We start from the raw sequence: 202675 nt of genomic DNA on the forward strand, positions 1-202675 counted from the left end.
ATTTGGAAGAATGACAGAGAATTTATGTGCCGAAAATCCTACTTCCGGGTTGGTACAAGTTTCGGCTGGTTTTTTCAACTGTGGATTTAATGACGTAGATGATTGTGGAACTCCTTATATGAGCATTTCTCTCGGAAAAGCGTGCCCAGTCTGCCCACGTACATGTCGACCAGAGGAGAGCGAGACCGTGTACATCCATGCGCTTCATCAGGAAGTCATCGGATGCGCTGCATAGGATTTGTTTGAGAATGCCTCCAAATAAGTGTGTTTTTGAATGTGAGGGAAAGTTTACCATGTTCAGCTTCCCAAAGAACCCAGCGTTACATGAACAGTGGATGCAGTTTGTTTTTCCGGGGCAGCAACAGAATGTAGCAAGTGCGTTTGTGTGTTCTGGTCATTTTAGTGATGAATGTTTTATAAACAAGGCCCAGGTCGATAATGGATTTGCACATCATTAGATATTAAAGCATGGAGCGATCCCAGTGATAAAAGACCCCATTCATGTAAGTACAACTGAAAAAACAACACGAAACATCAGTATTATAGCTCCGCCCATGGCACGCCCCCAGGAGCTCTGCTTTTTCTAGAGAGAATCAGAAAGCTGTATTTTTCTTTTATAAATATGATAAAACTAGAAGGATGCAGTTCTACTCTATAGGTAATCAAGATTAACATGAGATTAGGTGAAACGGTGTATGTTATGTACCCTTTAATACAGTATAGAAGCTATTCTGCCTTGTTATGTGTTTGTATAAACCAATTCTAAAATTGTCATTAGGGAAATACAGGGAAAAAAAATATTATATAATACAAATTATTGGTTATCAGCCAACAGTGTATTTGATTTCTTATACATTTAAAGTACATAAGTCTGTCAATAAAACAGATTTTTTTTTTTACATTTCTGTCCCCCTCATTTCTGAAATGATGGCTATGCCTCTATGTGTGCAGTACAGAAAACAGTGCACAAGTCTTCTTGTGCTTGAATGGTTTAAAATCTTATTAAAATGCGCATAAAGGAATCGATTAGAGTAATCTAAATTTGAATTTTATAACAACTAGACGATTCCTGACCTTCAGCAACGTATTCCAGAATTTTATTTTTACCTTATTGGAATCGAAATTTGGAATTGACAAGAATTGGAATCATTAAAAATTCAAACAATGCTCAACCTTACCCATACCCCAGATTATTTTATACTGACACCTTTCTATTCACACCATTTTAGACCATTTCTTTTCTTTTAAACCCTGACTTACCCTTCTTTGCTTTTGCCCTTCTTAAAAACAACCACATAATCATGAAAATACTTTCAATACACAGAAAATACTTGCATACAGTGTAGGCAGTCATACAGTCATTCACATAAGGTAACCACTTAATCAAAAGACAATACGGGGAATTATTTAAGGCTAAGAGCTTCCAGCATAACTAGTCCTTATAGACATTATTAATACCAAATGAGTTTTAAGAAACAAGAAGAACAGCGACTGGCAGAGCTCTCCAAATGTAAACTTTATTTATCCTAATTATTAAACCGATACCATCAAGTTCACATTAAACCCCAAGACAATCACTATAGTTTTCACGTGATGTTATGGAAAAGACATTGTATCAAGTAATCTTTCATTTGTATTCCCATAATTCGCATACATTCAGAACCAAACACCTATAGAACAGCTTAACATTAAGTTTGTAAGCTGATTGTTAAACCTCTCTTTTAAAGACCAGTTTATAAGTTTTATAATAATTTACTCTTTGTGAATTTTCTAAGAAGCTACGTAACAATTCGGTCATTATTTACAACATTCTACACTAAAAATATTAGTAAATATGACACAGTCACATCTTTTCTCGGACAATTTCTATTTACGTCACATTTATGATTCAGTGTTTGAGAACGGTCTTTGATCAAAAGAAGTGAACTGCAAGTGAGTGGTCTATTTACCTTTACAGTGGACCAGCACTAATATATTTAAGCACAACTTTACATACAATACAGATCATATTTTCTCACATGAAGACTAAAGATTTCGATCCTTTAAATGTACCGACATAAAAGTGTCAGTATTTAAAATTCCATACTGATGAAATGTTAAGAGGATGTGGTAAGAGATGATTAATGAATTCAATCCTATGTTGGCCCCTCAAATTAAAAAAAAAGGCTTAAAAAGACATTAGCAGATTAAAATTAATCCAAAAAGAAAAAAAAAAAAAACACTGGCTAAACATCATTTGACCTGACTAGTTGAAACAATGACACTATATGTAACAAGTCGCTAGAATTGGTCTTACCAGTCAAGATTTATACAAGTTAACAAAATAGACTTTTATATTTTACTTTCCAGTGACACTTACTGATCATTAGGACAATTTACAATATTCTAATGAGCTGAAAATGTTCTATAACATTTTACTTCAGTGTGTTAGTCGTGGCATGTTTTAACAACTTTGCAAATGCTGAATCACATTCAAACGTTACCACCAGTGAACAAAAATTTGGATACAAACACACTGGTAGATACAAAGCGAGGAGGTAGGTGAAGGTGTTCTGTTATGAGGCCATGACCAAGCAAGAGTGTGAGTGTGTATATGTGATCTTCATGATAATCATGCAGAAATGAATCCCTCCACTGTGATAATATAGTATTCATGAACTCAACAAGGCTTTCGGGGCTTTTAAAAATGAAAAGGACTGAAATGGGAATAACCATATTCAAAACATTAAAAAAATAAAATTAAAATACAATTCAAGTGAAAGGCTACACACTTTTAACCCAACACATCACAAATCGCTGTGGGTCTTAATTTATCTTTGTTAGTAGTCCGATTTAATACAGCTAAAAAGAGCAGGATCTTTGTGTATTCTTGCTGCACATGGTAGCACTGCAAATTGAAACTGTACCTAAATACCTGTACCATGTGTTCATATAGCCACCAATCGGTGTCTCCACACTTATTACTTTCACTCCATGGTCACTTTTTACTTTGTCCATGGTCACAAGTCTGTCACTTTATTTTCTACAGCTGCAGCAACCTGTTGAAGCCGGTAGCCAAGCTGCATCTTCTGAGCGGTGGTGTCTTCCTCTAAGGCAGTGATAATCTAACAAACACACACATATAGGAATAAAATTACAGCATATATATATATATATATATATATATATATATATATATACAGTACAGACCAAAAGTTTGGAAGCATTACTATTTTTTATGTTTTTGAAAGAAGTTTCTGCTTCTGCTCATCAAGCCTGCATTTATTTGATCAAAAATGCAGAAAAAAACAGTAATATTGTGAAATATTATTACAACTTAAAATAATAGTTTTCTATTTGAATATACTTTTAAAAAAAAAAATATTCCTGTGATGCAAAGCTGAATTTTCACCATCATTACTCCAGCCTTCAGTGTCACATATGTAACATCCAGTCTATCACATGATCATTTAGAAATCATTCTAATGTTCTGATTTATTATGAGTGTTGGAAACAGTTCTGCTGTCTAATATATTTGATGAATAAAAGGTTAAAAAGAACTGCATTTATAAAAAAAAAAAAAATAATTCTAATAATATATATTCTAATAATATATTTTCTTTACTATCACTTCTTATCAATTTAACACATCCTTGCTGAATAAATGTATTGATTTTATTTAAAAAAAAAGAAAAAAATACTGACCAGTAGTGTATATTGTTATTACAAAATATGTATATTTAAAAAACATACCTTTTTTTTGTTTTTATTTATATTATTATTTTATTTATAAATATTAAGCAGCAGAACTGTTTCCAACTTTGATAATGAATCATCATATTAGAATTATTTCTAAAGGATCATGTGATAATGATCCTAAAAATTCAGCTTTGCATCACAGAAATAAATGATAATTTAAAGTATAATAAATTTAAAAACATTATTTTAAATTGTAATAATATATCACAATATGACAGTTTTTTTCTGTATTTTTGATCAAATAAACGCAGGCCTGATGAGCAGAAGAAACTTCTTTCAAAAACATAAAAAATAGTAATGTTTCCAAACTTTTGGTCTGTATTTTATATATATATATATATATATATATATATATATATATATATATATATATATATATATATATATATATATATATATATATATGCACAATTTTAGAGGCAGCAGAAAACAGTCTCTAAAAATGTATAATTTCTCATAATGCAGTAGCTTACATGAACAAATTAGCAATATACAACAACTTAAAAAAAATGAGAATTATTTGATCAAAAATACATTAAAACCGTAACATTGTGGAATATTATTTAACATTTTATTATATTTTTACATATTTAAAATGTTACTATTTAGGTTTCAATTTTATTATTTACATTTTTATATTATATAATTATATTTAATTATTATCAGTGTTGGAAACATTGCTGCTTAATATTTTTTGTGGAAACTATGGTATACTTTTTCCAGTATTCTTTTAAAATCACTTTTAATCTATCCATTGTTGAATAAAAGTATTAATTTCTTTAAAGAAAATTTGGTAACACTTTCTATGAAGCTCATATTTATAATAAATTATAAGGGTATTCTTAAGGCATTATAATGAATGCATAATGCATTATAAAAAACCTTATAATATGTTGTATCCGCTCATAAATATTCATAACAAAACTTTTAGTATATGTATTATAATATTTACTTATTTGTGGTTATAGTTTTTAAGAGTATGATTATTTATAACACAAAATGAACACCTTGTATCCACTTTTACAATGGATTATATTTCTCATAGTTATAATGTATTATAAGTCTCATATCTTGCCATTTTTCTGATGCTACTTTACTGAAAGTGGTCAAAGACCACTTATAAGTAGCAGTAATAGTAATGATAATAATAATAATAATAATAATAATAATAATAATAATTCTCTCTCAAACAACCATAAGATCAGATGAATATGTAATATGAAACATTTGCTTTGAACTATTTGTATTGTAATATTAGTTTGATTATTTTGATGGTACCCTTTAGACAGCTGTTGATAAGAAACTCTGCAACTACATGTCAACTAGCAGTCATTGGAGTATTAGTATGTGTGCTACTGTAAATAAACTCTTTATTTTGATGATCAACCAACAGATAAGCTGACTATAAGTGTCTTTGCAAGTAATAGATTCTGCCATTCTTGAGCATATTAATACTCTAATGAGAGTTTGTTGGTATGTAGTTGCAAAGTTGCTTATAGCCGATTGATTAAGGGGACCATCAAAATAAAATGTAAGCATATAAAACGTAGCATTTTTTTCAGTTGGGGTATTAAGCTCACACCAATTAATTAACATTAGCTTCACAGAAACACTCAGATAACACTCAACATCTAACCACTCTCAGCTGTAGTAAGATAATGTGCAGATCTTAAATAAACAATGTCAAGATATGATACAGTCCATTATAATGTAAATGAAGTCGATTTAATATGGTGTTCATTGTGTGTTATAAATAATCATACTCTTAAACTTATAACCACAAATACGGTAGTATTATGATGTATTATAATTGTTGTTATGATTATTCATGAATTGATATAACATATTATACTTTTTTTTTTTATAATGCATTATGCATTCATTATAATGCCTTAAGAATACCCTTATAATGTATTATAAATACGGGCTTCATAGAAAGTGCTATCGAAAAGTTTACTGAGCCCAAACCTGTGAACAGTAGTGTATATTTTTTTTCAGCATTCGGCAACACTTTAGTTTAGGGACCGATTCTTACTATTAACTAGTTACTTACTGGCATGCATATCACTCGCATATTGGCTGTTTTTTAGTACTTACAAATTTTGTCTGTTTATTAGTTCTTACTTAGTTCTTATTAATGCTTTACTCTAGATGACCATATTTTAGATCCCCTAATCCTACTTAAAATTAACAACTAACAATTATAAGCAGCAAATTAAGAGTTTATTAATAGTCATAGTTAATACTTGTCCGTAGTGAGAATCCGCAATCTAAAGTGTGACCCAATATAAACATTAAGATTATGCTATAGAAGTACATTGTTAGTTATTGTTAGCTTATAGTAATTAACTAATGCTAACAAATTCTTCTAAATATCTTAGCCAGTCATGACTCACCTGGTCGTAGTATTTGTTGATGTACTTATAGAGCTCATGCAGGGCCACCAGATAATTTAATTCTCCAGAGTAATTCTGACAGTCAAAACAAATGTGGAGTGTAAATCTTAAGAACAACAAAACTACTACAGTGCTACAAAACACTATAACTAACCCCCCATCTCTAACCTTTTACAAATTCAAAAACAGTCAATATGACTTTTTCAAATTTTACAACCGAAAGGAAGTAAACAGACATACCCTGGAGAGCTCAGCAAGAGCGGAGTTCATGTCCTGATCGCTGGCAGAGATGGTCTGCTTGATGTCTGCATAATATCTATTTAAGAAAAACAGTGATATTCAGAACAAGATGACTTTCTAATATAGTCTATATACAGTAATAAAGTAGTCCAAGGTATTTTTACCGTTCAACCATCTGTTTATAGCGAGGGATATCTCTGGCATACAGCAACTTATTAATAGGCGAATCCTAGATAAACATGAATAAAAAAAAAATGTATCAGTTTTTCAATCTTCAGCGAGGTCTGTATTCCACTCTACTGGCTTCCTGTTCCTTTCTGTTTGTCTCTTACCCTTCCAAGTTTATGCTCTGTGGTAGTGCAGGAGTCCATGAATGTTTGAGCAATGACTGACAGAACCGCGTCCACATTATCTGACACCTGCACATCGAAGATGAACTGAGGGTTCTTTACAATGTTGATCCAGAACCGCAGAGGCAAACTAAAACCAAAAGACAACCAAATCAGATCATCAAGAAAACTTTCAACTATTACTTCACTTGTAGGTGGATACCTAATATTGTTTTAATCCGGTTAAGGCTTTCAATATCTAATTCTAATCCATTCATTTATGAGACTATCACCGAGTAGCTCCATTAAACACTTAGGATAAAGGTATAGTTCACCAAAAAAGCAAACTTTTGTTTATCTTTAGGATACAAATAAAGATAATATTCTCTTAACACTTTGGTCCATCCATTCAAAGTCTATACAACTAAAATGTATTTTACCCAGGAAAATGAACAACACTCTTAGTGTGCAAGTAAACGACAGAATTTATTAAAAACCTTTAGGGTGTACTGACCCTTTATCACAGATCACAGGTTAATATAAAAAGGGTAGCAAGAGAAAAATGAAAATGAATGACAGTTATTTTTCCAGTGTGAAAAAAAAACATTATTCCCGGATTTAGCATTTTTTTATGGTTAAATTGGTCACAAAGTTAATTAGTACCTGTTCGTTTTCCAGATGTGAATAGTTTCAGAGTCTGAGATGCCATGGCGCACTGCCTGATCATCAAGCAAGTCAAAGAAATATTTGATTGCCAGAGGAACTGGTTGACTAGTGCTTAGAATAACTGTGAACAGATCATCCACAAACTTCTGCAGTGTACCCTACACAAAGACAAAGACACAGCAAGTAAACAGGTGTGCGTATGTTCATTTGTTATTCAGCTATGTATACTAGACAGAGTTGTACATGACTGGTATGAGTTTGGCTTCTCCTTCAAGCTTTTGTCTGTATCTTTAGGCTGGGTGAACGCATGTTTAAGATACCTTCATTGACAGGAGCCGTGTGAGATAGATCTCTGGTATTGTCTTGGCTCTTTCTCGTTCTTTTAAACTGCCTCGTCTGTGTTTGGGTAACTCTGGCTCCTCACTGGCCTTCACTAGATGCCACAGTCTCACTCCTTCCTCATCTGCATCCTCTAGCATGGGCGTCTCTGTGGAGGGAGAATGAAAGACAATAAATTAAAGCAATATATTCAAGTGTTGAACAGAGAACACAGAATGATAATGTTAGTTACCAAAATGAAGTCTACAATGTTTAATGAAACATTGTATACACTGTTTTTTTTGGAGCTGCCTTTTACAGTTGCATATATATGAGACACACACACACACACACATATATATAAATGTCAAGAAAAGTGAAGCCACACATTTCGATCATGTCCTGATGTCTGGCTGTAGTATAAGTCACAAATCCTGCCCTCTCCATGTAAACAAATAAAAGGTGAGCCAAGCTTTAAATTTTTTTAAAAAAGGCCAAAAGATGGTTGCCGTCATATTAATATAGCTCTTATCATGCTGATGTAAGATACATTTTTAGTTATAAAGATTTAATTAGTTATCTGATGCTTTAAAAATAGGGTGTGACTATGATTGACTGCTTCTCTGGGTGAAGTAATCACAAGGCACCAGCAGACTTCTTTTGGGGGCTTCAGGAGGAGACTGAAGCACATTTACATAAAATTGGGAAAACAAGGCTGCATAAAGTTTAAGAGGGTGATCTAGTATAGGCAGAACCTTGATACTATGCAGGCTCAGGCTTCAAATGACACCATCTGTGAAAGATAGCAGCAGCTATCCTGGGACTTTTGGCTTCACTTTTCTACAGTGGAAGGAAGATGAGATGCATTGTTTATCTTTTTTTTACAGTTTATAGTCAGTCCCTTTTAATTTAAATTTTTTTATACAATACTGTCTAAACAATCATGAAAATCAGCCCTGTGTGTTGCGTGCCTGTGAACATGAACATTTTGCACAGTTATGTTCGCTATACTGTACTCACTCTCCCCTGCGATGTAATCATGGGTATCATGGTGAATATGTTTGCTATTGCGAAGCACCAAAGCTACAGTTGCTCCATCTGGAACCTGAAATCAAAAAAATATATGAAGAATAGAAGTTAAAAGTGTTTACTATATTTTAGTTCATGTAACTAAGGAATATTTGGGATGTGATTTAGTTTAAATGTGAACCAGTCAAATGAGGATAGTCCCTATGGTGCCCGGGAGGTGACATGGTCGGTTCACTTAGTTCTATCGTGGCCACGAAATAACTTGTGGCAATGTGATAATATGTCATGGCCATGAGACATTCATTCTTGGGAATGTTATGTTAACTCGAGGTAACGACATCCTTATGTCGTGGCCACGAATTCTTATGCTGAGGGAAGGACATCCATTTCTTGTGGCCATGATTTCTTATGCTGAAAGAAGGACATATTTTTCCACGAGTTTAATGCGTAAACAAACCTGCTTGACCATAGCTACCTGGGATTATCAGATATTTATTCAGTAATATTTTATTTTGAATTATGAAATTATTACATTATTTATTATAGAAAATATTTAATTATTAAATTATTATATTAACCATATACCTTTACAACCGGACTTTATTACATGCGATAGCGAACATTCACATAAAGTTTATCATGAATAAATGTAACATAAAGTGCATAATATAAAAAGGCCTACAAGAAAACATTTTTATCCATCCTTCTAAGTATAAAGTCTTCTAAGTCCATTAACTGATCTTTTTCCCCCCGTAATATTTTTATATTATTATTATTATTATTAGTATAAGACTTTTATTAGTGGATATGTTTTATTCGTTTAAATTCATATTTTGCTTCATTTCGATCTTTTTACTTAACGTTCTGAATACTTTTGTAAATAATAGCCTACTGTAAATGCTCGACATGTAAATAAAGCCTTAATTATGCTTACTGGAATCTTTTCTGGATTGCAGTTTAAATTTAACATTTAAATATGAATATTAATGAACATTAATATATCATTATATTTCTGGCTAATTAATAGACCATAATTATAAATACTAAAGTGTTTCGTTGAGGAATTAATCATTCACGTAGTTTCATTTGTAAATGAAAACACATCACGCTCATTTATCATTTATCTGATAATTATACCAATAAAGCCATAAGGGTGTCATTACCTCAACAAATATATCTCATGGCCACAACATATTATCATGTTTCCACGAGTTATAATGTAATGGCCACAACAAAACTAAGTGAACTGACCATGTCACTTCCCGGGCACCGTATGTCCCTATTTGGTCCTCCACTTTAAAACAAAGCAGATTTCCTTGAATCCAATGCAAAAACAAGTGTTGGGAAATTTTAATCCTCATGCAAAATTCCTAAATTGACTGATTTCTATAGAAATTACTAGATTTTGCCCATAAAAGTTAGCAGAGCAATAGTTTTTCCATTGGCTTGCTCACTAAAAGGATCTGTTAAGCATTGTTTTTTGTGAAGTACTTGACTTGAGTGGTTTACAGCACTGTAATTTAAAGATTGCATTGTACCTTATAATGCTGGAGCGTGTTCAGGCGTTTCCAGTTGCCCTGAACCACAGATGTTAGATCTTCATCTGAGAGGATTAGGTGACCTGCTACACCAGACCGCCATTCTGGAAATCCCAAAGGAACAATAAAAACCACATGTACAGTCATAGACATATAAAGTTTGAAAAGAAACTACTAAAAGAATGTAAGAATGAATGAATATGACATAAAGAGGAAACAAATGATATGAGTAAGAGAGAGTAGACTACATGTGTGAATAGCAGAGCAATTGTAAATGTTCTCACCCAGGTCCACAGAGTCAGCATGTGGTCTATGGGAGTATGAGGTGCCCTTGTACACCTGGTCTAGTATCTTCTCCTTCGCCTGGGTTATAGTGTCACAGTCTAAAACTTTGGCAGCAACTGGCTGAGCCTCATTCACACCTATTCCCTGCATTAACACATTCAATGTCTAAAGCGGAAAAAAAAGAAAAGAAATAATTAAGCATTCTAACTTCACATTTTAATCATCTACATTTTATAAAAGCACACAAAAAAATCCACCTATGATTCTCTAATAAATCTTATAAACTTGTCTGTAATATCCCATTTGATTTTTCTATTCTCTTCAAGACCATGGCTTCTGATCTGAACCATGTTATATTTAAATTGCACATCTTTCACCTCCACCATAAAACCAGCAATTTTTTTTTGCTGAGCAGTTAGTAAGAATCAACTATGGATGGAAAGGCACTGTCAAAAGATCTCTGGGATGAAGTCAGGAGATGGATAAAAAAACCTTTCAAAGGATTTATCAATGTCTAGAAGCACAGTAAAGTACATTAATAAGACGAGAAACTTATTTGGTACAACACAGACCCTCCCTGATTCAGCATGTTACTCCAAACTGGATGAAAGAAAGGCCACATCCAGTCATGCCAGCAAAAAAAAAAAAAAAACACTTTGAAGATTCTGAAGCCACAATAGACTAAAATTGAATAATTTGGCCTCAACACCAAAAGATATGTCTGGTGGAAATCCAAAACAGCTCACCATCCAAATAACAACATTCTTACTATATTAAAGCATGGAAGTGGTAATATCCTGGAGCACTTTTCAGGATATAAGGAAAAATGGATGGGGCAAAATACTGTCAGATTCTTGAGGAAAATCTGCTGCCTTTTGCCAGAAAGTTTACCTTCCATGATGACCCAAAGCACACAGCAAAACTGCACACACAATGATTGAAGGAGGAAACGGTGAATGTTTTTGCATGGACTAGTCAGAGCCCAGACATAAACCACATAAAAAATCTATGGAATGACTTGAAGACTGCAGTCCAAAAATGGTTACCATCAAACTGAACTTGAGCGGTTCTGCAAAGAAGAGTGGGCAAATATTGCCCACTTACCTAGTATTAAGTCCAGATGTGCAAAATCTGTAAGACTAAAGTTTGTACAGACTAAAGACTGTAATTAAAGCAAAAGGTGTTTTAACAAAATACCGTAACACTTTAGAATAAGGTTCCATTAGTTAATGTTAGTTAATTACTTTCGTTAACATGAACTAAGCAAGAACAATCCTTCTACAGCATTTATAAGTCTTAGTTCATGTTAATTTCAACATTTACTAATGCATTATTTAAATCAAAAGTTGTGCTTGTTAACATTAGTCAATGCACTGTGAATTAACATGAACTAACAATGAATAACTGTATTTTCATTAACTAACATTAACGAAGATGAATAAATACAGTAATAAATGTATTATTCACTGTTTGTTCATGTTAATTAATGCATTAACTAACATTAACTAATGGAACCTTATTCTAAAGTGTTACCCAAAATACTGACATCAGGGGGATCCTTTTTCCAACTCTGATTCAGTTTTTTTCTGACATATTGGTGTAATATCTTTCAATTGGATGTTATAAGTTACACCGAGGAAATGCAGCTAGATAAAAAAAAATGTTGTTCATCTTCATTTCAGGCTACAAAGCAACAAAATGTGGTTATTTTAAAGGGGTATTGATTCTTTTCTATACCCATAAAACTTACTGTGAGAATAATGTTAATTCTATATTATAATACACTGATGTGCCAAAACATTACAACCGTCTAAAATGATGTTGGCCCTCCTTGTTCTACTAAAACAGCACTGACCTGTCGAGTCATGTACTGTACAAGACCCCTAAGAGTGTCCTGTGGTATCTGGCACTGGACATTAGCAGTAGATCATTCATGTCCTTAAGTTGCGAGGTTGAGCCACCAAAGAATTGGACTGGTTGGTCCAGCGCAAGCCGCAGGTGCAAAGTGGAGATCAGGACAACACTTGAACTCTTCATAACACTTCTTTAAACCACTCCTGAACAATGTGTGCAATGTAGCAGGGTGCAATATCCTGCTGGAAGAGGCCACTGCCATCATGGAATGCTATTGCTATGATGCACCTGGTCTGCAATGAGGTTCAGGTAGATTGCATGTCTCAAATTACATGAACATTGCCCAGAGCATCACAGTCCCTCAACCAGCTTTGTCATCTTCCTGCAGTGTATCCTGGTCCAATTACATCCCAAAGTATATGTGATGCAAAAGAAAACTTTCTTACACTGCCCCAAGGTCAAGTTATTTTGTTTGTGTGCCCATTCTTTGGGCTTTTGGCTGTATACAAGGGTCATCATCAAGGGACCTCTGGCCAGTCTGCATCTACACAGGCCCATCATTAAAATGGTTGACACATGGACCTTCTACCACCTCCTCAGACCACTGTTGGTAAGTTCTCAAAAATGCTGCTCAGGAGCACCTCACAACCTTTGCTGTTCCACAACAATTCGGCCCTTGCCAGATCTCACTCTGATCTTTGATTCCTGCCCATTTCTCATCCACCTACACATTGACTGAATAAACTGATTGTTCATTTACCATAGAAATTACCTAGACCTTCACGTGCCCTTGTGAGAAGATGATTAACAATATTAATTTCACCTATGAGTTTGGCTCACCAGTATATGTAATTATAAAAAAATAAAATAAAAACACTGGTTAACACTTTATTTTCAGTGTACTTTAGTATACGTGTTACAAGTACTTACTACAGTAATAACATTAAACTAGTCATAATTACAACCAAATAACCCGAAACCAAATTCTAATCCTAACCCTATACACCGTAGTCAGGTCAGATGGCATGTTAAATTTAACGCCGATCTTTACATTGACACAAACAGTACAAAAGATTCCAGATCACACAATTTTACCAAATGATACATTTCAAAACTGTTTTATGGAGTTCTTGTCTACTAATTATAATTTTTTTGTTCCTGAAACACATTTTATCAGCTGAACAATTGTTCAACAACAGTAGAATCTATATAATACACTGTGCTTCTCTCCCTCACAGCCGCGTTTTCATTCCTGTCCCAAATTAAATATGCCGCTACCCTGAATAAGGTCTATAGTACATGTTTTTAATTAATATTTATCATTACCTATTGGTATATTTACTCTAACAATCACACCTTAAAATAAAGTGTAACTAAACATTATGATACTTACATTTTGTAAGCGTGGACGCAATCTGTGAGCTAAGATGGAGTGTTTCAGTCAATTAAAATGTTTTATTGATTTGTTTTTTACAAAAGCTTTATGGCAGAAACCAATTGGTCTAATGCACTAAAACTGTATAATAAAGAGATTCAAAGATTCTAACCAGAGTGCGGTATTCCAAATCCTCTCTCAGCAAACGGTTATCATTTAAGGTGTATTTGGCTTTGCCAGTCAATGCATCCACCGGCCCTTTATCCACTTGGTGTTTAATTGCTCTGAAGAGCATGTACAGAGGCTCACCAGCTGAGTGCTAAACACAGGAAGCAGAAATATAATCATTTACACAATACAACATGAGTAATCTACTCAAAAACACACATACAGGGCATCAGAGTTAAACTATTCTTCGGTCTTAATTAAGACATCCTCATGTTTTAAGAGGGTAATTACATTCCTGGAAAAATGTTTTATACCGTTAGCCATCTAATCACATTTTTCAGAACTGAATTTTATTTTTATTTTTTCATTTCTCACACAACAATCCTACCAATTTTTATACGCACCCTTAAGAAAGCATAGAGGCAGATGGATATCCAGTTTGTCAGGAGCTTTTCAACTACCGTCTCTGTTCTGAGAAGACAATTAAAGCCTCAATCATACAGACACTTGAGAACAATGAATATTGAATTGGTACTTCTAATGTCAGCTACTGCAACATCCATACCTCCGGAGCATGAGTTTTGGGTTCTTGGCGATATACTGTTCCACCAGATCGTTCAACAGTGTTTTGAGTATGTCAGTAAAGTACTCTAGTTTACTGTGAAGAGCCACAGTGAGCAAAGAAGCCACATATCCTCTATCTCTGGGCGAAAACGTCCTCTGGCTCTCCAGAGTGTGGATAAACTGTAGGAAAGAAACATGAGAGAATTAATATCAGAAGATGGTGAGAGTTATCATTTAGTGTAATTATTCACAGACACAACTTTCATAAAAAGTCTTGTTTATTATTGTACACTAAGTATTCAGAAGCTATAAAGCTTATTTACAGTACATGCTTTCCCAAAATAACAAAAAATAAGTACAAATAAGTACAGAGTATTAAGAATAACAGAAGTGTTTCACATAGACAGCAGGATGGATTATATTTATATATATATATATATATATATATATATATATATATATAAAGTCAAATTATATTTATTTTGTCTTGCTACATAAGTGTAAAGACGTTCTTAAATTTCTTAAAGTTTTAAAGTGGTTAAGCAAAAACAAACTGGTATACACAGGGAGTTTAAAGTGCTCATCTTTGAGCGATTGGACAACAGTGAGGATAAGGGGATTTTAGCTACCTTTGTGAGGAAGAGTTTGCTGTTTAGGAGATTAGATAACTGAATGAGTCCTTGCTCCACCGTGGCCCGGCGACACTCCTGCACATCCAGGTCTCTGCGAAGTGGCGACTCGCGGTGCCCAGGGAAGAAGATGCGTTCAGCATACATGCGGTACTCCAAGAAAGGAATCCCTGATCCAACCAGATCACTTGTCATATCCATCATTTCAGTCATCAAATCTGTGGAGGTTTAAGAGTCAACTGGATGATTATTAAGAGGAACGATTTGAGAAACATAAATGATGGCTGAAATACTGCACTGGATAATTTGCGGTTTGTTTAAACATTTTATGAAGCTTTATTGAACATTTCAAATTAATTCAGCTTTCAGAATCTAAGTGGATAAGTGTGACCTTATTTTGACCAACAGGTCCAACTCTTATCATTTTATTTACTTTTTATTTACCACTATGAATGAATGATGGAATACATTTTGGCCTCGCTCACAGCTTTTCTTAGACTTAAAGGGTTAGTTCCACAAAAATGAAATTTCGGTTATCATTTACTCACCCTTATTCTCATTTGAAATATAGTAAACAGCAGCACAAATGTCCAATTCAATGGATAGACAAAAATTATGTCAATCAATTGAAGGTCAGTTATCTTCATTTGTGTTTCTGAAGATGTTTTTCAATTTTAATTTCTGGGAAAACCATCCATTTAAAATCATTAAAATCTATCCTTTGCTCTTTTTCTTACCTGTAAACTCTTTTTTGCAACGGTCTCTCACACTGGTCTCTAGATTCTCCAACTGGATCTGAACTTTCTTATAATCTCTCAAAGCCTGTTTACTCTTTCTCCTAAGTGGAAGAGATTTGAGGGCACACAATATCAATTAAGTTCATCTACCAATCTGTAAATGTTTTAATATTGATTTATTGCATTATTCATTGGTAGCAGGTAAGCATTCCAAACAAAAATGTGTTTTCCAATTTATGATGGGCAATTTATTATCAAATTCTATTGCTATTTATCCATTAACACTGGTAAAATGCTAATCTAATCCAAATATGTTCAGAAAAAGCTATATTCTTCATAGGGTACTAACTTTTTCACTGCACTGTATTTAGCACATTCTCTCACATTACATATTACATACACACCTGTATATAAAAACGATGATAAGTACAATAAGAGCAACAAGAGAAGCAACCGTTCCAACACCAATCTGTGCCACCAGTGGAAAGATAGAGTGACTAGGAGAATCATACTGCACTTGTCCCAGTGAAAAGTTCAAGTTTCCCATATGTACCTGGAAACAGACGGACAAACTATTACACACCCCGTTCATGCAATACAATATCTGCCACAAAAGAACTGCAAATTACAGCCACTTCATATTAAAAGATGTAAGTGAAATTTAAAGCTCAGTTTGTGAGGGTGTTGGCTTCATCCTTACTATAAATTCTGGAAAGGCCTCAGCTCCCTCTCGCTTGCGCCCATGCCTAAGGGAAAGTGGCGGCTGCTGGGATGGTGGCTCACAATAAAGGTGATTATGTGTCAGAGTTTTAACAGTACAAACTCCTTCACCAATCAGTGCTACTACTTCCTCTTTAAAGATGGCCAAGTCTAAATTCACACCCTGCAGAAAGAAATGAAAAGTGGTCCAAGAAAAAGTTAAAAGCAGCAGCATAAAATTAAGTTCTTAAACTTGACAAGTAAAATAAATAAATGGATAGATTTTAGAAAGTCCCACTAACCTCCACTGATATAACTGATCCAGGTTTGTAACGATATGGTTTTGTGGGATCAGGACGGTTCAGTGGGTGCAGGACTGGGTTTAGTTCATAGATGAAAGGTGATTGGCTGACAGATTTAAAGTCAAAGCGCAAGTTATCCAACAGAAACTCAACCAGCATATGGCCACCAACTACCTTTGGATCTACACCAGGAGTCCGACACAGCAACAGAGAAGTAGTTTTCACTTCGCAATCCTCCTCAAACTACAGAGAAAATGAAAACAAGAGAAATAGATAACAATGTGGACAAAGTCATCTAAGTATTTAACACAGAATGATGCATAACTATGGAGACTGTCAAGAAAAACTTTAATCTAATAATGTAATAAAACATTTTTTATCAATCTTAAAGCCATGGTGAATCAAGACAGATTTTCTTTAGAATTTTATAATTTTTTCTGAATCTCCCTTTTAATAAATGTGCCGGATAAAAGAATAAATGGTTGATAGTCAATCAGAACCATAAATATAACAATCAGCAATCAATGCACCTGCCATGGTCATATCAGATATGAAATTAGATAGTATATACATGGTGTTTAAATAAAGATTAATACTTCATTCATACTGTATAATCCAATGAATGATCTAATCTCAATCAATTGTGTATGAATGAATCAGTGGGCAAACATTGAGAAGATGGGCTTAAAATTTTTGGGTACAGGTGTTGGAATGGTCTATTAATCTGTAGATATACTTTAGAAACAGAGTACAAAACTGGGGACACAATAAATTAAGTGTATATGTTTGTTAGGTAAGGTTAAAAAAAAAAAACACAATACCTTTATGATAGAACAATCTTCTGTACAGTCTGTTTCCTGCATGTCCACATCTGTTACACTCCTTTTTCTCCTTCGTCTGCGTCTCCTCAAGGGGTTAATGGAGTGAGGGAGCATCACGGTCACTTGCATCTTAGGCTTTTGGACCACATCCAAGTTCTGGCCGCTAATGCTAATTACACGCCCTCCACTGTATAAATGTGTAAATGAAGGAATATTAAAGATTGTTTTTTTTTTTTGTGAAATTTCTAAAAGAAAAGTTCATAAATACAGCCTTGCTCTAATGCAGGTACGAATCAGCAACTGATGAATAAAATTAACTCCCAAAAAAGTCCCTATCATTATTTTTTTTTTCTTGTTCAGTAAGCTGTTGCACTCTGACAGTCACGCTGACTGCAAGCATGACTACAGTGCACTACACTCTTAGATCCAACATAAATCCCATTTAATAATTTCTAGGTACAGGCCAAATATATATAGACAAATATACATTTCTAGTACATGTCTAGTCCCATACAATAATCATAAAATGTCTAAAAAACTTTTCTGTCAGCATTTGACTGAATCCTAATGATGTTTACTCCATATTTTAAAAACATATATATGTTTTCTTCTCTGTGCTTCTGCGGTTTCTTATTTCCCACCTGGTTCTAAACTGTACTCTTAAACACAATAGTTAAACTCTTATTTTCAACACTTCATGTTCACCTTTAGATCTTTGGTGTATTATTTGTCATTTTAAGTTACTGTGGATAAAAGTGCCCAACAAAGAAACAAATGTAAATGAAATAAAGGCAGGTAAACTCAAACACACACCCGACAAAGCTCTTAGAGGGTTTGGCTTGTGTAATGTTGGGGTCAGGGGTATAGTTATAGCCATTGCCATGGAGATGTCGCTCAGAGTTTCCATACCGCACAGTCACTCTGTGTTCTCCTGTCCTGTTACTAGCACCAGTCAGACACTTGATAGTTTCCTCCTGAACACTTGCTATTCTACAAAGGGGGAAAAAAGGGCATAAAAGAAGTTCCTATTCACAGACAATCCTCATATTACACCAATCTACAGGAGAGCGTTTTCCACAGTGATACGTAGTACTTACAATGAACAAGGCACATTCCCTAGTAGGACACTAATATCAGTAACACGACCGGTCAACAGTTTTCTGCCTGTGATTGTCAGAGTTGTTCCTCCTGCTTTTGGTCCTTTCTGAGGAGAAACTTCTATCAGCTTCGGGTCCTTAAAGGATGCAAGGTTGAGAGATACAATCAGAAGAGATTCTGCATTCAAGAACTAAATAATCACAGTTTGTTCTTCTGCAGACTTCAAGCCAGAAGGAATTCCACAACAACCATTTTCAAATACCAACAACGTGCCAACATGTTCTTAATAATCAGATGAAAAACAGGAGCTGGAGTGATAGGGGATGTATATGTGTGTGTGGGGAAGGGGGGTTTACAACATAACGTGAGTCATTCAAAATGTATTAGAATGTGCTGCAACCTTAGAGCCACGCTTTTATGTCGCGTCAAAGAACAATACAGTCATGTTTTGTATAGAGTGTATCATAACACACTGAAATTGAATATTAACTATATTGTCTTCACCTTTATCCCACAGAACTACTTTAGCTTCAAAAGTCTCATCTTTTATACAGAGGGGCAAGTTATTTAAATACAAAATTACTATTCATATTATACATATGGGCAATGGAGTGTTCAAGCTTCAAAACAGACACAAAAGCACAATACAAAGATTGGATTCAAGTAGTCCATACAACACATGCACTATATTCAAAGTCTTCTGAAGCCATAACGGTGGTCATTATTGTCGATAGCTCACAAGCTATCATATGACTTTAAACAAGTTATAAGGAACACTTTTATGATATATTTGGGTGCAGTGGCCAGATTATTCCCCTTCTGTGTCCCATGTAGGTCAAGACAATATATATATATATTTTTTTTTTTTGGAAAGACAAAAAAGAAATGGTAAAAAACTTTTTATAATAATATTGGTAATTAGTAGTAAATACAAGTTAACCTGGAAGCTGAATCTCTGACTGGACAGGCCGAAGCCTCCGCCAGACACTTTCACAGAGATGTGACCAGATTTCTCCTCTCCACTTGCAGTAGTTGTACATAGAATTCTAAAAGAGAGAGAGTAAGCATAAACAGATGTGTAAGACACACAGAGACAAAGCAAATGGGCAAACACTTCTTAAAATTATTTAATCAGTGAATTGCAAATACTGTATATTGTAAAGAACAATGCTTATTAGGTGCAGGACACATTGGTTCTATAATATACTCCTTAAGTGTTCTTTAGGCAGTGTTGGGGGCAATGCATTACAAGTAACGGGAGTTATGAAAACAGAATACTTTCAAGTAACTATTAAAGTAACACATTATTTTCCTTCAGCCCGAGGTTTATTCATTACCCATTTTTGCTGTGAAAGGGCTTTCACATTTGCTATAAATAGTACTTCTTATATTAAAAACAATTAAGCCCTGCTCATAATTAAAAAGAAATGCAAAAGTAACGTAACGCATTCCTTTCCATAAAAAGTAACTAAGTAACGTAATTAGTTACTTTTTTAGGGAGTAACGTAATATTGCAATGCATTACTTTTAAAAGTAACTTTCCCCAACACTGGCTTTAGGTACAAGTTGAGGCATTTACATCTAAACCTTAGCATACTATATGCATGGGCATGTATAAGTATGTGTACTAAGCACGTGTAAATGTGTGTGTAGATGTGTATATGTTTACATATGAATGTATTCAGATATATAATATCTGATATGCATTTCATGGAAGTGTAATGTTATTTGAGAAGTTTAAAAAAAATTAAATAGTTTGCACACAATGTATGAGTGTTTACCTGGAGGATATTTCATATAGATGTGGTATAACAGTGCAGGGCACACCTGCAACAGTCACAGACTGAAGGATGTCCTGAGCTTTCTGTCCCAAGTTAGACCCAGAAACAGTTAAAGTAATGCCTCCTTCCACTAACCCTGACAAAGGCTCCACCTATGGACAGAAAACCAGTCTTTAGGCATTGTTTTTTTTTATATATGGTGGTACAGATTCACATTTACACTTACATATTTGGAAGAGGATTTTATCCAAGGTGACTTACATTACTTTCAAGTTATACATTTAATCTATTAAAGCATTCCCTGGGAATCGAAACCACAACCCTGGCATTGAAAACACTCTACTAGATGACCTTAATTTAATTAAGTATTTCTTATATTTATGAATATAATGCCATTGGAATGGTACAGTATTATGTGTTGTGAGTCATACACACAGAAAACAGGCTCCACTCCACCTTAGACTGTTTATGTGTGTTAACTGTAGGGTCAGAATGTTTCTTAGAGAGAGTGAGTCAGGAGGGAATGAAAAGAATAGAGGTCCCATTTACACCCAGGGTTTGGATGTGTTTCAGTCAATCCGATAATAAGCAGTATGCTAAAGCAAAATTAATTTTAGATTTGTGCATTAAAGAGTTTTAAAAAGTTACAAACTCCATATGCACTAAAGATTCTGTATTTAGTCATGTTTGAGACTGTTTAACAAACCAAATGAATGAGAGGAGCAGGACAGGTCATTTCGATGTGTTGGGAACAGGACTCTCTGTAAACACAACTGGCTCCACACCACACACAGTTGTACTTCTGATCTGCAGTGTGACAGCGGCTACAGTCCAAGTGCCCGACTGAACAGTTATATAACGTCACTGATATGGACAAAGAATATCAGTTAGAACATAGTTAAAATACAGACGAAATAGACTTCAAATTCATACATAAGAGTGAGGTTCAGTAACTACATTTTTACATTTGGCATTCTAAAAACACAAACAGATTCTCCGGCCAAAGGCACACAGAGGGGAGACATTAATCGAGAAAATAAAGGCATTTTTTATGTTCCATTATCTTTTCATATTTATACTTAATTAATGACTATTGCTACTAAACCATTTAAAATCATACAATATAAAGGTTTAAAAAATATATTTGTTTTAATGGAAAGTGCCAGGACCTTATATGTATTTAATGGGCTAATAAGACAATAAAAAATTATATATGTCTGTGTATTTTGCACAAACACAGCTCATCATGAGCATCAACAACAAATTATACTCACCATAAAGGTCGGTGCTGTCAATATGAAAAGTGTCTTTTCTCTTCACATACACCATGGCATTATACTCTCTAACTGGATCTGCATAAAAATACTACAGAAAAGAAATTTTGAGTAACAATGATATTTGCAAACTGCAGTCTTTCCTCACAGAACACACATGCATTTAAACCTACTACATAGTTATTGTTTTCTTCTTTAATTATTGTTGTGGGCTTTTGCCTTTACTTAGACAGCACTATAGAGAAGTAACCAGGAACTAAAGTAAATAACAGGGAGACGAGACACATTTTGGAGCATGTGCGTGCCTGGCTACACCTCTATATAGTAAATATTGGAGCAGTGCTTCTCAAACCTGTCCTAGGGACCCCCACCACTGCACATTTTGGATGTCTTCCTCATCAGTCACACACAATTCAAAGTGACATCTAGAAAACGTCATTTCAAAATGCTCTTCATACACACAAGAAGATTTGAGTATTTCCAAAATTTCTCATCCACACCGAAACATCAGAAAACACTCAAATCATCTCAGATAAAAAAACGTAATAAATGCTAGCACTGAGATGATTACTGGGAGACCAGACATAATAAAGTTCTCACACTTTTCTTCCATCAAAACATTGGTAACACTAAACTTAAAGCCTTATAATGCATTTTAAAAGTAGTTTTAATGCATTAATAATACCTCATAATGCTCCTTATAATGCATTGTATAATCCCATGAATAATTGTAACCCCACTTCTAATACATTATAATACTTATAGTAGGTATTCACCTTTAGAAGGTATATTGAATTAAAACAAATGAAAAACAAATGCTACAATGCATTTTAAGTGTGGTTACAAATGCATTTTAAGTTTGGTTACAATTATTTCAGAAAAATGATAATGCTTTACAACGAACATTATGAATACCATTATAACGTCAATTAAAATGTTAAATGATGAATGATTGTCTTCTTAGGGTGAGTTGAGTATAGGAATTATGTGTATATTGAGTGTATATTGTTATCAATGGATCCATTTCATTTAATTTCCTAATGCATTATACATAAAGGCTTTATTTAGAGTGCTACCAAAATATCTCACCACTTTCTGCATCCAGGTCACACTTATTCAGCATTTCATGCATGAATAATTTAGAAAAGTGTCTTTAAAAATCTTGCAGGCCAAAAATGCCTTTTTAGTGTGAACGAAAGTCCAAAATGTATATAAAAAAAATTTTTTTGCATTTTCATTTTTTATCTGGATAAGTGTATACATAACCCGAGTCTAGCAGTCTCTAATAATGAGATGATGAGCTGAATTAGGTGTGTTGGATCAGAGAGACATTCAAAATGTGCACTTTTTTTTTACTAGAATAGAGTATGGATTTTGTGTATTATAATATAAGGGCCTCATAACATGCTTACATACTACTCACAAATCATGCTCTGAATTATGTTGTTGAGGTACCTGGTGAGCATGACAGGTGATGTCAAACAGCAAAGGGTTTTCCTCATTCAGCGTCACATCTGCATCGACCACCACAGTTTGCCCCTCGATCACCATTACACACTCGTATGCCAGCTCTTTATCCTAGGCACAAGTGTGTTTCAAAATCTTTTTTTTTTCTTTTTTTATAAATGGATATGTATATATTTTTCAGTTCAGAAAGAAGTGTGTGTTTTGTTTGTTTATTTCTACCTGGTAAAGATGCAAGTTGCGGGCCAGCAGAGAGATTTTTCTCTGAGTTAAGACAGGGAGCAGAGAGGATCCTTGAATCTTCTCCACACATGGGCAGGCAGATGCCCCCCAATTGACAAACGTGCCTTCATCAGCCTGATTAAAAAAAAAGAAAAACAGTTCAATTATGTTACCACACACAAGCATGTATGAGAGTGAATGTTATTATGTCGCATCATCCAGTGAAAAGGAGAAGGAGAATGGGATTTAAGGGATAAAAGATTTAAAAAAAAAAAAAAGTAAGCAAAACAATAAATTCTAATACATTTTAAAACTAAATTCTGCAGTTCTTACTGGGTTATAATTTGAGTTGCCATTAGATGCAAGTGACCAAATGACGAAATGTGTATTATCGGAATCAGTTTAATCATTTTATTTAAATATTTACTCCTAATGTTCAACTACATAACCAGAAACACATAATAGACATACATAATAGAAATATCACGAAGATGGAGATAGTAAATGTTCGAGAATTTTACCATCTTTTCTGTTGTTGTAGAATAAAACACTGAATAAATGCTTTACCTTGCTGAAATAAAATGCTTTAAAATTAAACAAGTACTTCACAAACCTAAAATTTAAACAACTTAAACTAATATAAAAACATATATATATACATATCTATATATATATATATATGCAATCTCCTGTTTTATTAGCTGTAAAAACAATTCATAATGCTTCTTGATGCTTCTCCAGACATATTCATCATCATACTAGTATACTGTAATGTAATTACTATACTGTATACCTTGTACTTTGTATTATACAAGTGTAAATCAAATAAATATGAGAGTATTTACAGGATTTTAAAAATATTTTTTTATATTCCAAACTAAGAAAGTACATTGCAAGTAAGACAGAAAAACATACTCTTCTTTGTTTCGTTTTTAGTTATGACTTTGTATCAGGTCTAGATGTTTGGACTCACCTGTAAATCTGCAGAGTCATACTGGTAATCAGCATCTATGTCTGCACTTCGCAAATGGAGGTATACCGGGGGATCACTGTCTGAATCTCCATCCCCTGATAAGACTGTGGCAGCAGAAAATGTTGCGTTGTCGTTCTCTACCTGATCCACCTCCTCAGTTTCCTCTGGAGCCAGGTGAGCCTCTTGACGGTCAGTAATTATCCTATTCTCTGAAGGCACGGCAGGTGACACTCTCTCAGATATAGACAAAAAGTCACTGGTTTCAGAATCAGACCCGTTTGGTTCTGGATTTGAAGGAAAAACTGTTGTTTGGGTTTCATTTATCAAACTGAGCATTTCTGCCAAATTGTGAGGGGTGCTGGTAAGCAAGCTATCTTGTGTGGCTGGCTCCATTAGTGGTGGCAATTTGGTTTCAGCCAGTGATATCCTTTGCTCCTCAGCAGCGTCGATGACTGATGGCAACTCAGTTTTTACAACATCTGCCAAACTTGCAAGAGTAACCACATCAGTGTCTGTCTCCCTCAGAGCCACTGATTCAGTATCTGTAACAAGAAGCTCTTTTTCTGAGAGGATCTCATCTAGCAGAGAGAGTGTGGAAGCTGGCTGTACTGTGGGCTCAGCTGTGGAAGAGGGGAGAAAGGCACTTGTAGGTGCAGCAGACGGCTTAAAAGTGGAAGAAATCTTAGTTGATGATGCTGGTTTCACGGGTGCAGAAGAGGTTAATGATTCCAGTACAGTAGTTATAGTTTCAGTTATTGCAGCGGCAGTAGTCGAAGGTTTAGTATGAGCCATGGTTTCAGGGATTTTGTGTGTTGTGACTGGTGAGGTTGTGAATGCAGCTCCAGAGGCTTTGGTTGCAGGAGGTAAGGTGGGCAGAGATTTCCACTAGTGAGAAGTGCAGGGAAAACCAAGAGAGGCACAATAGTACAATTAAATAAAGATAGATGGTTATAGGAAGCATTACAAATTAATACCCAGGTAAAAAAAAATTTTTTTTTGATTTATGAAACATGGCTTTGAATTCTCAAGCTGTGATATTCCTAACAGAATGCTGCTGCAAACGTGGACAACTTACAATTATGTTTGCAGTGCATGTTAGCCTTACCAATGCCGAAATTTGTGTTTTATTCTTTTAAAAGTATAATGAACACATTACAGGAATAATTGAACATTTTAGTCAATTACATTTTCAATTTCCCAAAACATGACAAATTACTATGAGTAAATTATAAAAGACATGTAAAAAATATAGGCAGCTTGTTTTTCTATCCAAAATATAGGCAGCTAGCTGCAGATCTTAAAACTCTAAATATAAATTATTATCAAAAAGAAATACTCAAATTCTCAAATATCTAAAAAAAAAAAATCTCAATTGTCAGAGTGTTGTGTCTTATTGTATAGCAATATATTTGTCTGTCTATGAAGCAAGCACTTTGTGATTTAAAATGTGTGAGAAGGAAAAGATAAGAAAGATAGCATGCATAGCTCCTTAAGAATATTTTGTGGATCTGCCTCCTGGTTCTTTGAATAAACTGGTAAAATGCATTCTATTTTACCAATTATTCACAGAATTCTGCAGAAAACACTGTTCTCATGTTTGAGACAGATAGTTTCCCAACACAACAAACCTAAAGCATAGAAAGAAGGCACTTCTGAGGATGTAATGACTTACATGTTCATTATAGATGATCAGTCCCTTATCGCACACAGCCTTGTGGGTACACATATGTTGGTTTACACACCAGTTGCATCCCCAGCGACTCTGCACACAACCATGGCAGCTGCAAAAGAAAAGGGCATCCAAATTGGATTTTCTTTTTCTCGTGACAGAGCTTTAATAAGTGTAGAATTCCGTTTTTTTGTGCCCAGAATATGTGCTGTTTTTGTAACTCACGGCATGCTTCCTGCAAGCTGTTTGACTGCTGTGCAATCATAAAAGGTGAATTCCTGAGAAGTCACAACAACATCATGGAACCGAAGAGAGAGCGTGACTGTGAAAAAATCTGATTCAGAAGGAAGAGAAGAAGATTAGCATGAAGAGATTCTGGTGATTGTTATACAACCATGACTGTTTGGGCTTCTCACTTTCATCTTATCATTTGTGTCTCTCTGGTTCATCTTTAATGACACGTATACTACAAGGCAAGTTTGAACTCGTTGGGATTTCATCTCGTAGATCTTGGTTGGTTTAAATGATTTCAGCTGAAAATATTTGTGGTGGTTTTTGAAATGGGATGGGAAGTGTCACCGTCACATTGTTCCATATTTGTATGACTTTTTGTTCTACTGTGCAACTCAAAACAAAACAAAAACACTTTTTTTTTTATTATCTTTTGTGAAGAAAGAAGTGCAAACTGCTTTGAAACAACCTGAGGGTGAATACTTTCATTTGTAGGTAAACTATCCCTTTATTACTAAATGTATAATGGAACATCAAGTAATATAATTTATACATTTCTCCTATTTGTCTAGAAGCATTCAAACATTCGATTCAACTTCCCTATATAGGTGTGCAAATTCAAGCTTCTTCATATATAATGTTGCTTTTCTTCAAGCAATGTAATTAAATTTGTTAACCTTTTGCTGGATTGTATGGTTCATGAAACACTAAACCATTTTTATTTCTATTAGGTTTTTGATGTCTTATTGTCCAGGCCTCCTGTGTCAAAACTAATTTGTTAAACATACATTCACAAATGTGAAAATTAGCTAGCAATATTCTCACCTTGACCAGGTGACACCGATGGCAATGTATAAACATGTGGAGAAGAGCAAGTGACACCACTCTCTGTGACCACAGCTAAACTTGACCTGTCCTGGAAGACACAAGAGTAATGCTCTCCTTGTTCCAGACTGGGAAGCCCAGGGATGGATAAAGAGATCTAAAAGGAGCAAAAGAAATATAGAGAGAGGTGGAATAAGAGACAAAATCAATTAGGATTTTTAAGAACTGCAGAGTTGGTTATTGTTGTTTCTGTGCTCAATAATGGTCACTGTGAACTAAGCTTATATAAATATATGCATCTTTGTTTTTTTATCATGTAATGTGTACTACCAAATTAACTTTTTAAAAAGGAACTTTTTTTAAAATGTGTTAATATGTGAAACATACATTTCTCCTCTCCTCTCGGCTGATGTTGGATGGATTGAGAAACGTCACGCTCAGGCATTGTTGATCTATATCAAAGCTCCAAAGCCACTGATCTTTCTGATCCCCACGCGCACACTCGCTACGAAGCCCACACCTGATGCACAAAGACACAAAGACACAATGTTCAAGTTCAAGTGACCAACTATTCAAAATAAAACATTCTGTACATGAGGTTCTTTCCCAATATGAACTTACTTCCCCTCCAGAACACACCAGCCACAATATGGATCATGAGCCAACAGGCAGGACTGACAATCCAAATACTTTTCACACTCCGCTACAGGCCTCTTCTCTAGCTGTGGGAGCACAGTAATAAAAATGATAATGAATGAATAAAAACAGCAGGGAAATGCAAATAATGACAAAATTATATACTACAGATAGATTTACCAAGTCTATGTGCCTTCACACTGAATAAATAATTTGAATTGTTATAATAGCTCATATTATTACAGTTTTACTATAGTTTTAATCAAGCAAATGCAGTATTAGTGAGAATAGAAAAACGTAATTATTCCAAATGTTTGACCTGTAAATTACACACACACACACACATTTAATTCCATTATACTGACCATTTTTGTTAATATATTCCCAATATTACCTAATCAATTAGATTTCAATTTGTGATTTCTGATCAGAGAAGCAGTACATTGTTTTTCTCGTAAGCACAGCTATGTTTGTCAGAAACCTGATCGACGTTATCATTTGTTTAAACAGAGTTTTTAAATTCAGTTTTTTTCCCTAGAGGTGTGCAAATTCAAGCTTCTTCATATGTTGCTTTTCTAATGTCTTAAAGCAATATCATTAAAATAGTTTTAGCATCAACATATGCTGGATTGTACGGCTCAGAAATCTCTTATTTGAAAAGGTTTTTTTTTTGTTTTGTACAGGGTTGCGATTACCTTTAATTGCTCTGTGTGAGCCCAACTCTTTTTTCCTTATAGTCCCTGCACCAAACCAGCAAGACAGAAACCTATTCTTCTGCCTTCCTGTGTATCATTTGAATATATTTGCATGATTTATGAGCTTGATCAGTCAAAAGCCTTATATTCAAGAATGACAGCGATCACGGCCTGCTAATTCTTAAAGTCTGCAACTGCAACTAGCCGCAACTGTTTGCATTAAAATCTTCACACTGCACTAGACTGCAAAACTGCACTAAACTTCAGAGATATATCAACATGAAACTGAAATATCATGTAATGATACAGATATATCTTCTTTTGTGATCCACAGAAGACAGAAAGCCATACAAGTTTGGAACAACATGAGAGGGTTGAGTAAATGATGAAATAGTTCATTTTGGGGTGAACTACCCTTTTAATATTAAGGTTTTTGTTCAGTTTTGTTTACATCAGGTTTCATTTGATTAATTATGCATGATCAATAAAGAACTACGTTGTCAACAAATCACAACACTGACACTCCAAGTTCCTCTTCAGTAATGTGGTAGTTACCATGTTACTTGTCAAGATGTAAAGATGGTTCTCTTGATGGTCAAGCCTGAGCTCTCTGCTTATTGGTGCACTGGGGTGGATGGAGATCACTGCATATTCTTCCACCTCACCCTTTGGCCCAAGATACACCTGGATAAAACACAAACAAGTGAAACATACAACACACCATGAGACAGCATATGGAACAGAGCTGGAAGAGAGCTGACCAGTTACTCCTGATATCACTACTCAAACCTCTTTTATCTCGGATCACATTTTGAAGTAGGTATTGCAAAGTGGTGGACTACAACAGCTGTGTATTTTTTGTTTTGTTTTTTGAGTGCAGTTTTTTTTTATTTTACTAAAAGACTAAGCATTAAAATAGTCGTATATCACCCTTATTTATTTATGTATATTTATTTTGATTTTGATTTTGAAGCTTTCTTTTGTAGACAACATGGCATAGCAGGGGCCCAAATCTGGGCTGAAACAGAATGAGGATCACACATCCCATATTAAATATCACATCCACTGCGAATTCATAATTTCCACCAAGCTGCACTAAACATATGCATAAAGAGATGGGTTAATTATATGTTAATGTTTTATGATAATTACATGATGGATACATAACAATGGCTATACTGTACCATGCATTACTTTTACGCAATTATCCCACAAAGACTTTGCTTATTAAAACAGTGAGACACACTCCCACTAACTAATAATAAAGTTTTACATATCAACTATGGCAAAATTGACGCTTTCTATTTCTTTAGTTTAGGATTTAACTTAGGTTTTAATACCTTAAGTCTACATAAATATAGAACACCTCTGTAACATTAGTAAAAGACTGCTCCAAGTTAACTGTGTCACATAATTCAGGACTGTATATTGACATATTAGGTATACTGAAAAAGAGAAAATGCATAAAATACTGATGATAACTATTGAAGCCTCAGGTTCTATGTTAATGAAGTGGGAATTAAATGCACTTCCATTCATAATGATGCACTTAACATCAGATGGTGGGTTTCTCCTCAAAATTTTATTATTACTTAATAATTAAAGATAATCTCATATTTTCATGAGTTTCTCCTCCAAAATAACCAGCCTTATTTACAACCTAATGCAAATTCAACTGAAGTATGTTTGCCTCAGAAAAGAGAAGAATAATGGATGAACTGCATACAATTATATGATTATAAAAGTTGACTAGAAGTGTACACATCACTCCTTGAAAACGTTTCTATACCTTGTGTAAGTTTCCTTGGGAGTCTCCTAGAAAGGCAATGGTATGTTCCTCCCTTACACTCACAGCGACAGCAGTGAGACGGACAGACGGACTGTCAAAAATTGTCTCAGCTTCCACAAGCACCCGACTTGCCATTGGACTAGGGGTGTGATCAGAGCCACATGGGTAAGCATCCAAAGTGTTCTATAGAGAGAGACGAGTCAAAGATTAAAACAAAGCTTAACTCAATATGGTCTACAACATATAAATTTGACTGTCATGTCAAATACATTTAAAGGTATAAAGTCAACATAAAAATGATGTTTTGCACACTTCTACACAGTAATATAAAAGGAGTAAAGGTTAGTTTATATCATCTCAAGCCTACATAAAACTATACATAGCATTTAAAAAATCGTTTCTGTTGTTGCTGTTGTTGTTAAAATAAATTGAAACTTTTATTAAGCAACAATGTATAAAAAATGTCCAAGACCGTTTGTATTTGAATTTTGTTCATCAAAAAAAATGTTTCCACTTTTTATTAAGCAGCACAACCATAATTAATCAGCATATTAGAATTATATCTTTTATCATTTTCCTTACTGATATTTTAAATAACTGTTAGGTACCCTTTCTGGACCAATTTAGAATATTTAATTATGGCTACACAACTGGGGTGTTGGAATTCTGACGTCATCATAGAATGAAGCCTTGTTCAATTGTAGTTTTACTTCCCCTGAAGAGGTCAGCTGCTATGTTCAGGGATACAGTGATGCAGGATCTGATACTACAACCTCAGTAACCAACCAATATATCATTTCCCGTTACTGGATAATGTAGGCTCTGTTTGTACATGGTATTAAGATCTAGTGGTCAAAAGAGACACATTGCCATATTACACCTAGTAGTAAAATGGATTTCCAGTGAAGAGTTGTGATCGGGAAGGGTATGTTCTATCATTTTTAGACTGGGTTTCTCTAAAGAAAATGCTTTTAAGTTTGTAACAGTGGGACTTGGAAGCTTCACAACTGTTGTCTGAAGCAGTAAACTCACCGCTGGAAGATTGGCACAGTTTGATTTGACTTCATACTCGATGTATGCAACCTCCTGTCCATCTACACGACCCATTTCAGTGTAGCACAGATCTCTTGTAGCACTGATACGTTTATCCACTTGCTCAAGTGAAAACACACATACTGCGGACTCTTCGTTTGGCCGACTGGAAGAAGCGTAATGGCTCGAAAACACCCCCAAAAGGACCTCTTGTCCCAAACCAGCTGTGCTTTCTTTCCCCAAACCCTCATCTGACTTTGGGAGACCTACATGTAGAGCTTGTAGAAGGTTATACTTCTTTCCTCCAGCTGAACGACAGCTTAACGGAACTTCTACATATGAATAATATGCGATATCATCCAAACACATACGGGAAACATATGTGCGATATTCTCTCGATGGTGATTGTAAGTCCCTCCGATAGAACATGAAGTAGACATATGAGCGATGGGTAAATGATGTTATAAAATGGTGGTCATACTCAGAAAGCCTCCCAGCCACCGCTAACTTTGAAGTTTCTTCATATGAGAAAACAGGCTCCATAACTAAGTTTCGAGTAGATATTGGTGGTTGGCTGTTTGTGTAACCCCGCCCCACAAACAGCACTGGCTGTTGTTTCCCACGGCCTCTTGTGAGCGCCACAAGTCCTACTGTTGAGACATCGGGGTCATTAGCCGCCACATACTGCGTATCCACAGGCCTCTCTGCAGAGAAAAGCACTTTCCCCACTGAATCCAAACTTCGTTTCTGACATATTCCTTGATAAACACTTCCACAACTGATGAGCTCCTGACTATAAGGATCTACGAGTAGTAGCTTGTTGTGGTTATTGGTCAGTTTTGCCTGTGGGCAGTTTGTGTCACTAATTGGGGGCAGGCAGTCACGGCTATCTATCACAGGCCCCGTCTCTTCCTCTGCCTCAAGCTGAAGGTCGAAAGAAAGCTGGTAAAGCCGATCACGGGCACCTAAATAGACCCGACCCAATTTAGGATCAGGATGCAAAGCCAGGTGCTCGAAGTAGGTGTCATTGCGCAAGAAAGTGGGGTGATGGCTGGAAGAAGCAGAGCTCTGGGTGACCACGCAACACAATATGGAGAAAAGAGAAGAGAACACACACACCATCCCAGGTGGCATGTCAACTAATCTGAGAGCAAAGAGAGAAAGAGGATAAAAGAGAAAGAAAAAACAGTGAAAACTACGTCATAATAACAACCCCAATTATTTAATCATCAGTGTAAATATTGAAAATGTTATTAAAACAACACAAATCAAGAAATGATGCCACATGTGTCATGTCACAGCATGTCACAATATAAAAATGACAAATTAACGTTTCATTTACTGTAATCAGAGAAAGAGCAAAACAGAGAGATTGTTGAAAAAAGTTTCTTACCAGGGTTTGATCTGCAGGGGCAACGTGCATACACACAAAACACAATCAAATACACGTCCCCATCGGCTAAACCTATAACACAAACAGGAAGAGAGAGCATGGTTTAAAAAAAAAAACCTGGTTCCACTTAATAAGTGTCCCTAATACCTGTGTACTTACATAGTAACTAGATGTGTACTAGTAGGAAACCACAGTGTAAGTACACATTGGAACATAGTATCTACAGCGCAAACAAACAAACCACTGAATGGTATGTGTAAATACAAATGTTACAGTTTATATTAGATTGATCACGTAATTACTCTGTTACACAGCTGCGGCCAGTAAGTTAGGCTTTACATATAAATTGTGGTTGGTGCCCAGAATATTCACTTTATATTAAGTGGACAGTTCCTGAGGAGTTACTATGTAAGTACACTGGTATTAGACCTTTTAATCATGATAACTGATCTCTTGCTAATTTGGTTTTTCAAACAAGTTACCAGATTTGATGAAAATTATCTGGATTAAGTTGTCCGAGATTACTTAGTGTTGATGTTCTCAAAACCACAATTAGTAATGCAGTGATTGGATGGTGGCAGGACAGCAACATAATGACATCATATAATTAAGATCAAGAAAACAGCTTAGCAAGCAAAATGAAAAATAAAGTTCTAATACATAAAATGTGTAAAAAAAAAATTTTAATGACTGACAATTATTTTTCACCATTTTAAAAATTATTTACAGGCTTACGATAGTATTTTAATTAGCAATTAATTTAATTTTGAAGCATATTTGTTATACGTGAACGAATAAATTAAAGTTAACATCCATCTTAAGACATGACAGACTGTTTAAATTAACTGTGCATCATAAAAGCAACTCTCCATGCTATTGAAATTCATCACCAGCCTTGACTAATTCATTAAATGTAAAAATGATTTCATTACATCAAATACTTGAAAATATCTAATAAATTCCTTAAATACACCATTTGCGGGACATTTGAGAACATAAAATGTTGCCCTGTGTAATTTTTTCAATATAACTAGTATTAATTTCTCATTCAGTGTTTTGAAAAATACTGCTGTCACATTTGAACAGAACTAAGCTTAACTGCTTTTTAATGCTGAAATATTTTCCCTAATCCCTATATAATTTGCAAAGACAGCAAGGCTTTTGAAATTAACTTTAAGTGAACTTAATAAATCCAAATCCTATAAGATGACTTGTTCTTTTATTTTGAAATACATTTAAAAAAGTCTGAAAGCATTAAAAGAAATGAAAGGTGTTCCTATCCAGATTTTGAGTCGATCACCGATTGTTGATCACAGGAAACAGTATCTGCCAATGCGATACCGATCTTTTTGAAGCCTTCTTTTTATCAAGTAGTTATTTATAGTGGTGGAAGGGAAGAATTTTCTAGATATTTTTCAAAGAAAAAATAATTATCTCACCTACGTTTTTGATCATGCAGTGCATTTTTGTTTTTACAATGGGGCAATTGTTGCACAACAGCTTACACATAGCAAAGGCCTGATTTTGTGAGCTGTATCTGAGTGGGCCTTATGTGTGTGCGCTTTAAGTTCAGATGAGTACACATCTCTAGAAGAGGGCAGTTTGGTTGTGATTTCTCTTTTTTTAACTTCAGTTAGTGTGTAATGTTGCGTTTAGAACATAAAAAATGTCTGTAAAGTTACGAAGTTCAATCAATGTCAAGAGAGATTTTCTTTTCAAGAAATCATTGTTTAATGACTACAAAAAAAGGCTGATACAACAAGCAGGGTTGCCAGGTTTTCACCACAAAACCCACCCAATTGATACTCAATACTATCCCAATCGAGTTTCGGTGGGGGCTCCCCCAGTAAAAATCGCGTTCCAGGGGTTAAAATTCACATTCCAATGGCTAAATATCACATTATTGGAGTCGCTTCAACCCACGGACATGAAAAACAACCCACGGCAACAGTGTTAAAGTAGCCCAATTCCACGTAAAATCTGCGGACTTGGCCACACTGACAACAAGCTTCTTCCCTGGTTTGTGACATCAATAACCCTTTTTTTTTTTTACGCAGCTACACATAATGGTAAGGGGGCATGATGTTTCTGGACAACGTAAACTAACCAATCTGAGCCTTATTGAGTAATTCTGAGGGAGGGGTTTCATAGAAGCAGGAACTCAGACTATTTTGACGAGAATGGAAACAGTGTACAATAAAGTTGAAATATGTGAAAATAACGTATATATATATATATATATATATATATATATATATATATATATATATATATATATATATATATATATATATATATATATATATATATATATATACACAACAAATGATAGAAAGTTATTCTTTACATTCAATCTTATAATTTATGAGATTCAGTTGGCTATTTACAACAAAGTGTATATTGTGCTATCCTGTTATCATTGGTTTGCTTGTGTACATTTACTTGTACATTCACTTATTAGAAATAGCATAGTAAAACATTAATCATTAATGCCCTAAAATATTCTATTTTACCTGATGTTTTCAGAAAAAGCTTACGGTACAAATAGAATCTTTCCAGAATCTCTGTATAAAATGGACTTAAGAAAACACCATAATTTATATAACCAAGTCTGACATAACAAAGCTAATAAAAATCAGCATTTTACTAAATATTTTGCATATTTACACAAAAGGGAACTTTGAAAACGAGAACAAGAAATGGGAAACTGATCTGACCAATTAAACAATCATTTGACATTTAGTGGCAGAAAAAACAAAACTATGCCACAATAACAAGATTATTCAATTTCACACTGCAGGAAAATGTGGCCTTATTTTTTTTTCCATGACAGTGTGAACAGCACAAACTAGGGCTGCACGATATTGGGAAAAAAATGACATTGCGATATTTTATTTTTCTGCGATATATATTGCGATATGAAATCAAATCAAACAAAATGGCGTGAGCACACTTACATTCTCATTTTAAATGATTTAAACATCAGAGTATTATTTAAATTAGAGTAAATTATTTGTTTGTAACTTTAGGATATGGTTTGAATTGTTAACATATTAACTAACATGAACTTACCATGAGCAATACTTGTTACCATATTTTTTAATCTTTGTTTATTTTAGTTTATAAAAACACAGCTGTTCATTATTTTGGTAATGTTACTTCACAGTACATTAACTATGTTATCAAATACTGTACAACTTTTGATTTCAACAATGAAGGCTATAGCCTAAATGTTGAAATTAACAATGTTGTAGAAGTGCAGTTTAGTAATAGTAAATGTTAAATAATCAAGTTAAATAGTTTAATAAATAGAACATTATTGTAAAGTGTTACAGATATTTTTTTCCGACACCATCGTGTCAATTGATTTTGATTAATATGCACGAGGGAGAGAGCAAGACAGCGCTTGGGTTGTTTGAAGACGGTGACGGTGAAGGTGAGCGTGTGCGCTCTCTCTCTCTCTCTCTCTCTCTCTCTCTCTCTCTCTGGGGCTCTCTCTCTCTCTCTCTCTCTCTCTCTGGGGCTCTCTTGCACGCTCTCTCTCTTGCTCTCGCTCTCGCGCTCTCTCTGCTCATTCTTATATGCGCTCTGTTAAACTGACAGGACTTAAACTGTGCAATTAATCTGCAAATCATATTCGGGGAGCAGCTGCCCGTACAGTTAATGAATAACGGATCAACTCACCAGCCTACATCGCACATCCTGCGATGTGACAATCGCGGATTCGTACATCGCGATATCGATGCTTAAACGACACATCGTGCAGCCCTAGCACAAACCACAAGGAATCTGATCTTTTGGATTTTGGATTCGGATTTGGGCCACTTCCATATGCAATCCTAAATCTGATGTGTGAGATGTGTTGCAACTAAACCTCAGTCTGAACGGTCATATCAAAATTCATCAAATTGGAGCTATCACTCCAATTTATACTCCAGTAGTTCTTTCATCACTCTCTGAATATGACAGACAGTTCACAGGTGTAAACACAAGCTAAACTTCTGGGTTTAACTTTGTACCATAAAAATTTCTCCTGCTCATGAATTCGCTGGTTTCCACAGTAAATCACCTTATAAATAAAACTTGTAAATGTTTACTTCAGTGGCCTCCATGTTTACTTCTGTATGACAGCATGTTTCATGCCATCTTGTTAACGTTTGTCCATGCGGTTCTGTTCAGGACCATCATTTGTTCACAATGGAACAGCCATACAAAAAATCTGATCTCATCAATAAATTGTAATTGGGCACTAATGCTTGCAGTGTGAAAACAGACTTATAGAGTGGTACAGCAGTGGTACAGCTCATAAAAAAATGAAGTGAAATGACATACAGCCAAGTATGGTGACCCATACTCAGAAATCGTGATCTGCATTTAACCCATCCAAAGTGCACACACAGCAGTGAACACACACAAACCGTGAATACACACCCGGAGCAGTGGGCAGTAATTTATGCTGCAGCGCCTGGGGGTTCAGTGCCTTGCTCAAGGGCACCTCAGTCATGGTATTGCCGGTCCGAGATTCGAACCCACAACACTAGGGTTAGAAGTCAAACTCTCTAACCACTAGGCCACAACTTCCCGGTGGGCTGTAAAGGCCGTAAAAGGCTGTATACATCAAAGTCCACAAGGCTACTTTCAGCACAGTTATACTCTAAGCAAGGAGTTTTGAAAACACAAAATGTCTAAACATGAGTATTCTGTCTTAAATCTCTAGGAAACATCTGCTAGACTCTGCAAAGAGATAGGAGGACAAGCATAATAGTTATATCAGATATGTTTTCCTGTCAGATAAACATTCATTAAAAGGTCAACGTGAAATGGGGTTCACCCATATTTTACTTACTAATCTGATATATTCCAGACTGAAAAAAGAAATACAACATGAGAAAGAAAAACATACTACAAACTTAAATTTGACTGACCAAGCTTTGGAATAGCCAAAAGTGCCTTTCTAATTAATTTTTTTGGGACTGGGAACTAACTCTTGTTTAAGAGGTATTAAAATGTATTAGAAAAGTAAAACAAAATACATACAGATTTTATGTTCACTCTAAGGAGAAAAAGAACACAACACATGGGAGAGAGAACAGCCCAGTCTTCTAATACTAACAGCAACTCAAACTCAAATTATTTGATCCTCTGGCCAAAAACATGTACACACTTGCCCAACACACCTCTAGGATGACATACACGCTCAAGTCCTTAAAGGGGTCATATGATACAATTTAAACTTTTCCTTTCTCTTTGGAGTGTTGCAAGCTCTTGGTGCATAAAGAAGATGTGTAAAGTTGCAAAGACTAAAGTCTCAAATCAAAAGAGGTATTCTTTATCAATGTAAAGACTCTGCCATTAAAAAAGCATCATATGACCCCTATAAAACAAAACCTCAATTTAACATTGATGTCCCGCTGTCCATTATCCTAAAACGATCTACTTTAAAGGTATATTAGGTGATCTTGGAAAATGATTACATTAGCCTGATGGCACTGAAAGCAAAGGTCCTTCATCCACCCCCCACCCCCGCAATCACTGTCCAAAGCCACGCCCCCTGAACGCATTTACGCTCACACACCAGAATACCAGAGACAACATTGCTACAATAAGCGGTTCCCAATTCTAGTCCATGTTCCGAAGTGAACCCCTGCTCAGGGAGTAGGGCGCAATGTACATGGTGTAGGGATCATATCGATCAAAAACAGTTCATTCATGTAGCTCACTTCTGACAAGTTGGTCATCTGAATCAGGTGTGTTAACCAAGCGAGACATGTGAAAAATGTGCACGAGGACTGAAATTGGAAACCGCTGGGCTACATCATGTGTCATTCACCAGCGAGTAATTTTAAAAGTACAACAATACCAGGAAGGAAGAGCGGGTTGTTGATGTTTGTCTGCCATTCTAGCTTTGTCTGCACAGCGTGCATGAATGTGTTGATGACGTATCCTGTCTGCGCCAACATGGTGGGCAGAGGTATACAGACAACTACATTGATAAGCAAGTAGGAAAGCCATTTAAAACTCTCGGACAGAGTGTTTTGATTGGATGTACATTTCTTGGTCCTTCGACTTGCACAGAATATATACCGTAAATCCTCAAATAAAAGCCGGGGCCTTTATTTACCTGAACTGCAGAAGGTAACAGGCTTTTATTTGAAGTAGGCTTTTATTAGAGGCAGGCCTTTATTTCTAATTCCATCTGTTTAATAAATAATTGTTTTAAATTAAAAGCGATAGTATTCCAGTGGACAGAGATCATAACATTAGCACAGAATCAGTTCAGAATCAATCACCAAAAGAATCAGTTCGGTTCAGATGCGCTCTGTGTCAGTCTGCTTCACGCTGAATCACGCATGCACATTATCATCAGCTCCTCGGTTCTCGAATCGGACGCTTCGAACAGAAACGCTTCTCGGTTCAGTGTACTGGTGATCCGAAAATCGATGCAACCAGTTCTTTACTCGAGAACGAAAAACGCTCCTGCGTTTATCATAAAAAAAATGTAAAAGCTTAAATAATATAATGTCATCTGTTTTTTTTTTTGTTTTTTGTTTTTTTTTACATTTCACAGATGGGAACATCTAAAAAATAAAGTGGAAGAGATTCACACACACACACACACACACACATTTATTTAACTATCCAAATGGGGTCATGTCCATTTATTTATTTTGTTGTTTTATTTAAAACTAGTTATAAATACTGTAACCTAACCCACTCCCTAACCATAACAGAAAACGTTTGCCATTTTTACAATCAATCAATCAATAATTTATTATCATTATTATTTTATTATTAATGGATTATTATTTTATAATACATTATTATTTTACAAACAAGGACATCTTGAAATGGAGGATTTGTCAGCTTTAGCTCACTTCCTGGTACAAATTTGTCCCCAAAATATAGTTAAAGGGATACTCCACCGCAAAATAAATTTTTTGTCATTAATCACTTACCCCCATGTCATTCCCCCACACACAATTCAAGATATTCTGGATGAAAACTGGGAGGCTTGTGACTGCCAAGTAAATTACACTGTCAAGGTCCAGAAAATTATGAAAAGCATTGTCCGAATAGTTCATCTGCCATCGGTGGATCAACCGTAACTTTATGAAGCGACGAAAAAACATTTTGTACGTGAAGAAAACAAAAATAAAAACTTTACTCAACAATTCATCTCAATTCATGTCTCTCCACATCACTGTAGCCTCATTTTGGAGAATATGAGCTGAACGCATGCAGTGTACGCTCTTCTGAGTCAGCCGCACCACAAGGATATGTTTTCTACATGTATTTACACTTTGATTTGAAAGAAAACAGCACATCCGTGTGGCGCGGCTGTCACAGAAGAGTGTATTCTCCAAAATATCCTTAATTGTGTTCCAAAGATGAACAAAGCTTTTACAGAATTGGATTGACATGGGGGTAAGTGATTAATAATTAATTAATGAGTGATCCTTGAATAGCTAAATATTAACACAGACAAAGGCCACGCCAATGTGTGCACCTTTGAACCCGGAAACACCGAACTCCGGGCTAATGATGATGTTGTTATATGAAGAAATAAACAAAACAAATGTAAGGCTTTAGAAGACTTGGAATGTAGTGCACAGCTTTTAGGGACTGCTTCTTGTAGCTTTTCAGACATGGTCACCATGTCCTTTCACTGCACAGAAAAGAGAGCTGGAACATTACTCAAGGCTTCCCTTTTGTGTTTTACAGAGACAATAATATCATACAGTTTTGAAAGAAAATGTTCTAATCTCTCCACTGAATTTTATGATGAGGTCACAATTGCCTTTGCTCACTCTAAGTTACATGATTAACATCCCTTACTACTAACAACTTTCTCACCACATTAAAACAGGCCTTAGTAACTGCACTGTTCAAAAACCCACCACTTCACCCTACCGCAAGAGTGAGTACAGATAAAGTAGTAAACTTAAGCTTAATCATCATCATTTCGTCTCTTCCAGAACCACTGCCACTGAATCAGCTGTAGAGGAAGTGGTCATCTATACATCAGATTCACCATCTATTACCCCAAAGATTCAGAAATGCCAGAAATGCCACCACTGAATGAAGGAGTTGCCCATACAGAACAAGTGTTCATCCAACCTCTGAAAAAACTATTAAAAGTCTTGACAACTAACCTCAAGAAAACCACCTCCATAGGTAAGGGGGAAGGTGAGGGTGAAGGCTGCAAAGGTAAAAGTGTACCTTTCTGCGCCAACAATAAAATCAGAAACAGATTAACTGCAGCTGTTGCATGCTTAAGAACTACCACAATCTTGCTGCAGTGGCTCAAAATATTCTCGGCAACAAGTAGGCCTATTCCTTCAGTAGGAGTATTTAGTGCGGTGGACACCCTTTCACCTCACTGTTCAAACCTTAAATCAGAAAAAAGTAAACATGGTTACATTTTTGCATTCAACAAAATTATACCAGTCAGAAAATATGTTCTGATTCTTTATTATTGTTCTTTAGTTGTGTTATTTTAAACTATAACCTGTTTGAAAAGGACTATGCCAGTTTTTTATTTGTAAGTTTTACAAGTAATGAACTAGTTTGACTGTTCATAAGTGAAATGTTAACACTTATTTGAATCTTTTTTTGGGATCAATTTTTTATTTCTTTTTCAAAGAAAGGGTCATATACAATTGTATACAATTTATTCTACAAAATATACCATACAAAAATGACCCTCTAAACCCCTCCAATCACCCACCCCACCCAGCCCCCCAGCGGTCCCCAAGTCCAACAAAAATAAATAAAAAAATAAATATGCAATCAAAAACAATTTGCCTACAAAATTTAAAGAAGAGAAAATAAATAAAATAAATAAATAAAATAAAATGCAATATAAATAATAGATACTCCAAAATTAAAAACTTTTTTACAAATAAAATATGAAATAAATAAATAAATACATACAAAAATAGAGGCAATCTACAATATGATAACCTTAGGCTAAACAAAGTACCACATAAATCATGTTAAACATTCAAAATATACCCCACGTTCATTTCTACTAAACTTGAAGTTTTTCTGTTAAATCCTTTGCAACTACTTTCCATGCCTCAATGGTTGAGGCTCTAGCCTTATTTATTCTGGCTGTTGAGAGTTCTAACATTACTATTTCATGAAACTGAAGTAGCCAGTGTCGCACAGATAAAGTATGAGGAGGGAGCCATCTTTGTGCAATTATCTTTTTGGCCGATGTTAGTCCTGCCAACCAGATCTTTCTTTGTAGTTCAGTGAAACCTAAACTGGAATCATCATTTAGAAGAAGCACTACTGGTTGCACTGGTATATCTTTTCCTATCATATCAGACAATATTGAAGAGATCCTTTCCCAGAACTCATAAACTTTCTCACATTCCCACACCATATGCATAAATGTTCCCACTTGTTGGTAGGTACAGAAATTGCAATGGGGACTTAGAGATAGTTTAACGAGAAAACGTTTCTTTGGTGTCCAGTACAATCTATGACAGAATTTGTAATGAATTAATTGGTGGTTTGGATTTTTTGATGCACCGAATATATTCCCCCATACAGTCTCCCAATCAATCTGGTCAACAGACAACTCCCTTACCCAAATAGTATGCAATGGCAGTTGTTTTACCTTAACTTCAAGAAGGCGAGAATAGATAGCTGACACTACATTTTGTTGAGAAAAATTAAAGAACCAACTGTGAACAGGATGTGTTTCGAGAGCTAAGCCCCAAGGGACTCCGTATGCTCTGAGTGCCGAACGCAATTGCAAGAATAAAAAGAAGGATGATGCAGGTACGTTAAATGATACAGCTATATTTTGAAAACTAAGCATACCATTATCATCCCATATGTCAGCAAGAGTCCTTATTCCTTGCTTCGACCACTGTTCTGATGTGAATGGTTCAGAACCACATTTAATATTCCTATTGCGCCACAAAGGAGTCTGCAGATGCCATTTGTTATCATAGCTTAATAATTTCTCCACTGTTTTAAAAGTGTTAATTGTGTTCGTTATGATGGGGCCAAATGATTGTTTGCAGTACTTTAAAGAGAGTCCAGAAAAAAGTACATCTTCAAGTCTAATTGGTTTGACAATTGCTTCTTCTATTTCTCTACAGGGTGTGGGAATCATAGTGTTAAACCATGTCTTGACTGCACGTAGTTGGAAGGCTTTATGATATAACTCAAAATTTGGCAAAGAGAGACCTCCCTTCATTTTAGTACGTTGTAATGTAGCCAATTTTAACTTTGGTTGTTTGCCATTCCAAAGAAAAGTGCGAATTAAAGAGTCAAGATTTTTCCACCATTTTGATGAAGGTGGCAATGGAATCATGGCACTAAGAAAGTTAACCCTAGGTAAAATATTCATCTTCACAGTTGAGACTCTGGATTGCAGTGATGCAGGAAGTGTTCTCCATCTGTCAATATCTGTTTTAAGCTTTTGAAAAACTTTGTCGTAATTTATATGTACAATTTCTTTTAGATCAGACTGAATAAGAATCCCTAGGTAAGTTATCTGATTTGTAATTTGGATATCTGTTTTTATCTGCATACTCTGAGCTTTTTTGTTTAATGGTAAAAGAGATGATTTGGACCAATTGATCCTATATCCAGAAAATTTCCCAAAACAGTTAAATATTTCCAGTATGTTTTGGATTGTGCCGAAATCTGAAAAATACAATAAAATGTCATCTGCATAGAGAGATATGGCATGCTGGGTACCCTTAATTGAGATGGAACAGATTTGGTCTTGTCTTATTTTTTGAGCTAAAGGCTCCAGGGATAATGCAAATAACATTGGTGAGAGGGGGCATCCTTGCCTTGTTCCTCTTAAGATATCAAATGGTTGGGAGTGTAGGCCATTTGTTGCTATGCTTGCTGATGGATTGTTATAAATTATTTGTACCATATTAATAAATTTCTTATCAAAACCAAATTTATCTAGCACCTCCCATAAGTAATCCCAATTTAATCTATCAAAAGCTTTATCCGCATCTAAGGATAAAACTGCATAAGGGGACTTTTTATCTTTACTTTCATTAATTATATGTAGCAACCGACGTATATTATCTGCAGCTGAACGATGTGGAATAAAGCCAGATTGATCACTATGAACTAATTTACCAATATATTTTTCAAGGCGTATAGCTAATACCCTAGCATATACTTTTAAATCTGAGTTTATTAAAGAGATTGGTCTAAAATTGAAACATTTAGTATGATCTTTGCCTTTTTTTGGAATTAAAGAGATTAGAGCTGTATTCATTTGTTTTTCAAAATGGCCATTTTGGATTGCCATGTTTATTGCTGCAAGCATAATTGGTCCTAATATATCCCAAAAATGTAAAATTATTTCTGGAGGGATCCCATCTGGCCCAGGTGATTTCCCCTTCTTTGCTGTTTTCAACGCTGCATACAGCTCCACAAGTGTTATAGGTTGGCTCATTTGCTGAGCTTCACTTTGCGTTAATTGTGGTAGATCAAGGTCTTGTAGAAATTTATAACATTCAACCATATCTGCACTGTCCTTAGGTTGATACAGATCTTTAAAATGTTCTACAAAAGTTTTATTTATCTCTCTAGGATTGGTTACTAAACCTTTTGTAGGTGAATCAATGGTATCAATTATAGCTCTAGCTTCACTTTGTCTGAGTTGTAAGGCCAATAACTTGCTGGGTCTTGGCCCATTAAAATAATAGTTTTGTCTAACTCTATGCATAATAAATTCAGCCTTTCTTCGAAGCAAATCATTTAACTTGGACCTGGAACTCTTTAATGCACTTTCAACTGATTTTGAGAATTTCTTCTTCAACTCTGTTTCTTTGGAGAGGCAGATTTGTTCTAATTCTTCAATTTGTGCTTTTCTTACTTTATTTAAATGAGATGAAAAGGAGATAACAAAATCTCTGATAAAACCTTTTGTAGCCATCCATACCATCATGTGATTATCCACACTGTTAAGATTTTTATTCAAAAATTCTTTTAACTTGTTTCGAAAATCCATTAAAAACCCAGAGTCTTGTAGAAGAGTTGTATTAAATTGCCATCTTGGAGATCTATCATGTGAGCAATAACTAAATTTTGTCAGCAGTGGATTGTGGTCAGATATTACTGCAGGTAGGATTGTAACGCCCTCAAAACACATCCTAAATTCACGAGAACATAGAATATAATCTATTCTAGAATATGTCTGATGCCTCGCAGAAAAAAAAGTATAATCTCTAATCGATGGATTCTGAACACGCCATACATCTATGAGGTTAAAGGTTTCCAGAAAAGACTTAAATTTTTTTGATGTTATCTCTTGTGATTTAGTAAATATAGTGGTGGATTTATCAAGCATCAAATCTGCAAGTGCATTCATGTCTCCTCCAATAATGAGTGCATAATCACTTAAAATCAGCAACTGATTTGTTAACCACTGAAAAAAATTAACATCAAAAACTGCTGGTGCATAGACAGAGACAAAAGCTATTTCCTTTCCTTGAATATTTGTGCAGAAATAGCTCAACCTACCAGATTTATCGTTACTACATTTTTTAATCACAAGGGGCAAACTCCGTTTAATGAGTATAAGAGATCCTTTTGTTTTTGTGCCATCACTGCATGAGGCGACAACTTTATAATATTTATTTTGCATACGAGGAACGTCAGTTGATTTTAAATGAGATTCTTGTACTAAAGCCACATCTACACAGTGTCTACGCAAACTATCCAGAAACTTTGTTCTCTTTATGGCACTATTTAAGCCTCTAATGTTGACGGATAAAACGGAGATATTAACCATTATCAAATAGACTGTAAACTTGAACTATATTGAAGGTCAAATAATGAACTGTTTTAAACATGACTTCTTTGATTGCACATTTCGTTACCAACATAAATAAATAAATATATGGCTGGACGAAACTCCCCCCTCCCACCCTCCCCCGACCGCTGGTAACTCCCCCGTTTGTGTATCTGATCCGTGACGATATCATACGTTCCACTGATCTGAGACTCAACCGCTCCCTCCCATGTGTAAACAAACAAACTCTTATGTTAAACACTTCAAAAACTCTAATGTCCATCTGGAACCAAAAAAAGTAACCTTGACGTTAAAACCTGAACGCCACAATTAGAAACAATAGGCTAATAACCTTAAAGACGTAACAATATTTGAAACTTGTCAGGTTCATCCATAGTAACACGGAATGTCCTAACAAAACACAGTTCCATGAACAGCCCTACCAGTAATGATGGCAGGTTAATTATTTTTTCAATTCTTGTCCATTTCGTATGGATTAACATCGGCGAAAGTCAGCTGCCGCCTTGCCCGCGAATCATCCGTGATCTGCAGTCGAAATTCCTCTGCTTCTTTTGGCGAAGAGAAGGACAGTTTCTCCCCGTTGTGCGTAACCCGCAGAATGGCTGGGTAAATCAGAAACGATTGGATTCCTGCTGCTCGCAACTCCTTCCGTGTATCAGCAAAGCTTTTCCGTTTTTGCGAGGTGCAGGCACTGTAGTCGGCGAAGAATTTTAGCTGTTTCCCACCATCCAGAATTGGTCCCTTCTTGCTCACCTCTCTGGCCCCGTCTAAGATAGCCTGACGGTCTTGATATCTCAACACTTTAAAGATCATAGTGCGGCCTGTCTCCGTGGACTTCTGCTGTCCGTAGATGCGATGGGCTCGTTCGATCTCTATCGGCCTGTTTGAGAGCGAGGGGATCCATTTTGGAAGCATTTCCTGGATAAAACGTATCGCATCACCTCCCTCACGGTTCGGTGAAAGGCCAACAATTCGGACGTTATTACGTCTTTCTCGATCTTCCAGTTCTGCCAGCTTTACTTGAAGCTTAGATACATCCGTTTTGCATCCGACGACATCTTGTTTCAGGCCTCTCGTCTCACGCTGAACATAATCCACCTTGTCGATAAGCCCACGCACAACTGTCATCTGTGAGTGAAATTCCGCCGTTAGGGACTGCATGCACTGTGTCACATCTTTCATCGCAATATGTACCGCGTTCCGAACAACTTCTTCCAACGTATCTTGTTGTTTCGTCAGTGCTAGCGCAATGACGTCCGTCATGTCTTCGCTGCAAGTCGAAGATTTCATTCGTTTCCCGGTCGGGGTTTTCGCAGGCGAGGATGCAGCTTTCTTATTACCATTCATCTTGTTGAAAGGTATATTTAGAATGCTCACTTTGATTACTTTGACCTGTTAAATATCAAAGAATGAGGGAGCGTGCTAGGAGCTCTAAAGATCTGCAGCCATCACGTACGAGGCGTCACGTGATCCCCACTTATTTGAATCTTAACACACTGACTGACAGTTAAAGCCCATTCACACCAAGGATGATAACTTTAACTATAAAGATATAGTTTTAAAGATCATTCTAAATGTATAGCACTGTCCACACCACAACCAGTCTCAGCCTTTGCTGTCACGCCTATGGACTGAAGGTCTGATGCATAGAGTACACAAAAGTGGAAGCACTTCAGAAGTTTCGAAGTCGTCATTGGATTGGTTGAATTATACAGGATTTCCGGGAGATGTGTGTCATGTTATTTAACTTTTCACCTGGAAACAAAGATGACAAACCCCCTCACGAAAGAAGGAAGCCATCGTATTTACAACTGTGATGACAAGCGCTTATCAGGATCAACTTAACGCTGGATTCTCAAAAGTATGTGAAATATTTAAAGTTCGCGGCAAGGAATCTTTAAAATAAGAGTTTTAGACATATAAACACTCTGTTATTGGCAACATTTCCACACTCCGAAATGTGATGCTGAACTGAAACAAACTGTGATTGGTTGTTTGACATGTCGATCAAACTGCCTCATGGGCAGGCGTTGGCCAATGAAAGCGGCCATGGATTCCAGACCTTCAGCCGTCAGTCTGAAGGTCTGGCTACACGAGGCTACACCACAACTAAAATGCCACAGAGGAACAAAATGTTTGGAATCACAACTGAAGAACGATAACGTCTGTTTTAAATAGCTTAAGCAGTTATAGCGGCAGGCACTAAAATGCAGTGCACCTATAATAAACAGAACATCATTGTGTATTTGTAACGCAATTCAATAACTGTGATTATACTTTATACCAAAAGAGATTCAGAAATTATTGTTATATTAAAATTTGACACAGTCACATGCCTACACTGAAATCTGAATGGGAAACTGTGCATGTTCATTGCCACCGAGGCAATCTATTAGCAGAAAAACTGCAGACCCTGGGCTACATGGGTCAACAAGATCATTCAGGCTCGTAGCCAGAAGAGCGAGTTCCACCAGCTGCAGCCCGTACAGGAACCACAGTTGAGTGAACTCTAGTTCCAATGTACTTTGGGCTAGAGAAGACTCTTTGATTACAGCAGCTTTGTAAAAATCACACACTATACACTGACTTTGGTCTCTCTGTAGTCTTTTCTCAACTTTGTTGTGTTCGTGGTTATGACCACATTGAGTTTGTAGTGTTCACTGTTGCTTAGAACCAAACTAGCATCTTAAATATTCAGGATTCACAACTGCATTTTGGTGAACCAGTGCTTTGTGAACATTCTGAACAACATAAACCAAAACAGACAATTATTATGTTGTTGTACATAACCATGTAAAGGACTGCAAATTGCTTCATTTAATTCTAGGATATCCAGCAATCATAAATGGCTAAATGACTAAACTTTTATAGGGTCAAGTGCTGACAAGTTGAGTCAAGTTGTTCACACCTCCGAGTTGGTTCAAGACTCATGAAATGTTCAAAGAAAGCTGTGGAAAGGTGGGAGGGAAGAGGAAGAGGGGAGAGGATGGGAAGAAGAAGGGGATCAAGCACAACCCACAACACAACAAAAGCACACTCATTACAGTGATGAATGAACATTAAAATGGGAGTGGAGACAAAGACAAAGGAGCTGGGGCACTTTGCTATATCATTCAGGACAAATGCATAAACATGTGACAGGACAATACAACCGTTTGTAAACTGGACTGGATAATTTGGGTCAGAGTCACTTACAGCACCCAGAACAACCATAAAAACAGAACAGGGACAAATTCAGAGATTTATGAATATATGTCTTTGGTGCCAAAATAGTTCGTTGCTAATCTTTAAAGATTAAATCCCAAATGCCTCCCTTAAGAAACATAAAGCAAACAACTATTATAACACTCCCAATTATTAATAAAGTCTATTTTAACATTCAAGTACTTACTAAGTAGGGCTGTGCGATTAATCAGAATCGTAATAAAATCGCGATTTGAGCGTGCGATTTCTAAATCACTTTATTGCACGATTTTCCGCAGTATGCTATGCGAACCAATAAGGATACAGTGCGAGAACAGCACAGACTTGGCATATGCCTAACTCCAGGATCACACACTCTGTGATGCGTAGCCTTTTTTTTCCGAGTCCATGTTAATGGATCAGTACGTACACACTGCACGCGGTAAAAGATGAGAACAGAAAAGGTTAGAAATAGAAAGGTTCGAAAATATTTATTATTATGCGGATGAGTACAGAGAGAGTTGTGAGTGCAGAGGACACTGGTTGAGCGAGAGGAGACACGTTTGAAGGCAGCGTGTATCTGAGCCTTATACAATCTATGTTTTGAGCACGCGCGTCTGGTTTTATCTACAGACCAAAGGAAATCTGCATGCGAGCGGAAAGATTATTTTAATGTGCTTTCGCGTTACAATAATGTGCTCTCATTGCTGCTTCTGAACGGCGTACACAACTTACTGTATACGCACTGCAGACGGAGTGAGTGTGAACCTGTATAATGTATAACAAGTCAATTTCATCATAATTTCAGGCACCGCTACAATGAGCTCTATGACCAATGTATGGCAAAAAATAAAAAAAATGTCTGTTATGTCTGTTTTCTTAGAGACATGTTACAACTTTTTGATAAAGCTCTCATTGGTTTTCTTTTGGAAATATGTTTCAAATTTATACTGAATGCATTTATGACTGTAAAGCTTGTCTTTGTTTGTCAAAATCGTGATTAAAATTGAAATCGCAAAATTGATGAAAAAATCGTGAAAGGTTTTTTTGTCCATATCGCACAGCCCTATTACTAAGCTGTAATTAGGAGGAATAATTTTCTAAAGCCCCCCTTTCACCCTATTTTCATCACTTTTAACAGCAGTACTGAACAAAACACGTATTGGCTTAATACATCTGTACATTCGTATTTTAATTTTAATTTTTCATCTTTATATTGTTTCTATCTGAATAAGCCACTGCATTCATGATCAAGTACTGCTGTTATTTCCATAAATGCAGTTCAACTGAAAAAATGAAATGGAATGAGCGTGAATAAATGGTGTTGGTTCATGTTTGAAGCACTAGACTACATCCAGAGAAAGCTTAAAAATATAGCTAGGAAAGCTTTACTTGAATTTTTATAGTTGATTTCACTTTCTTTGTTGATTTCATTTCTTTTCGAATAATTCTATTACCTTATTGCCTAATTTACCAGTACGTGTTAAACACAGTTAAAACTTCACATAACTTAACACACATAACTTCCTCAATTACCGATGCATGGGGCTCCATAACCAAAAGATTCAAAGCTTTCCAATTTCAGTAATTTGCTGCTATAATGGTATGTATGCAGGATTCTTTTAAATTGTTTGGGTTGGTTATGCTGTCCATGTCCACACAGGCTTGGACTCTGAATATTGCTGCATGCAGCTGTATTTCACTTTATTGTGCTCAATTGTTGCACACCCTGTTTACCCATGGCACACCCAAAGCCTTGTCCCTGGCTATGCTCCTGCTTTTATGAGTTGTTTTTTTTTATAAGCTTAACAATCCCGGTTTGCTGTATGCTTTCAGTATTTTAAAAAGAGCAGTGTGTTAAACTTTTGTGTTTGCAAATAAATACGTTCAGAATGAATAAAGGGTGAGCGAATGATGAAAGAATTCACATTTTAACTAGTGAACTATCCTTTTAGGAAAGCTTATCTTTTATAATCTCTTCATAAGAATTTAATGAGATCATAATGCCAAAGGAAAGGGCGAATATAGGTAAAGTGGGACAACTGGTAAAGCTTAGTCATTATTCTTCCATTACTAAAACAGTTCACCTTAATTGCTGGTCCCCACTGACTTCCATAGTATGGAAATAAACAAACACTATGCAAGTCAATGGGAACCAACAACTGAAGTCAACTATCCTTTTAAGTAAAATATTATTTTACATTGATATAACCATTTGTATCATGTTTTTTAAAAGCAGAAATAATGGCAACACACTTCAACACGTCTCTATAATGCTTATCCATTTCTCAGTATAGTTTTTCTCTATGCAATTCAGCAGCAGCAGAGAAGTGCTTTTCTGTCCTTTGTTTATGCCACCAGTAGCAGGGCATGTTTGATGAATGATCAAAAACTATAGATAATGTGCTCTGAACAAATGAGACAAAAGTTGAACTGTTTATTTCTAAACCTAAAAATAGTCTTTGGCTAACAGGAGATCCAAACAGTAATGCAGGAATGGAAGCATTATGGTTTGAGGCCAGACAGGCCCTGAGGAAATTACAGACTCAACCAAGCATTCCACAGTGTACCAAAGCATTTAAGAATATAAGGCCATCTAAGAGGATCTTGTACAAACACTGAAACAAGTCCACAAAAGAATGTCTAAAGCAACATGAAATGGTCATTTCATAATCCTTTAAAAGCAAGGCCCACTTTTGAAACCAAAAATTATATCGGCCATCATTAAGGCCTGGATAGTCTGCAGGTTTGTGTTATATGCGACAAATGTATCCTTATGTAACAGCTACGAAAGAGACAGCGAGAGAGTGAATGTGTGTGTGTGTGTGTGTGTGTGTGTGTGTGTGTGTGTGTGTGTGTGAAGGTGGGTGGGGGTTTGTTCCCACTAATTCAGCACTGGGAGAAAAAGAAAAGAGGGGTAGTTCCCAGGACAACCAGAGACCCACCAGAGCTTTCCAACAAGAGGCAAATGATTGCCAAGGAACTCCACTAACTGTACGGAGTTATTCACACATTTTCCTGAATGCATGCTTGCTTACACAATCAGTGAACATCAACTCTTTTCTACTCTGAATAAACATTAAATATAGAATGCATCTTTTGTCGATATTGCCTCCACAGCATCAAAGGGGCTATTGTAGTATGGATCTACATATATTCCATATATAAAAGGCATTTCATATCTGCAATAGACAAAGAGCCAACAAAACTCTTGCACTTTTAACAGATCAAGAATGCTATTACTTGTAGCACTGCATCAGAGAATAAAAAAGGAGAGAGATCTTTATTAAAACTCTAAAGGGCAAGAAGGTCTGGTCCAACATTCATGTTCCCTTCACCATGGCAACTCCTTTTCCCAGGATAGAGACAATCTCAAGGGTAGGAGTGTTTATGAGTGTCCCAGGAAGAGTTTTGAGGAGTTCTGTGTGACTGCATCAGTGGGACTGAAATTACCTTGGTTTAGATTTTGGTTCATCTTTCTGAATTACTGCTATTAAAAGTGAAGTTAGTATCTGAATTTAGAAATGTACGAAATTACAGATGATTTTTTTTGTCCTGATGTATTCATGTTAGTAAACCCAGACAACGCATAGAAGTTTCAAATGTAAAAGAAAAACATTAATAAAACAACAGGTTTTTTTTAACCATTGTCTTCTGGCAATACTACATTTTCTACATTTAGCTGCTAACTGTCAAGAAACAAGGAACGCATTACACGTTAAATTAAATGCATGTTGATTAATATCTATATACAATAACAAGGTTTTTTTTTTTATTAAATACTAATGCACGTTACTAACTCCAGCATGTTCAAGCACTCATTCACATATTCAACAGTCACTCACTCATTCACCCCTCCCCTACACCCTCCATCTGCAACTCTCCTCCTTTCTCCAATTCCCCCTCTTTTCACTGACCTTTTAAATCTCCACTCCAACAAAAGAGACAAAGGGGACTGGACGGCTTTCTCCCTTTCCCCCCTGCTGAAGGGGAACAAACACACATACACAAGACTACAGTCCTTCATTCCACAGAGACACAGGCCCAAAGTAGATGCACTGATTTGCACCAGTATATCACTGTATATCTCTCAATTTCTTCATCACTATTTGCTATCTCTGTTATTAGTTTGTTTCTCACCATTTAGAAGCCCTAGGAAAGATCCCTATTGGTATTAGCTGTATTAAATAAAAAATAAAAGTCTATGAAACCAAAACTTTGATGCATCAAAAAAGTTATTGGAAAAGTAATCCATATGAATCGAGAGGTTTAACAAAAATCTTCTGAAAAGTCATGATCTCATCATATGATGAACGTGCTTGTGTGACACGAGAACAAACTTCATTGGTTCTCTCATGTCAAATAAGTACATCTGAGCTTTCATATACCATATTTGAAATACTGTATGTACGTGTAATGATCAATATTTATTGCAAATAAAGTGACTGCATCTCTTCAGAAGACTTGAATTAAACCACTCGATTCATAGAGATTACTTTTACGATGTCTTAATGTACTTTTTCGAGCTTAAAAAATGTTACACAGACAGTCAATGGATGAAAAAAAGGTGATAAGAGAATATAAAAAATATCATAATTTGTGTTGCTAAATGGCACCTGCAAAATGACGGACTGACTGGCACATCAAAAGCTGGCTAAAGAAAGAAGTGGACTGTGAGCACTTTTTATTTTATTGTTTACAGAGCCTTGGGCTGCCACAGAGATGGCGTTATATCTCTTGACATTTATTTCCATGTTATGATTTAAGGACATAAAGACTTAGCAACCCTAACAACACCTAGTAATTGTCCAGAACAACCAGCTAGAACCTCCTAGTGGTGCTTAGCAGCCAGCCAAAACAGCTTAGCAACTAACTATAACACCCTGAAAACCAAATAGCAAAGTATTTCATCCATATTTTAGCAAAAAAAAATTGTGCATGGTTATATATGCCGTCTCACTATATGAAGACACTCCACTAGAAATTCATCTCCAGAGCTGGTGATAGTTGACTTCACAAACATTTCACCATTTCATTTGCTAAAAACTAGCTATCATTATACATACAAATCCTAATTAATTATTGTGTTTTATGAATTAAATCAATTAGAACTGCTTCTGTATTATTTAAACTCAATTAAACCATTAAAAGGGAATCCAATTTTTTTTTACAGAGACCACTGTATTTGGGAAAAATAAAACATACAAAAAATTGTAGGGTCTTAAAAACAACAAATGTTATGTTTCATAATTTCAATCAATTAGACATGCTGTTTGGTTACTACAATTTTAATTTAACTATTAAAACGGAATGTAGAAAAGTTCAAATGGAATCCAGAAAAGCCCTTCAAGACCTCATCATGCGCACCTCATTGTCCTAAGGCTCCAAATGTAACCCATGACACTGTATATGGGGAATGTCAAAAACCACAGAAGTGAACCAGTGATGACCCATGTGAGGCCCAGTTAGGGCTGTGAGATATGGTAAAAATATCTAATTGCGATTGCAATCTGATTTGCGATTTTAAATTTGCAAAGTCAAGCTTCACCTCAGTATTGTCAATAATGTGCAGCACAGTATGAGTATAATTACCCTGCTGAAAAAAAAAAACAGAAATTCTTACAGTTTCCATCAATCAATTTCAAATTTCCTTTTTGTTTTTGGCATTATTCCAATAGGAATTGCTGTTGTTCTATTAGATGCCATCTGCCAGATTACATCTCGCCAATAGAATCCATCAAATAGACACCATTATAGATTAGCCAGGCGTGAGTCAATGCAAGTTGCACGCGTGCGTCAAGCCTCATCCATACTGCCAGATGTGCTTTTGGAGATTTGCGGTGCAGAGCCAAGCAAGAATATAACAGAGCGTTATGAAACAGGCTGCGTGAATGCGGCAAGTGTGAATGGCTCATCCGATTAGCAAATCGTAATGTCTCAAATCACGATTGCGATTCAATTTCGATTAATCATACAGCCCTAGGTCCAGCCATATCTCGGCACCATAAAATTGTCTTATTAAGGCTACATTTACACGACAATGATGTAGTCAAAAATGAAAAACTATACACGTGCATGACATTTATACGGAAACGATAACAGTGGCATTTTCAAAACCTTGCACTTTGAAACACATTTTCAAAAATATGTGTTTTCAGTCCCCAAAAAGCTGTTGTCTTGTAAACGAATAGGCAAAATGCATAAAAGGTTTCCAGATTTTGGCTGAAAACGTTGTCGTGTAAACGGCCCTTAGAAGTCCTGTATGAACTTTAAACTAGGCTTTGTTAAGTTCGAGTTTAGTCTTATGCTGGGTACACACCAAAAGACAATTGATTTTGGGCCGATTTCCCCCCTTCTGACAATCCTAGCTATGTCCTGATTATTTTGATGGTTCTACAGATTATTTTATCAGATTTTCCCTTGGTGTGAGGTATGTTAAGAGTGTCCGAACCTTATCGGAAAAATGTCGGAGCCACCCCGATTGCGAATCGTAAATATTCGACATGTTTAATATTTATGATCAGAAATCCTGATGTGTGGGGGGGAACCCTGAGGACAAACACTCGCACGCTCTGGAGATTATCACGTGAAATGAAACAATATCCAATCAGAAAGCGAGATGTAGGAAGATGGAAGCAGTCATGGCGCAGCACAAAATGAAACTGATGTGAACAGCAGAGATGGAGGATCAGCTTATTGATTTGTGGCAACAGCACGAACGTTTATAACAACGTGTTGTGTATAAAATCCTTCCAAACACTATCATTGCAATTTCTTCCTGCATATCGTCTGCCATGCTTTTTCTGAAGTCTCGCGAGATTTTGTGAGATTTCCTGTGTTCACAGTCGAGACTCTGGTTGAAAATCTGCTCGTGTGTGGTGTGCTGTCTTTGTCACATAATGGCACACCACACACTATAGGAGCAAAATGGTTAAATCTAGGAATTTTTTATCCTCATGTTTGTGGTCTATCACATTTTGAAAATCATAAGATGTAAAAAATATTTTGGTGTGTACCTAGCTTTAATGTTTTTAGCAAATGAGAGTCACTGCAATTCATTCAAAAACAGTATGCAATTATTGAACATAAAGGTCTGGAGTTACTGTCTGGAGATTCTGAATCGTATGGTCCTTGATATCAGGTGTCTGTTAGATGAGAGCACTGCAGAAGCATACTGAAAGAAACTCAACATTCACAAACACAGTAGCTAGAATTTAAAACCCTGATGAAAAGGCTCAGCTAACTGTTGAAAAGATGCAATATACTCTGTGTTGCGCACACACAATATCTCTTCTCTTTGTGCTCTTAACTTTTCATTATGGTGCGAGGGTTCACCTATGGCTCAAGAAAGAGGTTTTGCAGTAAAGCACACCATCATCTGTAAAGCACCCACGATATGCATAAAATGTGCCGCTCTGCATTGGAGCCTTTCATACAGTTTTTGCAATGAAAGATAACTAAAGCTAAACTGGGCCACTTCTCTGTTTGAAAATAGCAATTTAAATAACAACTGTTGGGACGGATTTCCTAGTAAACTGCATACTATTATCATCTGTCGTTCTATGTTTAAAATAAGATCACATAATTTCTTTTTAATTCTTTATTTAAATGGAATTGTAAATCCAACCCCCCAAAAGAGTATGCTATTATTTTCTGATGAAATTAAGAATAGCAAAGGCAAAGCACAACTCGTAATTCCCCAAAAAGTTCCCCTACAAGCACCTTGCTTCAACCAGGAGAGAACCTAAAGTTATAAAATGCAGCTTTAATATTTAGCCTAGAATTGTTTTATTGAATGTTTAATATCTGTTGTCCTAGTAAACAACACATTGTTTATACAGTGTATTTATGTAGTAATAACATTTGTATTAAAAATGACTATTTTACAATATAATACATTTTGTTACATTAAATATCATTTATGTAATAGTTTATGATTTTCTCTTCATTTATAATGTAGCAGTGTGTAGTTAGCAATATTCTGATATGAAAAAATAACACTATGGATCAGTATTGTCAGATACTGTAATTTTTTTACCGAAAGATTGGGTTATGACATTTTAGTTAAACATTATGTGGTAAGAATAAAAAGTACAAAATCCATACATTGTTGAATCATTCCCGATAAAACCAATAACAAGACTTTACTAATTTGATAGAGTGAATCTTTATTTCATGCCAGATTTTGTTTAAATTGTCTTAAATACTATGATATAAAGTTTATCACCCTTTTTGTTTGGTCTATATCGACCACCCACCCCAAAACCACGAATAATTCACCAATGCAGAACGGAAGTCCTGTCACTTACACACCCTAATGTTGTTCCAAAACCAAAAGAGTTTCTCTTCTGGGGAACAAACTATGGTTATATTTTAAGAATATTGTTATTTGAGGTGTTCTTATAATTACAGTGAAAGGGGTCTCATGTCATATATTCCAAGTCTTCCTATCGCTTTGTGTGACATTAAATTTCAGTCATTATTCACTATTCGCAGATTTTTCCAAGAACTGGTTATCCTGGCAACCACCTGTTGAGGCGTGATTGCAATAAACCAAAAAAAATTTAATTAAGTTTGGTGTCTGTTTACACCTGTATTTAACACCATCTACTTGTGAACAGATCTGCTGAGATGAATGTTAATGCCAAATTTAAAGAGGATGCATAACACCTCTGTGGTTAGAAGAAGTGTTATCCTCAAGCTTTTTTATTATTGTTTTTTTTTTTCAGATTGTCAAAACAGATATGATGCTTTAGCACCACCGAATAGACCACTATGTGGTCTAAAAAATAAATAAATAAATAAATAAATAAATAATTAAAAAAAAACACTATGTGTAGCAGCAAATATGTCCAGACACTAGATACAAAAATAATTATATATTGTCCTGATAAATTAATTAATTATTTTACAAGATCATTGTTTCATAACACAAAATCTCTTCCCTGGTGTGAGTAGGTGCATAGGAATGCACTGTTTTGGGTTTTTTTTTTAATACATTACCTTTTAATTTGTGGTAAATATGCCTCTTACTAAATGCTAATGCTATTTTTTTTTTTTACAATAAATACAATTAAAACAACGTTAGATAATGCATATTTTCATCACATCAAATCACTTCTTCATTTACATACAATAGTACATATCTTTGCATTACACCTCTAAACAAAATTGCATCTTCAAAAACAAATGTATTTTAGCAATCAAGTAAATTAAATTGTATCCCAAAAAACAATTTGCTTGTATTCTGCATTTTTACCAATAGTAAATTCATGGACTGCCTTAAATCCATTTCGAGAACAGGACACCAAACAATACTTTTAATCCACGATTCGTATAATCAAAAGGACATCTACGACTTAAAGTCCTTGAAGAGTTTCATGGGTTTTGGGTCCCATTAGACCATAGCTAACTTACTTTGTTTAAATCCCATTCACAACCGGAACTCTAAAACAAATTACCTTAACTTCAACATGAATATAACTAACGTTACACGGTTTACGAATTTATACACTAACGTTACTCTACTGTAAAACATGTACATAAGCATGACCACAAGCGCACACATGTGTAATTCACTTACCTTGTCTCCGCGTTACTCGGCTTTTGTGTTTGGGAAAAGTTTATCCAACTTGGAAGATTTATGAACAACGCAAATTCGCACGCTGGCCACAGAGTCCACTGTGTGATTCACTCGGTGTAAGGTACACAAAAAATAATTATTAAAAAATAAAAAATAAAACAACATTGATAATTATGACATTCCGATTATTTTTGTTTACATAGGGTAGTCGCTTAATTTGTAGTTAAAACTGGTGTCCATTTAAAAATAAGTACTTTGCAATTTACTGGCCCTTTCACAGTCGGCATATCGCGCTGCAACAGCTTTTCAAAGTGACGAGGTTTAGTATAAAGAGAAGATTCATTAGAAGGGAAACTAACGAAAAGCATCGGTTCCATGAAAGGCGACCCGGAAGTAGTTCTAATTGGTCAAAAACGTTGAGGACGCCATTCGTTTTCTTTTTCAGCTCCAATGTTCCAAAGAGTATGTTGAACATTTTTGGGTCAAGCCTGGGCCTAGTGCTCCCAGTTTTGACAACACTTTTCACTGACTTTGTCTATTCATGTTGTTGCTTTTTAAAAAAGAATAGAACTCTGATCTCTTTACCTGCTTCTGTACGTTTTTGGAATAATAGATTCAGTGATATAGAATGGAGTTCTTCTTAACAAAAATATTCTGCAACAGGGTAACAAAATCATTATGTGTTGTTGATAATTGATACCCAGAACACTATAAGCTTGCGTAATGTACAGTATTTTACCCAACTCCACATTTGGTCAACACATTTTTTAAATTAAATGTGATCAAATCACTTTATGGCTATCAGAATTCTGCCTATACAGACTTATAAAAGCAAACTTGTTACACATGCAAGGTTAATTAGAGATGTGAAGTAAAGCGATAGTGACGTGAAGCCAATTATGGTGTCCCATACTCAGAATTTGCGCTCTGCATTAAACCCATACAAGTGCAAACACACAACAGTAAGTTGTGAACACATACACCGTGAACACACATCTGGAGCAGTGGGCAGATGTGCTACAGCACCCGGGGAGCATTTGAGGGTTCGGTCACAGTGCCTTGCTAAAGGGTCTCACCTCAGATGTAGTATTGAAGGTGGAAGAGAGCACTGGTTATTCATTCCCTCCATCTTATTCCTGCCAGTATCAAGACTCGAACCTGCAACCTTTGAGTTACAAGTCAAATTCTCAAACATTAGGCCAAGAATGCCCCAAATTAATTAAAATCAGGAATTTACCTTTGATCACTTTTTGATCTGTTCGATCTGAATTGAGCTCCATAAACAAACACATCTGCCTGTAACTGTCAAGTAATTTAAAAAACTTTGATTTTTTGTTCGAGTCCTTACAGTCTTCGCCACTTGCTGTAGATGCAGGAGTGACAAAATATTTCAGGATCAACATTTATTTGAAGAAGATGAAGGAATCACATAGAATAACATGTCACACAGCTATCAAAGCAGAAAGTCCATGACTGATTTCAACTTAATACAGACACAGCGGAACACAGACACACTGAATGCCTGTAACACTTGTCATACTTCCTGTGGCTCAACTATATAAGTGGGTGTGAAGACAACAAGTGTGTGTAGATTTTATTATGTCCATATGTAACAGACAACTAAATTTAGTAATGCTTCTATTTAAGAGATTTAAAAAAGCAGTTGCACATTTTTTTTAAATACACTTATCTCTGCAACAGTAAAATCTGCAGCACTTTACATTTTACTACCAGTGCCTAATTAATTGACCTTACACTTGAAAGTTGGCACTGGAAAATGGATATAGGATAAAACGTTTTAAAAACGTAATGATAAAAACTCATCTAAAAAAAAAAAGAATAATACAAATAAATAACTTTATTAAACTTCCAATGGGGCTGGGTTCCAAGTGGGTTTTTAAAAACAAATAATTGCAAGAAGTGTAGTGAAAAGAGAAAGGGAGAGCAACTATTAACATTAAGAAATCTTTTAAATCCATGGTAAGCACATCTCTTTCTTGAACAATAATCATTTGTTTAGGTCGGCATGCAAATCACAGAGGAATTATATGTAACAATGACTGATGAAAATCTAGTTCCACTTCCAATTGTTATGGCCTTCCCTTGTCAGCTTCTTCTTTTCGTTTGTTTTGCTGTAAATTAATCAACAATGCTAAACTGCCCATGATGTAGGCTAAACCACCGGGAAATTCTCATTCATTCTCATTTACATTAATTCAATTTTTTATTAGTATCGCAATACTACAATTACAAAAAAATTATTATAATTATACATATACCATAACCGTTATGGCAGCAGTAACACAATAAATAATATATTATAGTGTTGCCAATAATTCACCATAATTGCACCCTAACTGTGGAGATAACCATATTGACAAGACTGTTCCAGTCGTTGGACCACTAGTCATCGCTTACTTCGCATGAGCGCCCACTACTGGCGGAACCCATGCAATGATTTTAAAAAGAAGAATCTTGGATTTTCACTCCTGTTCCTGGAGATGCACCTTTCTGCAAAGTGTAGCTCAAACCCTAATCACACACCTGAATCAGCTAAGAGCTTCAGGAGTACTTGATATTTACCGATCAGAGGGAGAAAGGGAGACATTTATACAGCATTCAGAAAAAAGTGATAGCTAAAACGTACAGTAGTCTGAATCTCCGTCCACATGAAAACTCAAACGCACGCAGGCTATGATGCACTGTCACGAGCATTCCCAGCCAACAGGTGGCGATCATAATCTCCACCGTGAAGCCTGGAAAAGTTTCCAGTAGGCGGAGATTACATGAAAACTTTCGTCCAAAGATGGTGAAAAAATAAAATTAGTGAACTTGAACAATTTGCAATAGAAGACATTCTTATTTATAATTCTAAACTGACGAGGGATCTTTCACTTTTGATTAACCTTATCATCATTATGGGTAAATACCACATTCACATAAGTAAATGGAAAAAGCAATTACAAAATGTAAACTGTTTTAAAAATGAATTTCGTATGTTATTATCCTCCTTGAACCTTGTAAAAAAATTCTAAACAAACTGTAGAAGCTATTTGTTATGCTGCTGAAATGTTTTTGATCATGTAACACATATTTTATTATGTGAATAATGCCTTATTTTATTTATTTATTTTTATTTATTATTTTTCATTGTCAAATCTGCATTTTGTTGATGCCTTGCCCGGTTTTCTTATTCTGTTGTCTCCACGAGAGTTTGTAAAAAACACTTTAATAATAATAATAATAAAAAAAAAAAAAAACATGAAAACTTTATGCAAGAAACTCAGCTTGCAAACAAGATGTTGTTTTTTTTTTTTTTTGGTTGGTTGGTTGGTTGTATTTGTTTGTTTTGTTGTTGTTGTTTTTGTTACAGTAGCATATAAACTGACATCCCACTAAGTTCAAACCTCAGTCCAGAAGATGGCAGTAATGCACCTCGTTTGCAAACAAACCAATAAAAACTACAGAAGAAGTTTTTTTTCTTTTACTGTCTATGATATTAACAGACAGGTGTGTTAAGCAGAGGTTTTGGACTGAACTCTGCAAGAAGACAGAGCTCCGGGAACAGGATTGTGTACCCATCCCTTCAATCAACTTTAGCTTATAAGATCCTCCTTTAAGTATTGACATGTAGCATGTAATTTGCACTTAATCATTTGCATCAATTTCCCTGCTGTTTATATATGCTCTATATAATGTGACGAATAAAAACCTTAAATCATTTGAGATGTAGGGTTAAAAGTGTTTGATAAGCTTTAAAGTGGTTATTTGTAACATTTTGTGTATTTTTAATTTTGACAGTATTGTACTGAATTCATATTGTTGTTGTTTTTCTTACAGTTTACGCAACCACATTGATTAAATATTTAAAAAAAAACATCTGAGAGAGCTGTGAAGTGTATCAAATGGTTAAAAACTCTAAAGGCTGACATGTTCTGCATGAGACATGTTCTGATCTTTTAGCTAAACTTACAATTATGGTGCTCATGGTAAGGTACTCTTAAAACACATGAGCTATGTCCAGACAGTGAAAGGTATCAGTCTTGCTCACGTTTACATATATTGTTTGAAAAAAAATTCCAAGAATTGTACCTTTAGGAGTACAGTAGCTTGTCAGTGACAACTTTACCTTATCTATACACATGGTGCTAATTTCCTCAATTATATGACAAACCCTATTTAACTGGCAGCATTCCTCCAGTTTTCACTGAGATTGTGAAATGACAGGCTGCTCCTTTAGATATCTGAAACCCTGCGACAGGAAGTGGTCCTGATGAACGCCAAAGGGATGACCTTTTCGGCCACTGCACAAGAAGTTGGTTGTTCCAAATCTGTGATTTCTCAATTATTGCAGTTCCTTTAAGCCAAAAAAGTTTTTAAATAATGAAATGGCCATGTGTCCTGATCTAAACCTGGATTGAAAGTCTCTGGAAAATCTTTGGCAACGAAGTTATGTCTAAGAAACCCACTACAGTCACTTAACTATGGAAGAGAGAGGAAGAAGTGTGGATCAAGATCACACCAGTGCAGTGTGAGAAACTAGTGATGTCCTGCAGCCACAGATGTGCTAAAGTCACTCAAAGCAAGGGACACTACACTTCCTGCAAATTTCTGACAGCTGAAGCCCTCCAAAATTCTAGTTGTGATCTTTCGTGCTACATTGGTTACAATTCTGTAATTTTGATCACTGTGCTTTCCACAAAATAAAGGTTTTCATTGAAATTCCTTGGTTATTTTGTCAAATGTGTTAGTGGATCAGTGGTACACCTACATCTAATATTCCTTCAAATTTTGAGCGATAAAGGTTAACATTATTTTAGAAAAAAATACTACTATTTTCATCTTGGATAATGTCTCTTGAGGAATAAAAATCAGCATATTAGCATTTTGTCTGAATTATCACGTGACACTGAAGACTGGAGTACTATTAGGACATAGTACTGTTTGCATGTATAAAGCTATTAAGAGAAGCACCATGGCTTTAATCACCACAAATGTTGACAAAATTGATTCTTCTCATAGATGAACGAGAATCATTCACATACTGAACTGAATGAGCAAACCACTCTCTAAATGTAGACTGTTGTAGTGATATTTTTCATAAAAAGTGTACCTGTAATGTTTATAGACTGAAGGAAATGCAAAAAAGAAAACTTTTCATATTTCAGACTTTGCAAGCCACAAGTGTCAGATGTGATTGTAGATACCATGTGTGGAACTGGAACAATACCTTTAGAGGTTTGTGAAATTAATTAAACTGCTCAATTTTCAGTCTGTATATTTCTGGCATAAGAGGTGAATTGTTATGGTTTATAATTATTATTATTATTTTTTTTTACAGGGAGTTTTTTCATTCTTTTTAGCACAGCAGTCAGCCATGCAGTCAATAATTTCAAGCACATTGTAAAGAGAACACATGATGGAGGACGGTAAGGAAGCTTTGATTGTGTCCTGTCAACCATTTACCTACTATTACTTACTTAGCACTTTTTATATACTACATTAATATTTATATTTTGAATTAAATTATTTGTAGATATTCAGGTTTCTTTACATTTTTTTTGCGTGTTATTTTATATGCTTTTGTCAGTTATATATATATATATATATATATCATTACTGACATATATTACATTATCAGTATATTAATTATTCATTGTGTTTTAAATTCTTTATGGTGTGTGTGTGTGTTAAAGAATGGGATCCAAGAAGAAGAACTGGGAATTATACCCTTTATGTCTTCGAGAAATGGATCGAGTTTGTAAAGTTTAAGCAGTATTTTGAATCTCTTGTAAGTCCTTGTTGTGTGTAATGCAGAAAGTCCATTTCTCTTCATAATGTCCTACTTAATACTTTAACCATCTTTTGCATGTATTTTCGCAGATGGTGGGGTTGTGGCAGAAATCGCACACTGTTTGGGTGATTGTGGGGGGACTGCATGCTGGCGTTTTTGTTCTCAAAAGAACGGCATTAGGTTTTGGCACCCCTTCTGAAGATGTAATGGAGCCTCATCCAGGAACAGGATCAAAAAAGGAGAATATGAAGGACCCTAGTCAGTGAGAAGCCTGAACGACAAATTAGCAAATGCCTTTGTGTTCTTCCTTTTTCCTGAAGTTAACATGCCAGAGTTTGTCTTTTGTCTTATTTATATATTATTATTTTTTATTTGTTCACTTAAATCATAATCTTGGCCTATCCTTATTCCAAGAAAATAAAATGTTTAAATGTTAACGTTCAGTTTGAGGTGGGATTTGTGAAAAGACAATTACTAAGTGCAACTGCAAATCATTTGTTCACTCTGCATTGGACCTGCCATATTTGTCTTTATTGAATTAAATGGAAAGTGATGTTTTTACATAATTTATTTCTATCTTAGCATAATTGGTTTTAGTAGGGATGTGCAGAGTGGTGTTATTTAAACCGATAGTCAATAGTAAGTGAATCAAGTAATAATAAGTCTAAGCAATAGAACCATTAAGATATTTATTTAAAATAATACCGTGAAAGCTTTTTTAGATCAAGACAGTTTATTCCAAAAATATCAAATGACAAAAGGATGTCTCTGGGAAACACTTGTACAAATTAAAATGCACTTGATTAATTGTTTAAGTGAAATGTACCTTTATCAGACTAAGTGTGGTTGGCCAGGGAAAGGATGCATTTGAATGTCATCTACTAAATGAAATAACTTGCGAAGCATAATAAATGCCAAATCTAGCGGATGTCCATTTTATTTTTATTTTAAAGAATTTAAATCCAATAATGAATAGGACCCAATGTTGCACACATTATCTGGGTTGTTTTAGCACATGCTTTACTAAATAATTATGCATTGTTCTGCATATTTGTTGTTTTCTCTTTAGAGAATGTTTCACCAAAAGACTGCACTGTCGCATTCAAATGTAGCTGTGAGAAATGATCCCTATATGTAATGTACATAACGCATGTAAAACATTCAGTTTTAACTGATATCATAATCGGTTTTAAACCTATGTACATTCAAGCCTTGCTTTTCTTCTTTGCTGAGAAAATGCTCTTCATCTAGCTTTCCACTGTTCTGCATGCATGCAGAATTTCATGCTATTTCTGTGATAAGAATGAAACAGATTTTGCACCTTTATTGGTAACCTACCTGAGTTAGCCTAACCTAACGGAGAGATTGTATGTCAAAGTATCTTAATATTATGTCTTGCAGTAAACTGGCTAGCAGTAATGCACATTAGCATGTTAAATATAATTACTTAAATTACTATAACATATGGTGCAATGATCACTTCACTCTCATTTGCAACCACTGGTTTTAAAAACTACTTAAACCAGTTAAGCTGGTTTGCTTGTCTCAGCTGGTTTTCCTGGCTGGAAGACAAGATTAAACTGGAAAACCAGTTTAGGCTTTTCCAGCAGGGTTCTTCACCTACCCCAGTCCAAACCAAGCTCCATTTAAATCCTCAAAATAAATCCTTCAAAGTTCTAAAACTCAATAGAACTTCGAACCCTAACATGTTCCCTTTTTTCAGCTTGCTCAAAACACACAAAACTGTTTTCAGTTAATGCAAACAAGATAATTTTATCCCAGTTTATAAAGTAAAGTCTATTTTCATCGCACTCAGCGAAATAACTGGATTATTTGCTCCTTTTAATTAAATAAATGGAACCGAAACCTGATGATCTTCAAGGAGAGTGAGTTAAATCTGTTTTTCCTTTTTTTCCGTGTTTTGTGTGACGTAATACTTATACCGGCCAATCAGGATCGGGCAGTCACATGTGAAGGGCGGAGCTTTCACGAGCTGCTGCTACAGGGACACCAAGATGGAAATCCAGGGGCTTACAGACACCAAAAACACCCAGTACCAACATGGCGTCCCGCTCTACACGACATTCTCTCAGCAGACAACAGCTTCTGGGATTCATGCGAGAACACGTGTGACTGAAAATGCGATCTCGGGTCTTTCGGGATCGCTGAGTTTAGAAAGCGACGCCCACAACAACCGGGCCAGGTCCTCACCGCTTCGAGCTGAGGAAAATGGCAGCGGCTGCGCGCTGCCTCTTCAAAACATCCATGGTAAGAAATATGATGTTCAGTCCGCAGATGCAGAACTCGGTGACGTGAATGCGTCCAAACATAAGGTGTTTAATGAATTAGAGTTGCTGCCTTCCGAGTTTGGGAGGGAAGATGAACATGATGACAACGTTCTGCAAATGGCGCTTCCCCTTCTGGACGCCGAGTGCTGTGAACAAAGACACTCGACAGAGAGGATTCTTCTCAGCAACACCTCCACCTCTTCGAACAAGAGCCCAGAGGAACTATACGTGGTTTTTAACATAGTACATAAAGAAGATGACGGTAAGGAGCGACAAACGAGCTTTCAACACAGAGCTGAAGAGAATGAATCGTCATCACCCAAGTCAAAGACTCTCAGTTCCCCAGTAGATTTAGACGAAAACTTCAACAGAACATCCAAATCGGCACATTTGTTAAATTCCAGATCTGAGACAACAGACCAAAATGTCAGACATGAGATGTGTCTTGTGGCAGAGAATAGAGATCCAATATTATCAGACGGCTATGCAGGGAGCAGTCAAATGCCAAAGGTCTCTACAGTAGAAATGCTTAGCAATAATTTAGTTGAACATTCAACAGAGGAATTGATGCAGTGTGTCACAAAAAATAATAGCCCTGCATTTGTTCCAGAGAACAGGGTTGCAACTGAAATGGCTGAAATGAATATCATGGATTATGCAAATCAAGAGTCCAGCAGTAATGCGGACTGTGGTCCTGATGGGACCCCAATACCTGTGCACGAAACGTTCTCTGGGACCATCATGATTAACAATCAGAGTATCATTGTGACTATTGAAAATGGAATATTGACCCTAGCCACCCCACCAGAGGGCTATGCTTACAAGGAGGATGGTATGATAAGCTTGAAAGAACATTTGGGAATGAAAGACAATGAAGATTTTGTACTGCTCAATTATGACGGGGGAAATAAATCCATTGGGAAAATTAGCAATGTTACCTCGAGTCTACAAGATGAGCCAAAAGCCAGATTTGCTGGCAGTGATTCGGAGTTGACTCTAGCTGATGACTGTTCACTGTCAGAATTGGGTGTTACTCTGGATTCTTGCTCATCAATTAAGCAAGAAGAAGGAACCGTTTGTGCTGTAGAAGATGATAGTAGTATTTGCCAAAATTCAAAAAGCAAACCAATTACTTGTGACGAACAACAGCCAATAAACGTATTAACTGTATCGGGTTTGATGAAGAAAGGTTCAGTAGTAAAGTATAGATGTCCCCAACCAGGCTGTTCCAGCACCTTTGAAACCCGACAAAATCTCAAAATCCACTTGGTTCTACACACAGAGGACCAGCGTCCCTTCAAGTGTACGGTGGAGGGCTGTGATTGGTCCTTCACAACGTCATACAAACTGAAACGCCACCTGAAGTCTCATGACAAAGTGCGGCCTTATAAATGTGAGTGGGAAAACTGTGGTCGCAGTTTCACCACAGTCTACAATCTAAAAGCTCATGTTAAAGCACATGACCAGGAAAATGCATTTATCTGTGAAGTATGCAGTGAGAGGTTTCGCACCGCCACGAGACTCACTAATCATCAGAGAACACACTTTGAACCAGAGAGACCACATAAGTGTGAGTTCCCAGGTGAGTTCAATTGATATCTTAACCAATTTCCAATCCAATGTCGACCGTAAGCAGTATTGCAGATAGTAGTACCAACCTGATAGTGGTGTTTCTGTGCATCCCCAGGATGTGAGAAGACCTTCATCACTTTCAGCGCCCTGTTCTCCCACAACAGAACCCACTTTAGAGAAATGGCTCAGTTCACCTGCACCTATCCTGGCTGCGACAAGCGATATGACAAGGCCTGTCGGCTCAAAATACACCTGCGTAGTCACACAGGTGAACAAATGAGCGGATACTTGGAATCGAGCAATATTACTTACTTAATAATGATTTATTTCTAACATTGCCCTCTCATTTTTTCCTCCCAGGTGAAAGACCGTTTGTTTGTGATTCTGATTCCTGCGGTTGGACCTTCACAAGCATGTCCAAATTACTCCGGCACAAACGGTAAGAAGTTTTTAGTAGTTACGAATAAATAAAATTGTTCAATAAGTTTCATTTATCTATTAATAAATAATTTAAAAATAATCACACTTTAAAATGCTAAAACTTAGACCCTTCAATGCAAGGTGCCCACCACAATAGAAGTACATTAATGTAACAGTAATCATGCACTGAATATTTCAGATCTTGTCATTTCAAGTCATAAAGCATAGCCACATGAACAGCACTCTGAAATATAGCCAGCAGTGCTTGGGTGACCCAATTTCAAGTCCAATCTTGTTGTCCTTTCCTTTTCCCTTCCTCCTTCCCCTATTGCTCCCTGTCTCTTTGTTGTTCTCTCAAAATAAAGGCAAACATGACCAAAAATATAACTTAAAATTTAAGTTTCAGATTACATATTGTTTCAGAGTCATCAACATGCTATTGAAAGTGATTCATTAGATGTTGATCTTTTATCTACAGAAAGCACGATGATGACAGACGGTTTGCATGTCCAGAAGAAGGTTGCGGGAAATCCTTTACACGGGCTGAGCACCTCAAGGGCCACAGTATCACACACCTGGGTACCAAGCCATTTGAATGCCCTGTAGAAGGTCAGAACTAGAACAAACTGCTTTTAATGAGTTGATGTTTATGAATAAATGTGTGATTTGTGTAACTGCTGCAGCTCTAAATATGGCAGCTATTAAGATTTGGGTTTAGGGTCACATGTTGTCATTGCCAGCAGGAAGGGTCTTTTTTAATTTGGTTTGTGCAGAGTATACAGGCTTGGTGCAAAAGGACCTTAACTAGGGGTGCGCTGATCATGATCGGCCAATTGTTATGCGCATCTCGTCAGTAAAGCCGGTTCTCTAATCAGTGGTAAATTCTATCAGGTGCCTGATTTCACATAGAGTAGCTGTTACTACACAGAGCCATTGTTAACTGAGAAGCTGCGCAAATCCACGTTCATTTTCAGCGTTTATTTGCGCATCTTCAGCGGCTCTGTGTAGTAACAGCTGCTCTATGTGTAATCACGCACCTGATGGAATTTATTCATCATAGTGTTTATTAGTTACGTTGAATCAATAAAAGCAGTTAAATCTTGTTTATCTAGCTACTACTTTAGGCATTTCCTGGTTTTCTTCTGCCAGGTGTCGTTGAAATTTCGGCGCGAGAGCGCCCTCTTTGCCTTAGGATGGAGATATTACTGAAAGATACGCATGACAATCGCAGCTTCTGTAAAATTGCGATTTCGATTCCATTTCGATTTATCATGCAGCCCTACTTTCTATATGTAATGTTTTCGTGGTTACTACCATCAATGTATTTTTCAATTTCAGATTGAATTTTATTATTTTGTGTGTAAATATACAGGTTGCAGTGCAAAGTTTTCAGCTCGGAGTAGTCTCTACATCCATTCTAAGAAGCATAAGCAGGATGGAGTCAGTCTGCGGAGTCGCTGTCCTGTTGCCGGTTGCACCAAACACTTCTCATCACGCAGCAGTCTCAAGACACACATGCTTAAACACCACAACCTCAGCCCAGGTAAACACACACACAACTTCAGAGCTGTTTATTATGTCGAAAGACATTGAGCCTTAGTACATCCAATTTTTTTTTATTATGAGTACTTATAGTAATAAGAAGAATGGATATTTTTTTGTAGAACAAAATCAGGTTAGAATGTCTTCAGTTTTGAGGAGCAATGGTTAGTAGTTAGCTTACTGGGAAAAAGTAATTCTGGTCATTTCTCTTGACAGCTCCAGCTATAAATCTAGTGCTGGGCTTTAATTTCGTATATATGTATTTATCAGCACACTTGATATAGGTCCAGTAATGCTGATTATGTTCTGTTCCTCTTTCTGCAGATGTGTTAAGTCAGTTGGACGACACAGCCACTCTCACCCCCAGTAGTGAGCTGACAAGCACTTCACAGACTGTCAGTGCCCCATCCTTACCTCCAGGAGCAGAACTCAGCAGTCTGGACTTGTCTTCTCTGTTCTCCAGCATCCCTGCATGTCCTGTGACCACCGCTGTCTCCGTAGGCAGTGAAGGCAGTACCGTGGCTGGATCCTTCTCCATGGACATGCCTCTGGTTAACACCGGAATCCTCACAATAGATCCAGCTTCAGTTGGCTCAGCCCTTAATGGGGCAAAAACTGTGGATCCTCTCATTTTAGCGGCTGGGCAAGATATGGGCGTACATGTATTAGACACAGGATTGGGCGGTGGAGGAGGTGGAGTGGTTTTGCCCCATGCCACATTGCATTTGGATGATGTGCAAACAGGCAACCCAGAAGATCTGGGAACTCTAACTGCTCTGGCTATTCAAAGTACTGCATCTTCAGAACTCCACACTCTGAACTCCTGCAATCCCTTGACTGTAGAATCACCATCTACTCTCACACCCTCTCTTTCTTCATCACTTTCTCAGTCTCTTTCCTCACTGACAGCAGCTCTTCAGCCAGCACTCGGTTCCTCTCTTGTTCCTTCTCTCTCCGCCCCGCTCTCCTCCATGGCTCTGGCAGCAACCCCTGTACCGGAATTACTCTCTCCGCAGGCAAAGCCTGACCTGCCAGGCAGCGAGACAGCCGTCGGGCCCTTGTTAAACAGGGTGGAGGTCATGGCTCAGTCAGATGGCAATAAAGGGATGTGTCAGTTTGTGTTCCCCAGTCACAGTGGATCCTACAGTGGACAGAAAATAACAGAGTTGCCCGCAGTCACGTGCCCCACTATGGTTAGTAGTAAAGAGTTGATGTTAAACCTTCTGAAACTGATAGCTGATAAATAGATTTTAAGATTTTGGTTAAATGTTCGTGGTTCAGTCATTTTAAAATAAGTTAACCCAAAAGTTTAAATGTGTTCTGTTGTTCTTCCATTAGGAGAGCAGTGGATCCGCACGCACAGACTACAGAGCCATTCAGCTCGCCAAGAGAAGAAAACAGAAAGGTCCAGGCTCTTCCACATGTCCTTCAGAGACGGGCCAAAAAAAGACTAAAGGATCAAAGGGCACCAGCTCTGCTCCGCCGACTAATTCAGGTGCTCATTTTGGAGATGGAGCTGCTACAGGAAATAGTGAGCTACCCATTCGGGATCCGGTCGCAGGTGCACAGTTTGTACAGATTCAGCTGCTGCAGGTGAGATGATGGGAAATAATTTGAAAGCGTTCTCACTGCAGTTCAGTACATTGATTTCAGTGTGTTTGTTGTAGGATGACCCTGCTGCTGATGGAGACTTGGCTTTCCAGTTGAGTTCACAGACCTCATGCTCACATTCTCAGCTCACTGTGGATCTGCCCGTCAACATCCTACAGGTTCATACAACAACTAAGCCTCATAATCATAACCTTCTTTGTATCCTATGTTTTATTTGTTTATTTTTTATTTAATTTTTTATATATATATATATATATATATATATATATATATATATATATATATATATATATATATATATATATATATATATATATATATATATATATATATATATATATATATAGCTTTAATATTTAGATATGACGGTGGTTCGTTTGAATTTGAAGTGGGAAAGGGGGGGGGTCGAATCAAAAAGGGCCAAGAGATGGTATTCAGATATGGGTAACTCAAGGTAGTGGTCTGCATTCCCTGCTTGTTAGCATTTTAACTGCTTGTGTTGTGTGAATTTATTTTTATATTTATTTATTTTTTTCGTATCGTCATATCGCCAGCCTGTGAGATCATCAATACAAGATATTATCGTATGTGCGTGGGTGGGTGGGGCAAGAGAGAGAGACTCTCTGTACTTGTAATAGGCTATTTTATAACTATTTGGTGTTTTAAACCACGCGTACGTGAGACAGAGAGCTTATAGAAGCACCAATAATCAAAATGATATACTTTCAAACATACTGTAAACTAACATGTTGAATACAATATTTGGAAAGCTTGTTCATATATATTTATTTAGATACAACGATCAAACATCGCTATTAGGATCGCTGTAAGGTGGCTTACCAATAGATGCATGGAAGTTATCAGTATAAAATGTCTACAAAATCAGTCAACTGTAAAAAATAAATAAAAGGTAGATTTATTTTGAAGACCAACAGTTTAACACTAAATATTGGACCTAAATGAACAGCTTAAATATAAAAGTATTTGAACCGGGTAAGTCGATATATATTTGAAGTAAAGTTACATCAGGATACATCAGTCATTCTGCGCTCTGGACCATGTTCCACTACAGTTTAGTATCGCTAGAGTGGGCAGGATTATTTACGTCATTATAGTGGTGGCACCTCTATTGCAAGGACTCCTAAAAAAAGTTTTCATTCCACGTCACCCCATCAAGATCTCGCTGGATCTGCTCCTCTGCAGTCAACGAGAGGACGTCTGTACCCAACGTTTCCCAACAGACAACAAACCGTTTTGCTTGTTAAAAAAAAAAGGTGTGCTCGTTTGCGGTTCCGTTCGCTCCTTCGCTGGCTGTGCTGATTTAAATCTTGCGGTTCTTTTGTGTTTGTGTCGCAAGTTTAGTGACTATTCTCTCCGGCCAATCCGTGATTGGCAGAGTTTACACGTCATGTTATGGTAACGGTGCGGTTCACTTGGAACCTCAACCGAGGTGGTACTAAAAAAGTACTAGGTACTGTACCCAGTGGAGAACCTCCCGAAAGTGAACAATACCATTTCGTACCATGCAGTGGAAATGCGCCATAATTGGGGTTGGAGCTAAACTCTGAAGTTTAGGAACCCCTGGTATTGACTATCGACAAAGACATCTGCTATTGACGATACACGACACTATCATGTATAGGTACAGAATTATTGCCTGGTATAGTCTATAAATTACATTTAACATATGTCATTACATTGCTATTGACATTGCGGTTTCCTTGCTGGAGGTGATATGTATGTATAATTTGTCCCGTACAGTTGTCCTGTAGTGTTTTGAAAATGTGTTAATGGTTACTCGTCTATACAGTATCCTATACACTAATCTAAATATTATCACTTGTAGGAACCTACAGTCATGGCTGAAGATGAAAATGGATCTGATAACTCCCAATTCACTGGGAGCACCATCAACTTACAAGACTTGGAGTGATGATGGAAACAGAAAGTGCTTCTAAAACACCATCTATGTCAGGCTGTCTCTCTCATTCTTTTTCTTCGATGATCTTGTACATTTTCTCAGTGCCTCCATTGGTTTAATCATTATCTAGTTTAAGCAAATCACTGCATTCTTGTTTAGTACATGAAGTCAGAATTGTACAGTAAGCTAATTTGCCCAAAATCAAAGCACAGTGAGTTTTGTTTCATTTTTGATCATGTGACTTGCTTGATTTTTCAGTAGTACATATTTCAATATAATGATTTTTGAGCACACAAAAGATAAATGGCAGTGGACATCATCATTGATCTGTCTCTTAACCAAAATAAATACTATTGGTCTTTAAAAAAGAACTGTTTGTCATGAGCTGTTTATATCTAGTCTGATTTGACCTTAACTTATTTGCCTGATTCACCACTATGAAACAAAGTTGTTTTGATGCCTATTTTTGTATGGCTTTGTAAAGTGCAGATATAGTTGTTAAATGTTTGTGAAAAAAAAAAAAAAGTTTGTTCTACTTTTTATAAAATTACACACTTTAAATTTATTTATTAGGATTGGTTTACTTCAGGACAGGTTAATAAAATTGTACATTTTAATCAAACCTTCGACTCTGTTTGTGCCAGCAAATATTTCTCTTGAGTTTCACAAAATCTAGCATGTTCGTGATTAATACATTCATTTATATTCATATCCTTTAAAAACAAAATTGAAACCTTGCTAAAACAATGAATGAAAATCTACTCTGTCACCTATCTACAGAAATGTGTATTAATATTCAAGCAGGTATAAACGTGCTCTTTTTAACTTAAGAAATACAGGAACTCTTCATTCTCCCGGTCTGTGGCTTCAGTTTTCTTGTTTGCCTCACGTTTTCGGACCGGAGGCTGAGAGCGTGGCATCAGCTTCTTGACAGACTAAAAGAAAAAGCAGAAGACCTGTTCTCACTCCTACTTGTTTGAAAAGCATTTCCAGTCATTTAAAGAGGTTACAAGAGATCATTTCAGATATAAGACCTTGATGTTTTATGAAAACATTCCTTGTTTAACCTTTTTCCCTAGTGAAGAAATCTGTCCGAGTGTTGTCTGACTTGCTCTGATGTAATACTAAAAGTCGCACATTGCTGGGTAGTAACTGACCACGTCATCTGGATTACGAAATCGGATTCAAAAATGTATGCTCTTGTAATTAGATTATATTACATGTTATAAAATACTTGTATATTACACAGAAAATTGAGAGTCCACACAGCATTTGACCACTGGATTTCCAGGAATTGTTTTCTTAACATTTCAGCATTTTGTCAATTTATTTGCTTGAAGTACCTGCTTAGATTTTAAGGTAGTAAGTTACTAATTAGGAAACAAATTTGTGCTGGTTAATGGTCACATTTAGTCACAATTTCAGAACAACCAAATCTACATTTCAGAATCTGCTCAATGAGATCAGTCCGCTAGTTAGTCAGGTTATGCCATCTTATTTCAGAAATTAATCTGACTTTCTTGTTGCATATCGAGGAATTTATTCAGTAAATGAGTTTCCATCATAGTTTATGCACGTTATGTTACTGGATAAAAAATTTATTCGCCTCAATTGAGCAAATACACTTTTTAGAGTTTATGCACATCTTGGTGTTTCCATCCAGTATTTTGTATGCAATATCCCAAAAGTAAACATAAAAATAGACGTACGGATACGTAGCTAAAGAGGGACTGAAGGATGTAACAAATTTGAATATGACTTGTAAACTTGCAACTACAGTAAGTAAAAAAGGTTTGTTTCTTTTTTCTTTTTTTTTTTGGAAAAATAAACAATCCCTTTATTAGTGTTCCTGTAGCTCAATTGGTAGAGCATTTGCTATATCAAGTGCAATGTTGGGGGTTCGATTCCCCGGGAACACATGATAGGTAAAAGTTGATCGCCTGAATGCACTGCAAGTCGCTTTGGATAAAAGCGTCTGCTAAATGCATAAATGTAGTTTTAATTTAATTTTAAATTTTAATAGTGACAAACAATTGTAATAACATTTTTCGCCAAAGGTAAATTACAATAACAAATAAAACAGCTTTTTACCGTTTTCTTAATCACAGCCTGAGATCTTTCCAGGGCTTTTTTCTGTCTTTCCTCCTGTTGTTTCATTTGCAGAAATATCTTCTCATCACGCAGCCTAAACAGTAAAAAGAAGTCGAGGAACATACTAGATACAGATGATTCAGTTCTTGGTTTAATGTAGATGCAGATCTGGATGTAGTCACCTCATTCTCCTCTCTTTCTCTTTGGCACGTTCAGCTATACTCATTTGGTCTTTTGGAATCATATCTGCATTTTCCAGAAGCTGCCCTAATTTTTCCTCAATGGCTGTCAGCATCTGCAAAGTTGTCAGGTTGGCCTCCGTTTCCCCCACACAGCAGTGGTAGACCTCCTCCACCTTACGGCTCAGTGAGTCAAGCGTCTTGTCCTCAGGAAAAGGTATCAGTACTTGGTCACTATAGTTATTGTCCAATGATTTAGCAATGCAAAGATTGTAACTAAGCAGCTTGTTTCTAGAAGCGATGAACAGTACTTATGCTTTAATAGAATAAAGAGGCAAAACAAAACCATTTTTGACATATCTTTGTCTTTGATTTAAGTCTCAGCTGTGGGCGCCAAGAAAAACGGAAATTAAAAATTATATTGTTTTTATAGTTATTGCAAATTAACTTAATTGGATGTACAGCATAATTCAGAGGTTTCGAGAACCTTCTTAAATTTGTAATCACAATGCTTTAAGCTGTTATGATGAAATCTTTAATTGATTAGCAAATTGGTAGCACTTTATTTTACAGTCCTGTTCCTCATGTACATACTATGTACTTATAGTAATTACAATAACTATGTAATAACTAGGTACTAACCCTGAACCTACCCCTAAACCTAACCCTACCCCATGTAGTTACCTTGTGTTACCAGAACTTTCTTAGATAAATACACTGTAAGTACACTATAAGTACATGTTAGTACACGTACTGTAAAATAAAGTGCCACCAGCAAATTTCTATAACTGCTAGTGTTTGCCTGTTTTTAAGTTTTCTTAAAGGCATATACGAGGTTCTACGAGGATGAAATGTCAGTGGCTAAATAATTTAAAAGTCAACAGCAGACTGCTACAGACTAGTGGCAAAAATATACTCTATTTATTATTCAGAAAGGGAATGCATTACATTTGGAAGGGAAAATATTCAGTATACGCTACATTTTCAGAATTCAAAATTCTAAATCATGTCAGCACAGAAAACACTGACTGTTTTAATCAACAGGCATTTAAATAAAGAAAATGACAAAGTAGGATAACAAAAGTGAATTGTTTTCTTACCTGGTCCTCTGGTTTGTACTGTTCAAAGCTGAACAGTTTGGCTTTCATTTCCAGCTCTGCTGCTCTCTCTTTCTCCTTCTGAATGGTGTCAGTTATGATATCAATCTGCGCTTTTAGCTGCTTTGACTCAGTCTCCCTGTATATATACACACAAACAAACAGCATTTTTTACTGGAATACACATACAGAGAAAATCTCTGTTGTTGCACACAGGTACACACATGTTTTTGCGAGTCAGTTCAGCATTCTGTCTGAACTCCTCCAAAGCCTCTTCTGTCTCTCTAGTGTTTTGGATGAGGGAAAGGTTCTGCTCTTCCAGCTCAGTCATTAGGTTCAAAAGATCCTGAGGTTCTTTGAAGAACATCTCTGGGTCCTCCTGAAAGAGACATCACAGTGGTCATTTCAAACAAAGGAGGTCTATACTGCAAATAGCAACACATCAATTAATGGAGAAAGCTGCGTAAATGTAACTAAAAATGTAATTGAATAATACTTTTGTAAATGAAGAATAAATTGGCTAATAAATTCAGCAGAATATTAGTAGCAATTAACCTCATAATCCGAGCTGTCAGTCCCAGGTGCAGAACTGAAGTGAAAACAAAGTATTAGTCGTTGAAAATATTTAAAACTATGTCATGACTATGTTATGGTTAGTATACATTTTGCCGCTTTGATGGCTGGACTTCACACTTTGTTGAGATGAAGCCCTGGCCTCCTGAGAAGATAGAAAACCACGAGCCCCTCGTCTTTCTCCACCTATATGTGTTTGAATACATTTAAATGGAAGAAAAGACCATCTGGTAAAAAACCAATTCTGTCTTCTATGGATGGTAAACTTTGCACTTTGCTCTCAAACAAACTTTTGGAAAGCTTGTGAAGTTGCCAACATACGCTTGCTGCCTTCAGCTGTCTTTCTTTCTTTGTTCTTTTTAATTTTTTCGGTCTGGTTTTCATCCCTCTCAGCGTTTGTGGAGGCAGTAGAGTTTCTGCTCTTGGATCCCCGTTTCTCCCGCCATTCTGGAGGTGACAGCATCAGCAGAAACTCTTTATACTTTTTATACTCCTTCAGGATGTCCTCATACTTAGAGATGTCACTAAAATGAAAGGTTAAGGGGAGAAAAAAAGGTAAACAATCCTGTTGAATGAATTACGGAAAGCTTCTGATCATACAATGTCTAGACCTTTTGATTGCCACCATTTTGGAAGTTATCTTCTTGATCTCAGCCACTTTCTCCAGCTTCACCTTTGTCTCCTGCTCAGCACTGAAAAGCATTTGATGGTTTTATTACACATTAGATAAACGTAGGCTGCGCATTAATGCATGTCCATGTAAAAACACAATCATTTGCTATTTAGGTCAATTTAAAAAATCTTTTTAAACATTAATTCAAGCATTGTGCTTTAAAGTAGCAACACCATTGTAATGACAGTACTTTTGTTACTTTTTAGTGTTTTATAAGTGAATGTTTTATAGTATGGCCAGTACATTTTGATAGCCTCCACCGAATTCTTGTCATTTTCTTTTAGGAATTCTTCAAACAAGGTGGCGTCGTTTTCCAAGAACTTCTCAGCTCTTGTCAATTTCGCCTCTTCTTCTGCAGCCATTTGCTCCAGTAGCTGAATCTCTCCTTTCTTTACTTGCAGAGAATACTAAAAAGAGAGAAAGAGAGAGTGTCAATCAGACACAGAAGAAGGGGACACGAGTAAAGACAAATCTGTCAAAACCACAAAGGATAGAAGGAAGACACTGAGCAAATGCTAGAAAAACAAGATGGCATCTTACCTCCAGTAAGAAGAGTTCACGTTTCTTAGTGATATATTCATTCATGCCTCCTACGTCAATATTAGGGTCTAAGAAAATCAGAATTAAAACAGTACTTTTAGGCTAAAATGTAATGTTAGTTGCTGTGGGTTTACATGTGGGTCATTCTGTGTCAACTCAACCACAGTTTTTACACAGACATCGTTAGGTATATTAGTAAAATCTGTTGACTTAAGCAATCTTTGTTGCATTATATGTCAATGGTGACAGTTCAAGAAGTGCTTTTTCCCCCTAAGTTTACATGTCAGTAACTCAAAAAGTATTAAACATATGTCAATATCCTTTTCCATTTTAGTTAACAAACTTTTCTTTATATATCTTATTTTTTAAGGCGCTATATGGTTCATTTCTAAAGCTATAGGGGTTTTAATGCGGCTCTATGTGTGAACTGTTTAATTGTACATATTTGTAGTTGTCAAAAACCTAATGTTTGCATACAGCTCATTCTACTCTTTGTTTGATAGAACAAATGTTGAAACTTAAAATGTATTTTATTTCCCTGTATTAAAACAATTGCATAGAACATAACTAAGTGCCATGAATATTCTTTTTCAAGTGTGAGAGACCTTACATGTTTCAAAGTGTGTGGAATTATTAGTGATTCTGCCCCATGGCAGTAGATATTACTTGTTATATCGAGGAAAATCGAATGCTTCTAAAATGCAGATGAAGAAAATCTTGATTTACTGATGGGAATACAATGTGTGGGGACAGCAACCACACTTAAACACTAGGAGGCATGAAACTTATTGCAAACATTACAATACTGCATATGTCTGCTCTTGGTAGCTCCAGAAGCTGTTAAAATTAATAAAATCCCTTCTCCCAAATATCCCTGAAACTGATTCAAATATAGGATCTTATGAAGAGGCTACTAATAGCAAGTTAATGTGCCTCTTGACCATTTTTTGCACTCAGGCAGGTTATGTTCAGTGTAATAGTTTACATACAATTCTACTTTCAGCATTTGTTCTTCAAACATTCCACATTAAATTTAAAAAATATGCATGTTTGATGCAGATGAGATGCGATATGGTTTGGCTCACCTTTCATAGATGCCCTCCATGCGGGTGTAATTTGGAGCTGCCTGTGAGTATGTGTGACTGGTTTGCTACCCTCCTCTTTCAGTTCTTTCCTTAGTCTGGTTTGTCCTGCCCTTGTTCTGCATGCAAATGTTATCTTCTCATGGACAGGTAGAGCCAACTTACTTTGGTGCTCCTGCCATAACAGAGAGCAGAATTTCATGTTTGGATTATTTTATTTCTGGTGGACAAATTATGTTTTAAGTGTTGAGCAACTGTACTCTATTTTGTGCTTTTAACATCTCCAAACTTTAAGTAAGTGTATTAGATGCAATTATGTAACCCATATATTTTAAGATTGTGGTGACTTACTACCATTGAATTACCCATTTGGATTCACTATTCTAAATGCTTAATACGTCCCTACAGATGACAGATTGAACATATTTAAAGTATATGTATTGTTTCAGTGTATTAATTGATACAAACCAGCTTCTTCTGAGATCTTTCTTTGTTTCTCATCTGGAAAAGATCGCTGTGTTCAGAAACTGTGAAAGGGTTCACATCATCACTGCTTTCTAAATCAGATAAACATATAAACACACGTTTACTTCTGTCACCACAAGGACATTTTATTGACATTGTTTTTATAAAGACCAAATTATATTTTTTAAAACGCATCATTGTCTTTCAATTTCTTCAAATTCAAGACAAGTTCCCTGCAGATTCTAATCATGTTAGAATTATGTTAATACAGAAAATTATATATATATATATATATATATATATATATATATATATATATATATATATATATATATATATATATATATAGGTGCTGGTCATATAATTAGAATATCATCAAAAAGTTGATTTATTTAACTAATTCCATTCAAAAAGTGAAACATGTATATTATATTCATTCATTACAAACACACTGATATATTTCAAAAGTTTATTTCTTTTAATTTTGATGATTATAACTGACAACTAGGGAAATTCCCAAATTCGGTATCTTAGAAAATTTGAATATTACTTAAGACCAATACAAAGAAAGGATTTTTAAAAATTTTGGCCAAATGAAAAGTATGAAAATGAAAAGTATGAGCATGTACAGCACTCAATACTTAGTTGGGGCTCCTTTTGCCTGAATTACTGCAGCAATATGTTGTGGCATGGAGTCAATCAGTCTGTGGCACTGCTCAGGTGTTATGAGAGCCCAGGTTGCTCTGATAGTGGCCTTCAGCTCTTCTGCATTCCTGGGTCTGGCATATTGCATCTTCCTCTTCACAATACCCCATAGATGGGGTTAAGGTCAGGCGAGTTTGCTTGCCAGTTAAGAACAGGGATACCCTGGTCCTTAAACCACGTACTGGTAGCTTTGGCATTGTGTGCAGGTGCCAAGTCCTGTTGGAAAATGAAGTCTGCATCTACATAAAGTTGGTCAGCTGCAGGAAGCATGAAGTGCTCTAAAACTTCCTGGTATACGGCTGTGTTGACCTTGGGCATCAGAAAACACAGTGGACCAACACCAGCAGATGACATGGCACCCCAAACCATCACTGACTGTGGAAACTTTACACTGGACCTCAAGCAACATGGATTGTGTGCATCTCATCTCTTCCTCCAGAGTCTGGGACCCTGATTTCCAAAAGAAATGCTAAATTTACTTTCATCAGAGAACAAAACTTTGGACCACTCAGCAGCAGTCCGGTCCTCTTTGTCTTTAGATGCTTCTGATGCTGTCTGTTGTTCAAGAGAGGCTTGACACAAGGAATGCGACAGCTGAAACCCATGTCTCGCATCTGTGCATAGAGGTTCTTGAAACACTGACTCCAGCTGCAGTCCACTCTTTGTGAATCTCCCCCACATTTTTTAAGTGGTTTTGTTTCACAATGCTCTCCAGGGCCAGCCTCTTTTGCAATGAGCTTTTGTGTCTTGCCCTCCTTGTGCAAGGTGTCAATGGTCATATTTTGGACAAATGTCAAGTCAGCAGTCTTCCCCATGATTGTGTAGCCTACAGAACTAGACTGAGAGACCATTTAAAGGCATTTGCTGGTGTTTTGAGTTAATTAGCTGATTAGAGAGTGGCACCAGGTGTCTTCAATATTGAACCTTTTCACAATATTCAAATTTTCTGAGACACTGAATATGGGATTTTCTTTAGTTGTCAAAATTAAAACAAATAAACATTTGAAATATATCAGTCTGTGTGTCATGAATGAATATAATATACAAGTTTCACTTTTTGAATGGAATTAGTGAAATAAATAAACCTTTTGATGATATTCTAATTATATGGCCAGCACCTGTATATATATGTAAGTTATATATGTATATATAACGTATATATACGCAGACACAAACCAATAATTGATCGTATTAATTATCTAATGAATTACGCATGGATTAAGTCTGTCTTACTGTGTGCTGATGATTCAGGTAAGGACATGTTGTTCCTGCGGCAAATAACAATTTAGATCAACGAAGATCTGCGTTTCCTTACGTGAAGTCGCTAGCTTCTGTAGGAATACGTTTGTCCTGGAAAGTTTAAAGCCTCTGTCAGGTTACGTACTATAGCAATCTCGCCAATAGTGTTTTTAAATTATTGATTTTTAGAATTTAATGATCTATAGCCCTAAACCTGCAGATGGATCAGAGCGAGGAGATCGGATGATCCGGTTTGAGCAGACTTTTCTCTTGTTGCGTTACTTGGTTGCCCTGACAACTTTATATGAAAATTCTTTCCACGAAAAGTAGGTGGCAGTATTGCACAAGATAGATCCTTCTGTGCACTGCAGGTGGTTCGATTCAGTACTGGTCTTCACCATAGGGTCTTCACTTGATTTAAGTTTACTTCTTAGATCTCTTATATTTCGTAAATTATTCTCTAATTTTTATATTCTTCTCTATATAACATTTTTAGAAAACATGGATGTGCAACCATTTTAACATTGATTTAAAAACATAATTTCTTGTATTTGACTTGTTGTGGTATCGTTTCGTCTCGTTTCTCCACGAACAGAAAAATACTGTAAAATATTTCCACACTAATTTTGTCTTTGAATTTATTTCTGTAAATTATTAACTATTTCCCTCAAACCAATCCTATTTCATACAAAAAAAATAAAAAATAAATGAACAGGACCACTTGTTTTTATTCCAAAAACAAGTGGTTGTTGTTGTGGTGGTTTGTTTTTGTATTTTGAACATTTACAAGTATCCCTGTTCTCCTATTTAAAGAGATAATTACTTTGTGAATCTCTTTCATCTGCTGAACATAAAATACAATATTCTGAATGTATGTAAACTAAGTCAAAGTTTATTTTTAGAGAACCCATAAAAATAACAAGTGTTTACCAAAGTGCTGTTCAAAAAATCTGAATAAAACAGTAAACACATTAAAACAAAAGATAAAACCAAAACAAATTGTTAAACAGATCTCATACTGAGTTCAATGCTAAATAGAAGAAATTAGTTTTAAGACTAGATTTAAAAGCAGAAAATGTTTTAGCTTAGACATGAATCATTCCAATGCAGCGGCAGCTATTAATCTTATGTTGTAATGGTGTCCTCAAGTGGGTTGTTCTGGAACTCCAGACAAAAAGGAAAAATAATAAAGAATAAAATGAGTCGTGAGTCTATGGTCGTGAGTGGTGCACGCTGTGGATTGCTAATTTCTGCAATCAAACCCCAAAGAGTGTTTCATTTCACTCTTCAGTAAAAAGATTCCAAACAGCATTTGTGTTCTTGCATTATTTGGGAAGAGTGAGGCCGCTATTTGTGTTCTTCGAATCTTGGGCATGAAGTCGAGTGCAATTCAAGTCAATTCAAGAGCGAACAGGAAGCCAGTGAAGGGAGGCCAATATAATATATAATCCTTGCTTATGCGTTCCTCTAACAAACAAGCAGAAGCATTAGTGTAAAAATCCATTAAATAGTCCAGGCAGGTCAAGATAAAAAAAAAATATTCATAACCCATTCAAAATTAAATCATTAAAAGACAGAAAAGAATTTGGATAATTGCTTCAACTGGAAAAACAACTTCAGTAACCTGTTTATCCAGTTTAAAATTACTGTCTATAATAACACCAAGGTTTTCTTACAATAGGCTTCAACATATGGTTTTATAGCACCCAGATCTATAGATAAGAGGACATCTAGATTAAAGCCATCCTGGCTTTAATATCCTCAAGACAGTCCAACATTAGTGTTATGGAGTTTCCACCTTTCTGTTTCAAAGGCAGACATAGTTGTGTATCATCTGCATAACAGTGAATCGAGATGACATACTTCCTGCAAATAAGGGAAACATATGTAAGGAGAACAGATTATGTCCAATAATGAAACCTTGAGGGACTCCCAAGAGAGATGGTGAGGTGGAAACACAATCCCCAAGGCAAATCAAAAAATTGGATAAGATTGAAATTTTAACTAATTTTTGCTCCCCTTGGTAATGAATTGAAACTGGATTAGGACTTATTTTTTGAGTTTTTGCTGAATCATTCACTTCTCCAGAATAAGGGTCAATAGACATATCAGATGTCAATCATTAACTCTAGTATAATAATGATTCTAGGCTGACTGAGATCCAGTGAAAACTCGATTATAACCTGACCAAACAAAAAAACAACACTTTATTCAATTTTGTATAATCTTAAAACATTCAAAATATTATCGTGGAAAATATACAATATAGATATATGGTGTGCAAATTAAATAATTATTTAATATATTGACATTAAGTACTATGGTATTACTATCTGTTACTAAGGTGCACAATAGTACCAATATAGAGTTTTATAATAAGTGTGATAAAAAATGTGAAGTATCTGCCAATATGAACGTGAAGCAAGTATGCCGGAATGAGTGAAGTAAAAGTATAGGCTCTGTGAGACCAAGATTCCCATATTTTTCATAAGCATTTAAAAATCTATTGATAGGGCTGAACTTTCTAGTGGATTTGGTGCTTAAATCATATTCATTTATTTAACATACATATTTCATATTACTGTATTAATAAACAGCATTTCAAAAATGTAATATACATACTAACATCATGGCTAGGCTGTGGCTAAAAATATTAGATTGTTTGTATACTCTGGGCAAGTTTGTATTTTTAAAATGGTAATCACGATGGCTTTATTGACCCTGTATTGAAAGATCATTAAAATAACTGTACAGCTTTTTCAGACACTCATCTAAAACAGCAGCTATATTATGTTTAGAATGGTAGCCTATTAAAAAGACACATGCTTACCACAATAATGCATTTATAAACTCAAACTAAATTGGAAGCACACACTATGTCACTGCATCATCTGTTTAAATGGATTTAAATGGGATTGCATATGCAGTATTGTCCTTTCTGTATAGTTTTGGTTCTATAAGTTCAGTTTTATTCTCTGTTTAGTCCTGGGCTGTCCAAAATTGCCCCCTATACTCTCAAATGGGGCACAAGTCATTTGTAGTGGTGTCCCAAACCATAGTGGACCCTCTCGAGGGCGGCAGCCCTTTTGGCACACTCAGTGTCCAAATTCGCTGACTAGTTTTCATTCACTCCATCTAATGGTCTATAGGACTCGTATATGAGGGGTGATTATGAAGTATGAACACAGCACTGGTTTCTATTCCACAGTTACTTACTGGTTGATTGATTAATCCCACCTGTGCTTTGTTTATCCCACATTTAATTAACCATTCTTGCCTTAACTATTTTCTTCCGACAAATCCCTGGGAATTGATTGCCCTCTTATTGATCTGAGATAATTTCCATATGCAGAACTTTCCAGATGCTTCATATTCTATAGTCCAAGCTTATGGTCTTCTTCAGCTCACCCCACTGGTTTTCTATGGAGTTAAGGGCAGGAGACTGTTTTTCTTTCAAGGACTGGGGTACTGGGGTAGCCAAGGCAAAACCTTGACTCTGTGGTCATTGAACCATTTTTGTGTTGATTTTAATTTACCATGGATCATTGTCCTGCTGGAAGATTTAACCGTGACATGGTTCAAGCTTAGACAGCCAAGTGTTGATTTAGTTTCCAGGTATTCTAATATGTTGTCCAGGGTCTTTGAAATAAAAACACCCCCACAACATCTAAGATCCACCACCACACATTTGTTCAGTTCATTCCAATGATATGTCTGGTAATGTTTGGCAAACTAACAGCAAAGTTGTGGCACCTGGCCACAGTTTTGAAGATAACTTGCATGCTAATCACATAGTTAAATAACAACTTAAAAGTTTTGGCATCTGTCATGGAAAATGACCTAAATCTGACCTTGATGGTTTGATTGGTGAGTGCCAGTCAGGGTTTATGAATGGTTGCAACATATTCAACGATAAGGTTAGTTATTGATTTTACTGATTATCGTGATTTGGTTTGGGGTATTCAAGACAAATAATAAAAATAAATTAATACTAATCAATCAAAAATTCTTAAAGAATTAGAGACTTAAAAAAATTATGGTCTATGAACACACTTGAAAAAATATAGCTAAAAAAGTAATCTGTGTAATTTAGCATGAAGATACAATTAATTGATATTTATTTCTTTTTGTGATATTAAACAGACAAAAAAAGTGTTTGTGAAAGTGTCTGTGTTATGGAACTTTGGAACAAGTTATGTAAGGCCTAACTATCTCTCAGTAAAACCAAGCAAGACACACACACACACACACACACACACACACACACACACACACACATACACACAGACACACACACACACACACACACACACACACACACACACACACACACACACACACACACACACACACACACACATATATATATATATATATATATATATATATATATAATAGCTCATTATATACAAATGCAAATGTTTGGGCTTTTAGTGTTGTGTATTTATTTTTTATGATATATGTATTTTTTTGTTGTTCTTGTTCTGTTCTTTTATTTTGGGCCTTTAGATCATAGTATTATATTGTTGTAATTATAACTTTCTTACTGTGATAAAAACTCAGTGGTAGCAACAAGCCTACAGTCCTACACATTTGTCATGTTTTTACACTGTGATGATTTCAACATATGCTTCTATAGCCTAACTGTGGAAACGGAAACTTTCGGTTCCACCCCCTTGCGTTTGTAATAACGCTATTGGTAGTCTGATTGCTGGCCTGCAATACAGTTGTGCTGAAATAAATAGCAACAGTGTCTGCTGAATCCTTCTACCCTGCAGTGGAACAGCTCTAATCTGGACGTGCCAAGGTATGATAAGTGTAAAACTAGATAGTAGTCTACATGTAGTTTGCTCAAAAATGCAAGCGTAATGGCAATAGTCACATATTGGTGGTGTGTGCAATGACAGATTCCTTCTGACAAAGGACACATGCTCGTTTCGTGTCGTAAATAAGTCTTATGTTTGCAAAAACGTTTTAAAAATATAAACAAACGTGCATAAAAGAATGTCGCCTAGTTCATGTCATAACATATTATTTGACTAATGTATTGGCTAAACTTGTTTCTTTTCATTATAGTAGCCTAAACTTTGTGGCATGCTAGATGTTGTTGTATGGATAGGCTAACGTTATATGAAATCGTTCCACGTTATTTGCTGAAAATGTCATGTTAAATATTTCGATTGTTGTGGGCGTAACTTGTTGTTTGAATTTTGTGTGACCCTGCAGGGCACTCTGATTGAGCAACTACCCTTCAATAATGAACGTTTTCTTTGGTGGGTTCCACTACTTTTTGATATTAATTTACCTTTGCAGACTCTTTTTAAGAGTTGGGCTGTTGTCCGGCTTGGAATGTTACTGCCTAGTCATATTTGGTGCGTGAACGAATCGAGTCGTTATTTTGAACCGGTTCTTTTCAGGAAACCAGTGGAACTTGTTCGCCAAATCGAACCGAATCGTTTGGAACAAACGCTGGCCCTGTCTCAAATGGCACCCTCGCGGTCTTCAGAGTCCGCTCTTTCGTGACGTAATGCCGCTTTGACTATTGGGTAGAAGTCGAAGTCTGCTGCTGAGTTCACCCAGTTCGCCCAAGTGCGGACTCTGCAGAAGTGCGTTTCGAGGGCGCATAGCGGCTGCAAGGGGTGCGCTCGCGAACACCCTTTTGAACGCCAAAATGCAACACGCGCACGCGGCCATTGTAAATCCACAAGACCGAAGGTGCACAGGTTCCATTTGGGACAGGGCCAGTCTGTTAACAGCTCTCTCACAGAGGAAAGTGTGGGACGAGCCCCACTCTTAATCGGCCGAAGTCCGGGAGTAGCTATTGTCCTAGAATAAGTCATGTCTACTTCTGCAAACAATTCTTTTTAGCAGTGATGCGTGAACTGTATGGACAAATGGGACCCCTCTTTGTAGCTTATATTAGTTCTTTTACAGTGTTCTTTTACTGCCTGCAGTATCATGCTACAGGTGATCTTATTAAATATATATTCTATGTTAAATTGAATGCAATACATATTAAATACATGTTTCTTGTTTCCAATTTAATAATTTGCATGTTCTTAACAAATGTTAAAAGATGATCAAACATAACAGATTGAATAAGCTATACAGCTAGCAGGTTATTGTAGGCTAATCCCTTACGAAAAATAACCATGGTTTTATTATAGTAAAACTGTAGTAACCCATGGTTTTTTGGCGTATTGACTGCCATTTGTAAAACCACAGATTTACTACAAATACCATGGTTAAACTATGGTTAATATAGCAAAACCATGGTTAATTTGTGGTTACCATGGTTTAACTACAGTAACCGTGGTTTTTTGGTTTTATTTGTAGTAAAACCATGATTAATTTTTGTAAGGGATCTAGCACGCGGGGAAAGTAAAGAACAATTAAAACCACTTTATTTACCATTATAGGTAACATAAATTAAAAAAGGCAGTTAAAGTCATAATTATGATAACATTATATCAAGTCAAATATGTAGATTTTCAAATCAGACACATTAAAAGCCCTTTCAGTTAGCCTGATCAACAATTTTGAAAATGTAAGCTTAAATCCTTAGCTCTTTTGAAGAACTCTGTAACAAACGAAATGGAAAGATAAAATGAAACTAGAGAACTGTTTCCTGTAAAATGTTAAATCTTTGATCCTCTAATAAAGAGATTTGTCAAAAAAAAAAGCCCTTTCAATCAATGGAATCGTCTGGACTGATTTGTTTAGGGGGATGCAATCCCCTTGTAGGCCTTGAACTGTTCGTAAAAACCTACTTAAATTAAAATAATAACAATTCAATAAACTATCACCTCACAATTCAATAAACTATTCAATAAACTGTCACCTTATTGTAGGCTATTATGAACCCGAATATCAATTTAACCTTTATCTTTAGTCAAGTGATCAACTGAATCTGAAATTGATTCACAAAAACGGCTTGCCAAAATCAAATTTAAAAACACATTTCAAATCAGCAATCAAATCATGAACAACATGGATTGTCTAATAAAGGTTGCTTCTTACCCTTACGTTCATTGACCCCTTTTCAAGGTTACTTCATTACACAAGTAAGTGGGGACCACTAAGTGTCTTTTGGAGCATTAAATCATTAAATGAATGATTAACTCAACAACTTCATTTGAAAACAGTTGTTCATGGCACAAGTCACATACAAAATCATGAGATTTAAAACAGATGACAACTGGCCTTTATAGAAAAAGACAGCAGTAATAATAGTAATAGTATAAGAAATTGATGTTGGGTTTTATCAAAATTCATATATAATTTAAATAGTGTATGGCTGTTAGTGTTTTTACACATTGATAAGTTCTGCCCCTCGTTCACTTCTTGATGTAAAAAAATTGATTCATACACTGAACTGAATGACCCCCTCATCCACTTACTGTTTCAGTCAGCAGGTTGTCATTCACAAACAAATGCTATTTGTTTACCCTATAACCAGTCTTTGACGGCAGGAAAAAGCAGCATCGAATCAATCAAATCTTTTCCTGGCTGGGTTGTCTGTGGTGTGTGGGACTTTGGAAACAAATTGTAATTGCATAATAAACGGAAGAGTAATGCTGATGAACAAAATTTGCATGTCTACAATTTTTTTAGAAGGAATATGGTTTAAGCACCACAAACAATGGCAACAAAGCAAATTTGTTTAATGGTATCCAGTTTAATTCTGTTTTGTTCAGTTTGGCTAAAAGTAAGGAGGAAGCTAAACGAAGTTAAAAAGAAACAATTTTGTTTAAATTGTATTATTGTCTCACAGTGTTGATATGCACATACTGGCATACTAGCTTTACAGACTGCAACAATTACTGTGGGCTTTATTAATTTTTTGGGTGTTTTTTGTTATTACATAACAGGAACAATGAGGTGTATTTTTAACGTTTTAACAATACGTTAACAAATCATGTTAGTGTTAATTTATTCAGCTGGTACCAATGTACATGATTAAATCATATTTATCCAACACCCTTTTTTTAGTTTAAGGTCAAATGTCTGTTTTCTTTTTGAATCTTTTTTTGTTTTTGTTTTTTGTTCCAAAACCCTCTTCTCCTCATTGAACGAGATTAACTCACATATCTATCTGAATGAACAACATCTCAAGTTTATTCAAGAATGAAATGTGCTAATAAATTCAGTTCATACATCACAAAATATATGATAACGATTGATTTATTTACTGTTTTGTGTCCCTTTCCTCCAATGTATTAATGCATTATGGAATATAGTTTTTTTTCTCTCTGAAAAGCTTTTAATAACGTTTTGACAGAAAGTTGATTTAATCCAAATTCAGTAAGGAGATATGATTTTTCTTTTTTTTTGTACAAGTCAATTTGTATAAAATAGTTGGCTAAATAAATAAATATGAATTGATTTGGTGGCATGTTTCATCTTTATTCACTGTAGTTGCATAGCTTTGCAGTCATTCTTAAATTATATCCAGCCCCCACACACAGACATTTATACTCACAGAAGCGTGTTGTCTCCACTGCCCTACAACTTTATCTATAAAATAGTTCAGCTAACTAAAGGTTATATGTCATTTTCTGTAGTAAGGTGGTACCATGGCTGCTTCTGAAGTAGCTAAACTTACAGCTTTCCTATTGGAGAGACAGAGACGCTGATGCCAAACACTATTTTTATTTTGCTCAATTTTAAATGCCTCCCCAGTTTCACTCATTACACTTGTGTGTCAGATTTAATGAAAATATGATATAATATTGGGTTAGAGTTACAGACTTCCCTCTTATAATTGTATTAAAACTTTTCGAGCTAATGTAATTTTCTCCGGTCCTTCTTTATTATTGAGTCCTGATAAAGGCAGCTGTCCTGCTGAAGGGCACAATCATGATAGAGGTTGCTGAGTAACTTCCCTATTCACTCTTTATTCATGCTTACCAGTACAAACACTGATTTACTAAGCAACAGTTTTGGAGGGTTCAGTGGGAGGCCAGACTACCTGAATTTCCCTTGAACATAGTCTTGCATAACAAGCATAGGCTTGTGAATTCATTCCAAAGCAACTTGACAAGCAATTTATCATAACCTACAATATCTGCAGTACAAAATTCCCAGTTTTTAATTTTAAGACTTAGTAAACACGCTAGAAAAGTGAAATGCAGAAAGAGAGAAAACTTCATTGTTTTTTGTTTTTATATAATTTATTTATTTTTTAATTGTTATAGCTAGTTTACAGTTAAATTAAGAGGTCATCAAACTATTTCATACTTAATTTCTTAACTGATATGCTACCATATAGTAATAGTAGTTGTATGTGTTTTCAGTAATATGTTTTAACCTGTATGTGTTCCTTTCATTTCAGATGAAGATTGCTGTGATTGGCCAGAGTCTCTTTGGACAGGAAGTGTACAAAGAACTGAAGAAGGATGGCCACACGATTGTTGGTGTATTCACCATCCCTGACAAAGATGGAAAGGTGGACTTACTAGGTAAGTCTCTCATAGCTTTGTTTCTGAAAGAACCATTGATTTTACTCCTAAAGGGATAATTCTCTCATAATTTACCCACGCTATCCCAGGTTTATATGACTTTCTTTCTTCTGTGGAACACAGAGATTTTAGAAAAACGAAGCCATCTCTGTGGGTCCATTTAATGTGAGTCCCTTGAAGTTGAAATGAACACAAACAGATACAAGGGTACTCCATATGTCCCCGATTGAGTCTTCTGAAGTGAAAAAAATAGTTGTGTAACAAAAATGCTATTATTTATAAACCAACACTGTGAACGCTGTGAACGTCAACACATGAAGCGTGATGAAAGTAATTTGTGAAACGTTTCATGAGTAAAATATTATGAATTATGAATTTGCAGTACTGTGAAACTTTGGCTAACGTCTGTGGTTAAAATAATAAAATTGCATGTTATTAGCAGAAAGTTATTTGATGGCAGTTGTGCTTCAGCACTGCTCTTTTGTGCATATGAATCTGATAGTTTGAGGAAAGTTTATGGTTACGTAAATTGAAATAAATCTTTCAACGTTCCACAGCGACTGAGGCAGAGAAGGATGGCGTGCCAGTGTTCAAGTTTCCCCGCTGGAGGCTGAAGGGAAAGGCCATCACAGAGGTGGTGGATCAGTATAAGGCCGTTGGTGCTGAACTGAATGTTCTTCCCTTCTGCTCTCAATTCATCCCTATGGAAGTGATAGATCACCCAAAACACGGGTCCATCATTTATCATCCCTCTTTACTGCCCAGACACAGAGGTGCCTCTGCCATTAATTGGTATGTCTGTGTGTATGTGTTTTCATTTTGTGTTTTATTAGTGAGTGTGTGTGTATGTGTGGTAATCATAAATATGATAGTAAGAGATTAGTGGCACACCTGATTAGATTTCAGAATAGTTAACTAACATTTTTATTTACTTACGGAGCCCTGCACATAACACGCAGGAAAAAATTTAAGGCTAAATCGTGTGCACGATTTACTAATTTGTCCCCTCAATTTACTAAAATGTGCACACGATTACTATTGCGTTCTCTAAATTTACTATTGCATACATTCGATTTACTATTGCGTTCACTCGATTTTTAAAATTGTGCGCACGATTTACTAATTCGTTCCCTCGATTTGCTATATAACGCAATAGTAAATCGAGGGAACGCAATAGTAATCATGTGCACGTTTTAGTAAATTGAGGGAACGAATTAGTAAATCGTGCTCACAATTATTATTTTTTTCTTGCATGTCATGCAGAAGGCTCCGTAGTTATTCATTTATTTCATATTACTTAATTTATTATTTCCTTTTGTGAAACACAAAATCAGATGAAAGGTAGAGTGTGTGAGGCTGAACGGAGTTGTCATAAACATGAAAATGCTTTATATTTAGTGTTTTAACCAAATGCCTATAATTGAAGTTGGCTTGCTATCAGGTGCTTTGATGGAGACATGTTCTCTATAATGCATTTGAGACATGTCTTCCCCACCGCATAAAATTAATTTTTGTAGTTGTATTATTATCTGCCAATGTTATTAATTGTCTTATGTGTTTAAAAAGTACAATGGCACAATATTTTATTTGCTGAAAGAAACAGCATGAGGATGAGTAAAATGTTGTTTTAACATAATTTAGTTTTGCTATTTTGTTTCTCTTAGGACTCTCATTCATGGTGATAAGAAGGGTGGGTTCACTATATTCTGGGCAGATGATGGACTGGACACAGGACCAATTCTTTTACAAAGAGAATGTGATGTTGAGCCAAATGACAATGTGAACAGCATCTACAAACGCTTCCTGTTCCCAGAGGGAGTTAAAGCCATGGTGTGGATCAATGCAGAAACTACATTATATTGCAAACTACAGTATACTATATATTAAATTTAAAACAGCATTCAATTCACTGTTTTAATGTAGGATCAGCAGGATATGATGTCCAGAATGCAGTCCGACGTAGTTGAATATGAGGGCACTCTTGGATTCTTGTGTGTGTGCTCTTGTTTTAGGTGGAGGCAGTCAGGTTAATTACAGCAGGTACAGCTCCGAGAATCAAGCAACCAGAGGAAGGAGCCACATATGAGTGTATTCAGAAGAAAGAAAATTCAAAGGTGGAGTTCCCTAGCACTGCAGAGGAGCAAATATATAGGTGTATATCTTCAACCTCATTGTTGCACACAATATTAAAACAATACATGTCTATGGTTGGTTGAATAGATTGACTGGAACCAGCCAGCAGAAGCCATTCATAACTGGATCAGAGGAAATGACAGAGTACCTGGAGCCTGGGCAGAGATTGATGGCAAAGTAAGTGCTTTAACTAACACACACAGCAGCACATGAAACATGCAGAAACTCTTAGTCAAATGGATGAAATTATGTGCAAAAAAACTACTGTTGTGCAACAGTATTCTTTTCATTCTTTTGGTAGAATGTTTCATTTTATGGGTCAACACTGTTGGAAAATGACCATTCTTCAAGTAATGGTCAACCTCTGGAAATCCCTGGAGCAAGTCGACCCGGTTTGGTTACCAAAAATGGCCTTGTTCTTTTTGGGAATGATGGCAAGACGGTAAGGAAATTTAGAAACCTTTTTAAATTATGCTATTAAAATTGCTATAGGGAAAACTTGACATAGGCAAAAATTTATACATACTTTATATAGCACCGCATAGTTTCAGCAGGATGTGTCTGTGCTGGCGTGAGTAGTAAGGGATATTTGTAACTTTACCAACTAAAATGTGAAGGTATAGTAAAGGTATAGTTCCCCCCAAAATGAAAATTATTTCATAATTTACTCAAACTCATGTTGTCTTAAACCTGTATGCATTTATTTCTTCTACTGATAACAAAAAAAAAAAAGAATGTTAGTAACTGAAAAACAGTGGTTCAAATACAATTTCCATTGTATGGACAAAAAAAAAAAGAGGAAAGAAATTCAGAACAAAAAAAGGTCAAAAGACCCTTTTGGAATGACACAAGGGTGAGTAAATTCTGACAGTTTTCATTTTTGGGTGAAGTGTCCTTTTAAGTGCAAGCTGCAATCATCACGGTCCAGGCTTGTGAAGGAACCATGATGAAAATAGACAAATCTGAAAGAAAAGATCCTGTTGATGCCGTGGATACAATTGCTTTGGAGTCAAATGTCAACTTCTTCAGTCACAGTTAGCACAATTAGGTTTTTCTTAAGTTACTGCCCCTAGCAACAGAAGCATTTTCAGTACAAACATCCTAAACAGATGTCTTACTGTTTCAGTGTGTCACTATGATTCACATCTGAAAAATCAGTTAGATCACATCTTAGAAATTATGTACTGAATGTACTGAAACGTTTTTGTCATGAGGGTCTTTAGATGATCAGTACCAAATTCTGTGTGAACACTTTTTTCTGTGTGAAAAGTGAAAAAATGCATGGATGGGAATGAAATCTAAGCAACACGTTTTCTTTTGTCTCAATTCAAGGATTCAGCAGAATTCTAGCCCATTGGTAATGGACAAAAACATACTTGTACTTCGGCCTTATTGGATAGGTCATTATTATTCCCCCCTCACTCACCATCCAAACAATTCACATTCTCTGTTTAGACACTTAGACTTCTTTAAAGATATATTTTGTGTGTCACAGAATAATAATAAAATGACATGAGGTTGAGTTTAAATTTAATTTAAACTTATAAGTATTTATTTACACATTTACCCAATAAAATGTGCAATGCAAGACTGTAGATGAGTGTGTGTCGGTGTATTTGCACACAAAGTGTGTTTATTCTTGTATGTAGTTGCTTGTGAAGAACCTGCAGTTTGAGGATGGGAAGATGATTGCAGCATCCCAGTATTTTAAAGCTGCTCTCAGTTCCACCGTGGAGCTCTCTGAAGACGAAAAACTATTTGCTGAGCAGATGAGGGTGAAAATATATCACTCATTTCATTACAAGTCACCATGATATTCTTTGTGTTGTCTGTATGTTAAAAACCTATTAGTATTAAATATTGCTTTTTTACATTCTGAAAGATAATGTGTGCTGAAGGCAGAAAGTTATAGATTATTAGAGAATTTCTTGCATTTTTGTCCAGGTGGTGTGGAAGAGTATTTTGACTAATGTAGAGAAGATTGAAGACACTACTGACTTCTTTAAATCTGGTGCTGCTTCGATGGATGTAGTCAGGTAATGTGCAAATGTATAATTTTCTTCATATATATTTCTAGACACTTTATTTGGCTCATTTTACCTTTATTAAATATTAAATATTTCAAACAAAATCTTATTTTTGCACTATAGGCTGGTGGAAGAGGTAAAGTTGAGGGCGGCGCAGTTGCAGTTGCAGAATGAAGATGTTTACATGGCAACAAGCTTTGAGGAGTTCATTCAAATGTGTGTGAGGAAGCTGAGAGGAGAGGATGGGGAAGAAGAGTTCACTGTAGACTATGTTAGTATTGCTTCTGTTAAATACGTAGTAGCTTTTATATTTATTTTTGCTCTGCTTGATATATATATATATATATATATATATATATATATATATATATATATATATACTGCACATTCATATACAAAATATAGACACTATTTCAGCATTTTAGAAATGATTACAAATGATATCAGGAACTTTTGAAATCTAAATATACACTCATTGTAAGTTTGATGCCTGCAAGAAATTCCAAAAATGTTACCACTGGTGCATCATTCTTTTTAACAACACTCAACATTTTTTGGAACTGAGGAAACTAATTGTTGTATATCTGAAAGTGGAAATTTTCCCATTATTGTTATTAAAATTCCCGATTTGTAATTTGAGACACTGTTGTTCTGGGCTTCAAAACACAGTTGTAAACATGTCAATTTTTGGAACGTATTGCAAGTATCAAACTTAGAATTACTGACTGTTTATAAAAAAATAAAGTTGATTAGGTAAATTATATGTAACAGTAAAAAAAATGTTTTTAATGTATTTCTAAATATGTATCTGCATGTCTGTTGTAGGTAGAAAAGAAACTGAACAATATGACAATCCGAATCCCACATCAGCTTTTCATAAATGGGGAGTTTGTAGATGCCGAAGGGGGGAAGTCCTATAAGACCATTAACCCCACTGATGGACAGGTAGACGGGACACAAATTCTTTTCCACTCTCAATCTATTTGCATTTTCTGTCTTATTCTTTTTCACATACTTAATTTCAGCTTTTGTTTGTGTGTAGGCAATCTGTGATGTGTCCTTAGCTCAGATTGCAGATGTGGAAAAGGCAGTGGCTGCAGCTAAAGAAGCATTTGAGGAGGGAGAGTGGGGCAAGATGAACCCCAGAGACCGTGGCAAGCTACTCTATAAGTACATGCATTTTATATTTAAACACTGCAGGAACACATAGGGTTCTTTCTTTCTTCTGTTTCTGCATTGAACTGGTAACTGTTTTAATAACACACTTACCAAATTTGGCTCTGATTATCTTTGCTCATACTTTAAAATGTCTTGATTGTAATTGTGTGTATGTTTGTATTCTCCAGACTGGCTGATCTGATGGAGCAGCATCAGGAAGAGTTGGCCACTATTGAGAGCATTGACTCGGGAGCAGTCTATACTCTTGCCCTCAAAACCCACATTGGCATGTCTGTTCAGACATTCAGATACTTTGCTGGCTGGTGTGACAAGATTCAGGTTTGTTTGTGTGTGTTTGTCATTTACCAGAATATGTATTTATCAGCCATCATTTGTGAGGATATTCTGTTATTACATTATACATGTTGTGGTTTTTTTATTTTAATAATGCAAAGTTTTATTTGCCTTATTTAAACATTTTTAAACATTGAATTTTGTTTTAATTAATATGCACTGAATGCTGTTGATTGAGCTTAATTATTGTATTCAACCCAGAAGATTCCTTTAAAACTAATTTGCCTGCATTGTATTGGAAACTACAGTTTTAGTAATATTAAAGAGATGAACCTATCCTTGTGTGTGTCTGAAATATATTCAATTATTCTCCACAGGGCTGCACTATTCCTATCAACCAGGCTCGACCTAATCGAAATCTTACCTTCACTAAGAAAGAACCAATTGGGTAAAATCAACTCTTAACAGAGAAACAAATCCTCTAGTTTCCGCCCAGCCTCGCTATGAAAATAACCACCTGAGTTACTATGTGTATAGTTTATCTGGACAGAGTGTTGAGAATATTTAGCTGTTGTTTGTTTATGTTCAGTGTGTGTGCCATTGTCATTCCTTGGAATTATCCACTGATGATGCTGGCATGGAAGACTGCAGCCTGCCTAGCAGCTGGAAACACTGTGGTGCTCAAACCTGCACAGGTAAAGAACTGCAGTTAATGATAAAACAAAAATGCACGTGGCATATTTATCTCGAACAATGTACACACAGAATTTAAGAACTGTTTCTGCTTTCTGTTCTAGGTCACACCTTTGACTGCTCTCAAGTTTGCTGAATTAACTGCTTTGGCAAAGTTTCCGAAAGGCGTGGTGAACATACTACCAGGAGCTGGTACGTATAACACAAAACATACACAATAGAGTTTAGTATAGCCCAAATCTGTCAGTGAAAACTGATATACAGTAACTATTTTCTGTACACAATCCACTATCAATACTGTCATTTCTTTGCACTATTCAGTTTTTGGTACATCTAAAAGTTACATCTTAGTGTACATCTTAGTGTTCCTGTAGCTTAATTGGTAGAGCATTGCCTTATCAAGTGCAAGGTTAGGGGTTCGATTCCCGGGAACACATGATAGGTAAAAATTGATAGCCTGAATGCACTGTAAGTCGCTTTGGATAAAAGCGTCTGCTAAATGCATAAATTTAACTTACATTTTAATTTAAAACTGTCCACTTGTAGATTCATTGAATATGTACATTTTAGGTTCTCTGGTCGGTCAACGGCTGTCTGACCACCCTGATGTTCGAAAACTGGGCTTCACCGGCTCCACTGAGATTGGCAAACAGATAATGAAAAGGTGAATGAGCATCTATTAAAACACCTAATCAATGCTGGGGTTTGAGCATTTCTTTAATTTGAAGTTTTCAGATCCCGAATTTTCATTTATCGGAAATTGAAATAAAAGTTGGAGATCATCCAAATGCTTGTGTATCTTTTAGCTGTGCGGTCAGCAATGTGAAGAAGGTTTCTCTTGAGTTAGGAGGAAAGTCTCCTCTCATCATCTTTAATGACTGTGATCTGGACAAGGCTGTCAGAATGGTTTGTTTACCTCAGTACCATCACGCAGTTGTATTTCCAAAGTGTGGTTGTAATCTCAGACATGTTTTATACCTTCCACAAACCCTTCTTGTCTACAGGGTATGAGCTCTGTGTTCTTCAATAAGGGAGAGAACTGCATTGCAGCAGGGAGACTCTTCATTGAGGAATCTATCCATGACACTTTTGTGGAGAGAGTGGTAAAGAACAATATGACTGACTAGCTTCATCATTCATATTTTTACATATATTTCTTTTTATTACCTGTGGTTGAATCCCACACTTTTGTGAGCTATGACCATATATCAGCTCTAGCTTTTGTAAGCAATCTGCAGCTACTAAAAAAGTAGTCATACTAACTCCTTAAACCTCAAAATAAGACCATTTGATTTTAACCGAAGTGTAACAGGCATAATGCGATAACCTTGATGAGTTAATAATTCATGAATTTATAATTAATTTGTAACTCCAATATCTTACTTACTTCAAAGTTTATAACATATACAACTACATCTGTGTAGGTGAGTGAAATAAAGAAGATGAAGATTGGCGATCCGCTAGACCGTTCCACAGACCATGGCCCCCAGAACCACAAAGCCCATTTGGACAAACTGGTGGAATACTGTGAAAAAGGGGTCAAAGAAGGAGCAAAATTAGTGTGTGGAGGGAAACAAGTGAACCGTCCAGGTTAGAGGAGTGTGTGAGAATATGCGTAAGTCTCAGTGAGGGATAAAGTACAATGTTCTTTACACTTTCTATCTCTATAGGTTTCTTTTTTGAACCGACTGTGTTCACTGACGTGCAGGATAACATGTATATTGCTATTGAGGAGTCCTTTGGGCCCGTCATGATCATCTCCAAATTCAGTAATGGGTTAGTAGAAAAAAGCAACTTTTACCTCTCTTTTAAATGTATTCAATTCAACAATATGACCAAAAGCAACATTGTAAACTGCCTTTTCCTCAATCCCCCTCATTTAGAGATGTTGACAAAGTGCTGCAGAGGGCTAATGCTACAGAATATGGTTTAGCATCAGGTGTGTTCACACGTGACATCAGTAAGGCTCTGTATGTGAGCGAAAAGCTTCAGGCCGGCACTGTTTTCATCAACACTTACAACAAGACTGATGTGGCCGCTCCTTTTGGTGGCTTCAAACAGTCTGGCTTTGGCAAAGATTTGGGTAAGGCATAAATATGACTGTGTGTAAGACTTAATTATTTCAATGCATTCTAAAATAATTTCAATGAACACATGCCCAACAGTTGTCATTTTTGACAAAAATACTTTTTGTATATTGTTTTAACTAGGTGTATTTCTTCCCAACAGGACAAGAAGCTCTGAACGAGTATCTAAAGACTAAATGTGTCACTGTTGAATACTAATAAAATACTGGACATATAATGCACGACATAAAATGATTGCATTTTAGTGCTCTAAAGTGGTAGCTAAGGACAATTTCAGTTTAGCTTTCAAGTAAATTGTCATGACTTAGTAATTACATTTGTTTTATGTGTAATGATGGATTGCAATTAAAAAAATTGAATCAAATCACAATTCTTAGTTTCCTAGTTTTACACAGTATCTGTAAATGTCTTACTGTATATAAGCTCAGAGAAATCAAGGACCATACGTCAACATTTTTATAAATTATTATAATGAATGTTGTTTCATTTATCCTTTATTTTGAGATAATTGCTTAGGGTTGAGATACTGTGAACTAATGTCTGACTAGCCTAAATATTTTAACACATTGTTATTTACTACACTGATTCGGGTTGATTGTTTTAAAGATTTTATATTGAACTGAAGTGATAACAGAAGTATATTTTATGCTTTAGGAACAAGACATTGTTTAATGTCTTCTTTAGAAACAGATGAACATATTTCAAGCATTTGCCACAAAAGAATAAAATCAGTCCAGTATTGACTTATTACATTGTTAAGTGTGTTTTATTTGTGATTTGTAAAAATATAACTGATTACATGAAATAATGATTTGTACTGTAACATTACAACTTTATATCCAACATCACAGCGACAAAAGTTTTCACTGTAAAGGTATTTGAGCTGAATTATTCAGAGATTCATTATTATTCTTAACAATTGGTTATTCAAAGTACAATTCATTGCATTGTCGTAGTTTTGCTTTTATTAATTTTCTAATAATTATTCAGGTTTTAAGAGAGCTGACAATTTACCTATTTTTTTTTTTTACATTAAAACGAATGTATTAGTTAAACATCATTTAGAGTACAGTCAGAAGTATTATTTTCTCTTAGTGTTTTAAGTTCAAAAGCTACTTAAGACTTTTGTTTTTGGAGTAATAAAATGCTTTATTAAAGTACACATTTAGCAAAGTACAGAAATTACAGTAAGTTATGCATACACTGTTTTTAATTCACTTTTTAAAATTACAGTTATTAGTAATTTAATAAGTTTAAGTAGTTTCTGTCTCTATAGCAATGGCACACATATCAGAGCTAGTAGTCCTAAAATCTTAAAGAGAATCAGCGGTTCTGAGCCATAGGCAGATCTCTTATTAGAGTGTGCAAACTGTGCATTATACTCATAAATCCGTATAGTTATTAATTACAAGCTATTAAAATGTGCGTATTAGATTTTTTTTAGACTTTCAAAAACTTCAAACATAGTCAGTTAATATATAGATTTATAAAAGATTGTACGATGTGGAATTTTATATTCAAATCTGTCTTTCATTCAAGCTTGTCTTTCATTTTTGATAATATGTGATTATTCATTTAATGAAACTGTCCGTTTTTCACAAGTAAGCTTAACAGCCATGGAAGTTAATTTAGAAACACAATTTAATGTAAAGTATATGTAAAGAAATTGTATTTATGAATCTTGTTTTGAGCTCTCTCTTTCTGGCTTTGTTTATGTTTTCCTTTCTCCATGTGACAGATGCCCGCAGCTGATTGTTTTTGGAAATCAGTGCAGCTGCTTGTTGTTTTCTTGCATGTTCTCACTCCTCTCTATTCAGCCTTTATCTATGCTTGCTCTGCACTTCTCCAGAGTGTTTTGTGCTATTGCTTACGCTAATTCTCTGCTCAATATCTAATGATTTGTTGTCACGCTATCTCCCTATCCAGTTCGCTGAAGAACTTTCTACTTCAAGTGAGATATCATGAACAGTAATAACAAGCTATTAAGCTTGTTATAATGCTTTTAAAACTAACTGCTTTTAAGATGGTTGCCTATCCTAGCATCTTGGGTCACAGAAAGGGAATACTCTGGACAGATAGCCAGTTGCTGGGCTCACACAGACACAAACACTCAGACAATTTAGTATCTCCAACTGCATATCTTTTTATTAGGTGGAAAAGGGAGCACATGGTGGAAGACTACTCAAGAAAAAACATGCAAACTGCCATTTCTTTATCTAAATTCCTAGGGGAGGGTCTATACCATGGGTTGGGTTCTCTCAGGAATTTCCCATGAGCCCCTATATATTCATAATGTCACAGCTATTTCTAGCCATGCAAGTATAGCTCCTGTCTGTATGAATGGAAAAAATGGGAACTTAATATTTAGTCAGTTGAAGTTTACGTATCAATAACACATGAATACATATATATATACATATATAAACAATAGTATCATAAATGCTATTTCAAATAAAAAAAGTGCATTGATGGTCTACTGATATGACAAGTATTATACATTTGTATTGCCTTAGCTGTGTACAACAAAAACAGTGCAAAAACAATCTACCACAGGTTGATTAAAATATAAAAAGACAAACTAGAGAAAAGAGAAAAATAAAAGTACTAGCAATAAATGTTAAATGTTTACAAGGTAAAAGGAAAAAGGAGTAGGCTAAGAAAAATAAAGAAAATGGACATAAACATTGACCTAAAATAGACCTAAGAGTAATGCCTAGCAAAAGACCCTCATATTCATTTTGTGGTAAACCATAATAAAATGAAGCTCTGTTTACATTTTATTTTGGATTCAATGATGGACACAACATTTCTTTTTTTTGCCATGTTTTATTCTTGCCATTAAGTCCTTCTCGTCATTATTGTTCCCAGCTTCTATCTCTTGTATTTATTTTGTAGGACCAAATAAAATTGCATAACGTTGTGTTTAATTTAACAAGATGAGTCTAACACAGTCTGTGTCTATCATTTAGGTTTTGTTGTTGTTGTTTTTCTCTTTGTAACACGTGAGCGGACGAATGTTTAACTTGTTTGTGACACGTCGCTCTCACGTGGTAACTGTTACTTTTCTCTGCGCGGCTGACTGCTGACCAATAACAATCGTTTGTGGTTAAGGATAAAAAAAAGATTCTAGCACAGCTTCGTCTTTTGCAGTGGCTACTATAAAACTGTTTTGCAATTTGTATATATGCATTTAAACGACAGCGTTGTTACGCACAGACTCGTCCAGTCATCCAGTGCGCAATTTGTTTTAACAGATGCTTATTGAGAGATTAGTACAATCCGTTAGGTTCATCTTTGTTTTGAGTCCAACCTCCGGTTTTTACGTCTTTAAGCGAATTCATCACCACACTACGCGGTTTTCGTTGCTTTATTTGTGTACTCTCAATAGAGCCCTACGTATAAACACTACGACACTAAACGGGGCGGGCCCAATTGCATAGTTGTAGGCGACATTTTACTACACCGAGAACGCACGAAGATGTTGTTTTAGCACAAAGCTGGCATACTTTTCGCGGGGTTGTTCGTTAAAGTCATTATGTAAGGATTTGCACGCAAAATCTGCACCCTAACTTTGTCTAAAACACCCTCATTCAACATATTACATCTTTACCGATTTCAGAAATACACATTTCCACAAACCAGGTAGGACCAGCGTTAACTACTTCGTTTTGTTCTGGAGGAAACAGTGATCATTCTGCCGTGGTCTTACTTTACAGCAAGGTTAACGAGATGAGAGGCAGTTCATCATATGGAGACCGAGACAGAGATCGAGGACGGGACAGGGGGTGGGCCTTTACATTTAATCGATGTTTGTTTATTAATGTGTATAAAACATTTATTAATATCAGTTTATATGGAGACGAGATATTAGGCTTTTAATTATATGGTCCCAGTAACAGATTTAGCTACTTGTCCATACACTTCTGGCAAACAGCGTTTATCACTGGCAGTATTCATGCATGAATCTTTAACAGGCCTCGCTTTGGATCCAGTCGAGTTGCCCCACCTCCACCCAAGAAGTTTGGGAATCCAGGAGATCGGCTGAGGAAGAAGAAATGGGACCTTGATCAGCTACCCAAGTTTGAGAAGAACTTCTACAGTGAACACCCAGAGGTTCATCACATGAGTCAGGTAATATATAGCACACACACACACACACACACACACACACACACACACACACACACACACACACACGATGGAGTTCAAATTTAGAGAACAACATACAATTTCCTAAATTTCAAGGTCACTGCTTGATCCTGTTTAAAGTTATCCTAACAGGAGTAGAAGGGCAGTTTTTTAAGCATATTTCATAAATTGTATTCTGAAGCACTGATGAAAAACTTAAATGAGATATTTGAAAAATAACTCTGATCATAATAGAGAACACTTAGGCCCTGTCCACACAAACACATGGTTATTTTTTAAAACTGCAGCTTTTTATACACGGTTTAGCTGTTCGTCCACATGCAAACGCAGCGCCAGGTCACTGAAACCGAAAATGTTTGAAAACGCCTGCCAGGGTAAAGATTAAGAAAAACTTGGTTGCAGTGTTAATGTGTAGACAGCGAAACTGGCGTTTTTGGCTTGTGACGTCGGAGTCAGCGCAGTTATCTCCATGGCAGGTTGAATGAAAATGTTTATCAGAACCAGCATGCAGTTCCTTCCCAGCGAACAACTCCCAACCAGCCTGCGGTTTACATGCAAGACAATGCTCCCCGTCATACAGCTGAACAGTTAATCTAAACCTGAATGAAAATCTCTGGAGAATCCTGGGCGACGAAGTTATGGCTACTATACCCACTAGAGGTACCAAACTACGAGAGGAAGAAGAGTGGATCAAGATCACACCAGTGCAGTGTGAGAAACTATAGATGTCCTGCAGTCACGGATGCGCTAAAGTCACTCAAAGCAAGAGACTCTACATTTCCTTGACAGCTGTAACTAAGGCTTGACCTGTAACTATATAACTTTATATCAGGTTTGTACGATGTATTGATATATTTTTTACAAGCAATATGGTATGAGGCAGTACCGCATATATCGATATACAGTAGTTTGATACATGCACGCTGTAAAACAGTAGAGGACACAGAGTGAGCTGCTGAAGGGGAAAGTGCATAATCCAATTTGTCCTAAACATGAGACATGCTTATATTAAGGGCTTTAAAATGACTCATAAGCTATAGTTAACACGCATAGTTTAAAGTGGTTTACTCTATCAGATGTATAACCCTCAAACATTCGCTCATTTCCAATCACTCCACCACCCTCGCTCCTGTTCCCACGTCTTTTGGCCCCGCCCCACTCATCACAGTCTACAGCTAAAACTCCTTCAAATTTTAAGCGAGAAAGATTATCAATATTTCAGAAAAGAATTAAGTATTTATTAGGGGTGTAACGGTACGCAAAAATCACGGTTCGGTACATACCTCGGTTTTAAAGTCACGGTTCGGTTCACTTTCGGTACAGTAAGGGAAAGAAATGCAAACATTAAACTGCTGGTTGTTTATTACTGTACTTTTTTTAACTTTTTTAATAATAATAAAAAAAAAATTACATATATATATACATTACAAAAAGAATAAGAAATAAAATACTGCTGCAAAGTTCTCCACTAAATAAAATGATCTTAGTCTCAAACCAATATCACATAATAAAATATAATGAAAAATATAAATAAATAACTATGATTACAGTGCAGCATTACCAATTCCAGCTTGTAGGCCTGCTCATATTTAAAAAAAAATATATATATAACTTTTCCAAAGTGTAAAGTGCAGCAACAACAGTTTCAGTTTTTAGACCTGCTCAGATTTCGTTATAGCATTGGCCCGATCGGAATTAAGAGCAAAGGTCTGTTTAAATGCCGATGGGAGCTGCATTTGAATTACGGTCTTTTTGTTTTCCTAGTTGTAGTGATGTTCACACTCGCGTGATGCCTTTTGAAAATGTTAGAATCAGGTGCAGGACGGGATTTGTGCTGAACCCGGAGACTTTCGCCACTTAATATGTTCGTGTGGAAACACGAAAATGTACATATGTTCTACCTACAAAATATTGCATTCGGTCATTTCGGTACACGGGTGCACCGTACCGAAACGGTCCGGTACGAATACACGTACCGTTACACCCCTAGTATTTATAGATTGTTCTCTAATTTTGATCTCCACTGCATGTATGTATATATGATGGCTTCAAATGTACTAACACTGTTATTTTGGTAAATCAATTTAGTGCACTTTTGTGTACTTAAATTTTGCCTTGATTTTTATCACACTTTTATCTTTTTATTTGAAATATTTGTATTTCATTTTATATTGAATAGTATGATGTGGAAGAATTTTGCCGGAAGAAAGAGATTACCGTCAGAGGCTCTGGCTGTCCAAAGCCTGTCACCAGCTTCCATCAAGCTCAATTCCCTCGTGAGTTTAATTCATATGAGAATCCCTGTTATTTAGTACCGATTTTGAGTGGAATTGTTCATAGTACAAAGTTGATGTTAAAAATACATCAGGTCTTGTAGAGCAGTGATTTCATACAACAATATTAAAGTGATGTTTCTGTGTTATAAGAATATGTGATGGACGTGCTGCTGCAGCAGAACTTTAAGGAGCCCACTGCTATCCAGGCTCAAGGTTTTCCTTTGGCTCTCAGTGGCAGGGACATGGTGGGCATTGCTCAGACCGGCTCCGGAAAAACACTGGCTGTAAGAGTTCCATATTTATAACCTGCAGCCATAGAAAATGCACATACTCAAGTATCCATCCCAAGTGATCTCATGTTTCCTCATTTCAATATCCTCAACAGTATCTGCTGCCTGCCATAGTGCATATTAACCATCAACCCTACCTGGAGAGAGGGGATGGGCCCATTGTAAGTTGCCAAACAACTTTTACCTCAATAATTAGGCACTGATTAAGAACTGGAACAATATACAATAGTTTTTTTTTTATGTACTGTAGAACCAGAATGAATCCATAGTGCTTTGTTAGCACATTCTTCAGACTTATGACATTTTTTCCTGCTCTCTGTTCTGTTTAGTGTCTTGTGTTGGCACCGACACGTGAATTAGCCCAGCAGGTGCAGCAAGTGGCTTATGACTATGGCAAGTCATCTCGGATCAAGAGTACCTGTGTGTATGGTGGAGCCCCTAAGGGTCCACAGATCAGAGATTTAGAAAGAGGTATGCGAATTAACCTACATCTACAACTTTTATTTACCTGTTGTAAATGTATATTGATATTATCATCTTTTAGGTCTGCATAATAAAGGAAGAAATGATAATAGAGGTTATTTTGCTCAAAATTATAATCATGATTACTCTGAGAAGTTTTTTTTGAGAGTTTTTATTTTTTACTTGCTGTCAGACTAAATGTACATAAAAAATAGCACACAGTAATCCTGGTCAGTTTGACCAAATGAGCTGTACATTTTCTGTCATGCTCTATTTTTATCCTTCTGGAAAATAATGTCGGCCTGCTCTCCCAATTTAATTAATGTTATCCCATGAATAATTTACTGGAATGCTCTGATATAGACTTAAATATATTACAACAGTAATATTTAAGACATCTGTAATGTTGCTGTATTAGGACTGATCTGAGCTCTGAGTCTTGGTCTGCTTTTAATTTTTTTATGTCTAATGATAGAGGGGTGAGGAGAAAAACATCACCTCATTTTAGAAAATGATATTTAGAAAATGTTAAGTGTGTTATTGCATTCATAAAGCATAACTTCAAACCATTTCATTGGTAGTCGCTGATTGTCAACTTTTCAATGGAAGTTACTCTTCCATAAATTGTGCAAAGTGTCATGGGCTGTAGGGAAAAGGTGAGCTTAGGAGAATAGAACTGTGGTTCTCAACCCTGTTCCTGAACAAGTGTAATCATAACTGTGATTATCTTTGGATTAATTGACCAGCAACACTTAAGGGCTTTTCTTTCAATAAAAATTATTTGACTTCCTAAAGGTGTTGAAATCTGCATTGCCACACCTGGCCGTCTGATCGATTTCCTGGAGGTAGGAAAAACCAACCTGCGCCGTTGCACCTACCTAGTGCTGGATGAGGCTGATCGTATGTTGGACATGGGATTTGAACCCCAAATCCGCAAAATTCTTGACCAAATTAGAGTAAGTACAGTTTTCACTTGGAACATGTACAGTATTTGAAAGTTAACGGATGTTAACTAGAGCCTGACCAATATAGTTTTTTGGGGGCCGATACTGATATTAGGGAGTATAAAAACAATATTGTTTGTGTATATTATTGTACAATACCAGTCAAAATTTTGGATGCTTTCCCATTAGTGTGTCCAAACTTTTTACTGGTAGTGTATATATAGAATACAGTATTTACATAAACAGAATATATATACATAAACACATTTCTTTTGCAATGATCACTCAAATGTGGTGATTAAACACTTATAATATTGCGATGAAGATATGTAATGGAGGCAGGGCATTTAACAATAAACTTTATTATCCAAAATGAGTCTGACATCAGTGCAATGAACAATAAATATGAAGTTTATTCAAATTTATTTCAGTTCAATTCTACCAGTTCATTTCTTTCAGTTCAATTCTATAAGTAGTCTATAAGTCGTCAAATAAAGTGCGTACATCCATAATAAAACTTGCCTCACACGGCTCTGGCAGGTGAATAAAGAATAAATTAATTTTTGTAAGAAAAATATCAATATTTCAAATATAATAAACACTTTTTCTCTCAGCTCCGTTATCTGTCATACGTGGAAAGCGTTCTGGCGGATGATGCAGGACGTATGCGCAATGCGCACACCTCTGAGATATGCTAGTCTCGCAAGTTTGTTTATAGGAGCAAAGGAAGCAAAGTTTCCGTAATTTAGCAAAAGAAAACCAGTCTCTTGTTGGTTTATATCGAAATCCTCAGACATTTGTCCTTGCAAATCCTCAGTTTGTACTTCTAATTCGTGACCAGCGTTTTGTTTTGTTTTCTCTCCGCATTCGTCACTAATCGCGCTACTCTGACGTATGATCATGTTTAATCGCTTCCAATATAAAAATGTGTTTACATAATATATGTGTGTGCACTGTGTATATTTATATACAGGGTCTAAAATTAACACTCGCCAATCGCCAGCTGTGAGTAAAAATCAGCGTTGGTGAGTCCATGTAAAAGTGTCAGTCACCAGCTGGCGGGTATAACTTTTTAAGAATTACGAACAATGCAAGGAAGTGAAAACAACAGCCAGTTTTAAATGACCGTAAAAGTTGGTGTCATGTGTCAGATCTGCGTCTTATGCATCAGGTTTTGAAGAGACAGCGCTGATTTTAAAGTGAACCTGCTGAAGTCTATCACTGATGTAAATCAAATAATAAAAGAAAAAGATAAATCCTTGGACTTTTCTGGCTGCTGATTAACTTTTATAGCTTGAATAAAGATTAATATGTATAGTTTATGCATATATAATATAGTTGGTGTGAAGATTGCTTTAAAATAACTTAAATTAAAAGTTGTTATATACTAATATATAAAAATAATGGCTTTCAATTATACTCTAATGTTGAATGGCTATAATTAATAGGGAAAATTAAAGGAAAACGCACCAGCAGGACAAATTAAAAGCATTGTAAATATGTTTAGTTATTGTAGTGGTAATAACTGTCTGTTTTTGCAATAAGAGTTTCATGGCCGGTTAAAAAACATTTTGCTCGGTAAATTTTATCATATTACTGGGCATTAGAAGGTGTGTCAAAAAAAAAATACACGCGTACATATAATTTTGTTTTCTGCTATTCCTTTTTCCTTCAGCCTGACAGACAGACTCTCATGTGGAGTGCTACCTGGCCTAAAGAAGTTCGTCAGCTGGCTGAAGATTTCCTCCATGACTATGTCCAGATCAATATAGGAGCTCTAGAACTGAGTGCAAACCACAACATCCTGCAGATAGTGGATGTCTGCATGGAGAATGAAAAAGACATGAAGTGAGCTGATTTAACCATGTATCTAATTAAGTATTGGATATGACATTATATGAGCTTTTATTAAGTTATTAAGGTATTGTAATTTGTTTTGGTTTACTTTCCTGTTTGCTTGCACAATTCAGGATGAAAATGTTTCAAAGAAATGTTTTTGTGCTTAAAGGCTGATTCAGCTTATGGAGGAAATCATGGCTGAAAAGGAGAACAAAACCATCATCTTTGTCGAGACAAAGAAACGTTGTGATGAACTTACTGGGAGGATGCGAAGAGATGGGTGAGAAATCTTTACAATCCCTCATATTTTAAATAAAATTCATATAAAATGCTGATGTGATGTGTGTTGTCTTTATTCAGGTGGCCTGCAATGTGTATTCATGGTGACAAGAGCCAACCAGAGAGGGACTGGGTATTATCAGGTAAAGCTTTTAAGCTTCATATTTTATTAAAGAAGGCTATCACAATTTGGTCTGCCGGTTCTCATTGTGTTGGACCTTGTATTTCCAGAGTTCCGCAGTGGAAAAGCTCCAATTCTGATTGCTACTGACGTTGCCTCACGGGGTCTGGGTATGTTCTGATACTTCATGCTTATCCAGAACCTTATCTGAATTTTTTTAATACAGAACTGAATGTTTTTTGATATCAAGTAAATAATTCAGACAGTATATAGAGAACACACTGACAACTACAACATTGGCACATTCAGTCACATATTTTTACTTATAAAATGTTAGCTGTGTCTTTGAAGCTTATTCTTTCACAAAAAAAATTAATACTGAAGCATGTCCTCTGAAATGTAATTGTCTCACCTTTTTGACATCCTGTGTTTGCATCCCTGCAAACAACTAATCATACAGTGTTTTCAAGTTAAAGGGTTAGTTCACCCCAAAATTATATATTACTTACCTTCAAGTCATCCTAGGTGTATATGATTTTCTTCTTTCAGATAAATCCAGTCAGAGTTGTATTAAAAATTGTCTTTGATCTTTCAAGCTGTTGATGGCACTGGTTGATGGTTGATGGCATCGTGTTGCGGTGTAGGGCTGTGCGATTAATCAAAATCTAAATCGCATTTGAGACATTGTGTCACAATGCATATCAAGAGCATCTCTTTTTGCATGTTCGCTATTCCCAATTCAGAAGACCGCACACACAGCCTGTGTCTCTGAATGCTTCCCCACGCGGTGCGAATCCTGCATCATAGAGGAGTCGTTCACACTTCCTGAACTCACGCAGCCTGTTTCGTAAAGCTTGGTTATATTCATGCACGGCCCTGCACCACAAATCTCCACGAGCGCATCTGGCAGCACGGATGAGGCACGATGCAGGCGCGCAACCTGATGCGCCTGGCTCCGCGTTTAAAATGAATGTAAATTCAGTCTAACTGCTTGCTGATTTCACTTGAATGAAATGAAACATTCAGCACTTTTTTCCACTTGTCCTTAAAATTCCAAATACAGTGTAACGTAATATTTTAATAATTGATTAAATAAATAGTTCTTTATTTATATATAAAATTTCTATTTCCAGTGAAATTCAGTAACTAAGTTAATTCTATAAGATTAGTTTTACCATTATATTCTTGTCTGCTGAAAAAAACTATATAAATATATAGAACTCCTCCCAAAACACAAAGGATTTCAGGGTTATAATGGGAATTGTATTTGATATAACAACAGTAATTTCTATTGGAATAATGACACAAAAATGAATTTTGTAATGGTTTCATGGAAACTAACAATTTCCGTTTTTTTTTTTTTTTTTGCTGCACATTATTGACAATATTGAGCTGAAGCTTGACTTTGCAAATTTAAAATCGCTAATCAAATCACAATCGCAATATGTGTCAAAATAAAAATCGCACAGCCCTATTGCGGTGCATTTATAAATAAAAAGCGCCCATCCATTTTAAAAAAAAGTGTTTCTCACACACACAAATCCTCCGGCATTCTTAATTTTGTACTACTAATTAGTGATCATTGTTTTGTTTTGATCTCTCCCTTGCACGTCCATCATATACACCTAGGATGACTTGAGGATGAGTGATTTATGAGCGTACTATTTTAATGACAGTGCAAATAAGAACACCCAACATCATATCATATGAATAACAACATCAGTAACATATCAATGAAGCATGGTCCATGCCTCACTCTGATGGAAAATTGGTGAAATTTAAAACATGCCTTTGAAAAGGTGAAGGGGTGTTCTCACCGAAAACTATTTGCAATGGCTATGCCATTTATTTTTAAAGTTGGCAGTTTCCACCGATGTGATGTTTGGTGATGCAACAAAGTTAAGTGGACCTCAACTTCATAAAAATGAGCTGTGAATCTTTGTAAAAAATTATTATTATTGATCCACCACCTGATACAGTTGAATAGTTATTAGTCAAGTAGCAACCAACATCCCAGAAACTCAGCAACATCTTGTGATTTAATCACTATCAGTTTGAACGCCCCTTTTATTTTTCTTTAGCTCTAGCTTGATGAATAAAGGGAGAAGAATACTGTATTACATGAATTTAAAGGCTCCAGTATACTTAAATTTTTTTCACAGTCTACTCTGCCTCATGCACAGTTGACCATGCGAGCCTTCCACTAGTGAATCTTTCTTTTTAATCACTCAAATATTTGTACATTGGCTGTTGTGTGTGCAAAAGTCTGCACAGATGCAAGCAGTGTGCGTGGACATCCGTGGACCCTGCTGAGGACAAAAATTGTCACAGACTGTCCACAATAGGTTGCAAAATGCGGACAACTGATGTGTATTTTGGGCTTAAGGTTTGTCAGACTTCAGTTAGGAACAGAAGTTTTAATGCATGGTGCTTAAATTTAAAATAGTCACCTAAATTTTAAATTCTCTTGGTTTGAACCTTAAAGGTGGGGTAAGTATTTTTTTCAAAAACCCTTTAGAAAAATTATTTAGGCCGAGTAGCAACACAAACTTGTAGCCAATCAGCAGTAAGGGTTGTGTCTGGTCATGATGTGGAGGAGACAGCGTTCAGTGCACAGGACAGACATTAGCCAAGCCGAGTGATAGAAAGATAGAGATGGCGGATAAAAAACAAGAGGAAACCATCTGCGGAACAACAGAATGCTTAAGGCATGAAGTTTTCTTTCATGTATTTGTTGTGTCGTGCTGTGCCGCATCTAGTGTAGACCATGCTGCACAACTCCTTGTTCAAACTCTTGTTCTGTCCAGGCTGGACTATTGCAGTGCTCTATCAGCAAGATTAATTTTTAATGAACCAAAAAGAATACACGTCACATTTCTGTTTATCAATTTTCACTGGCTACCAATAGCTGCTGGCATAAAATTCAAGGCATTGATGTTTGCCAACACAACAACCACTGGCTCTGCACCCCTTTACCTAAATTCATTATTTCAGAATTATGTGCCCTCTACAAGCTTGCATTCTGCAAGTGAACGTCACTTGATTATACCATCCCAAAGAAGGACAAAGTCACTTTTACTGACTTTTAAATTAAATGAGTTGGAATGACCTGCCCAACTCATCTTCAAGAATCGGCTTAAACCCCTTTTCTTCTATCTTTATTTGACTCTCTAACTTTAGCACTCACTATTCTAATTCTATTCTTTAAAAAAAAAATCTAATTAGCATTCTAATCTTTTTGTATTCTACCTGTTTTCTCTTCATTTATTAATCATTTTAAACTGCGTTTAAACTAACTGAGACTTGTTATAGCACTTGTATAACAATATTGATTGCTTCCATTGTCCTCATTTGTAAGTCGCTTTGAAAAAAAACATTTGCTAAATGAATAATTGTAAATGCAATGTAATGTACATCTATGTTGTAGACCGTATCACTGATTATAAGAAGTTCCATAGTGTTTCCATAGTATTTTGTCGCACAGCACCACTCGCGGTGTAGACATGGTGTTACATTTTTTTTGTGTTGTTACACAGAGCTAATCAATGCCTGGGTTGTGTACGTATGTGTGGGGTGTAAAATTGGGCGAGATTTGGGGTAGGGGCATGTTTGTTTTTGGTGATTTCAAAAGTCAACGTTGGCTACCAGAAATCGTTTACCCCACCTTTAATGCTTTTTCATTTGCAGTTGGAAAAACATCATGTACAGTACATTTTGTGATCCTTTAGTTGGATATTTTTACCTTCAGCATCTCTTCTTTCTCTCGTATCCTTTACTATCTTAGCTTTTCTTTCCAGGCTTCACTTGTTTTGAGCAATACACATATTTATGAATTGTCAGGTTCACATTTAATTATAAAAATGACTCTGGGCTGACGGTGACTGACTGGAGGGCTGCTATTCCAGTTTCCATATTCAAAAGCTGTTCAAAAATGATAAAGTTGTGCTGTCTGTTTCTTGTTACTGATATAAAAACCCTCACGCATGTGGGGCTCACCGGCTCGCTGTTGACCCTAGCACGGATCTAGGGGAGCTGCAGTCCTTCCCTCTTCCCTGGGTCCTATTTCCAGTCTCCTTCCTGAACAAATGTGTGCACGTGTCCAGTTATTTAGCAAGATGTTAATCAATAGTCATGGTCAGAATTTTTTTTATTTATTTTCTCTGAAATATTTTACTTAAAGGGGTCATATGACGTTGGCAAAAATAACATTGTTTTGTGTATTTTGTGTAATGCAATGTGTTTATGCGGTTGAAAGTAAAAAAAAAAAAACATTTTCCACATAATGTACATTATTGTTGCACCTCTATGCCCCTCCTTTCTGAAATGCAGCGATTTTTACAAATCTCATCATTCTGAAAAGTGAGGTGTGCTCTGATTGGCCAACTATCCAGTGCGTTGTGATTTGGCCGAATGCCTAAAAACGTGTGACAAATTTTTTTAGCCCCATAACAAACTGTGATGCAGAGTCCGTCGCAACGAGACAAAACCAATAAAACCCATTACAAATGAGGCATCCAGTGGGGACATAATTACATGCCGGCGGCGGCAACAACTTATGCAGTTATACAGATCTTCCCATATCGTGACGTAGACATGTGGGGGCATGTCAGAATGAGCCATTTTAGGTTGGCGCGGTTGACACTTAACGTTCATAAAGAATATCTCTTTGGATTTCAGACTTAAGTCTTTGCAACTTTACAGATCTTCTTTGTGCACCAAGAGCTTGTAACACTCCAAAGAGAAAGGAAAAATTTAAATCGCATCATATGACACCTTTAAATGTTATCACTTTTTTTTTTTTGCAATCACTCTTATTCTTTGTGAGATCATTGTTAAACCAGATATTAGAAATTGCTATTTTGTTTTGTTTGGGTTATGCCCAGAGGGTCTTACACTATTACTGTTCTTTTTCCCCTTCAGGATTTTTGACTTCCTAACAGGCAGCCTAGGCAAGCTGTGCTATTTTGACACAGTGGCCTCCCTCTACCATGTAACCAGAGCTCTATCAGACACAAGCACATTTCTTGATATGGATAGACACCCTCAGCTGCTCCCCTATGTATCTGTATTCTTAAGGGCTAGTGGCATCAACTTGCTTAAATTTTTTTTCTTTTTTTTTTTTTTTTACCTCAAACTCTTGATTGGCCATTAAAAAATCTCAAAGGATCCTATGGCCCCTTAGAGCTCTGTTAGATTCCAGAAAAGTCTGCCCCTAAGATAGATCTGGGGCCAAATGGCCACGGAGTGATTAAGAGAGGGAGAGAGAAAGTTAAGAGTGCTGGATACAGTCCGGTCCGGTTTGTGGAGGCCCTGCAACCCAGTGAGAGAGAGAGAACTGGGGCAGAGCCGGTTCTGCTCCCGCCTGGCGTTGCTGGGACAGGGCCGAGGGTGAAGGGGGGGCAGCTCAGCGCGTGAGCCCACATTAACCTCTTCCTCTTGGGCCGCTCCACGGGACCCAGGACTGATCCCAGCCAAGAATAACCTAACCTAGGGTAAGTACCTGATCGTGCCCTAGTCACTGCCCTGTTCATGAGATCTGTTTCCATAGTGTGGCAAATGTCCTTTAAGTATGTTTAAACGTGTGTGTGGTAAGTGCCATGGTATATTAGACCATTATTGTACTGTATATGTATAGCACATTTCATTTTTATTGAGATATCCTAAATAGTATTATCTATCATTATCATTTTCTAAAAGGAGACTGTTTTCTTTTAGGGTCAATAGCAGTGTTGTTAGAGCCCCTTTTGAACCGTAATGAGAAACAGACTTTTAATATGCTGTGTGTCCAGAAGAAAAAAAAAAGACCTTTAACAAACTCCTGACATTTCTCTTCTTTAATACCACCTCAAGTGTTGCTTGACGCAATTAGTTTTGATATAAACTAAATCATATTGTTAATGTATTGATATTTAATGTAATAATTGAGGTTAGATAAGCTGTTTATCTATGGAATAGGTAAGTAGCAAGTCTTCAAAGTCTAAAGTTTTGTCTTATTTTATTCTATTGTGTTTGTCTGCTTAAGGTGGTGTCTCACTAGCCGACTGAAAATATATTTTGTTCTCTTCTGTTAGGTTAGGTTGATGTTTATTTGAATGATTTGAAGAGTGTTTTATGAAATCGGGAAATGGTTCATGTGGACTTCTATATCTTTCCTGATAACTGGGATGATCAATGTAAAGAAAGAATCTTGCAGGAGTAAACAGCTGCGGCTGTTGAGAAAAAGGTTTGGATTAGATCCAAGCAGGACTGTGACTTGTCAGTTCTTCAGAAGCTCTGTGCTATATCCAAAAGCATCCCTTCTTCAAATCACAGCAAGGACTTAATGCTTCAACGAGTTTCTCCATTGGAAATTGACAGAAAAATCGGCTAGTGAGACTCTCTTTAAGTTGACTTTAAGGCAGACTTTTTTCTGAATGATTAATATTATAGTGATGCACCAAAATTTTAGCAATCAGAAATATTTTGACTGAGAACCAAGATCTCAGTCTGGGATGTTTTTATTTAACGCATTAACAAAACTTTTCAAAACATTATTTGTAGTGTCTGTTATCCAGTATTCACAGTAAGCGTTGCGCTTTGTTACTTTGAACATGAAACAAATACTTTCAGATTTTGTCAGTTTTATAATGAAATTTAAGACAATGTAATATTGACTCTCTTTGGTGTGGTGCGGCATATTGCTCCAACAATATCAGTTAAGTAACAGCACAGTGTCCGTGAACCAGCCATCTCTTCCTGTTTACTGCTAGTTGCATAACAGAATAAATTTGACCATCAGGTGTTAAAAGAAATGTTACAACTTACTGAAATGTATCATTACATATTTAATCACTCATTTGGTTTCAAACAAGAAAAGTAACTTATATTTACCTCAGGAAAGCCATTCAATATTCATAGCTTGGGTGAGAAAAGGTGGGAAAACGCTAGAGAGGAGCATTTTGCCAAGTATATACACTGTTGTCGTCATTATTCAATCTATGTTTGAAAAGGTTTGTCATGAAAAGTTTTTATTAGTTTAAATGTTTATTTCAACAACAAATTAGAGTAATTTTATATCATTTAAAAGTTTTGGAGTCTTGCATATTAAAACAGTTTAATAAATTTATTATTAAACATTATTCTCTGGTATTTGAAACATTTGGCTCAATGGAAACTTTAGGTTTTGTTTACAAAAAAAAAATTTGGTGTATCACTATTATACATATAAGAGTGGAATATTTCTGACTGCTGATGACCGCATACAAAAATACTCTTTAAAACATTTTCAAGTGTATAAATATCATTGGATAACTTTAAAATTGAAAGCCTATTCAGAGCTTCCTAAGAGATGAAATCCCAAACCCAGATGGCTAAATAATGCCACTGTTGCTGTCGCAGTGAGCTAGGCAATGGTCCATTCCTTCTGCCTACCTCACTTTCTAATTGAATTTTTTTTGCTTCCTCCATTATTTAACCTTGGCCCCATGAAGATGTGGAGGATGTTAAATTTGTCATCAACTATGACTATCCAAACTCTTCTGAGGATTACGTTCATCGCATTGGGCGCACAGCCCGCAGCACCAACAAAGGTACAGCCTATACCTTCTTCACACCTGGGAACCTTCGGCAGGCTCGTGATCTGGTCCGGGTTCTTGAGGAGGCTAGACAGGCCATCAACCCCAAACTACTGCAGCTGGTGGACACAGGCCGTGGGGGAGGGGGAGGTGAGCATTTTAAAATGAGCTATAGTTGGGGCATTCATATGACAGTTTGTATTATGTCCTTTTAGTCAGTGTTAATTTTGACAGCAAATTCGGATTTAGTCTTAGTCTTAGTCTTTTGAATAACACACCATTTAGTTTTAGTCACATTTTAGTCATCTGAAATGTTTTAGTCTTAGTCTAGTTTTAGTCGACTAAATATCATAAGAGTTTTAGTCTTAGTCTAGTCTTAAGTCTTTTAGTCTTAGTCTAGTTTTTTTTTTAGTAGAACAAAGTCAACTTAGTTGACTTGACTAAATGTTTCCATCAGTCTGTTATGGAATGGTATTTATAAAATAAACATAAGGCCTGCTCTCAATGAAAAATATACATGCTCTCTGAAAAAGATATGCATTCGTCCTGAATGATATGCAATGCATATGACATTCTTTCAAGATGAAGTACAGTATTATTGAAATAGACAACCACCTATATTATATTTGTATTGTATGTTCATTCTATTTCTTTATTTGTGCTATTTACACAAAGTTTACATTTTTTTAGTTTGTTTTTGTTCATTTAAAATAGCACTGCATAGTCTTCACTGTAAAATAAAATACACAATCAAACCAAAATGTATTCAGACACCTTCAACGTTTCTTACAATATCACAGTTTATTTGCTGAAGTTTAGAAATTGGTGATAAAATATGACAATAATTCAGGGTTAAACTGTGTCAGAACAACAAATTCATCTTGATAATGTCTGATGCAATGCTTAATTTGGTTCAGTCTGTGGTGTGAAAAGGTTGCATTAGCAATTAAAGAAAGAAACACTTAAGCAAAACATGCTTAGGTCCCTAATATATATATTTTTTTGTATTTGTTAGTCACTAGTAAAACAATATAATCTATTTTATCTGATTTTCGGATTGACTTTGGATAAATTCTTGTTAAAACTACAAAGTAATTCAATCAAGAGCAGTGAGTGATTTACTTTCATTTTCATACATTAAAGACATTGACAGCAGAGCTAGTAAATTAGGCGCGGTCACTTTAAGAGACAAATGCATCCATTATAAAGATACGCATCCGATTTCTTTCCAACTCTTTACTTTCACTGAAGACATAACTACAGACTTTTTCGAACACACTTTCCAAGACGGGTATTTCGACATATTTAGTATGTATTTGTTGTCGGTACAAAAGCAAGAAGACTTTGAGACGCGTTTCTGCTCCCTGAACACCAGAACACCGCGTTGCTGAATTGAGCTCTTTCACTTTTCGCTCTTTTTCTTATTTTTATTTAAAATGCGATTTGTATTTGTTCGTTCAGGTGCAGGAGGACGCAAACGTCCTGAACGAGAGCTCGGTTCAGTGTTGCGCGAGTCACCAGCTGCTCAGTTCAACTTTCCCGCATCGCAGGGCTGAAGCCAATTTGATGTGTTGAATGCTCGGAGCATGTTATAAAACGTATTCTTAAAATACACATTTCTGTTTTTATAAATGCTCATATTAAAACATAGCATTACACATAAGCAGGTTCAAAAATAATCAGTGATACATTTACGACCCCATAAAAATTTGGGTCGCAATGGCATTTCAAAAGGTTGCTGTGTAGTTCCCTGTGTAAACAACTTAACTGTTATGAAAACGTCCTCGAAACTGTGCGAATTTCTGCAAACTCATCTTTGTTCTCTTTTCTGTGTAACTGCTGCTGTGTTTGTTTAGCTGTTGCGCTTGCATTTGCCGCGGCTTTTTAAAATGACTCGGCTGCTTCATAGATCAACCTACCCTCAAAGATTCGCTCTGATTGGACCTCTTCTCCATTCGTCCCTCCCATATATTTTCGTCTCATTTTTATTCGTTGACTAAAGTGTCAGTTATATTTCGTCACGTTTTTCGTCATCATATCTGACTTTTTATTTAGTTTTTATTTAGTTTTCGTCCGTGAAAAAGGTTAGTTGACGAATATTTTTCGTCATAGTCTTCGTCAACGAAATTAACACTGCTTTTAGTGCAAATCTTCATTTCCAGGCTAGTCACCTTTTTGGAGGTAAGTGTCTTTCAAAATGTCTTATCATTAGCCTAATCCCTGGACTCTCATTGGCTACTTCCGTAGGTGGAAGGATGCGTTATCGTGGCAACAACTCAACCTCAAATAACCCCAACATGATGTACCAGGATGAATGCGATCGCCGCATGCGCTCTGTAACCGGAAGTAACAAGGGCAGCCGCAGCAACAACTTGAGCCGTGATGGAAGGTCAGGTGGGAGCAGCCGTGACGACCGTATGTCCTCCTCTTATAGAGACCGCAGCAGGGATGGACGAAACAATTACAACTCAGGACCCACCTACAACAGTGGAGGAGGTGACCAATTCCAGAGCTGTGGGGGCGGAGGAGGGGGGCAGTATGGCTCCCGAGGGGGAGGCACACATCCGAGTGGGGGTGGTAGTGGTAGTGCTAGTGGGGGTGCAGGAGGGCAAGATCAGGCTGGACCTCCCCAAGGTCTGTTTGGAGCACCTCCACCACCAACTCAGCCTGGGCCAGGTCCACAGCCACTCATGGCGCAGCAGTTCCCTCCTCCACCGCAGCCTATCATGGGGTTCATGGGTCCTGGGCAATACCCATTTGCCTCACCACCACCACCCCTTCCTCCCCCTCCTAGAAAGTAACATCCAGAGGCTTTACGATCTTCAGTTTTTTTTTTCTTGTTGTAATAGTAACCTACTGTTTCCAGTCTGAACTTTTGAATATAGTTATGTGTTACGTGGTGTGTTCTTTATTTTCTGTTGTGTTGTTGTAGAAAAGGATGGCTTTGCATTTAATCAAGCCAGTGGTCCAGGGTCTTGAGTGAAGGGCTTCTGGTCCAATACCATGCTTTTGAGTTCTGTGGTTCTCAAATCTGTTCCCCAAAAGTTAGAACAATCGTTAGATATCTTGACTTTTTTTGTGTATTTTCCCAGGTAAAAAGGGTTAATCTTTTGATTAGTTTGTCAGTACTTTTTAATGATTATTGATATTTTAAGTACTTAACAGATTTGCATCCTCCAGTGTTATCAGTCTCAGACTTGCAGAATAATTAATAGATGGAGATTTAGTTTTTTGTAGGTAATTTCCAACTTTTTACCTTAGCATATCACCAGGCTATTAGTATGCTTCAGTATATCTTAAACTATACCCAACGCAAATGCTTAATTATACCATTGTATGCATTACTATGTATGCCTATGATCAGGCATTACAGACAGCTACTTCTTGGGATCCTGAACAGACTCAGAGGAATCAAATTTGTTCACAAGACCACCTCTCTGATTGGAAGGGACCTGGAAATAAATATAAATTCTTTTTGTATAATCACTTTGTTTTACAAGTTTTAATAAAAGAGTTCAATTCAGATCGCTGTCATTGATGCTTGATTATTACCTCATTACCTCCAAAAAAACAAAGACATAAATCCAAATGATAAAACTCAGGTGGGGCTACAGGAGGGCAAGATCATGCTGGATCCAAGGTCTGTTTGGATCGCTTCCACCAACTCCTCAGCCTGTGCTAAGTCTGCAACCACTCGTGGCACTGCAGTTCCCTTCTCCACCAGCCTATCATTGGGGTTCATTGGTCCTCATTCAAAAAAATTTAACAATTTTAAACCCCAGAGAAAAAGAATAACTTTATTTCCCTTAAATACATATTTGCACTACATTCACTTCTCCGTATGTTTACTCTCTGTATTAGTTTTTGGCAAATGTACATAATAGCAATACCGTTATTATTTACACTTCAACAGGTTGGACTGACAGGTTGATGATCTGGTATGGAACAGACTTCATCACAGACTTTTAATTGTAAGGAGTGACACACACTAGAATTGTTTCATTTGGGAACACAGTGATTTCAATTCCTGTATACAGAGAATTCCTATGCAGCAGCATCCTGATTCCACCGAAATATAACCAAAGTACAGTTATTTTAATGACGTTTTCATCTTGAGTACACAATTCTTCAATGATATCATATGGGAATGATCAGGGTTGAAAGTATTCATTAAACTACTGCATTGAGAGATCCCAAATTAGACGTGGAACCATCAGGGATTCACAAAGACAAAAGACAATCTCAACCAAAAAAGGGGCAAACATTTCTGTTACACTGCCAATTAAAAACAAGCATCAACAAAATGTTTATATTCACATTAGCATGAAAAAAGAAAATTCTGATTAGGCACATACGGTAAATATAAACGACATCAGCATGAAGTTCAAGAGCAGTACAGTGCACACGGGGCTATTTTAGGGCAATCATAAATTAAGATGAAAAGAATTACAATGAATGACGAGGGTCTATGTAATTTGTAATATATAGAGCATTATTTCTTGCAAAGAAATAGATTTTTTTTAGTTGCCATTAAAAAACATGCAGCCTGACAATACAATCAAACGCACACACAAAAAACAACAAAGATGATGTGTGCAAGTGAACAAAACCTAGTAATCAACACCATGAAAATGAAACCGTTAGCACAGAATATTAACCTGCTCTATGCCATTAGAGCTGACTGAGGCTCCAGTATCTTAATTCCCACATGGAAAAATGTCATAAATGACCACAAAAATCTTAACTTTCAAACATTTAAAGCTTCATACAAAAAGGGCCTGACATAACAGAAAACAAAAAGCTGAAAAAAGTAACAGCAGGAATTAAGAATAAAATGAGTTAATTTAAAGGCCTTCTCCTAGCATTCATTCAGACTAAGGAGTGGACAGAAGGATGTGGAACAAAAGTAAAGTCATTGACATAGTCTGGATATGAACTGCCATAAGGAAGCAGAGGGGCTACTAGCAAGAAATCAGTGTTTTTTTTAAAGGTTTCCCCAGGACTCTGGTGGAGGGAACTGCTCCACATCTCCACTCTCATCGTGTGATTCTTGTCCTAAATCAAATGTCAGTTTGTATCTCAACCGCACCTTCTCCTTCAAAAAGAAAGAAAACTTGCATGAATTCTGAACTTGAAGAAATGCAATGTAATCAGATATTTGCAAATCAGCAACACAGACAGCCACAAGTGTATGACAGAAGCCACAAACCATAACCATCACAGTTAATAAGCTTTAACAAATTATATCAAACTTTTTTTTTTGCAAAGGGCTGCAACAGTACACAAAATACAATTTTCCGTACATACCTCAATATTGGAGTCACAGTTTGGTAAATAGAGAGAAAAATAATCTGTCTTGAAATTATTAATCATGTAAAAACAACGGCACAGTTAGTCTTCCTTTCGCTGCCAAATTTTTCAATTTACATAGAAACTGAATTAATTTGATACCATTAAATTACGTCAGCTGTGATTTTTCATACAGTACATTAAAACTAAGCCAGCTGTAGGGAGGAGGATCTCATTTCTAGTATATTTGTTCTAGTTAGTTCTTGTTCCAAAAAAAAAAAAATTATCCTCCATTTGGTGCACTCTGTCATTTTTAGTATCGTACTGAAAGCCCTTTATCTGCATCCAAAAAATATGTACCACTGCAGCCCAACTACTAAATGATATTCTCCAAATACATCAGTTTATTTACCTTGTGAGGGTTGGCTAAAAGCAGGACCTGTGTAATGGCGGCAGGAGGCAATAAAGGATTGAAGGCAGGTAAATCTGTTCCCAATGGTGGCTGCAGCTTTACTCTCATAGTCTGCACATACATACAATGCAGCTTCAATACAGAATTCTATAGAGATTTACTAAAGATGGATGATTAATAGAGTTACCTTAGGAACAGCTGCCTGGAATCGAACATTTGTGATGGGCACAGGGGCAGATGACAACATGGAGATTATCACCACTAAAACATCTGGCCGTGCTGGTGGGGAGTCTCTTGCAAAATGGAACAGAACTCGAAGGCTGTGTTTATCAAAGATTGTCACAGGTAACAGGCTACCTGTTACAGATAGGAAAAAACAACTGGGTCAACACGTCCTTACATTAAAAGAAACAACAAAAACCGCATCCACAACGAGTAATCCAAACCATTTAATTTTCTTTTTCCATGGAACACATCTTTAAAAACCATACTAGTCACTCTTTTTTTATGCAATTAGTCCCCATGCAGACTGAGGCCTTCAGAGGTCAAAAAGAGCACAAAGGCACCATAAAAGAGGTCCATACGATTGTTTGCCATCTTTCAAATCTTCAAAAGTAATATGATAGCTTTCTGAGTAACAGACTTAAATTTTAACTTTGTTGATAATATTACTCTATTTTAAACTGATAACTGCTGCAACCAGATTGATTGAACAACGCGATGATTCAGCATTACTCGTCTAATGAACAGATCATAAAAAGCTAGAATAGACACATTTTAGGTAAAAATGATCAATGTGGCTCAGACATTGTTTATATTTACAAGGTTGTTTTACAAAGCTGATTTGGAAAATGTGTTTATGTGTATTTTTAAGCTTAAAACTTAAAAGCAGGCTTTACCTAGAGAAAAACATTAAAATAAATGACATTACACTTCAATAAGTAGCTGTCGCTACACTACAGTCATGGCCAAAAGTTTTGTAAGCATATACATTTTAAAGGCTTTTATTGCAAAAAATTATTAGTCAATATTTACAGTGCTGACCCTTGTTCTTCATAATAACCTCTGCAATTCACTCTGGCATGCTGGATATTAGCTTCTGGACCAATTCCTGACTGATGGCAATCCATTCTTGCCTTATTAGTTCTAGGAGTTGATCACAATTTGTGGGCTTCAGCTTGTCCACTTGCCTTTTGAGGAATGGCCACAGGTTCTCTTGAGATTGAGATCTGGGTAGTTGATTGGCAACAGATCCAAAATTTCAATGTAATGCTCTTTGAGCCACTTCTTTATAACTAGTTTTGCGACTTGGTGCTCCATCATGCTGGAAAATGCATGGATCATCACCAGATTGCTCATGGATCGTTATAAGTAGTCACAATTGCAGGATGTTTTGATACCCTTCTTTATTCATAGCAGTGTTTTTGGGGAGAATTATGAGAGAGCCCGCTCCCTTTGTTGAAAAGCAACCCCAACACATGGATGGTCTCAGGATGCTTCACTGTTGGCAAAACACAGGACTCATGGTAGCATTCAGCTTTTCTTCTCCGAACAATCGATTTTCCAGATGTCACAAACAGTTGGAAGGGAGCTTCCTCAGAGAAAATAACTTTGCACCAGTCTTCTGCTGTCCAATCCTCGTCTTTCCTTGATGTTTTTCTTGGAGAGAAGTGACTTCTTTGCTATCCTTCTTGACACCAGGCCGTTGTCCAAAAGTCTTGGTCTCACTGTGAATGCAGATGGTCTCATACCAACCTGCTGCCATTGCTGCGCAAGCTCTGCATTGAAGGTGACACGATTCCGTAGCTGACTCCTCAGGAGACGGTCCTGGTGCTTGCTGGACTCTCTAGGACGTCCTGAAGAAGTTCTTGATGACCGATAAATGTTTTTTCGGGTGCAATATAATCTTTGTTGAGGCCATTTTGATGCAAAGCGAAGATGGCTGCACATACTTCTATGGAGGCAACCATTGTTAACAAGAACACAACTATTTAAAGTGTTTCTTGCCTCCTTTTATAGCAATCAGTCTGCTCTTTCAATTGATTTAGTATGATAATGATTTCACCTGACTAGTACTCATTTTCACTTTCACATGTGCTGCTGATAAGATTAGTCAATTAATGTTAGCTGGTCATTCTGTGTCAGGATTTTATTTTATTTTATTTTTTTGTGAAAAGTTCATTTTTTGGCCAATGAAGCTTTTAGCAATTATTTAAAATGCATCTGATCACTCTACACAATATATAAACAATGTGAATTAACGCCACAACAGCTTAAGCAGCAAACTTTGCAAAACAAAATTTATTTGACTTGAACTGTGTCCGATCTGTCTGTTCCTAAATTTGATATTTGCAAACTATGTATTTTTAAAAAATTAAATCTAATATTTTCTACAGTGTTATATTCAGAGGAAATTTTAAAAACCTTTTGTAATTGCATGTAAAAAGAGCGACCAGACCAATTTACAATTTGCTCAAAGACTTACTAGGTTTGATAGACTCCAGTGGCACGGTCACATTCACCAATGAAATGTCATCTTGAGGGGCAGAAGCTGGATTGATGCCTGCTGGGAGCTGTGAATTCAGGAGAGTGCCTGCCTCAGAGGAAAAGGACAACACAGGGCTGGGGGTTGTAGCAGTGTTGGTTCCAGACTTGATCTGAAGGTCTCGTAGTGTGGGCTTGGATTGAGACTGAATTTTGTCCCTGTTGAAGAAGTTTAAATGTATATCTGTTGCACCATATATATTTTTAAAGCATAAATATTAATCACACTTTTCTATAATTTTGCATTTATTTTGCGTGTATTTTCACAATAAACACTTGCATGCAAACATTAACAAGCAACCATTTTCCAATGATACATTCCAAAGGCCTTTAGAAAAAGTATGTTTTATATGCCTCGCTAAATTATTGAAAAAAAGAAAAGAAAAATGGATATAAGTACACATTTACCACTTGACTTGAAGACTTTCTGGGGGTAGAGACTGCTGCAGCAGTGTCTTACCCAACAGGTCTAACTCATCTAGGGAATTAGTGGATGTCACAGGCACAGTAACAAGTGTCTTGGTAGCACTCGCCACTGGCAACAGCACTGCAGGGGTCGGCATAACAGCTTCATCCACAGACTCTGATGACTAACAAAATCCGTAATGTGTTATGGTAAACAGGGATCCATATGACATTTATGCAAGCCATCAACGGACTAGGGAAGTAAAAATATACACATTTTCATAGTAGTTGGTGGGTTATCAACCAGTCAGTCTTAAAGATGTATCTGACGTCATTTTCACCACACTTTTTTCTAGCAACCCTCTAAAATGCGAGTAAATCACTTACATATGCAACTAAATCTTCACTCTGTGTGACCAAATGATATGACTGGGGGTTTGGATGAGTAGTTGAATGTTTGATCTGCAATTATTACTTGAACAGCAAAAATACTACTAGAATTCTACTTTCTTTTTGTCTTTTTTCTGCAGCTGCCCTAATAGTTAACAGCAATGGTGACAAAATCTTAATTATAAAAAAAAAAATAACTAGTCGACCATCTTGTCACATCCCTAAAACGTGATTACAACACAAATAGATGTAACTGCTCACCTGAAAAGTATTCCATGTCATGTCATCTCCAGGCTGAGAAGTTGGCAGATTAGAATTGACTTCAGTCAAGCCTTAAACAGTTACAAACAAACATGATAATGTTCAGTCTCACATTTATGCAGTCAAAACACTTAAAGAGTCTGAAACGTTTCTGCTGAGTTAGCTTTCTCCTGAAACAAAGTTCACCAAACCACTCATTTTGAAATAATAAATGGTCAGTGGCCTAAGACAGTCTTCCTCAGCCAGCACCATCCAGACAACAGACAAATGCCGGGATGCATTTGTTGATCATTACATGCTACACAAAAAATACATTTAATTGTTTGAATTGGAACATTACACAGAGATGGTCCCTATAAAATATTTTTAACACAAATTCCATTAATAATCACAATTACAATATCAAAGGAAATTATGATTTTTGTCCTTAGGAGCCAGCTCACACAGGATGCATACCTGCATTAAAACATGTCTTAATACCTCTATGTTGCTTAGTTTCATTGATTTAGTTCTAGCTGAATTTATCTTTTTTTATTTTTTTGTAATTCAACTTTTTATTGTTTTTGTCCGGTACATGACAATATCATAAAAAACACGGATTACAGATTTGTCTAGCTGAATTTAATTTTATTTATTTTGTGAATAGATATACAAAAAGCAAGTAAAAATGTCAGCACAAAACTATTGCTATTATAATCAATGAAGTTGACGTAGGAATTTCAGAGGCGAATACCAGGAAACTCCAGGTGTATATATAGCAGGAATGTGCTGTGGTAATGCAGTTAAAGTCCTATTACGGATCTGCACATTGTAGTTTTCTATACACAGGTTTCCCATTCTTTCATGAACGCTAAATTCAAGGTCTTTTTAAAGCACCATTCATTTTATATCATCACCTATCAAATTCACACACCGGCATGTAGCTTCATGAAAGACCACTTACCACTTAACAATCACATTAAAATTTTCAGAGTAATAAATAATGTTTTGAATGTTTAAGTTTCAGAAATGTAGACCATTCTGAGCAGCAGTTTTCAAAGGAATTTAATGACATCCATTGAAGTCGATATTGGTAATTAGGGATGCCGACACCAATACAGGTATCGGGCCCGATACTCCTACTTGTTAAAATGCCAATACCAAGCGCTGATACCACACAGCATGTGATAAGTGCCATATTCACACAAAAAAACAAAGACACCAGAACAACAGAATGGAGTTATTAGAGATTAAGGATGTCTACTAAGTATATGTATGTAATGAATATTATGTTAAACATTCAGTATTAATGCCTGTATAGCTGATGTGCACTGATAAGCAAAGCACACTGGATTGAGCGCGGCGGCAGAGCAGATACTCAAGCTTGTTGAGTGAATTTACCTTTCTCACAGACATCACTGAAAAGTTTGTAGTTCGGTCACAGGTCGATTGCTATAGGCGAACTAGGCGGTTACTTAGGGCGACAAATATGTTGGGGGCGCGGGTGCCCTCTTGGGTCGCCGTTACGTTACGTTAGGCAAGTGCACAGTTGATGAAGAAAATGAAGTGATCTAATAAACCCTCCGGTGCACAGGGATGAAAACGGAGAAAGGAAGAAGATAAAAGGAAAACCCAGTATAGAGGTAAATCTTCTCATCTCAGCCATTAAGGTGTTAAATTAAATAAATTTGCTTAGTATTGTGCATTATCACCTTGAACGTTCATTGCGGTCACTAAGCTATCACTAGCTAGCTAGTTACTTTGCTAGTTTGCTACGTATTACTAGCAAACGTAACTTCACTGATAACCTACATGGATGTAAATGTCTAAAGACCAGTATTTCAGATAACGTGTGCATGCTAGTTATGAAAAGTACAGTTGCTCTCTACTCTACATTCATTATAACTAGCAGGCTCACACACACACACAGTAACCATTATGCTGATAGTGGTGTTGACGTGGTGTTCACCCTTCTGTATATACTAAATAGTTTTTTTTTTTTTTTTTTTTATTGGCCATGGCCAGATCAGATGCACTCAGGCAATATTTGCAGAGGCTGGCACCTGATCCTGGGATGATAGAAATGACCAAATGCAATTGTGTAACGAACAGCATGGATGAACTCGGTGTTTAAATACATACAGCTGCAGGAGTAGGAACATCCAGTAGTGGTACTCCAGGAACCAGTGACACACAGGCCAGGAACACACAGCCTGCATCCAGTGATTCTATTTAATAGTATTTATTCAAGCCACATCCATTCTTTAAGAGAAAACCTTTTTTCAGAAAAAGGTTAGCATGTATTAAAATACAATAGCTTGTTTTCTTAAAGAAGTTCAACCACATTCATCATTTCACTCACTGCTTGTCTGGCTATACAATATGCTTGTATACAGGTGAAGGTGAAGGGACACCCAGGACCAAATCAAGCACTCAGAGCAACAGTGAAAGACAGACGACTGAGACCAGGGACATGCAGCCTGAAGGACGTTAGTCCTTTGAATAACTAATTCAAGCTTACAATCATCTGACAATATGTACTAGAAGATAATGAAAACACATGGAAATCACAATAACATCCCATCCCTATGAATCTAATTTCAACCACAGTTTTAGTACTTTTCACTAATTTAATTTAACAACCACTGATCTGGCTGTCACAGGTGAAGGGGCCACATATACTATTCCAGGCCCCAGTGAAACACAGACCACTGAGACCAGGGATACTCAGCCTGAAGCAAGTAAGACCCTTGAATACCGTTTATTCAACCACAATTTAAAACTTCACTGACTTGTTTCCAAGTTAACATTGACATCCTTCAATTAATCTCAAACACTACTGGTCTATTATACTCTATACGCTATAAAGCATTAACATAAATTTTGCATATATGCATTTGCCTTTAGGTGAAGGAACAACAAACACTTCATCTACAGCGATATCGTTGACTTGATTGCAAATTAAAACAGACACTATTTCAACTGAACAGAGATGACATCAATGAATTCAATGATGAACTGCCTTTAACTATCATTTTGCATTATTGAGACACTGTTTTCCAAATGAATGTTGTTCAGTGCTTTGGCGCAATGTATTTTGTTTAAAGCACTATATAAATAAAGGTGATTGATTGATTGAACATGCTCTGCTACTACACTGCCGCCTGCAGACACCTCACCCTCTGCAATTCCTGATATCCAGGGAGCACCTATAGATCCTGCTGACTGGCCAGCCCTCTGTGATGTAGTAAGGACAGAGTTAGTTAGCAGAGGACTGTACCAGACCAGTCCAGACTTTACATTTCCAAAAAGAGATGATGGGAGAAGCTGCCACTACAACCACTTCTATAGGAAATTAGTAAATGGGGAGAAAATCAAGAGAAGCTGGCTTGTATATTCAAGGGAAAAAAATACTCTATTGCTTTTGCTGCAAGCTCTTTTCACAGAAAAATTATAACCTCATTAGTAGTGGTTTAAATGACTAGAAGAATTGTAGTGAGATCCTGAAAAGCCACAAGCACAGTCCAAAGCATTCGGGGCACATGACCAGATGGAAGGAATAGGAGACACGACTTGAAAGGGGCCAGACATTCATTGATCAAATGGAAATGGCACCCCTTCAAGCTGAAAGGAGGAGGTGGCGTGAAGTCCTGACCAGGTTGGTGGCCATATTACAGCCTTTGGCCAAGCAAAATATTCCTCTACGGGGGAAATCAGACAGGCTATACCAGCCAAACAATGGAAACTTCCTAAAGGAAGTTGAGCTCATGGCCAATTTGACCCTGTCCTCAAACAGCATGTTACTCATGTGGAGAGAGGGGCCAGCCATACAACATACTTAGCAAAGGATACTCAAAATTAACTAATTGATTGCACTGGAGAAAAATTGTACACTATATGTTAAAGGAGATAAAGCAAGCCAAATACCTTCTTGAGGTCAGGGAGAAAGCCACTGATTAGATTAAAGACCCATCTCTTTAACCTGGCTTACACATAACAAACCAGAACCGGGAACACATAACACACAATGTACTTGCTACATCATTCGAAGAATGGCATCTACGCTAATATTAGTCTGTTTCTCTCTTATTCCAAGGTAACCTTAGCCACCAGATCCAGTCTGTATCCAGATCAGGGGGTCACTGCAGTCACCTGGATCCAGTACGTATCCAGACCAGATGGTGGCTCGGCACTTAGAAAGGACCTCTACAGGCCTGAAAGACAGCGGAGACCAGGACAACTAGAACCCCAGATACAGATCCCCTGTAAAGACCTCGTCTCAGACGACTACCGGGACAAAACCACAGGAAACAGATGATTCTTCTGCACAATCTGACTGCAGCCTGGAATTGAACTGCTGGTTTTTTTCTGGTCAGAGGAGAACTGGCCCCCCAACTGAGCTTGGTTTCTCCCAAGGTTTGTAATAAAGACAGCTGTTTCTGTATCTTCTCAGTGATCTACGGCTCTGTATGGTAAATGTTGCTCCATCTGAGAGCACATGAAAATACCACATTTAATAACATGTTTTTACTCAAAACTTACTTCATAACTTCAGTCAAGTGTTTGAAATATATCCTTCTGTGAGATGATGTGGCTTCTTGAACAATTAAGGCACAGAATATTCAATTGTTTTCTAAGTACTGATAATGGCTATGTCAATTAGCATTTCATTATAGATATATTTTATTATGATGAAAATTATAATAAGAAGAACTCCTATAAACCATATATTGCCGTAGTTGTGCGTTTATTAGTCACGTTGAATCAATGAAAGCAGTTAAATCTTCTGACTATTCAGCTGCAGCGATTCTGGATTTCTTCTTCGGGTCATATTTGGATTTTCAGCGCGAGAGTGCCATCTGGCCTTTGGATGGAGATTTACTGCTGATCATAGAACTGTGATTCACCGAAAGATATGCATGTCAAAAGCCGCCACTGTCGAGCTTAAAAAGGACATGCTAGTGCGTGCCAGGGCCAGTCACGTTTCCACTGTCACTTCTGGGGGTTGATTGTGCCCCGTCGGGGCCTCCTTGGGACCAACGGCCAGGGTTTTTCAGCCCGAAAGCAGGCCAGCTGGGGCTATAGGAGTGATTATGAACAAAGGCGGAGTTTCTACTCGTCTGGAGAGCTCAGCGCTGCAGATCATTTCAGAAAGATAACAGCTATAACACCAGTATTTTAAAATAAGTTGAGCTCAGAACTCACTTTCAGTCATCAGCGAATGTTTGAAATAACTTGATCCGATGTGGATTATTGGAGAAATCAGACGTCAGCTTCTTGTTCTCTATCACAATCGTGAATTTATTTAGTAACATTTTATCTGTTATAAGTCTCGTCTCGAGAATTTAAAATATAGAGTTATAAAAGTATAATAATGTTTTTTGCTCGGGAGCTTTTATAAAAATATAGAGCATCAGTGCTGCGGATCATTTAACAAAGCTATAACACCAACATTAAAAATTTTAATTAAAAAGCAGAAATATTTATAAACGATGCAAAAGACTTTTTACGCTAGGCATTAACACTACCATAGTAAACATGGTAAATATGACCACTTGAAGAAATCAGATGTCAGCTACTTATTCTCGATCACAATTTATTTACTAACTTGTATTATCTGTCATAAGTCTGGTCTCGAGAGTTTAGCTCCACGTAGCCTATCATAAAAATATAATAATGTTTTTTGTTTGGGAGCTTTTATAAAAAATAGAAATATTATCATTCATTTTATATGTGACTTATAGGCTACAAATAAAGAGAAACAGACCCGACTAAGCAGGCTATTTTCTTAACGCTTAAGCGTTAAAAATAAGTAAATAAAATAGAAATAAATGTATTTCTGTGACTAATTTTGAGTCCTGATAAATTCATTCATTATGATAAATGTATCACCTATTCTATAGTAAAACATTGATGCTTTTGAATTATAATATTTAACAAAGCATGCAAACAAATGGCCACTTTTATAATATTCGTTTTGTGATAGCGCTAGTTCCAGTGACTTATTTCTTAGTTTTCTGATAACTTCTCTTTGTTGATGAAATGATGGGGTTTCGTGACGTTGTTCCTGAGAGGCGTGTAAAGGGCGTGTTTTAGTGAAGTGCAGCGGTGCTTCAGGACCAACAGTTGAAACGCTGTGCTATTCGGGCCTCATTCTATTGGCCGGAGGCTATTAGCCCTGCGTAGCCCGTTTTAAGCCCTGGCTCACACTGGCCAGACAGTGGAAATACGGCTAATGGCAGCTTCTGTCTAATTGCGATTTAATTCCAATTAATTTTGCCGCCCTAAAACCTGTAAAGAACTACTGCTGTATGTCTGATATTTCATGTTTGCATTATGGTGAAAGGCTGAAAGCTGCTGTTGTGTTTAAAGAACATTTATAGTTATAAAAATCTACTAGTGTTACCTTCAGTCATTTTTTTATTTGAATTACCTTGGACTTTTGAGATTTTCTAAAATAATTTTCCTCGCATTTATATATATATATATTTTTCACTTATATTTCACTTATCACATTTATTGTCCAACTTATTGTACAAATATTTCAGGTAAATTTATATTGTAGTCAGAATTATTACACTCCAATTTAATTGAGCTCTGTCTGTTTAGTGGGGCTCGTTCACTGAGGTCTGAAGTTTAGCGAAGAATCCTAAAGCAGAAGGCCCATGCACTTCTGACAGAAAAATGTAAATATACTAACATTTACAGATGGAGAATATACCTGTGAAATTTTAAACAGCTCAGACTGTGTCCTCCACTATGTTTTCAGATGCGCTCATATCAAACTACTGTATATCAATATAAATGGTATTGCCTCATATCGAATTGCTTATAAAGAAAATATCGATATACCGCTCAAACTCTATATACCGCCCAGCCCTAGATCATACAATTTATTGTTTTATACAACCCTTCATATGCCCCAATTCACAATTCTTAGAATATCAAAAGAACTACATAGCAACGCATCATCACAAATTTCTTACCCAGGGACATGAGCTCATCATCCAAAAGGCTGATTCCCAGCTCTTGTGAAAAAGGTGTCTGAGAGGGAACATCAGAGAAAGACTGAGCCAAAGGAGAGGTATCCAGTCCTGTCAGATCCAAGAGAGCAGTGCTGCGGGCTGTGAACACCAAGAGTTTCCAATCAGAATTATTGAGCACTCCATTACACAAGAATTTCCCAAGAGCTAAAAACCACAGAATAAAGTTTACAGCTTGAGTTACTTCATATTTCACTGAGGCTCAACATCTCTACACATCACTGAGCTCATGGATAGCATCAGTGTTGTACCTGGGAGTCTGGCTGTGCTGCTGGTCTCTCCATTCACCTCCTCACCTTTCACCAGCAGTCTGTACAGATTTATCACCTGTGTTAAGCTGTCATTCGCCTGTAAGATCTCAGCTGAAGACAAAAACATAAAGAAAGTGTCAGAAACGGACCAATTATTAGACCTAAATAACTTTTGACAAAGCAGCTTCAAGAGATATACAGGAAAATGGAAGAAACAATTGTGGAAACTCAACTATGTAGACAATTCAGATTCTGCTATAAAACAGCTCTAAAAGACAACAGTAGCTGTGTTTCCATCCACCTTTTTTTTATGTGCAATTTGGATTATTGCATTAAAAACTGCTGGATGGAAACTCTCTCTCTCTCTCTCCAAATTGCAAATAAAAAAGGTATTAAATATATATAAAATTCTAACTGAGTAAGATAAACTTTTTATCGAATAAGAAAAAATGCGTGTAAACTATAAAGGAATCACATTTACCGAATAAATTCCATTATGCACACTGAAAAAGTCATGTGACTTTGGGCTATGAGATGGAATAACGACTAACCATTAAAACAAATCTCATTCACAGCATCTATACTTTTTCTTGTCATTCTGAAATGCATGTGGGAAGTCTGTCATCAAAGTATTTCTGTATATTTACAGTCTTGCATGACTGCGTTCCCAAACAGCAGGCATCCACCTCTAAAAACAATGACCGCATTTATTGTGTAACGTCTACTCTCTCTGAAGCGCAAATAATTACATATATGAAAATTATTATATTCAGTGGCTTTTCCTAGTTTTCTTAGAGATATTTAGTGCCAGTTAATAGTGAAGTAATATTTTTGTTCTATTCGACTCGTTGGATGGAAACGGTGCTTTATTCGCAAATGTTTTATGCGATATTCCAGTTTTGCACATAAGCTAAATTCGCATCTTTGGATGGAAACATAGCTAGTGGCATTATCTAGCTCAAGTCAGTTTAGTTTTAGTTCAGTTCATATAAATGACAGTGTGAAGTCAATTTGAAAATGAGTTCAACTCAACTATAACCAGTTCTACAAAAGGCAACAATGTCACTTTTTAGTTTGAGTCAATTCAATGTTGATTCAATTCAGGTTAATACCAGTGTCAAGTTGTAAGATGTGATTGAACTATAAAGCAGCTCTACAGATGAGACAGCGCAATCATCCAGCTAAATTCAGTTTTAGTTTTGTTCTCCACCGATGGTGTCATTCCTTGCAGTTGTATGGACCAATTACTGAAAGTTAAAAGAGCGGGTCATATGGTATTTGAAAGTGTCCAAATATTGTGTTGGAGGTCCCTACAACAGGTTTAAATGTTCTCAGAATATAAATCTAAAATTAGAGTCATTCCCTTCCATAAATCTACTCTGTTCTGATTGGTCAGTTTGCCAAGCCTGTTGTGAATGAATAACATTTATGCAAGCAAATCATACCCACAGCTTAAACTGCTAAACTGTGAACACTTAAAACAATAATGGTGGATATGTTAGCCAAGTGGTAACATGACTGATGAAACAATACAGTTTGTAAACCAAAATATGTCTACTGTAATGTTTGAAGAACAATAGACAAAAGACGTTCTTTGTCTTAACTATTAATCAGAATGCAGAACGGTATCACAGGAGCACCAGCTGTGGTCTGTGGTATCCTTGAACAAAGTGTCTTCTCAACATGATGTAAACACACTAACTAGCAGAAGTGTTTCCAGGCAGGTGGGGATTATGCAAATATATTACCCAGTGACATATACCGGTAACAGGCAAAAGATATGATGACTCGAATGGCGAATCAGAATCAACTCTCTCTTTTGAGAGACAATATCTTTATCATGCACTTTTTTTTGATTAACAACTTTGCAGATTGTTTTCATTTAAGGATAACTACGTTATAAACTGCAAAAGATGTATTTTTCATAAACCCATATGACCTGCTCTTTAAGTGTCTTTCATACTCCATCCGTTCATATCAGTAACATTGTGAAGTTCATCAGTTTGAAATGAGTCGGTTATAAGCAGAGTCGGCACCACAGGGGGGCCTGAGGGGGCCCAGCTTTGTGCCTAATGAGAGAGGTAAGCCCAACTTTACCCTTGGTTTCATTTTAAATTAATTTGTTTTGGTTTGTTTTTGCCTAAGCTCATATTATTATTGCAATTACTGCAATTATATTTATCCATTAGAATTATATATTTTTAATTATTGTTCTGTTCTGATACAGTTAAATTGAAAGGATTTGTTGTAAAGTGAGGGGAACTGAAATATCATATAGTGTTCATAATGTTGGTAAAAATAAAAATAAAAAAAGTGATGTGACATTCAGCCAAGTGATGTGACATTCAGCCAAGTATGGTGACCCAAACTCAGAATTCGTGCTCTGCATTTAACCCATCCAAAGTGCACACACACAGCAGTGAACACACATGCACTGTGAACACACACCCAGAGCAGTGGGCAGTCATTTATGGTGCTCACCCGGGGAGCAGTTTGGGGTTTGGTGCCTTGCTCAAGGCAGCCTGAGACTCAAACCCACAACCCTAGGGTTAGGAGTCAAACTCTCCAACCACTAGGCCATGACTTCCCCCCAACATTATAACATTAGACTTGCCGTTATTATTTCTGAAAATGCGACTTATATGCCACTAAATGGTTTAGTTCCTGCGTACCTAACTAGCCTTCTTACCACGTTACAATCCATCATGTCCCTAAGGTCACAAAACGCTGGACTTTTGGTAGTTCCTAAGATAGTGTCCGAAGTCCACTAAAGGAGGTAGAGCTTTTTCACATTTGGCTCCCAAACTCTGGAGTAGCCTTCCTGATAATGTTTGGGGTTCAGACACACTCTCTCTGTTTAAATTAAAAACGCATCTCTTTAGCCAATCATTCGAATAATGTATCTCTTAAATGTATCTCTTAAATTGTGAGTGTAGTTGCATCTGATAATGCGCATTCTTATTCTTTAGCTTGGTTTAAATGATGGATAATTAAAACAAAAATCAGGCTTGTGCACATGACTTCAACTATTAGGCCTACATTCTCTCTTTTTTTCAGAAATGGAAGTCATTTAAAACTTGTGTGTTTGTAATTTTAAGTTTATTAGCTATAGGCCTATACAGAACCCAACAGAGCGTCCAGTAATTTATTTTAACGGGGCTGTAAACGCTGGAATCTCTGACTGCATGCAATCTTTGATGAACAACCAGTAGTTTTTTGGATATTAAGGTTTTTTAAATAATTTTATCCTTTCAATAGCCTATGAAAGCAATCCCAGTTCACTCAAAAACGTAGCACAATATATAATAAAAATTGGTCATAAAACCTGCAGAATACATTTAATGGAAATGTTTCTCTATTGTCGTGCGTCCTGCTCCTCACAGAACAGATTCCTAAAGCAGAATGCATTTTTTTATTCAGTGTTATTAAAGCTCAGATCCTCTCAAACTAAGTGTACACATATATAATAGATTCAGTGATCAATGTAGTGAGCTTCATTAATTATAACAAAAGTTATTGATTATAAAAGGCATTTGCAAATGTTATATTTAATTTATACGTTATATACATTATCTTATACAAAAGTTAATATAAAGTGAATAACAGGTGCATCTCAATAAATTACAATGTCGTGGAAAAGTTCATTTATTTCTGTAATTCAACTCAAATTGTGAAACTTTATCATTTTGGCTCACATTTAAACCAAAACCCAACAATTCACCATCTCAACAAATTAGAATATTTCATAAGACCAATAAAATAAAATAAAAACATTTTTAGTGAATTGCTGGCCTTCTGCAAAGTATGTTAATTTACTGTACATGTACTCAATACTTGGTAGGGGCTCCTTTTGCTTTAATTACTGCCTCAATTCAACGTGGCATGGAGGTGATCAGTTTGTGGCACTGCTGAGGTGGTATGGAAGCCCAGGTTTTTTAACAATGGCCTTCAGCTCATCTGCATTTCTTGGTCTCTTGTTTCTCATTTTCCTCTTGACAAGGTCTGGTGAGTTTGCTGGCCAGTCAAGCACACCATCACCATGGTCATTTAACCAACTTTTGATGCATTTAGCAGTATGGTTAGGTGCCGAATCTTGCTGGAAAATCAAATCAGCATCTTCAAAAAGCTGGTCAGCAGAAGGAAGCATGAAGTGCTCCAAAATTTCTTGGTAAACGGGTGCAGTGACTTTCAAAAAACACAATCGACCAACACCACTCTGACGTTGTCTGTGGTTCAGGAGTGGCTTACAAGAGGAATATGACAACTGTAGCCAAATTCCTTGACATGCCTTGATCCCAGTTTCAGTCCATTCCTTGTGAAGTTCACTCAAATTCTTGAATCGATTTTGCTTGACAATCCTAATAAGGCTGCGGTTCTCCTTCCAATCAACTTTCTGTTAATATGCTTGAATTCAGCACTCTGCAAACAGCCAGCTTCTTTGGCAATGAATGTTTGTGGCTTACCCTTTCTTGTGAAGGATGTCAGTAATCGTCTTCTGGAAAAATGTCAGATCAGCAGTCTTCCCCATGATTGTGTGGCCTAGTGAACCAAACTAAGAGACCATTTTGAAGGCTCAGGAAACCTTTGCAGGTGTTTTGATTAGCTGATTGGCATATCACCATATTCTTATTTGTTGAGATAGTGAATTGGTGGGTTTTTGTTAAATGTGAGTCAAAATCAACGCAATTAAAAGAATGAAAGACTTAAACTACTTCAGTCTGTGTGCACTGAATTTAATACATGAGTTTCACAATTTGAGTTGAATTACCGAAATGAACTTTTCCACTACATTCTAATTTACTGAGATGCACCTGTACATCCTAGCAACACTGTTGTCTGATTTTGACAAAAAAATTAAAAATTAAAAAGCCCCTGCGAGTAACTATAAGGAGTCAAATATTGCCTCATAATGGTAAAGTTAATTTCTGTCATTGATCATAATGTGCTCCTAAATTTTTGACCCTTTGAGAAGGAGCAAAAAGAAATGTAACTAGATTCCTGAAGAATATGATGTTGCCATTTACAAAATAACCGCAAATGTATATGTAAAGTGTAAAATATTAAATACAATCTACACATTATGCAATACTGTACCACTAAATAAGAAGTGTTTTTATGGAGGGCTTGGCTAATTAGGCCAATTAGAGACAATTACTAATCATTCCATTTTTTTTGAACATTTAACTAATATATATATTTTTAATTAAATACAAGGCGTCAGGTTTTTCCTTTGCCTTACCAAGAGCTTCATCGTTGTCCTCAGTATCACTGGCCAGTCTGAACAGAGTAGGTCTCATTTTCTCACAGCGCTGGTACAGATCCTACAATAACACAACAAAAACCATACAGAATTAAAACAAAAAATTAAAAACAAATATATATACTCCACTTACATTATGTAAAAATTGTTTTTCCTGCTCTGATTGTGGTTGCAACTCAATCAGCTCCCTACCTCCCAAGCTCGTAAATCAGTTTATCGTGTACACTAATTTGGTCACTGGTAAGTTCGCTGGCTCACTGCACACTGGAACAGTGATTATTCAATTTCCGGTGACATGACAATGTACAACATTATAGAACATCACCGCTGTAATTAATCAACTACAGACAAGAACACTCTATTTGATTACATTTTTGATTCTCTTTAAACACGTTGTTCTTTTACATGTTCTTCCAACATTTCAGCCAAAAATTTATTATAAACTTTAACAAGATGGGATCAGTACCCATCTAGCAATGTGTTTTTATGTTGGAAAAAAAAATTGTTTAAAATTTGGTTAGGGCAGTACATCATATTTCAAGGCCTTAGGTCTGCCGAAACCAAAACACTTATAACCTGCATTTCACATAATGAAAAACTTGAATTCTTTCAGTCATGTTACACAATCACTAAACAGCTGCCATGAAAACACACTTCTTGTATGATGAATTAATTTTCATTAAATTCTTCATAAAAAACTAAACTGCAAAGTCTGGAAATACAAAAAAAATTCCATACACTGATTTATTTTTTCCATACTTTTCCAGACCTGGAAATTACTTGAATTAAATTCCATACTTTTACAAACGACATAGGAACCCTCAGTCCACTACAGTAGTGTGACAAGCTGTTTTACAGACATGTGTATTATAGACCTTAATTAGCTCCTCGTTGCTATGTGAGCCGCTCTCTTTGCTGTAATCTCCCAGTAACTGTGTGAGAAGCCCAACACTCTCCTTTACTTCCTGAATAGCATTCACTCTCTTCGACACCTTCTCCATACGCTTCTGATCCTGAAAAAAGAATGTATGAAATACACATAGCAGATCATCAGAGATCATGCAGGAAAAGTACAGTTCATGGACTTAATCTCACATAATACATACATTTTGCTGCTTTGAATTTTAGCATACCACCCCCCCCCCCAAAAAAAATCTTGAAAGACGTTAATTCATTTAAATGTCAAAAATGTTGAACTTGTATTTCCTGCTTCTTTTCTTCTGACAGCTGGATGAAAGGCAGCTAAAAGGTGAACTGTGTGCTGCAGCAACTATTGTACCCATGTATTTTTTTTTTTCAGACAGAAACTTATTTTGCTTTTGGTGTAAATAGATCATTCTTTGTCCTTTCATATTGTTCTTTACACATTGCTGTGCTGAAAAATAGAAACTAAGAACCCACTAAGACTTAATCCAATATCCAAGACAGACAGACAGACACACACATCTACACACCTCCTGAACCATTTCTTTAATGAGTTTGTTTGCCGCACGCAGGTCCTCAGGGTGAGAGCTATTCAGAAGACGTGACAACATCTTTTGAATCAGAAAGAAGAAAAAAAAAAACAGTAAGAGAGAGTGAACAGACATAAGTGAATTCATAATTATTTCCTGAACTCACCTTAAAATGCTTCATTGGCTTAATGGTTTACAAACATATAGTAACATTAGGGGTGGGTGATATGATCAAAATCTTATATCACGTTATGGGAAATTCTATATCACAATAACGATATATATCTTGAAAATTTTTAATTTTTATTTTAATATGGTTTTTTATGATATTAAGATTTGATACCATATAATTTTCATAATCCTTGTCACCAATGTCAATATCAAACTAATACAAGAAAATAATAATAAAAACGCAAGCTCACTGGAGATACATAAACAGTCAATGATGAAATAAGAACAAGAAAAACTACAATAAATAAGAAATACAGTGTATAAATGAACGTTATTTATTTTCTTTTTACTCTAGTTACAAAAGTGATTCAGTGAGAGATTTTTTATGAATGTCAGACAGGATGAATATTGGACAGCTTCCCCTTTAAGACTGAAGTCCGAATCCAACATACGGTTACATATGCGCTTTCTCTCACAAATGTTTACATTCGCTTAAGATGACTGGATACTTGCATTTGTATGCATATAAGTGTTTATGTCATCGTTCAAAGCCAATAAAGCGGCAAAAATTCTCAAGAGCTCTATTTGCAGCTGATGCTCGGCTTACGCACTCCTCTCACAGAAAAACAGAGACAGCGTGTGCATATAGCTGTTGTTTGTGTTTCAACAGCCTAAAATCTGTTGTTTTAAACTGCAGTGTTTTAAAATGCATGCAAACATTAAGGGTCCTATCATACATATATATCATAATTGTATTAAAAACACAGTGCAAGTGTGTTTGCTAGTTTCAGTCCAGCACCACGTCGTTTAATTAGCAAATGCATTTGCGCTCATTTGTGCACCCATGGGCATGCTGGTCAAAAAAAGAGGTTTGTTCTGGCGCAATGCTATTTTAGGGAGCTGAAAATAGACTGCACCTCAAACCTGGTCTAAAGTCTGGCACAATGTTTTATCTTAAAGAATGTGTTAGTATAGGCAGGTCCGCAACACGCGTACACGCTGCTTATTAAACACAGGGACACACAGCCGTACACAAACTTGTCCTTGCACTTCACACTTTGTGTTTAGATCATTAAAATAGGGCCCTAAGTTTTCGTGACCATGTGCATAGCAATGTGATGTGAGCGTGCTCATGCTGTTCTTCACGCGTTTGCCTGCATCCCCGTGTAATGCATATAAAACTGCCGTCACTCAAATTATGAACATTTATTGTCGTAAACAATGTATTTTATGGCACCAAGAAATAAACGATAGAGCACAATATAAATCGATAGACTTTTAATTTCGTCAATCCAATTTATATTGTCGTATCACCCAGCCCTAAGTAACATATTTTTTAACTGATCAACCTGACCCCTGAATCCTTCTTTGGTTTTATCACAGTAAACAGACTGGAAATATATAGTAAAAAAAAAATAGTAAAAAAAAAAAAAAATCCTAAACTGCATCCCAACAACCTTTGATTTCTCCTCATCCTCAAAGATGGCATTTTTAGGCCTGGGCATTGGAGGAGGGCAGGGCTTGTCATCAGGAAGGTCTGGGTCCTGTTTAATAATACCTAAAATGAGATGCAGATCATAAACATAACGTAGCATACTTATTTCCAAACACTCCACAACACACAATCGCAACAACAACATAGGACAAACAGCAAGTCCCACAAGAGACCTTTATTTTATACAAACACACATAATGTTTGTTTACCACAGCGGTTCCCAATCCCAGTCCTTGTGTGCCCCTGCTCTGCATATTTTGCATGTCGGTCTTAGTTAACACACCTGATTCATATAACCAGCTCGTTAGAAGAGAGCTACCTGCATGAAATGAGTTCCAATTGATATGATCCCTACACTGTGTTCACTGTTGGGAAACACTAGGGTTGGGAAATGCTAGTTTACCATAACTCTAAACAGCAATCATGAAACTGCAAATGTCAGAATTTTTATTAACCACACACGCATCAGCTGTGAGATGTAGTTAAATACATGTTAGTTTTGACAAATCAAAACCCTGCATGTTAGGTTACCTTGTTTCTTAAGCATCTGATAAGCATCAGAAATCTTTGTCTCTTCTGGTAAACTCACAGTCCAGCTGTACATCATCTCTAGAACTTTTTTCTTCACTGGTTCTGGGGCTCGAGAGCCAAGATACTGTAACAAAAATAGAGTACAGGGACAGTTATTGAATCAAGTTAAAGGAAATATTTAAACACATTAAAGATATTGATTTGGTTGCTTTGCAGTCTGAAATGAAAGTGGACACAGTTTTTGTTTTACCCAGCTGTATTTACTCATTGCAACTTATAACATCCAAGTTAAAGATATAACACCAACACTTCAATTCGATACTTTTAAAATGGTTGCGGTGCCAGAACCGAAACTTATATGCAAAAATAGAAATAAAAAAACCCCCCAATTTTCACTCCAGGAAATCCCTAATATGGACAAAAGACATGCTATTATAGCTGTAACTGAGTAAACAAAACAAACATTTTGAATGATAAAACAAACAGACAGTCAATGGAGTCCGTGTTGCGCAATCTCTGGTATTTTCATAATTAAGTATATTTATAATCCATTGCTAATTGATGTATTATTTTTAAAGTACCCTATGGAACACATTGTTTGCCTCATTTTGTGAAAAGAAGCCACATCAGATCACAAAAGGAAGCATTTGACTGGTGTTTTGTGGGGTAAAAAGGTTATAAATTCATCTTTTGTCGACAGCAAGTTTATCTTTAAGCATTTTAATTTATGTTTAGTTTAGTTGACAGAAGGCTACCTGCTGCCATCAGAGCAAGTGTAATTGCTGCATTCACATGCTCCTCGGATGCTCTCATTTCCCGAGTAGTGCTTTTAAGTTGGAATGTGAAACCAACATGGACCACTCAACATTACTACAAAGATTTGTTGGATTTGTATTGTTAGAGCTTTCCGACTCGAGTTCACATGCATTTTCTCAGTTGGAAAATTATTTTTCACGTGCGGTGCTGGTGATGATGCTTCTTACACCCATTTTGGAGAACGTGAGGATAAATATTTCAATCGATCACTCAGGCATGGCACCGAAATGAGGCACCAAAATCTGTGTTCTGATTCGGTTCTAGTACATACCAGTTACATAGGTACCGGTGCCATATTGGTACTGGGTTTCGGTACCCAACCTTAGTCAACACAGAAGTTATGTCATCTCTACCACTGTGTATCCTTGTGCATACAAATAAAAAAAATGGTAATCAATTTTATCCAGGTTTTTTGATTTTTTTAATGGCTGGACAAATAAAATTAATACAGTTTGTCCAGAAAACAACAATACAATCAAAAAATCCTTTACTTTTAATTAAACCGACTGGAGCACACATTAACGAGGACTTAATACTGCTCATAAGCAAAACAGAAAGGGTGTAACAATTCACTAGTTTTTTTGATGCATCAATCTTGAAACATGAACTTGAATCATGAATCACAGATTTCGATTAAAAACGCTAAATTATACACATTAAATTACTACAAGCACAAATTAATGGAGAGCATGAACAGTGTTCGTGTCTCGCATCTCTCCTTCACACAATTTTTGAGCAGCTGATGTGTGATCTCTCCATAGGTCTTGTTGCAAGTAATGCTAAAGTGAAAGCAGTTTTACTTTTCTGTAGTATTTCAATGGCTTTCAGCATCTCACCAAAGATGTTACCTGACCAGTCGAAAGTGTTGTATTTATTGCATGAACAGAACAGAAACGTAAGTGTCTAAAGCATAAGCACAGTTCCATTGAATTATAAATGCGTTTTAACAATGTTGTTGAATCGAATGCACAAAGGAAACTGTTAAAATAATCACATCATTGACAACGACCTTGAAATAAGAGCGCAAGGCTTATCTGATAATGAGATGCATGAAAGTAGCGTTTTTTTGCTTTAGCAAACAGACATCGGCGCATTTTCTTTCAAAATCATCATTCGCAGCTAGTGAGGAAAAATGAAGTACTGTAGCATTTAGGGCTGCATGATAAATCGCATTCGATATTTAATGTGCATCTTGTCAGTAAAGCCAGTTCTGTAATCAGCGGTAAATCTCTATCACCTGCACGCTTTCACATGGAGCAGCATTAACTACACTGTCGTTCACTGACAAGCTGTGCAAAGTGTGCAAAATATGACCATGTTTTTGCACAGCTTGTCAATGAACAAGTCGTTTAGGTAAATATGTGTGCTATTCATTGACAGTGAACTGCTCTGAAACCGCAAACCTTTAGAATGGGCAACAGAGCCACCATTTTTAATCTGAATGTGCAATGCCCAAATTTATTTAAATAAATCACAGCTTACATTTAGGAATTTTATTATAGAATTTAAGATATTTAAGTTTTCACATTTTTTATTTAATCCTTTTGCAGAATAACTACAAATTCCTTCAATGTTATGATATTTCCGTGGTGTGAATTTTAACACAGTGGCAATGCTAATATAGACACACAGACAAGACATACCTTAGGGGAAACCACTTTGATAAGCTCATTCAGGAAACGGAACTTCCCCACCTCATTATGGAACCTTTTCCCACAGTTCTTCACACAGGTCTCTAGAACCTTAGGAAAAAAACACACAGTGCTAGAGAGTTATGATTTCCCTAATAGAGAGAATAATGAAAGTAGATCATTTCTCAATATCATTTGTATGATTCATAAAGAACATTTATTCCTAAAGCATTTCTCATGAAGAGATTTCATGTTTTGAATTTGACTCAATTGTAAGTTCATAACTTATGTTAAAGGAGAACGCAACCATTTTTCCATATTCCACTATGTTCTTCTGTCAACTTAGACAAGTTGATATGTACCTCTCCCGTCTCAGTGCATGCACTCAATCGTAGCGTGGGGTGCCACTATACTAGCGTTTAGCTTAGCACCATTCATTCCTTAGGATCGAAACAGGGATGAATTTAGAAACCACCAAACATTAGTGGAACATGGAAAAACTTCTTCTTCTTTTTCTTAAGTGTGCTGAATTGTTGAAGCTGATCTCTTAGAAGTGGTGAACGCCTCACTTCTTTCTGGGACATTTCCAAACTCCCTGAAAACTGCAGTTGTTAAGCCCCTCCTAAAAAAATCAGCAATCAGCAATCTTGATAACACCGTTTTGAGCAATTATAGACCAATTTCTAATCTTCCTTTTATAGGCAAAATTACAGAAACGGTTGTTTTTAGTCAGCTGAACAAATACTTAAACTCAAATGGATACCTGGACAATTTTTAATCTGGTTTTACGACCGCACCACAGCACAGAGACAGCACTCATTAAGATAATAAATGATATTAGCTTAAATTCTGACAAAATATCAGTGCTGGTATTGCTAGATCTCAGTGCTGCGTTTGACACTGTAGATCATAATGTACTACTAAAGAGACTGGAAAACTGGGTCAGGCATTCTGGGATGGTACTCAAATGGTTCAGGTCATACTTAGAAGGGAGAGGTTATTATGTGAGTCTAGGGGAGCATAAGTCTAAGTCGACATCCATGACATGCGGAGTCCCACAAGAGTCAATTCTTGCACCGCTCTTGTTTAGCCTGTATATGCTCCCACTAAGTCAAATAATGAGAAAGAATCAAATTGCCTGTCACAGCTATGCTGATGATACCCAGATTAACCTAGCCTTATCTCCAAATTACTACAGCTCCATTGACTCCCTCTGCCAATGTATTGGTGAAATTATTAGTTGGATGTGCCAGAACTTTCTTCAGTTAAACAAGGAAAAAACTGAAGTTATTGCATTTGGAAAAAAAAGACGAAGTTTTCAAGGTGAATGCATACCTTGACTCTAGGGGTCAAACAACAAAAAAATCAAGTCAGGAATTTTGGTGTGATTCTGGAGAAAGACCTTAATTTCAGTAGTCATGTAAAAGCAGTAAATAAATCAGCATACTATCATCTAAAAAAAATTGCAAGAATTAGATGTTTTGTTTCCAGTCAAGACTTGGAGAAACTTGTTCATGCCTTTATCACCAGCAAGGTGGACTGCTGCCAGGATTCTGACTAGAACCAGAAAATCTGACCATATCACACCAGTCCTCAGGTTCTTACACTGGCTTCCAGTTACATTTAGGATTGATTTTAAAGTACTTTTACTCATCTATAAATCATTCAATGACCTAGGACCAAAATATATAGATATGTTCACTGAATATACACCTAACAGAGCACTCAGATCATTAGGATAGAGTCAGCTAGAAATACCTAGGGGTGGTCACGTTATGCGTGACCGATCACGATCGGCCGATCGTTATGCACATCTCGTCAGTAAATCCGGTTCTCAAATCAGCAGTAAATTCCATCAGGTGCGTGATTTCACATAGAGCAGCTGTTCATACACAGAGCCATTGTCATATACTGTACAATGCCACATGCATTCACATCAGTGTTAACTCAGCGGTAGAGTTACACTCTCATTATTTGAATGTGCTTTTAAATGTTTCATTTATGCACTGGTCTGACCTGTGCTTTTTCTGAAAAAAGAAAAAACACTGAATGATTATTGAACCAAGCAATTTTTTTATTAACAACAAAAAAGAGAAAAATCACTCACTGCTTTGATTAAAGAAATGTAATACAGTTGCTTTAGGAATCAGTTTATATAGTGTTTTATTTTTATATTTTTTCTTTCAATTTCTTGATTTTTTCTGCTAAATACACCTATTGTACCTGAAAATAAAGCACTGTTTGTTTTCTTTGTATATTATGTGTAGTTATGTATGTATAGTAATATGTATCTTTGTCATTATTTTGTCTTTGTTATTAAAAAATAAAAACTAAGATTTTTATCTTCAACCTCTTTGGCCTAAATATCTGCCATTCTTTTTTTTTTGTTACCTAGAAAGGCTTTGTCTTTATAATTATTAGTTTGGCTGTAATGCTCAGACAACTTGCAAAGTAGTAAAAACCAACATGACAAAGAATTATGATAAAATCATGTATCGTGATATTTCAATCGTCATATTTCAATATATCGCCCATCCCTATATTCAACTAATCAATACCTTCAGGTTTATTTGAAAACTACTACAACACTACAAATACATATGCGTGTTTGAGCAGGGTTGGAACAAAACACTACAGGGCTCTTTGGTCCTCCAGGAATCGAGTCTGACACCCCTGTTCTAGAGTTACTAGCAAAAATTTACTATAGCTTATTATAGAGTCAACTTGTGGCTGATTCTCCTTAAATTGAATACACTGCTTCATGCAGTTCCCTTGAATAGGCTAAATGTCATATCAGTCATTCACAAAGAAGCTATTAACTGCTGACATCTTTTTTTTTTTTTTTGTATGACTATTTTTATGGCTTTGTTACCACTTGCCTTGAAGATACACATCAAATTTTCCTTGATCAAATGGATCAAATTTATGACAGGTTTATATATGTAGCAACACTTATAGCAGTGGTCTCAAACTCAATTCCTAGAGTTTCCAACCAGAATTTGGAGGTGGTTGGAGCTAAACTCTGCAGAGTTGTGGCCCTCCAGGAACTGAGTTTGAGACCACTTTTGTGTTCATTCTCAGAATATCCTGTTGTCTATGTGTTCAAGTTTCACTAAGTCTGGCGTTCAGCACTTTTAAGTTAATTATTCAAAATGAGTGAAACCAGATCTTTTAAAAGGCTTATATCTTAGCCATGCTTTCATAAATGAAAAGTTTGCAGCAAATCAGTAAAAACATAATAGGGTTCCAGTATATTATAGTGCTGGGACCACTAAACAGTCTTTGACTTCATAGAGTCTTCCACACCCCTGAGAAATACCCAGAATGCTGAACTTACCATGAGCGCCTGCATGGCCTCCCACTCCTGAGGGGATTGAATCTTGTGAGCAAGAAGCCTGGTGGCCAACTGTGGACTAAAGACACAATGTATTTAGCACAATCAAAAGAATAATCCATACATCAGGACCCCCTGAACATTCACATTAACAAAAGATATATGAGATATATGATTACATTTCTAATTAAGACTTGACTTTCTCTCACATTTCCTGGTCATGTGATACTTATCTAAATAAGGACAGATAACTTTACACTTTGTGTGTTTATCCCTTTGGGACTATTATGTGAACATGCAGGACCACAATGACAAAACAATCACATTCAATGAAACCTAGAAAAAGCCAGATGAAAACTCAAACACAAGTTAAAAATGACTGAAATGTGGACGCACCCTTCAGGTTCATTGCTGAGTTGGTCACAGAACAGTTGAATACTCTCCCAGTCAGTTTCTCGATTTAAAGGGTTGGTCGCTTTGTCTGCATGTGACATAAAAAAAGCAAAAACATTAGAAAGACTTAACCTTAACTACAAAAACCTACAACAAGCATATCTGCAACTTTGCATTAACATCACAACATCTGTAAATCAACAGTTATAAGACATAAAAGCAAATGATAAGAAATCCATTCAAAGTATTTTAAAACAACAGCCACGAACGGTTGTTAAATCAAACATCTGAATCTAGAAGCTGATATATATCAACAAAAAACCAGACTAGTTCCATCGGGTGTAGAATGCATTGTGAAAAATGCCATGTTATATTGAAATTGAGGTAGAACTGAATGTGATTAAAGATTAGGAAGTCAATCAAAAAAAATTATACAAATTTAAAAGCATGGAGAAAATAATCACAATAACCCAGTGACATAATTAAAGGAAATATATAGAAATATATTTTAATTTGATAGTGACTTTAAAAATATACATTTATTTGCGGATAACTTTTCAATTAAGAAAAATGTATGCACTTGTAATCAGTTATTTTTTTATTTTAGGGGTTATTTTGAAAGACTCATTCAAAGAGCTGGAGACAGAGTAGAAACGCGGCGCAGAACTAAGTGATGACAAGTCGACAACATAAAACTGACAAAAGTGTGGCTCGGATATGACCCCTTTAACGAAACAGGCGAATGAATCATATTTTCTTCACTGACATGGTTTATAGTAGTACGGAACTATGGTGTAAATTTGAACCTTACACAGTAGAAGCGTAACAAATACTTTATTATTGAATGTCTTAATTCAATATTTTATTTATGATGTGATTCTTCTTTACAGAGACTCCTCCCTTTTGACTCACGGACAGATAGCTTGTAATTTTACAACTCTTCTCTACGTTACCTGTCAAGCACAGAACACACACACTCCCACAATAGTAAAAATACACGCACGAAACACACTAAAACAAAAGTGTCAGGAACTCAAATATGTCGGCGTTAGCATGCTAATAACTCAACTGCCAACAACACCATTACACCCCGCATCTGCGTTCCGCAAAGCGCTTGCGCCAATGTATCATCTTAGGCGTATGCATCTCCTTGTTATTAGCACTGTCAAATCAGAATTTAATAAATCTGTAGTTTAAATGTGTTTGACTTACTAATGCGGGACTCTAAACTCTGCTCGTCAGGCGGAGCCGCCATCTTCACCCGAGAAAACAAGACTCTTCTTCTTCTACTTTAGTTTGGAGTATAACAATCTAAATGTATAGCGCCACCTAGAGTACATTGCTATTGTGCAGTCATGTTAGCTATTATATTCAAAATGACTTACAGTATGAACAGAAAAAAATCAAGAAAAAATAAAGGGGGTGGGGAGGGGAAGAGATTAAAAAAATATTTAATTTTCCATAAATTTGAAACTATACCAGATTTTCCTAAACCACATTCCCAGGTTCCAGGGTACCATCTGGTGCTGCATCCCTAAAGTCAAGATCAGCCTACAGCATCCCAGTTTGATTTTAAAACCTCTCGCTCAACCCTGTACAATAATTGTATTTTATTAGCAGCCTATATCCTGCTCTATCTTTATTAAACTCATATCTTAACAAATACCCCACATCCCCCTTATTTACATTCCCCTTTTTATTTAAGAATGGTATTAGTTCCTTTCCTTTTTTGTCATATTTTTACAGTCGTATATTACATGCTCTACTTTTTCTTTTTCCCCACAATACTCACATAAACAATTCTCATGCACTCCAGTAATAGTGATGCATTCAGTACTGTTTCCAAGTCTCATCCTTGCTATAATGACTTATAATGACTCCCACCTGTTTCTACCACTTTGTTTATTGCTAACATTTTTTTACACATATTAAATAAAAGCCTCCCCTTATTATCTAAATTCCATATTTCTTGCCAATCCTTTAAAATATTTTCCATAATTACAGGTGAATCTCAGTAAATTAGAATGTCATGGAAAAGTTCATTTATTTCAGTAATTCAACTCAATTTGTGAAACTCATGTATTAAATAAATCCATTCCACACAGATTTAAGTAGTTTAAGTCTTTGGTTCTTTTAATTGTGATAATTTTGGCTCACATTTAACAAAAACTCACCAATTCACTAGTTCCACAAATTAAAATACTTCATAAAACCAATAAATAAAAAAAAAAACATTTTTAGTGAATTGTTGGCATTCTGGAAATTAGGTTTATTTACTGTACATGTACTCAATACTTGGTAGGGGCTCCTTTTGCTTTAATTACTGCCTCAATTCTTGTTTCTCATTTTCATCTTGACAATACCCCATAGATTCTTTATGTTCAGGGTTCAGGTCTGGTGAGTTTGCTGGCCAGTCAAGCACACCAACACCATGGTAATTTAAACAACTTTTTGTGCTTTTGTCAGTGTGGGCATATGCCAAATCCTGCTGAGAAAATGAAATCAGCATCTTCAAAAAGCTGGGCAGCAGAAGGAAGCATGAAGTGCTCCAACTTTGGTTTTTTTTAAAACACAATGGACCAACACCAGCAGATGACATTGCACCCCAAATCATCACAGACTGTGGAAATTTATCTCTGGACTTCTCCACTCTTCCTCCAGACTCCACGAACTTGGTTTCCAAATGAAATACAAATACAGGCTCTCATCTGAAGGGGACTTTGGACCACTGGGCAACAGTACAGTTCTTCTTCTCCTTAGCCCAGGTAAGATACCTCTGACATTGTCTGTGGTTCAGGAGTGGCTTAACAAGAGGATTACGAAAACTATAGCCAAATTCCATTACAAATCTGTATGCCTTGACCCCAGCCTCAGTCCATTCCTTGTGAAGTTCACTCAAATTCTTGAATGGATTTAGCTTGACATTACTCATAAGGCTGCGGTTCTCTTGGTTGGTTGTGCATCTTTTTCTTCCACACTTTTTCCTTCCATTCAACTTTCTGTTAACATGCTTGGATAGAGCACTCTGTGAACAGCCGGCTTCTTTGGGGATGAATGTTTGTGGCTTATCCTCCTTGTGAAGAGTGTATACAAGTTTTCACAATTTCAATAGAATATATATTTATAGCTTATATGATAGTCTTTTAGTTATTGATACATTCAAGTCTGGGATAAAAACTCCTATTCCTGCAACTTTTATATTTGGGTCTTTTAATCCAGCTGTATAAATATACATACTCGCATCAATGGCTAAATGGCTAATATGGTAAATGGCTACCATATATTTAATATTGATCAAAAGACTCAAATCTCATGATGAAACATGTGACTACAGAAGTACTTCTGCATATTTATTTTCATATAATGAAACAATAAATTACATTTATTTGACAGTGACCTTGAAACATTTCATATGTTGCATGTAACTTAACCTATACAAGTAGGGGTATAACGGTACGCAAAAATCACGGTTCGGTATGTACCTCGGTTTCAAAGTCACGGTTCGGTTCATTTTCGGTACAGTAAGGGAAAGAAATGCAAACATTAAACTGCAGGTTGTTTATTACTATAAACTTATTTTTACAATTTGTTTACACTTTTTTAAATACTTTTTAATAAAATATATATAAAATAAAAAAAAAGAATAAGAAATAAAATACTGCTGCAAAGTTCTCCACTAAATAAAATGCTCTCAGTCTCAAACCAATATCATATGATAAAATATAATTAAAAATATAAATAAATAATGATTACAGTGCAGCATTACCAATCCCAGCTTGTAGGCCTGCTCATATTTAAAAAATATAACTTTTCCAAAGTGTAAAGTGCAGCACCAACAGTTTCAGTTTTTAGACCTGCTCAGATTTCATTATTGCGTTTGACCGATCGGAATTAAGAGTAAAGATCTGTTTAAATGCCGACGGGAGCTGCGTTTGAATTACAATCATTTTTTTCCTAGTTGTAGTGAGGTTCACACTCTTTTGAAAACCTTAGGCCGGTGACACACTGGCATACTGCACCTGTCAAACAGTCTATTTTGCCGTCAATACTGTTGACTGTGTCCTTTATCAGTAAGCTTTATATTTATACTCAACATGAGGTATAGATATTTTTGTGTCGTGAAGACAAGATCCTGGTCTGTCGGCACCTCTGCGGCCTCCCTCTATGTCACCTACAGTAGCAGCAGAGCACCAGCGCCGTGTCAGGCATGATTCTGGTATGTAAAGACACAGACGCGAAAAGGCAGCCGTCACGCAACTGACACGCAGCAGAAACGCCAAATTCGTGGAAACACAAATATGTACCTATGTTCCGCATACAAAATATTGCATTCAGTCATTCGGTACACATATACACCGTACCGAAAGCCCTGTATCGAAATGGTCCGGTACGAATACACGTATCGTTACACCCCTATATACAAGTAGAGTAGTAAATGATTGAGTATGTTTAACAATGTGTCAAGGCGCCAGCCTGATCTGGGTTTGTTTATGTTCTGTCCTGGTCTGTCTGGAGCACATGGCTGTCAGTTGGTTTGTTTGCCATGTATTGTTACCCCACCCCTCTACCTTATTATCTATGGTGTTATTTCCCTGTCAAATATCGAGAGCACATTATTGTACCGCGGAAGAACATTAATATAATGCACGAGCGCGAATCTCTCTGCTCGAGCATGGAATATAATTTGCCGGGCAAGAATCTCTCTGCTCGTGCGACAACTGGGTGCGCGCTCTCAGATACATGTTGCTCTTGACTCTTGTAAGAATTTTCTCTGGGCTCACTCAGAGAGTATGCCTGCACTTAAAAAGTGTTCAGTGCAATCGCAAATCTCTCCTCTTCGCTTAAAGTAAGCGTGTATGTGCTTAGACTGTGTCCCATGTGTTGGCGCATGGCCAAGTACTCTTCTCTTCGATTTCTTTCTCTTTGCTCTTGGCATAAACGCTGTCAAAACGGCAACAACCAATCAGAAATAGGCTTCAACGACTGGGATCTTATTGGTTGATATTGAACTGCACATGGAACACATAAACTAAGTTCACTGAAGTTCAATCAAGACCATTCGAGATGGATCCACCGAATCGACGATCTCAGGTAACCAGTTTTATTTGTTTTGATGATAAATATGTCAAATGTATCTTAGAAATGTCTGGGAAGAAGGTGATTGGATTATTTTACATATTTACAGATGTTGGACATCTAATATAACAGTTACAAATGGTATTGTTTTACAATGAATAACAAAATTCCAGAACTACTAGTAATTGTCAGGTTTAAAGACACTATAATGACCAGGGCTGGATTTCCGATAACGTTGTCTCTTAGCGTGCTACAAAGACTCTAAAGGTATATCTTAAATGAAGATATACCTTTTCTAGATGTGTTCCCCCGAACCCGTTGCTTAAAGGGATATTCACCCAAAAATATATTACTGTACTTCCGCGCTACAATAATGCGCTCTCAACATCTGACAGGGAAATAACGCCATAATTATCTTTTTAGGGTTACACCTGTTTTAGATCGTTACTCATCCTTTATATTCCCCTCTTGTTTTCTGTCCTGTGCCAGATCAAATCTCTGCTCTGCTGAGTTACCTGGCTCTTGTTTCTGTTGTTTGATCTTGTTCGTGCTACTATCTAGCCTAGTCTTGTTTGGTTTCCTTTGCATTTATTTTATACCTTTTGATACTAGTGGTTTTCTTTTGATTTAGTTCAGTTCTATCCAGTTCCTTGTTTTTGAGCTCCTGCCTTTTAGTTTAGCTGTTTTTTCCTCCTACCACTTTTTGCTCCACAGCTACCATTCGGCTCTGGCTGTTGGACTACCTGCTGCCTGCCTCCTCCCTCCCATCCCTCGCTGTTCTTGAGCCTCTGGTGTTCATTGAGCCCCTTTCACACTACACGTCGGACCCAGGCAAATTGCCTGAACATTGCAGGGTCGCCTTCTGTGTGAAAGCAAACACGTCCCGGGATTGATTCCGGCATCGAACCCGGGTCAGGGACCTAGTAACATTGCCGGGTTCAATCCCGGGATGAGCGCTGTGTGAACAAAAGCCAGATCTAATGCTGTGTTGAAGTGATGACTCTTTTACCAGTTGTTTTGAAGCAAGATTAACACTCGCGATGGAAAAATATGTGCAAACTGTAATGAAGCAGAGATCAGTTAGTTCCTCACTTTCCGCGCTAACGCCGAGATCATTCGCCAGCTTCAGTGAAAGTATAACGTGCCTAACTTTTTCAACTCCTACATTAGATGTCACGCTCTGATGTCACATGTCATTATGGGACCTTTAAGGGTTGTGTGTGAATGCACGCACATGTCCCAGGTAAACCCGTGGTGTTTGAAAGTGCAAAATCTAGCAACCCGGGACAATTGCCGGAACACTTTACCCGTGTATTTGCCGCAATCGCAGTGTGAAAGGGGCTTTGGAGAGCTGGACTGTCTGGTTGCTCTTGGACTGTTACTCTTTGCCATTTGCTCAGGAACTCCTCCTCTAGATGCCTTCTGCTGAGCTGACATTCACCTTGGACTTGACTGGAATCTCTTCTGGTTATCCTCTTGGCTTAGTTCCTGTTTGTGTTTGAAACTCAAACCTTTGTTATCCCTGCAACTGATTCCTCTTCCATTACCACCCTGACAGTTCGATCTGGTCAGCATGGAATCAGCGGGGTCTGACCTGATCCGGGCAGCTGTCGTCCAGCAGGGGCTGTTGCTGGACTGGAGTGTTGTATGATAAACCTGACTCAATACAATAGTGCTACTACAATAGAAAAATGGTTTTACTGTTCTAAAAACACAGATTAGTTGCCATTATTGGAACTGAATAGAGGTGTGTTCGACTTTTACGCAGCACTGCGCAAAACCAACTGCAATCTGACTTGATGCAGTGCATGCCGGTTAGAAATTTTGTCAGACTTGAGAGGGCGCTGACAGCACATGACTGTCATGTGTGGCATCAAAGTACCGCAAGAGTGTTTCAAGAGCAGCCAGCTGACTCAGCCACCATAGTTTCTCCAGAATGACTACAGGAGCGATGATGGCGACACAGCTGTTTCACGATGCTTCAACACCTGCATGTTGCGCTCTATTTCTCTCAGATTCTATTTCCTTCAGAAAGAGAATTTTTTTGTGCCCTTGGAAAGCATCTTGCGTTTTCAGCAACAATTAAATGATCAGTGTTCAACTCCTCTTCGCTGACGCAAAGTATTTATCACGGGGGGACACTCATGAGAGGTAAGCTTAGCAGCCTCTCTACATGTTCTCACTGTGATAGCCAACGGTTAAAGTTCTGCACTCGGGAGTAAAAATGTTCTCTAGGTCACTCTTGTGTCCAACCCTCGCCGTAATGCTTCTGTGGTTGCAGCAGGCTTGGGTTGATGTGAGTGGCCTGGACTATGAGGACAGTGCAGCGCTGGAGTTTTTTCCACTTCGCTCAATAAATCCCAGATTTGCTTTAACAAACAATGTTTTGCCCACCGCAGCTTCGAACTAAGAGGACGTTCTGTCCAACACATATCCCTCAGAGCAGACAGGAGAGGTGCACCTCCCCTTCCTACAGTGAGCTGTTGGATGTGGTTACCCACGCGGTGGATAAACTGGGGTTGGATTGGGAAGTGGACGCGGCCCAGGTCGAATCCCTATTTGTGCCAGAACTTTCTTCAGTTAAACAAGGAAAAAACGGAAGTCATTGCATTTGGAAACAAAGATGAAGTTTTCAAGTTGAATGCATACCTTGACTCTAGGGGTCAAACAACTTAATATCAAGTCAGGAATCTTGGTGGGATTCTGGAGACAGACCTTAGTTTCAGTAGTCATGTCAAAGCAGTAACTAAATCAGCATACTATCATTTTAAAAATATTGCAAGAATTAGATGTTTTGTTTCCAGCCAAGACTCAGAGAAACTTGTTCATGCCTTTATCACCAGCAGGGTGGACTATTGTAATGGGTTCTTCACCGGCCTTCCCAAAAAGACAATTAGACAGCTTCATCTCATCCAGAATGCTGCTGCCAGGATTCTGACTAGAACCAGAAAATCTGAGCATATCACACCAGTTCTAAGGTCCTTACACTGGCTTCCAGTTACATTTAGGATTGATTTTAAAGTACTTTTACCCATTTGTGAGTCATTAAATGACCTAGGACCGAAATATATTGCAGATATGCTCACTGAATATAAGCCTAACAGACCACTCAGGTCACTAGGATTGAGTCTGTTAGAAATAACAAGGGTTCACACAAAACAAGGGGAGTCCGCCTTTAGTTACTATGCTGCCCGCAGTTGGAAACAGCTTCCAGAAGAGATCAGATGTGCATACAAAATACATTGCTTCAAAGCAACTGAACAACATTCATTAGGAAAACAGTGTGTCAATAATGCAAATGACAGTTAAAGGCAGTTCATCATCGAATTCAGTGATGTCATCTCTGTTCAGTTTAAATAGTGTCTGTGCATTTATTTGCAATCAAGTCAACAATATCGCTGTAGATGAAGTGACCCCAACTTAGCAAGCCAGAGGCAACGACGGCAAGGAACCGAAACTCCATCGGTGACAGAATGGAGAAAAAAACCTTGGGAGAAACCAGGCTCAGTTGCGGGGTCAGTTCTCCTCTGACCAGACGAAACCAGCAGCTCAATTCCAGGCTGCAGCAAAGTCAGATTGTGCAGAAGAATCCTCTGTTTCCTGTGGTCTTGTCCTGGTGGTCATCTGAGACAAGGTCTTTACAGGGGATCTATATCTGGGGCTCTAGTTTTCCTGGTCTCCGTTGTCTTTCAGGGATGGAGAGGTCCTTTCTAGGTGCCGATCCACCATCTGGTCTGGATACATACTGGATCCGGGTGACTGCAGTGACCCTCTGATCTTGATACAAACTGGATCTGGTGGCTACGGTGACCTCGGAATAAGAGAGAAACAGACTAATATTAGCGTAGATGCCATGCTTTAAAATAAGCAATATTTTAAAATCTATACAATGTTTGATAGGAAGCCAGTGCAGTGTTGACAGGACTGGGCTAATATGGTCATACTTCCTGATTATGTCATGACTTAGGTCTGTGTTGCTGTATTTTTATCTTGTTGTCTGTGTGTCTAATCTCAGAACACATGGGTTTTGTTTTGACAGCTCATGTGTTCTGCTGTCAGTGTTTCTTCCCCCTCCCACTCATTACCCTTAATTCCATGTGTTCCATCACACCTGTAGCCACTCTTTCCTCATTAGCTCTCCTCTATTTTAGTTTCTCTCATGCCCTGTCGTTTGTCAGACCATTGTGATTGTTTAGTGCTTCGCTGGTGATCGTCTTGTCCTGTCTGCCTAGTCCTGCCTTGTTATGTTTTAGGCTCCAAGTGTTTTTTTGAATTTTTTTTTGTTTTTTTTTTTCCTCTGTTCCTGTCAGTCTAGACCGGTTCTGCCTCCGGTCCCTGCATCACCTTTCTGTTGGGATCTTCCGAAACCTGACCCCAGCTCCTCTCTGCACTCCATCCTCTCATTCAGGGATTTTGGTGAGCCTTCGTTGTGTCCCAAGGATTCTCAGCTCAGTGTGACTTTGACGTGGCGTACCCAATGACGCTATGGTTGATGTGATTTGACGTTGCGTCACAGAAGACTCTTGGACTGGTCCCGCTGAGAGGTTTCTTTTGCTCTGTGGAGTGGTCATTCTTTTGTTTTTCCTGTTTGCCCAGTGAGGGCTAAACAAACTTTTTGTTACCTGCAACTGAATCCTGCGTATCCCTGACAGGTTATAGTAAGAATTCTTGCTGCTGCATTTTGGACTAGCTGTAGTTTGTTTACTAAGCGTGCAGAACAACCACCAAATAAAGCATTACAATAATCTAACCTTGAGGTCATAAATGCATGGATTAACATTTCTGCATTTGAAATTGAGAGCATTGGACGAATTTTAGATTTATTTTTGAGATGGAAAAATGCAGTTTTACAAATGATAGAAACATGACTTAAGGAAAGCTTGGGATCAAATAGCACACCTAGGTTCCTAACTGATGACGAAGAATTGACAGAGCAGGCATCAAGTCTTAGTGTTCTAGGTTATTACATGCAGAGGTTTTAGGTCCTATAATTAACACCTCTGTTTAATCAGAATTTACAAGTAAGAAATTGCTAGTCATCCAGTTTTTTTTTTTTTTTTTTTTTATCAACTATAATATTTTATATTTTCAAATTGGTGTGTTTCACTAGGCCACGAATTCAATTCAAGTTTATTTATTTGTATAGCGCTTTTTACAAAACAAATCGTTACAACGCAACTTTACAGAAAATTGTTTCTACAATATTTAGTAGTAGCTAGTAGTTTGTGCACATTTGACAGGATTTTAGAAAAAATAAAAATAATAATACAAGATGTAGTCAGCTAGACGATGAACTATCAATATTAAGTTATTATATGATTCAGTCACACATTTAGCAATAATTGTTAGTTCTGTTTGTTGATTCAGGGTTAGCATCATCTGAGGTCCTCTGAGGGTCAGCATCATCTCTTCTCAGGTGTTCTGGATCCAGACTGGAGCTTGTGTAAATCCGTGGCAAAACAAAATACAGACATCATTAGCATAGCTGCTGATCCAACAAAGTAAAATTAGTTTAACCCAAGCTAATGAATAAAAAAGCACCTTTGATCAGATGCAACTACACTCACAATTTAAAAGATACATTATTTGAATGCTTGGCGAAAGAGATGTGTTTTTAATCTAGATTTAAACAGAGAGAGTGTGTCTGAACCCCGAACATTATCAGGAAGGCTATTCCAGAGTTTGGGAGCCAAATGTGAGAAAGCTCTACCTCCTTTAGAGGACTTCGCTATCCTAGGAACGACCAAAAGTCCAGCGTTTTGTGACCTTAGGGTGCGTGATGGGTTGTAACGTGGTAGAAGGCTAGTTAGGTACGCTGGAGCTAAACCATTTAGGGCCTTATAGGTAAGTAATGATAATTTGTAACTGATACGGAACTTAATAGGTAGCCAGTGCAGAGACTGTAAAATTGGGGTAATATGATCATATTTTCTTGACCTCGTAAGGACTCTAGCTGCTGCATTTTGGACTACCTGTAGCTTGTTTATTGACGAAGCAGGACAACCACCTAGAAGTGCATTACAATAGTCCAGTCTAGAGGTCATGAATGCATGAACTAGCTTTTCTGCATCAGAAACAGATAACATGTTTCGTAGCTTGGCAATGTTTCTAAGATGGAAGAATGCAGTTTTTGTAACATTGGAAATATGATTTTCAAAAGACAAATTGCTGTCTAATATAACACCCAGATTTCTGACTGTAGAGGAAGTAACAATACATCCGTCTAGTTGCAGATTGTAATCTACAAGATTCTGTGTAGTGTTTTTTGGTCCAATAATTAGTATCTCTGTCTTATCCGAATTTAATTGTAGAAAATTATTTGTCATCCAATCTTTTACATTTTTAACACACTCTGTTAGCTTAGATAATTGGGAAGTTTCATCTTGTCTCGTTGAGATATATAGCTGAGTATCATCAGCATAACAGTGGAAGCTAATTCCGTATTTTCTAATAATATTACCAAGGGGCAACATGTATATTGAAAATAGAAGGGGACCTAGGACGGATCCTTGTGGCACTCCATATTTTACTGATGATAAATGAGATGACTCCCCATTTAAGTAAACAAAATGGTAGCGATCGGACGGGTAGGATCTAAACCATCTTAGAGCCTGCCCTTGAATACCTGTATAGTTTTGTAATCGATCTATGAGTATGTCATGATCTATGGTGTCGAACGCAGCACTAAGATCAAGTAAGACTAGAAATGAGATGCAGCCTTGGTCTGACGCAAGGAGCAGGTCATTTGTAATTTTAACAAGTGCAGTTTCTGTGCTATGGTGGGGCCTAAAACCTGACTGAAATTCTTCATACAGATCATTTTTATGTAGGAAGGTGCTCAATTGAGCAGACACAACTTTTTCTAAAATTTTAGACATAAATGGAAGATTTGAAATAGGCCTATAATTTGCCAGTACACTAGGATCTAGTTTTGGTTTCTTAATAAGAGGCTTGATAACCACCAGCTTGAATGGTTTTGGGACATGTCCTAAAGATAACGACGAGTTTATGATATTGAGAAGCAGTTCTTCGGCTACAGGTAACAGCTCTTTCAGTAATTTAGTGGGTGCAGGATCTAATAAACATGTTGTTGGTTTAGATACAGTAATAAGTTTATTTAGCTCTTCCTGTCCTATGGTTGTAAAGCACTGCAGTTTATCTTTGGGTGCGATGGATGAAACTGAAGTGTTAGATGCTGTTGAATCTACATTCGCTATTGTATTTCTAATGTTATCTATTTTATCAGTGAAGAAATTCATAAAGTCATTACTATTTAACGTTGGTGGAATATTTGAATCAAGTGGCGTCTGGTAATTTGTTAACTTAGCCACTGTGCTAAATAAAAACCTTGGATTGTTTTGGTTATTTTCAATGAGTTTGTGTATATGCTCTGCCCTAGCAGTTTTTAGAGCCTGTCTATAGCTGGACATACTGTTTTTCCATGCAATCCTAAAAACTTCCAAGTTAGTTTTTCTCCATTTGCGTTCAAGACTACGAGTTACTTTCTTGAGAGAGTGAGTATTACTGTTATACCATGGTACAGTACGTTTTTCTCTAACTTTTTTCAATTTGATTGGGGCAACAGCTTCTAATGTATTAGAGAAAATAGTGCCCATGTTGTCAGTAATTTCGTCTAATTCATGTGTATTTTTGGGTACAAATAGCAGTTGAGATAGATCAGGCAGGTTATTTGCGAATCTTTCTTTGGTGGCTGGAACAATAGTTCTGCCCAGACGGTATCGCTGCGACATATAGTTAATATCAGTTATACGCAGCATGCACGATACAAGGAAATGGTCTGTAATATCATCACTTTGAGGTACAATATCTATAGCAGTAAGGTCGATTCCATGCGATATAATTAAATCTAGTGTATGATTAAAATGATGAGTGGGCCCGGTGACATTTTGCTTGACTCCAAAGGAGTTTATTAGGTCAGTAAACGCAAGTCCTAATGTATCATTTGCATTATCAACGTGAATATTAAAATCTCCCATGATTAGCGCCTTATCAACTGTAACTAGAAGGTCTGAGAGGAAATCTGCAAATTCTTTTAAGAATTCTGTATACGGCCCTGGTGGTCTATACACAGTAGCAAGAGCAAGAGATACATTAGATTTCTTTTGCATGTCTGACAGAGTAAAATTTAGCAGAAGTATTTCAAAAGAGTTAAACCTGTATCCTGTTTTCTGGGTAACATTGAGAACATCACTATATATTGTTGCAACACCCCCGCCACGACCAGTCTGACGGGGCTCATGCTTATAACAGTAGTTTGGTGGAGTAGACTCATTTACACCAAAATAATCATTTGGTTTTAGCCAGGTTTCAGTCAAGCAGAGTAAATCAAAACTATTATCTGTGATCATTTCATTTACAATAACTGCTTTTGGTGTGAGTGATCTAATATTTACGAAGAAATATAGAGCTGTGTATCATCAGCATAACAGTGAAAGCTAACACAATGTTTCCTGATGATATCTCCCAAAGGTAACATGTACGTAGAGCGTGAAGAGTAGCAGCCCTAGTACTGAGCCTTGAGGTACTCCATACTGCACTTGAAAATGATTTGATACCATTTCATTCACTGCTACGAATTGATGGCGGTCATATAAGTATGATTTAAACCATGCTAATGCACTTCCATTAATGCCAACAAAGTGTTCAAGTCTATGCAAAAGAATGTTGTGGTCAGTTGTGTCAAACGCAGCACTAAGATCCAATAGAACTAATAGAGAGATACAACCACAATCAGATGATAAGATCAGGTTATTTGTAACTCTGAGAGCAGTCTCAGTACTATGATATGGCTAAAACCGTATTCGCATTTAAATCTAGACCCAAAACTCATCTGTTTAGCTGTGCATTTATTGAATGAGCACTGTGCATTGTCCAAACTGATTGCACTATATTTTCATTTTTTTTTTCAATGTAAAATCATTTTCTAACGGTTTTAAATTCCTTTTAAAAAATTTTTTAAAAATAATTTTAAAAGTTTTAAAATTGCTTGTTTTATTTTTGTTGTTATTTTTCTTCATTATTATTTTATTATTACTTTCTTTTATGTAAAGCACTTTGAATTACCATTGTGTACGAAATGTGCTATATAAATAAACTGGCCTTGCCTTGCCTAAGCTGCTCAATGTTTTTTTTTTTTTTTTTAACTAGTCGTGCATCTGTCCAGCCCCTGTAAGCTGCTACACTTCTTCCCAGACTTCCACCAAGAGGTTTCCACCTTTGGCTCAACCTCACCGGTATTAAATAAAAGATTATATTTTCTTATGGTCGGAGCCAAATCTCTTAAAAAAAAAAAAAAACTTGTCCTACAGGCTCCTAACAGAAGTTCTGATACTTCTGCTGTTCGTCAGGGACTGTGCCCTCCAACAGAGAGTGCTGTTGGACTGCTAATGCGCATCCAACACTCTCACTGCAGTCCCTAGGCTCTAACATTGACAGTCTCACCGCAAATGTGCTTCGAGCAGCGTTGGACCGAGCTACCACTCCGAGCGCCCCCTCAGAAACTCTGCGCACTTCAGCTTTCAAAGTTCGAGGGACGGCTCAAGGGTCTGGCAAAGATGGGCCGTTATATGAAAAGCTGCCGCTTTCTCGAGAGCAGTGAGGCCCGATGTGCATCCTGTTGGAATAAATTCTTCTGTAAACATGCTTCAGGATTATATACATTGAAATGCAATGACCTTGACACATGCATTTCCTGTGCTTATTATTATTATTATAGGACCTACAATTATTTTTCAGAAAAAAGGATGGTGGCTTATGACTACGATTGGATTTACACCATTTGAATCTTGCATTTAGGACGAGCAAATTCAAGATGTCGACAGTAAAATCTAGTCTTAGATTCAACCAAATGATTGGTGTTCACGATTGATCTGAAGGATGCATACTTTCATATTCAGCTCATCAGAATTATCAGCCCGAGTCCGACAGGAGCCCGTGTTTTTATTTATTTATTTATTTTATTACACAGCGGAAGCCTGCCTTATTTGCAGCAATTAAAATATATCAGTTTTGTGTTATGTTTCTTTTCATTTCTTTATCAAGTTAATTTAGAAAAATGTTTGGAGCATTTTTTTTTAAAATTACGATTAACGTTAAACAGCCGAGCCGACAGCGAGTAGCCTAAAACATATTCAATCAATAAAGCCTCTCAAATCAACGCTAATACTTTACTTGGCTACAATAAAATTCATAGATATAAAACACTTCAAGCATATCACACAGCCAGTTAGTTTAATAAATGTTTATTTATTAAATCACAGTGAGTAAAATGAAAAAAATTGAAATACTGGGGCAGGCTCGCAACAGCGTTCACAAACGAAGTGAGAAATAGCCTATCTAAACAAATTAAATTAATTAAAAACAAACCTGCAGATTATTTTAACTCAAAAATGCACCACAGAACATGTCCATTATTTTTTCCATTTTCCAACAGTTAAACGAAAATAAAGTCCAGTCAAACGAAAAGTTACAACAGTCTCTTACAGAGCATCGTGGAGAAAAAGAATAGCATCCAGAGTGGAAGGTTCTCTTTCATCATCTCGTGTTCGAGATCCACCTATGGGAAGGGCATCCGTACCTGACCTCTGCAGAAGCATCCAATTGCACCAAGTCTGGCTAGACAGACAGAAGCGCGCAGCCAATACCAGGTAAGGCCCCGCCCCCTTACCTAGGGGTATAATAATGGCTGCAGCGCTGCTATTCTCCAGTTGACATTCGCTTCTCGCGATCTCTGCATTGACACAGTTCGGTTGGATTACGCTGCTCACCTTCGTGTCTTCAGGAGGACATATCGACCGATCTGCCTCCGCCAGACGTGACTGTCGTCTTCTCAGCCTTTTTCTGCTGTGTTCTGCATTCAGAGCCGCCCACGCTCTCGTCGTTCACCTGCTCCCACGGCTGCCCGCCACGGATTTTTCTGATTTCTTCTCCGGTATGTCGCTTTCAAAACCTACAGCTTCTCCGGGGAATAGCCTATCACGGGCCTGCCCGGCCGCGTGTGGAGCGCTAATCGCTGCTAAGGATCTTCACCCGTTCTGAGTGGTTTGCTTGGGCCTTAAACACGCTCAAGAAGCATTGGAGAACCCGGAAAATTGCAGTAATTGCCTTATGCTGCCCAGAAAGCTTTTACGACGCCGTCTTAAAGTTGCAGCAACCCAGTGCGCCGAGCTCGGTTTTTCTGACTCAGGTGGGGGACACGGTGACGACGACGCGCTACCGGGGGACTCCCGGGGTGCATCCTCACTTGTTTGGGCTGACCAGCCCAATCCCGCATTCCCCGAAGAGGACATCTTCGTGGGCAACCTCATGCTCGCCGACGGACCGGCCGGTTCCGGCGATGAGGATGATGCGGCCCTTCTCGGGGTCTCAGAGGACGAGGAGGCCATCCCGCCCTCTGGCGTTCCCCAGGCTAGCGGCCACGCAGCCCTTCCTCAGTCCATCCTCCTGGAAGTGTGTGAGCGAGCGGCTGCTCGCCTCAACATTGAGTGGCCAGCTCCACAGAGCGCCACCGACCAGGAGAGGGATATTTACGACGGAAAAGTGTTGGGACCTCCTCCCGGTCCGAGGAAACAACTCTTCCCAGTCCTTCCAGCGTGCGCTAAGCATATGAGGCACAATTGGAGCGACCCGCTCGACTTCAAACATGGCCTTTCAGGTCTTGAAGTAAAAGATATGGCAGCTCATGGTATGGGTGACCCCCCCCGCTATCGAGCCGTCCATCGCCAGGCACCTTAACCCCGCTCAGGGCGGGCTGCTCGCTCCCCCTAAGCCGGTCTTGCCAAACAAGCTGGACCGTTTTTCTGCCTCAGTTCACCAGGCCGCATACAAGTCCTCGTCCTTGGCTGTCAGGGCCCTCGACGTCTTGTCTCTCCTCTCCGCCTACCAGGCGGAGATTTTGGACGAATTAGGCCAACAGCTAGAAAAGGGAACTCCTTCTCTACCCCTGTGGAAGGAGATCCTCACGGTGAACGACCTCGTCCTTCGTAACGCTCGGCAGGCCGTCCAAGCCTCCGGGCGCTCTATGGCGCTTTCTGTGGTGGGAGAGCGCGCGCTCTGGCTTAACCTGTCAGGCCTTCCTGACAGTGAGAAGCGGCGCATCGCGGGCGCGTCGGTTGAGCCCGGCTGGGCTCTCTTCGGTCCCGCCATTGCATTGATGCAACAACGGTGTGACGACAAAAAGAAGGAGGACGAGGCCTTCAAATTATGTCTCCCTAGGAAGGCGGCCCCACGCCAGACAACCCCTGCGCGTTTGCCTAACATTCCAGCCATGGGACGACACTTCCACCAGGGCAAGGAAAGGCCCCGCAACAAACCCCCACAACGGCAGAATAACCCACCGCCTGCTAAGCACTGGGGAAAATCGACTCCCGACTGCGGCGGGAAAACCACCTAACCCTTCCCCCATCGACTCAAAACGTAAGCGGTCTGCCTGATGTTCGGTTGATGGGGACATCGAGTCCGCGTTCACAGGCCTCGAGCCCTTCAGACTCTCTTCCTGTCCCAGGACCCCCGTTCAAAAGACGCAGGGTCTCCCGTGGATGGATCGGTTCCTCCCCGTTCGAGGCTGCCCAGCCCATGTGTTTAATGAACGGTGTGTGTTCCCCCCTCACGTTCATGGGCCTGTTGTGAGGAAAAGTGCAAAAGCAGTGTCACCACACCGCATACACTCTGTTCCCCTCACCCAACCAATAAAGGCTTCGGCCCCAGTGTTTCCCCAACACAAAACACACAAAAAAACAAAAACCACATTAAAACAAACGAATCAAATGAATTCGTTACGGAGAGAGGATCTCTCTCTGCAGAGAGAGTCCATCTCCCTGCGGAGAGAGGAAATCTGTCTGAACCCCTGCATGGTGCCCCTGGTGTGTCCACTAGATGGTGCCATTGTATCACAAATAAACCAGCTGGGCTTACACAGCCCCGCTGCAGCTCGGGTGGGAACGCTCGCAAGTCACGAATGGGCTTGGCGAACTGTTTCGGCTCCCGAGTGGGTGATGCGTACTATAATGCAGGGATACAGACTGCAGTTTGCAATGAAACCCCCGCATTTCAACGGCGTTCTCTCTTCACACACGGAAGAGAACGCCTCACACATTCTGAAAGAGGAAATATCCTCCCTCCTAAACAAGGGAGCGATTCAAGTGGTGCCCCCCAGTCTGATGAATCAGGGATTTTATTCTCGTTATTTCCTGGTCCCAAGAAAGGACGGCGCTCTCCGTCCTATTTTGGACCTTCGTGTGTTGAACAAACATTTGAGGAAATACAATTTCAGAATGCTGACTCATGGCTCGCTCGCCCGCGCCATAAAACCGAACGACTGGTTCACATCGGTCGACCTGAAAGATGCTTTCTTCCATATAAGCATTTATCCACCACACAGGAAGTTTCTTCGTTTCGCCTACCAAGGCACATGTTACGAATTCACAGTTCTGCCGTTTGGGCTCAGTCTGAGCCCCCGGTGTTTCTGTCTGTGTGCGGAGGCGGGTTTAGCACCCATGAGAATGTCAGGTCTGAGGATTCTGACATATATAGACGATTGGCTCATCATAGCCGAATCGAAAGAGAAAGTATTGCAGGACACCTGCCGTGTGCTCACGCACATCACATCTCTCGGGTTCAGAGTGAATGTGAGCAAGAGCAATTTTACACCCAGTCAGAATGTCATTTTCCTGGGTTTGGAGTTGAACTCAGTCTCCATGCGAGCGCGTCTCTCTCAAGAGCGCATTCTCTCTCTAATGAACTGTCTGTCGCAATTCAGAGAGGGGGCGAAAACAAAAGTATGAAACAACTGAAAATACGTCATATTTATATTCTATACTCTGAGAGAGAGAAAGAGAGAGAAGAAAAGTAACAGTTTAATGTTGTATGTAAACTGTGTTTGAGAGAGAGAGAGAGAGAGAGAGAGAGGTGTTCAGAGAGGAGTCTGTTGGATGTTTAGCTGTTATTTGTTTTATGGACTCAATGTTGAAAATGTAAAACATTTCAAACACTGTTGGCAGAAGTGAAAAATAAATAAATTTTAGGAAGTTACAATTTTGTTTGATTCCATGATGTATTTTACTGAACATGAGTATTTACAATGCAAATCCAAATTATTTTAATTTACTGACAGTTACTTATATCTTGTCTTTTAACTTTATTAAGATCAGATTCTGCAGGTAAAATAACAATATTAAGGTGACTTGACTTGGACTTGACTTGACATAGCTTGTGACTTGACTTGACTTGACTTGCCCAAGAAAAAAATACTTGGGACTTACTTGAGACTTGAAGGTTAAGACTTGAGACTTACTTGAGACTTGCACATGTGTGACTTGGTCCCATCTCTGCTCTTGGCCTTGGCATCAGCCAAACGTGTCAGTGAGCTACATGCATTTTCGGTTCATCCCTCATGCACTAAATTCTCTCTTAGTAGAGATATGGTTTCCCTTAAGCCTAATCCGGCCTTCATGCCGAAGTGCTTCCCTGCGTTCACTTCGGAGGTGTTGGAGCTGTCCGCTTTTCACCCTCCACCTTTTTCCTCCCTGGAGGATGAGAGGCTAAATGCTCTGTGTCCCGTCCGTGCCTTACGGACATATATGAACAGGACCAGTGCTTTCCGGAAGAGCGACCAGCTCTTTATTTCATGGGCACCCCCTCATGGAGGGAATCCTATTTCTAAGCAACGCCTCTCACATTGGCTTGTGAATGCTATAGCTTTGGCTTATGAATCAAAGGGTATGCAGCCAACAGGGGGCATCAGAGCTCATTCCACGAGGGGCACTGCCACCTCTTGGGCTTTGTTTAGGGGAGTGTCGCTAAAGGACATCTGCTCCGCTGCTAGTTGGGCTTCTCCTCATACCTTTGTGCGTTATTACCGGCTGGATGTCACCAATATCTCGGTAGCACATTCGGTTTTAGGGGTGGGGTCTGCTTAGCCCTTCCCTGCAACCCTGTTGGAAGTGACGACGGAGTGAATGGGCTGGCTGCCCATGCACATCCCTGTCACTAAGCATCACTATCATGTGTGTGATGCAAAATGTTTTCATGTGCTGCATATGCACAGTAGTCACGATTGTGCATCAGTATTGCAGGTTCATGAGTATGGGACGTGTCAGGCACCGCCTCTTTGGGGCGACCGTCCTTCTCTGGCTTTCAGAACCTCACTGTGAGTGTATTGGGCAATCGGGGAGCTGTCCATGTCTCTCCCATAGGTGGATCTCGAACACGAGATGATGAAAGAGAACAATAGTTTACTGTCGTAACCCCGGTTCTCTGAAACATCGAGTGGAGAGATCCACCAGCGTTGCCCCGCTTGCCACACGAGAAGCGAATATACTTACTGGAGAATAGCAGCGCTGCAGCCATTATTATACCCCTAGGTAAGGGGGCGGGGCCTTACCTGGCATTGGCTGCGCGCTTCTTTCTGTCTAGCCAGACTTGGTGCAATTGGATGCTTCTGCAGAGGTCAGGTACGGATGCCCTTCCCATAGGTGGATCTCTCCACTCGATGTTTCAGAGAACCGGGGTTACGACAGTAACTTATTGTTTTAACCCCATCCTCCTCTCTTCTATCACTCTTCTCACTGCGCTGAAGACACATTTGCTGCTGCTGCTGGCGGGACACTAAACACAGAGCGAGCCAGTCTTGACCGTCGCGGTAGCAGGGTCTCGTACTGTTTCCACCATAGCAGCACATCTCGTCCATCACCTTACATGTTGTGATTGAGGCGCATGTATCGCTGTACTTCATCGTCGTCATCCTCGTCCTGCTCCACGATGTTTTCAAACTCGGCCAGTGCTCTCTTCTTTGCTGCGTGGCCCGCAGCAACAGGTGCAGACACAGAAATGCTCGCTGCTACATGAATCATCATTTTATAATTATTAGTTGGCCAACTAGGCTATGATTAATACATTAATTTAGAGGCCTATAATAGCTACTACTACAATAAGTGGATATAAGTGAAGTATAATAGTGGGTTGCGCTGACGGAAATACGTGTGTGAGACTGTCATGTCAGTATATCAGTGTAATTATAACGGGTTGAATTATCAGATTATGAAAGTTATGAGGTTATGAAATGTCTTTCTATGTTTGTTTTTCTATTGTCGACGTCAACTTCTCTTTTTTTTTTTACTTTTTTTTTATTAATGCCTAAAAATATAAATAGAAGGATGACCCCAAAAATGCCCGAGGCCCGGGCCGCATGTGAGCTATAACGTGAAAATTGGCTGAAATGCAGGGCTTTACTGTTTACTTTCTAAAATCCACATAAGTGGTCAGTGTGCACGCTAACACTTTTTGCACAATTTCTGAAATCCACATTAGTGATAAGTGTGCACGCAAGACTCTGCGCACTTTCTGAAATCCTGTATGGTAAGGGTTACGCGCTTTCTTTGAGTTGGTTAGATCTTGGTTCCTTGGGCTCCACTCAACCAGTCTGTATTTTATTATTACACGTTTAAGCTTTTTAACTAATCTCCAAAGAATGTTTTAATCCCCTCCAAGCGGTTAACCTTTTTGGGGATAGATCTAGACTCTCATGCAATGAGGACACGATTGTCTTCCCCACGCGTTCAGTCTTTCATGCCATGCCTTCTCTGTTTCTAAGCAAGCCGCATGGTGACTGTGAGTTTTGGGCCTCAGACTTTTGGGTCTAATGGCAGCAGCATCCCCTGTAATCTGTTTAGGCTTACTTCACATGGATCAATTTCAGTGGTGGATGAAAAGCCAAAGGATTTCAACCCATTGTTATCCGACTAGATCTATGGAAGCTGTGGGCGTGGCCTTTGAGCGGAGTGAGTTAATATGTCCCGGACTTTCAGTAGAGGCCACCGAGACTATAATTATTTCTGGGGCAGTTTCTACGAGATGTTTATATGCCTTCAAACGGAAACTGTTTACTACCTGGTGTAAACTTTGTAATATGGATCCAACTTACTGCCCTGTCGCTGTCGAGTTTCTTTAAAGGGGGGGTGAAATGCTATTTCATGCATACTCCATTTTTTACACTGTTAAAGAGTTGGATTCCCATACTAAACATGGACAAAGTTTCAAAAATTAAGTTGTAAGTTTGAAGGAGTATTTTTGTTCCAAAAATACTCCTTCCGGTTTGTCACAAGTTTCGGAAAGTTTTTTTCGAGTATGGGTCTGTGTGACGTTAGATTGAGCGGAATTTCCTTATATGGGTCCTAAGGGCACTTCTCCCGGAAGAGCGCGCGCTCCTGTAGAGCAGAGCAGAGACATTCACTGATCAGAGCGAGAGACTGAAATGTCACAAAAGAAGTGTGTTTTTGGTTGCCAGGGCAAGACAACCCTGCACAGATTATCAAAAAAAAAAAAAGAAAAACAGCATTAAGGGACCAGTGGATGGAGTTTATTTTTACAGAGCATCAACGGAGTTGTGCAAGTGTTTTTGTTTGTTCCCTGCATTTCGAAGATGCTTGTTTTACAAACAAGGCCCAGTTTGACGCCGGATTTGCATATCGTTTATTTCTTAATGATAATGCAGTCCCAATGAAAAAGGGTCACGATCGTGTGTTGGAACCACAGGCGGTGAGTAAAACTGCTTCAGATATCTCTGTGTTGTTATCTTAGCTATCGGCGCGTAAGCACATCAAGTAAACAACATGCGATGTTGTCATCAAACTGCACTTTCCACATGTACACCTTAAAAAAAAAAAAAAAAAAAAAAAACCACTTAGAACGTAGTAATTTTCCAAAACTGCTAAGCAAATATATACAGTCTCAATACATACTACATAGAGACGTCCTGCTGTAGTCGTTGCTGCTGCTGCTCTTGTTAAATTTCAGCCTCTGGATCTGATTCTGGATCATAAATAAACGGCTGAATCTGACTGTTAGCCATGGTTTGTTTTGGATGATGTTTTTTTCCTCACGGTAATGTCACAGTTTCCAGATGGTCTCAACGCAAAAGCCTACTCGCGCTCGTGATTCTTTAGCTCCGCCCACACGTCACGCCTCCAGCTGCTCGTGTTTTCCCGGGAAATAATGGTACAGACTATCTTTCTCTTATAAATATAATAAAACTAAAGACTTTTTGGAATTACGAAGGATGCAGTACTACTCTATAGGTACTGAAGATTAACAGGATATTGAGTGAAAACGAGCATTTCACCCCCCCTTTAAGATGGATTTTTTTTAAGGGGAGTAAAACCAGCCACACATAAAGTGTACATGGCAGCCATATCAGCTAACCACTCATATGTAGACGCCGTCTCAGTGGGTCGTCATCCCCTGGTCTCTCGATTTATGCAGGGCTCGTGAGGGCTGTGGCCTTTCCACCCTGCACAAGTTCAATCATGGGATCTATCCTTTGTATTATCATGACATCTGTTTGAGCCCTTGGAAACTGTAAAAAAAAAAAAAAAAAAAAAAAAATCCTGACTCTACAGACGCCCTTAGGAATTCGAGCTCATTCCACCAGGGCAGTGGCTTCATCGTAAGCCTTTATTAGTGGATCTTATATGGAGGATATTTATGCTGCGGAAGGATGGTCCTCAGCGAGCACTTTTGTCAAGTTTTACAGCCTGGATGTGAGGACGGCTCCTGGCACCCGGATTCTTTCTGCTTGAGCAGATGCTTTCCTTGGATCCCAGCTATCTAAGGTACGTCAGGCGTGATGTTATAGGGTTCCCATTCGGTGACATCACCACAGCATCAACGTGACCTATGAAAGGGAACATCTCAGTTACGTATGTAACCACGGTTCCCTGAATAGGGAATGAGATGCTGCGGTTCGAACCATTCCGTACCTTGATAGAGTTTTATTAGTATCATGAAATCTGAGCGAAATAGTATACCTGCATACAGCACGCTATGCTAACGCATGCGTAAGGCAGTGCCAATCGCTATATGGTCAATTAGATTGGCGGGATGGTACAGGGCTTTAGACATTCGTCACACCAAGAGGTGTTCCCATACAGTGACGTCACTGTAGCATCTCGTTCCCTATTCAGGAAACCGTGGTTATATATGTAACCGAGATGTTTTTCCCCTTTTGTGTCCCATATGGATCAGACATTTAGCCAACGGTCTGTGGGCTTGATGTCTGAGGCTGAGACTACTCCGCAAAGAGCTTCAAAGAACCAAACCAAAGTCTCTTTAAGACAAGTCATGTCACTCGGCGGCCATCTTTGAAACGCTTCCAGGCTTCCAAGAAGCTACAGCTCCTATCTCTTTGAATAGGGAAACATCAAATTCTCCAAAACTGTTCACTAATCTTAGGATTCAATTTCATATTTGAAATCACCAGAGAAATCTGACAACAGCTTCTTCAGATGGACTTCTAATGGCAGCTGCTGACTTTACCAGTTAGCGAGTGGCTCTTTCATTTAGAAGGGGATTCCTGCGATTGAGCGACCATATTGAGCGTTGCATTTTTCCCAGGGGGGCAGGGTTTCATATTTTATTTAAGCATCTCTGGGCGCCGCCATTGGCTAGCGGACCCCCACCTGCTGTTAGCATTCCATTGACTTCCATTCATTTTGGCGTCACTTTGACAGCGAATAACTTTCAGAGATGTATAAAGTACTAGATACCCAGACTTGAGTAAAAGTACAATTGCTCTATTAAAAAAGTGACTTGAGTAGAACTTGAAGTGCTCTTTAAGCACCACACTTAAGTAGAAGTACTAAAGTATTCAACATTTTTTGTACTTAAGTATTGCAAGTAGTCTATTTTAAAATTTACTACTCAAGTACTGAAAGTAAAAGTACAAGTATTTTGCTATGTAGTTATTTAAAGAAAGTAGTCAAAAGTTTGAACATTGTTTTTACTATTTCAAATGATTAACCTAAAGGACAATCACAATTCCTTTGATTGTAACTTTTTGTAAACAAAAAATGGTTAAAGGGTTAGTTCGCCCAATTTGCAAAATTATGTCATTAATAATATGTCAAAATTATGTCATTAACTTACCCTCATGTTGTTCCAAACCCGTAAGACCTGCGTTTATTTTTGGAACATGGTTTAAGATATTTTAGATTTAGTCCGAGAGCTCTCAGTCCCTCCATTGAAGCTGTGTGTATGGTATACTGTCCATGTCCAGAAAGGTAAGAAAAACATCATAAAAGTAGTGTGACATCAGAGGGTCAGTTAGAATTTTTTGAAGCATCGAAAATACATTTTGGTCCAAAAATAGCAAAAACTATGACTTTATTCAGCATTGTCTTCTCTTCCATTTCTGTTGTAAGACAGTTCAAAACGAAGCAGTTTGTGATATCCGGTTCGCGAACGAATCATTCGATTTAACCGGATCTTCTTGAAACAGTTCACCAAATCGAACTGAATCGTTTTAAACGGTTTGCGTCTCCAATACGCATTAATCCACAAATTACTTAAGCTGTTAACTTGTTTAACGTGACTGACACTCCCTCTGAGTTAAAACAAACCAATATCCCAGAGTAATTCATTTACTAAAACAGTACACTGACTGAACTGCTGTGAAGAGAGAGAACTGAAGATGAACACCGAGCCGAGCCAGATAACGAACAACAGACTGACTCGTTCATGAGTAAAGAACCGTTTCTGTCAGACGCGTCCGATTCGTGTACAGAGGAGCTGATGATACTGCGCATGTGTGATTCAGCGTGAAGCATACTGACACACAGAGTGTCTGAACCGAACTGGTTCTTTTGGTGATTGATTCTGAACTGATTCTGTGCTAATGTTATGAGCCCAGTTAAACCGAAGGCTTGCAGTCAACGCCAATGACGCCATTACGTTGAGCGCAAAAGAACCGGTGAACTGTTTTCTTCAACTGGTTTATTGAATCGAACTATCAGAAAGAACTACTGGTGATCCGAAAACCGATGCAACCGGTTCTTGATTCTTGAACGAGTCATTATCTGGCTCGGCTCGGTGTTCATCTCTCTCTTCACAGCAGTTCAGTCAGCACGCGCGGTCTCGCTTGATTCGCTCAATGATGTGCCAGCTTCATAAAACCTGCCATCTACAGTTCTGGCAGTGGTAATGTGGGTTTGTAATGGAATGATTCGTAACATTTTTATAATTGTAACGAGTAACGATGCAGCACATAAAAAAAAAATATCGGAGTAAAAGTATTAAACTCAGCGAAAATATGTACTGAAGTAAAAGTAGAAGTAGGAGAAAAAAATAATACTCTAATAAAGTACAGATACCGCCTTTTAGTACTTAAGTACAGTAGTGAAGTAGTTCTACTTCGTTACTATACATCTCTGATAACTTTACATCGGAGGCGTTTAAATACTCAATTTTTCCATTCATTATTTTTTAAGAAACACGAAAATTTATAAAAGGCCCCATTAGCTTGTATCTTACGTTGTGGCCCCGTAGAAGCAGTTTTTGTAAAAGTAGTATAACAATTGCGTCATAACCTGCGACTCGCACAGTAGAGAAATTACCGCATGGATAGGAGGAGAAGCTCGCAGGCAATCTTTTACTGTCTATGAGGCTATCGGGGGGACGTGGAGGCATAAAGTCAAGAGAGAAGCCAATAGAGAGTCCATAAAAGCAACGGGAAAAAATTATTCAACAACATCTGCAAGATTCGGTGGTTGATTCTGATTTCTTTTGGCACAGCGATTAGAAGACTTACAATTGTCAGACAGGTTGCTCACGCGACATCTACTGTACGTCATCAAGCTCAGTTTGAGTCTGCGCAGTTTGCTCGACCCCCAGGAAGTGTGTGCTTCTAATAGGGCTTGGGCGCCGAGTTGCATTCTGGGATGTGGTGGCCATGTTGCTGGCCTCGCGAATGTAAATAACAGCAAGTTGAATGAGAAGAGCAGAGTTGGGAGCTGCAAATCATAGAACCGGAACAGTGGTAAACAGTATACAGTAATCCGGTAAGCTGCACTCTACCTAGCTGCTAGTTTAGTAATCGTTAGTGCTAACAACCATTCACACATGGACTTTTAACAATGTGTTTTAGTTAGTAGCTGTCAACCCTCCCGTTTTTTCCGGGGTTCTCACGTATTTGAGCTCTTTCCCCGCTGTCTTCCCGTTTTAGTATTTTCCTGTAAAATATCCTAAAATATCCTATCGTTAGCCCTTCAATCGGACCTGTCAAGTCTCTGTGTTGTTGTCCTGTTGCTCCTCCTTGACCTTCCAGTGAAACAGATGTTTTCAAAGCATCGTTTTGCTTACTTGAAAGCAACCTTAGTGTGATGTTGGGCTTTTTAAGATAGCGTGGTTGTTGTGAGAGCAACTAAAGTCACGTTAAACCTAGCTTCACAAATCGCTGAATGTTAGTTAATGCAGCAGTTTTGTAGTACGAATTTTAGTTGTCAGCAGAGGGATAGCAACAAAAAGATGAATGTTGAAATTTCCTGTATTTTGGATGAGTAACCCAAGAAATTTCCCTTATTTTCAATGTTGACTTAAGCCATATAAATTAATATTCAGATGTTATGGTCTCCGTGGTCGTGCCTCCAAGCAGGAAAGCGGTATAAAGTTAATCCATTCTCATTTTATTTTCCCCATTGCGATTATGTGTTGCGCTATTACACCCCACAATACAGCAACGGTTTACCATGGTTGAAATAGATTTTTAATTAATCAAATTAAGAAGACACACGGATGGGAGGGAGTATGTCTAAACACTGCGCAGTAGTCCGAGTAGCAGTAAAGGAGGCCATCAACTTGACGGCCACGCCAAGTAATGACGTCACGACCAGGTGGGCAGGGTTTCATAATTTTTTGAAGCACCCCTGGGCGCCGCCATTGGCTAGCGTATTACCACCTGCTGTTAGCATTCCATTTACTCCCATTCATTTTGGCGTCACTTTGACAGCGAATAACTTTACATCTGAGGCATTTAAAGACTCCATTTGTCCATTATTTATTTCTGAAAAAACACCAAAATGTATAAAAGGCTCCATTACCTTGTATCTTACGTTATGGTCCCGTAGAAGCAGTTTTTGTAAAAAAATAGGCTAACGATTGTGTCATAACCAATGACTCTCTGTTGCACAGTAGAGAAATTACCGTATGGACAGGAGGAAAGGCTAGCAGGCAATCTTTTACTGTCTATGAGGCAATCGGGGGGACGTGGGGGCATGAAGTTCAGGGAGATAATTAATCAAGATACTTACCAAAATTTGCTCCTGTTCACTCTCGCCTTCTCTGAAAGATTCGGTGGGTGATTCAGATTTCTCTTTGCACAGCGATTAGGAGACTTACAGGTTGCACACGTGACATCTACGTCATCAAGCTCAGTTTGAGTCTGCAGTACGCCAGACCCCCAGGAAGTACGTGCTTCTAATTGACTTCCTTTTGTCTCCATTGAATCTAATGGGGTCACTGTATCCATTTCTTTTACTGTCTATGGTCACGACGCCCAAGTCCAAGTTTTATTCGCGATGTCTTGGATAAGTACTTCATTACCCACAATCCTGAACAATCCCACAGTGACGCATCTGATTGGTGGAACTCGTGTAACTGTCTGGTTAAAACCCATGAAGGTCTGGGAAGACTGAAGATCATTAATAGAAAGAAAAAAAGAAAAAAAAAACCTGTTGCGTTTTTGCCTGGCAACTCGAGTTCAGCCTTTGCTGGTTATCCTCAGACATGCTCTAAAACTCTTTAGATACAGATTTTTCCGAAAGTCAATGGGAGAAATGAATGGGAAATTTATTTCAGGTGTTCTGTCGATTTGTCCTACGCTGTCAGATTTTCCTACCTCCCACCAAAACAGTGGGTAGTACAATTCCACAACGAAAATTCTACTGTAAAGTTATGGTTTATTAACGTCTACACCTACCACAACCCTAATCATACCCTTACAGTACTGCAAATACAGTAATTATGTGTTATATTCGCGGTTATAGCTAAAAGGGATACAGTTACAGGAAACCAACAATAAATATTATTTTCTACCAATTAGATTGCGTTTTTATTAACGTCTACAACTACCCCAGCCCTAAAACTACCCTTACAGTAATGCAGATACATTAAATATCGTTGTTTAGCACGAGACAAAGGACGCGATATTGATGTGCGCGTGCGCAGTAAACCCGCGTAGGAAAATCTGACAGGGTAGGATAAAATGTCAGGACACCGGCACCAGCTCTCTCGGGCTGTGATGCTCTATTGACTTCACTTGTTTGCGTTGAATCCAATGGGGTCGCTGTGTCCATTTCTTTTACTGTCTATTATTTTTCCCCATTCAAAACTATTCAAGTGGTCTCGGGTATTTTTTGAACAAATAATCTAATATCATGCCAAATCATTTACAATCAAATCCAGCTAACGGAGTTAGCGACGTACGCAGAAAGTGTCCTAGGCAGACGTCTCATGTTTCTTGGGCGCCTGTTATTTATTTATTTATTTATTTAAAACGTAATCTTTTTTTGGACTTTCATTGTAAACATACTTCCCCTGAATATCTCAATATCAGTAAAAAGATATGCTTTTTTATGTTCTTTGTTCTCGGCAGAAATACTGTAATGTAAATAAAAGAAAAGAAAAAGAAAAAGAAAAAAATATGTTTGGAAACTATTTGATGACGTCATCAAAGCACGTCCTCGGCAAGAGCGACGGAAGTGCCTACTACAGCAGTGCGTGTTTGTGTCTATCGTTTGAAGCGGGAACCGGTTCGTATGGGAATAATCAAATTTTTATACGGCAGTTAGTGATTTAGTTGATTGAGATATTTTAATAGCTCATTGTATTTAATGTAGAGACTGCTCGGGCCTATAATTTAATTGCATTTGCTGAAGGCTACTGAAACACGATTTCACGGTCTGTCGTTGTATGCATTGTCGACGTGAAGTAGAATTTAGTATTTCACTTCATAATCTGACAAACAGATTGATTTTGGACACTTAAAGTGTGGTAGCGGTTTGTTAATATTAACATTAAATCAATCTGAAACAATGTAGGAATTGTTGTTGTCACGTGTTAATATTGTTTGGAATATGATGTTGATATGATCTGATTACTTCTTGTTTGATCAGCTCTTAACAGACTAAAATGAGTTTATTCGGGACGAACACGGGCTTTGGGTCCGGGGTAACAGGTGTATTTGGCAACACCACCACAGACAGTCATAATCCAATGAAGGTATACACAGAAATATATTATACCTGCAAATAAGCTTCTGTTCATGTTAATTCATTTGAGGTGTCGTTGATAACAGGATGTTGAAGTTACATCTCCACCCGATGACAGCATAAGCTGCTTGGCATTCAGTCCTCCTACAATGCCTGGAAACTTTCTCATCGGAGGCTCATGGGCCAATGACGTAAGCCTTTGACATCGCCATTTCTCTTATTCTTAATCTCTTATCCTAAAAAAAATCCCAATATAAATATGTTATTGCATCTAATTTATAGTTGTTGAAATATATCTTACAGATGTGTTAAAAGAACCTTTCTGTCAGTTTGTAACTGATATATTGGCATGTATTGCATATACACAGGTGCGTTGCTGGGAGGTTCAAGATAATGGTCAGACTGTCCCTAAAGCCCAGCAGATGCACACAGGTCCAGTGCTGGATGTGTGCTGGAGTGATGTAAGATCTTTCACACATTATTAATATTAGTGGCCTAATTAAAGCCATTTACTAAAGCCATTTACATTTACAGATGCATCTAAAAAAACTAGAATATAATGGAAAAGGGCTTTATTTTTTGTAATTTTAATTTAAAAAAGCAAACTTTCTTATATTCTAGATTCAAATATTTCAAGATGTTTTTTTGTTTGAATTCTGATGATTATGACTTACAGCTTAGGAAAATGAAAAATTAACTGTCTAAAAAAATTTTAATATTCCACTTTGAGCTCGATTTGTTTTAGTAATTTTGAATATAAATACTGGGTACCTCTTGGGCTAGTTTAGAACATGCAATCTCAATTATGAGAAAGACTACTGACTTGACAGTTGTCCAGAAGACAATCATCAGCACCCTTCACCACGAGGGTAAGCCACAGAAGTTCATTGCTAAAAGGGCTGGCTGTTCACAGAGTGCTGTATCAAAATATATTCATAGAAAGTTGACTGAAAGAAAAAAATAGTGTGGCAGGAAAACGTGCATGGACAACAGGAATGACCATGACAGTGTTATTTACAGATTGTTAGGAAAAACCAATTCAAAAACTTGGTAGAGCATCACAAGGAATTGACTGAGGCCGGAGTCAGTGCATCAAGACTCACCATGCTTAGACGTCTTCAGGAAAAGGGCTACAGCTTTCACAATACTAGAACCAAGCCACTCCTGAACCAGAAAAACCGTTAGATGCGTTACCCTTCACCTGGGGTAAGGAGAAAAAGAACTGGACTGTTTCTCAATGGACCACAGTCCTCTTTTCAGATGAAAATTAACATTTCATTTGGAAATCAAGATCTGGAATCGGGAGGAAGACTGGAGAGGCACAGAATCCAAGCAGCGTGAAATCCAGTGTGAAGTTTCTGATAATTTGGGTGCCGTGACGTCTGCTGGGGTTGGTCCATTGTGTTTTATCAAGTCCAGAGTCAGTCTAGCCATCTACCAGGAGATTTTGTAGCACTTTATGCTTCCATCTGCTGACAAGCTTTATGGAGATGCTGATTTAATTTTGCAGGAGAACTCCAAATTAGAAAGAAAATCACATTTTTTTTTTTAAGGTTTAATCACACATCATTTCTTCCATGTTTTATTTTTAAAAGAAAACCGATAGAATAGAAAAGAATAGAGCAAGCTAGTGTTAGAGGTCTTTTTTTACTTTTGCTAATTGTATATTAAATGAAAAGACAACAGATAGAATACAAAAAGATTAGAACACTAGTGTTAGTTTTTTTTTTTTTTTAAGAAAAGCAGCAAATGAAATCTAAAAGGGTCAAGTTATTTTTTATTTTTGAATTTTTATTTTTAGAAAAGAATTAGAATGGAGATGACTAGAGTCAGAGGGTCAAATAAATATGGTAGAAATGTGTTTTTAGTTGATTCTTGAAGATGGCTAAGGACTCTGCTCAGATTGAGTTGGGCAGGTCATTCCACCAGGAATTCCAGCCAACCACCATTCTTCAACAAAATTTATATTTTAATGAAAATATATGTATGCCTATCTGTACTTGTATCACTGGACACAATTTAGTAAAATCCCCAAATTGGTATTGTGCTCAACCCCAGAACACCGATTGAAAAAAGCTGCTAATGCTGGTTAAAAGCATCAATACCGCCTCTGATGCTAGGTTGTTATGCCTATTTATGCTTGTTTATTGCTGTTAGAATTTACCACTAAAGATCTAAGAGGTCCGGTATCTATACCTCCTTTCCAGTGGAGGTCTGGATAATACTTTTTTTTGGAATCGTTATACATTTCTGTTTGGGCAGCAATAGTATTTTGTAAAAGAAAAGAAAATCCTAAGGTCAAAATGCTCATCAACAATGAAGTCTGAGGCTACGTCCACGCGAAGCTGGAGCTTACCCCAATCCAATCTTTTTTTCCCTTGTTCTAAAAAAAACTCCCATAAACACGGTGTCATATCTAGAAATATCTGCACAAAACCAGTGAAACTGACTGAAAAACATGTAGTCTACATGCCAGATCAGTATGTGGCGCTGTAATTTTGCCACAGAGATGCACCAAAAATGAAGACGACGACTTGGAGCATGCGCATAAACCTTGCATGCTGTATACAAACCATTGTTGCCATTGCTCTTACGGGATGTAGCGGTGTCTGACTAGGGTCGACATGTGGGGTAATGACATTATAATTTCAGAAAATATATGGATGGCCCTACACGAAAACGCAAAGACGGCGTTATCAGATTTATCCACTCTAGGACCTGGTTTAAAAAAAATAGCAGTTTCACCTTCCGAAAACACTGGATTCGTGTGGACGCAATGCCTATCTGATAAAAATAATTGTTCATATTCACAGAAACGAGTCTCCGTGTAGATGAGGCCTGAGAATTCTTCTACCAAAAAAATTAAAAAATCTTTAGTTGAGCCCAATTGGATATGAATACAAAAATGTTGTTTTATCAGGTTATTAACATTTCTACATTTAGAAACCTATGGCAGAAGGCCATATGACTGAGAAAAGCTGCTGGATGGGGTTTCATTGTTTTCCCTCTTAAAGTCTGGACTGTTTTTATTTTTTGCTTAAAATAAGTATCTACTAAAATCAATAATTAAAACATCTTAATCTGGAGTGAAGTAATTTCACATTTTTAGTTGCCTTTCCTTGCCATCTACAAATAATTTTAACATTGTCTTTTTATGAAAAGCTATTTTATAACATGCTGCTAAATAATGCTAAATGTAGGTGGAAACAAAAGTCTTGGATTATTTGAAAGGTCAGTGTCTTATGTGTGACGGACAAACGTGATTGTTTTTGCTCCATTCTCATTCTGCAGTGTTTTAGCAAAAGTATTAAACTATTTTGCTGCTCTCTGTGTTTCTGACTGTTGTTAAAATAATTGCATCATCTGTAGTAGGGGTGTAAGAAAATATCGATAAACGTGAGTATCGCAATACTTTATTTAACGATACTGTATAGATTCTCAAAAACGTAATATTGATATTAAAAAAATAATAATCATGGCAGTTTATGTAAGTAATGTTAGCATTAATGTAGTTCGCTGCTAGTAATTGAGGGTGAAAGATTTGTCCCAGTTTATGTTTTGGTGTACAACGTTGAAGTGTACCATCATTTGGGCTTTTGTGGTAATGTCCACTGTGGGACTGGTGCACTGCCTCGGTTTTGCCACTTGCTGTAACCAGTGTGGAGAGACTCGTGCGGGGCGCAGCCATAGGCAGTAGGGTCATCCCTCGGCTGCAGCTTTCTCTCATTTTGCGGGTGTTTTGTGCAGTTGGTGCAGTGCTCACATCGCATTTTTCGACAGCGGTAAAGTTAGTTTGACGTTTAACATTCAAAACATACTTTTTTTTTTTTTTGCCAATTAAGATCTTTGTAGCTGTTATGTTTTGAGCCCAAACTAACTCTGTGCAATAACATTTATATTATATATTATGACTAAGTTCCATTTTTTTGAATTACCATTTTATGTGTTTTATAATAAGTATGCAATAATATAAATCCATTAAACGACAACATCATTTGATCTAAAGGTATCAAACCAACTGTAACATATACAGAATATTATTCAGTATAATGCACAAGGCTTAGTTTTTCAAATTATGCCTTTGTTTTTTATATTATTTTATTTTATTAAAGGATCCAAGCACTTTAATTTATCACCCGTACTGCACAGAAATTGGTTCAGTAATGTTGAATGTTACAGGGATTGATTATTGCAAATGCAGATCCCACTGTGTTCTGGTTAAACAATTTTGATTTATTTATTTATTGGGAAGGTTTTCATATGGTGGTGTTCTTAATGACAGCTTTCCTTACAATATAAACTATTCTTAAAATAATAAATATCCCAATGTATCACCTTGCTTACAGTATTGCAGTGTATCACTATATTTTGTATTGCAACCCCTGTTTCGTGATCTGTATCGTATTGCCAGATTCTTGGCAATATACAGCCCTAATCTGTAGCTCTTATAGTGCTTGCTATATACAAATATTAGTGTATATAGCCCAAAAGGTCATTACAATAAACAACACAGAGTTTTTTGTTTTGCTGTTCTGCTCACTTGAAACCGTAAAATGGTGTTATCATTGTCATTATGTCTCAGAGTCCAGTTGGAACCAAGCTGTTCTGCTGTTTGAGGTCCCCTGCTCTCTATACTGTTGCTGAAAAACTGATATACATGAGCACAGTTGTAACAGGGTTGTGATTTTATAAATCAAATATATATTTCTTTTTTGCATGGTTGCAAGTAGGTATTCAGGTCAGAATTGTTGTTCTACACAAATAGAAGTAGAACCGAATATCCCTATGTTCTTTATTCTTTTTGAATGGCTACTACTTCCTGAAATGAGGCATCTTCTTACCTGATTTTGCTTATTTTGTTAACAGGATGGCAGTAAAGTCTTTACAGCCTCCTGTGACAAAACTGCCAAGATGTGGGATCTGAACAGCAATCAGACCATTCAGATAGCACAAGTAAGCAGTTAATTTGTATTCCTAAAAAATATTCTTATGCTGAGCTCATACTTTATATGTATTTTAGTAGTGTTGGTTTACAGTATAATTAACAGGTCCTACAATCTTTTCTGTTGACCAGCATGAAGGCCCAATCAGGACAATTCACTGGATTAAAGCTCCAAACTACAGCTGTGTTATGACTGGGAGCTGGGACAAGACACTGAAGGTGCTGGAACCCATCCTCACAATCTTTGGGAGTGCACAGTTGAAATCAAGATATGGGCTAGTTTTTAATAATGTTTAGTGTTAAACAATTATTATGTCACAGTTCAGTGTGCAGTGTTTGATTAAAATAATTACAAAATATGACTAAATATTGCAGCCTTGGTCTAGAATAAATTAACAGCTGTTTCTCTGCCTCTCATTTTTGACAGTTTTGGGATACACGTTCCCCAAATCCCATGATGTCTCTGCAGATGCCAGAGAGGTGTTACTGTGCAGATGTGGTAAAGGAGTTTGATTTGAATTTGTTGTAGTATCAGTTTGGACCGCTCTTGTCTGAAATTTTCATGTGGGTGTTGTTTGTGTGTTTGGAGTAAAGTGGGCATCTGAGCCCTAACATTGTCTTTTGCTGGGATTATATTCTGAAAGCTTTTTATGGATGTCTTTTTCTTTTATAGGTATATCCTATGGCCGTTGTAGCCACTGCAGAACGTGGTCTCATTGTTTATCAGTTGGAAAATCAACCTTCAGAGTTTCGACGAATAGAGTCACCTCTGAAGCATCAGGTCAGTGTTGGTTTATTTTTGAAGTAATTGCATTGCAATTTAAAGACTTGAAGGAGTAATTTACTTCCAGAATAAAAATTATGTCGTCTTTAACACACCCTCCACTTGTTCCAAACCTGCATGAGTTTCTTTCTTCTGTTGAACACACAAGAAGATATTTTGAAAAATGTTGCTATCTGAACAGTTGATAAGCACAATTGACTTCCATCATATTTTTCTTTCCTTCTGTGGAAGTCAATGGTGCTTATCAACTGTTTGGATACCAACACTGGCTTAGGAGGATGAAAAATATTGGGTTTGAATTAGCATTTGACATAAAATATGGAATTACTGCGTTTTATTATTGTAGCAAACAAATTAGAAGAATAATGTTACCTTTTAGTTGTGTTTTGTCACAATATTTATGTAGTTACACTTTACAATAATGTAAGTTGTTAACATTAGTTAAGAACATAATAATGAAAAATACTTATGTAGCATTTATTAATCATAGTTGATCTCCATTCCAATATTTACTTACACATTATTAAAATCAAAAGTTTTATCTGTCATTGATATTTAATGGACCTAGACTAACATGGACTAACAATGAACAGCTGCAATTTTATTAACTAACATTAGCAAAAATTAATAAATACTGTAACAAATGTGGTGTTAATGTTACTTCATTCATTAAATGTGGTTAACAAATTTAAACCTTATTTAGATACAAAGTAAACTGTAATAAAAACTGTAAAGACAATTCATTGATTGGGTCATAAGCCAGTTTGTTAGTTATTCCAAATCCATTATAGTGTACAAAACAGTTGTTGCAAAATGGCAGCTGAGTTTGTATGTAACGAGAGAGCCAGTCCGCGATACAAGTATGACTAAATAATTGTACACGTAATATTGAATTGAGTTTTCATATTTTATTAGCTACCACCAAGAAAAACTTATTAGCTTCCTCCAAGAAAAACAGTTCTTAGCAAGAGTATAGGGCCGACTTCAGTTACCCGGGTGACCCTCTGTGATCCGCTTTTACTGGTTGTTATCGAGGGATGTTGTGACTGACAAATCAGAATCAAGTATTCCACATAGCCATGTAATAATTATTTTTGTTAGTTTAATCCCAATTCAAATAGATGAACTTGCTATGTATGTGACATTGTGCAAATGCACAAAACGTTAAATCCTGAAAGATATTTTCTTTCGTCGTCAAACTGGATCTCATGTTATACACTATTTAAATTACTATTTATAAAATGTTTATATTTATTGATTATTACGCAGCACAAACTCACTCATGAAAAAAAATATCAATTTTAAATAGTTGTGTATGAATTGGCAGGAATTAAGTGATTTTCTCATTGGAAATGTGTTGATTTTTACTCACCCACACTGAAGCTTTAGTTCGCTAAGATCTCCATAGTTTCCCCTGTGTAAGTTCTCAACCCTGTTTTTGTGTTGATTCGTAGCCCATTTTCACCATTATTTTAATGTTCTCCTCTGCAGATATTGTTGTTAACCATTTAGGTGTATTTTAACTTGTGCATTTTTTTTAACAGCACCGCTGTGTGGCTATCTTTAAGGACAAGCAGAGTAAACCTACTGGTTTTGCACTGGGCAGTATTGAGGGACGAGTTGCCATTCATTACATAAATCCACCTAACCCGTGAGTCTGTATCTGATCTCTTTTACAATCCGCAAATAATTAATTGCTGGTTTTAAAAAAAAGATAACAGCTAACACAGTACACTAAAAAAAGTTTAACTTAAATTAAGGAAAACATTTCCACGCCAATTAGTTTAGGTCTGTACAGCGAGACTAAAACAAGTGCAAACTAAAAATGTTATGTTGAACCAACTAAAGTTGTGTAAGGTAACAATAAAAGAATGGCATGTTAAAAACAATCACATTCAGTTAAGAGAAATTCTCTGAAAAATGTACATCAAAAAAAACAAAAAACTGTGGATCATCCAGGTAACAACCCAGCATTAAGAATCAAGCGTAAACTTTCGAGTGTGGTCATTTTTATAAATTCAATGTATTTTTTCTTATTTTTTCACATTTACTATATGTAAATGTCTTTTAGGTAAAATATAAGTTAGTCATGTAAGTCAGTACTAAGTAAAAAAAAAAAATTCTTCTGTAGCGAATCCAAGAGTTTTTGTAAGAAAAATAACCGGGTGACGTATGAGGTCGGCTTGGCGCATGAGCCGCTTAGGAGTGACGAACACAGAAGTGCAGGGAATAGATCAAAACAAAACAATGGTCGCTAATTAGAAGTACAAAACAAGGATTTGTAAAGAAGAATGTCGGAGGATTTCGATTTAAGTTAAGAGGAGACTGGTTTTCCTTTGCTAAAGTAAGGAAACTTTGCTTCCTTTGCTCCTGTTAACAAACGTTTGTTTTCACGAGACACACATGGGCAACACAGACCTCATACATCTTCCTGGAACTGCTTCCGTGTACAACTGTTGGCGCAAGCTACATTAAAGTGAATATTACATTTTGAAAATGTATATTTTTCTTACAAAAAAATGTTCTTACAAAATAGCATCGATTCGCAACAGGAGGTCTACAGGAGGCTCACCTCCCGGAGCCGTGTGAGACACACTTGTTTTTTTTTTTGATTTTTTTATGGATGGGTGCTTTTTATTTAACTTCTTTTGGATTGATGCACTGAGACACCCACTGAGTGCCACTAAACAGCTTGAAAGCTCAAAGACAATTTTTAATACAACTCCGACTGGATTCGTCTGAAATGAAGTCATATACACCTAATCTACTAATCATTTAATATTAGTGTCTGTTCCATAACTAAACTAAATGATTTTTACTACTATAAAAATTAAAAAGATGGTGGTGGGCAAGTGACGTAAACAGTGTTGCGGCTTAACACCAGTATCACCAACCATCACAGCAACCCTAATCTAGTCCCTACAAAAAATTCTAAGTTACATTTTACAAATTTTAAGCACATTATGAGCATTATGAAATATGAAAGTTGTGACGCAAATGTTTCAATTAACTTGAACAAGCAGCATTTATTTTTGAGTGTAATATTCAATATGTTTGTTATCTTTTAACTCAGAGCCAAGGACAATTTCACCTTTAAGTGCCACAGGTCCAATGGAACCAATACTGCCACACCCCAAGATATTTATGCTGTGAGTTTTCTAGGTTTTGTGTATTTTTGAAATGCAGTGGATTGCTTGGGCATTTAGTCTAGTCTGAGGTTATGAATGACAGTATTCAGTAAATAGTACTTGTATAATAAACAGAAACTGTGGACTTGCTGTTTGTTTCTCTGTTGTAGGTGAATGCTATCTCCTTTCACCCTGTCCATGGCACTCTGGCGACAGTAGGATCTGATGGGCGCTTCAGTTTCTGGGATAAAGATGCCCGCACTAAGCTGAAGACCTCTGAACAATTAGATCAACCAATAACCGCTTGTTGCTTCAATAACAATGGGAACATATTTGCCTATGCTTCCAGCTATGACTGGTCTAAGGTACAATCTCAATACATATGTTATATTTGAATGTCATTGTTAACAAGAATGCATTCTTTTGTTAAAAAATAGCCAGACAGAGTGCAGTGAAATTAAACAGAATCCAGGGGTCTTGAATCATTGTTGTTGAAGGTGAACTTGGCACACTGTCATTGATTGTCAATGTTTTTATCGTTCAACTGGGGAAAAAAAAATCTAAGTAAATCAATCAACAAATTTTTTTACGGCCATTTAAAAGTTCTTTTTTTTGTTTTTGTTTTTTGCCTGCATGATCTGGTATAACGCTGGTTACTAGGAACTGACTGAAGATTTTATCTTTTCATCCTTTTTTTTTTTTTTTTTTTTTGTGAACTAACAATCAGTGTCATCTCTGCTTACTTTTATTACTTCTGCTTTGTGTCACAGGGACATGAATATTACAATCCCCAGAAAAAGAATTACATCTTCTTGAGGAATGCGGCTGAGGAACTGAAGCCTCGGAACAAGAAATGGTGAGAGCAGGATATCCATTACAATGGAGAAGGTGTCTTTCCCCGGGCAGGGGCAGATGTGCTGCCTGACTTGCACTGACTTTCCTTTCTTTGCAGTTGTGATTCTTTCGGAGTCCTTCTTTGGTATCTAATGATGCATTAATAAGTTGCTCTTAGCTCACAGGGATGAATTCTGAATAAACAAACATATTTTCTTTTTTTTTTTTTAAATGGTATATAGAAATGAGGTTCTACTTCAGTTTGATTTTTCAGTGTCCAGGATTGGAGTGGATTGATCACTGATTAACTATAATGGTGAACTATTTATTTTTATTATTAATATTGGAAAGCCATATTATTAAAAGTCAGCCTTCTAAAAGTAACTATTTGTGATGAATTGTTTTGCAGTGGTTTAGTAATTTACACTTAAATTCTTGAAATTTTTAGGGCTTGATGTATAATCATTGTGTGTGTGCTAAAAAATAGGCTTTTGAACTACATACAACATTTCCCATACAAATATCGGGAAAATAAGTTTGAAAATAACTTTCCACACTCTTAACTGTGTATTGACTCTCTAACTGGAAGCTAATAGGTGACTCCTTTAGTCAAATAATGAATTGAAGAGAATGATTCAGTACTCAATTTTTTATTTAACACTCAACATTTTGAAAAGTCTCAAATCTGATTAAACATTTACATTTTATGTAAATAATTGAAAAGACATGACATAAGCTGTGAATGGAAAGATTTCTAAAGCATAAATTACTTTTCTACTGGTATTCTACAGGGAAGCATGCTTGTAATGATTATGATTTTGGTTTTCTTGGATGAAAATTCTGCTTAAATTGTTATAATTTACAAAGAAAAGTTTTCCGTACATATTTGGGAGTCAGACCATAGGTCTTTAGAAACATCTGCTGTTTGCTGCAGTAGCAAATGCAGCTCTGCGTGACACTGTGCAGTGCAGTTATACAGAATATAAGCTAAAATACTGCTGAATTTTCATTATTTTAAGTGGTGCAAAGGAGTATTAGTTTAAGAATATTTTATTTTGGATGTCTTATTTTTTTTATTGAAATATTTTACTAATACGAGATGAAAGGGCTGATTTAAGAAAATGACAGTCTGTGCCTGCATTTCTTTTCTTGTACTGATAAATTGATTAGTACAGGTGTGACAGGTGTTTGATTGTGTGCATGGATATTATATGCAGATGAAGATCTATGATAATTTGTCACTGATTTTTTTTTTTAGATAAATCTCTGAATACAAGAGAATGACCTGTAAAACTTAAAAACCGTTGGAATAGGCCTGTCACAGAATACACATGTAATTAATGTTAAAGAATTATGCTTCTTTTGGCCATGTGTGCTCTTTCGTTCATGGGGAAAACAAAACCAAAAATAAATCAGAATGCTGTATTGACTGACGCCTGCCCCTCCTTGTCTTTAGATTTGTCAAGCTTCGCATCACATCTCGGAAGACCTGCGTTTGTGTGTAGATATGGGAGAGAGACCTCAATTTGGCTAAAACCTGGACCAGTGGCATGGCAATTGCATAATTTTTACCTTTTTTCTTTCTTCATAAAGTTCATTGTTACTTGCAACTCTTATTTCTTGATATTGTCTTGCAAAGGAAATGCATTTACACCTTTACATTTTTCTTCTTGGTGTATACTCAGATTGTGTAACCAATAATAAATCTGTCTCAAGCATTCTCTGCATTTTGACATTGCTGTTGTCTCATTGGCTTGTAAGTATTTATAGGTGTAGGAGTGTATTTGTATAATCTATACATATTGTTCCTTAAAACTACTATCATCGATGAAGCATTGAATAAAGTCAAAAAGTGAAATTGATGAAAAACCTTGAATATTTTTGCATATTTTTGTTTTGAAGCAGTTCTAAAACTTTTGTCAGTCATGTCAAGTAGTGCGAAAAAGATGCAGAGACAAAAAAGGTAATTTAACCTTTTTATGACATAGCAAAATTCAGGTTGTAAAATGTCTACAAAAAAAAAAAGACTAAATGTAAATATAACAGTCATAAGGTTTTTTTTTTTAAATACTGGAAAACTTTTCAAAACCGTTTGCACCAACATGAATACAAATAGTATATTTCTAAGAATTTGCATTTTTAAAAAAATAGATTTTCTAAAAAGATATTTCTATTATCTTTGTTTTTTGTGACCCTTTTAACCTGGAAGGCGCTCACAAAGGCTCACTTGCCACTGGTGCATTTGGCAGGTTGTAGGACTGGTAATGGTCAAAAAGTTTTTAAAAAGTGTCCTTTCTGAGGATGGAAGTTGAATCAAATATGTTGACAGCCTCTGTCACTTTGTCTTTTCTTGCACCCTTAGCAAATGGTATCAGGTGTCCTGGAACAAAGTTGTTACCACAGCTGGGGAACCTTGTGCAATGGGCAACCAGTATACAGTACTTGGGATATGCTTTGGGATATCATAAATTGCCTAAAATTATTTTTGTTCTTTTGCCTTGCTTACGGAACTGGTCTCTGGTCTGTACACGCAATGAATCTTTACACCTATCTGATTATCAGGGGCGCGATCAAATAGAGTGGCTGCAAAATGAGCATGATGAGAGAGAAAAAAACATTGTCGAATCTATGGTACACTTTTAAGAAGTGCTAACCTGTGAATGTTTATGGGTATATTTCTACTTGATCTAATCCTTAAATTTAATTTGATCACAGTAACCTAATGTAGTTATAGATTAATTTGGTTGATATTTTGGGGTTAATAAAATGAGATAAATTAGATGTTACCACATGAAAAATGTTACATATTCAATGAAGATAAACACTTAAAGGGACTTACAGGCTTTACTCAAATGAAACATTTTCATCATTCTAATGACAGTACATGCTGGTTTTGTCTAATATCTAAAGTCTACAAGACACACCAGTTTTTGTTCTGTGCCGAGTTATAAAGTTGAATTCTCTCATTACAACACATGTAAATAATATTTTGATTGTGCAGTGTAGAGAGGTTCATTTGTCACAACCATAGTGAGATCGCCATGAACAAAGAGTGGCAGCTTTTTAGTGATTATAAAGGGAGAGGTTTTTGTGAGCTTATTATAATACATTCAAAATACAGAGCTTTTTTTTTTCTCGGCCACACAATATTTATGCAGATTCACTCTCAAAATAGCAGTGATTGACAGTTATAACCATAGCATGGATGCAGAGGCTAGCAATGGGGCAGGCAAACGCCTGGGGCACCGCAATATAAGGGGCCCCCAATAGTGAAGTGACATTCAGCCAAGTATGGTGACCCATACTCAGAATTTGTGCTCTGCATTTAACCCATCCGAAATGCACACACACAGAGCAGTGAACACAAACACACACACACTGTGAACACACACCCGGAGCAGTGGGCAGCCATTTATGCTGCGGCGCCCGGGGAGCAGTTGGGGGTTCGATGCCTTGCTCAAGGGCACCTAAGTCGTGGTATTGAAGGTGGGGAGAGAGCTGTACATGCACTATCCCCACCCACAATTCCGTCTGGCCCGAGACTAGAACTCACAACCCTTCAATTGGGAGTCCTATCCTTTAACCATTAGGCCATGACTTCCCTTAAAAAGCCGACCATTTAAACCAACAGAAATGCTAAAATTAATAGCTATAACATGCAGCAACATGGGGCCCCTTCCTTTGATACACTGGTTATGCTTCTGTGCCACCTCTTCTGCCACTAGTTTGTGTGTCTGCCCACAGCCTATTCCACTCCAAATCAAATATAAAACATTTTATTCGTATATAACATTTTACTGTATATCATTGTTTACATGAGCAAATAATACTGGATAGTTTGTCATGCAACAACTTGTTTTACAGTATATCCTTCACGCCATGCTATCGAGTCATGCTAACAATAGGTGGCGGTACTGAACTTTGTAAGTTGCGAACAGCAGTTTAATAAAAAGAAGAGGAAGAAGACAGTCACCGCTGGTGCACACTGTGGACAAGATGGTTGCCTCTCTGTGGCGGATCACCGGGGCAGTGAATCGAGCTCTTGCTAAATCTGGATACGTACGTATTGTATGACTTTGAGACTTTTGAAAGGGTTTGAAATTTCAAACATTATATTTAATTACACGGACCAGTAACCAGCCGATCTCTATAATCAAAGTGACTGTCATTGGCCTTGTCTGTGGCGGGGAACTAACGTTAGCTGATAGCTAAACTAAAGGTTAGAGCTCTTTCCCGTGTGTAAGAGCTTTGAGGAGCAAGAGACGAGTTATAAACAGTCATGTAAGCAAGCCAATCGAGAAATGTAAATATTGCACTTGTTTGTTTCTTATTCATTATGTTAAGATTAAGTTAACCTGAAATTTCATCTGACAAGGTCATGGAGATCTGACGTCACCCAGAGATATATAGATTATTTATTCGGTTTATACTACTCAGTGAGTTAACTGTTAAAATGTAGACATTACTTCGTACTGTTTGTGACATTTTCCTTTCGTTAGTTGGAGTCAAATAACAAACAAGTTAGTACTGTTTCCTCCTCTATGTAACGTCAGCTAACTTACAACAAAACAGCATGAAATCTGGTTTGAAATTTCTATAAATATGTAAGTACAAGAGCGTCCACATTAGAAAAAGGAAACTGGTTATATATATATATATATATATATATATATATATATATATATATATATATATATATATATATATAACCAGTTTCCCATATAGAATAGGTGACAAGTTCTCAAAAAATGTACACATAGTTCATGTCTGTTTCATATGGATTAAAAAAAAAATAATGACTCCAAAAATGTAGTAAAATATAATAAGATATTTTATCACCCCTTAAATATGTGTATGCGTATTTCAGATGTTATCAATCACTAATTCATAAATGCAATTTAGTTGTGCACAACGTGACATTGTACACCTTAACTGCCCTTTTCTGGTCATAAAAATTATGTAGGATGTCAAAAATAAAGTAAATCTTTTCCTTGTTTTTATGAATAAGGCAACAGTTTGTGTGTACTTGGGGTCTAGTCTTCTGATAGAGTTAATAATATGTCCCATGAGTAACTAATAGGAATGTCTTATGAATCTATAGATTTCCTCACCAAATTTGTTTCTTTCCAGGTTTGTTTTCACACAGGTACTTTAAAACATGATTTTCTCCCCCTTTCATTTCTAGTTTAGTTTATTAGCAGTGTTTATTGCTGAAAAGCATTGTCATCACAGGAATAAAGTTATTATTATTTTTTAAATAATATATATATATATATATATTTTTTTTAATATGTTAAAAATAGTTTGTTTATATCGTTAGAATATTTTACAATATCTGACGTATTTCAAAAACATAAAAAATATATCTTGCTACTTGGCCAAATCAAACACTTTATTCAAATGTCGTCTTATCGGTCAACACTTACATTTATAAAAACAAGCCATAAATCAGACAATGATGCAGTGATGATTTTTGGCTTGTTTTCTTTCATTAATACAAGAAAATTGCACCATATACTTATTATTATTATTATTTTTTTTTATCTTTTTCTTTATTTTAGCCTCATTTGCTGTCTCTGAGACGAGGACATGCCTCTGTGTCATATGCTCAGAGCCTGCTAGGAGCTCCAGAAACACGACTAACTACTCTAAGCAATGGCTTGAGGATTGCCTCTGAAGAGACCAACCAGGCCACATGCACGGTGAATAACTGTTTTGAGGCTGTACAAATACATTTTTTAGTAAATAAAGTAAAAAAAATTCTAAATAAAAATATCGAATAAAGTGAATGTTGTGTATGTGTCATAAAAATATCAGGAATTGAAAAAGCCTGAACGACTGTACTTAAATTTGTCCATTTTCAAATGTTTAACCAAAAGGAAACTGAAAAATAAAGCATGCATGTTTGCTGATGTAATTTTTTGTGCTTTTTATCTGTCTGGCGCTGCAGGTTGGCGTTTGGATAGGTTGTGGGAGCAGATATGAGTCTGAGAAGAATAATGGAGCTGGATTTTACCTGGAGCATATGGCATTTAAAGTATGCAATAAACCTTTACTTGGCCTCATTCTCTAAATGAACATTGTTGTTGGGCTGGGTGTAGGTGCTTCACGATCATGTCATGATATGACATGTAGCATTATATTATCTTAGCATCATATCATGGTTCTTACCACCGAAAACTTTTTTTTATTTTTATTATGGAGGACTAAACCTGCAGAAATTGAAAATAAATAAATGAATATATAAATAAATAAATGATGTGATAAAAACAAAAATAGCTTTTATTAAACTTCTAGTTGCCAAACGACCTTCAGAGGATCTGTAAAGATATGTTAGCAAAACTGGTGACCAACTACAGAAAACATCTAACCTCTGCTTGCCAACAAGGGTTTCTGCATCATGTTTTGCTTGAGGATGACTCACTGAAATGCAAATCAATTTGTAACCTTTACATAATGTTTTTTTTTTTCCCTTGATTTTTTTGGTTTGCATTCTCGATATGGTAAAATAAACCTACCATAAGAATGACAGACCCTTCATTTCTTTGTAAGTGGGCAAACGTAAAAAATCAGCAGGGTATCAAATAAATATTTTCCCCACTGTATGTCTATAGGAATGTTTAGTATCAGCATCATAACAATAAGTATGTCACAATAATGTTGCATTATGGTATATAGAGCTGCCTCAAGTGTATATATGAATAGACTTACTTCCTCTTTCAAAATTGAGAGGATGAGGGTCTGTCAATATTCACTTGACCAAATGGAATGTGCTTCAAAATGGCAGCAGGGATTCCCCCTAGAGCAAGTGCTTTGGCAATTTCAGGAGTGTCTATATAAAAGTGGAATGTGCCCAGAGTGTTCACATAGTGGGAATTGTAAGGTCAGGTTGTGATAACATTTGCAATAATTATTGACTTCATATGAGTACATGATGTATAATGCTGAATTTATTTATTGTAGGAAAGAAAACCATGAATATTGTTGATTGAAATTGGTTGTAGTATGAATGCAATTTAAAAACTGTAATGCTGTTTCACTAATTTTAACAATGTTCTTTCTATTCCAAACCTTTCTTGGATCAAGGGCACAAAGAAGCACCCACAGTCTGCCCTTGAACAGGCAGTGGAGTCTATGGGAGCTCACCTGAGTGCATACACCTCTCGGGAACATACTGCTTATTACATGAAGACCCTTGCCAAGGACTTGCCTAAAGGTTAGAGAACAAACAAATGAATTAATAAAGTGCCCCTATTTTGCCATTTCAAATATTTCCTTTCATGCAGTGTGTGATGTAGCTGTATGTTAATGCAAATGATCTGCAAAGATGTAAAGCCGAAAGTGCACAATAAATAAAATAAAGAATCGAGTCAGTACAGCCTATACGAGTCGTTAGTAATTTGAATTGTCAGGGGGTAATACATTTGCATAATTCTCACCTATGTTCTACATTGGCCGGCCGCAAACAACTTGACTCGCCCTCAAACACATCATTTGTTTTTCATGACGACTGCTTCTCTAATCACTGGGAGTTCAACGAGAGATTCACAAAACACTTTCTCTTGAAAGGTAGCTCATTACCCAGTTTATTAGGAACAGCTGTCCCCAGTGAATAAAAACTTGTAAGTATGATAAATATTAGATTTATATATTTAGCAGTTTATATTTTATATGTGCATTCAAAATAGGGATTGTTTTTGACATGCGCCGTACACGGTAGACCAATCACAACTGACTGGGCCATCTGACCAATCAGAGCAGAGTAGGCTCATGGAAAGGAGGGGGTTTAGAGAGACTGAATCTATGAACTGGTTTGAACAAATAATTTGAGAATTGCTGGAAAATGCAGTGATATTAAATGCATATGTTGAGAAAATGAAAGCATTTTTTGACCTTGCTTGCACTTAAACCTATTGTAGGATACTCACCCCCCCCCCCCCAAAAAAAATAATAATTCGGAACCTTAAAAAGGGCATAATAGGGACACTTTAAAATAGGCCAATTCTCCCAACCGGCTTGTTTCTTCATGCAAATGTGGATCGATAAATGACTTAATTGATCTAGATGAGCTCTAGAATGTGGTATGTCATGTTGGCATAGATAATGTAGTCTTTCTCTGAATAATCTGGAAGTGTTACTCTTTCTTTTAAATGTCATCTCTTTATTGTGTTCCATTTAGCGGTGGAGCTCTTGGCAGAAGTAGTGATGAGCTCGTCTTTGAGTGAGGCTGATATAGAGCAGCAGAGGAGTGTGGTGCTGAGAGAGCTGGAAGAGGTGCAAGGTAGCTTGCAGGATGTTTGTCTGGATCTGCTCCATGCTACTGCCTTCCAGGGTACTCCTCTTGGCCATAGTGTTCTTGGGCCCTCTGCCAATGCAAGGTACACACAGCCTCAAAATAATATATTTCTTATGTTACATATGCTTGCACTGTACATCTGCTGACGTTTTGTCCGGAATACGTAAATGCACATGTAAATGAAAATGTGAATTTATTTATTAAATTTTTTTCTCATGTATTTTCAAGGACTCTAACTCGTAATGATTTAGTGGAGTACATCAATAGCCACTATAAAGCTCCTCGCATGGTCCTGGCAACAGCTGGAGGTACTGCTCTTAAACAGTTCTCAAACTTTTCACACAGTAGTGTTTTATTAGAAAACCCACACAAAGCTGATTTGATCGATTAAACATTCTCTCTGTTCTGCTGCAGGAGTAAACCATGATGAGCTTGTAGGTCTGGCTAAGCAGCATTTCAGTGGCGTTTCATTTGAATATGAAGGTGATGCTGTACCTGTTCTGTCCCCATGCCGTTTCACTGGGAGTGAGGTAGCTTATAAATTGCATGTGTGCATGAGAGGGTCTCAGTTTCTTGCCGGACGGATTGATTGACTTCCTGTCTTTCTTTCAGATTCGTATGCGTGATGATGCAATGCCCCTTGCACACGTTGCTATTGCTGTAGAGGGAGCTGGAGTTGCAAGCCCTGATATTGTGCCGCTTATGGTTGCCAATTCCATCATTGGTAGCTATGACATCACATTTGGGGGTGGCAAGGTTAGTTTATAACTTTGCTTAAATTTTCATTTCCTAAACATTTGTTTAGCGTGTTCAGGGATTCTCAATGTTTCTTGAAATCTTTGACAGATTAAGATGGCTCCTGGAATATTCATAACGAGGATTTCACCTAAAAGCTGTTATAAAATGCACAATAATCTTTGTGCTTTGTTCCACATCTTGAAAGTAGAAATGAAATAAGCAGGATATTATAATCAAGTACGGGAATTCAGTCTGTTTCAGTGAAATGCAGCACAGAGCAAGCTTAAATGTTGTCATTGTTAATCAGTCTCTTGATTTCTTCACCCACCAATATGATCAGCTCACAGGCATGTGATTTCCCACAGTTATGATTCCCGTTTATTCCATTTAAATATTCTAAATATATAGTTCATGATGCAGAAGATAGATTTTTAGGAATGTACATTTATATTAGATATAGATGTTACATTTATGTCTGATACTGTCAGCTGATATTGATTTAATGTTGTGGCTGATACTATACTATGTTCTATACTACTATGTCTAAATTAAAAAATAAGGCTAAAGGCAAAATTTAAATTTTTTCATGCTAAAAGGGGAATTTGGGCATCACACCATTCTCTGGCCAATGCAATTCTAATATTGACCAATACTGGTTCGATTTAATTAGGGATGGTACCATAAAAAATAACTGATGTCATACTGATATATTGTGCATTCCCATGTTGATTAGTTGTTTTCTTTAAGATGTTTTAAAATCAATCTTATTTAGTGTTTTAGACTAGTGAAGTGCATCTGAAGACTATTGCTCATGTCAGTTTTTATGGTAGCCACTGTTGATATTATGTTTTTTTTTTTTATAATTCTATATATAGTTAGTTTACATTTTTTTTCTCTGCTGTTCCTAGTATAACGTTCCTGCCATGCATACACAGTTGTAAAATGTATCCGGTAAAATGCACTAGGATCATGAAATAATGGTAATTCTTTTTTTTTTTTTTTTTGTATGTTGTATATAGAACTTAAGCAGTCGTCTGGCTCGTCTGGCTGCAGAGCTGAACCTGTGTCACAGTTTCCAGGCTTTCCACTCTTCATACAGTGACACTGGTCTGCTGGGTATTTATTTTGTTGCAGACAGACATAAAATCGAGGACATGATGCATTGGGCTCAGAATGCCTGGTAAGTTCAGCCGTAACATAAAGAGAAGATAGGATTGTCATCTGATGTTCTGTAGTTGTATTTAAGGTGATGTGCTCTTAATGTTTCTGTATTTCAGGATGAATTTGTGCACCACAGTGACTGAGAGTGATGTGACTCGAGCGAAGAATGCTTTGAAGGCTAGCTTAGTGGGACAGCTCAGTGGTAATAAACTCAAACCTACTTACTCTTATAGACAGTCCATACCTCTCTTCGCATCAAAACATAGTCCTAGTCCTAGTAAAGGAGTCATTGATTTTTCAGATTTACACTGGAATTACTGTTAATTATAGTGCTGTGTCAAGTAGCCTTGTCAAGAAGATATAGATCTGTATCAGAAATAAAAAAAAGTGTTATTGGGCCATCCCTAGTAGTTATACAACAAGCACATCAGTGCCATTTAAAATATATATATATATATATATATATATATATATATATATATATATATATATATATATATATATATATATATATATATATATTGATTGTGATTTTCACAAAAAAAAAAATTGATGGCCTCTGGTATATTTTGCTTTTGGAATATTTGAATATGCAATACACCAAAATAAAGATTAGAGCCTCTACTTTTAAACCTAAAAAATCTTTTTATTCTTGCTTAATTCTTTTTTTTTTTTTATCAACACTTGTAATATAAGTAGATTTCATAAAAATGTGTAGTTTTGAGCAAAAAGGTGAGAATCACATTTTAATCAAAAACTACATCAGGATAAAATATTCAGTATGATTATAAAGGCATAAATCCAATAAATCGCTTCCATCAACACCTCCAAAGCTTGCACAAACATTCCCACTTCCTGGATCAACATTTTACTCCGTGACATTATACGGTTTTCATTTATATGCTGTCTATTGCTGTTTTCATAAGAGATCACTTATGTTCGACAATCCTGTTCATGTGTGTTTATTTTTCGGAAGGTTTTGTACTCCTGCGGAACATGTGTAATAGCGCCCCTGAGTGTATATGATGCAAAGCCGTAAAAACTTGTCTTTGGCGGGGAAGCGTAGTATCCTAAAAGACAAGATAACTTGTCAATGGCAGGGAAAGAGTTAAATAATCCTCTTTGAGGATTATAAAAAAAATCTAATCTGCATGGTATTTGGACTTAATTGTGTTCCTCTGATGTGAGTAATAATATTTTCATAAATAATCACTTATTACTTGACACACAGTTTTTAAAACAGAATATTTTTAATTTCCAGCAGATGATCGTGGTTAAAACAAGCCCAAAAACAACAACATCAGCACAACTTGACTGACTTTTGCTAAATAGGCATTTTTTTGGTTACATAACAACCACTGTTTGCAGATAATGGAGAAAAACATATGGTTATGATCACTTAATTTTATCTGTTGTTATGGTGTAGTACATCAGCTTGCAGATATTTTGTGCACCTCTACTTTAAACTATAGTGACAGCAAGACATGTTTTTGCTGTAATATTGACTTAATACCTCCCAGACTAATCAGACTGCTTCTATACATACACACACACACACACACACACACACTCTAATTCTATAACCTGTTTCTTCTTTCTGTCGTCAGGAACTACACCTGTTTGTGATGACATTGGCAGGCACATACTAAATTATGGCCGCCGCATCCCATTGGCAGAGTGGGATGCCAGAATTGAGGTAAGTTGTCCTTGTTAGCAAACCCACAGTGGCTGAGTGACCGCTGTTTCAGATGACATAGTTTTTATTTTATGTATTTAAGAATACCTATTTGCTTGTTTGTTTCTCACTAGGCTGTGACTCCCAGGATTGTCCGGGATGTCTGCTCTAAATACATCTATGATAAATGCCCAGCTGTGTCTGCAGTTGGTGAGTTGGTTTATTTGTACATTTTAATATGCTTTTTTTTTTTTGTGTGCGTTTATTATTTTGTCTTGAATAAATATTTATTTGAATTATTTTATATTAGCATGACATATAGTTAAGGAATTTAACTAGTAACCAGTGTAGTGATTTATGATATGACTGATAATGTTGAGAACACACTTTTTCAAGCCAATGGTGCACGTTTCATAAACAAAGACTTTTATAAATTTACATTAGAAACGAAAACAAACAAACAAACAAAAAAACATTAATGGTGTGCATCTTGAGACAAATCAGTAACACTTACATTTTAGATATGTCAGTGCTAGTTTCCTTTTAGTTAAATATGCATTTTAGTCTGATACTAGGCTTAAGCCTCATCTGTGGAATTGGGGGAAGTGTCATTCAGTGCTCAAGCTGTAGTGCTCACTTTAATTTTGGATGACTGTGTATGGGCAACAGTTGATTTTATGTAACCTTGCAATCGTTTCTTTCTTTATGCAGGTCCAGTTGAGCAGCTGCCAGATTATAACCGAATGAGAAGTGCTATGTACTGGCTCCGATTTTAAATGTTCCTCCGGCTCTCAGCCCTCACTGATGTGACGTCTATCTTTGCAAGTTTTTCCTCTCATCATTTTCATACCCTTATCTTGTATGAATTTGATGTGTAGAATATTTGGCCACTTGTTATCTTAGCCATCTTTGTCCAAGCTGAGATGGAGAGAGGAGAATTCGGTACATTTACATCTAGAATGTCCGACATGGCACAGAGCTATTTATGAAAATATGTGATGTTCTCTTTCTGTCAATTTTGTATATAGCAATAGCTCTCATTCCAACTTCAAATAAAACCCTGTCACATCAAGTTTTTGTTTGATTTGTTTTGGTTGCTTCAGAGAAAATAAACCCATTCAGTCTCCAGTAAACAGGAAGTAAACTGTGGGTTGAGAAGATAATGGAAAGGTATGTTAAAGGTGCAAATTCAAAATATTGGAGGTTTTTTTTTTCACCTGGACCCTCCTCCTCAGACATTACGCACGTGCAGGTTGCCAGATTGACGCCAGTTTCGTTTATTTATATAGCACATTTAAAACCAACAGAGCTGACCAAAGTGCTGCACAGAGAAGTAGAAATTAAGCATAAAACAAATTCACAATACAAACTGTATACAGCAGTTACTCCAGCCCACAAGCTTCATCGTATAAGTCATTAAATGCA

At 36.9% G+C, this 202675-nt stretch overlaps 8 protein-coding genes across 18 annotated transcripts; 5 read left to right on the forward strand and 3 right to left on the reverse strand.

Annotated features, from left to right (window-relative positions):
- Positions 1 to 1501: 1501 nt before the first annotated feature.
- Positions 1502 to 58655, reverse strand: plxnb1b (plexin b1b). Of its 2 annotated transcripts, XM_052599338.1 has the most exons (38): positions 58345 to 58655; positions 32771 to 32842; positions 31378 to 32521; positions 30346 to 30528; positions 29112 to 29240; positions 27847 to 27947; positions 27613 to 27745; positions 27226 to 27382; positions 26395 to 26503; positions 26173 to 26281; positions 24501 to 25385; positions 23528 to 23662; positions 23297 to 23419; positions 21842 to 21932; positions 21274 to 21431; positions 20568 to 20719; positions 19727 to 19832; positions 18786 to 18922; positions 18502 to 18678; positions 17689 to 17875; positions 16868 to 17110; positions 16567 to 16749; positions 16271 to 16419; positions 15867 to 15967; positions 15130 to 15347; positions 14502 to 14680; positions 14341 to 14407; positions 13941 to 14087; positions 10539 to 10704; positions 10255 to 10358; positions 8708 to 8792; positions 7690 to 7856; positions 7367 to 7527; positions 6707 to 6854; positions 6539 to 6603; positions 6375 to 6450; positions 6135 to 6209; positions 1502 to 3104 (listed from the first exon to the last, which is right to left on the reverse strand). In XM_052599338.1, the coding sequence occupies exons 3-38, from the start codon at positions 32509 to 32511 to the stop codon at positions 3000 to 3002; spliced, it is 6645 nt and encodes a 2214-aa protein (XP_052455298.1). In that variant the 5' UTR covers positions 32512 to 32521; positions 32771 to 32842; positions 58345 to 58655; the 3' UTR covers positions 1502 to 2999. The 2 variants fall into 2 exon arrangements, with proteins under 2 accessions (XP_052455298.1, XP_052455299.1); XM_052599339.1 differs by lacking the exons at positions 1502 to 3104; positions 6135 to 6209; positions 6375 to 6450; ... (4 more) ...; positions 8708 to 8792; positions 10255 to 10358 and adding an exon at positions 13787 to 13815 and having other exon boundaries at positions 10558 to 10704.
- Positions 58656 to 66047: 7392 nt separating this feature from the next.
- Positions 66048 to 74114, forward strand: si:dkey-156n14.3 (zinc finger protein ZXDC). The gene is made up of 9 exons (XM_052599340.1): positions 66048 to 68008; positions 68114 to 68266; positions 68359 to 68437; positions 68897 to 69027; positions 69791 to 69961; positions 70285 to 71153; positions 71299 to 71553; positions 71628 to 71729; positions 73418 to 74114. Exons 1-9 carry the CDS (start codon positions 66154 to 66156, stop codon positions 73502 to 73504), a joined length of 3702 nt encoding a protein of 1233 aa, XP_052455300.1. The 5' UTR covers positions 66048 to 66153; the 3' UTR covers positions 73505 to 74114.
- cfap100 (cilia and flagella associated protein 100) lies at positions 74049 to 82393 on the reverse strand. Of its 2 annotated transcripts, none has more exons than XM_052599342.1 (14): positions 82131 to 82393; positions 80196 to 80284; positions 79731 to 79902; positions 78646 to 78713; positions 78349 to 78512; positions 78044 to 78124; positions 77754 to 77956; positions 77522 to 77618; positions 77415 to 77448; positions 77084 to 77238; positions 76863 to 76998; positions 75766 to 75962; positions 75584 to 75677; positions 74049 to 74427 (listed from the first exon to the last, which is right to left on the reverse strand). In XM_052599342.1, the coding sequence occupies exons 1-14, from the start codon at positions 82156 to 82158 to the stop codon at positions 74314 to 74316; spliced, it is 1632 nt and encodes a 543-aa protein (XP_052455302.1). In that variant the 5' UTR covers positions 82159 to 82393; the 3' UTR covers positions 74049 to 74313. The 2 variants fall into 2 exon arrangements, with proteins under 2 accessions (XP_052455302.1, XP_052455301.1); XM_052599341.1 differs by having other exon boundaries at positions 74050 to 74427; positions 75766 to 75968.
- Positions 82394 to 86820: 4427 nt separating this feature from the next.
- aldh1l1 (aldehyde dehydrogenase 1 family, member L1) lies at positions 86821 to 100736 on the forward strand. Its single transcript, XM_052599343.1, has 23 exons — positions 86821 to 86943; positions 91471 to 91597; positions 92155 to 92389; positions 93262 to 93427; positions 93610 to 93711; positions 93818 to 93907; positions 94032 to 94172; positions 95380 to 95505; positions 95675 to 95766; positions 95881 to 96028; positions 96583 to 96702; positions 96800 to 96927; positions 97104 to 97254; positions 97587 to 97657; positions 97799 to 97904; positions 98007 to 98094; positions 98473 to 98566; positions 98709 to 98808; positions 98907 to 99005; positions 99327 to 99492; positions 99573 to 99678; positions 99786 to 99985; positions 100132 to 100736. The coding sequence occupies exons 2-23, from the start codon at positions 91471 to 91473 to the stop codon at positions 100185 to 100187; spliced, it is 2712 nt and encodes a 903-aa protein (XP_052455303.1). The 5' UTR covers positions 86821 to 86943; the 3' UTR covers positions 100188 to 100736.
- Positions 100737 to 103388: 2652 nt separating this feature from the next.
- Positions 103389 to 121425, forward strand: ddx17 (DEAD-box helicase 17). 5 transcript variants are annotated; one of them, XM_052600713.1, is made up of 15 exons: positions 103510 to 103526; positions 103609 to 103631; positions 103706 to 103774; positions 103964 to 104120; positions 106318 to 106414; positions 106565 to 106698; positions 106800 to 106865; positions 107034 to 107175; positions 107962 to 108122; positions 109786 to 109958; positions 110119 to 110229; positions 110310 to 110371; positions 110460 to 110519; positions 117819 to 118052; positions 120150 to 121425. In XM_052600713.1, exons 3-15 carry the CDS (start codon positions 103719 to 103721, stop codon positions 120701 to 120703), a joined length of 2007 nt encoding a protein of 668 aa, XP_052456673.1. In that variant the 5' UTR covers positions 103510 to 103526; positions 103609 to 103631; positions 103706 to 103718; the 3' UTR covers positions 120704 to 121425. The 5 variants fall into 5 exon arrangements, with proteins under 5 accessions (XP_052456668.1, XP_052456671.1, XP_052456669.1 ...); XM_052600708.1 differs by having other exon boundaries at positions 103389 to 103526; positions 103609 to 103774; XM_052600711.1 differs by lacking the exon at positions 103609 to 103631 and having other exon boundaries at positions 103404 to 103526; positions 103632 to 103774.
- Positions 121426 to 121671: 246 nt separating this feature from the next.
- Positions 121672 to 150885, reverse strand: gga1 (golgi-associated, gamma adaptin ear containing, ARF binding protein 1). The gene is made up of 17 exons (XM_052600716.1): positions 150774 to 150885; positions 149565 to 149649; positions 149172 to 149247; positions 145847 to 145945; positions 143388 to 143511; positions 142819 to 142919; positions 141191 to 141271; positions 140612 to 140749; positions 139716 to 139797; positions 134477 to 134587; positions 134169 to 134306; positions 127204 to 127274; positions 126556 to 126737; positions 126089 to 126306; positions 123791 to 123960; positions 123604 to 123714; positions 121672 to 122997 (listed from the first exon to the last, which is right to left on the reverse strand). The coding sequence occupies exons 1-17, from the start codon at positions 150814 to 150816 to the stop codon at positions 122887 to 122889; spliced, it is 1941 nt and encodes a 646-aa protein (XP_052456676.1). The 5' UTR covers positions 150817 to 150885; the 3' UTR covers positions 121672 to 122886.
- Positions 150886 to 159022: 8137 nt separating this feature from the next.
- Positions 159023 to 191098, forward strand: rae1 (ribonucleic acid export 1). 5 transcript variants are annotated; one of them, XM_052600724.1, is made up of 13 exons: positions 179101 to 179233; positions 179597 to 179702; positions 179779 to 179883; positions 180061 to 180153; positions 184559 to 184645; positions 184767 to 184853; positions 185062 to 185133; positions 185308 to 185415; positions 186963 to 187069; positions 188492 to 188567; positions 188717 to 188911; positions 189317 to 189402; positions 190837 to 191098. In XM_052600724.1, coding segments are annotated over exons 2-13 (1107 nt in total). In that variant the 5' UTR covers positions 179101 to 179233; positions 179597 to 179612; the 3' UTR covers positions 190838 to 191098. The 5 variants fall into 5 exon arrangements, with proteins under 5 accessions (XP_052456683.1, XP_052456684.1, XP_052456681.1 ...); XM_052600725.1 differs by lacking the exon at positions 179101 to 179233 and adding an exon at positions 179255 to 179381; XM_052600723.1 differs by lacking the exons at positions 179101 to 179233; positions 190837 to 191098 and adding an exon at positions 159023 to 159053 and having other exon boundaries at positions 189317 to 189406.
- A 2192-nt stretch (positions 191099 to 193290) lies between these two features.
- On the forward strand, positions 193291 to 202322 carry LOC128016221 (cytochrome b-c1 complex subunit 1, mitochondrial). The gene is made up of 13 exons (XM_052600718.1): positions 193291 to 193439; positions 194942 to 195082; positions 195331 to 195417; positions 196467 to 196596; positions 197560 to 197758; positions 197905 to 197984; positions 198091 to 198206; positions 198289 to 198432; positions 199434 to 199594; positions 199692 to 199777; positions 201183 to 201271; positions 201385 to 201460; positions 201962 to 202322. Exons 1-13 carry the CDS (start codon positions 193377 to 193379, stop codon positions 202024 to 202026), a joined length of 1437 nt encoding a protein of 478 aa, XP_052456678.1. The 5' UTR covers positions 193291 to 193376; the 3' UTR covers positions 202027 to 202322.
- The last annotated feature ends 353 nt before the right edge of the window (positions 202323 to 202675 follow it).

This window comes from Carassius gibelio, chromosome A6, assembly GCF_023724105.1.
Source record: "Carassius gibelio isolate Cgi1373 ecotype wild population from Czech Republic chromosome A6, carGib1.2-hapl.c, whole genome shotgun sequence".
Taxonomy (NCBI): domain Eukaryota; kingdom Metazoa; phylum Chordata; class Actinopteri; order Cypriniformes; family Cyprinidae; genus Carassius; species Carassius gibelio.

Excerpts from the sequence above, each read along its gene's own strand:
- cfap100 (XM_052599341.1), bottom strand. The coding sequence starts at position 82,158 with ATGTCCTTACCTGAATCATCAGCACACA. Across the intron at positions 78,513-78,645 it reads GTGAACTCTTCTTACTGGAG|TATTCTCTGCAAGTAAAGAA; the intron begins GTAAGATGCCAT and ends CTCTCTTTTTAG. Across the intron at positions 78,125-78,348 it reads TCGGTGGAGGCTATCAAAAT|TGCTGAGCAGGAGACAAAGG; the intron begins GTACTGGCCATA and ends AATGCTTTTCAG.
- aldh1l1 (XM_052599343.1), top strand. The coding sequence starts at position 91,471 with ATGAAGATTGCTGTGATTGGCCAGAGTCTCTTTGGACAGGAAGTGTAC. Across the intron at positions 93,428-93,609 it reads CAGAGGGAGTTAAAGCCATG|GTGGAGGCAGTCAGGTTAAT; the intron begins GTGTGGATCAAT and ends CTCTTGTTTTAG. Across the intron at positions 93,908-94,031 it reads GGGCAGAGATTGATGGCAAA|AATGTTTCATTTTATGGGTC; the intron begins GTAAGTGCTTTA and ends TTCTTTTGGTAG.
- LOC128016221 (XM_052600718.1), top strand. The coding sequence starts at position 193,377 with ATGGTTGCCTCTCTGTGGCGGATCACCGGGGCAGTGAATCGAGCTCTT. Across the intron at positions 198,207-198,288 it reads GCCGTTTCACTGGGAGTGAG|ATTCGTATGCGTGATGATGC; the intron begins GTAGCTTATAAA and ends TCTTTCTTTCAG. Across the intron at positions 199,778-201,182 it reads CTTAGTGGGACAGCTCAGTG|GAACTACACCTGTTTGTGAT; the intron begins GTAATAAACTCA and ends TTCTGTCGTCAG.
- ddx17 (XM_052600708.1), top strand. The coding sequence starts at position 103,719 with ATGAGAGGCAGTTCATCATATGGAGACCGAGACAGAGATCGAGGACGG. Across the intron at positions 104,121-106,317 it reads AGGTTCATCACATGAGTCAG|TATGATGTGGAAGAATTTTG; the intron begins GTAATATATAGC and ends TATATTGAATAG. Across the intron at positions 106,699-106,799 it reads GCTCCGGAAAAACACTGGCT|TATCTGCTGCCTGCCATAGT; the intron begins GTAAGAGTTCCA and ends TATCCTCAACAG.
- gga1 (XM_052600716.1), bottom strand. The coding sequence starts at position 150,816 with ATGGCGGCTCCGCCTGACGAGCAGAGTTTAGAGTCCCGCATTA. Across the intron at positions 142,920-143,387 it reads TCAGATGCTTAAGAAACAAG|GTATTATTAAACAGGACCCA; the intron begins GTAACCTAACAT and ends ATCTCATTTTAG. Across the intron at positions 123,961-126,088 it reads ACTGGAGTCTATCAAACCTA|GTAGCCTGTTACCTGTGACA; the intron begins GTAAGTCTTTGA and ends TATCTGTAACAG.
- si:dkey-156n14.3 (XM_052599340.1), top strand. The coding sequence starts at position 66,154 with ATGGAAATCCAGGGGCTTACAGACACCAAAAACACCCAGTACCAACAT. Across the intron at positions 69,028-69,790 it reads ATTTGAATGCCCTGTAGAAG|GTTGCAGTGCAAAGTTTTCA; the intron begins GTCAGAACTAGA and ends GTAAATATACAG. Across the intron at positions 71,554-71,627 it reads TACAGATTCAGCTGCTGCAG|GATGACCCTGCTGCTGATGG; the intron begins GTGAGATGATGG and ends TGTTTGTTGTAG.
- rae1 (XM_052600723.1), top strand. The coding sequence starts at position 179,613 with ATGAGTTTATTCGGGACGAACACGGGCTTTGGGTCCGGGGTAACAGGT. Across the intron at positions 179,703-179,778 it reads ACAGTCATAATCCAATGAAG|GATGTTGAAGTTACATCTCC; the intron begins GTATACACAGAA and ends CGTTGATAACAG. Across the intron at positions 187,070-188,491 it reads TACATAAATCCACCTAACCC|AGCCAAGGACAATTTCACCT; the intron begins GTGAGTCTGTAT and ends CTTTTAACTCAG.
- plxnb1b (XM_052599338.1), bottom strand. The coding sequence starts at position 32,511 with ATGCCACCTGGGATGGTGTGTGTGTTCTCTTCTCTTTTCTCCATATTG. Across the intron at positions 17,876-18,501 it reads CCCTCTAAGAGCTTTGTCGG|TGGAGGGCGTGTAATTAGCA; the intron begins GTGTGTGTTTGA and ends ACATTTATACAG. Across the intron at positions 16,420-16,566 it reads AGGCCTTTCCAGAATTTATA|GTACATATGGGAAACTTGAA; the intron begins GTAAGGATGAAG and ends GTCTGTTTCCAG.